This window comes from Salmo salar, chromosome 20 (assembly GCF_965601325.2).
Source record: "Salmo salar chromosome 20, fSalSal1, whole genome shotgun sequence".
In the NCBI taxonomy this organism is placed as follows: Eukaryota; Metazoa; Chordata; class Actinopteri; order Salmoniformes; family Salmonidae; genus Salmo; species Salmo salar.
In genome coordinates, this window is record NC_138310.1 from 15,075,936 (window position 1) to 15,364,293 (window position 288,358).

General features: G+C 42.8%; 5 protein-coding genes and 1 pseudogene across 9 annotated transcripts in view; 3 read left to right on the forward strand and 3 right to left on the reverse strand.

The window, feature by feature from the left end:
* The window catches only part of carnmt1 (carnosine N-methyltransferase 1), a 12,295-nt gene extending 11,752 nt beyond the window's left edge, over positions 1 to 543 (forward strand). For both annotated transcript variants that reach the window (XM_014160687.3, XM_014160686.3), the window contains exon 8: positions 1 to 543. This exon is cut by the window's left edge. The gene's annotated coding sequence lies outside the window, so the exon portion shown is untranslated.
* Positions 544 to 14,081: 13,538 nt separating this feature from the next.
* Positions 14,082 to 104,008, forward strand: LOC106580069 (transient receptor potential cation channel subfamily M member 6). The gene is made up of 33 exons (XM_082966844.1): positions 14,082 to 14,119; positions 48,351 to 48,430; positions 49,221 to 49,410; positions 49,588 to 49,801; positions 49,975 to 50,099; positions 50,718 to 50,889; positions 51,156 to 51,330; positions 54,987 to 55,110; positions 55,357 to 55,473; positions 63,008 to 63,279; positions 63,465 to 63,693; positions 64,133 to 64,291; positions 64,538 to 64,693; positions 64,952 to 65,080; positions 76,206 to 76,457; positions 80,126 to 80,300; positions 80,459 to 80,573; positions 80,729 to 80,925; positions 81,201 to 81,333; positions 81,434 to 82,434; positions 83,199 to 83,299; positions 83,543 to 83,645; positions 84,060 to 84,106; positions 85,997 to 86,052; positions 86,476 to 86,501; positions 86,707 to 86,727; positions 100,610 to 100,675; positions 100,943 to 101,232; positions 101,581 to 101,663; positions 102,223 to 102,428; positions 102,643 to 102,694; positions 102,837 to 102,946; positions 103,843 to 104,008. The coding sequence occupies exons 1-33, from the start codon at positions 14,099 to 14,101 to the stop codon at positions 103,923 to 103,925; spliced, it is 5,280 nt and encodes a 1,759-aa protein (XP_082822970.1). The 5' UTR covers positions 14,082 to 14,098; the 3' UTR covers positions 103,926 to 104,008.
* Positions 104,009 to 105,169: 1,161 nt separating this feature from the next.
* rorb (RAR-related orphan receptor B) lies at positions 105,170 to 138,461 on the reverse strand. The gene is made up of 10 exons (XM_082966227.1): positions 138,127 to 138,461; positions 113,413 to 113,498; positions 113,075 to 113,216; positions 112,133 to 112,561; positions 111,311 to 111,432; positions 110,233 to 110,365; positions 109,979 to 110,086; positions 109,729 to 109,839; positions 109,273 to 109,385; positions 105,170 to 108,826 (listed from the first exon to the last, which is right to left on the reverse strand). The coding sequence occupies exons 1-10, from the start codon at positions 138,131 to 138,133 to the stop codon at positions 108,662 to 108,664; spliced, it is 1,416 nt and encodes a 471-aa protein (XP_082822353.1). The 5' UTR covers positions 138,134 to 138,461; the 3' UTR covers positions 105,170 to 108,661.
* Positions 138,462 to 179,238: 40,777 nt separating this feature from the next.
* LOC106580230 (toll-like receptor 11) lies at positions 179,239 to 194,072 on the forward strand (annotated as a pseudogene).
* A 46,539-nt stretch (positions 194,073 to 240,611) lies between these two features.
* slc33a2 (solute carrier family 33 member 2) lies at positions 240,612 to 276,964 on the reverse strand. 4 transcript variants are annotated; one of them, XM_014160681.3, is made up of 6 exons: positions 276,717 to 276,964; positions 275,176 to 275,941; positions 259,047 to 259,194; positions 252,614 to 252,714; positions 250,523 to 250,632; positions 240,612 to 242,281 (listed from the first exon to the last, which is right to left on the reverse strand). In XM_014160681.3, exons 2-6 carry the CDS (start codon positions 275,864 to 275,866, stop codon positions 242,078 to 242,080), a joined length of 1,254 nt encoding a protein of 417 aa, XP_014016156.1. In that variant the 5' UTR covers positions 275,867 to 275,941; positions 276,717 to 276,964; the 3' UTR covers positions 240,612 to 242,077. The 4 variants fall into 4 exon arrangements, with proteins under 4 accessions (XP_014016156.1, XP_014016153.1, XP_014016155.1 ...); XM_014160678.3 differs by having other exon boundaries at positions 276,631 to 276,719; XM_014160680.3 differs by lacking the exon at positions 276,717 to 276,964 and adding an exon at positions 276,465 to 276,635.
* Positions 276,965 to 284,242: 7,278 nt separating this feature from the next.
* anxa1 (Annexin A1) overlaps positions 284,243 to 288,358 on the reverse strand; it is an 8,427-nt gene continuing 4,311 nt past the window's right edge. The window contains 5 exon segments of the mRNA NM_001141271.1: positions 284,243 to 284,631; positions 284,998 to 285,120; positions 285,408 to 285,466; positions 287,501 to 287,596; positions 288,319 to 288,358. The exon segment at positions 288,319 to 288,358 is cut by the window's right edge and continues 54 nt beyond it. Of these exon segments, the coding sequence (NP_001134743.1) occupies positions 284,572 to 284,631; positions 284,998 to 285,120; positions 285,408 to 285,466; positions 287,501 to 287,596; positions 288,319 to 288,358 (378 nt within the window). The 3' untranslated portion in view covers positions 284,243 to 284,571.

Sequence of the window (288,358 nt, forward strand, 5' to 3'; positions counted from 1 at the left end):
AGTATTAATTGTGCACCAATATTGCATTTTAAAAGCCTGATATTTAAATGACGTGCCCTTTAATATAGACCACATGGAGAATTCAATAAATTCTATTTTTTTTTTTTTATATGAATAAAGACTTACTCAAGCGCCAAAAATCCCTCTGTGACTTCTAGAATGATTTTAACCCACTTAACCCCAACATTTCTCCAAGCTTTCACAAACATTGTAAAGACCTAGTTATTTTGTTGCTTTGACAGTCATTTCTGAAGATTATAATTTATTTAGTGTGATTAGTGATTCATTTACATCTGTCCCTCATTTTAAGGTCACGTAAACTGAACTCTCATTTTCTGGTGTTTTGTGGAGAAAAACTGAGCGGATCGAGCATAACACGTCAACCCTGTTACCCATAGATCGACATTCTAGAAATAATTTAACAATAAATACATTTTTGTGAAGCTTGCATTCAATTGCCACTCCCAGTTGCACACAAGCTTCCATTCCCCCTGTCAAAAGGGGATTCATTGCTGATTAAAGATGAAGTCATTGTTTACTTTATTTGACACTTACTGGTATTTTTTATTTATTTGACCTTCAGATGGGAAAACGAGTTTTTTATTAAGTTGGAATTTGTGCCCTTTATGGCAGAATGTTAAAGTTAGGTGAAAGCAATGTTTTTTAATTTATTATATACACCTCTATATACACCTCATCAGCCCAGCCAGGCAATTTATAAACTTGATCTCCACTATAAAAAGCATCTAGACATTATCTCACATTTCTTTTAGACTAATATTTCGTTTTCAACATCGGGGATTTGTATATACCTTGCTGACATTTGCAACATTGTTTCAATATTTAAATTCGATCTCCTGTGCTGTCCCATAGTAATGAACTTGACGAGACAGACAGGCAGGCAGCGTTTTTCAGCCAGTCGAAATCACGAATCAGCTGGCATCATTTTTATGGATCTATACAAAAAAAGGTCAGTTGAAAAAAGGTCAAACGAAACGCAGCTAATTTGCAATCTTTCCAGCTTCAGTTTGAAGTGACTGTGTTACTGTAGCTGTGTTGTTGGCTAGATCCTCTGAACAACTGTGTCCTGACGAGTGAGCACATTTTCAGGCAGGTGAAATTGCGCCTCATTGGCTCATTGTTATGGATGTATCCAAATAAATGTCACTAGAAAACAGCTTACTTTGCTGTTATTCTGGCTTTTTGACGTGACTGTAAATTAGTTGGCAAGCTAGGGAAAAGAATGCTGCCAGCAAGTATGGCAATGGAACATTCTGTATCTATGGGGTCACACCCATAGATACAGAACAAAAAGACTGAATGACTGGGTCACTTCTCCAGCAACCCTAGATTTGTGTCGGGACTATATCTAGTATGAATAAATTAATCAAAATTATGTTTTTTTAGGAAAATATGTCAATCAGTATTTGAATATGTTGGTTACCTGTTGTATAAAAGTGATAATGCCCTCGAAGGCGCCTCGGGCCTAACAAAACCTAACAACACTTAAATAAGAATCTCATATTCCCTCTGTTTGCAGTTATACACTACAATAAGTTGGAGCATTATGCCTAATTATGATCAATGTTATAAAGTATGCAACAACTCCCCTTTTGTCAATTACTGCCTTCATACAGCCAGGTACATCTGAGAGTCACAGTTGGTTACAGAGGATACAGACATCAGTGGTGAATCCTTATATCAATACCAGTTAACACACAACATATGAAAGGGAGATCCAGTGCACACATTAAATGATTTACTGACAATGATTGCCCTACCCGATTTGGAATGAATGCCCTATCTGGCTATCTCAATTACTCTTTCTCAAGCAACCGACATGTGGCGCTGTTGGTGGAGAAGATTCTTGATAGTGGTGGGCGGGAATAGAGGACAGATACATCCTCTCATTGGGCAGACCGGGTGTGTGTACAATTTACAGTAACTTGTGCGCTTCAGTCAAAACATTGATACCTGTTAATTATTGGAAGTCTCTACATGGTCTTTAGCTGGCAGTCTGAGGAGGAGAACACCAGTATACGAGAAGTATACAAACAGACAATGACAACATACAGTGCAATCGGAAAGTATTCAGACACTGACTTTTTCCACATTTTGTCACATTACAGCCTTATTCTAAAGTGGATTAAATAGATTTTTGTTCCTCATCAATCTAAACACAATACCCCATAATGACAAAGCAAAAACAGGTTTGTATTCAGACCCTTTTCTATAAGACTTGAAATGGAGCTTGCGTGTATTCTGTTTCCATTATTCATCCTTGAGATGTTTTTACAACTTGATTGGAGTCCACCTGTGGTAAATTCAATTGATTGGAAATGATTTGGAAAGGCACATAACTGTCTTAATAAATAAGGTGCCACAGTTGACGTCAGAGCAAAAACCAAGCCATGAGGTTGAAGGAATTGTCCGTAGAGCTCCTAGACAGGATTGTGTCGAGGCACAGATCTGGGGAAGGGTACAAAAAAAACTCTGCAGCGTTGAAGGTCCCATGAACACAGTGGTTTCCATGATTCTTAAATGGAAGGAGTTTGGAACCACAAAGACTCTTCCTAAAGCTGTCCGCCCGGCCAAACTGAGCAATCAGGGGAGAAGGGCCTTGGTCAGGGAGTTGACCCAGGAACCCGTTAGTCACTCTGACAGAGCTCCAGAGGTCCTATGTGGAGATGGTTATCCTTATGGAAGGTTCTCCCATCTCTGCAGCGCTCCACCAATCAGGCCTTTATGGTACAGTGGCCAGACGGAAGCCACTCAGTAAAAGGCACATAATAGCCTGCTTGGAGTTTGCCAAAAGGCACCCAAAGGACTCTCAGACCATGAGAAACAAGATTCTCTGGTCTGATGAAACCAAGATTGAACACTGGCCTGAATGCCAAGAGTCACATCTGGAGGAAGCCTGGCAACATCCCTATGGTGAAGCATGGTGGTGGCAGCATCATGCTGTGGAGAGTGTTTTTCAGTGGAAGGGACTGGGAGACTAGTCAGGATTGAGGAAAAGATGAACGGAGCAAAGTAAAGAGATCCTTGATGAAAACCTGCTCCAGAGCTTCCAACAGGACAATGATCCTAAGCACACAGCCAAGACAATGCAAGAGTAGCTTCGGGACAAGTCTCTGAATGTCCTTGAGTGGCCCAACCAGAGCCCGGACTTGAACTTGATCGAACATCTCAGGAGAGACCTGAAAATAGCTGTGCCGCGACGCTCTCCATCCAACCTGACAAACCTTGAGAGGTTCTGCAGAGAAGAAAACTTTAAGCTCGTCTCTCAATTGAAAACAACGTGTCAGTACTTTGCCCCTTGGTAACCATTGCACTTCTGTATGTTGTAAAAGCGTTACATGGTCGCTGCTCATATCATTGCATAGTACAGAAAATAAACGAGAGTTCAGGGGCAAGTGGCTCTCGATGGAGGGTGCAGTGTACCCAAGTGGCATCTGCTTGCACACGCGTTACCACTCCACTATGTCTCCCTGTCATGGCTTTTGCGCCATCAGTACAGATGCCAACATGAGCAGCAGCTGCGTTTGGCTACATACGGATTGTTAGTGGAATTCCCGTGAGAGAGTAACGGTTAATGTTATTGGATGTTAATTATTTGACTAGGCTACCAGTATTTGACATTGTGTTATTATTTTGCTGAACACTAGATGGTTTCATTTTATTTTTGTCAGTGAAACGAGGCTACTCAGGCGAGAGAAAAAACTCACCCAAATGTATAGCCCCGTTTGAAAATGTAAAAAAAAAAAGAAAAAAAGAATTGCCACTTCTAATATAACTGTATGGCAGAGCCCAAGGGGCAAACATTTTCGAGCTCTAACCTTAGAATTGGGGATGACGTACTGTCACATGAGTGACAGAAAACTGAACCAATCATGACAGAAAACTGAGCCAATCAGGCGCAACGCTCTGTATTTTCTGCTGGCTAGCCCCACCACCACAGAAAGCACTGAGCTAGGTTGAAACACCTGCATTTTGGAGCTGCCTTACTCAAGAAAGCAAAAAAGAGACCATGGCTGCATTTCAAAACACTGGATCACTGCTACTCTAACTTCGGCGATGAAAACAAGGCCTTCCCCCGCCTTCCTCTCGGAAAATCTAACCACGACTCCATTTTGCTCCTCCCTTCCTATAGGCAGAAACTCAAACAGGAAGTACCTGTGGTAAGGACCATAAAACGCTGGTCTGACCAATCGGAATCCATGATTGTTTTGATAATACGGACTGGGACATATTCCGGGTAGCCTCAGAGAATAATATCGATTTATACGCTGATTCGGTGAGTGAGTTTATAAGGAAGTGCATAGGAGATGTTGTACCCACTGTGACTATTAAAACCTACCCTAACCAGAAACCATGGATAGATGGCAGCATTCGCACAAAACTGAAAGCGCAAACCACCGCATTTAACCATGGAAAGGTGACTGGGAATATGGCTGAATACAAACAGTGTAGTTATTCCTCCACAAGGCAAGCAAACATGTCAGTATAGAGACAAAGTGGAGTCGCAATTCAACGGCTCAGACACGAGACGTATGTGGCAGGGTCTACAGACAATTACGGACTACAAAAGGAAAACCAGCCACGTCACGGACACCGACGTCTTGCTTCCAGACAAACTAAACACCTTCTTTGCCCGCTTTGAGGATAATACAGTGCCACCGACGCGGCCCGCTACCAAGGACTGTGGACTCTCCTTCTCCGTGGCTGACTTAGGTAAGACATTTAAAAATAGTAACCCTCGCAAGGCTGCTGGCCCAGACGGCATCCCTAGCCGCATCCTCAGAGCATGCGCAGACCAGCTGGCTGGTGTGTTTACGGACATATTCAATCTCTCCCTATTCCAGTCCGCTGTCCCCACATGCTTGAAGATGGCCACCATTGTTCCTGTACCCAAGAATGCAAAGGTAACTGAACTAAATGACTACCGCCCCGTAGCACTGACTTCTATCATCATCAAGTGCTTTGAGAGACTAGTCAAGGATCATATCACCTCCACCTTACCTGTCACCCTAGACCCACTTCAATTTGCTTACTGCCCCAATGCAATTGCCATCACACTGTGCATTGCTCTATCCCATCTGGACAAGAGGAATACCTACGTACGAATGCTGCTCATTGACTACATCTCAGCATTCAACACCATAGTACCCTCCAAACTCATCATTAAGCTTGAGGCTCTTGGTCTCAACCCCGCCCTGTGCAATAGGGTGCTGGACTTCCTGACGGGCCGCCGCCAGGTGGTGAAAGTTGGAAACAACATCTCCACCCCGCTGATCCTCAACACTGGGGCCCCACAGGGTGCATGCTCAGCCCCCTCCTGTACTCCCTGTTCACCCATGATTACATGGCCATGCATGCCTCCAACTCAATCATCAAGTTTGCAGACGACACAACCGTAGTAGGCTTGATTACCAACAACGACGACACAGCCTACAGTGGGAAGGTGAGGGCACTCGGAGTGTGGTACCAGGAAAATAACCTCTCACTCAATGTAAACAAAACAAAGGAGATGATCGTAGACAGCAGAGGGAACACCAACCTATCCACATTGACTGGACAGCAGTGGAGAAGGTGGAAAGTTCATCGGCGCACACATCACGGACATACTGAAATGGTCCACCCATAAAGACAGTGTGGTGAAGTAGGCGCAACAGCAAGAAATGTGGCTTGTCACCTAAAACCCTCACAAACTTTAACAGATGCACAATTGAGAGTATCCTGCTGGGCTATATCACCGCCTGGTACGGCAACTGCACCGCCCACAACCGCAGGGCTCTCCAGAGGGTGGTGCGGTCTGCACAATGCATCACCGGGGGCAAACTAACTGCTCTCCAGGACACCTACAGGACCCGATGTCACAGGAAGGCCAAAAAGATCATCAAGGTCAACAACCACCTGAGCCACTGCCTCACCGCTACCATCCAGAAGGCGAGGTCAGTACAGGTGCATCAAAGCTGGGAACCGAGAGACTGAAAAATAGCTTCTATCTCAAGGCCATCAGACTGTTAAACAGCACTAACACAGAGAGGCTGCTGCCTACATACAGACTTGAAACCGTTGGCCACTTTAATAAGTGGATCACTCGTCACCTTAATAATGCCACTTTAATAATGTTTACATATCTTGCATTACTCATCTCATATGTATATACAGTATTTTATACCATCTATTGCATCTTGCCTATGCCGCTCGGTCATTGCTCATCCATATATTTATATGTACAGTTGAAGTCGGAAGTTTACATACACCTTAGGCAACTACATTTAAACTCAGTTTTTCACAATTCCTGACATTTAATCCTTGTAACAATTCCCTGTCTTAGGTCAGTTAGGATCACCACTTTATTTTAAGAATCTGAAATGTCAGAATAATAGTAGAGATAATGATTTATTTCAGCTTTTCTTTCTTTCATCACATTCCCAGTGGCTCAGAAGTTTATATACACTCAATTAGTATTTGGTAGCATTGCCTTTAAATTGTTTAACTTGGGTCAAACGTTTCGGGTAGTCTTCCACAAGCTTCCCACAATAAGTTGGGTGAATTTTGGCCCATTCCATCTGACAGAGCTGGTGCAACTGAGTCAGGTTTGTAGGCCTCCTTGCTCGCACACGCTTTTTCAGTTCTGCCCACAAATGTTCTATAGGGTTGAGGTCAGGGCTTTGTGATGGCCACTCCAATACCTTGACTTTGTTGTCCTTAAGCCATTTGGCCACAACTTTGGAAGTATGCTTTGGGTCATTGTCCATTTGGAAGACCCATTTGCGACCAAGCTTTAACTTCTTGACTGATGTCTTGAGATGTTGCTTCAATATATCCACATAATTTTCCTACCTCATGAGGCCATCTATTTTGTCAAGTGCACCTGCAGCAAAGCACCCTCACAACATGATGCTGCCACCCCCGTGCTTCACGGTTGGGATGGTGTGCTTCGGCTTGCAAGCGTCCCCCTTTTCCCTCCAAACATAACAATGGTCATTATGGCCACACAGTTCTATTTTTGTTTCATCAGACCAGAGGACATTTCTCCAAAAAGTATGATCTTTGTCCCCATGTGCAGTTGCAAACTGTAGTCTGGCTTTTTTATGGCGGTTTTGGAGCAGTGGCTTCTTCCTTGCTGTGCGGCCTTTCAGGTTATGTCGATATAGGACTCGTTTTACTGTGGATATAGATACTTTTGTACCTGTTTCCTCCAGCATCTTCACAAGGTCCTTTGCTGTTGTTCTGGGATTGATTTGCACTTTTCGCACCAAAGCACGTTCATCTGTAGGACACAGAACACATCTCCTTCCTGAGCAGTATGACGGCTGTGTGGTCCCATGGTGTTTATACTCGCGTACTATTGTTTGTACAGATGAACGTGGTACCCTCAGGCGTTTGGAAATGGCTCCCAAGGATGAACCAGACTTGTGGAGGTCTACAATTCTTTTCTGAGGTCTTGGCTGATTTATTTTGATTTTCCCATGATGTCAAGCAAAGAGGCACTGAGCTGGAAGGTAGGCCTTGAAATACATCCACAGGTACACTTCCAATTGAATCAAATTATGTCAATTAGCCTATCGGATGCTTCTAAAGCCATGACATAATTTTCTGGAATTTTCCAAGCTGTTTAACGGCACAGTCAAGTTAGTGTATGTAAACCTCTGACCCACTGGAATTGCGATACAGTGAATTATAAGTTAAATAATCTGTCTGTAAACTATTTTTGTAAAAATGACTTGTGTCATGCACAAAGTAGATGTCTTAACCGACTTGCCAAAATTATAGTTTGTTAACAAGAAATTTGTGGAGTAGTTGAAAAACGAGTTTTAATGACTCCAACCTAAGTGTATGTAAACTTCCGAAATCAACTGTATATATTCTTATTCCATTCCATTACTTAGATTTGTGTGTATTAGGTAGTTGTTGTGAATTTGTTAGATTACTTGTTAGATATTTCTGCACTGTCGGAACTAGAAGCACAAGCATTTTGCTACACTCGCAATTTTATCTGCTAACCATGTGTATGTGACCAATAAGATTTTATTTTATTTGATGGAACCGGTCAGGATGCTCTCGATTGTGCAGCTGTATAACTTTTTCAGGATATGAGGACCCATGCCAAATCTTTTCAGTCTCCTGAGGGGGAAAGGTGTTGTCGTGCCCTCTTAACGACTGTCTTGGTGTGTTTGGACCATAATAGTTTGGTGGTGAGGGGCCTGTTCTGCTCACCTTTTCCTGGAGTCCATGATAAGCTCATTTGTCTTGCTTACATTGAGGGAGAGGTTGTTGTCCTGGCACCACACTGCCACGTCTCTGACCTCCTCCCTATAGGCTGTCTCATCATTGTCGGTGATCAGGCCTACCACTGTTGTGTCGTCAGGAGACTTAATGATGGTGTTGGAGTCGTGTTTGGCCATGCAGTCGTGGGTGAACAGGGAGTACAGGAGGGGACTAAGTACACAGCCCTGAAGGGGCCCAGTGTTGAGGAACAGCGTGGCAGACGTGTTCTTGCCTACCCTTACCACCTGGGGGGCGGCCCGTCAGGAAGTCCAGTATCCAGTTGCAGAGGGAGGTGTTTAGTCTCAGGGTCCTTAGCTTAGTGATGAGCTTTGTGGGCACTATGGTGTTGAACTCTGAGCTCTAGTCAATGAACAGCATTCTCACATTGGTGTTCCTTTTGTCCAGGTGGGAAAGGGCAGTGTGGTCTATGTTATCCGTGAGGATGCTGTTGATGTGAGCCATGACCAGCCTTTCAAAGCACTTCATGGCTGCTGACGTGAGTGCTACAGGGCGGTAATCATTTAGGCAGGTTACCTTCACTTCCTTGGGCACAGGGACTATGGTGGTCTGCTTGAAACATGTAGGCATTACAGACTCGGTCAGGGAGAGGTTGAAAATGTCAGTGCATGCTTTGAGTACACATCCTGATAAACCGTCTGGCCCCGCGGCTTTGTGACCTGTTTAAAGGTATTGCTCACATTGGCTACTGAGAGCTTTATCACACAGTCGTCCAGAACAGCTGGTGCTCTCATGCATGCTTCAGTGTTGCTTGCCTCGAAGTTAGCATAAAAGGCATTTACAGTGGTTGCTCCACTAAAGGTTTTGCGATTATGCTGCGGGACTTAGAGGTCAATTGTGGTTTAGTACGGTACCCTGCGTCACTACTTCCTTGCTCCAGACCAGCGCAAGGGGGAGTTAGAGCACTGATTATGCTTTTGGGTCCCAAGGTGCTACTGTGTCTCTGACAATGAATGGGCGACCTAAACCTAAATAGAATCTGATAATTGTGCACGACTTCAGAATTACTTACTAAAACTGTTGTTACACAAGGTTTTTATTTTAAGAGAAACTTAGACTACAATTAGGGTGTGGAAATGTTAGGATTATTTTGCTCTTACTGTAATACTGTAGCCTACTCCCAACCGGTCACGTTGTACAGCGCCTGAGTGGCGCAATGGTCTAAGACACTGCTTCGCAGTGCAAGCTGTGTTGCTACAGATGCTGGTTCAATACCTGTGCCGGCCTCGACTGGGAGACCCATGAGATGATTGTAGGTTTTTGGTTTCTCTCCCTCTAAAAACAGAAATAAATCATTCTAAATAACAAACTGGCTTTATTTACAAATTAGTAACAATGTCTCACCCCATGTTTGAAAAAGCATTAAAGACAGAGTTAATGAGTACTTGAGGTCACCGAGAAAGTCTGGACATGGCCTGCCCTCATTTATGTAAGGAATTAGGCACTTTCCCATGTTTACTACAGTATGTACTGTAGGCTATGTTTACTTGTCAGACTGCACAGTAGCCTAATGAACAAATGCAGGTGGCTTATCTTCAAAATGCTTTAAATGCTTTATTATCCAAATGTAAAAGCATATACTGTACAGTACTGTATTTCTTCATCAGCATCTCTATGCTTTCGTTAATAAAATTATGATAAAAATACTCTTTCAAAATGCAGGTGTTTATTTAGTTATGGCTTCATAATGAATTACTATTGGAATAAATATTACTGAATTACAAAAATATTGGAACAAAGTTGTCTAATGAAGGTAAACAAATAGTTGCTTACTGGAAAATACTCTTTCAAACACACACGGTCACATTGCACAGTGCCGTTATGGCTATTAGCAGGTAGCTGGACAGTGGACTTGCCTAGAAGGAGGGTAGGGGGAGAATTCTATTGTCAAATGTATTTCTTAGTTAGGTTGGCTGTATCACAACCGGCCGTGATTGGTTGCAATTTCAGTTTAATCCACCAGAAAAAAACAAACCAAATAATACAACAAAAAGTATTATTATTATTATGTGTCACATCCGACCGTGATTGGGAGTCCCATAGGGCGGCTCACAATTGGCGCAGCGTTTCTCTCCCTCTAAAAACAGAAATAAATGTTTTGGCCTTTATTCAGATTTCAATCGCTCACTCTCGTTTTTTTGAAAACAAAATAACCTCCAAAATATTGTTAGCTGATGGCACAGTTATATAGCCCGGCACTTACATAAAGCTGAGTGACTCACTCATTCATGGCTTTGGATCAAAATAAATAAGTACCAACATTCTTTCTGATAGTCTTTAATAAAGAAATGTTTTGGTTATCCTGACCTGGACACCATGTACAGTATTATAATAGCCCTCCCGATTGGCGCAGCGGTCTAAGACACTGCATCGCAGTGCAAAATGTGTTGCTACAGATGCAGGTTTGATACGCATGCCGGCCACCACCGGTAGACCAATATGTAATTATTTGCGATTTATATACTTTAGGCCTACCGTAGTCGACATGAGTCTCACTAGTTTTGAGTAATGTGCTGTTAAAAGTGGTGTAGGTCTTATTTATTTAAAGAGCATATTGAAGTTAGAAGCAATAGGATTTGAAGCAATAGCCTACTCATTGTGGTTACTATTTTAGCACTGTTTCGCGCTGCTCTTAGACAAGCATTGGGACCGGTCTTGGTAAATCAATTTGATTTTTATTTTCACTGAATCTCCATTTGGGTATTGGTTAGACTACAATTATACAATTAGGGTGTGGAAATGTTATGTTACTACTCCCGACCGTCACATGTTACAATGCCATATTTTCCGTTCCATCCTAACGGAAACCCTGAGGGTTTTTCATTTTTCTTGGAATAGAAACACCATAATATTAATGAAATTAATTAAGCAACATTTCTTAAAATCAGTCCCATATACTATGTTCTTACAAAAAAAGGTTTTAAATTCTCTAGTACAGCCACTATTGAAGGCTATCAAATGCTTCTCAAAGATGCCCTCTGGTGGTCAAACTAGCACTAACTAGCATTAATGGTTACAATGGCTGGCAATTAAATGACGTGCCATAGAATTCTGCGGCACCATGCAAGCTGTGCTGCAGTATGCTGCAACTTTTAAAGGACGAACCACTGTAGCTCGTCTGGTAGGCTCGCGTCACTGGGCAGCTCGCGTCTGGGTTTCCCTTTTGTAGTCTGTAATAGTTTTCAAGCCCTGCCACATCCGACGAGCGTCAGAGCCGGTGTAATAGGATCCAGTCTTAATCCTGTATTGACGCTTTGCTTGTTTAATGGTTTGTCTGAGGGCATAGCGGGATATCTTATAAGCATCCGGATTTGTGTCCTGCTCCTTGAAAGCAGCAGCTCTAGCCTTTAGCCCGATGTGGTTGTTGCCTGTAATCCATGGCTTATGTTTGGGATATGTACATACGGTAACTGTGGGGACGACGTCGTCGATGCACTTATTGATGAAGCCGATGACTGAGGTAGTATACTCCTCAATGCCATTGGATGAATCCCGGAACATATTCCAGTCTGTGCTAGCAAAACAGTCACGTAGCATAGCATCCTTGTCATCTGACCACTTTCATATTGAGCGAGTCACTGTTATTGACAAATAGACACACACCCCCACCCCTCATCTTACCAGACATAGCTTCTCTGTTTTGCCGGTGCATGGGACATCCCACCAGCTCTAAATTATCCGTGTCGTCGTTCAGCCACGACTCAGTGAAACATAAGATATTACAGTTTTTAATGTCCCGTTGGTAGGATAATCTTGATCATATGTCATCAATTTTATTTTCTAATGATTGCATTTTGGCAATTAGAACGGATGGCAGTGGGGGTTTACTCGCTCATCTATGTATTCTCAGAAGGCAGCCTGACCGCCGCCCCCTTTTTCTCCGTCTTTTCTTCATGCAAATGATGGGGATTTGGGCCTGTTCCCGAGAAATCAGAATATCATTTTTGTCAAACTCGTTAAAGGAAAAAGCTTCTTCCAGTTCGAGGTGAGTAATCTTAGTTCGAGGTGAGTTATTTTCGGTCATAAGAGACGGTAGCAGCAACATTATGTACAAAATAAGTAACAAAATTTCATAGCTGGTTAGGAGCACGTAAAAAGTCAGCCATCCTCTCCGGTGCCATTCTCTGATACACAATAAGTAACGATAACTTGGCTATATGCACGGGGTACCAGTACCAAGTTGATGTGCAGGGGTACAAGGTAATTGAGGTAGATATGTACATATACTGTAGGTCGGGATAAAGTGACAAGGCAACGGGATAGATAATAAACAATAACATTAGCGTATGTGATGAGTCAAGAGGTGCAAAAAGGGTCAATGCCAATATTCCGGCTAGCTATTCCGGCTAGCTATTTAATTATTCTAATAATTGTCGCTGAGGCCATTTTTCCCCCCATCATTAACATTTTATATTCATCCAATGTCTATCATGTTTTTGGATGAAGTGATGACGTCGCCACTGCTCCCTGTGCGCAATGAGTGTTAGTGCGCATGTCATGCAACTCGGATATAGACGGTCCATGAATCGGCGAATGCGAACCTAAGTAGATAATTTTGAAAACAATGATCAGACATCTTGAACGCAGTCTCGAGTTCTTATTATACCTCAGTGGTTGAAGCGAGAGGCTAAACTTCTCTGGTGTTTTGGTCCAGTACCTACTACGCTCTAACAGCGTGAAGCAAACCTATGCACATGTGTAGATACTCTGCGACTGTGTGAGAGTGAAGTCATCTCGCTCGGAAGGTCACACACAAAGATGAAGTTGATGATGGCAAAGACCTATGCACTTTCAACTCATTCCAGTACTGGAGGGTCCCTTTGCCAGAGCTGGACCTTTTACTTCTGCAGAGTGGGAACCTCTTTGGACCAAATGGAGAACCGACCCCCTGCCAAAGACTTCTCCTCTGATGCCATGGAGTATCTACCCACCATGGAACTCTTATGCAAGAGGTGGCAACAGACACTGCCCATCAGAGCAATCGATATAAATCTATACAATGTAGACATATGGGTGGTTCTGCTCCCCACCAATGCACACGTAAGCCATGGTGACACACTATAGAACAGCTAGGCCTGCTAAACTCAAACTTTCACAATGCCCACCATACACTGGGACTTCCGAGTGGCGCAGAGTTCTAAGGCACTGCATCTCAGGGCTAGAGGCGTCACTACAGACCCTGGTTCGATTCCAGGCTGTATCACAACCGTCCGTGATTGGGAGTCCCATAGGGCGGCGCACAATTGGCCCAGCATCGTCCGGGTTAGGGTTTGACCGGGGTAGGGCGTCATTGTAAACAAGAATTTGTTCTTATCTGACTTGCCTGGTTAAATAAAATTAAATCGCTTCAGCTTATTTATTTATAGCCACTATGCTGCATCAGTTAAAGTATTTTAATATGAGGCACTAAACCCGCTCACAGGGTTGGTTAACTCTTGAGGTCCCTTGTGTCTCTACCAACGTAGGTAAATGAGCCTTCAGTTTTAACCCCCCACCCCCAAAGAATTGAACCAATATGTTATTGGGCTCATTTCTGGAGGTGGAAATTATATTTTAGATGGTGTCAGGATCATTTTATTTTCATTCATTTTGGAGTAGAATGTTCTTTTAAAAAGTCACTCCGCTACCTTTTCCCCACACTGCCACAAAACTATCCAGAGGAAACACTGACTTTTGCCCATTTCTGTCATGGGCCATAGACCGGTGCCCAGCGGCAAATTATAATCGAATCCGCCCACTTTGTAGGTTACTTATGTCAGGTAAAGGTGTGGACCTACGTCAGGTCCATTTGTGTGCCAATATGAATGCAGCTCCTACAATGGTAAGTTAAAAAAGAAGTTGTATTTTTATCTTCCCATAAGCAAGGCAGTTCATTAACAAGTTTCAATGATAGCCCAGTTGTCAAATTATGGAGGCTACAATGCGAAGAGATAATTGAAAAGAAGGTGATGATAGCCAGAAATGTTGAATTAGTATGTAATTAGAGTATCAGTGGTATGAAATGGCAAAATTGTAGCCTGACTGAAATTAGCACTATTTTCCTTTTTAAATTAATTTGGAAAGTCCTCAAATGATTCTGAATTAGTCTTTACTATCAGATAATAATACAAGTATTATATAAGTGCACGGAAGTCAAAAAGGTGTGAAAAGTATAATCGTTAAGTAACTCTAAACCTGAAGTCAAAGTTTATATATGCGATTTAAAAGGAAAAAAAATGTAACCCAAACGTGGGGTGTGCAAAACAAAAGCTTGAAGTTTGTGTGCTGCATAAATGATGAGCGACATGGGAGTTGTTGAGATGCCCATAATGAAGGTAAATCTCTTTGGCTGTGTCCGAATGCACATAATACGTCCTAAATAGTAGCCTGTTTGAGTATGCGATGAAATTAAGTTTTATAATATATGAATTTTCCAAAATCGAATGTTTTAAATGCCAGGATGTTATACTCATTTTGGCTTTTCATTTAGTAGGATTCGCTGCATACTTTTAGGGAATTTCACAGCCACAATGCATTGGAAAAATGGGGCTGCAAGTTTTAATAGCTAGATCTCTTCAAGTAAACAACAAAACAACTTGGAAGATTGCGAATACCGAAGCTTCTGCGGTGGTGTTCAAATGTAAGTAGTTTTTGTTATTAAAAATGATCATGACTATTTCATTGTAGCTACATCTTTGAAAGCAGATTTGCAGCCTGCAGTGCCTTTCGCTAGTAGGATTAGAAGTTAGCTTTAGAACAGTAATGTTAGCTACAGGGTTACTTGCTGTTGAGCAACAACTTCATATTTAACATTAGCCTAGTTAGCTAGCTAGCTAGTTTCATTGCACATAACCTGTTATGGTGAAAGTAATGGTAAGCTGCTCTCGTGGCCCTCTTAGGGGGAAAAAAGAGTTCCAAAACGGTTATTCGGCTGTCCCCATAGGAGAGCCCCTTTTAGTTCCAGGTAGAACCATTTTTTGTTCCAGGTATATAGAATCCAAAAAGGTTCTACCTGGAACCACAGCCTGGTCTCATAGTAAATGTAAATCCAGGATCAAATTAGTATGATAAATTACGTACCATATGGTTACATAAGACAGATGGTTACTTAAGGCAAAATGAAAGAAGGATGGTTGGTCAGGGTGGATGGGTGAACATATAACGCAAATGTCTAGCAACCCAAAGGTTTGCGAGTTCGAATACCATCAATGTGAACTTTAGCATTTTAGCTAATTAGCAACTTTTCAACTACTTACTCGGATTTACGTACAGAATAATGCGAAATACTGTGAGACCAGGTTGGGAACCAAAAGGGTTCTACCTGGAGCCAAAAAGGGCTCTTCAAAGGTTTCTCCTATGGGGACAGCCAAATAACCTTTTTATGTTCTAGATGGCACCTTTTTTCCCTAAGAGTGTACTGTTTCACCTTGGCACTGCAATTTGATAAAGTATGTTACAGTCTAGCTACAGAAAGTTCACAGAACTCTACTTTGCTCATGTTTTGGTTAATGTTGTACTTGATCTTATGTCTTTTCAGGATCTATGTGAAGGAGGAGGAGGGGCAGCTATCACCTGCATGGGTGAAAAAGAAGTGGGAGGACCTTAAGCAAAAATACTTACACTTATTGCTGTGCTTGGCTAATAAAGTTCCCCTTTTCTCTGAAGCAACAACACTTTCCCATCTATTTCCTATGCTTCACTGGCACATTAATGTAAGTGTGAAGATATGCATGCCAGAAATGTGCAAGTATTCCAGAGAAATGTACTGCAATTGGCATAATACCTTTTACAGGAATTTACATGTAGTATGTTTGATGCTGAAAGCTATCCTTACCATATTTTTCAGGTGTTGAAAGCTCCCCCCACCGGAGTCAGAACAGAGGTAGGGGAGGCCACAGCAACATTCTGGAAGTGGTATGCGGGGATGGGTGTGTCGCTGCAGGGGCTGCCACTCTATCACCCCACCGGTCATCATCTCATCATATTCCCAAGGTGTAATTTATAAATGTTATTCTGTTTTTGGTGAAGTCCTTTTTTTTTTAACTCAAAGTGGATTTCTGTTTTCTCATTGAAAAGTGTTTGTAATTAAAACAAAAATTATATCAGTACATGTACTGTTGGTGTGTTTTACTTCCAACATAAAAAAATGCACTTGCACATCAGAGCTATCTTGTGTAAGGTGCATGGTAACAATTAAGTTGAAAGAAAAAAGTAACCCGCACACTGCTCTTGCATGTATCACTTTTTTAATGAAGATTACGCTCTACTAAACTAAGTAAAGCAATAATAATAACAAGATTACATTTCTGTAGTGCTTTTCATAACTATCGCAAAGCAAAAAACGAACTAGTAATGTATCATCATGAGTAGCCTAGCTATAGTTGGCTAGGTCAACCAATAAATGCCAAGTCTGAGTGCATGCAGCATCCTCCAAAGAGGATGCAATCTAAGCAGTTGAACTTAAGTGCCTCTCTGTAACAATTTCCTCACAATATTGGGTAACACTTTATTTGAAGGGGTCCTTATTACAGTGTAATTGCATATGTAATTACACTAACAAGTATTGTCATTAATTGTAATAATTAATAGCTACTCTACTAACAACATGTAACAGGTGGTAATTGCAGTCTGTAATTACAGAGGTGTAGCATCGAATGCTTGTTATCATGCTTATTACAAATGTTCAAGTTTCTGATAGCAACCGAACTCACCATTCTTCAGTACAAACCATGTTATAAGTGTTAGCCAATTGAAAACCAAATACCTCTGACACAACTCTGCTATAAAGGACTCTGGAGTCTGATTCCCAGGCCCAGGTCCAGCTTTTGTTTTAAATGCATGGAAGCTTATGAGTGATAGGGCAAAAATGGGGAGTTTACATAAGTTTTGTTTGTTTTAATTGTTGAATTATTTAACGGTGCATTTGACCTGGAAAGCAACAGTAGCTAAGGAGGTCAGGGTTTGAAAATTGGTTATTTTTTAACATTATTTTTATTATTAACTCCAGCCCCCCCCCCCCCCCCCCCAAAGCCATATATATATACATTTTACATATACATTTTGCATATACATTTTACATACATGGTACTTTTATTTAAAGCAGTCACATAACAATAATACACTACCAAACATAAGCTCTGCAATGCCAAACCTTAGCCACTCTCAGCCCATCCCAACTATCACCATAGACCACCCTCGTTTGGTTTCCATGTGCCATATATTTTTCAATTGTGCTGTGATGTTTAACATCATTTTTAAACTTTTCTAATCATATAGTATCCACAGATTGTGAGCTAAAGATGAAAACCTTTATTGACTGACAATGGCTTTCCAAATCGCCCAACACTGCTATTTGTAAGGTTATATTTAAGTGTATGTTGTGATTTTTTTTTTAACCATTCCTGAACCTGTGACCAGAAACAAGCTACATAGGGGCAATACCAGAGTAAATGATATATTGATTCTGTCTCTTCGCAAGAAAATCTACAGAGCTGAGATTGTTGTATGCCCCATATATATAGCATTCTGTTGTTGGCAAGAATTTTATATAATAATTTAAATTGAAAAACTCAAAGTGTTGAATCAAGTGTAGTTTTTTGTACCAGTTCATAAACCATATGCCATGGAATTGGTACATCGAAATCTCTTCCCATTTATTTTGCAACCTGTATGGCGCAGCTGTCAAAAAAATGTGTCCTCAAATTAAACTGGTATATTTTTCTATTTATGCCAGTTCCTTTCAGCCAATTTGTGTCTTTAACATATGGCAGGCAAACAAGTTCCCTACCTTCTCCTTTTTCCACTTCTCCATGTCTCCTCCATTTTTGTGGTAATGCTTTTGGTTGTAAATTTGGATTGAGCAGATATTCCCATCTGGTTTCGATAGCGGCATATGTGACGTAACTCCTCCGTTTCTATTCATAATATCATTCATAAATATAATTTAAAAATTAAGAAATTCCATAAAGAATGTTTTTAAATTAATCAGTATATTTGAGTTCAATCATAACATTTGTTGTAATATTTGTTCTATCTTTTCTGGAGGATAAAACGGAAATTGTAACCAGCTTTGTGTGGCTTGTTTAAGAAAGGGTGATACTTTAAACAAAATTTAATTTTCAATTAGTTGGAAATGAGAAGTTGTAACCTGTATAAAGGCAAAAAGGCCATTTTTGAGCAAAGGATGAGCCTTTCTTATTAATAATCTACTGGAGAACCATTTGGGGTTTAAGTATAACTTATGTATGAGTGAAGCTTTAGTGAGAGGTTTAAAGCTTTAATATTTAATCATTTTAGCCCCATAAACTCATATTCATTATATAAATTGGCATGTTTAATTTTGTCTGGCTAAGCATTCCAAATAAAGTTAAATATTTTTTGCTTATATGATTTCAAAAACGAGTCGTCTGGAATAGGCAGTGCCATTAGTAAGTAAGTAAACTGTGATAGGACCAAAGAGTTAATCAATGTGATTTTTCCATAAATAGACAAGTATTTACCTCTCCATGGTTGCAGAATCTTATCTATTTTTGCTAACTTTCTATTGAAATTGATTGTGGTAAGTTCATATTTTTTTAGATGTGAATACCAAGTATATCTAATTCACCATCCACCCATTTTATTGGTAAACTACAAGGTAGTGTAAACACAATTTTTTAACGATTCAATACGTAATATGGTACACTTGTCATAATTAGGTTTTAATTCTGAGAGGCTAGAAAAGGGATCAAGATCTTCAATGAGACTGTACAGGGATCCAGATTGCGGACTTAAGAAAAAACTAGAGTCATTGGCATACATTGACACTTGTGTTTTTATCCCCTGGATTTCTAACCCCTTGATGTTCTTGTTGGATCTAATTTTAATAGCTAGCATTTCAATTACCATAATAATTAGATATGGAGACAACGGACAGCCTTGTTTTACTCCTCTTTAAAGCTAAATACTTTTGGAGAAGTAAACATTATTTACTATTTTACATCTGGGGTTGGTGTACATAACTTTAACAGATTGTGTAAGAGATTCAACAAAATTAAAGTAATCCAGGCATTTATATATAAATTCTAGTCGTACTTTATCAAACGCCTTTTCAAAATCTGCTATGAAGACCAGGCCTGGTATCTTCAATGTTTCATAATGTTCAATTGTTTCAAGTAATTGTTGTATATTATCTCCAATTTATCGTCCATATAAAAAACATGTCTGATCAGGATGAACAATATCTGGTAAAACTTTTTTTATTCTATGTGCTCTGCATTTCGCCAGGATTTTCGAATCACAACATTGAAGTGTTAGAGCCCTCCAGTTTTTTAAATGGACTGGTATCTTTATACTTACCACCTGGGTCCTGTTTTAGTAGTAATGAAATCAGACCTACTTGTTAAGTACTTGAAAGTCTACCATTTGTATTAGAGTAATTAAAACATGCTAATAATGGATCTTTGAGTACATCAAAAAAAGGTCTGATATACCTCTACTGGTATACCGTCAAGTTCTGTTTTTTTTCCAGACTGAAAACATTTTATTGCCTCAAAAAGTTATTCTTCTGTAAATTGGCCTTCACACAGTTCTTTCTGTAAATTTGTTAATTTTACATTATTATTATTATTATTATTATTATTAGGAAATAATTCCTTACAGTTAACATCATTCAGTGGAAATGGAGGAGACTGAAAAGAAAACATATGCTTCAAATATTTAGCTTCCTCTTTCAAAATATAATTTGGTGAATCATGGATGAAGCAATATAAGGTATTTTTACATGTTGAAATAAAGTTGTCTAAAGTACAAGCTCATCTTTTGTTTGTTTTCACTTGGTAATGAGTATTAAGTAAGTATATGGTAATTGCTCATAGGTAACTATATATATGTAGATAACGTACTATGCATTTCATTTTAACTAGCTAAATCCTGTGTAATACCTAGTAATTACATTGTACATAGGCATATATTACATGTACTCTGTGATGTACTATTGTGTTTATCTTCCCACTTGGATGGCTCTTGCCTTAAAATGAAGGACAGGTTGTTAGGATGGGTAATGTACTATATAAGTACACATTTATTACAAATAAGTACCCCTCAAGATGCACTTCATTTTAACTAGCTAAATCTTATGCAGATGGTACATGTACTATGTGGTGTACAAGTGGGTTTATCCTCCCATTTGAATGGCAAGGAGGTTCAGGTTGTGGGCAACATACACATTAATTCTAAGTCATTTTTAAAATTATAATCTGGGATGACACCCGTATGGTAGACCCCAGTCAGTGAGGTTGACCTATACCTGATCTATTTTTGTAAACTCAACCAAATTAACCCAGATGATACACTTTTGGAGGGCAACTGCTAGCAACAGCATTGAGTGGTTATTTTGAAGAGTGTGTATTCAAGGCTTGGCAATAAGACTGTATTGAGCCCCCAACCTTTTTAACGTTGGACATCAAGCGCATCTGTTCATGAGAGAGATTACAACCTTGTGACAGTTGTTACTGAATCGGATGCAGCTGAGAATAAACAAAACACAAAATTGGTGAATTTAGTGAAACTTGCCCAGTTGTAACAAGCATGGTAACAAGCATTTGTTGTTACATCTCTGTAATTACACACTGCAATTACCACCAGCTACCTGTTATTACAGTTTAACTATGAGTTATTACAATTAACTACAATACTTATTACAGTGTAATTGCACATGTAATTACATTGTAATAAGGACCCCTTAAAATAAAGTATTGCCCCCTCTGGAACAAAGTGGACCTTTCTCAATTACCCAGCATTTCACGGTTGAGGCTGAGCCATGTATGGCATTCACATAGTGCCGCGTGATCGCATAGTCCATATTTTTGGTGCGTATAGCTGCTTTTATGTTCAGCTATTCTTAATTTGAGCGTGTATTTCATCTGACCAATGTAAACTAGCCCACATGGGCATTTGAGCATGTAAACAAAATGTGTTGTACTACAATTTATGAAGTAATTTATCTTGTATTCTTTACCTGAGCGTGGGTGATAGAATACCTTTGTGTCACTTGAGTTGGAACAATGTGTACAATGACCGCAGCGGTAGAACTCATTAGGGGCATCTGGGAGCCAGGTAGAGGGTGCAGGTGCAGGATTTGAGAGCACTGTGCACCACACGGTCTCTGATAAAGCATATCAGGGGAGGGTTGGACGCAAAGTCTTTGAGCAAGGGGTCACTGGAGAATGTGCCAGTGTTTGAGGATCATGTTTTTTATCTACCCTGCAGACAGGTCGTATTCAGTGGAAAAACAAACCCTAGCCGATTTCTCACATTTGTCTTTTTTGGTGAGGAGGGCGGCTTTATACGTCTCTTGAGCTCGCTTATGAGCCATGTTGAGGAGACTCACTGTAGCCGTGTTCAAGGAACCTCTTTTTCATTACTTCAGCTTTAGTCTCAAAATCATTTGATTTGCTGCAGTTTCGCCTTAGTCTAAGGAATTGACCAGTAGGAATGTTGCGTTTTTTTGAGATTTAGGATGATTACTATAATACCTTAGGAGCCTGTTCCAACTGAGAGGTTTGCGAAAAATAGTAGTTTCAAGTGTATCACTGTCGCCTTTAAAAATAGTGAGGTCGAGGAAATTGACAGAAGAAGTGCAATGCTTTTCTGTAAAGGATAAATGTGGATTGGTAGAGTTGGCATACAACACAAATCTACTCAAGTCCGCCCAAGAATGCTGGGAGGGAAGGAACCAACTTTGAATGAAAAAAATCGACAAATTGGTATATCGGTTCCGTGAGGCTCTCATTACCAGAGACTATAGGCTTCAGAGGAGGGTCAGGTAGTTTCTTATGAATCCTAGGTATGCCATAGTAAGCTGCACATACTGGGTGAGGGGTGATGAGGAAATCCCTCTCCTTTTCAGTAATTCAAGCTTGGTCTAAAGCACTATTAATATATGCATCATTTCACTCTTACTACTATCCGTAAGGTTTATTGTTCCTACTGTACCACAACAGCGCCCACCGCCTTATCAGCAGGGCGAATTAAACGATTACAGTTGTTTTGTAGACCTTTGAGTGCTACAACATCTTCTGCACTGAGATTACCTTTAGAGAAGTTGCAAGTAAGCATAAATACTCTATGTTCATTTTCAATCAGGCGGCTAGCTGTATGGGGTAATAGAATAGAAGGGCTCAGATTAGAGAATGGTGAAATGGTAGACTTCATTTTGAAAGGGGTAGGAATTCTCACTCCCTGTTTGGTTTCAATACCATTATTCACCTGATTTCTAAGAACAGTGTCACTGTGACTCAAGACTGTCTGAGGTGAAGAAATGCTTCAAATGCTGTTATCTAAAGAATTTGAAGCTGTCTACTCTTAGCTTAAAAGGATCAACTGCATTAATAGGCGTGAAACCAGGCCTTTACTGAGCACAGACACAGACTAATGGTTGTATCAGCAGATGCAGAAGAACTAGACGAATCCAATGCAACAACCCAGCAGTCTTTAGCTCAAACACACAATGTTTAAAAGGGGTTAGATGTCCAAATTGTGTCGGAGTGACCGTGGGACTCGAGGTTTAAATAGCTAGCCTATTAATTCATATATTAATGATATTTGTACTTTAGATTTAAGATTATGAGATAGCCATATTGTTTATTGAATTATTAATAACCTGCTGTTACTGTAAATTATAATGGATATAATTGCGCCGGATGGGAGGTCTGCCGTTTTACGGGCTCCTAACCAACTGTGCTATTTTGTTAGTTTTTTTCGCATTGGTTGTAACTTATGATGTACATAAAGTTGCTGCTACCGTCTCTTATGGACATCAGAACAGCGATAACTCACCTCGAACTGGACAAAGATGTTTTCTTTAATGAGTCTGACGCGAAGGATATACTGCTTTCCGGGGAGAACAAGTCCAGATCCCCATCATTCGTGTGAAGAAAAGGCGGAGAAACCGAGGGAGAAGGTTGGGATGCTTTGTTAGGATTCGTAGGCGAGTGAGTAAATCGCCATAACCATCGGTTCTGTTGGCCAGCATGCAATCACTGGAAAACAAACTCGATGATCTACGGTCGAGACTATCCTACCAGCGGGACATTAAAAACTGTAATATCTTATGTTTCACCGAGTCGTGGCTGAACAACGACACGGATAATATAGAGATGGCAGATTTTTCTGTGTATCGCCAGGACAGAGTAGTTACGTCTGGTAAGACGAGGGGTGGTGGTGTCTGTCTGTTTGTCAATAACTGCTGGTGCACGATATCTAATGTTAAAGAAGTCTTGAGGTATTGCTCGCATGGGGTAGAGTACCTCATTATAAGCTGTAGACCACGCTATCTACCAAGAGAATTTTCATCTATAATATTCGTAGCCGTCTATATACCACCACAAACCGATGCTGGCACTTAGACCGCACTCAATGAGCTGTATAAGGCCATAAGCAAACAAGAAAATACTCATTCAGAAGTGGCGCTCCTCACCGGCTTCATCAATAAGTGCGTTGAGGACGTCGTCCTCACAGTGACCGTACGTACATATCCCAACCAGAAGTCATGGATTACAGGCAACATACGCACTGAGCTAAAGGCTAGAGCTGCCGCTTCCAAGGAGCCGGACACTAATCCGGACACTTATAAGAAATCCCGCTTTGCCCTCAGACGAACCATCAAACAGGCAAAGCATCAATACAGGACTAAGATCCTACTACACCTGCTCTGACATTCATCAGATGTGGCAGGGCATGCAAACTATTACGGACAACAAAAACAAAGGGAAACCCAGCCGCGAGCATCCCAGTGATGCGAGCCTACCAGACGAGCTAAATGCTTTTTATGCTTGCTTCGAGGCAAGCAACACTGAAGCATGCATGAGAGCACCAGCTGTTCCGGATGACTGTGTGATCACTCTCTCCATAGCCGATGTGAGCAACACCTTTAAACAAGTCAACATTCACAAGGCCGTGGGGCCAGACGAATTACCAGGATGTGTACTCAGAGCACACACGGACCAACGGTCGGTAGCCATGAAGTGCTTTGAAAGGCTGGTCATGGCTGACATCAACCCCATCATCCCGGAAACCCTAGACCCACTCCAATTCGCATACCGCCCCAACAGATCCACAGATGACACAATCTCAATCGCACTCCATAGTGCCATTTCCCACCTGGACAAAAGGAACACCTATGTGAGAATGCTGTTCATTGACTACAGCTCGGCGTTCAACACCATAGTGCCCACAAAGCTCATCACTAAGCTAAGGACCCTGGGACTAAACACCTCCTTCTGCAACTGGATCCTGGACTTCCTGACACGCTGATCCTCAACACCGGTTCCCGTCAGGGGTACATGCTTAGTCCCCTCCTGTACTCCCTGTTCACCCACAACTGCATGGCCGAACACGACTCCAACAACATTAAGTTTGTTGATGACACAACAGTGGTAGGCCTGATCACCGATAAAGATGAGACAGCCTATTGGGAGGAGGTCAAAGACCTGTCAGTGTGGTGCCAGGCCAACAACCTTTCCCTCATTGTGAGCAAGACAAAGGAGATAATCGTGGACTATAGGAAAAGGAGGGCCTGAACAGGCTCCTATTTACATCGACAGGGCTGGAGCGGGTCGAGAGTTGAAAGTTCCTTGGTGTCCACATCACCAACAAACTATCATTGTCCAGACACACAAAGACAGTCGTGAAGAGGGCACGACAACACCTTTTCCCCCTCAGGAAACTTAAACGATTTGGCATGGGTCCCCAGATCCTCAAAACGTTCTACAGCTGCACCCTCGAGAGCATCCTCACCGGTTGCATCACTGCCTGGTATGGCAACTGCTCGGTATCTGACCCTAAGGCGCTACAGAGGGTAGTGCGTACCGCCCAATACATCACTGGGGTCAAGCTTCCTGCCGTCCAGGACCTATATTTCCCTGGCAATGTCAGAGGAAGGCCCAAAAAATTGTCAAAGACTCCAGTCATAGACTGCTCTCACTGCTACCGCACGGCAAGCGGTACCGGAGCACCACGTCTAGGTCCAAAAGGCTCCTTAACAGCTTCTACCCCCAAGCTATAAGACTACTGAACAATTAATCAGATGGCCACCCGGACAATTTACATTGAGCCTAGCTCAGTGCTTTCTGTGGTGGTGGTAATGCCAGAGGAAAATACGGAACGTAGGGGTTGGTAATGTTCTCTAGTTGCACCGTGATTGGCTCATTGTTCTGTCACTCATGGGGACACTACGTCACCTCCAAATCTAAGGGTAGAGCTCGAAAATTCAAGCCCCTTGGGTGCTGCCATAGAGTTACATTAGAAGTGCCCATCCAAGAAGGCTCAAGGTCATTGGCCACAAATAAAATGATGTAAAATCACATTATATCTACAGCAGCTTTGATTGGCCTGTCAACATCATTCAGCAAGTTGGAAATTGCAAATTCAACAATGAGTGGTTTGGAAGGAATCAGTAGCTAACTGCAAGCATTGCAAAGCAATCACTAGCCTGCTATTCAGTGGAGTGGGTATGTGGTCCGCAGCCTGGATTTAAGGGACTCTTTTCCAAGCTTAAAAGGATAAACATTCAACATTGGCCATGGTGTCAATCCAGCATGACTTCTGCCACGCTCAAAACAACTGGAAACTCAGAACTGGGAAATCTGATTTCAGTGAGTTCAAGACAACTGGGACCTTGGAAAAAAAACTAGCTCTGACTGGGAAAATACTTAAATTTTTTTAATTAATTATTATTAACAACAAATCATTACAAAAAGTACATGGGGGAAGACAAGTACACTACCGGTCAAAAGTTTTAGAACACCTAATTCAAGAGTTTTTCTTTATTTTTACTATTTTCTACATTGTTGAATAATAGTGAAGACATCAACACTATGAAATAACACATTTGGAATCATGTAATAACCAAAAAAGTGTTAAACAAATCTAAATATATTTTATATTTCAGATTCTTCAAATAGCCACCCTTTGCCTTGATGACAGCTTTGAACACGCTTGGCATTCTCTCAACCAGCTTCACCTGGAATGCTTTTCCTACAGTCTTGAAGGAGTTCCCACATATGCTAAGCACTTGTTGGCTGCTTTTCCTTCACTCACGTTTTTTTTGCCCCACCAAGATATACATTCTAAAATCGTCACTGGATATATCCTAGCTACCTAGTTAATCATTGGTAATCTTATAGACTAGAGATCTGCCCCTAGCTATAGTTAGTCAATGGTTGCACATCTAACTAGCTGGACGAAGCAAATGTGTGAATAGTAGACATGTAAATATCCTTTTACTGTTTATAGCCTGTCTCCAACTATTCACAACCATACTCTGAGGAAGAACCAGAACTGCCTGGCTAGGATGATCAGCCTGATAGGGTACCGTGGGTGTGTCCAGCAATGGAATGAAACATCCAACCAATGCCTCAGCTGACATGCTGAAGGTCCACCACAAACCCACAGGGTTGTGGGGTCCTGTCCAGAAACAACCCTTAGCACATACAACCTAGGCACTTGTAAAGATCTGAGAGGATTGGACAGGTGTAAGCAATATGGCAAAAATATCACCAAGTTTGTCAGAGGGCAAGGTGGAGGAGCTATCTCCATGTCACCACATCAATCCCTCTCAGATCTCCACAAGTGTCTAGAGCGTAGGGTCTATGGCAGGGGTTGTGTCTGGGCAGGGCCTGGGTATCACGGCCACACACACACACACACACACACACACACACACACACACACCCCCACACACACACACACACACACACACACACACACACACACACACACACACACCCACACACACACACACACACACACACACACACACACACACCACACACACACACACACACACACACACACACACACACACACACACACACACACACACACACACACACACACACACACACACACACACACACACACACACACACACACACACACACACACACACACACACACACACACACACACACACACACACACACACACACACACACACACACACACACACACACACACACACACACACACACACACACACACACACACACACACACACACACACACACACACACACACACACACACACACACACACACACACACACACACACACACACACACACACACACACACACACACACACACACACACACACACACACACACACACACACACACACACACACACACACACACACACACACACACACACACACACACACACACACACACACACACACACACACACACACACACACACACACACACACACACAGAGAGAGAGAGCACTTGTTCATCATGTGAGCTTTTCACTATTCTTATGTAATATGCAAAGTTCAAGTTCCATACAAAGTCAGTAATGTTGAGCTCCCAAATCCAACATAAATAATCATGCATTGGCTCATTGGTTGTGTGACTATAAAGAAGGGGACTGACCATCGTAGACTATATCAATCCTGAAGAGGTGTCGTTTCAGAATGAGGGGTACTGTAGCTCTGCTGGTGTTTCCATTCTGTCTCTCAAGAGCATGGGTTTAGGAAAGGAGGAGAGTGGAGGGTTCAGAGAATGACAACACTCAACAGATTGACAGTGAAGAGATAGAGAGCCGGGTGAGCGATTTAGATTAAGACCCAAAGGCCTGAGGCTATACAGACCACCCACAAATGACCAGCCAGGCTAACACACAAACCTGCAGTACACTCCTCTCCCTGCCACCAACCCTTCCTGTCACTTACTCACTCACACACCTAACTTTTAGAGAAGATTAAGGCCTGTATTCACAAAGTGTCTCAAAGTTGCATTGCTGATCTAGGATTACTGATCAGATCCCCCTTGTCCATGTGGTCAGCAGACACAACTGCTTTTTCAGCAATAAGGACCAGACCCCTGATTGAGTTATTATGATAGGAAAGGCCCGTTTAATACATTATTGTGGAGATTATTTCCTCTTTATATTGAATTGTTGTGTCCATTTCTGACATTTTATCTTTTATCATGGAACGTAACCTAGTTATCATGTTGTACAAGATGTGCAACCGCAGGGTTTTCACGAGACAAGTTGTACAGGTCTCTCCGCTCTATCCTATCAAGGGACACAGACGCTGTCATCCTAATACAGGCTCCTCACACCTGTTTCTTGTGCCACAGTGCAGAAAATTATTCTGGAAATGTCCAATCTTTTTAATGCTCTCACTTATGCAGATGTAAAACGCATCAGTATTGACAATCAAATATGCGCTTTGATGGATAGAAACAATGGTGTTTGGGGTTCTTATCAACATTTCAGAAAAAGGCCTATTTAATGAAGTTGAATTGTATGTAGTAATCTCTTGAATTCCACTAGATGAATGTAATGAGAAACAATTAACCCTCGATTCTATTTGAGCCCTGTTGGTATATTGTGTCAATCAAATCAATCAAATGCATTTTATAAAGCCTTTTCTGATACAAGTATGTGTGTGAGTGCGCATCAGTAGATTGAAAATTGTAAATTCAATACAAATTTTGAACTTTGAAATTACAGATGACAAGTAGGAGTGATAGACACACACACACAAACAAACTTTTGCATCACTATGCTTTCTTTATGTTATATTGCATTTTACCCACCCACCCACTAGCCGTCAAATCCTTGCTTCCTCTGTCCTTGTTTCCTCCATTCCACACCTCTTTCAAAGTGCATCAGAGGAGGAGGCCCAAGGGGAGGAACCTCCAATTCTCTCCCCCAATGTGGTTTCAGAGGAGTTGAGTAGTGATTAAAAACAACGACAGAAGAAGCAAGGATTTGACAGCCGGTAACATTTTTAGACAGTGCCTGAGTGAGACATTTACATGTCTACTATTCACACACTTGCTTTGTTCCAGCTAGTTAGATGTGCAACCACTGACTAATCTGTAGCTAGAGGCATATCTTTAGTCTAGCAATAGATACTGCTGTTTTGGCTGTATGCCAATCATTGAAAAAGATGATCAATGGTTAACCAGTTAGCTGAGATATATCAGTTAGCTAACCACTTACAGTAGAAGCAGTTCATCAGTAAGTCAATAAACACTTATTTTTGTGGCTAGCTTATAATCTTGAATCTAAAGTAGAAATTGAGAAATATCACGTTATCTTAACATGAATATAAGGTAATATAATGGAGATAGAAGGGTGAGCCTCTATTTTGAACGGACAGGATGTGTTGGTTGTGCATTTGGCCAATGACATGCATTCCACATTTAACCCCAAGCACATGTGAAAATCGAAATATCAAGTTGTTTTTTGGTTTATTTGCAAAAACGAGATTCTCGTTCGCGATGGCTCTGTTTTAACGGAGAAAATGAATTATCCACACGGACCCATCCTAGAGTTTTGACTTCTCCGATCTTAAATTCATCAGCATCACGATTTTTCAAACTTGGTGCAAAACCACGCCCAAAAGTAACCTAGCAACATTCAAAGCTGCGCTGATTGGTCAGAGTTTGGACATTCCCTGTGACGAAGTGAGACAGAATGAACGATGAACGCTAGAGGGGAATCACCGCAAACAGGGAGTTTTGAATTTGCTCGTGCGTGCCATCCCACGAACCGTGGGAGATGTGAAGTTTCGCGGCCTTGTTTTGAAACGCGCTAAACGAAAGGCAAGCAACAAGTGACTCTGTAGATAGCTAACATTACATGGTTGTCAGCAATAGTGAATCAATGGAGCTAGCTATGCAGCATATATTTTGCCAACTAGCACAAATGTCATGTAGCAAAGTATCTCAATAGTCATTTCGTAAACACTTAGCCACACTAAGCTAATGCTAGAAGACGCATACTACTAGACAGCTTTAGCCCAATCGGCATTGTAACATAGCGATAACAGTTGTTATAATTCACAGTTTACAAAACAACTCGTCTGGTGCTGGTTTTCATTCCGAATTCCCAGTTGTCTTGAACGCACTAAAAGTAATACGTTTCGGCATACTTTTTACTAAACAGTAAGTGTTAAATCGTTTTGTTGATTTCTGGTAGCCTATATCATTAAAATAAGAGACCCACCTGTTTTGAGCCCCACATTTTTAGCAACAAATATATACAGTTGAAGTCGGAAGTTTACATACACCTTAGCCAAATACATTTAAACTCAGTTTTTCACAATTCCTGACATTTAAAAAAATCCCTGTCTTAGGTCAGTTAGGATCACCACTTCGGTTTAAGAATGTGAAATGTCAGAATAATAGTAGAGAGAATTATTTATTTCAGCTTTTCTTTCGTCACATTCCCAGTGGGTCAGAAGTTTACATACACTCAATTAGTATTTGGTAGCATTGCCTTTAAATTGTTTAACTTGGGTCAAAAGTTTTGGGTAGCCTTCGACAAGCTTCCCACAATAAGTTGGGTGAATTTTGGCCCATTCCTCCTCACAGAGCTGGTGTAACTGAGTCAGGTTTGTAGGCCTCCTTGCTCGCACATGCTTTTTCAGTTCTGCCCACTGTCACGTTTGTGTGTAGAGAAGGACCAAGGTGCAGCGTGAGTATCGTTCCACATCTTTATTAATATGTGAAACTATGCAAGCAAGACATACTATAAGCAAGACATACTATAAACAAAACAACAATCCGTGACGACAGAAGTGCAACATGCACTAACTCAAAATAAGATCCCACAAACAACAGGTGGGAAAAGGCTGCCTAAATATGATCCCCAATCAGAGACAACGATAGACAGCTGCCTCTGATTGGGAACCATATCAGGCCAACATAGAAATAAGTAACATAGATTTCCCACCCTAGTCACACCCTGACCTTTTATTTATTTTTTTATTTTACCGTTATTTTACCAGGTAAGTTGACTGAGAGCACATTCTCATTTACAGCAACGACCTGGGGAATAGTTTCAGGGGAGAGGAGGGGGATGAATGAGCCAATTGTAAGCTGGGGTGATTAGGTGACCTAACCTAACCAAATGGAGAATAAAAGGGATCTCTAAGGTCAGGGCGTGACACCCACAAATGTTCTATAGGATTGAGGTCAGGGCTTTGTGATGGCCACTCCAATACCTTGACTTTGTTGTCCTTAAGCCATTTTGCCACAACTTTGGAAGTATGCTTTGGGTCATTGTCCATTTGGAAGACCCATTTGCGACCAAGCTTTATCTTCCTGACTGATGTCTTGAGATGTTGCTTCTATATATCCACATAATTTTCCTACCTCATGAGGCCATCTATTTTGTCAAGTGCACCAGTCCTTCCTGCAGCAAAGCACCCTCACAACATGATGCTGCCACCCCTGTGCTTCACGGTTGGGATGGTGTTCTTCGGCTTGCAAGCCTCCCCCTTTTTACTCCAAACAGAACGATGGTCGTTATGGCCAAACAGTTCCATTTTTGTTTCATCAGACCAGAGGACATTTCTCCAAAATATACGATCTTTGTCCCCATGTGCAGTTGCAAACCGTAGTCTGGCTTTTTTATGGCGGTTTTGGAGCAGTGGCTTCTTCCTTGCTGAGCAGCCTTTCAGGTAATGTGATATCTGACTTGTTTTACTGCGGATATAGATACTTTTGTACCTGTTTCCTCCAGTATCTTCACAAGGTCTTTTGCTGTTGCTCTGGGATTGATTTGCACTTTTTGCACCAAAGTATGTTCATCTCTAGGAGACAGAAAGCGTCTCCTTCCTGAGCGGTATGACGGCTGCATGGTCCCATGGTGTTTATACTTGCATACTATTGCTTGTACAGATGAACGTGGTACCTTCAGACGTTTGGAAATTGCTCCCAAAGATGAACCAGACTTGTGGAGGTCTCCATTTTTTTCTGAGGTCTTGGCTGATTTCTTTTGATTTTCCCATGATGTCAAGCAAAGAGGTACTGAGTTTGAAGGTAGGCCTTGAAATACATCCACAGGTACACCTCCAATTGACGCAAATGATGTCAATTTGCCTATCAGAAGCTTCTAAAGCCATGACATAATTTTCTGGAATTTTCCAAGCTGCTTAAAGGCACTGTCAACTTAGTTTATGTAAACTTCTGACCCACTGGTATTGTGATACAGTGAATTATAAGTGAAATAATCTGTCTGTAAACAATTTTTGGAAACATTTCCTGTGTCATGCACAAAGTAGATGTCCTATCCGACTTGCCAAAGCAATAGTTTGTTAACAAGAAGTTTGTGGAGTGGTTGAAAATGAGTTTTAATGACTCCAACCTAAGTTTATGTAAACTTCAACTGTATGTATATTTTTGGGGCATTAATTAGAGTCACATACCAGTTTGCAAACAATGTAAAAAAATATATATCATTGAGTTAATAAAGCCGCATACAAATATAGTCTCTTTTTTGTTTTCTTGAGTAAGGCAGCTCCAAAATGCAGGTGTTTCAGCCAAACTCAGTGCTTTCTGTGGTCGTGGGGCACGCCAGCAGAAAATAGGAGCTTTGCACTGTGATTGGCTCAGTGTTCTGTCACTCATGGGGACACTACATCACCGCCAAGTTTAAGTCCTTAGTAAGGATAGTTATCGAAAATTCAAGCCCTTTGGGCCCTGCCTTAGAGTTACATTAGTAGTGCCCTTCCATGAAGGCTCAAGGTCATTGGCCACAGATAAAATGACGTCAAATCACGTTATATGTATAGTAGCTTTGATTGGACTGATCATGTCAACATCTCACTTTCAAAATCTTAGCTAGCAGTCATCATCATGAATCAAGTCAGCAATCTACTGGCAAATCATTTTCAATCCTTGTCATATGAAGAGAAATAATGAAGAGAAATTATAGATAAAACGTATCAGTGCTCATCGGCCATTGGACATAAACATTACACAACAAGTTGGAAATTGCAAATTCAACAATGAGTGGTTTGGAAGGAATCGGTGACAGTGGCTAACTGCAAGCATTGCAGTTATAGCCCCTTATAAACTGCACAGGGGGAGAAGATAGCTAGCTACATTTTGAAGTATTGCATTTGGATTCAAGTGGGTCGCCAACACCATATGTGTAATGCAACACCTTTTTTTGTTAAGGGACAGGTCCGTTCAAAATGCATGCAATTGTTACCTGGAGGAAAATGGGGAAAGGTCATGCTTTTTCAATTTCAGTCGGGGAGGGTTTAGTATATTTTTCTTTAATCCAGGGGACGGTCATGTCATTTGTAATCGATTAAATGTCAGCATTTTAGCATTTACGTATTGGATTCTACAATGTGTAACTTTGGTGTACAACCCTGCTCTCTCTCTCTCTCTCTCTCTCTCTCCTCTCTCTCTCTCTCTCTCTCTCTCTCTCTCTCTGTCTCTCTCCTCTCTCTCTCTCTCTCTCTCTCTCATTCTCCTCTCTGAGCCTGTCTGGGTGGGCATTTTGATTTTGGCTATCCATTGGCTGTTCGATCAGTCCCTCTTTATGCTTGGCGTATCCAGAAAGTGGGCGTGTAAAGTTTCTGGCTAATTAAATTGTGCTTGTAGTGATGATGTAGGGAGCTAGCGCGCAACAGAAATGCTGCGTTCAAAACAACTGGGAACTCTGAAATCTCCAACTTCAGTGCATTCAAGATAACTAAGCACTCGGGAAACAAACAAACTCTGACTGGGAAAATAGTTTTGAACGGTAATCCAACTCTGTATTCAAAGTCAGAAACTTTGGCATCTTTCTAAAGCTCAGACTTTCTGTCATTATTTGAGCTTTTTTTTTCTTCTCTCGAGTTCCCAGTTGTCTTGAAAGCACCAAAAAACCCTTGCGCAATTATGCAAGACCACAGCTTGTGAAAAGTTATCTAATTTAAGGGTTTCTTGCAGTCTTTGTCTGTTGAAGTTAAGTACAATGGAAGTCAAAAGGAGATGGTTCCTCAATGAGGAAAAAGTGATTGGGTTAAAGCAGGTGTTTGAGGAGTTGTTACCAAATGGAGAGGACAACAGTCCATGTGGAAGGCAGGACTATCTGTATGCCTATGAGTTGTTCTCCTCCTTTTTCGAGCAATACGTTTATCCTAGGCTGCCTGCCTGTCATTTCATATAAATCTAATTTGTAAAACAATGTTTTGAAATTCACTGTAAATTCATTGGGTAGGCCTATAGGGTAAAACAGTAGTTCCGTACCTTTTTCGGTGACTGTACCACCAACAGAATTTGGCTCTGCCTGGAGTACCCCTGAAGTACCCCCTCATGTGCATTTTACTAGTAGACCTACGGTCTCATGAGTCTTCTCAAGTACCCCTAGTGGATGGGCCAAGTAACCGGAGTGGTCCTAGTACCCCTGGTTGGGAACCACTGGGCCAAAAGCTAGACTTGGCCTACATTAGCTTGTTGTATACTTATTTTGAAAAATGTATTTACTTCTACAGCTTGCTCTTGCTTGCTGAATTTAAAATGAAGAAACCAAAAGAACTGGGGCGTTTTCATTACGCCGATTCTGTTGAAAAATGTTTTGCAAACAGACCGAAATGTGGAGGGACCTACCTGAATTTGTCCAATAGAAACTCTTATTTTGCTCCGTTTGCTTCTGTTTGGTTATAAACGGTTTCCATAATGAATACACCCATGGCTAGGAGCAAGAAGAAAGAGAGAGAGCACGTGCGATGTTGTGATCAAATACACCATATGAGTAGCCTGCTAATGTACCTTTCTGGACCTTGTAAACTGTACTCCCTGTATATAGATCAATTCTTGCATTTTATTTTATTCCTCATGTTACTATTTCATTTGTATTATTATTTTAAAACTCTGCGTTGTTGGGAATGGCTCGTAAGCAATGTTCCCTCAATTATTTTCCGGCAATGAGCAAATTTCAGGTCTGCTGAGCTCACACTTGAATGCTGTGAAAATCCTTTGCAACTTCTGGCATATGTTCACAGTAGGCTACTGTGTCTTTTTGATCAGTGTGGCCTACCATAAAAACTATGAAGAAATTGCATCCCATAACATTTTAACATGGAAATAGCTGTTCAGTCATTCAGCCTACAGTAGCAGACAATGTGCGGTGTTCAATGTAGGCCTACATTCAACGAAACATTTGAAAAAAACATGTAGGGATTGACATGAACCTGTTTATCCACTTGTCCTTCAGAAAAGGTGACTGAAAATGTGTTGTTTGATGCAAGAAACCACTTTACAAAATAAAATGCATTATTATTCCCATACCATTATTACAGAGAATCAGACAAATTATGCTACCCTCTGCCTATTGGCCACTTAGCTTATTCAAGCCTGTCTCAAAATACAACACTGCCCCTTTAAGACAGAAAAAAAGCTCTTTACCTGACTTGCTTTTCAAAGATGGCTAGAAAGGCACACGTTTTGTGGTCTTGTAGGAAGCAACCACTTCTATTGCTGAAATTAGCTATAACTGGGCTACTAACTGACTTACTAGCAAAGAATATGAACAAATGTGATCTCAATACAAGCGCATCTACTAGCAACCACTCATGCTGTAAACACAGTCCAGTTCAAAGTGAATGGCACAGATCCATATATGGCAATGGTCTATTTGCATATACTGTAGAGATACTGCAGCTCTGATTGGATATGGTGCACCGGTCTGTGTAGAGTATGGGCCTGAGTTGTGCCTGTCGATGCAATAGAATCCTACTCCAATGCACTCTGCATTCAAGATAATATCTGTTATAGTTTGTTTTGTTTTATTATGTTGCACTGAAAGTGACTAATATTGCATTGATTTGATCACAATTCCCACAGTAAAGGGAAACGTTGATAGTGTTAACTAAAGGGGATAACTAGAAAGTTGAGTAAAGTTCAATCTCGTTGCTTCTCTGCATGGGCTGATATTTCTTCTGCGAGACAGTCCTGGGAGAGCTTTGCGCCTGTTTGCAGCTTAGAGGGAACATTGCTCGTAAGCAAGCATGTCACGGTAAAGTCTACAACAGTTGTATTCGGCACATGTGGCAAATAAAATTTGATTTGATTTTATGCAGTTATTTTGGTATGAAGCATTCAAAAAAGGACGTTTGAGTGGTTATTGTCTTGCTCTTCACTGTAATCAGAGGGCTAATATCAATACTATGCATGCCACTCTCTCTTGGCTAAAAGTAAACGAGAGACTGACTGCATCACTTTTTGCTTTAATATAAGAAGCATTAATAATGTTAAATTGCAAATTGTTTCCATAGTCAACTTACACACAGCACTGACACACACACTTACCTCACCAGCTATGTGTGACATATTAAATGTATGTACACTACCGTTCAAAAGTTTGGGATCACTTAGAAATGTCCTTGTTTTTGGGTTACTTAGAAATGTCCTTGTTTTTGAAAGAAAAGCAAAAAATTTGGTCCATTAATATAACATCAAATTGATCAGAAATACAGTGTAGACATTGTTAGTGTTGTAAATGACTTTTCTTTACGAAATATCTACATAGGCAAACAGAGGCCCATTATCAGCAACCATCACTCCTGTGTTCCAATGGCACGTTGTGGTGGCTAATCTAAGATTATCATATTAAAACGCTAATTGATCATTAGAAAACCCTTTTACAATCATGTTAGCACAGCTGAAAACTGTTGTTCTGATTAAAGAAACAATAAAACTGGCCTTCTTTAGACTAGTTGAGTATCTGGAGCATCAACATTTGTGGGTTCGATTACAGGCTCAAAATGGCCAGAAACTTTCTTCTGAAACTCATCAGTCTATTCTTGTTCTCAGAAATGACGTCAAATTCCATGCGAGAAATTGCCAAGAAACTGAAGATCTCGTACAACGCTGTGTACTACTCCCGTCACAGAACAGCACAAACTGGCTCTAACCAGAATAGAAAGAGGAGTTAGAGGCCCCGGTGCACAACTGATCAAGAGGACAAGTACATTAGAGTGAAAGAGTTAGAGTCTAGTTTGAGAAACAGACACCTCACAAGTCCTCAACTGGCAGCTTCATTAAATAGAACCCACAAAACACCAGCGGCGACTCCGGGATGCTATCCTTCTAGGCAGAGTTGCAAAGAAAAAGCCATAAGATGGGCAAAAGAACACAGACACTGGACAGAGGAAGATTGGAAAAAGTATTATGGACAGACTCATCTAAGTTTGAGGTGTTCGGATCACAAGGAAGAACATTCGTGAGACGCAGAAAAAATTAAAAGATGCTGAAGAAGTGCTTGATGCCATCTGTCAAGCATGGTGGAGGCAATGTGATGGTCTGGGGGTGCTTTGGTGGTGGTAAAGTGGGAGATTTGTACAGGGTAAAAGGGATCTTGAAGAAGGAAGGCTATCACTCAATTTTGCAACGCCATACCATACCCTGTGGACATTTACATTTACGTCATTTAGCAGACGCTCTTATCCAGAGCGACTTACAAATTGGTGCATTCACCTTATGATATCCAGTGGAACAACCACTTTACAATAGTACATCTATATCTTTTTTTTTGGGGGGGGGGGGGGGTTAGAAGGATTACTTTATCCTATCCCAGGTATTCCTTAAAGAGGTGGAGTTTCAGGTGTCTACGGAAGGTGGTGATTGACTCCGCTGTCTTGGTGTCGTGAGGGAGCTTGTTCCACCATTGGGGTGCCAGAGCAGCGAACAGTTTTGACTGGGCTGAGCGGGAACTGTGCTTCCGCAGAGGTAGGGGGGCCAGCAGGCCAGAGGTGGATGAACACAGTGCCCTTGTTTGGGTGTAGGCCTGATCAGAGCCTGAAGGTACGGAGGTGCCTTTCCCCTCACAGCTCCTTAGGCAAGCACCATGGTCTTGTAGCAGATGCGAGCTTCAACTGCAAGCCAGTGGAGTGTGCGGAGGAGCGGGGTGACGTGAGAGAACTTGGGAAGGTTGAACACCAGACGGGCTGCGGCGTTCTGGATGAGTTGTAGGGGTTCAATGGCACAGGCAGGGAGCCCCGCCAACAGGGAGTTGCAGTAATCCAGACGGGAGATGACAAGTACCTGGATTAGGACCTGCGCCGCTTCCTGTGTAAGGCAGGGTCGTACTCTGCGAATGTTGTATAGCATGAACCTACAGGATCGGGTCACCGCCTTGATGTTAGCGGAGAACGACAGGGTGTTGTCCAGGGTCACGCCGAGGCTCTTAGCACTCTGGGAGGAAGACACAATGGAGTTGTCCACCGTGATGGCGAGATCATGGAAAGGGCAGTCCTTCCCCGGGAGGAAGAGCAGCTCCGTCTTGCCGAGGTTCAGCTTGAGGTGGTGAACCGTCATCCACACTGATATGTCTGCCAGACATGCAGAGATGCGATTCACCACCTGGTTATCAGAAGGGGGAAAGGAGAAGATGAATTGTGTGTCGTCTGCGTAGCAATGATAGGAGAGACCATGTGAGGATATGACAGAGCCAAGTGACTTGGTGTATAGCGAGAATAGGAGAGGGCCTAGAACTGAGCCCTGGGGGACACCAGTGGTGAGAGCACGTGGTGCGGAGACGGATTCTCGCCATGCCACCTGGTAGGAGCGACCTGTCAGGTAGGACGCAATCCAAGAGTGAGCCGTGCCAGAGATACCAAACTCGGAGAGGGTGGAGAGGAGGATCTGATGGTTCACAGTATCAAAGGCAGCAGATAGGTCTAGAAGGATGAGAGCAGAGGAGAGAGAGTTAGCTTTAGCAGTGCGGAGAGCCTCCGTGACACAGAGAAGAGCAGTCTTAGTTGAATGACCAGCCTTGAAAACTGACTGATTTGGATCAAGAAAGTCATTCTGAGAGACATAGCAGGAGAGCTGGCCAAGGACGGCATGTTCAAGAGTTTTGGAGAGAAAAGAAAGAAGGGATACTGGTCTGTAGTTGTTAACATCGGAGAGATCGAGTGTAGGTTTTTTGAGAATGGGTGCAACTCTCGCTCTCTTGAAGACGGAAGGGACGTAGCCAGCGGTCAAGGATGAGTTGATGAGCGAGGTGAGGTAAGGGAGAAGGTCTCCGGAAATGGTCTGAAGAAGAGAGGAGGGGATAGGGTCAAGCGGGCAGGTTGTTGGGCGGCCGGCCGTCACAAGACGCAAGATTTAATCTGGAGAGAGAGGGGAGAAAGAGGTCAAAGCATAGGGTAGAGCAATGTGAGCAGGACCAGCGGTGTCGTTTGACTTAACAAAAGAGGATCGGATGTCGTCGACCTTCTTTTCAAAATGGTTGCCGAAGTCATCCGCAGAGAGGGGGGAGGGGGAGGAGGATTCAGGAGGGAGGAGAATGTGGCAAAGAGCTTCCTAGGGTTAGAGGCAGATGTTTGGAAGTTAGAGTGGTAGAAAGTGGCTTTAGCAGCAGAAACAGAGGAGGAAAATGTAGAGAGGAGGGAGTGAAAAGATGCCAGGTCCGCAGGGAGGCTAGTTTTCCTCCATTTCCACTCGGCTGCCCGGAGCCCTGTTCTGTGAGCTCGCAATGAGTCGTCAAGCCACGGAGCAGGAGGGGAGGACCGAGCCGGTCGGGAGGATAGGGGACATAGAGAGTCAAAGAATGCAGAAAGGGAGGAGAGGAGGGTTGAGGAGGCAGAATCAGGAGATTGGTTGGAGAAGGATTGAGCAGAGAGAAGAGATGATAGGATGGAAGAGGAGAGAGTAGCAGGAGAGAGAGAGCGAAAGTTGCGACGGCGCAATACCATCTGAGTAGGGGCAGAGTGAGTAGTGTTGGAGGAGAGCGAGAGGGAAAAGGATACAAGGTAGTGATCGGAGACTTGGAGGGGAGTTGCAGTGAGATTAGTAGAAGAACAGCATCTAGTGAAGATGAGGTCAAGTGTATTGCCTGCCTTGTGAGTAGGGGGGGACGGTGAGAGGGTGAGGTCAAAAGAGGAGAGGAGTGGAAAGAAGGAGACAGAGAGAAATGAGTCAAAGGCGCTTAATTGGAGCCAATTTACTCCTTCAACAGGACAATGACCCAAATCACAGCTCCAAACTATGCAATAACTATTTAGGGAAGAAGCAGTCAGCTGGTATTCTGTCTATAATGGAGTGGCCAGCACAGTCACCGGATCTCAACTCTATTGAGCTGTTGTGGGAGCAGTTTGAACGTATGGTACGTAAGAAGTGCCCTTCAAGCCAATCCAATTTGTGGTAGGTGATTCATGAAGCATGGGGTGAAATCTCTTTAGATTACCTCAACAAATTGACAACTAGAATGCCAAAGGACTGCAAGGCTGTAATTTCTGCAAATGGAGGATTCTTTGACAAAAGGACACAATTATTATTTAAATTACAAATCATTATTTATAACCTTGTCAACGTCTATATTTCCTAATCATTTTGCAACTTATTTCATGTATGTTTTCATGGAAAACAAGAACATTTCTAAATGACCCCAAACTTTTCAATGGTAGTGTAGTTCTGTCCTTAAGCTGTTCTTGTCTATTATTGTTCTGTATTTATGTCATGTTTCATTTTTTGTGTGGACCCCAGGAAGAGTAGCTGTTGCAGTCACCACAGCTAATGAGGATCCTAATCACATATATATATATTTTTATACCAAAATTCTAATTAGCCTACATAACTGCAGTTTACAGCCCTAGCCAATAATTGCATACTCACTTGATGACAATAATACTTTCCTCATTGCACTGTGTTGTTGTAGCCTAGGTAAGATAATGTTATTGTCTAAAAACGTATGCCTATTCAATAGTGGAGCTTTGCGTGCCCGACTGCTGCAGAGCGCAGCCTGGAGGAACACACAGATCTGCCATTTGATAATCAAACTTTTTTTTCTTGCATTTTGACAGATATGTATTTATACCCTGTAATATTTAGCTAATAAGTGGCCTAATATCTAGCTAATATTTAGCTTCTTCAGCTACACAATAGCCTCTCTCTTCCAGCTATTCCCTTGCGCAATAGGCTATACACTCTTAGAAAAAAGGGTTCCAAAAGGGTTCTTTGGCTGTCCCGATAGGGGAACCCTTTTTGGTTCCAGGTAGAACCCTCTGTGGAAATGGTTGTACATGTAACCTAAAAGAGTTCTACATGGAACCAAAAAGGGTTCTTCAAAGGGTTCTCCTAAGGGGACAGCAGGGGAACCCTTTTAAGTTCTAGATGGCACCTTTTTTTCTAAGAGTGTAGGCTACTGACACAAGATTCTCGGCTATTCCTCTTCTCATGAAATCCCAGGAAAAGCTATAGGCTACAAAATCTATAGGAGGTACATTTTTTATACTAGGCGTAATAGGCTTTTTGTGGAGAGAAGCAGGCTTGCTCTTGCTAATTGCTTAATGTAAAATAGGCCTAGGCCAAATGAACTGTCAGGGAAAGATGCAGCGAGAGAGTGCATCACTGGCCAGTCCAGTGATGATAACATTGTTGCACTGATGTAGTAAGTGGTTGCACAGGACAGACAGTGACGAGCATATGGAAAAAGAAGATCCAAACGAATTGACATCATTAGAAAAATGGAAATCCCTTGCAAACCACTTGAGCAAGGAGGCAAGCAATGACATGATGCATAGCTGCATGAAGTAGTTTTTTATTTTTTATTATTAATATTTTTTGGTGGATTTTATTTTATTCTCACAAAAGTAGTGCACTGGGCCTTTACTAATCCTGTATTAGCGGACCTATACAGCCTTCTGTAGCGCGGGCAAAAATGTTTTGGGGTATGAATACAGCAGTGATTCTCAACCACGGATTGATTTGTTTGAAATCACGACTGCAACGTTGATAGCCTAATAAAAAGTGATTTAATATTCCCTGCTATTTGATTTTCAATTATCATTTTTCAAACTCTTGGGGAGGGCCAGGTAAAAAAAATATTTTCCTCAGGAGGAGGGCCACCCATTTTCATTTCAAAGAGGTCCGAAACCTCCAGGTATCCCTCAATATAAATAACATTCATGCCCTAATCACTTCCATCGATATCACGCTGGAATCAATAGAACAGGGGGGCAAACGTTTGGGGTGTCGCACTGCTTAAAGATGCACCATGCAGAAATCGCTCATCCATTTCCTGTTTGCTATAATTCAAATAGTTCACCTAATTTCAGTTTATCACACTCTCTCAACCAGCTTCACCTGGAATACTTTTCCAACAGTCTTGAAGGAATTCTCCCATATGCTGAGCACTTGTTGGCTGCTTTTCCTTCACTCTGCAGTCCAACTCATCCCAAACTATCTCAATTGGGTTGAGGACGGGTGATTGTGGAGGCCAGATCATCTGATGCATCACTCCATCGCTCTCCTTCTTGGTCAAATAGCCCTTACACAGCCTGGATGTGTGTTGGGTCATTGTCCTGTTGAACAACAAATGATAGTCCCACTAAGCGCAAACCAGATGGGATGGCGTATCGCAGCAGAATGCTGTGGTAGCCATGCTGGTTAAGTGTGCCTTGAATTCTAAATAAATCACAGACAGTGTCACTAGCAAAGCACCCCCACACCTCCTCCTCCATGCATCATGGTGAGAACCACATATGCAGAGATCATCCGTTCACCTACTCTGCGTCTCACAAAGACACGGTGGTTGGAACCAAAAATCTCAAACTTGGACTCATCAGACCAAAGGACAGATTTCCACCGGTCTAATGTCCATAGCGCATGTTTCTTGGCCCAAGCAAGTCTCTTCTTATTGGTGTCCTTTAGTAGTGATTTCTTTGCAGCAATTCAACCATGAAGGCCTGATTCACGCAGTCTCCTTTGAAAAGTTGATGTTGAGATGTGTTTGTTACTTTAACTTTGTGAAGCATTACTTTGGGCTGCAATCTGAGGTGCAGTTAACTCTAATGAACGTATCCTCTGCAGCAGAGGTAACTCCGTGTCTTCCTTTCCTGTGGTGATCCTCATGAGAGCCAGTTTCATCATAGCGCTTGATGGTTTTTGCTTACTCCATGATTCCATATGTGTTATTTCATAGTTTCGATGTCTTGACTATTATTCTACAATGTAGAAAATAGTAAAAATAAAGAAAAACCCTTGAATGAGTAGGTGTCCTAACTTTTGACTGGTACTGTATGTGTAGGCATAGGCAATCGTGCAATTTGGATGATGCAATGTATGTATATTCTAAAAGGATGTTATACAATAGGCTACATGTCGGTACAGACTTTCATTCTGAAATGATGACGTAATAATAAAACATTGTGCTACAGTAGGCTACATAGAAAAATAGCTATACACCACTGGTTATAATACATGTAAAGCAATTACCATGTGTGGTCAACTGATAATTCCAGCACCATTTTGATTGGGACAGTGTCATTGCGCTGCTTTGAGACAAGCATCGGAACTCATCTTGATAAACCAATCAATATCAGACTTTTATTTTCACTGAGTCTCCTTTGGATATTTGGTTACAATTAGGCCTAATGATGTGCCTACCTAATAATGTGCCTACCTAATGTTTTCCTGAACTTTCCAAAACAGATTTTTACACTTTTCCCATAGGTTATTCAAGTCATCTTTTCTTATTGGTTAAGAAGGTCATAAGGCCTACATCGTTTCAATAACAATATAGCTGAAACCACTATTGGCTTCATTGGGCTGCAGATAAATTGAAATCAATTTGCCAAATTCTATAATTACTCCTGTGTCTACAGAAATAAAAATCATTAAATCCTGCACCAGAGATAATAATTTAGCCACATAATTATTTTTTCTGCAGATTTGTGTTTTATCACATTACGAGCGCATTGGCCTACAGTTGGGAATCCCGCAATTGAGCAGTCTGAGCGGCAAATATCTAACAGCTGATTGTTGAGTAATGGCTGTCAATGAACAGCAGCCAGCAGCTAAACGGAAAAAACTGGAAAAAACAGTTTGGATAAGTGAGTGCCACTGGAAAGTTGGTGGACTCTAATTTCCTCCTCACATTGTAGACCTAAGATCTGTGCATCCACGCTTCATTGGCCTATGCTATTGGTTGCATTTAAAACTTGGGTCGTTTGTGTAACGGCCGTCGAAGGGGGTAGACCAAGGCGCAGCAGGTTGAGTGCTCATAATTAACTTTATTTAGAACACTAAACAAAACACAAACGACTGCCAAACAGTTCTGTCAGGTAACACGAAATACTAAACAGAAAATAACCACCCACAAACACAATGAGGAAAAAAACCCTACTTAAATATAGTCTCTAATCAGAGGCAACGAGATACAGCTGCCTCCAATTAGAGACCAATCCCAAACACTTCCACATAGACATAGACAACCTAGAATAAAGATAGTCTATTTCTAACATAGAACATAACCCAAAAACCCCGAAACACACAAACCAAACACCCCCTGCCACGCTCTGACCAAACTACAATGACAAATAACCCCTTTTACTGGTCAGGGCGTGACAGTTTCTTTTATTGATCTCAGTATGCCAATGTCAGAGGAGCTTGTCATTTTGTGTGGTATACTTTTTTTATATTGTAATGTCTCCAGTCCTTCCTAGAATTGTAGGAAATCATTTTTTCTCTGACCCGCAAACCCCTCAGCCTCTGGTCTACAGGACTGAGCCCCGAATGTTATGGAAATCTGGTGAGGGCCCTGGTATGTGGCCATCGACTTTTATAGAGAGAACACCCTGAGTTTTCTGTGCCATTTCATTTACTCCGCGTCCCAAGTCCTGCGCACCCCAGCGCTAGAGGTAATATTCAGCATTGAGTTACATGGTTACATGCATGCTATGGTTACATGCACACTGATTATTGTGCATAGTCAGACGAATATAATAGTTTGATTAAAACATTTACATGCTAAGCAAGAAAATAACCCTTTTATCTTTGGAGAGTTCTTCCTAGAACCTTCTATGAACGGGTAGAACCCACTGTAGTATTATTGGTGACCAATAGCTGTCTAATATTAGTTACTATGCTGTTACTAATCATTCATATATTAAGGCAGTGTTACATTATGACACCTACTAGGAAGTGTACTTCACAATAAAATCTACTAACCATGTGTATGTGACCAATAACATTTGATTTGGATTTGACACGCACTATTGGCCCGGCACAAGATGTTCTTACTAAACAACACTAAACTGTACTCCCGTCTCGTGCCTGGTAAAAAAAAAAATTCTCCCGTCTCGTGCCTTTTAAATTGAATTATTAATGACATTACATATGACATAAGGCCTTTCTTTGAGGCCCTAGTTATACCCTAATACAGTAGTGTTAGGAATCTTCTGGTTTACAGGTCGCATCAGGCCTGCAAGTCACACTATGCTGGCTTGCAAGGTGATGTGAAGTTCATATTGGAATCCAGCCAGAGTTAGGATATCCAACACGTGGAATTGTCAAATCACTCGAAACCTGCATTCAGAATGAGTGCCAGGGTAGGGAAAATTGAATACTGAGACTATGTCAATCATCTAAACTGAAACAATAATCTCAGTAACATGTGCAATAAATCCAATTACTAACAGATTGGATTAGTTTAGAAAAATGTATGTTCTTTATCATTGTGTAGCATAAAATTTATCAACCATTCAATGTACATGCAAAATCACAGATATTACAGTAAAACAAATCAAATGTATTTATAAAGTTATTTTTATATCCTCAGATGTCATAAAGTGCTTATACAGAAACCCAGCTTAAAACCACAAACAACAAGCAATGCAGATGTAGAAGCACGATGGCTAGGAAAAACTCCCTAGAAAGGCAGGAACCTAGGAATAAACCAAGAGAGGACCCAGGCTCTGAGGGGTGGCCAGTCCTCTTCTGGCTGTGCCAGGTGGAGATAAGAGTACATGGCCATTTAGGCCAGAACGTTCATAGATGACCAGCAGGGTCAAATAATAATCAGAGTGGTTGTAGAAGGTGCATCAGTTCAGCACCTCAGGAGTAAATGTCAGGTAGCTTTTCATAGCCAAGCATTCAGAGGTCGAGACAGCAGGTGCGGGAGAGAGAGAGCGGGTCGAAAACAGCAGGTCTGGGACAAGGTAGCACCTCTGGTGAACGGGTCATAGTTACATTGCCGCAGGCAGAACAGTTGAAACTGGAGCAGCAGCACGTCTGGTGAACAGGTCAGGGTTCCAAGCCTCAGGCAAAACTGCCAGGAGTCATCAGGCCAGTTAGTCATGAAGCATGGTCCGAGAGAGAGATTAATTAGAGGGAGCATACTTAAATTTAGACTGACCCTATCCCCGGCACATAGACTATTGTAGCATAGACAATGGAAGCTGAGACAGGGGGGGACACTGTGACCCTGTCCGACGATAGCCCTGGACAGGGCCAACCAGACAGGATATATCCCCACCCACTTTGCCAAAGCACAGCCCCCACACCACTAGAGGGATATCAACAGACCCCCAACTTACTACCCTGAGACAAGCCCACAAAGTTCTCCTCCACTGCACGAGCCCGAGGGGGAGAAAAACCGGACAGGAAGATCATGTCAGTGACTCAACCCACTTAAGTCAAGTATAACGAAAAAAGCCTGCCACGATGTGACACACCCCTCCTAGGTATGGCATGAAAAAGCACTAGTAAACCAGTAACTCAGACCCGTAATAGGGTCAGGGACAGAGAATCCCAGTGGAGAGAGGGGAGCCGGCCGGGCAGAGACAGCATGGACAGTTCGTCACTCCCGTGCCTTGCCGTTCACATTCGCACCCCTGGGCCAGGCTACACTCAATCATAGGACCTACTGAAGAGACAAGTCTTCAGTAAAGACTTAAAAGGTTGAGACCGAGTCTGCGTCTCTCACATTGGTAGGCAGACCATTCCATAAAAATGGAGCGCTATAGGAGAAAGCCCTACCTCTAGCTGTTTGCTTAGAAATTCTAGGGACAATAAGGAGGCCTGCGTCTTGTGACCGTAGCGTACGTGTAGGTATGTACGGCAGGACCAAATCAGTAAAACCTTGAAATCAGCCCTAGCCTTAACAGGAAGCCAGTGTCGAGAGGCTAGCACTGGAGTAATACATTACAATTTTGGGGTTCTATTCAAGATTCTAGTAGACGTGTTTAGCACAAACTGAAGTTTATTTAGTGCTTTATCCGGGTAGCCGGAGAATAGAGCATTGCAATAGTCTAATCCAGAAAGTACTACTTAAGTAGTTGTTTGGGGTGTCTGTACTTTACCATTTATATTTTTGACTACTTTTACTTCACTATATTCCTAAAGAAAAGCGTACTTACTGACCATAACTAATAACCACAAATACAGACCACAACCACAGACCACACAACTAATAACCACAAATACTGACCACAACCACACAACTACTGACCACAACCACTGACCACAATTACGGACCACAACCACAACCATACAACTACTGACCACAACAACTGGCCACAACCACAGAACTACTGACCACACAACTACTGGCCACAACAACACAACTACAGACCATAACTACTGACCTCAACTCCTGTCTGCAACTACTGACCACAACCACACAACTACTGACCATAAATACTGACCAAAAATATGTGAGCAGCATTAGGTGAAGATGGATGAGAAATACTCCTACAAGACAGATGGAAAAATATACTTTCTGGAAAATGTACCTGTTAGTGTATCAATAGCAACAGTCTGGCCATTCTCTAATCAACCCGAGAGACGTTTCAAAAGAAACGTTCCGGAATTCAGTTTTTTTATGATGTGAAAAAATCAAGAGCAGCGGTGTAGTAGATGGTAAATGCAAACCCAGTTTACCCAACTTTTGCGGAAAAAATTCATTAAAACTATATGTATATGTACTGTAGACAAACAGTGGTTATGTATAGGATGATCCGGCAGAATCAATTCTTCCTTAGCAGTTGACTGTACAGTATGTCATTATTCTACACAAGGTTAAAACAATCATGAATGAGCATCATTAGGTTAATATGAATGAGAAAACAAATTGGAAAAATGCAAGATGTTTTCAGGCAAAGTAGATTTTTCAAACAAGTCAAACGGTGTAACAATTGACAGTTTTCATGTTTTTCTCGTGTATCACTTTAATCAGAGTATAGACAAAATGTTGGTCTTTCTCATTTTCATCCACTACCACAAAAATAACTTTTAAAGAGCTTTAGCAAGCCTCGCAATTTGACTTGTAAAGTTACCATCTAGTTATACCTCATTGATTGAATCACAGCCCTGCCAGACTGATATCCGTGCAGCGTTTAATGTAAGCTCGCGGGATCAGGCGGCTTTGTGAGGCTACAGGGGTCCTGAAATTCAAAATCAAATATCTAAATGGTCCTTGGTATGACCATCTTAAAACAATTCCATATGTTAGCTAAGTAGAAAGTCAGCCCCAGGCCCTTTGACCTTAATGTTGTGTGTTGTGTTCCAGTCACAGAGGTGTTGGATTGACGACACCTTCTGCAAGAGGGAGTGCATTAAATTCATCCCAGCATGCCGAGACCTACACAGGTGAGCTGGAATTGGTATTTACTGAACAATGTCAAAATGTCATATGATAGTAGTGCTGGAATAATAATTGTAATAACTTTTACCATGTCTGGTTTTTGAAAAAGCAAACTTTTGGCAACCATACTAACTGTCCCAGGGAAACTCTAGCTATGTGGTTATGTTGCTCATGTATAATTTCCTGTTTATTGCAGATGTTCAGTCCCTCCAGGATTCCTCGATTCTGTGATAGCAGATTTTTTTGCAAAATCAACAATTCCCCCTCATGTTATGCGAGGACTTGTATGTTTGACCGCATAAAACAGTCAAATCATTCCAATATTATTGCATAAAATGGACCCATTGCCGCAGTACAACAAGAGGGCTCGTAATTTCAACCAATCACCTCCCATTTACAGCATACAGCATGGTTCAATCAAGCCACATGCCAACAAAAGTTTTCCCTCATCATTGCATTTTTTTGGACAAATTTGACAAAATCTTCACATATTGCCATGTAAAATGTCATAATTGCAGCAGCAGAATTTTAGCCCGCAGATATCATAACAAATCTCTGCGGAATCCTGAAGGGACTGTGTGTCAAGTATGCCAAAACCTAATAAGGTATGACTTTACTGTGTGTGTGTGAGTGCGTGCATGTTTTGAGAGTGAGATTTCCCATTTTAGTGTAAAAGTAAACTAACACAGTAATTCCATGTATACTATCTTGACATTTATAGGGACAGCAATGCATTTTTGTGCCAATGTTTAACAACTAGAAAGGTTTGAGTTTTTCCTCTCTCCCTACCCCCAGATGCTGCTGCGGACATCTGGTAGGGGAGCACACCTGGCTGGAGACTGGCCCCATCCTGTCCCGCTGGCCTGGGCCCCAGGCAGTGCAAGAAGAGAGGTGGTCAGTGGAGTGTCACACACAAGCCAGTGCCACCGATGCCTACGGAACCATTGACTTCCAGGACAGCACTGAACATAACTGCCATGCCAAGGTCTGTAGCTATTGCTGCATTCATGTGCTAGTCGAAACTAGGAAACTCAGAAATATCCAACTGGGTGTGCAACGATGCTACCCGAGTTTCCCACTTGTATTTACCACTTGGAAGCTTGTTAGGAATTGTTATCTCATATTCATGTGGTTGACCATGCTTTATGTGATGACTGTGCAGTACGTTCGTGTTGCGGTCGATGCAAAGGCTGAGGCTCTGCTGCAGCTGATGCTGAGGGAGTGGCAGATGGAACGGCCTAAACTACTGCTGACGGTCCACGGGGGGGCAGAGAACTTCCCTCTCCCCCTCAAGGTTAGACAGGCGTTCAGCAAAGGCCTGATCACCGCAGCCCAGAGCACTGGAGCCTGGATAATCACAGACGGCATCAACACAGGTGTGTGAAATAATGCAGATTCATTTTGCACTGGGGCTATAATTAAGACACTAAGCATGGGTGGATGTGAGCATCTGTGTGTGTGATTTTGGCTGAATTTACATGTATTATATTGTGTGTGTGGGATTACGTTTATATGTGTGTAAGTGGACTGAGTATCCGACCCTTCCTAGGTGTGTCCCTGTATGTAGGGGAGGCTGTGAAAGCATACGGCACCAATGGCCGCAGGAAGAGGAACGCTGTAGGGGTCACGCCCTGGGGCGTAATTGACAACCACAGTGACCTTATAGGGAGAGATGTGAGTGTTGTTCTTTAGAAAGATATCAGTGCTTTTAAGGAACGCTTCGAATTAACCTTTCACTGCAGCAGGCTAAATCAGGGTCACACAGAATGTTTCTTGGTAGTCTTAAACAAATTTACTTTGAAACAAAAGTATACACCTCACACACATGGTTATGGGCTTAAAAAAAGAAGACACCTGTATCATGTCAGATATAGAGTTGAAATGATTTACATTTTGAGTTTGCATCCCAATATTACACTCTATATGCATCACAGAAGACTGAAATATAACAAAACCATTTGACATAGAAACACTGGATTTTCAGTGGCTTTTTTAAAAATAATGTTTATTTCTTTATGAAATTTGAAAAATATGAATAACACCACCATGAGGCTACTGGGTAATTTGACTGCAGGAAAGAGTTACACCATTCTGCCACCTTATAAGAAGGTTTGCTGTATTTCTTTTGCACAGATCTGTACTAATTTCAGCCACAGAAATGTCACCTTTTATCTCTTTTGAGCTGCCATGTGCTCTCACTTTTCCGCTTGGACTATCCCAAATCCTCCTCTATTTTCTCTCAACCTGCTTTCTGACCTGTTTTTCTGACCTGTTTTCTGATATCTAACCCAGGTGCTCAGGCCTTACCAGCCCCTGAGAAACCCCTTGAGTAAAACGGTGTGTTTGAACAGCCTGCACTCCCACTTCCTGTTAGTGGACGATGGAACTCTGGGAAAACATGGCTGCCAGCTGGGACTCAGGAGGAAGCTGGAGAGACACATTCAACTGCAGAAGATCCATCCTAGTGAGTATGTGTGTGGCTTTGTGCATGTGTTTGTCTGTGTGTGTGAATGAGAGTGTGTATGTGAATATGTTGATGTGTGTGTGTGTGTAAGAAAAGGAGAGATTGCAATGTGTGTGTGTGTGTGTGTGTGTGAGTATTGTAATACACATGTGTTTAACAGTCTGTGTGTGTGTGTGTGTGTGTGTGTGTGTGTGTGTGTGTGTGTGTGTGTGTGTGTGTGTGTGTGTGTGTGTGTGTGTGTGTGTGTGTGTATCTCTCTCTGGCAGGGGTTAACCAGGGTGTGCCAGTGGTGTGTGTGGTGGTGGAGGGCGGCCCTGACATTGTGTCCATGGTGCTGGACTATGTGAGCAGTGTGCCCCCCGTGCCTGTTTTCGTCTTCGAGGGATCAGGCCGAGCGGCTGACTTGCTGGCATTCTTACACAAACAGACCGCTATGGATAGGTGTGTGGTGCCACTGTGGTCATCTATATGTTTTTTCAGGTTTTCACTCTCAAAATCCCACTTAAAAAAAGAAAAACAACATAATTGGATGTTCTAAGTACACAGCAATGATAAAACCAAATTAGGAGACTACTTCTGAGAAAGTTTAAAAATGCATCTAGCACTGTTGTTTGGTTAGCAGCGTTTCTGTGGAGCACATATGTGATGGAGTTTGCAAAACAAATGCCCACTGGATTGATGCAAATAATCATGATATCATTCTGCCAGGTAGGCATAGGCTTCATTCCATAGTTCACATTTAATTGTGAAGGTTTTTGGGAAAGCCTTTCCGTCTATTAGAAGGCTTTCATTAACACCACCACAATTTTTCCTGTTCAATATGTTTTGGGTGTGGCGGCAACAATTTAGCAGCGGCGGTACGTCACTGCTAAATTAATACAGGGGAAACATTGCTTACATGTTGAAGACTTTGGTGCTTGTCCATGTAGAGGAACTACAGAGCTACAGAGACACATGATTGAATAGAGCCCTGAGGTTTCCCTGACCACCGTGTGACCTGTCCAAGAAAAATGCTGAGCCCTAAAGGACAGATTGAAATTCACTAGGGGGGAGGGGCTGGTCCAACTTAAGGTGTAATAAAAAAAGGCACACCACCCCTCCACCTCCCAAAAGTAAAACATATTTTCCCATGACCCTCACCTTCTACTGTAAAATGAGTTGAACACCCTCCCTCCTCAATAGAATTAACTCCAAATAATGTTTACGACCACAAATAACTGTGTTTATAAACGTGGATATTGACTTTGCCACTTCTGTGGCACTGTCGATGCCACGCACGGCTACGGGCCAGAAGTTTGAGAGTTAACCGACCCCCACAGACGAGCTCACTCTCCCTGCCTGTTTCATTACACTACGATCAGAGCCGGCTGCAGACAATGATCAGATTTTCAACATTTTGATGCAGTATTTATAATTATGTAAAATATATGCAACTAATTTTCCACCAACAGATTTCTGCGCCAATGTACCACACAACCAATAAACAAAGCATGCCGAATTCGTGCACTTCAATATCATGGTTTGCGTTTTCAACACCGCAATAGATAGGCTTTGACAATCCTGACAAACAGAAAATAAATCCCTCCCTATCTTGTGGGCTTACCTAGTATCGAAGGCTTGGCTTGACAATGTCTGAATGTCATTAAATTTTTGGTGTGTCGTAACAGATGTCTCTTTCTTTTCATCAATTGGCCGCTGCACAGTTTGGATTAATTGATTGATTTTAATTGTCGGTTAAAATAAAATCCATAGACGGTGTATTCAGACCCCTTCACTTTTTTCACATTTTGTTACGTTACAGCCTTATTCTAAAATTGATTAAATATATTTTTTACTCATCAATCTACACACAATATCCCATAATGACAAAGCGAGAACAGGTTTCTAGACATTTTTGCACATTTATTCAAAATAAAAACAGAACTACTTAATTTACGAAAGTATTGAGACCCTTTGCCATGAGTCTCGAAATTGAGCTCAGGTGCATCCTGTTCCATTGATCATCCTTGAGATGTTTCTACAACTTGACTGGAGTCCACCTGTGGTAAATTCAATTGGTTGGACATGATTTGGAAAGGCACACACCTGTCTATATAAGGTTCCACAGTTGACAGCGCATGTCAGAGAAAAAAACCAAGCCATGAGGTTGAAGGAATCAGGCCTTTATGGAAGAGTGGCCAGACGGAGGCCACTCCTCAGTTAAAGGCACATGACAGCCCGCTTGGAGTTTGCCAAAAGGCACCTAAAGGACTCTCAGACCATGAGAAACAAGATGCTCTGGTCTGACGAAACCATGATTGAACTCTTTGGCCTGAATGCCAAGCGTCACGCCTGGAGGAAGCCAGGCACCGCTCATCACCTGGCCATACCATCCCTACGGTGAAGCATGGTGGTTGCAGCATCATGCTGTGAGGATGTTTTCAGCGGCAGGGACTGGGAGGCTAGTTAGGATCGAGGGAAAGATGAACAGAGCAAAGTACAGAGAGATCCTTTATGAAAACCTGGTTCAGAGCGCTCAGGACCTCAGACTGGGGAAAAGGTTCACCAACAGGACAATGACCCTAAGCACACAGCCAAGACAAAGCAGGAGTGGCTTTGCGACATGTCTCTGAATGTCCTTGAGTGGCCCAGCCAGATCCCGGACTTGAACCCAATCGAACATCTCTGGAGAGACCTGAAAATATCTGTGCAGCGACGCTCCCCATCCAACCTGACAGAGTTTGAGAGAATCTGCAGACAAGAATGGGAGAAACTCCCCAAATACAAGTGTGCCAAGCTTGTAGCATCATACCTAAGACTCAAGGCTGTAACCGCTGCCAAAAGTGCTTCAACAAAGTACTGAGTAAATGTAAATGTAAATTTGATATTTCAGTTTTTTATTTTTGCTTTGTTATTATGGGGTATTGGTTGTAGATTGATGAGGGGAAAAAACTATTCAATCCATTATAGAATAAGGCTGTAACTTAACTAAATGTGGAAAAAGTGAAGGGGTCTGAATAGTTTCCGAATGCAATGTATACACAAATATTTTAAGTGCCTGAGATTGCACAATGAAGTTGGGAACTTATTTCCATTGTGGTCCTTATTTTTTTAAACATAAATACATGTACAATTACGTAGATACAGACACATTACAGAGACAGAGACAACAAATGCTCAACCTCCAGATGAGTGTGAGGGGGGAGTTTAAACACAATTCTTACAAGCTTGTTTGGCTGGTAGCTTATTCATTAGATGTTTGGGGCTGCTGGTGAACCATGATGTGCAGGCATAATCACAGTGACACTGGACTAACGCACTTGCCAGAGTCTTTAGGATGTCTATAGCTAGGCTTCCATCCCATTGGAGACAGATTTTCATGTGAATATTCTAAAATCTTCATTTCAGAGTTTCCTTTAGGAAAATTGTATTTTACCGGATATTTTTGAAATTTTACGAACATCCATATGCAGTCAGATACTGTTGGATTATAGGAGTAAATCTGGTAGGCCTGAAACAGTCTTCCTCACCTCAAGTTCAACTGTCGGACTCAGTTGGAGCGTCAGGGCGCACTGCCTTCATATCATAGGCATACAGTAGCTAAAGCTTAATAATAGCCATACCAAACCTTCACAAATGTTTTTAAACTTAATTAGGGCAATATCAAAAGTAAGTCAAGCCATTGTTTATACAAGCAGAAGACAAAATCTCCCCTGTGCCCCCCAAAAAACAACCTTGCCCAAAGCAACAAAAACAAAAACTATTGGACAACCCTCCCTTATTTGGATCACTCCACCCAACAGTACATTTTGATCAATCCCTAACTCAGTGGAAGGCCCAGAGTTTTTCCTGGTCAGGTTACGGGCTCAGGAAACTCTCAGGGCTCCACTCATGTGTATCCGTAGCTCTGTAGTCAGTGTGTATGCGGTACACCTTATGTAGGTTCAGTATACAGACTGTACCTACACAAACATTACAAAAATTTGAACTGAGTGGAAGAGGAAGCTAGCCAACCAGACCTCATAACTTAGCATATGGTCAGGCCAAATGGACCCATGTTGTTGGCCTGTGTCTTACTGTACCTCACTGGTGTATCAGTCTATACTTACTGTGTACAGGCAGCTGGACACAGACATCAAGGAGGACTTCCTTCTGAGGATAGGGGGCATGTTTGGTCTGGAGAGAGCAGACGTAAACCAGCTCTACAAACTTCTGATGGAGTGTATGGACTACAGACAGTCTGTGAGTAAAGTGACTGTGGGCCGGTTGCCTACTCATGGATTAAAATGTACTTTCAATTGAGATTCTCCTTTAAAGAATGATTTAGACTTAACCTGGGTCTATGAAACCATCCCATCCATGTTCAGTTCATGATTATTTTCTACCTTTCAATAGGCTCCCAGGCTTAGTATAATGTTTACATAAAGGGTGGACATCCAATGACTGTCGTTCACTACATAGAGCTATTTCTATATTTATAAAACACAGATCACAATCTTCGACTCGGAATCCGAAGATCAACAGGAGGCAGACTGCGCCATTTTGATGGCAACACTGAAAGGTACCCCTCCTCCTGCCCTTTATGCTTGCGTCTTTCACTGGAATGTGTGATGTCATTCAGTAGATACTCAGATGAGACTTGACCCAGTCATGTCGTGCCTAGGTCTGTGGTGGTCATGACATTTTGTCATCTGGTGATTGTCAAGCAAACAACTGCCGGTTCGCTAATTGACCGTTAATTAACATAAACACATTTAGCGTCTCCTTGCTTCCATGCTTGGCCTACAAGCCACCGATGCAGACCTTTGGAACATCTACATTTCAAAACGTCAAATAAATCAATTTAATATAGCCTACACCATCACAATAAATCCAGTATGTTTTTTAGACAGGTCTAAAGAAACATGATATGATGATAATTTAGTCTATTTCAGAAGAACAGAATAGCATACTCTGAGTTGTCCTTATGTTAGGCCCTGATCTGGCTATGCCATATGGCTGTGGGCTACACTAGTTCATTTAGCAGACAAGATATGCTTAGAATTCCATGGCATTATTTTATATTATTATATAGTATGAAGAATACAATTGAACATAGCTGAATAAAATAGAAAGGATATTTTCTCCGATTTGAGGGAGTGCGCAACTATGTTATCAGAGATAACAGGCCGACAGAGATGGCCACCTCGCTTCGCGTTCTCAGGAAACTATGCAGTATTTAGTTTTTTATGTATTATTTCTTACATTGTTACCCCAGGAAATCTTAAGTTTTATTACATACAGCAGGGAGGAACTATTGGATATAAGAGCAACGTCAATTTACCAACATTACGACCAGGAATACAACTTTCCCGAAGCGGATCCTCTGTTTGGACCACCACCCAGGACAATGGATCGGATCCCAGCCGGCGACCCAAAACAACGGCGCCGCAGGAGGGCCAGAAGAAGCGGTCTTCTGGTCAGGCTCCGTAGACGGGCACATCGCACACCGCTCCCGAGTTTACTACTCGCCAACGTCCAGTCTCTTGACAACAAGATAGACGAAATCCGAGCAAGAGTTGCCTTCCAGAGAGACAGAGATTGTAATGTGCTTTGTTTCACGGAAACGTGGCTCACTCAAGACACGCTATCGGAGTCGGTACAGCCACCTGGTTTCTTCACGCATCGCGCCGACAGAAACAAACATCTCTCTGGGAAGAAGAAGGGGGGGTATGCCTTATGATTAACGAGACGTGGTGTGATCATAACAACATACAGGAACTCGAGTCCTTTTGCTCACCAGACCTAGAATTCCTTACAATCAAATGTCGACCGCATTATCTACCAAGAGAATTCTCTTTGATTATAATCACAGCCGTGTATATACCCCCCAAGCAGACACATCGATGGTCCTGAATGAACTTCATTGGACTCTTGTCCTCTCACTTTGTCGCTATACTGACATTTGACTTGTTTGATTGCCTTGCGGAGGGAATGACAACTCTGTTTGTATTCTGCCATATTCCTATTCGCCTTGCCATGGTTAAATGCGGTGGTAGGCGCCTTCAGTTTTGAGCGAATGCTGCCATCTATCCACGGTTTCTGGTTAGGGTAGGTTGTAATAGTCACAGTGGGTACAACATCTCCTATACACTTCCTTATAAACTCACTCACCGAATCAACGTATACATCGATATGATTTTCTGAGGCTACCCGGAACATATCCCAGTCCGTATTATCAAAACAATCTCGAAGTGTGGATTCCGATTGGTCGGCAGCGTTGAATAGTCCTCAGCACAGATTTTTCCTGTTTGAGTTTCTGCCTATAGGAAGGGAGGCGCAAAATGGAGTCGTGGTCACATTTGCCGAAAGGAGGGCGAAGGAGGGCCTTGTATGCATCGCGGAAGTTAGAGTAACAATGGTCCAGTGTTTTTCCAGCGCGAGTGCTACAGTCAATATGCTGAAAGAATTTAGGTAGCCTTTTTCTCAAATTTGCTTTGTTAAAATCCCCAGCTACAGTAAATGCAGCCTTAGGATAAGGTTTCCAGTTTGCATAAAGTCCAGTGAAGTTCCCTGAGGGCCGTCGTGGTATCGGCTTGAGGGGGGATATACACAGGACCGCCGAGTGCTGAATCGTGTAAAAATCGTCTGTTCTCGTTTGCAACACTCACTACCGAGTTCCAAACTGCCTCTGGAAGCAACGTCAGCACAATAACTGTTCGTCAGGAGCTTCATGAAATGTGTTTCCACAAGTCTACGATCACCATGTGCAATGCCAAGAGTTGGCTGGAGTGGTGTAAAGCTCGCCGCCATTTGACTCTGGAGCAGTGGAGTGACGAATCATGCTTCACCATCTGGCAGTCCAATGTACTAATCTGGGTTTGGCGTAGACCAGGATAACGCTACCTGCCCCAATGCATAGTGCCAACTGTAAATTTTGGTGGAGGAGGAATAATGCTCTGGGGCTGTTTTTCATGGTTCGGGCTAGGCCCCTTAGTTCCAGTAAAGGGAAATCTTAACGATATGGCATACAATGACATTCTAGATGATTCTATTCTTCCAACTTTGTGGCAACGGTTTGGGGAAGGCCCTTTCCTGTTTCAGCATGACAATGCCCCTGTGCACAAAGTGAGGTTCATACAGAAATGGTTTGTCAAGAATGGTGTAGAAGAACTTGGCTGGCCTGCACAGAGCCCTGACCTCAACCCCATCGAACACCTTTCGGATGATTTGGAATGCCGACTGCTAGCCAGGCCTAATCGCCCAACATCAGTGCCCAACCTCACTAATGCTCTTGTGGCTGAATGGAAGCAAGTCCCTGTAGCAATGTTCCAACATCTAGTGGAAAGCCTTTGCAGAAGAGTGGAGGCTGTTACAGCAGCAAAGGGGGGACCAAAATTATATTAATGCCCATGATGTTGGAATGAGATCTTCAATGAGCAAGTGTCCACATACTTTTGGTCATGTAGTGTATATCATTCACACGTGATAAGCTAATATTGTAACCCATTAGACTATTCTTGATTTAATCTGGTCTTTACATAAACTCAGCAAAAAAAGGAAAAAACCCTTTTTCAGGACCCTGTCTTTCAAAGAAAATGTGTATCTTCATTGTAAAGGGTTTACACACTGTTTCCCATGCTTGTCCAATAAACAATTAATGAACATGCACCTGTGGAACGGTTGTTAAGACACTAACAGCTTACAGACGGTAGGCAATTAAGGTCACAGTTATGAAAACTTAGGACACTAAAGAGGCCTTTCTACTGACTCTGATAAACACCAAAGGGTCCCTGCTCATCTGCATGAATGTGCCTTAGGCATGCTACAAGGAGGCATGAGGACTGCAGATGTGGCCAGGGCAATACATTGCAATGTCCGTACTGTGAGACGCCTAAGACAGAGCTACAGGGAGACAGGACGGACAGCTGATCGTCCTCGCAGTGGCAGACCACGTGTAACAACTGCACAGGATCTGTACATCCGAACATCACACCTGCGGGACAGGTACAGGATGGCAACAACAACTGCCCGAGTTACACCAGGAAAGCACAGTCCCTCCATCAGTGCTCAGACTGTCCGCAGTAGGCTGAGAGAGGCTGGACTGAGGGCTTGTAGGCTTGTTGTAAGGCAGGTCCTCACCAGACATCACCGGCAACAACGTCGCCTATGGGCACAAACCCACCATCGCTGGACCAGACAGGACTGGCAAAAAGTGCTCGTCACTGACGAGTCACGGTTTTGTCTCACCAGGTGTCACGAACCAGCTTGAAGTTCATAACAAAAAGGGAGACAAAGTGGAGTTAAGGAATAACAAAATCTATTTATTTGTTTTGATTTCAAATTGACCATTATCATGCACCTGTTTCGAAACAGGGGCAGGGGAAAAAATACATATCATTCATGCTCTTAAATAGGGAATGGAGGACACTTTTCCCGTGGTTCGTTTTCATGCCAGCCAGGTAGGCTGTAAACCTGTTGTAAAGAGAAGCAATGTGCTTAATATTAGGAAAGTTGAGAAATAAATATAGTTGACCTAGCCTATAGAAAGCTGAGGGGACCCTCCTCATTTTAATAGAGGCCATCAAAACTTTGTTTAATCACGGAATCGCATTAACTATTGGAAAGGTCAGAGTGATTAGAGGGACAATAGAGTGCTGAGTACCAGGCAGTTAGCAAGTTTGGTATGTTTCTAATGACCATCAACAGCATCAGAGCTTGGAGGAGACTGTGACTTAACAGTCACATGGAATTTGACTGCGGTCATGGCTCGTGACTGCCGGTGAGTGGTAATACGGTCACCATAACAGCCCTAGTCGTGGCTGTTCTATGTGTTCTCTGGGCTGAATCCTAACTTGAAATATGAGTTCACACAAATGTCCAATAAATCTATACATGATCTTTAAAATTCTGAGTTAGGTAGGGCAGATGTTGCGTTAGGATCGGCCCACAGTCATTAACAGATTTTGTGACAATTGACAAGTACCAAGGCATCTCCAGCGGAGCAGCTCAGTACGGCTCTGGCTTGGGACAGAGCAGACGTGGCTAACAAACACATCCAAGTGTATGGCCAGTACTGGCAGGTAACACAGACAAAGAGGCAGCCAGGGCAAGGCTGCCCAGTGTCATTGATTTTATGTTGAACAGTCATGTTTGATGGTGGTGGTTGTTGTCTGTCAGGTTGGCTCGTTGGAGCAGGCCATGCTGGATGCTCTCATCATGGACCGGGTTGGCTTTGTCAAACTGTTGATCGACAACGGTATGACCATGAACCGTTTCCTGACCGTTTCACGTCTGGAGGAGCTCTATAACACGGTAATGACTTAATCACTTTCTCTCTCGTCATCTTTTCAGCTCTGTATTTATGAGTTACAATATATTGTATGCTGTACATAAAGAAGCAATTCTGTGTTTTCATATTGACAGTACATTGGCTATTAGCTTACTCATATACCATAATTGCCATAGCAGTGGTTTTATTTGCAATCACAATAATACAGTGTAAGTATCTCTTTGGTTGTTTGGTTTTCCCACTGTTTGAAGATGTTTTGTAGATCACATAGCTCTTTGTCATGAGTCCAGCTGTGGATGGTCTTTACAGTTATAAACAATATTCAATAATTCATAACTTTTTAACATATATGATCATATAAAAATTGTGGAAGTTTATTTTCTGAATGTAAAAATGATGGTCATTTTTTATCTGGTCTACCACTTCATTCCTTAGGAACAACTGTATTATAATCCAGATAACTAGCCATTTAAGTATTATTCTGGTTGGCATTTGGCATTTGTTGTTTCTGAGTTGATTGTGGATAATGAAGACATGACATGTCATTCTTTTTTATAGCAACAGGGACCAACAGACAATTTCCTCCATCACCTTGTGGAAGATGTGAAACAGGTGAATACTGTTGAACATGCAACATTGGTGAAAATGTAAGGTTTTCCTATGTGTGTTTCTACAGTATTTGTGTGGAAATATTTGTGTGTGTGTGTGTGTGTGTGTGTGTGTGTGTTTTTGTGCGTGTTTGTGTGTAGAACCATATACCCAAAGGATACAGAGTCTCCCTCATAGACGTTGGGCAGGTGATTGAATATTTGATAGGAGGAGCCTATCGGAGCACATACACACGGAAACACTTCCGGGCCTACTATAACCGCCTACATACCCACCGCACGGTAAGTGACCATGGTCGCATTTCAGGCCGACTATTTTGCAGTTGCCTGCCAGATGTCACAGCGTCTGGATAGGTGTTTAACCTAGTCCTATCAACTGACTGCGTCATACGATAGGTTGTGTTCCTCTGCTGAGACGTTGCATGCTTCAACCAATGGTTGCGTGTCAAGTCATCGACTGTGCCGTCGGGCACCATATTGCTATAACGTACACTGAGTATTCAAAACATTAGGAACCTTCCTAATATTGAGTTGCACCCCTCCCCTTTGCCCTCAGAACAGCCTCAATTCGTCTGGGCATATCGAAAGTGTTCCCCAGGGATTCTGGCCCATGTTGACTCCAATGCTTCCCACAGTTGTGTGAAGTTGGCTGGATGTTTTTTGGGTGGTGGACCATTCTTGATACACACAGGAAACTGTTGAGTGTGACAAACCCAGCAGCGTTGCAGTTCATGACACAAACCGGTGCGCCTGGGCCTGGCACCTATTACCATAACCCGTTCAAAGGTACTTTTGTCTTGCCCATTCACCCTCTGAATGGCACAGATACAGAATCCATGTCTCAATTGTCTCAAGGCTTAAAAATCATTCTTTATCCTGTCTCCTCCCCTTCATCTACACTGATTGAAGTGGAGTTAACAAGTGACATCAATAACGAATCATCGCTTTCACCTGGATTCACCTGGTCAGTCTATGTCATGGAAAGAACAGGTGTTCTAAATGTTTTGTATACTCAGTGTGTGATGTGGTTAGCTGATTGGCCTTGTTGGGTTCTAAATGAGTAAAAACTCACGGACGATTGTTAAAGCTCAAACCAAGTTTATTCCCCCAAAGGGTCAGACAGCTGAACAGACCAAGACATGTTCACACAAGCACGGGTATTTAACCCTTCCCCCTCTGCTGAGTCTCCTCCTACACATCTGAACAGCCAATACACCTTTGTGCTAGACAGAACTTTAGTGATATCTGATATCCTCACTTCTCCCCAGCTCACAGCTGTCATGACTTGTACCAGACTGTGGCCATTCTCCTTCCATGGGATCCCTGATGTCTAGCAATAGAATATTCCGACAGAATGTAAACATTGTACATTATCCTTTCTCCCTCAGTGACATGAATAAGGGTATTTCATATTTCAAGTTTAGAAGTCAGAACCCATCAGCCTACATAAAATACCTATCCAGGTGTTGTAAGATCTGGCATGCGTCAGCAGTGTCTTGGCAGAGGATCACAACCATAGTAATGTGGAGCCCCACTACTCAGTCGATGGCATGGCACACAGCCATTGGATGTTGCATGCAGTGTGACTGCAATGTAGTTGGTCTACAACACAGCCCATGTTAAATGCCATAATACAGTACACGCAGGGCAAGATATCATCCTTAGCCGTCAAGCAGTTGTAAAAATGGACACCAATAATATAGCCGTATTCTTTTTTTGTTTGTTATGGTTTTATTTGGAAATGTAACCTTGTGTACTTTGCACTGATTTGAGTGGACATCATTTCCAGGACACTGGACTGGACAGGATAGTTCAGGACCCCGGACCAAACAGGGAAGCCTGCACCCTTCACCCACCCCAAAGCTCTAACAACAGTCCGTCATGCCCGCCTGTCTTCCACACTGCTCAGCCCTACAAACGCAAGGTCTGTGAAAGATCTGGGACAAGCACAAACCGATCTGGGACTAGGCTAACCTTTCACAAACAAATGCAGTCTTTTAAAGACTCTTGTCTCCACGCACACACACACACACACACACACACACACACACACACACACACACACACACACACACACACACACACACACACACACACACACACACACACACACACACACACACACACACACACACACACACACACACACACACACACACACAGGCTGTTGATTGCTAGTATATTCTGTGGCAAGAAATACCCCATGTGCATTAGTGTTCTCATTGGCTGGCCGCCTCTCCCCTCCCTCCTTTCTCTCCAGGAGAGATCCATGGTCCCCAGGGACCTGAAGGAAGCCCAGCAGCAGAGCTCCAAGCTGGGCGACTCTTCTCTGGTTGTGTTCAACTTCAACGACCTGTTTGTGTGGGCTGTGCTGCAGAGGCGCCAGCAGATGGCGCTGTTTCTGTGGCAGCACGGGGAGGAGGCCATGGTCCGGGCTACGGTGGCTTGTAAGCTGTACCGCGCCATGGCCCACGAGGCTCAGCAAAGCAACATGGATGACACCACAGCGGAGCAACTCAAAACCTACTCGCTGTCAGTCTTTCCTTGTACACATCTTGAAATGTTTGTTTAGTAGTAGTGTGTCTCTGGGGTTTTGTGTATGTTGTTTCAGCAGAGTGGACTTTTGTGGTTATGTGTGTATATTACTATGTTTATGAGTGTGTGTTTTCCGGTCTGTGTTTATCAATGTTCGTGTGTTGTGGCATGGATGGCCGCAGGGACTTTGGTCAACTGGCTGTAGACGTGCTGGACAATGCCTTCAGGCAGAACGAGCGCATGGCCATGAAGTTGCTGACCTCGGAGATGGAGGCCTGGAGCCACTTCACCTGCCTGCAGATGGCCGTGTCCTCCCGGCTCCGCCCCTTCGTCTCGCACTCCTGCACCCAGATGCTGCTCACCGACCTGTGGACCGGCCGCCTCAACATGAGGAAGAACTCCTGGTTCAAAGTGAGGGTCTCAAACTCATTTTGTCTTCAACAAGGTCTGGAGGGCCACCCGGTATTGCCTTGCCCTCAAAAGCCACGGGCCGTACTTACTAAGACAACCGCTGATCGCATTAAATCAGTTCAGGATAGTTCAGGACCCCGGACCAAGGGCCAACAGTTTGAGTGTTCTAGGCACCTTGTCTCCATTTAAGATTCTGGAAAGTAATGTAAAACCAGTGCACCTCAATGTTCTTTCCATGATAAGATTGAATGACAACAAAAATAAGCATTAGTTCAAGTATATTCTTATGTCAATTAGTATATTCATATGATAAGTCTATTAATAGTCTATTAGTCTATTAATATTATTAGTGTAGTAATATCGGTCGATGTTTAACTGTTCTAACAGTTACCCCTCAGATTAGATTTTTGTTTATGTGTCTCAATCTTATGTATGTCAGATCATCCTGAGCATCCTCATGCCCCCTGCCATCCTGCTACTAGACTTTAAGAGCCAGGCGGATATGTCCCATGTGCCCCAGTCCCAGGAGGCTTTGCAGTTTATTTGGGACATGGGAGGACCAGAGGCAGCCCAGGAGGAGGGGCATGCAGTAACTCAGGTGCCAAAATGTACAACGTACACCAGTCTCTCTGAATTTCAGTCCTTCAAATTCCTGTCATCTAGGTTGGTATTCTAATGTGAGACTGATGCTAATGTTGATACCGGGGTCGTTTTTATTAGACATCAAATGGTAGGAAATGGACTGAAACAGGGAGGGGACTTTTCTCATTATTGATTTCTGTTGCAAAACGTTTTCTGATGTGTGCCCTAATGAACGTGGCCATGATCTCGTGGTGCTCTGAAGGAGGGCCAGGATGTGGAGAAGGGGTCAGCATGCTGGGAGAGGATCTCAGACCCCGAAGCTGACACAGTCATACCCGTTACCACGCCGTGTCTCTTCTGGACCAGGAGGCTGTACGAGTTCTACAACGCTCCTGTCGTCAAGTTCATGTTCCACACGGTGAGCTAGCAGCATGCACCCACCCCACTTCTGTTAATCACTGTCATTTCTCCCATACAGTTTGCAATATGTCGAGGGGGAAAAAAAGGAATCATTATACTCTTCTATGCCTCAGGACATGCGAATTATACAAAGACCTTTTGTTGAAAATATTCCTGTCTGATACGAACGACAGTGATTAGACTTACTAGATCCCTGTGTCTTGGTGATGTTCTCACTCTGGTCTGTGAGCTGATGCTTTTTCACTGTGTGGTCTAGATGTTCTACCTGGCCTTTCTCATGCTGTTCTCCTACACTGTTCTGGTGAAGATGGAGGATCGTCCCAGCACTCAGGAGTGGCTGGTCATTGCCTATATTGTATCCACCGCGGTGGAGAAAATAAGAGAGGTGAGTGTGTAATAAATTGAAGACTAAACCTGCTCTGAGAAAAGCTGTCTTATCTCTGGCATGTTAGACTCAAAAGGTCTGACACAGTTTCTGTTATACCTGATAGGGAATTTCACATCTCTATCCTTCTTTTCCTCTCTATGTCTCTTCCTCTCACTCTGTCTCGTTCTCTTTTCACATGTTCTCCCTCTCTATTATCACTGTTCAACCTCATACCCAGTCTGAATACAACTTCACACGTTTCCTTTATTTTGCACGCACTCATCTTTAACTTAGTAGGACATTGTAATTGCTAACCTTTTAAAAATGCACTTGTTTGTAATTCAAACTTGATGATTGAAGAGTACCAGCAGCGTATATGATGATTGTATGTGTGTGGATGTGTGTAGAGTCAGTGTAAATGTGTGCGTGTGAGCAAATGATAGAGTGAGTGTTTGTATGTGTGTTGGAGTGTCAGTGTGAGTAAGTGTGTATGGCCCTGTGAGTGTGCATAGAGACAGTGCATATTGTTTGCGATTTAGCAGTCATGTTGGCATGGGGATAGAAGCTATTCAGGAGCCTATTGGTGTCAGACAATGCACTGGTAACGCTTGCCATGTGGAAGCAGAGAGAACAGTCTATGGCTTGGGTGGTTGGAGTCTTTAATGATTTAATGATGAAGTACAGGAGGGGACAACGCACACATGTTGAGGGTCAGCGTGGCGGATGTGATGTTGCCTACCCTCACTACCTGGGTTCGGCTCATCAGGATGTCCAGGATCCAGTTGCAGAGGGAGGAGTTCAGTCCCAGAGTCCTAAGCTTGGTGACGAGCTTGGAGTGAACCATAGTGTGTGGACAAACGCTGAACTGTAGTCAATGAACAGCATTCTCACATAGTTATTCTTCTTATCTAGGTGGGTGAGGGCAGTGTGGAGTGCAATTGCGATTGCGGTATGCAAATTGGAGTGGGTCTAGGGTGTCTGGGATGATGGAGTTGCTGTGTGCCATAATCAGCCTCTCAAAGCACTTCATGATTACAGACGTGACTGTTACAGGGCGGTAGTCATTGTGACATGAAGCCTTAGAGTTCTTGGGAACAGGAATGATGGTGGTCTTCTTAAAACATGTGGGGATTACAGACTGGGACAAGGAGAGGTTGAAAATGACTTAATATCCCTGCCAGTCTTTCTGTACATGCTCTGAGAACACGCCCTGGTAGCTGCCCTGTAGCCTAACCTACTACGTTTATGTTATTTATTTTCTGAACCACTCCAAAAAGAATTTCCCTTGCAGGGAAAATAAAGTTCTTCTTCTTTTTAGTATTCAACTTACCATCAAGCATATGAGAATCACAATGATAACCAATCACACTGCGTGTCATTAGTTATACAGTATGTTTTATGACGTCACCATTGTGAGGCAAGAGGTTGCCACGGGAGCCAACAAATCACTAGCCACATTGTGCTTCTCAAATCACATCCTACATAGAGTTGGCAATCTCTGGAATAGGCTACTACTTTTGAGGAGAGTGTAATGCATAAATGAACAAAGGGAAATAGAGATTAGTCTAGAGGATACCTACTAATGGGGAGAGGAGCATTGCTAAATGGACCTTGTGTCAGGGGCAATGAGTGCCACCAGTTTTTTCAATCTATATTTAACTATATTTCAGTTATCATTCATTTCATCAAGACCAATACATCTATTGACATCATGTTTGTATGACTTAAAGACATGCTCCGGAACTTTGGTGACTAACAAGTATTTTATAAACCTCCTGCTTTGGGCTGGATATGTTAATGTGTAGTTCATACATGCATAATCTATGAGCAGAATTAGTCTTACCTCAATTAGCCACAAAATCCCTAGTTTGAAAGTGACGGTTTACTGGTAGCTGTGCAGTGCCATTATCCCTACATTTTCCCCACACGTGGGTAAGCCCCCTAGCAATTAGAGTTCTAGCTAATGAGCTTCAGCCCCTTGCCATTTGAGTGACAGCTAGCAAGTGGCGAGAGAGAGAGAGAGCAATGACGTTGTGTACATACGTGATGTAGTATGCAATTTTCTGGGACCACTTTTGGCTCGAGCATTACTTTCAGAACTGCTGGCTAAAAAGTATACAAAACTACCGGAGAATCTCTTTAAACCCCACAATAATAGACTGTTCCTACTCTGCATGAGACTTTACATAGTGATTCTTCCTACCAGCTCTCACAGTTTCACATCAGAATTAGACGCTCATCCATGTTTCTCAAATGTCACATTTGAAGTTGTTCCAAACATCACATTTCAAAGTGTTTAACCTTTCAGACAATTTAAAAAAAAGTGCTGCATCAGAAGAGTCTGTACCTTTTCAGAAAGTAGATTACTCTGGCATAGAATGTTCAGTATTGTTTCCCTGACAACAACAAACGTTGCTGATTGATGTGCTGTTGGGTTGTTTTTCAGCAGTTTTTTTATGGTAGCCTTTTCTACTAACTGTATTGGTAAGTCATTGTAATTAACAAACTTCAAAGTACACTCAAAAAGATGAGGGGTTCAACAACGGTTCTTCTAAGATCCCCAAAGTTCGAAGAACCTTAAGGTTCTTGGCACAAAAAATTGCCCCCAAAAGGTCCTTCCAAGAACCCCATAGGCGGTGGGGTTTATCAAGGAACCTCCTTAGTTGGTGGGGGTTCTTGCAGGAACCTAACTGCCCAACTGAAACATTTGGATTTGAATTTTAAAAGGACAGCAGGTGCAGGCACTTAACTGAAAAATGTAAAGATCTCTTCAATTTAAGGTAAGGTTTGTCCCTTAAATGATCTAAATTGATATTGTTTTATGACAATACCATCTATCTTTTCATATTTGTGCAAATCTTTCTAAAACAGAAAAAGGACACAATTCAATGGATATCAATAAACAAAGAGGTAAGAATATGTAGGCTATGAGAATATGTTGAAGGCTAGCTGTATTGGGTGCAGATGCCTGAACTGCTCACTTTTGTGTCTGTAGGTATACAGACAAGGAGGCAAACAAAGGTATGTCAATTGGTATTGGTTTGTTATTATGCAGATCACATTTACCCTCCTCCTCCCTTGCATCTTCAGTGAATATCCCATAAGCCTCTACATTATGGACAAGGTATGTGTATTAAAACCATTATCAAAACAGTTTTTTTCATTCACATTCACCACAAAAACCAAGGTATGAATACTGTCGTGTGCATGTTTTGTTAATCATCTGTATAATAAAACAATTTTGGATTCACAGACTTCACCCTCCCTACACCTCTGATGAATATAACAGGAAACCTGTTAGATCACCATTCACTACAAAATCATTCTGGCTATAGATACAGAGAACATCAATACATTATCATCAAATACCAATTTGACTTGGGGTTCTGCTGGGAGTTTACCTCATATTTGGATTTTTTTTATTCTGCTTTGCCACTAAAATCATGATAAACGCTGAGAACTAAAATATTGGTTTTATTGTTATGCATATTATTAATAATATGATAATAATAAGAAGGGGGTAGTTAAAAAAAATTAACCCCAAAAGGTTCTTCGAAGATCCAGTAAAAGTTTTTTTTTGAATAACTTATAGGGGTTCCCCCACAGTTTAAATTTGAAGAACCCCTAAAGGATACTCCAGGAACCTTTTCTTAGAGTGTAGGGGAGACTGAGGATGGTTGAACATGTCCAACATTCTCTCTCACACACACCGGGCCACAAACAAAAATGAAATTGTTTAGTTCAGATGTTGTTTAGTTGAGAAGAGTGTAAAAAGAATACACATTTTATGATTTGTATTATGACTTTATTTCTGCCACACACAATGTTAAACATGGCAATGTTGTTTTTATGATCTCAATAAAGGCTTTCAGTATCTTGTTGCATGTCATGATATAAGCATTCTGTCAAACTGTTACATTTCACCCCAAGCCCTGGTACAACTGATCCGGGAGGTGGGGTAAACTGTTACATTTCACTCCAAGCCCTGGTACAACTGATCCGGGAGATGGGGTAAACTGTTACATTTCACTCCAAGCCCTGGTACAACTGACCCGGGAGGTGGGGTAAACTGTTACATTTCACCCCAAGCCCTGGTACAACTTATCCGGGAGGTGGGGTAAACTGTTACATTTCACCCCAAGCCCTGGTACAACTGACCCGGGAGGTGGGGTAAACTGTTACATTTCACCCCAAGCCCTGGTACAACTGACCCGGGAGGTGGGGTAAACTGTTACATTTCACCCCAAGCCCTGGTACAACTGACCCGGGAGGTGGGGTAAACTGTTACATTTCACCCCAAGCCCTGGTACAACTGACCCGGGAGGTGGGGTAAACTGTTACATTTCACCCCAAGCCCTGGTACAACTGACCCGGGAGGTGGGGTAAACTGTTACATTTCACCCCAAGCCCTGGTACAACTGATTGTAACATTTCAATCCTTGTATTTGAGACAGTCACACCTTGTCTGTTTGATTTAGAGAGATAATACACTCCTGGAGTATCCTTTAGGGGTTCTTCAAATTGAAACTGTGGGGAAACCCCTATAAGTTCTTTGAAGAAACTAGTTCTTTTAACTAACCCCCCTCCCCTATTATTATTAATAATAAGCATAACAATAACCCAATATTTTAGTTCTCAGTGTTTATTATGATTTTAGTGGCACAACAGAATATATATTTTTTAAATATGAGGTAAACTCCCAGCAGAACCCCAAGTCCAATGGGTATATCCTCTGGCGTGTTAATGGGGGATGTTCTCCGTATCCATAGCCAGAATGATTTTGCAGTGCATGGTGATCTAACAGGTTGTAGGGAACACATTTTCTTTTGTAATTATACAGATGTTTAACAAAACAGCATACCTTGGTTTTCGTGGTGAATGTGAATGAAAAAAACTGTTTTGATAATGGTTTTAATACACATACCTTGTCCATAATGTAGAGGCCTATGGGATATTCATTGAAGAGGTAAGGGAGGAGGATGGTAAATGTGATCTACATAACATACCAATAGACATACCTCTGTATGCCTCCTCGTCTATATACCTGCAGCCACAGACACAAAAGTGAGCAGTTCAGGCATCTGCACGCAATACAGCTAGCCTTCAACATATTCTCATAGCCTACATATTCTTACCTCTTTGTTGATTGATATCCATTGAATTGTGTCCATTTTCTGTTTTAGAAAGACGGGCACAAATATGAAAAGATAGATGGTGTCATCATGAAACAATATCAATTTAGATCATATAGGGACAAACCTTAACTGAAATGTAACGACCTCCTCAATTTAGGATAAGTGCCTAGACCTGCTGTTCTTTCAAATCCAAATGTTTCAGTTGGGCAGTTAGGCTCCTGCAAGATCCCCCACCAACTAAGGAGCCTTCTCGATGAACCCTACCTCCAATGGGGTTCTTGGAAGAACATTTTGGGGCCATGTTCAGTGCCAAGAATCCAAAGGTTCTCCAAAGAAGAACCACCCTTGTTGAACCCCTATTTTTTTGAGTGTACTTATACCAATTTGTAGCAGACAGGTGGAAGTTGTTCCTATCACATTTTGAATGTAGTAGCAAATTCTTATTTACAATGACGGCCTAGGGTTAACTGCCTTGTTCAGAACAACAGATTTTTACCTTGTCAGCTCGGGGATTCGATCTAGCAACCTTTCGATTAGTGGCCCAACGCTCTAACCACCAGGCTACCTGTTGCCTCAGAATTCAACAATCAGTGGTGTAAAGCACTTAAGTAAAAATACTTTAAAGTACTACTTACTGTAAGTAGTTTTTTGGGGTATCTGTACATTACTATTTATATTTTTTTACATTTACATTCCTAAAGAAAAGGATGTACTTTTTACTCCATATATTTCCCCGACTCCCAAAATTACACATTACATGTTGAATGCTTAGCAGGACAGGGAAATGGTCCAATTCACGCACTTATGAAGAGAACACGTGGTCATCCCTACTACCATCTTTCAGACTCACTAAACACAAATGCATCGCTTGTAAATGATGTGTTGGAGTGTACCCCTGGCTATCTGTAAAAAATGTAATCAAGAAAATGGTGCTGTCTGCTTTGCTTACAGTTTGGAAATCAACTTGAGGTTTGTCAGACTCTTAAAATAGCATGAAGCTTCTTGCTTGTCCAGTGTTTGCTGCACAGAGATAATAAAGTATTGCATCTACAAAAGTTCACCTCAGCTCCACCACAGACTGGTTTTCCCTGGTTGCCTGACCCTGATGAGACCCCTGTCACCATCTGATCCTGCTCAGATGAGACATAACAAAGAATGACCTTGGTGTACGTTTATACATTATATTATCCAAGAATAGAATCAATGGTTCAATAATTGAAATGACCATTATTCCCAGATCCCAGACTGTCTGACCCTGCAGGGACACCTGTTACCATCTCATCCTGCTAAGACATGATGAGCATAGTGTTGCGTACTGACTGTGCACCAAGACAGTGACGCCTGTAGAGCTGTTTATACTGTGTCAATATGAAAAGTAGGAAATTAGCTGTGAGGAAACTGCCAGATCAATAACGTTACATTGCTATACTGACTGATTGGGGCAAACATTATATATTTGAAATCACTTTGGCTAGCTCCAATAGTACACCAACTGACGAAAACGAGACAAGTTAATTTACTTCTGTTGAAACGGGACAAAACATTTCTACAGACACACACACAACTACCTGACAGATAGCCAGTTCAGCTCTAGCCTCTAGCAGCTACTAGCTAGCTAGCTCATTCACTTCAGACTGAACCTAGCTCGAGAAAAAGTGCAAGTGTCCTCTGTTATTGCTGCTGATTCAAGTTCAGGAGCCATACGTGAGAGATCAGGGGCCCTGTAATTAAGTAGATAATGTAGGCTACAGCTGAGGAAGCCATGCCAAACTAGTAAAAAAAAAATCTATATTACAACATACACATACGTTTTTTGCTCTATTACCCATTCCTTAATAATATGCCACCTTGATATAGGTCTACAATAAGACCTTGACAACAAAAAGAAAACAGTCAGTGGCAGAATAAATTCAACTACACATACATTTGTTTAATGCCAAAACCAGAGACCAACATCTGTTTCATGAAGTCCACAAAGCAAATAATACATGTAACAAACAGTAATTTGACCTGCAGCATGGTCAAGCAAGTTAATGTTTTCTAGAGTTTACTTAACTGGCTACTGATTTAGAACCAGGAGCACTGCCTCTGTTATTCCAGCACCGTTTCAACTTAAACATTTAAACATCAAATCAACATGTTCAGTTTAACCTGTTTGGGATAGGGGGCAGTATTTTCACGGCCGGATAAAAAACGTACCCGATTTAATCTGGTTACTACTCCTGCCCAGAAACTAGAATATGCATATAATTAGTAGATTTGGATAGAAAACACTCTAAAGTTTCTAAAACTGTTTGAATGGTGTCTGTGAGTATAACAGAACTCATATGGCAGGACAAATCCTGAGAAGATTCTATACAGGAAGTGCCCTATCTGACAATTTGTTCTCCTTCTAGGGCATCGCTATCAAAAATACAGCATATCTGCTGTAACGTGACATTTTCTAAGGCTTCCATTGGCTCTAGGAAGGCGCCAGAAAGGGGAATGAGAGCTCTCCAGTCTCTGGGCGAAAAACAGCAGGGGTTTTTGTGAGTGGTCCTTCTGAGAACAATGACACTGAGGCGCGCATGCACGAGACGACTCCATTTTTTTCTTTCAGTGTTTGAATGAACACAACGTCGCCCGGTTGGAATATTATCGCTATTTTACGAGAAAAATAGCATAACAATTTATTTTAAACAGCGTTTGACATGCTTCGAAGTACGGTAATGGAATATTTTGACATTTTTTGTCACGAAATGCGCCGGCGCGTCACCCTTCGGATAGTGACTTGAACGCACAAACAAAACGGAGCTATTTGGATATAACTATGGAATATTTCGAACCAAAACAACATTTGTTGTTGAAGTAGAACTCCTGGGATTGCATTCTGATGAAGAACAGCAAAGGTAATCAAATTTTTCTTATAGTAAATCTGAGTTTGGTGAGGGCCAAACTTGGTGGGTGTCAAATTAGCTAGCCGTGATGGCCGGGCTATCTACTCAGAATATTGCAAAATGTGCTTTCACTGAAAAGCTATTTTAAAATCTGACACCGCGATAGCATAAAGGAGTTCTGTATCTATAATTCTTAAAATAATTATGTTTTTTGTGAACGTTTATCGTGAGTAATTTAGTAAATTCACCACAAGTTTGTGGTGGGTATGCTAGTTCTGAACATCACATGCTAATGTAAAAAGCTGGTTTTTGATATAAATATGAACTTGATTGAACAAAACATGCATGTATTGTATAACATAATGTCCTAGGAGTGTCATCTGATGAAGATCATTAAAGGTTAGTGCTGCATTTAGCTGTGGTTTTGGTTTTTGTGACATATATGCTTGCTTGGAAAATGGCTGTGTGATTATTTTTGGGAGGGTACTCTCCTGACATAATCTAATGTTTTGCTTTCGTTGTAAAGCCTTTTTGAAATCGGACAATGTATTTAGATAAAGGAGAGTCTTGTCTTTAAAATGGTGTAAAATAGTCATATGTTTGAAAAATTGCTAGCGGAACGTCTGTCCCTAACAAGTTTTAATACACTGAAAACAAACTTAAAGATACCAAAAAACGATTTAGTCAAGTCAATGTTGCTAAATATAATGTGGCTGTCCATGGTACAGGTTTCTCTGTGTGTGTGTGTGTGTGTGTGTGTGTGTGTGTGTGTGTGTGTGTGTGTGTGTGTGTGTGTGTACAATACAAAAAAAAGGTTTCTCTTAACCTACTTGTACTAGTTGAATGTCAATTCCATCCTCCTCTCTTTCATGTTGGCAAAACCTCTATGGCTCTGTTATACACTTTTTGTTGTCATAGGCTACCTAGCTAAAATGCTTGCTAGCCTAACTTCCTCGCATGTCCAACAATCAACCAGCTAAGTAGCTAGCTAGTTAACATCTAGGCCACATATTGAACTTCAAGCCTCTCAGGCCAGTGGCATAATATGTTAATTTATGGTTAGATCAGAATCGCCATCATAAAAATTGGCCCGTACAGAGAATTAAGTCAAAACCACAAGTCTAAATCCCCATCCATGTCTTAGGAAAGGGTTGATTTAGCAAGTTAGGTACTGCAGGACATCAACACAAGCAGACCAGAAACAGACATGTTTTTCTGACAACGTTTTGCTTAGGATGTGATTTGATTGGTGTGAAGCCAAATCCAAACTGGTCTGCCTCCCTTGGTGGGAGTTTTGCTGCGCCAGGACAACCCACAGTTGAGCTCAGCTCAATGCAATTGGCTGTCCTTTATTTTTTTTTTATGATCAAGGTAGGCCAAATGCTTGCTGGCATCAATCAATCAAATGCTACCAGCTATACTATTTTGTTCCAGACAGCATCGTGGGCTACACATACTGAGAAAGGGGCTCTGCCTCTCTCGCTCAGATGATTTCTCCAGTGAGATTCAGCCACTTCTGAATTGATGGGAAATTATGAAAACAGAGATGAGAGAAATTTTGTAATTTTTATTGGTCAAATATTTTGGGAAGCATGGCATAGGATCTCACACAAGTGTGTTAAAATCAATTTAATCCGTTTTATTTTGAAATTCTTCAGTAAGTAATACTAATTATTTAAATAAAATATGGGGGGGTTGACCCCAACACACTCATCCAACATATTACTACTTTACTGAAATTATCTACATTTTCCTTAAGGCTTTTCTACTTGTATATTAAATAAAAAAAATAAAAAAAATTATAGATCTAACGTCATTGGAATATATATCTACAACTTTTTCAAAAAATGAGATCAATTTACCACAAAATCGTTTTGATGAAATATCCCCAAATGTTGTGATAGGGAATTTTTTGTTGAGCAAGATCAGTGGCAGCCAGTGAATGTGTTTGGAAAATAATTGGGTGACATCTTGTGGCCTTTATGTCAGTTACACTCATATTTGTCTCCGTTAAAAATCATCGCACTCCTAAAAGGTAGGCTATAAAACGTAGCTCAAGAGAAATTTAAAGTCTCTCCAACTTTGCTCTTTTCAAACTACGACTGTAATACCGCCTAGTATAGCCTAATATAATGGTTCATGTGAGAAGCTCTGCTAATTTACCCGGTTTCTTAGGTTATTTCTGCACATTTTGATATTGCCTATAGGGACCATGGCTGGCAAGTGATCTGCGTTACATGACTCAAATCACATTGCGGGACTGCGGTTGTGTTCGGGACCAGTTCTTGCGGTAGCGGGTGGGAGTCGGACAGAGACAGCCAGTTGGTGCGGTATGAAAAGCTGCGGGTGCGGACGGGAGCGGGGTGAATTCATCCGTCCCGCGCAGACCTCTACTCTGCACTGTACCCACTCAGTGTACTTCTACTACTAGCCTGTGAATGTTCATTTACTGCAGAAGCGTTTCTGTTTAAACTGTCTCACCACAGCTGTTCCCCAATTTCAGACTACCACACTGATAGCTACAGTATCCCACTCCTACTACTTCACTGTCTCAATTTACCAGTACAACTTAATATGTAGCTGCATCACAAACAAAGCTGGCAAAAAAATGCAGCCAAATGTTATCTGATTTTACCATTACATACAACTAGCTACACCATGAAGAGTTACATCCATGAATGGACTACATGGAATGTGAATTAATTAGGAAAAGTGGCTAGCACTGACATCCATTAATCCGCTTTTATTTTCAGTGTGAGCGGTCTTCTGATTCTGGTCAGAGAATACATGCATACACAATGTCTTGTATTACTTCACCATTGTAATTCAAGGAATTGCTGTGGGAGACAAAAGAAGTATGATTTAAATTCCATGGCTGGATCAAGCTACAGTTCTACATGTTGTATTGTTGAGTCAAATTTAATTCAAATGTAGAATTTTAGGGCTAATCAGATAATCAACAGCAGCCCCATAAACAAATTGCTTTACTTTACTCCTATGCAGCCCATTGGCCTTAAGGAGGGAATATGGGTCATTTGGGACACAAGCTAATGTGTGTACTGCCTTTTTATGATAGAAAAACGTCAAATAAATCAGTAAATGTGACACGTGTGGGTTGTGTCTACCTGTTAGGTGTTCATGTCGGAGCCGAGGAAGCCCAGTCAGAAGCTGAAGGTGTGGTTCGGAGAGTACTGGAATGTGTCTGACTTCCTGGCCATCCTCCTCTTCCTGGTGGGGCTGGTACTGCGCTGGCACAGCGGGTCCTACCAGACGGCAGGGCGGATCACCTACTGCCTGGACATCATCTTCTGGTATGTCCGGATGCTGGACCTGCTAGCGGTCAACCAGCACGCTGGACACTACCTCACCATGATCACCAAGATGGTGAGTACAACCTTTCCTTCCTTGGGCTAACATCTAGGGTACGTACAAAACTACACTGCTCAAAAAAATAAAGTGAACACTTAAACAACACAATGTAACTCCAAGTCAATCACACTTCTGTGAAATCAAACTGTCCACTTAGGAAGCAACACTGATTGACAATACATTTCACATGCTGTTGTGCAAATGGAATAGACAACAGGTGGAAATAATAGGCAATTAGCAAGACACCCCCAATAAAGGAGTGGTTCTGCAGGTGGGGACCACAGACCACTTCTCAGTTCCTATGCTTCCTGGCTGATGTTTTGGTCACTTTTGAATGCTGGCGGTGCTTTCACTCTAGTGGTAGCATGAGACGGAGTCTACAACCCACACAAGTGGCTCAGGTAGTGCAGCTCATCCAGGATGGCACATCAATGCGAGCTGTGGCAAGAAGGTTTGCTGTGTCTGTCAGCGTAGTGTCCAGAGCATGGAGGCGCTACCAGGAGACAGGCCAGTACATCAGGAGACGTGGAGGAGGCCGTAGGAGGGCAACAACCGAGCAGCAGGACCGTTACCTCCGCCTTTGTGCAAGGAGGAGCAGGAGGAACACTGCCAGAGCCCTGCAAGATGACCTCCAGCAGGCCACAAATGTGCATGTGTCTGCTCAAACGGTCAGAAACAGACTCCATGAGGGTGGTATGAGGGCCCGACGTCCACAGGTGGGGGTTGTGCTTACAGCCCAACACCGTGCAGGACGTTTGGCATTTGCCAGAGAACACCAAGATTGGCAAATTCGCCACTGGCGCCCTGTGCTCTTCACAGATGTAAGCAGGTTCACACTGAGCACACGTGACAGACGTGACAGAGTCTGGAGACGCCGTGGAGAACGTTCTGCTGCCTGCAACATCCTCCAGCATGACCGGTTTGGCGGTGGGTCAGTCATGGTGTGGGGTGGCATTTCTTTGGGGGGCCGCACAGCCCTCCATGTGCTCGCCAGAGGTAGCCTGACTGCCATTAGGTACCGAGATGAGATCCTCAGACCCCTTGTGAGACCATATGCTGGTGCGGTTGGCCCTGGGTTCCTCCTAATGCAAGACAATGCTAGACCTCATGTGGCTGGAGTGTGTCAGCAGTTCCTGCAAGAGGAAGGCATTGATGCTATGGACTGGCCCACCCGTTCCCCAGACTTGAATCCAATTGAGCACATCTGGGACATCATGTCTCGCTACATCCACCAACACCACGTTGCACCACAGACTGTCCAGGAGTTGGCGGATGCTTTAGTCCAGGTCTGGGAGGAGATCCCTCAGGAGACCATCCGCCACCTCATCAGGAGCATGCCCAGGCGTTGTAGGGAGGTCATACAGGCACGTGGAGGCCACACACACTACTGAGCCTCATTTTGACTTGTTTTAAGGACATTACGTCAAAGTTGGATCAGCCTGTAGTGTGGTTTTCCACTTTAATTTTGAGTGTGACTCCAAATCCAGACCTCCATGGGTTGATACATTGGATTTCCATTGATTATTTTTGTGTGATTTTGTTGTCAGCACATTAAACTATGTAAAGAAAAAAGTATTTAATAAGATTATTTCATTCATTCAGATCTAGGATGTGTTATTTTAGTGTTCCCTTTTTTTTTTTTGAGCAGTGTATATTCCCTATATAGTGCACTACTTTTGTAAGCCATTTCAGGCACACCCTACTGGGTTAGTGTAATAGAGATCCTGAGTGACACAGCGGTCTAAGGCACTGCATCGCAGTGCTAGAGGCGTCACTACAGACCAGTGTTCAATCCCGGGCTGTATCACAATAGGCGGCGCACAATTGGCCCAGCATCGTCCGGGTTAGGAGTGGGTTTTGGCCGGGGTAGGCCGTCATTGTAAATAAGAATTTGTTCTTAACTGACTTGCCTAGTTAAATAAAGGTTAAATAAAATACATAGCTCCACCTAATCACAGCCCAGTGTTTTTCAAATCTTGGCCTATAGCCCTCAAACTCAACTCTGGAACTCAAAGCCAGTTCCACTGCATTTTTCCATTGTTCCCCTCTAATCAGGGACTGATTTATACCTGGGATACCAGGTGTGTGCAATTAATTATCAGGTAGAACAGAAAACCAGCAGGCTCCGGACCTCGTAGGGTAAGAGCTCAATACCCCTGGTATGTAGGAACCCAAAGGGATACAAGTCTAGTCTAGCAATAAAATACCTGATAAAGCAAATCAAGGGCTTGTTGATGAGAATCAGGGATTTTATTTTGTTGCTTGGACAACTAAAATGTGCACCCTTGTTTGCCCCCCTAGCACCAGGATGAAAAACACTGACTTATGCCACGTAGGGATGTGACGGTCATGGAATTTTGGATAACATTTATTGGTCAGCCAAATGACCGTGGTCACCATTATAGAATTAGTAGAACCGGTGTCCCCATTCAAAGAAATTATGGCATAATGGGTGTACTGGTGGCCATTGTGAGTGTACACATAGGATCAAAGCAGGAACTAAAAGCAGGAAGTGTACCCTTCAATATGTCCTATGATTTGTGATGTGATTACCATGGAAATTACCAGCCAGCCATTGCGAGGGTATCCATGAGTTTACTAGCCAAATTTCCAGGCTTAGATGTTCCAAGCCCGTTCTATTCATTATATTTCTAGGTGTGTTGCTGCTGCAGGGAGCGGGGCGTTGCCTAGGCACCCGAAGGCTTGTTTCAGCAAGGAGCAACAAAGTTTCATTATATTCTAAAGAGTCCATGTTACCGCAGAAACGGGCTCAACCGCACAAATGCCTGGCCATCTCTTCTTCACTCAGCTGTTCGTTCCACAAAAAAGAAAACAGTTATGATGGTTATTTGATTTTCATGGTGGTCTTCATACATAACCGTTGATTACACAGTTATACGGTAATTGTGCCAGCCCTAATGCCACAGCATAGGGAAGTATTCAGTCCCCTTTACTTGATGGAGGCCCCTGTGTTCTTGGGGACCTTCAACGCTGCAGACATTTTTTGGTAACCTTTCCCAGATCTGTGCCTCGACACAATCCTGTCTCGGAACTGTACGGACAATTCCTTCGACCTCATGGCTTGGTTTTTGCTCTGACATGCGCTGTCAACTGTGGGACCTTATATAGACAGGTGTGGGCATTTCCAAATCATGTCCAATCAATTGAATTTACCACAGGTGTAAAAACAAGGATGATCAATGGAAACCGGATGCACCTGATCTCAAGTTCGAGTCTCATAGCGAAGGTCTGAATACTTATGTAAATAAGGTATTTCAGTTTTACATTTTTTATACATTTGCAAACATTTCTAAAAACCTGTTTTCACTTTGTCATTATGGGGTATTGTGTGTAGGTTGATGAGGATTTATTTTTATTTTATCAATTTTAGAATAAGTCTGTAACAGAACAAAATGTGGAAAAAGTCAAGGGGTCTGAATACTTTCCGGAAGCACTGTAGTTCTAAAAAGGGCATAAAATTTAACATTTTATCATGATAAGAAAACTAAAAACAATGTGTGATACAAATGTAAAAAGTATGTAAAACATCCTTCCTTTCAATGAAGTTTCCATGTGAGAATTGCCAGAACACTCTGAGATACCAAAAATATTTACCACTCCCGCTTGCGTGGAATCGCCCATTTTAAAATATTTTCCTCTATGTTCTCGACCCATCTGCTCAGACCAGTAACATGTTTTACATTGTGGTCATGATGGCCATCGTGCTGCTGAGTTTCGGGGTGTCCAGGAAGGCCATCTTGTCTCCAGACGAAGCTCCGTCATGGAGCCTGCTAAGAGATGTGGTCAACCAGCCGTACTGGATGATGTTTGGAGAAGGGTACCCTGATGAAATAGACGGTGAGTAATTACTAACCAGTGACCCGTTACAGTAGTGGTTCCGTTTGGTTGGAGTTGCTTACAACACCGGAGTTGTGGGGGTGACTCCTGCATGGGCCACAGTCAATGGGAATATGGTGCCATTTGAGACCCCCTGTCCCTTTTTGTGTTTATGGCAGCCTGTGCAGAAGGCAAGCCGTGTGCCCCCGGGGCTTTCCTCCACCCTTTCCTCCAGGCCGTCTACCTCTTCTTCCAGTACCTCATCATGGTCAACGTCCTCCTTGCCCTTCTCAAGTAGGGACTCTAAACCCTCCATCAAAAATATCAATTGTCTTTTGAATCTGTCTTTCTCTGCCTGATTGTGTCTTTATGTTTATGCTTTATGTACAAATTGGGTGTTGCAGCATCTCTCAGTGCTTTATGGTTTGTTATGGATATTTTTTTGACAGCAATGTCTACTTTAAAATGAAGTACGCGTCCAAAAAACTGTGGATGTACAACCGTTACCGTTACATCATGACCTATCAGGAGAAGCTGTGGCTGCCCCCGCCCCTCATCAGCCTGATTCACATGACCCTGTGTGTGACCGCCATTTACCGGAAACACAGGGGCTTGTCTGAGAAGGAGAGGGACTCCTGTCGGCTTAGTGAGTGTGTATGTGTGTGTATGTGTGTGTGTGTGTGTGTGTGTGTGTGTGTGTGTGTGTGTGTGTGTGTGTGTGTGTGTGTGTGTGTGTGTGTGTGTGTGTGGATGTGTGTGTGTGTGGTGTGTGTGTGTGTTTTTGGATGAGTACAACTGATTTAGCCTTAGTCTACTACGCTGTTGTTCTATGACAGTATTGAAAATGCTACAGTACTTCTAAGTGAGTGTATGTGTGTTTGAAATATGGACTTGTTTGTAATCTTTCTCTCCCTCTGTCAGAGCTTTACCTGGGCCGAGAGGAGCTGAAGAGGCTTCATGAGTTTGAGGATAGGTGTGTGATAGCGTATTTCCACAAGAAAAAACAAGATGTTCTCTGCAGCCAGATCCACAGGATCCGAGCCACTGCAGAAAGGTGAGTCTGAGATTTTGAAAGAGTCCAACTACCTCTCAATAGCCATAGAGATACCCTTTTTGTGACTCCCCTGAATGTCTCTGTGTCCTTGACCTGACAGGGCTGAGGAGATGGATTTAGTTATTGGTGAGGTGTCTGAAAGGGTCCATTTCATCCAGGACAGGCTGCAGGTGCTGGACAGCCAGCTGGGCCAGCTGCAGGTCCTGTCCGCCCTGGCCGTGGACACCCTCACCCTACTGTCGGCCTCTGACAGCCTGCAGCAGAAGGAAGCCCACCTGGGACACTGCCGGCCAATTGCCCACTCCCATCACCTCTCACCCAACAGCTGTACCCTTCCCCACATTGACATCACGCCCTGCCACACACCCAAGGCCTACCTCAGCACCCCACCCTCCCTGCTGTGGGGCCACACCTCCCGCAGCCACCGTCTGCCACTGGAGTGGCACCCGGGAACATGGGGGGATGGTGGCCATGTGGGGTGGGGGGCTGGCGAGACAAAAGAGGAAGAGAAGGTACAGAGTATCATAGTGCATCACAGTAGCGAGGAATGGCCGGTTGGTTATGGCTTTGCCCCCCATGACTCTCTCCCTCACCTGGGCGGTGCAGGGCTCAGGGACAGGACCCCCTGTGAGTCGTTCGGGCCATCCCACTGTGGTTCTCTGGAACCCCCCCACTGCAAACCCTGGGCCTACTGCGACCCTGAGATGTCCATGGAGGAGAACGAAGAGGGGGAGGTTGGGCAGCCCTTTGATGTGGATGTGTTGAGGGCCTCTAGCCATGACTTTCTGTTGTTGGACCCCCAGGACGAGAGAGGCTGTGGGGCCATGGGTTTGGTGAACCCTTCCTTCTGTAAGGATGACGACCCTGGGGCAGCTAGCTCCAGACTGGGCCAGTGGGGCAGGAAGTGTCCTCGTCGGTGGACATGTCTGTCCAGGGACCAGCCGCACAGACACAGCCACTCTCCTTCCTCTAGCATGGAGAACATGGCTCTATCTAATCCCTCCCTGAGGCCACTACAAGCCTCTTTCCCCGCCCTCAACTGCCTATCAGGGGAGCGGAGCTTCACAGCTGACATACCCCTTGGCTGCAGTAAAAGCAGAGGTACTGTACCACCCTCTTATGCTTGGTGAGCATTAGTAACAACATGCAAAGAAGGCTCAGTAACCCAATATTTTATTTTGTCATCACATTTGTATTATGTACCACATTTCAAATCAAATCAAATGTTATTTAAAGTGACTAGGCAACAGGATAGGTAATAAACAGTAACAGCAGCGTGCAGTATTTGATGAGGCAAAATAGTTTGTGCAAAAAGGGTCAATGTAGCTATTGGTTAACTATTTAACTAACTATTTAGCTGTAGGCCATCATTGTAAATAAGAATGTGTTATTAACTGAATTGCCTAGTTAAATAAAGGTTAAATAAAACAATTCTAAAATTAAAAGCAGTTTTATAGCTTAGGTATAGGAGCTGTTCAGTGGTACCGCTTACCGTGTGGTAGCAGAGAGAAAAGTCTATGACTTGGGTGGCTGGAGCCTTTGACAATTTTTAGGGCCTTAGGGCCTTCCTCTGACACCGCCTGGTATAGAGGTCCTGGATGGCAGGGAGCTCGGCCCCAGTGATGTACTGGGCCGTCCGCACTACCCTCTGTAGCGCCTTGCGGTCGGATGCCAAGCAGTTGCCATACGAAGCGGTGATATAGCCAGTCAACGGGGACGATAGTTATTTAGACAGGTTACCCTGACGTTACCTTGGCCACATACCCATGTACGAGTGCAATACCCATAAGGTAAAAGATTCCATGACACTAATCCATTTCTCAATGTATCTCTAGTGATTCTACCTGTCCTGGTTTGTTTTGCAGAGTGGTCCAAGTCGTCTGACCTGGCGATGACCTCAGGGAGCAGAGAGAGGTGTCAGGCCAGGAAGACAGTCAAGATTTTGGAGGGGAGTTCTTCAGATGCTGTGCGCGCGCGACAGACAGACAGACAGACGCAGACAGACAGACAGACAGATAGACAGACAGACGTCTGAACACTGAATCTGTTCAATCATATACTCAAACTGCATCAGCCATTTACTACTAGGTCCTGCACAGTGCCAGTCTAACGGAGCCATAGCTATTTATATCAGTACATGTAAAGCTGTGTATAGCCCATGTATATCGATTGATTTGAGATGACCCTTCATTGACCTCTTTGCTCTCAGGTGAAACAGGTGGACTTTTACCTCTCTGACGTGTGCAGGAAGAGGAGGCGCAGGGGAGGAGAGCCTGTGTGCTGGTCTGCATCTGCTAGCCTCAACAAGTTCAGTATGTGTCAATGTGCAGTTCCCATAGAGACAGAAACAGGGCACACATCCTTTCTTTGCCATAGATCACTTCTGTGACAGCATGCTAAAGCTGCTCTCCATCTCTATGACAGTGCTCTACCCAAAATGTCTGAATGTACCCTAACCTAAAGCAATGGATATATCCTACACTCTTATAAAAAAGGGTTACAAAAGGATTCTTCGGCTGTCCCCATAGGAGAACCCTTTTTGGTTGCAGGTAGAAGGCTTTTCTGTTTCCATGTAGAACCCTCTGTGCAAAGAACCCTTTTAGGTTCTAGATAGCACCTTTTTTCTGAGAGTGTTGATGAACTGCACCTAATTGACTTCATATCAGCTTTTGACGATTCACCATTGTCGTTTCACCAAACACCCTCTCATGTCAATATTGTTACAGATTTTGAACCCCTGGATTCTTTGCAGAAAGAACATTTTTCACGTCAGGTAAGATTTTATGTTGTGTATAAGCAGTTCTATTTCCTGTATTATAAACATGTTTAAGGTCCAATGCAGTCGTTTTTATCTCAATATCAATACATTTCTGGGTAACAATTAAGTACCTTAACTGTGATTGTTTTCAGTTAAAATGGTAAAAAAATAAAATAAATAAGTTTCTTATCAAAGGGCAATTTCTCAAGCAAGAATTTTTCTAGATCAGAAAATTTGCTGTTATTGGCAGAGCAGTTTGGAATTCTTTCGTATTTGTCTATTAACTAATTTACAATGTAGTGATGTCATCTTGGAAGGCCAAAACTCCATCCCACCTAAACAGGCTGAAATGTCAGTCTTTTCAAACAGCTCTTACACTAAAAGGTCATTATCATCATTTTCACAATTTCATAGTATTATTCCAACCTCGTAGTGTGAAAATATGTACAAAAAACAGGGAAATCACGTTTTTGACTGCACTGGGCCCTTAAGTAATAAAAACGTGGAGATGTATACTGTATAGCGATATCTCTATATAGTTTGAAGACTGTTTAAACATTTTCAGCTAAGACTATGGCTGCGTTCCAAGCTGACTACATTGCAGTTGCCTGCTAGATCTCACAGCGTCTGGATAGTTGTTTAATTATCAGCTAACCATATCATATGACATACAGTGCCTAGTGAACATCTACTTACCCTTGCAATTTATATTGTTTTGCCTTCAATTTCTATTTTCCCCACCACTGATCTACAGTTTACTCCACATTTAAGTGAAAGAAAAATTATGTCATCAGAAATGAATACAACATTTTTAACAAAGACTTCTTGATTGCAAAGGTATTCACACCCCTTGCTGTGACACATCTAAATACATTCAGGAGCAAATATTTTCATAAAGAATCACAATTTCTTGATTGGGGTCCATCTGTTTGCAAAAGTAGTGGCTCTCTTAATTTGAGTGCAACTTCCTCTGCCTATCAAGTATCAAGGTAAGACCCAAGTGCAGACGGTGTGAAGTAACAATGTTTATTGTAACAACAAGTGCAGGAAAACGACAGGTCATGGCGGTAGGGGTCGATAATCCAGAATAGGAGCAAAGGTACAGGACGGCAGGCAGGCTCAGGGACAGGCAGAGTGGTCAGGTGGGCGGGTACAGGGTCAGGGCAGGCAAGGGTCAAAAACCAGGAGGATGAGAAAAGAGAGGCTGGGAAAGACAGGAGCTGACAGGACAAATGCTGGTAAGCTTGACAAACAAGACGAACTGGCCCAGACTGACAGAAAACACAGGTATAAATACCCAGGGGATAAGTGGGGGAAGATGGGTGACACCTGGAGGGGGTTGGAGACAAGCACAAGGACAGGTGAAACAGATCAGGGCGTGACACTGCCTCTATAACGTCAGAGGATAGTGTATAGAGAATATTGCTATACATCAATCATTTCCAACCAAACTGACTGAGCTTGAGCAATTTTGACAAGAACAATGGATATTATGTTGGCCTAAAAGTTGTACAAAATTGGTGGAATATTATTCAAAATGATTCACAGCTGCAATTGCTGCCAACGGTGCTTCCAGCAAGTATTAACTCTGGGGTGTGAAGACCTTTGCAATCAAGATATCAGTTAGTTATTATTGTTAGTCATTTTTGAAATGTTTTATACATTTTTTTTCACTTTGAAAATGTGGAGTAAGTTATGTAGATCGGAAGGAAAAAAAATCTAATTGAATTCGTTTTTAAATAAAAATTTAAGGCAGCAGTATGTGCGAACTGTGCAAGGGGTGTGTAGACTTTCACTAGGCACTGTAGCAATCTGATGCCCGACTGTGCAGTTGATGACATAGCAATCAACTATTGGTTGATGCAATGCAACAACTGTTATGGATGTTCTGCTCTTGTCCTGTAGGACTCCAGTCAGGCCGTGTGGACCAGCTGGGCCCGCTCTGTCAGCCGCAGGTCCTCGTAAGTCTGCATGGGGCGGGACGAGCTTATGAGATCACATGTACTGTACATGTACCCTTTTTACACTATCTCTGTTCGGCTTAGTAGTGTAAAAAGCCCAAATGGAGTCGAACCTGGGTTCAAAAATATTATTGAACTTTCAAATACTTTGAGCGTTTGATTGAGCCTACCTGGAGTGACAGATGGGCGGGGTTTACTGTTTTTGTACTATCCCATTGGTTCCATTGCGCCAGGCAAGATCAATCAACCACAGCTAGTGATTGGCTAGCAGTTAGCGAGCAGCTAGTATTTGAAAGAAAACACATTTGATCTCAGATCTGCATGGAGTAGTGATGGAATTGTGGAGAAAGTAGTCATTGTGGAAGTACTGAAGTTGTGTATAGTAGGATAGTTTTATCAGTTCTGTATGTTCTTCTGTTTTAGAGTGCAGGGTGAGATCGCACCTGAAGGTAGGCAACCTGACTCATGTCTAGATAAATTGCTTGTATGTAAAAAATGTATATATTAGTTTTCCCTCATTCTTTTTCTCGTCTTTCCCCTCTGCTAGAATATTCACCTTCCAAATCAAAGTCGTAATTGTTAACTGTAATTGTTCACTTTGTTCTGTTCTTTGTTGTTTACTCTGTTTGTCTGTTACATTTCAATCAATGGAAGACCTGGACCCACACTACTCAGGTACTCCCCAACAATCACATAAATCATATTTAAAAATATAGCTGCAAGCAGCAATGAACGGTGTTCACAGGTTGACAGATAGGACACAAGATCAGTTGGATAACAAAGTAAGCACTTTATCATGTATGAACTATCTTCCTTTATGTGCAAACAGTGAAAGCATTACCATGTTTATCTCTCAATACCACAAGGATGACACTAGCAGGACCAGATTACAGAACGGGCACGAAGGGCACGTGCCCTGTGGTCCCCGATCTCCGGGGGCCCCCAACCAAATGTATTTATTCATTTTTTTGGGTTGTGGGCCCCCTGGAGGTCGGGCCCCCCCAGATAGCGTATGATAGCAAAATGTGTTGAATTGCAGGAAATTAGTTTTACAACTGCAAAATTCCCTCTCAGCCTCATGGCAAAATGTGTAGAATAGCAGGAAATTAGCTTTAAAAATGCAAAATGTTAAAGGGTCATTTCACTGCTGCTCTGTTCCACTATATATGTCCATTAATATGTTATTAACATATCATGGGTCATAAAAATAGATCATTTCTTCACTACACGCAAATACCAGCGTTACTGCATCTCATTTCCTTGTTGTAAGCAAAACACAATATCTAGAATTCATAGAGCAATTTCAGGACATGTACCGCCTCGTTGAAGGTGGATCCAGTTGATGTGGAGAAATAGCAAAATGTCTGTTTGTAACCAGCACTTTCGGCCAGAGGATTTCTAAACTGATGGGGTTGCCAGGTCGTCAACTGTTGAAAAGTGAAGCTATTCCATCGATTTTCCCCATCAAAAAAGAAGGCATCCGATCAGCCAGCATCAGCGCAGCAGAAAAGAAGTCAAGCTGAGGTAACGTAGCTAACATTACCTAGCTAATTAGCTAGCAACTACATTTGTTTATCTAAACCAAAATCTAGCTAGCTAGCTAGATTTAATAATATGCTGGCTAGACATTCCAAAGCAAATCAATATAATTAGCCAGCTGCTATTTGGCGACATGATTTGTAGCTTTGCAAGCTAACGTTAGCTTCGTTAGGTTACGTTAGTTACAGCCTACCGGACCGTATCTAACCGTTTGCTAGCTAGCTAACTAACTTCCGGAGAGGCTAACATGACCACGTGTTCTATTTAGAGTCCGATCCCATCAACATCAAGCTCAGCACTATGGCTCCATGATGAGCAGATACAGTGCATTCAGAAAGTAGTCAGACCTCTTGACTTTTCCCACATTTTGTTACTGTATAGCCTTATTCTAAAATTGATTAAATTAATTGTTTTCCTAATCAATCTACACACAATACCCCATAATGACAAAGCAAAAACTGTTTTTTTGAAAACGTTGCAAATGTATTAAAACAAAAAACAGAAATACCTTATTTACATAAGTATTCAGACCCTTTGTTATGAGACTTGAAATTGAGCTCAGGTGCATCCTGTTTCCATTGATCATCCTTGAGATGTTTCTACAACTTGATTGCAGTCCACCTGTGGTAAATGCAGAGTTGGTCCTACAAAGCCAGAGCCCCCTGATGGGAGAGCATAATATACAAAGAAAATCTCAAAGCTGCTAATGAGAACCTTGACGACCTTGTACCTAGCCGGTGGGGATTCCGGTGGGGTACCCCCCCCCACCCAGGTAGTGGTAGTGCTGACAACACTGGCTGCAGTAACCTATGGGGAGGGGGTCACACTTGGACAATCAGAGAGAGGTTATATTATTGTGACCCTGGTGGCACAAAATAATCAAAGGTCTGACTGCACAGAGGTGCTTGGGAAAATGGTCACAACGGGGGACCAATGTGTGTGTTTCAGGGGAAGGGGGTGTATCTGATCTCCATTACCTAGGACTTGACATTGGTTAATCAAATCTCCCCATTTTTGCAAATTTTCTCAATCTTGCATGCTTTCTCAAACAGCTGTAACTGTATATGCATTCATAAATCAAGTCCTTTCTTGAGTTGAGCTCTGGGATGTAACAACTGTTGAGCATATGCGCTTATGGTTGATTGTGGAGGAAAGTGGTTGAGTATGTAAGTGTGTGTGTGTGTGTGTATCCCACATCTGTTGCTAGGGGGTAAGAATGTTAGGGACAATATCTGGCCAAAATCTAAACTGCACCTGGGCTGGAATAATACATTATGGCCTTTGTCTTGCATTTGAAAGAAAATTTTTTTTTTTTTCTTTGTATTATCTTTTACCAGATCTAATGTGTTATATTCTCCTACATTCCTTTAACATGTCCACAAACTTCAAAGTGTTTCCTTGGAGTTTGTGGTACCAAGAATATGCATATCCTTGCTTCAGGGCCTGAGCTACAGGCAGTTAGATTTGGGTATGTCATTTTAGGTGAAAATTGAAAAAAAAGGGGCCAATCCTTAAGAGGTTTTAAGTCTGGGAAAACTCCAGGGCTGGATGGCATACCAGTTGAGGGATACCAAACTTTTTTTGATATACTCAGAAGACTGTTATTAGCATGTTTTAACCACTCTTATGTAAATGGTGGATTATCGGACACTCAACAAGAAGGTCTGAATTCATTATTACTGAAACAGGATACAAGTGATAAATATGAAGATCCAGTCCATTTAAAAAAATTGGAGGCCCCTTACAATGTGTGATGCAAAAATTCTAGCAAAATGTATAGTACATAACATCTGGTGCCGACAGAGATGACCGCCTCGCTTCGCGTTCTCAGGAAACTATGCAGTATTTAGTTTTTTTATGTATTATTTCTTACATTGTTACCCCAGGAAATCTTAAGTTTTATTACATACAGCTGGGAGGAACTATTGGATATAAGTGCAACGTCAACTCACCAACATTACGACCAGGAATATGACTTTCCCGAAGAGGATTTTCTGTTTGCTCCACCACCCAGGACAATGGATCGGATCCCAGCCGGCGACCCAAAACAATGGCGCCGCAGGAGGGGCAGAAGAAGCGGTCTTCTGGTCAGGCTCCATAGACGAGCACATCAAGCACCGCTCCAAAGTTTCGTCTACCTTGACAACTCGGAGCAAGGGTTGCCTTCCAGAGAGACATCTGAGATTGTAACTTTCTTTGTTTCACGGAAACATGGCTTACTTGAGACACGCTATCGGAGTCGGTACAGCCACCTGGTTTCTTCACGCATCGCGCCGACAGAAACAAACATCTCTCTGGTAAGAAGAAGGGCGGGGGGGTATGCCTTATGATTAAGGAGACGTGGTGTGATCATAACAACATACAGGAACTCAAGTCCTTTTGCTCACCTGACCTAGAATTCCTTACAATCAAATGTCGACCGCATTATCTACCAAGAGAATTCTCTTCGATTATAATCACAGCCGTATATATCCGCCCCCAAGCAGACACATCGATGGCCCTGAATGAACTTCATTGGACTCTATGTAAACTGGAAACCACATATCCTGAGGCTGCATTTATTGTAGCTGGGGATTTTAACAAGGCTCATCTGAAAAAATTTAGGGAGTCTTGTTATCAGCATATCGAATGCGCTACCCGGGCGGAAAAAATCTTGGACCATTGTTACTCTAACTTCCGCGACGCATACAAATCCCTGCCCCGCCCTCCTTTCGGAAAATCTGACCACGACTCCATTTTGTTGCTCCCAGCCTATAGACAGAAACTATAACAGGAAACGCCCGTGCTCAGGTCTGTTCAACGCTGGTCCGACCAATCTGATTCCACGCTTCAAGATTGCTTCGATCACGTGGACTGGGATATGTTCCGCATAGCGTCGCACAATAACATTGATGAATACGCTGATTCGGTGAGCGAGTTTATTAGCAAGTGCATCGGTGATGTTGTACCCACAGCAACTATTAAAACCTAACCCAACCAGAAACCGTGGATTGATGGCAGCATTCGTGCAAAACTGAAAGCGCGAACCACTGCTTTTAATCAGGGCAAGGCGACCGGAAACATGACCGAATACAAACAGTGTAGCTATTCCCGCCGCAAGGCAATCAAATAAGCTAAGCGTCAGTATAGAGACAAAGTAGAGTCGCAATTCAACGGCTCAGACACGAGAGGTATGTGGCAGGGTCTACAGCCAATCATGGACTACAAAAAGAAAACCATCCTCGTCGTGGACCACGATGTCCTGGTCCCAGACAAACTGCTCGCTTTGAGGACAATACAGTGCCAACGACACGGCCGCTACCAAAACCTGCGGGCTCTCCTTCACCACAGCCAACGTGAGTAAAGCATTTAAACGTGTTAACCCTTGCAAGGCTGCCGGCCCAGATGGCATCCCTAGCCGCGTCCTCAGAGCAAGCGCAGACCAGCTGGCTGGTGTGTTTACGGACATATTCAATCAATCCTTATCCCAGTCAAACAGCTTCTATCTCAAGGCCATCAGACTGTTAAACAGCCATCACTAACATTGAGTGGCTTCTGCCAACATACTGACTCAGTCTCTAGCCACTTTAATAATTAAAAATTGGATGTAATAAATGTATCACTAGTCACTTTAAACTATGCAACTTTATATAATGTTTACATTCCCTACACTACTCATCTCATTTGTACATACTGTACTCAATACCATCTACTGCATCTTGCCTATGCCGTTCGGCCATCGCTCATCCATATATATTTTTATGTACATATTCATATTCCTTCCTTTACACTTGTGTGTATACGGTAGTTGTTGTGAAATTGTTAGATTACTTGTTAGATATTACTGCATGGTCGGAACTAGAAGCACAAGCATTTCACTACACTCGCATTAACATCTGCTAACCATGTGTATGTGACAAATAAAATTTGATTTGATTTACATAGAATTAAAAAGGTATTGTCGGATATTATTAATTCTAATTAGACAGGTTTTTTTATATTGACGATACATTGGAGATAATATAAGACAAGTACTGGAAACTGTAGAACACTATGAAAGATCTGGGAAACCAGGCCTGCTATTCATAGCTGACTTTGAAAAGGCTTTTGATAAAGTACGACTGGAGTTTATATATAAATGCCTGGAACATTTACATTTTGGAGTCTCTTATAAAATGGGTTAAAATCATGTATAGTATCCCTAGGTGTAAAGTAGTAAATAATGGCTACTTCTCAGAAAGTTTTAAACTGTCAAGAGGAGTAAAACAAGGTTGTCTATTATTGGCATATCTATGCTGGTTGAGAGAATTCCAAAAGTGTGCAAAGCTGTCATCAAGGCAAAGGGTGGCTACTTTGAAGAATCTCAAATATAAAACACTTTTTTGGTTACTACATGATTCCATATGTGTTATTTCATAGTTTTGATGTCTTCACTATTATTCTACAATGTAGAAAATAGTAAAAATAAAGAAAAGCCCTTGAATGAGTAGGTGTTCTAAAGCTTTTGACCCGTAGTGTATATAGGTTCAGCACTTTTGTGAAAGAAATAGATGGTTGAGGTTAGAGAACGGACAGGAGTAAAAACAAACAGTAGGGTTAGAAAGTAATAAAGGAAAATATGATGTGTATATGTCTGTACTGTATGTATGTATACTGTATGTGTATATATACAGTCGTGGCCAAAAGTTTTGAGAATGACACAAATATTAACTTTCACAAAGTTTGCTGCTTCAGTGTCTTTAGATATTTTTTGTCAGATGTTACTATGAAATACTGAAGTATAATTACAAGCATTTCATAAGTGTCAAAGGCTTTTATTGACAATTACATGAAGTTGATGCAAAGAGTCAATATTTGCACTGTTGACCCTTCTTTTTCAAGACCTCTGCAATCCGCCCTGGCATGCTGTCAATTAACTTCTATGGCACATCCTGACTGATGGCAGCCCATTCTTGCATAATCAATGCTGGGAGTTTGTCAGAATTTGTGGGTTTTTGTTTGTCTACCCGCCTCTTGAGGATTGACCACAAGTTCTCAATGGGATTAAGGTCTGGGGAGTTTCCTGGCCATGGACCCAAAATATCGATGTTTTGTTCCCCGAGCCACTTAGTTATCACTTTTGCCGTATGGCAAGGTCCTCCATCATGCTGGAAAAGGCATCGTTCATCACCAAACTGTTCCTGGATGGTTGGGAGAAGTTGCTCTCGGAGGATGTGTTGGTACCATTCTTTATTCATGGCTGTGTTCTTAGGCAAAATTGTGAGTGAGCCCACTCCCTTGGCTGAGAAGCAACCCCACACATGAATGGTCTCAGGATGCTTTACTGTTGGCATGACACAGGACTGATGGTAGCGCTCACCATGTCTTCTCCGGACAAGCTTTTTTCCGGATGCACCAAACAATTGGAAAGGGGATTCATCCGAGAAAATGACTTTACCCCAGTCCTCAGCAGTCCAATCCATGTACCTTTTGCAGAATATCAGTCTGTCCCTGATGTTTTTCCTGGAGAGAAGTGGCTTCTTTGCTGCCCTTCTTGACAACAGGCCATCCTCCAAAAGTCTTTGCCTCACTGTGCGTGCAGATGCACTCACACCTGCCTGCGGCCATTCCTGAGCAAGCTCTGTACTGGTGGTGCCCCGATCCCGCAGCTGAATCAACTTTAGGAGACGGTCCTGGCGCTTGCTGGACTTTCTTGGGCACCCTGAAGCCTTCTTCACAACAATTGAACCGCTCTCCTTGAAGTTCTTGATGATCCAATAAATGGTTGATTTAGGTGCAATCTTACTGGCAGCAATATCCTTGCCTGTGAAGCCCTTTTTGTGCAAAGCAATGATGACGGCACGTGTTTCCTTGCAGGTAACCATGGTTCACAGAGGATGAACAATGATTCCAAGCACCACCCTGAAGCTTCCAGTCTGTTATTCGAATTCAATCAGCATGACAGAGTGATCTCCAGCCTTGTCCTCGTCAACACTCACACCTGTGTTAACGAGAGAATCACTGACATGATGTCAGCTGGTCCTTTTGTGGCAGGGCTGAAATGCAGTGGAAATGTTTTGGGGGGGATTCAGTTCATTTACATGGCAAAGAGGGACTTTGCAATTAATTGCAAGTCATCTGATCATTCTTCATAACATTCTGGAGTATATGCAAATTGCCATCATACAAACTGAGGCAGCAGACTTTGTGAAAATTAATATTTGTGTCATTCTCAAAACTTTTGGCCACGACTGTACACTACGATTCAAAAGTGTGGGGCACTTAGAAATGTCCTTGTTTTTTAAATAAAAGCACTTTTTTTGTCCATTAAGATAATATACATTTGATCAGAAATACAGTGTAGACATTGTTAATGTTGTAAATGACTATTGTAGCTGGAAATGGCTGATTTTTTTATGGAATATCTACATAGAGGCCCATTATCAGCAACCATCACTCCTGTGTTCCAATGGCATGTTGTGTTAGATAATCCAAGTTTATCATTTTAAAAGGCTAATTGATAATTAAAAAACCCTTTTGCAATTTTGTTAGCACAGCTGAAAACTGTTGTTCTAATTAAAGAAGCAATAAAACTGGCCTTCTTTGGACTAGTTGAGAATCTGGAGCATCAGCATTTGTGGGTTCGATAACAGGCTTAAAATGGCCAGAAACAAAGAACTTTCTTCTGAAACTTGTCAGTCTATTCTTGTTCTGAGAAATTAAGACTATACCATGCGAGAAATTGCCAAGAGACTGAAGATCTCGTACAACGCTGTGTACTACTCCCTTCACAGAACAGCGCAAACTGGCTCTAACCAGAATAGAAAGAGGAGTGGGAGGCCCCGGTGCACAACTGAGCAAGAGGACAAGTACATTAGTGTTAGTTTGAGAAACAGACGCCTCACAAGTCCTCAACTGGCAGCTTCATTAAATAGTACCTGCAAAACACCAGTCTCAACGTCAACAGTGAAGAGGCGACTCCGGGATGCTGGCCTTCTGGGCAGAGTTCCTCTGTTCAGTGTCTGTGTTCTTTTGCCCATCTTAATCTTTTATTTTTATTGACCAGTCGGAGATATGGATTTTTCTTTGCGACAAAATATTAAAGAAAAAATTGAAGAGTGGGAGAAACTCCCCAGATACAGGTGTGCCAAACTTGTAGCGTCATACCGAAAAAGACTCAAGGCTGTAATCGCTACCAAAGGTGCTTCAAAAAAGTACTGAGTAAAGGGTCTGAATACTTATGTAAATGTTATATTACATTTTTTTCCCAAACATTTATAAAAACCTGTTTTTGCTTTCTCATTATGGGGCATTGTGTGTGGATTGATGAGGGGAAAAAACAATTTAATTAATTTAGAATAAGGCTGTAACGTAACTAAATGTGAAAAAAGTCAATGAGTCTGAATACTACCCGAACACACTGTAAATATACTGAGGCATAAACATGGTCCATGTTTTGTTGTCATAGTTGATGTATTTACAAGTAAACTACAACTTCTACTGTAGTTTTCTCTGTATTTGGGAGACTAAGTTGATTGTTCATGCAAGACTTGAAGTCTAATTTGCAGAAAATAAGGTCTCGGTGACTGACTGGTTTCTGTTGGAGGTGGGTATTGTGTGGAGGGGATGGTGTGGGGAGACTGACTGGTTTCTGTTGGAGGTGGGTATTGTGTGGAGGGGATGGTGTGGGGAGACTGACTGGTTTCTGTTGGAGGTGGGTATTGTGTGGAGGGGATGGTGTGGGGTGACTGACTGGTTTCTGTTGGAGGTGGGTATTGTGTGGAGGGGATGGTGTGGGGAGACTGACTGGTTTCTGTTGGAGGTGGGTATTGTGTGGAGGGGATGGTGTGGGGAGACTGACTGGTTTCTGTTGGAGGTGGGTATTGTGTGGAGGGGATGGTGTGGGGAGACTGACTGGTTTCTGTTGGAGGTGGGTATTGTGTGGAGGGGATGGTGTGGGGAGACTGACTGGTTTCTGTTGGAGGTGGGTATTGTGTGGAGGGGATGGTGTGGGGAGACTGACTGGTTTCTGTTGGGGGTGGGTATTGCTGTGGAGGTGGGTATGTGTGGAGGGGATGGTGTGGGGTGACTGACTGGTTTCTGTTGGAGGTGGGTATTGTGTGGAGGGGATGGTGTGGGGTAGCTGACTGGTTTCTGTTGGGGGTGGTATTGTGTGTAAAGGCTAGCATGCATGACCTATTGACACGAGGGGGGTGGGTGGATATAGTACCTTGTTTGAGTGTGTATTGATGGGGACAAAGTAGTAAAATGTTGGCTAATCATTGACTACTGTGTGTCCTACAGACTAATCCTGCTACTGATGACTATGACCTTGACACCAGCTTTAGTAGAACACAGCCTGTAGACCCATTGGACAAAGCTTTCAGCCGGGAACAAGCTCGAGCTCCACGTCATCTTATTCTGAACGCACAATACCCTCTTGAGAAAACAAAACTTTTCCACACCATTGCAGTCAGTTCTTTGGCATGGGGAGAGGGGCTGTTAGTATATTCTTCTAGCCTATTCACGCTAGGTGTAGATGCTGTAGGTGCTCATACACAAAAATACATGACTAGACTGTCTACAAGTCAAGCCCCCCTGAAACTTTCACATCTTTGTTAACAGCCCATCTCACTGCCCCGTTATTGACTCTGAGTGTAACAAAACACATACCAGTCTGCTGTACCTTTTTTTATTTACAGATTAACATGGTTTCTTGTAAAGTTACACATCCTCATGATCAGTCTTCATGTCTTTCCAGGACACTTGCAGTACAAACAAATCTTCTGCAAGTGGTTGAAGCAGTGGGGGCTGAACAAAGTGTACAAGCCCAGAACCAACCACTTCAGGGAGAGGCTTTTCCACCTTGTTGTGGAGTGCAGAAAGGACCAGATAGATGTCTACAAGGAGTCACAGCTCCCCAAAGCCAACATCCCTACCAACATTGCCACAGCGCCAAAACCTGCTAAACCATTACCCAACACAAGACTCACACCAGTTGAAGAACATTCTGGAACCTGCTGCAATATTCAACCAACACAATATCCATATTCAGTCACTTTGCTACAAGGGGAGATAGTTGTTATGTGACCTTTCACATATCCTCTTGAGAGTCATCAACTTCTTTGTATCCAAGTGGTATTGTCTGTGAGAGAGAAGACAAAAACGCCATTAGACATTTATGGGCAATCGTTGTGTACTGTCTGTATTTCCACTGTAGCAGCATGATGTATAATATGAGTCATCTCACAGACAGTGCCTCTGACATCAATGGAAAATCAAAAGAAATCAGCCAAGGCCTCAGAAAAAAAATTGTAGACCTCCACAAGTCTGGTTCATCCTTGGGAGCAATTTCCAAACGCCCAAAGGTACCACGTTCATCTGTACAAACAATAGTACGCAAGTATAAACACCATGGGACGACGCAGCCGTCATACCGCTCAGGAAGGAGACGTGTTCTGTCTCCTAGAGATGAACATACTTTGGTGTGAAAGGTGCAAATCAATCCCAGAACAACAGCAAAGGACCTTGTGAAGATGCTGAAGGAAACAGGTACAAAAGTATCTATATCCACAGTAATACAAGTCCTATATCGACATAACCTGAAAGGCCGCTCAGCAAGGAAGAAGCCACTGCTCAAAACCGCCCTAAAAAAGCAAGACTACGGTTTGCAACTGCACATGTGGACAAAGATCATATTTTTTGGAGAAATGTCCTCTGGTCTGATGAAACAAAAATATAACTGTTTGGCTATAATGACCATCGTTATGTTTGGAGTAAAAAGGGGGAGGCTTGCAAGCCGAAGAACACCATCCCAACAGTGAAGCAAGGGGGTGGCAGCATCATGTTGTGTGGGTGCTTTGCTGCAGGAGGGACTGGTGCACTTCACAAAATAGATGGCCTCATGAGGAGGGAAAATTATGTGGATATATTGAAGCAACATCTCAAGACATCAGTCAGGAAGTTAAAGCTTGGTCGCAAATGGGTCTTCCAAATGGACAATGACCCAAGCATACTTCCAAAGTTGTGTCAAAATGGCTTAAGGACAACAAAGTCAAGGTATTGGAGTGGCCATCACAAAGCCCTGACCTTAATCCTATAGATAATGTGTGGGCAGAACTGAAAAAGCGTGTGCGAGCAAGGAGGCTTACAAACCTGACTCCGTTACACAAGCTCTGTCAGGAGGAATGGGCCAAAATTAACCCAACTTATTTTGGGAAGCTTGTGGAAGGCTACCCGAAACGTTTGACCCAAGTTAAACAATTTAAAGGCAATGCTACCAAATACTAATTGAGTGTATGTAAACTTCTGACCCACTGGGAATGTGATGAAGTAAATAAAAGCTGAAATAAATCATTCTCTCTACTATTATTCTGACATTTCACATTCTCAAAATAAAGTGGGGATCCTATCTGACGTAAGACAGGGAATTTTTACTATAATTAAATGTCAGGAATTGTGAAAAACTGAGTTTAAATGTATTTGGCTAAGGTGTATGCAAACTTCCGACTTTAACTGTACATACGTTTCCAGCTGCAGACTGATAACGCGACGTCTAGGATTTGCTTCTTCTGTAGTGATCAATAGTTTCAGAGTTTATAACCGTTTTGCAACATTTGGCTCGTGCCTCAGTCTGCTTGGTCTATAGAGCGGTATATTTCTGAACCATTTCTAACGTATTCAGCTGGCGCTGCACGTAACTGGTCTCATATGTTAATTCTTGCGTCCTTTTAAACACTTGGGGAAAAACAGTGTTCCATTACGTTTTGCATAATCTCTGTGCTCATGTGGGCGTGGTTACTGACCTGGTAAACTTTATATAAAAAAAACATTTTCTCATTTAGAAGACTAAAATCACATTTCTATCTTTTTAGAAGTTTTCTGATACTTAATCATTCATTATATACAACATTCAGATGCAATCCTCATAATTGAGAAGTGTAGACAAACAGAGGTACAGTTATGTGCTTCTACCGTCTTTCATGATGTCACAACGAGGGTTCTTTCAGTCTCCACTGAACATTTACACATTCTCAAAAATATAAATATTGTTTAATTCTCCAATTTTGGGGCGGTAGGAGTTTTGGCGGGAGAAGGTCCTTTGTTCTGCTAAAGGTCTCTCCCTCCATGCTGCTTGACAAGGGAAGGTATTTACGACCATCATAAAACTGGCCAACAGCCCCAGGGGTGGGAGGGGTTGCCTAGCCAGCACCCCCGATCTCCATCTCAGGACTGGCAAGTCATAACACTAGATATCCTGCAATGTCCTGGCATACAGGAACATCGTTGAGACAAGTCCAATGGCTCTATTGAACAAGGACAACCATATCTACTCACTGCTAGCCTGATCATGCAATCGGTGAAACACAAAGGCCACAATAATTGCTACAAAACATGGCTCAATCAAACAATGACGTCATTGGTTGAACTCTCCCGGCGCAAAAATTCTAAAACACTGCTATAGTGCATAATTATGTCTGGAACACCTCTCAACACAATTATGTAAGAAGACTGGAAAAACACCCCAAATAGACTAGTCCGGCCCTTGACGCAAGTTAAGTTTAATCTGGTGCTATAGGTTGATTGTCTTTAAATGCAGCACAGAATTATTCTTAAAGTCATTACTTAATGTATTGAGTTTATATACCAATTCTGGGGTTAATTTGACTAATGTTAATGTTGTTTTCACGATATTTCACGTTGTTCGTCTGCATAATTTAAATCTAACAATAATTTGCACAAGACGAAGTCCACTTGATCAATAGTTATTGCTCTTGTATCCTATAGTGTCACTGGTGCCAATGACATCTATAGTGCCACCAACTGGTCTGGTGCAGCCATCTAAGGTTGCAGTGACTTTATATTCACACAGCTTCTAAGGACATATACATAAAGTTTATATATCAAATTTACATTACCAAATTTCATGCCCCAACATCCATCGGCTCAGTGGTGTAGCGTGTCTGACTTTGAATACAGCAGCTAATCATTCTCAAATTCATTAGAGGCTAATTCATTGAGTCTACAGTGTATACCAAATCTGGAGTCAATCTGACTTTATGGTTCATGAGAAGAAGTTTTTTTTAGCATTAGCATATGTACTAACGTGCATCTATAGGTACAGTGCCGCCATATTTGAATGCAGCAATGAATCATTCTCCAAACCATTAAAGACTGATGTAGTAAGTTTAAATCCAACATCTGGAGTGAATCTGATGTGGTTCATGAGGAGAAGATGATTGCAGATGATTATTGTCAATAACTCAGCCATCTTTTGACAAATCTCTTAGATTTTCTCAACTAAGTTAAGACATGTACCATGGGCCTATGGTTCATGAGAAGAAGATTTTTGAAGATTTTTTTGCATATTTTAACATATTAGCGTATGTGCTAATATGCATCTACTGGTATAATGTGGCCATATTTTAATGCATTTACGTAATTTTTTTCAAACTCTTTAGGGGCTTGTGATGAGTCTAAAGAACACATTTGGAGTGAATTTGACTTTTAGTTCATGACAGGTAGATTTTCTATGATCATTTTAAGCATGAGCGTTACATTGTAAAAAATGTGAATTCTTAATAGTTTAGTTATTTTTTAAGATATCAATGCCAAACTGAATATGGCTCATCGTGGTAATGGCTTTAATGAACCTAAAATGTTTCAAGTAGATAGGCCATTGTGGAGTTGATTTATGAAGGATTTAAATGGACACATAAAATCTGATTTCCTGATTTGATCTATAATTCAGCCATCTCTTAACCAACCCCTTAGCTTTTCTCAAACTAAGTTAAGAGATGTACCATGGGCTTACCTACTACATTCGGTGTTATTTAGAAAATAATTGTAAAAAGTTACCAATCTGTGAATCTGTGTTACCATGTCAAGAAAATACAAAAATAACACACAGAAACAATAGGTTTCACAGCTTTTTTGTGAACCCCAAAAATATATCTAATACTATATTACCTCATTCCATGTGTGGTTTTATCTGGTTATGTTGTGTTATATTGTGTTGTGTTATGATGTGTTATATTGTGTTGTGTTGTTGCCATGTTAGCCATGGAAAAGAACAACCTGATGAGGCTTGCTCACACCATACCTTTCACACCTGTCTCCATAATTGGTAAGTCATCAGCCAGTTACGTTAAAGGGATAGTTCACTGTTTTTGAATTTTAGATGATTTTTTACCTGTAGGGTGTGGTTGTTTCCTCTAAAATGTTCTTAAATTTGTTAGCTGGTTATGTAGCAATTTCTACAATAATCTGGCTAGCATTTTATGAGAACATAGCAATGCTACTAGAATTGGCTGTTTCTGTTAGGGATTGATTAAAACGCATGCCATTGCCTCCCTAATACCCATCTCCCCCATTGTTGCATGGTCCCTGGCAGCAGGAGAGGAGGTGAGTGTCTACTCCCTGGAGGAGGTGGAAGCTGCAGGTGCGGAGTCCTCCGTAATCTCCTGGTCGCCCCGGGGGCTGTCTGCAGTGCTGCAGCCGCTGTCCAGCGAGGGCTGTCTAGATGGGGCGCTGCGCAGGGCCATGCGCGTGTTGTGTACCTGGGCCGAGGGGGACGTCCTGAGTGTGGGCTGTGTGTACGTGGTCAAAGCCTTCCAGCCCAAGGTGATCCGCACCTGGCAGAGGGTCTTCCACAGCGACACCCCCCTCCAACTCTGTCTGCGGGTATACAATTAATATATAACTTCATCATATACATTGTATACTGTAACATCATATATTGTTGTTAGGGCCAGGAGTGTTTTCTGACTGAGACCTGTTAAACTCTGGGCCCTGGTTATTGTTAGCCTATAGTATCCTAAAGTTATAACTGGCACTTGTTCAGGTCACATAGTCAGGGAAAACTCCTGGTGTAACTCCTACTTATGTATATCCACTTTCCACAGACAGCTGTTCACATCACCTTGTTTTTGTTGTGTCTATTCGGTGTCTTCTTATTTTTACCCTAATGTTTTACTTGGCATGTATTACATCCACTAATAGCATCATTCTGGCCATATCTTGTTCTTACAGGAGATACAGCAACAGAGAGCTGCTCAGAAACTCATGCATGTGTTCAACCAAGTCAAACCAGAAAACGTGCCCCTTTCTCCCAGGTTTGTACTCAACATCTAGGACTTGTCTACATTACACGTGTGTGTGTGTGCTTGTGTGAGCTGATTGAATCTGTCTGTGTAACGTTGAGTAAGGATGGGAGACAGGTGCAGGAATACGTAATCGTGTAAAAAAAATGATCGACCCAAAACAAAAGAGCGAGGTGTAAACCTCTAAAATAATTCATGGGACGAGACCTGTAATAACAAAAATACATGTAGCACCAAAAACCAAATGAAACAGAGCACAGGTTCTCACGAGACCAACGGACATAGGACAATGATCGACAAGGACAATGGGGAACAGAGGGCACATATATACACATACTAATCAGGGGGAATGGGAACCATGTGTCCGTAATGAGACAAGACAGTCCTGGGTTGGTGGTGGTGATCCAGTTCAGTGACACCTAGAAGGCTGGTGAACGGAATGAGCAGCAGTACCAGGGGAATCCATGACAGTTTGAATGTGTGCACACGTGTGTACGTGTGTTCATATGTGCATCAACTAATATGTGTGGGAGATATGTGTTACATATTTGAATGTGTTTCTCCTTCCTAGGTTCCTGGATGTGTCTCTTCTTCACTGTCACTCAGACGGACAGTGGTTGACCATAGAGAGGAACATGTTGGGTGACTTCAGGAAGTACAACAATAACAGCGGAGAGGAGATCGCCCCCTGCTGTGGAATGGAGGAAACGCTCCTGGCCTTCTCCCACTGGACCTACCAATACTCCTGTAGAGAACTACTGGTGCTAGACATACAGGGTCTGTCTCTCTGTCCTGTTCTGTCTGTCTGTCCGTCCGTCACATTCTGTTGCGCTGTCTGTATGTCTGACTATGGATAGATCAGAGTTTTGTTAACATCATGCTTTGCTCTTTATTATTTATACTGTTTTGCACCCACGTCACCTAACAGGGTTGTCCTATAAACTACTACATTGAATTGAAGTCTCTTCTGTCTCTCCTTAATCTTTCACAGGAGTGGGGTCGGAGCTTACAGACCCATCAGTCATCCGAGCGGACGACAAAAGGTATCCGCCTCACACGGTGTAGGTTCAGTGTGTGACACCGACACTTATCATCTTCTTGACATACATTCTTTTGAGGTTTAAAGATATATCTGACAAACATCGATTTTTGGAGTACCCTCTTCTGCCCCTGGTCTACCTGTAGCTTGACTGGTGACATGGTGTTTGGTCCTGCTAACCTGGGAGACACTGCCATCCAGAGCTTTGTCCTCAAACACACCTGCAACTCCTGCTGCAAGAACCTCGGACTCTCAGGTAAGAGAAAGGAACTATTCAGACCACCACTGTCATAAGGGGGTTATGGAGGAGATAGATTGTGTGTGTGTATGCGTGCTTGTAATGTGTGAGAATGTGTCGTCTGTTTGGTATTTGAAAATCAGAGTGGACCAGCAGGGCTCGTGTGTGTGTGTGTGTGTGTGTGTGTGTGTGTGTGTGTGTGTGTGTGTGTGTGTGTGTGTGTGTGTGTGTGTGTGTGTGTGTGTGTGTGTGTGTGTGTGTGTGTGTGTGTGTGTGTGTGTGTGTGTGTGTGTGTGTGTGTGTGTGTGTGTGTGTGTGTGTGTGTGTGTGTGTGTGTGTGTGTGTGTGTGTGTGTGTGTGTGTCACATTCATGTCTTCACCTGGGAGTCTCGTTGGCTTGGAGATGAATGCCTGAACTTCAAATGAAGATAGAACCAGCTAATTAAGCCAAGGGAAGAATTTATTTTGATGACAACAAAGCATTGGAGGCAGGGGGAGGGACTTGCATTGTGCGGTGTGCTGGGCTCTCTTTGATTACATATTAAACACGGCTTTGTGCTGGCAGGGTGCTATGGAGACATTAGCTTTGATTAGATATTAATTGCAGTCTCTGGGTAGACCCGAGATACACGATACTAGCATCTAGAGGGAGCCTCGCCTCGGAAATTCACTCCAAAACAAACAAGTGAGCAAACAGACAAACACACGCAAACATTCAGCCATACTGGTTTTGATATTTTCAAAGGTGCTTTTTTTTCCCTTTTTTTCTTGTGTCCTCTCCAAGATTCCCATAAAATCAAAACAAATTATTAATGAAAAATCCATGGACTTCCTCTCCGGTCTGATCCAATTATCTTTTAAGTGGCAATGACTATGTCGACTGCCATGTAGCTGATTGATGTTTGTGTTGTCAGATTTGAAGAGGAGCACAGACAGCGGGAAAACAGAACACAGATCTTCTGAAGAGGAAAGTGGAGTGATCGTGACCAGATTGTAACCTCTGACTTGAAAGCAGAAGTACGCCATCCTAACCTCTGGTTGAGGTGGGATGAAGTTGCCATTAAAGCATAAAGACACTGATCAGTTTAGTTTTTTTTCTCCCTAAATGGTTAAGGATAGGATTTGGGAAGGCTTACTTGATCCAGAAGTGTGCTTAAGGGAAACTTCTACCACGAATAAAAGCACTCACTTGGGGCTTTGAATGGATAGTGTACATTGTATAACTTCGTATGGACTACCTCTTGTGTTAGATGGCTGGTAGGGCTTTGGTTTTAAAAATCAACAGCAAACCTGATGCCGTAGTCTTGCATTCGTTCCACCTATGGAGTGTATAGTGGAGGGAGGCCAAGGCGAATACATTTTATGTACATACACTCCCCAACCGTATTTATTTGGACAGTGATGTGAAATTTGGCCCTATACTCCAGCATTTTGGATTTGAGATCAAATGTTTCATACGAGGCGACAGTACAGAATGTCACCTTTTATTTGAGGGTATTTTCATACATATTTGTTTTACCGTTTAGAAATTAAAGCACTTTATGTATCTAGTCTCCCATTTGAAGTTGTCATAAGTATTTGGACTAATTCACTTAAAGTGTATTAATGTAGTCTAAAGTTAGTATTTGGTCCAATAATCTTAGTACGCAACGATTATATCAAGGTTGTGACTCAACAGGAAACCGTCTTTAGAGACACTGACCAAATTGCTCTGGCTGGACTCAAGCATGTTATTCTTTATGAAATGAAAACAAAACTTGATTTTAAAAAAAATACTATTTATTTATCAGACATTGCACATTAAAGCTTCAATATGGGATTTGTTTTTCAGCAAAACATCAAATGTTTTTTTTTTCTGTTTTCAAACACTCATATTTTCATTTTTTAGCAATGCTGAGTGCTACAATGTGTTCTTATGCTGCTCATGTTCAAACTGGTTACATGAAGAAAAAAAACGATTATTCTCATCGAGCAGTGACATAGCTGGGCTGAGGCATGGCTTATGGCTTCCATTCAGAATTAAAATACTAATACAAGAATAACTCAATCTGATCTCTTGGTGGTTGGAATTTGCACGGCTCAGACTCAAACTATTACAATTATTATGATGGATAGCACAGATTTTTAGATACTGCTATTGTCCCTTCACGGTTCTCATTGAAGATGTCAGCATTGTTACTCTTAAAATGCTAGTTTGTGTTTGTGTGTTTGTGTGTGAATGGAAAAAGAACAAGACAGAAATGCATCCATAACATTTCTTTTATTTTTCTTCCCACAAAGAAATGTCTACAAAAGCGATAAAATATAGAATTTAACAAAAATCACTTCAGACCTTGACTTCATTATTTACATCTCGAAGGAGGAGACACTGAGATGGCTCAGGAAAACTCACAACTTCAACACAACTGGATCACCAAAGCTCTTAATTTATGTCGCTATCTCTCTCTCTCTCTCACACACACACACACACACACACACACAGCTGGGTCAAAGCTGGGTCAAAGTTCTAAGGTCTGAGCTGACTCAACAAGTGAAAAAAGCAAACATATAAACAAACAATTCAATGTAATGAAATACACACTTGCCTCAAAATTCCTCTTTTTGATTGGTTCTCAAGTAAACTCACACAGTAAAGCAACTAGTTCCCATTTCGCCAATCGAGCTTGTCCTCTCTAACTATGGCACTTGAAAAAACGTGTTCCTTTTATTTTTGTTTTGTTAGTTTCTGTACCCCATACCTTTTTAAGGGTTTTGGTCACAGATGCTACATTTACTTTACTTTCTCACCTTGGGAAGCAAAGACATTCTAATCAATAAATTAACAATTTCAACACTACTCCAATAGCACACACGTTTAATGCATTAAGAAAGTATACAACGCATCAATAGAACAAAGAACCTCAATTTCTCCCTCTCTCTCTCGTTCATTCACTCTCTTTCAGCCTCAGTCTCTCTCTCTCTCACACAAGCCCGCACACACACACACACACACACACATACACAGGTTCTCTAAAGAGGCAGAAGTTGGGGGTGTAGTGTATTTGACTAAGCATGTGAAATGTTTTCGATTAAGTATATAAAATGGCGGCGCACTTTGTCCAGTGGTCTCGTTGGGATAACAACCACATTTTGTCTGCGCTCCATGGTGTCTGTTGATGGAGTAAAAGGCGCATAAAGCGTTCAGTCCCTCACACTGAAAACGCTACTCCATAACATTCAGAATAAAATAATCCCACCCCTGCCAAACCCACCCATCACTCCCACCCCTGCCAAACCCACAGCATCGCTTGAGAAAACACAAAAGCCCCAATGTTTCATTGCCATGAAACGGCATGCAAAGATAACAGAACGACAATAGGCTAATAGTAATATAAGATTAATAGTAATAATAATAACAATAATAATAATAATAATAGTAGTAGTAATAAAATTCAAATAATCTTACAATACAGTAGTAAATGCTTTCCAGATATTATTGCTACAGTACCTTACAGTGTTGATTTGTCACTCAGATGACCAACCCCGTCCCCCAAACACAACCCCAACCCCCCGATTCACAGTCTAGAAAGGGAAAATAAAAACAAAGTGGGTTTGAATTCACTGTCCTATAGGCGTGGAATGGTTGGACGCCAGCTTAGTTATGGTCTTCCTTCATTGTAACACAAGCAGCATATCTAGAACGGGTGGTTTTATGAATGCACCTGAAAATGTTATTTTCAGGACATTATTAAAGGAATTTCTGGGACTATTGTAGATAATGGCTCTCCCCATTATATGGACCCGGACAGTGAATCTTTCCCACACACAGATAGACACACACACACACACAGACACACACACGCCTTGTCTGGGTAGGTTCCTTCGCTGGGAGCCACCAGCATATTTATCTCTCCCAAAAATGCTTACATTTTTCAAAAATGTTCTTTTCATGCAAAGACAGAAAAATTGTTGCTCCCTGAGAGAGATGCTGTGTAGTGCATCGAAATGCAAGTGATTGTCTTTAACGAGCCACTGACCTCTGACCTATGAGGGGAGAGGGATGGGAACTACTTTTGGGCCGTGGGGGGGGGGGGGGGGGGGTATGGAATGGGGGGTTGGGGGTGGGGAGCTATGACTAGAAGCTCATCCTGTGTATACAGAGGATGACAGGACAACATAGTGTTCACTGCATATGGGAAAGGGTGGGGGGTAATGGAAATGGGAAGTGGAGGAAAATGTCTCAGGTCATACTGTTCTGTACACGCACTGGCTAGCATCTATTCTCCACTAAAAGCTCAGAGGGATTTGGCAACTGTGCGAAACACGTAAACGTGTCTATTATAACATCTAAGGAAATCCTCGAAGATCTTCAGCATTAACATTTAAAAAGCATTTGAAAAACATTCTAAACTGTTCATAAATTAAACAAAACAGGAAGTGATTGTCTATCATAGCTTACTATAAAGATTATACAATGTATTGCAACTTTAAGTGGCAAACGTTTCAGGGAAGAATATCTATTACCTCTAGAATAAGCAGTGCAAGAGTCCCAGAGAGCACTCTCTGTAATGTGGAATGTGTTTCAAGTTTCCATTTTAATATGAAAGATTGAATGTCCGATTGTCAGTCAAATTGAAAGAAATGATCAGTGGACATCCTGGTGTATCCACTCTAGCTAATCATGACTACCCTGTGATTGAATGTTCTAGAAGGATGAGGCTGAACAGAGAAATGCAAGGATAAGGATAAAGCAGTGTGAAAGTTCTATCTCCTCAGAGAGAAAGAGAGAGAGAAAGTATTCTTCATTTAAGATGCCCAGTGATTAGCATGGGCATAGATTGTGCAAAATGAGGGGGGGGATGTAGAGAGGAAGAGGTTTATGCAGGGACTGGGGTTCTTATATTCACTGACTAAGTAAGCCATCATGAAAAGACACCAAGATCAACACAGTCGTTTTGGCTAGGTGGGGTGGAGAGAGGTGGTGGTAGGTTTAGGGGGGCTGGCAGGATGGCAATCTGCCAGAAACTTTTTTTTCACACAAAATAGAATATTTATGTACATATCTTCACCTTGAAGAGTAGCCATAATTGTTTTACTCCTTCTTTTACAGTTTAATAGTTCTCAACTGAAAGATGCAATACCCTCTTCACATATCAACAGAGCCCAGACAAGGTTTCTCGACGTACCGAAAGCACCCCCCAGGTTTAACCCAATATTCTTTAACAAGTCTCATTTAAACTTGACAAATTCTGTACACATGAATCTATCAAATAAAAAAACACATAGACAAGGTATCAGCCACATAGGGCAGCTACAGTTTTAAATTAGGACTAAAATATGAACAGAAAAATAAGTAATACTGGAATCCGCTCTGTACTAAAGAATATCTACAATAGTTTTTCTGAATCCACACGAATCCCTCCCCCACCTTCAATATCACAATATCATGTAAAAAAAAAAAAAATGTATCAAAGATAAACAAATTGACTTACCCAGTTAAAAGACAGCTTAAAATGTGCTAGTTAAAGTCTGTACATTTCTGATCAGTTCTGAAGAGCCCCTTGGTCATGGGTGCATTATATACATTCTTTAGACTGTATCGGTGAATAGGGTTGGATAAGTGCTGGACATTCCTAGTGTTTGCGGCTGTAAGTGTCTGGAGGGTCCGGGCCTGGGGTCCGGGCTTTGCGGTTGCGGTAATGATGCGTCCGCGGTCACGTTGTGGTCCACTCTCTGAGATTGGACCGTAGGCAGTCACTTGGGTATGGTGATGGCTGCATTGGGGTCGGGATTGAAGAGCTCCTTGTAGAGTGGGGGGAAAAGCACATTGACCGTCTCGGGATGAAGCTGCTGGAAGGCCTGTAGCTCCTCGGTGTGGAGAGTACACAGGGCCGACAGCGTGGGGATCCGACCAATCAGCTACAGAGGACAGAGAGGAGTCAACGGTCAGGGGTGATGGGTCAAGAAGTCTCAGGCTGTACAAACCGCAGCTAAAGCAAAAAAGGCTGTCTAAAATACACTACCATCCAGGGGTGCAACTTTCACTGGAGAGAGGGGGGAATGTCCCCCCCCCCCCACATTCTGAAATTGCATTTTTGTCCCCCCCAGTTTTATCATTGGAATGTGATACAAAACAAGGCAACGGTGTGCTTTAGGACCACGCGGACACCTCCGAGCGGTCAGGTAAGCTGTTTGGAGTGCTTATCCGATTGGATAAAAATATATAATTGTCCCCCCCACTTTTAAAACCAAAGTTGCGCCGCTGCTGCCATCTAACAGTGCCTAGGTGTGACGCTCTTCGATGTGAAGCCTCACAACAGATGTACTGTATGAGGCTTAGTGATCTGGGTGGTGATGCGCCCTACCTTAGCCAGCGTGTCCTCATCCATGTGGTTCTTCTGCATGATGTGCTGCAGCGCAAAGTAGATCTTCTCCTGGAGCTTCTGCACCTTCCTGGGCTCCATCAGCCACGGCCGGTCTGACAAAGGAACACACAACCACATCACATGTCAATCAATCAATCAAATGTATTCATAAAGACCTTTTTACATCAGCAGATGTCACAAAGTGCTTATACAGAAACCCAAGCTAAAACCCCAAAGAGGAAGCAATGCAGATGTAGAAGCACGGTGGCTACGTAAAACTCCCTGTAAAGGCAGGAATCTAGGAATAAATTGTGTCTGTCTTACTACTAATAAAGACAGATTCAGTAATGTCAGTCACTGTGACCGCAGCATTCTCCAGCCAGGCACTGCCTCAGTAAGGTGCGCCTGTAGGTGGCGGCAGAAGGCTAGCTGTGGCTGTGTGTAGTCAGTACTGACCTGCGGAGATGAGCACTGCTGCGGAGAACAGAGCGATTTCCTCCTCAGTGAGCTGCAGAGAGCACAGACTCTTGGCAAAGTCAAATACCGCGCTGACCAGGTTGTCACAGCCTGAGAGAGACAATAGAGAGGCGGTCAATTCATTGTCATAGTTATATCTTGTCCAGAGCATTATGGGTACTGTAGTACATCATACTACTTAGATGACAGTCGATGAGGTGGTACAGTAGCGCTAGCAGCAGTGCCTTACCTAGAGCTTTGAACATCTGCATGCCCCCGTACTTCCCCTCAAACAGCACTGTGTTGTTGAGCGGGTTAAACGCCCGACACATTCTAACCAGGACCACCTCCAGACAACCTAGAGAGAGAGAGAGAGAGAGAGACGTTGATGACCTTTTTGCTAATCCAATATGTTTTTCATGTTGGTGCTACATCGTTGATACGATGTGGAAACGTGGTTGTTTCAAGCAGCTTGTTTCCAGTGGGTCAGCAGTGCCAGCTCACCTGACTTGAGCAGAAGGATCTGGTCATTCTGGCACAGCTCCATGAAGCCTGAGATGCGCTTGGCAAACTCCACCACATACTGGATGGCATGGGTGATCTGGATGGCACACTGCTGCCACAGCATGTCTCGCGTCTGCAGACAAATACACACGTTGGCAAGTTCGGGACGCGTTATGACAGCTCGTATACACACTTTTCAAACACTGCTATAGCACTTCCCCAAGTGCAAACAAATACAAACCGTATTTAACACACATGTTTATGCCACAGGACTATGCACACAACAAGACACGTAGAGTTGTATTTGGGTAAGTCCTCCCTTTTTACAGTTCAATGAAGTACAATACAGGAATTGGGAAAATGCATACTTAGAAAATAGTCAGCTCTCTCGCTACTCAGAATATCCAAAGTACAATATCAGCAAATTGCTTTTGTGTGTTCTATAGTGTCTGTCTGTAAGATGAATCTCTACGGAGAATATTTCAAAGGGTTCTTCTGTAATGACCCATAATCCATTAGACACAGAGGAATGAGAGAAGTCACGGTGATATAAAGGAACTAGTGCTGTTTCCACACACACACACACACACACACACACACACACACACAGGCAGGCGGAGAAAAGGAGCGAGAGAGAGATAGAAACAGAAGAAGGAGAAACGAGCAGAGAAAGAGAGAACTTGAGAAGAAAAAAAAGAGACAGAAAGAGAGAGGGGGTGAGATTCTATAGACATCCAGAGTTTGGGAGAGAATGAGGGCAGTTGGTATAGGGAACAAAAGAGACATTGGATGACAATAGAGTTGGGAGGTGCTCAGAGGTTGTACTGTAGGTTAGTGAGCAGCGTAAACTCGACTGGTCACAAGGAACACACACACCACAGGAGGCTGCTGATGGGAGGACGGCTCATAATAATGGTAGGAACGGTGCAAATGGAATGGCATCAAACACCTGGAAACCATGTGTTTCATGTATTTGATTCCATTCTCCTGATTCTGCTCCAGTAATTGCCACGAGCCCGTCCTCCCCAATTAAAGTGCCACCAACCTCCTGTGAGGTACACACACTAGTCACACTCACTTTGCTCTGGTACATCTTGATGTCATCGTAGGAGTGTGTTTGCCAGGCCAGCTGCTGCAGCTCATCTGCTGTGTATTGACAGGTCTCCAGGTGAGACTTTATAATGTTCTGGGCGATACGATCTATGGAGGGAGATGGGGTGCAGATACAGATCACAATTCCAGCAAAACGGTAGCTTACCATTCATTGTCTATGGAGCATGAAACCGATGAACCGTACACACGCTTAATGAAAACTTCCGAAGGTTTCAGTCCTCATGCAACTTTCTATGTAGTCTCGTCCACCAGCCTGGGGACAAAGTTTATTTTTATGTATCTGAATCTGAATTGTAGAAAAGAATTGTTGGGCTAATTGAAACGTGGCGTAGAAAACAGCAGAACGGATCTTTAAAAGAATCAGCTAATGTATTGTATACCCCCATCCAAGTATGTGACAACTCCAATAGAGAATGCACTGTGCACTGAGTAAAACTGTGTTCAGCTGAGTTGACATCGCAACCTTAGTAAGGCAGGCAACACTCAAGATTCACTCTGCAATCTGACAGGGTGTTTCTTGCATTGATGGGCTGAGCTTCAATATGATACAGGGTCAGCTCACACACTCGCACCCCCCAAGAAAGTCTGATCTCAGGTCCCTCACACTGCTTATCACACTTAACCTCGCCATGACACCTTCATGTTCAAATCATCAACTAAGGCCTGGTGTCTTCCTGCCCCGTACAACACTCGGGCCTCATTATGTCATGCACCTAATGTTTTTGAAGGCGGCACTGATGGTCCAATTGAACACCTGTGAATAAACTTAACCCTAACCCTTAGTTACCTAGCTCTCCCATGCTGACATTGCTTGGCGCCAGCTGACTGTCCTGGTAGGAGCTGTAGTTGAACAGGTTGGTCACAGGGGTCAGGTCGTACACAGGCTCCTGTTTTATGTGCTTCATGCCCGCCATGTCCAGGCCTGACTGATCCGGGGAGGGCTGGGTGGAGTCCATACCGTGGTAGTAGCCGCCGGGGGCACCACCGTTCACCTGGCCCTTGGGAAGCTCGATGACGTGGCCGTTGGCGTAGGTGCCTCCGATCTCGTGGTTGAGGGTGTTGAGGCCGTTGGTCAGGCTGGAGGAGTAGACGCGCGCCAGGGCCTCGGCCTCACCAGTCTGCTGCTGCCGCTCATTCAGGATCCGCTGCTGGTGCTTCTGCACCTCGGCGTACAGGCTGTCTCGCTGCTTCTTTGACATGCGGCCAAACTTCACCGCTATGCACAGAGGGAGGGTTCTTTATTAGTCACATTGTGTTTGGTTTCTCCCTCAGCTTCACCTGTGCTTTTACATTCCAGAGATTACAATAGTATTTGACAATCTTAAAGGGATAGTTCGGGATTTTGTCAATGACGACCTTTTATCTACTTCCCTAGAGTCAGATAAACTCGTGGATACCATTTTTGTTTCTGCGCCCAGTATGAGATAGTTTCGCAAGGCAATGCTAACTAGCATTAGCGCTATCTTGGCGCTAGCATGCTAGCTGTAACCGAAGACTTTCAGTTTTTGCGCTAAGCTAGTTAGCATTGGCTCGCGAAACTACCTCTAACTTCCTTTATATTGGACGCAGAGACAAAAATGATATCCATGAGTTCATCTGACTCTAGGGAAATAGATGAAGGGCTTCATTGTCAAAATCACAAACTATCCCTTTAAGTAAGCAAGTGTCTACACTTGTGTTTGTGTATGTATTTGTGTGTACGTTCATGTGTGTGTCGAAGCGGTCTCACCATCTCTGGACATTCCAAGTGCGAGACACTTCTGTAAGCGGCAGTGTTGGCAGCGGTTTCGGTTGGTCCTGTCGATCAGACAGTTCCTCTGGCGAGGGCAGGAGTATGCAGCGTTGTTCTGCTGACTACGTCTGAAGAACCCCTACAGGACAAACACGAGCGGTCAGTCAATGTTTTGGAAATAAAGGAAAAGATGTGAAAATAATACAAAATAATAAAATAGAAAAGATCTCACGGAGAGTAGGAAAGAGGCGGCGGAATAAGAAAGAAGATATAAAACAAAATGACAGAGGAGAAGGATGGACAGAGGGAACAACAGAGCTGTGTTGACAACTCACTTTGCAGCCCTCACATGTGATGACTCCATAGTGGATTCCTGATGACTTGTCTCCGCAAATTTTGCATGGTATAACTTCGATTTGGGCTGTGGACAGAGAGAGGGGGAGGGGAAAACACACATACCTGAGTTACATAACCGTTTTATTGTATCACACACACTGTGATACACACAGTGTTAATGGCCGCTCAACTTTCCCTAATTAGTGTGTGTGTGTGTGTGTGTGTGTGTGTGTGTGTGTGTGTGTGTTTCTGTCACATATGACCCAGTGAGCGGGCACAGCACTCCCAATCAGAAGGAACCTCTCCAGTCAGCAGGTCACTGTGACATTGGGACATCCTGTTAATTTTAGCAGTGTTTTTTTTTGTAGCGGTAATGACAGGAACACTAGTGACAGACTTTATGTCATGAGGACGAGCAGGGGTCCTTAGATGTGCTCCCAGGATTGTAGTGGGGTTACATCACCAAAGTATCTTCCTTTATTCACTCACTCGCATTGTAAACGTAGTGTACTGTTGGACTGAACCGTGTACTGTAGGTCTGAAATCGCCTCACACACAGAAACCATTAGGCGTGTCCAGTGACCACAGTAACCAGTGTAGCCACGTAGTTCAAGACGGAGAAGGAAAGCGACAGATAGATCGAGCGATAGGTGGCACATATCTTCTGAGACTGCACACTCACTATAAAGAGATTAGACACTCTAATCCTAAATGACTTCCTTCCTCCCAAGCTGTTTCCTTGCGATGCACACTGGCTTATCCAAAGCACCAATTCCCTAATATTCTTTCTGTACCTGAACCTGGTAGAATCAGGTAAGATGGTTATAAACAGACATTTCAGGTGATTATAAAACATGTTTTGTTTAGTTACTTTTTTCTTGAAATGTTTCTCTAACTTTACTGCAAGTCAAGCTAGCTTGCACTGCAGAGCAGCAAACGTTAGCTAGTTAAAAGATAGGCTTGGTTGAATATAAAATTATGGCTAGAAACCTCAACCTAACAATTACCATCACAATACACTTAAATGGGAGGCAACAGATATATATATATATATACACATACATACACATACACAAACGACCATTCAAAAGTTAGGGGTCACTTAGAAATGTCCTTGTTTTTGAAAGAACATTTAAAAAAAAATTCCATTAAAATAACATCAAATTGATCAGAAATACAGTGTAGACATTGTTAATGCTGTAAATGACTATTGTAGCTGGAAATGGCTGATTTTTCTATGAAATATCTACATAGGCGTACCGAGGCCCATTATCAGCAACTATCACTCCTGTGTTCCAATGGCATGTTGTGTTAGCTAATCCAAGTTTATCATTTTAAAAGGCTAATTGATCATTAGAAAACCCTTTGCAATTTTGTTAGCACAGCTGAAAACTGTGGTCCTGATTAAAGAAGCAATAAAACTGGACTTCTTTAGACTAGTTGAGTATCTGGAGCATTAGCATTTGTGGGTTCGATTACAGGCTCAAAATGGCCAGAAACAAAGAACTTTCTTCAGAAACTCGTCAGTCTATCCTTGTTCTGAGAAATGAAGGCTATTCCATGTGAGAAATTGCCAAGAGACTGAAGATCTTGTACAACGCTGTGTGCTACTCCCTTCACAGAACAGCGCAAACTGGCTCTAGCCAGAATAGAAAGAGGAGTGGGAGGCCCCGGTGCACAATTGAGCAAGAGGACAAGTACATTAAAGTGTCTAGTTTGAGAAACAGACTCATCACAAGTCCTCAACTGGCAGCTTCATTAAATAGTAAACACAAAACACCAGTCTCAACGTCAACAGTGAAGAGGCGACTCCGGGATCCTGGCCTTCTAGGCAGTTGACAGTGCATGCCATAGCAAACACCAAGCCGTGAGGTCGAAGCTCCGAGACAGGATTGTGTCGAGGCACAGATATAGGGAAGGGTACCAAAATATTTCTGCAGCATTGAAGGTCCCCAAGACAGAGCTCCAAAGTTCCTCTGTGGAGATGGGAGAACCTTACAGAAGAACAACCATCTCTGCAGCACTTATGGTAGTGGCCAGACGGAAGCCACTACCATAAGCCGGTAAAAGGCACATTGCAGCCCGCGTGGAGTTTGCCAAAAGGCACCTAAAGGACTCTCAGACCATGAGAAAAAAGATTCTCTGGTCTGATGACACCAATATTGATATTTTTGGCCTGAATTTCAAGCGCCACATCTGGAGGAAACCTGGCACCATCCCTGCGGTGAAGCATGGTGGTGGCAGCATCATGCTGTGGGGATGTTTTTCAGTGGCAGGGACTGGGAGACTAGTCAGGATCGAGGGAAAGATGAAAGGAGCAAAGTACAGCGAGATCCTTGATGAAAACCTGCTCCAGAGTGCTCAGGACCTCAGACTGGGGCGAAGGTTCACCTTCCAACAGGACAACGACCCTAAGCACACTGCCAAGACAACGCAGGAGTGGCTTCGGGACAAGTCTCTGAATGTCCTTGAGTGGCCCAGCCAGAGCCCGGACTTTAACCCGATCGAACATCAATGCAGAGACCTTAAAATAGCAGTGCAGTAACGCTCCCCCATCCAACCTGACACGAGATTGAGAGGATCTGCAGAGAAGAATGGGAGAAACTCCCCAAATACAGGTGTGTCAAGCTTGTAGTGCCATCCCCAAGAAGACTCGAGGCTGTAATCACTGCCAAAGGTTCTTCAACAAATTACTGAGTAAAGTGTCTGAATACTTATGTAAATGTGATATTTCTGTTTTTTAAAAACCTGTTTTTGCTTTGTCATTATGGCTTATTGTGTGTATATTTTTATTTCATCCATTTTAGAATAAGGCTGTAACGTAACAAAATGTGGTAAAATTCTAGGTGTTTGAATACTTTCTGAATGCACTGTATATATACAGTACCAGTCAAAAGCTTTGACACACCTACTCATTCCAGGGTTTTTCTTAATTTTTACTATTTTCTACATTTTAGAATAATAGTGAAGACATTAAAACTTTGAAATAACACATATTGAATCGTGTAGTAACCAAAAAGTGTTAAACAAATGAAAATATATTTTATATTTCAGTTTATTCAAAGTAGCCACCCTTTGCCTTGATGAGAGAATGCCAAGAGTGTGCAAAGCTGTCATCAAGGCAAAGGGTGGCTACTTTGAAAAAACTGAAATATAAAATATATTTTCATTTGTTTAACACTTTTTTGGTTACTACATGATTCCATATGTGTTATTTCAAAGTTTTAATGTCTTCACTATTATTCTACAATATAGAAATTAGTCAAATAAAGAAAAACCCTTGGATGAGTAGGTGTTTCCCAACTTGACTGGTACTGTACACATATATATATTTTAAATTATTATTATTATTTGTATTACTATTTTCCCCTAACCCTACTACCCCTCCCCTAATTGGAGTAAACTAATGGACAACAACACCTAGGCTTCTACTTCCAGCTTATACATACTATATACATTTTACAGACACAATGCATTTTACAGTAGTTATCTTTTGTTTTTAATCCAATCCTTGAGCTTCCCTCAATCCCTCCCATCTATCTCTCAAGACCATCCAGTTTTGATTTCTATTTGCCATATATTTTTCAACTGTGCTGTGATGTTTCACAAAAGTTCTGAACCTTTCTATTCTAATCGATTTTACAGATTATTTCATTTACAAACGTTTTTGCCAAAAGTATTATTATATTATTGATTTTTCAAATCACTTAGATTTTTCAAATCACCCAGCAGTGCTATTTGCAGAGTTAGCTCCAGGTAAATGTTGCAGTCCTTCAGCCATTCCTGAACCTGCTACCAAAAACAAGCTACATATGGACAGTACCAAAACAAATGATCTAATGATTCTGTCTCTTCGCAGCGAATGCTGCAGAGCTGGGATGGTTGTATTCCCCTTATATATATATAACATTCTATTGGTTGCAAGAATTTTGTATGATAATTTAAATTGAAAAATGATACGTTTTGAATCCGGTGTCGTTTTATGTATCAGTTCATAAAGCATGTGCCATGGAATCGGTACATCAAAAATCTCTTCTCAACTGTTTTGCAATCTATATGGCACAGCTGTCAATTTTTTGGTCCTTAAATGAAACTGGTATACTTTTTTATTTATCACAATTTTCTTTAACAAATGTTGGTCTATAATGCAGAGCCGAAAGACAAGTTCCTTACATTTCCCCCTTCCACTTGCCTCTTCCATTTTTATGGTAATGCTGCAATTAGTTGGTTGTAAATCTGTGTGACATAACTCCACCAGTCCTATTTATGATATCATTTACAAAGATGATACGTTTTTAAACATGTTTATTATTTAACATTACTATTAAAACAGTTCTCACTTATAGTAATGGTTAATTGTTTACAAGTTGCTAGCTATACCATAAAGCCATCACCAAAAATGACATATTTTCATCTTCTTCTCTGTTTTGGTAACTTCCTGTTCTTCCACGGACTCTGGCTGGACTAAAGACGACACAAAGATTGAACATTTTCAAAGTATGTGGTGTCCGTCTTCCATTGACATCCGGCACAACGTAATGGAGTGTTTATGGGTATTATGAACAAGGCTTTAGGGCTCTATTCAATCTGTATCGCTGAAGCGTTACAGATTGCACGCTAGAAATGTTGAGGTCATTTCCAATTGAGGCGACATATGCAGCATTTACCATGAATGCAGTCTCTGCTAACACGGGAACATTGCCTTTAAATTTCAATCACGCTGTAACGCTGAACGTCTGATACGGATTGAATACAGCCCTATTTTCAGTTTCTGAAATAGTAATATTCCACAAATCTACGAGAATGAATAGCCTTCAGTTTTTGTCTGAAACAGATAAAAACACATAGCACTTTGATGACCCTGAGAATAGCACAAAACTACAAAAAAAAAGGGACCCCCAACTGGGTTGGGTTCATTTGGAACCAAACGGAAGAAAAATGGACAGAAACAGGAAGGGACTACCTGGATTTGTCCAATAAGAAACACTAGTTTTCCTTTTACGTTGCAAACATTATTTTTACGTGTGCCCTAATGAACACAACCAATGATTCATTATGATCTGTGGTAGAGCAATAGCAGAAAAACTGTACACTGTACAAAGTACACAGAGAAATTACATCTAACATTTTAGCCTATGAATGTAGTAATTTGTGGTCAAAGGCAATGTCCAAAAGTATGTCTTACCTATGGCATCCGTTTTCATTTTCCGCGGAGACACATGCATAAACACATGTAGCCTACACACACCGCTCTGTGTTGCAGCTACAACAGGATAACAGGTGTTTTAATGTGTGTGTGGTAATGATTGTGTGCATATGCATGTTGTGTGGGTGTCTGATTGGTTTACATCACTGCATCAGCAGTGTTTATGGAGTGTGTGTATGTGGTTTGTATGTCATCTGTGTGTGTATAGTGTCATAATGGGATTAGCTCAGGGAGATAATGACTACTCAGTTGTCTGCTGCCTAAGCTGGAGCTGTCTTGTACCTCTTTACCCAGGGAGGGATGTCCCACTCCCCCCACAAAGCCTGAGTAAGAGAGGGTTCGACTGCAGGTTTAATGACCCTGACCTCTGTGACCCCGGAGTCTAAGACCATGTGGTGTCACAAGGTTAGTAAGTCGCTCTGGATAAGAGCGTCTGCTAAATGACTAAAATGTAAAATGTAAAAATGTAGTTAGATCCTGACCCCACACGACCAGGACACTATTATGTTAGACAGACAGAGACAGACAGACAGACAGACAGAGACAGACAGACAGACAGAGACAGACAGACAGACAGAGACAGACAGACAGACAGACAGAGACAGACAGACAGAGACAGACAGACAGAGACAGACAGACAGAGACAGACAGACAGACAGACAGACAGACAGACAGACAGAGACAGACAGACAGACAGACAGAGACAGACAGACAGAGACAGACAGACAGACAGACAGACAGACAGACAGACAGACAGACAGACAGACAGACAGACAGACAGAGACAGACAGACAGACAGACAGACAGACAGACAGACAGACAGACAGACAGACAGACAGACAGACAGACAGACAGAGACAGACAGAGACAGAGAGACAGACAGACAGAGAGACAGAGAGACAGACAGACAGACAGACAGACAGACAGACAGACAGACAGAGAGACAGACAGACAGACAGACAGACAGACAGACAGACAGACAGACAGACAGACAGACAGACAGACAGACAGAGACAGACAGACAGACACAGACAGAGACAGACAGACAGACAGACAGACAGACAGACAGACAGACAGACAGACAGACAGACAGACAGACAGAAACTGAAAGAAACTGAAAGATTGAAACTAACAATGTCCGAATTCATGTATGGGTTATGGAGACTCCATATACTGTAACAGTCTTTGTAACATTCTTTCTGGTGTGGTCAGCCACACACTTAGCCACGCATGTGGGAGTGGAGAGAAGGTACAGTAGGGGTTAAAACTGATGAGGGGTAAAACAAGGCCCTCTTGAGAGCTGAAAACCCTCAGCAGACAGGACAGTTTGTACTTACCCCCATTTCTATAATCTTCCACCTATTCCTTTCCCTTATCGATCTACAAGCCCTACATACCCATTGTGAACGCGAGTCATTAACAGTGTGTATGTGTGAGTGTGTGTGTGTGGACTGGGACTGTGAGTGTCATGAAGGAAGGACTCTCTGGGTTTGTTCTAGAGGTGACCCATTTCCACCAGTTCCTGGCCAGTGACAAACTGGGTCAGCGCAGCGGGCTGGACTGGGCCGGACTGGGAAGGAACACACACACAGTGTGATGCAGTGAAGATGTCTATTTATAGTGTGAAAAACAGGTCAGTTGTGCCTCAGGAAATGGCAGTAATAAACAGAGAACAACACTCTGTGTTTGTGTGTGTTCAGCCGCTCTCATTTACAACCACCTTCTGCTGTAATTTCCCAGAATGTCTCTTTGTAGCTCCTTTAGGAACAACTCCTAATTGAACTTCAAGTATGGACATCTTCAAAACGCATTTATCAACTGACCACTCTACAGTTTATAATAACGTTTTGAGCGGTGTGTGAACCGACGAAGATTATAATCCGGCTGTCAGTGTTTCTGTGTTCATGTGGGTGAGTGTGTATGAGTGTGTAAGCTTTTGGGTGATTTTGTGTATGTGAATTTGTGTGTAGGCGTCTGTATTCTTATGTGTGTGTCTGTGTGTGTTAGAGATTGTGTGTTTCAGAATATGTGTGTGTGTGTGTGTGTGTAAGAGAGTGTGTGCATAGCCACCGGGCCTGTCAGGTGGAATAAGGATCCAGTCGTGACAGCTTGGCTGTTGCTAAGACGACCACCCACTCGCTTCTGTCGTCTGGCTGTCAGAGCAATGATTTGCTGAGCTGTCACACACACGCCTACAGGAAGTGATGTCACCAAACTCTGGAGTATTTCTTGCTTACTATCACCATCACTACCCTTCTTACTGCCTCCTCTCACCTGGTGCACCAACACTATAGTCGCATTTTTAACCAAGTCAAATCAAGTGGCTCTAAAACTGTGTATTTACGTAGTAGTAATGCAGACAGGTACATTGAGTGCAGTTACTACTGTATATATGGAACACGTGCTTCAGGATCCTATTCCACATGACTTTAGAACAGATAGATAGCATATAGATAGCATATAAATAGCTGCATGAATGATTCCTAGGCCCTCTGACTGGCTGGCTGTGTGGGCGTGGCTGCCCTCTGACCCTCTGACTGGCTGGCTGTTTGTTATCCAAAGGTTATGTAAGAGTGCAGCGCTGGCGATTCCATGGCTAAGAGGAGCTCAGCCCCACAATCTCCTCAGAGAGAGAGAGTAAGAGAGAGACACAGACACCAACAGACAGACAGACAGACAGAGACAGACAGGTGGGTTACAGTAAAGTAAGGGAGACAGTTTTGACGGGTAGTCTGGTTGGTGCAGTGAGTGATGTGTAGTGAACTGGCACGTGGAGTGTGTTAATTGATTTTTAATGAAGTGAGGAACTCCACTCAGTCTCCTGGGTTCCCAACTCTCTAAATAGAGCCTTAATTAGCTTCATTAGAGGAGATGGGAGCATCCGTACATGAGCACTGGCTTACCATAACTCAATTTATAAAGAACACACACACACACACACACACACACAGAGGATATGAGCACAAAGCAAGACAACATCAAAACTTGAAATTGCCATGTGGTCTCCTGATTAAATGGGCAGAAGTTGAAGTTGATGTGCTTAATGTACATGTCCCAGAAAAGTTAAAAATAGATAGGATGTTGAAACCGTGGAGAGGGAAATACCTGTCCATCTACGGGAAAATGACCCAGATGAATGTTCTATTGATATCTAGTTTACATATTTATTCATGGCTCTACTGCCTCCAGGAGAGTCCTTTTTCAAGCCATGCAAGACATGTTTTATTTCTTTTTTATTTGGAATGGCAAACCATTAAACAACCACCTTTTATATTATGAACATGAGTTAGAAGGGTTAAAACTAGGAAATATGAAGGCATTAAACCTCTCTCAAAATGATATTTAAATCCAAACTGGTTTTGCAGCAGGCTACTAAGAGAGGCACATCCAAGGTTCAAAGTGGTCTTTCTGCCGTTATACAGATTAAAACCAACCATTTCCGGTGGATTGATTAAAGTATGATTAAAGTATGATCCTTTTTAAATGAAGCAATACAGAGTTGGTTACGATTCCAATTTCATCCTCCAGAAGAGGCAGAACAAATATTACAGCAAATAATATGGTTAAAACTCCAATGTACTAATAGAGGAAAGATCCATTTTCTTGGGAGAAATGCATAAAATATCATGTTTCTGAATGACATTGTAAATAAGGATGGTAAAATTGTCACACAAGCTATTAACAAAGGTGTATGGAGATGTATGTTCAATCCCAAATTATAACACACTCATTGAAGCTCTGCCAAAAAAATTGAAGAGGCAATTACTCAAAAGAGAAAGGAATGAAATGATTTGTCTGCCTCCAATGAAAAACAATGCATGGCCTAAAATGATTAGTATAAATTGTAAAATGTATCAGTTTCACTTAAAGTCGAGCGGTTTGATAACTATGCCGCTTCAAATTCAAGATGGTTGGGAACAGGTTTTTCATGTGCCAAAACCATGGCATCGGGTTTCCGAACTGATATACAAAACAACAACTGAGGCATCAATCCGTTCTTTTCAGTTGAAACTATTATATAAATCTGCACCACTAATGATGGCACAACATGCAGAGGGATGTCTCCGGTCACCATTCCTTTTCCTGGTAGCCATCGACTGGATCATGAGGAAGACAACAGGGAACAGGCGAAATGGCATACAGTGGTTTCTATGGACACAGTTTGACGACCTCAACTTTGCGGGCGATCTAGCACTCCTGTCACACATTCAATAACAAATTCAAGATAAAATACCAGACCTGGACACCACATCATCCCAACTAGGACTCCATATCCACAGAAACAAAACCAAGATAATAAGGCTCAACAACTGTTCAGCCCCTGGTTCGACTATGATCTTGCAGAGTTACTCCACCTCCAAGAATTGCATTTGGCGAAAGGCTCGGCACACGCATCCTCAGGCTGACTGGCTATCGTTTAGGCAAATGAGAAATAAGTGCACTCAGGCTATCCGGAAGGCCAAAGGTAGTTACTTTAAGGAGCAGTTCTCTCTCTGTGAGTCTAAGCCCAAGAAGTTCTGGGAAACGGTTAAAGACCTGGAGAATTAACCCTCCTCCTCACAGCTGCCCATGTCCCTTAATGTTGATGATGTGGTTGTTACTGACAAGAAGCACATGGCTGAGCTCTTTAATCAACACTTCATTAAGTCAGGATTCCTATTTGACTCAGCCTTGCCTGTTCAACATTTCCTCATCTCCCACCCCTTCTAATGCGACTATCCCTGATGCTTCTCCCTCTTTTCCCCCTGCCCCACTACAAAGTTTCTCCCTGCAGGCAGTCACTGAGTCCAAGGTGCTAAAGGATCTCCTTAAACTTGACCCCAAAGATCCATCTGGGTCAGGTGGTTTAGACCCTTTCTTCTTTAAGGTTGTTGCCCCTATCATCGCCAAGCCTCTCTCCTTTTTGGGGAGGTTCACATTGCTTGGAAGGCAGCCACGGTTCATCCTTTATTTAAAGGGGGAGATCAAGCTGATCCTAACTGTTATAGGCCTATTTCTATTTTGCCCTGTTTATCAAAAGTGTTGGAAAAACTTGTCAATAATCAACTGACTGGTTTTCTGGATGTCTATAGTATTATCTTGGGTATGCAATCTGGTTTCCGCTCAGGTTATGGATGTGTTACTGCAACCTTAACTGTCCTCAATGATGTCACCATTGCCCTTGATTCTAAGCAATATTCTGCTGCTATTTTGATTGACTTGGCCAAAGCTTTTGATACGGTAGACCATTCCATTCTTCTGGGCCGAGTAAGGAGTATTGGTGTCTCTGAGGGGTCTTTGGCCTGGTTTGCTAACTATCTCTCTCAAAGAGTGCAGTTTATAAAGTCAGAAAATCTGCTGTCTCAGCCACTGCCTGTCACCAAGGGAGTACCCCATGGCTTGATCCTAGGCCCCACGCTCTTCTCAATTTACATCGACAACATAGCTCAGGCAGTAGGAAGCTCTCTCATCCATTTATATGTAGGTAATAGTCTTATACTCAGCTGGCCCCTCCCCGGATTTTGTGTTAAATGCTCTACAACAAAGCTTTCTTAGTGTCCAACAAGCTTTCTCTACCCTTAACCTTGTTCTGAACACCTCCAAAACAAAGGTCATGTGGTTTGGTTTCCTTTATCGTAATCGCTCCTCTTTCACCCCAGCTGCCAAACTAACCCTGATTCAGATGACCATCCTACCCATGCTAGATTACGGAGACATAATTTATAGATCGGCAGGTAAGGGTGCTCTAGAGCGGCTAGATGTTCTTTACCATTCGGCCATCAGATTTGCCACCAATGCTCCTTATATGACACATCACTGCACTCTATAGTCCTCTGTAAACTGGTCATCTCTGTATACCCATCGCAAGACCCACTGGTTGATGCTTATTTATAAAACCCTCTTAGGCCTCACTCCCCCCATCTGAGATATCTACTGCAGCCGTCATCCTCCACATACAACACCCATTCTGACAGTCACATTCTGTTAAAGGTCCCCAAAGCACACAGTTGCTAGCTGCTTCAGTTTGAAGCAGCTAGTGACTGAAACGAGCTGCAACAAACACTCAAACTGTCACGTCCTGACCATAGAGAGTCCTTATTTTCTATGGTAGAGTAGGTCAGGGCGTGACTGGGGGGTTAGTCTAGCTTATTATTTCTATGTGGGGTTCTAGGTTTATTTTTCTATGTTGGTGATTGTGTATGATTCCCAAATAGAGGCAGCTGGCATTTGTTGTCTCTAATTGGGGATCATATTTAAGTAGCTGTTTTTCCCACTTGTGTTTTATGGGATATTGTTTTGAGTTAGTGCATGTAGCATCTCTGTAGTCATTGTTCGTTTATTCATTTATTGTTTGTTTTGTATTTTGCTAAGTTTCACTTTATAATAAAGATGTGGAACGCTACTCACGCTGCGCCTTGGTCCATCTATACACATGAACGTGACAAACTGGACAGTTTTATCTCAATCTCTTCATTCAAAGACTCAATCATGTACACTCTTACAGACAGTTGTGGCTGCTTTGTGTGATGTATTGTTGTCTACCTTCTTGCCCTTTGTGCTGTTGTCTGTGCCCAATAATGTTTGTACCATGTTTTGTGCTGCTACCATGTTGTGTTGCTACCATGTTCTGTTGTCATGTGTTGCTGCCTTGCTATGTTGTTGTCTTAGGTCTCTTTATGTAGTGTTGTGTTGTCTCTTTTGTTGTGATGTGTGTTTCGTCCTATATTTATATTGTATTTATTTGTTTATTTTAATCCCACGCCCCCGTCCCTGCAGGAGGCCTTTTGCCTTTTGGTAGGTCTTCAATGTAAATAATAATTTGTTCTTAACTGACCTGTCTAGTTAAATAAAGGTTAAATAAAACAACAAATCCAAATGTCCAATCACCCTCAAAGAACCACTGGAGGATGTCAGCTCCTTCACCTACCTGGGCAGCATTATCATCAAACAAGGCATGGCAGGTAGCATAGCGTTTATGAGCGTTGGGCCAGCAACCGAAAGGTCGCTGGTTTGAATCCCTGAAACGGCAAGGTGGAAGAATCTGCTGTTCTGCCCTTGAGCAAGGCAGTTAACCTCCAACAACCACTGCTCCCCGGGTGCCGATGACGTCGATTAAGGCGGCCCCATGCACATCTCTGATACAGAGGTGTTTGATTTAAATGCAGAAGACACATTTCAGTTGAATGCATTCACTTGTGCAACTGACCAGGTATCCCTAACTGAGGAGGACGTAAAGGCCAGATTACAAAAAGCAAGAATAACCTTCGTCTCCCTAAGAATCATCTGGAGCTCCAAGAATATAAAAAAACGAATCTGTCTTTTCAACAGCAATGTTAAGTCAGTGCTGCTGTATGGCTCGGAAACATGGAGGACAACTGTTGTTATTGTGACTTTAATCTTCATAAACAAGTGCCTGCCACGTATCCTTAACAACAGATGGATGGACAGAGTCAGTAACATTGACCTGTGGGAGCCCACCAATCATGTATCGGTGGAAGAGGAGATCCAGAGGAGAAGATGGGGATGATTCGGCCATACCCTTTGAAAGCCCCCCTCCAACATCACCAGGCAAACTCTATCCTGGAACCCACATGGGAAAAGAAAAAGAGGGCTCCTGAGAAACACTTGGAGGCAGGAGCTTGAGGCAGATGCAAGGAGAACCAGCATGGGGTGGAACGAGCCTGAGAACACTGCCTAGAACAGAGTGTGATGGAGAGGAGTCGTCAATGCAGTGGTGGAAAATGTACCCAATTGTCATACTTGAGTAAAAGTAAAGATACCTTAATAGAAAATTACTCAAGTAAAAGTGAGAGTCACTCATGAAAATATTTCTTGATTATGTGGTTTTAAATTTACTTAAGTATCAAAAGTAAATGTAATCTATATATGTTGTATCAAAATAAATCATTTCAAATTCCTTATATTAAGCAAAACAGACGGCACGATTTTCTTCTTGTTTCTTTTATTTACGTATAGACGGGCACATTCCAACACCAAGACATAATTTACAAACAAAGCGTTTGTGTTTAGTGAGTCCGCCAGATCAGAGGCAGTTGGGATGACCAGGGATGTTCTCTTGATAAGTGCATGCATTGGACCATTTTCCTGTCCTGCTAAGCATTTAAAATGTAACGAGTACTTTTGGGTGTCAAGGAAAATGTATGGAGTAAAAAGTACATTATATTCTTTAGGAATGTAGTGGAGTAAAAGTAAAAGTTGTCAAAAATAGAAATAGTCAAGTACAAAAAACGACTCCAAGTAAAAATACTTTAAAGTACTACTTAACTACTTTACACCACTGCGTCGATGCCCTATGTTCCCAAAGGAGCGATGGGCCTAAGTAAGTAATTCTCGCCACAAAGAGCATGCTCAATATATATGGCAATGAACAGTCAGCCCTGTTCAGACTCGAGGAAACGTAATAAATAGATAATCTCTTTTGGTTCTGTCCTTCGGTGACTCACTTTTGGAGTCAGGTCCAGGAGTGTTTGTTAAGTCATAATGTCTGTGTTCAGATGGACCTACAAACAGTACTGTTAGGAGATCTGAAAAACCACTATCAATCAATGGAAAATATGATTATACTCTTAGGTAAACAATAACTTTTTTAGGGCAATCACGGTAGAAATGGTACAAATAGAGAGGTTCAGAACCCCGTAAGACATCACAGTAAATTAGAAGGATGTTTGCAAAAGGAAATAGTAAAATGGTAGTTGACTCGGAAAGATGGGTTAGCCTGTGGAAATCTGAGTGTTGGAATTAAGATTAGAGTGATTGGTTGATAAACTTGGAATCCAGTATGATTAGGAAATAAACATTATATAATGAATTGTAATGTTTTCCACCAAGTCCTTCAACTAGGAAAGAGGGGAGTAGGGGCATAATAAATCATATATAAAAAGGGGATTAGAAATGATGCAAGTAATGGTATTTGATAGACTCCAATTCTATCTGCTCATTTCATAGCAGATCTACACCCCCCCACCCCCAAAAAAACAGAAATACCAAGCGCAATACCAGCCCTTATTAGAACAACAATAAACTCTGGGGTGATCTTTCTACCACTAGGTGTTGCTGTATTTCAACAGGCGTAGGGGCTATTTGTGTGAACAGGAGGGGCAGATTGGACATGCATGTTTCATCTATTAACTAGAGGGGACGAGCTACAAAGAAACACACCCGGGGCTGTACTATGTTCAGCATGCTGTTGCATGGGATGGGACCGTGGAGTAGCAACAATAGGGGTTATGTTGCTGCTCCACACACACACACACACACACACACACACACACACACACACACACACACACACACACACACACACACACACACACACACACACACACACACACACACACACACACACACACACACACACACACACACACACACACACACCTGTGTTTTCACTAGGGTCAGCAACGGCTACATTGACCCACTTGGATGGCTCTGGCATCATGGCAGCAGCCGGGTATTGTAGGTAATTACTCAGACCTGTCTGTATGGTTGGCACTATCTCCATGGGCTCCGTACAGTCTGCTGGAGTGAAGAATAACGCAGGGCAGGCAAGCAGGGACCTATCCCCCGTCCCCCTTCCCCCCCCTGATGCTTGCCTGTGTTGTGGGGCAAACGTATTTGTCCAGTTGACAGTAGCCATGATGCATCAAGGATGTTAGTTACTCCCCCCTTGCCCTCCTCCACTCCCTTATGTGTAAGAGGGCACAGGCTCGTCCAGTTTGCCGCAAGGCTGCAATGCTCTGTGGGTAATTGCTCATGGGGCAGGTCTGGGATCAGCTGCGCTGGGCTCATGGAATCCAGCTCTGTGTTCCGATTGTACACCCCAGAGAGGGAACAGAAGGGGGCCACTGGCTGACATTCAACGCATCGATTCACACATGCACAAAAGTGTACATATGTATACACACGTACAAATGCACTCACACGTATGCACATGACAGTGTTTGTATAGTGTTTATGCAGTGTTGATACATCCTATGTTTTAACTACAACTGCGTGCACGAGTGTACAGTTTTTTTCTCCACCCTGCGGAGTATTTCCCACGTCTCCCTTGCATGCCTCCATCCCCCCCCCCCTGAGATGGGGAGGCATGCAAAGGAGGCGTGGGAAATACTCCACAGGGTAGACCCAATCCCATCGCCCATAACCCGTCCCTCCCACCCCCTGCCTCCTCAGGTCTACCTCTCAAGTACACTGTGCCATCTCCTTCCTAACACCATCCTCTGTGACTCGTCAAGGCCTCTCCGGGCTTGACCTCTGACCTTTTTTTCAGGCCTGAGAGAGGGGGGGGGGGGGGTGGGGTGCATCGGACTGGAAGAAACAAGTCCAAGGATGATTTGTGTGACCACAGCACCTGGTCTCTCCCCCTCTACTCTGAGAGCAGGGGTAGCCTACACACTGTGTACAGAGATAATGATAAGAATGATCCAAATCATGTATTTGCTGGAGTGTACAAAAATAAGTAAACGCCCGGAGCACATGGAGGCATGGACACACACACGGTCATCCTAGCATCCCGCCTATTCTGCCTGCTCCTTAACCCTCCCTTAACCTCACACTGTTCTTCCTATGGTCTTAATCCTAATTGTAGATGACATTGTGTGTGTGTGTGTGTGTGTGTGTGTTGTGTGTTCGTGTGTGTGTGAGAGAGGGGGAGGGTAGAGGGTAGGAGTAATAGGGAGAAAGAGAGCGAAAACAAGAGAGCTATAGCATTAAAAACCTGCAGATTCTACCACATCTTGGTTGGAGGACACTAGCGAATCACAGACCCAAAGGAATGGAGGCTAAACATATCAATTATAATAAAATAAGTGTTACCGTAATCCACAGACAAATTAGTGGGCATACACAAATATTTGGACCAAACTACAAGGGGAACCAAACTACAACACTTGCCTTGCGTGTGCCTGTGTGTGTGTGTGTGTGTGTGTGTGTGTGTGTGTGTGTGTGTGTGTGTGTGTGTGTGTGTGTGTGTGTGTGTGTGTGTGTGTGTGTGTGACACAGAGAGAGAGAGAGGGGGAGAGAGAGAGAAAGAGAGAGAGAATGTGTGTGTGAGAGAGAGAATGTGTGTGTGTGTGAGAGAGAGAGAGGGTGTGTGTGTGTGTGTGTGTGTGTGTGTGTGTGTGTGTGTGTGTGTGTGTGTGTGTGTGTGTGTGTGTGTGTGTGTGTGTCTGTGTGTGTGTGTGTGTGTCTCTCAGGGATGGACGCTAATAGCTCGCCTCAGGCCACAATTTAACTCAGTCTAACAAGGTTTTCCCCAAAGTGGCCCCAGGGGCATCTTTCGCAAAGAGCCAAATTGATCACAAAGACAATCAAAGTGTTCGCTTCACCTGCACTCTCTTTCCCTCTCTCTCTCTCTCTCTCTCACAGACATACAATATCAGTATTTTATGAAAATGAATATGAAGGCACTGCTTAAAACAAAGAGGCTATAATGAAATATGACTTTTTTTTATAAGGACACTTTTCAGAGCACTGTTAGAGAAGACCTGGGTTAAAATACTTTTTGAAATCTTTCAAATGCTTTGAGCGTTTACTTTAGCCTGTCTGGAGTACCAGATGGGCAGGGTTTATAATTTTGGTACCAGCAGATCTGGTACTGAGGTTCAAGATGAAGTGCAGCTCACAAGAGAGAAATAGAACTGATGATACCCTGGAGAATCTCCTCCATGAGATTAGCTACTGACGCTAACACAGGCTAATCTTTGCCACTCACAAAACGCTAACCCCTATTAGAAGCTCATCCGTATAGTTGACACAGTAAGTGCTATAAGTATGCTAGCACAAACTTCCTTCTATGGAATACGATGGTGGGCAATACATTTTTATAGCATCTATTTGAGTTGTAGAATACATGCTAAATGCATAATATCAAATAGTCTTCAGAAAAGAGCTTTAGGTAACCAAAAATGAGTTGCATCCATGGTAGCTATGGTCACCTTCTATAGGACGCTATTAAGTGCACAGAACTTACACCTAGATTCCTCCCAGGACATAGTAAAGTCTGGAATGTAACAGGGACATAACGCAACACTACGGTGCGTTAAGAAAGTCTTCACATCCCTTGACTTTTTCCGCATTTTGTTGTGTTACAGCCTGAATTTAAAAATGTATTCAATTGCGATTTTGTGTCACAATACACTATAATGTCAAATTGGAATTATGTTTTTATAAATGTTAACAAATGAATTACAAATGGAAAGCTGAAATGTATTGAGTCAATAAGTATTCAACCCTGTTGTTATGTCAAGCCTAAATAAGTTCAGGAGTAAAAATGTGCTTAACAAGTCACATAATAAATTGCATGGACGCACTCTGTGTGCAATAATAGTGTTTAACATGATTTTTAAATGACTACTGCGTCTCTGTACCCCACAAATACAATTATCTGTAAAATACTGAATAGAAAGTCTTATGTTTGGGGCAAACACATCACTGAGTACGACTCTTCATATTTTCAAGCATGGTGGTGGCAGCAACATGTTATGGGTATGCTTGTCATCAGCAACGACTAGGGAGTTTTTTAGGATAAAAAGAAATGTAATAGAGCTAAGCACAGACAAGATCCTAGAGGAAAACCTTGTTCAGTCTGCTTTCCAACAGTCACTGGGAGACAAATTCACCTTTCAGCAGGACAATTACCTAAAACACAAGGCCAATTATACAGTGGTAAGATGACATTGAATGTTACTGAGTGGCCTAGTTACAGTTTTGACTTAAATCGTCTTGAGAATCTATGGCAAGACATGAAAATGGCTGTCTAGCAATGATCAACAACCATCTTGATAGACCTAAAGAATAATGGGCAAATATTGTACAATCCAAGTGTGCAAAGCTCTTAGAGACTTACCCAGAAATAATCACAGCTGTAATCACTGCCAAAGGTGATTCTAACATGTACTGACTCAGGGGGTTGGATACTTATCTAATCAAGATATATTTGTGTTTTATTTTCCATTAACAATAAAAAATATGAGAATGGTGGAGGCTACTGTAATGCCTCTAGAAAGTACAGCTAAGGGTTCTGCCTGACTTCACACTGTGTCCAAGAAATTGTATTAACTGCTTATTAGCTGTTTATTAGCTGTCATTGATGAATTGTTAAGTAAGACACCGCATAGACGCACACACACACAGATGGTGAATTGCACACATCCAGAAAACTGAATTAACCGCTCACACGATCTGATTGTACCATTACATAACTCTTCTCAAGTCTCTCTCTCCCTCTTTCATTATCTTTTTCCTTTCTCCCTTCTCTCTTTCCCTCTCCCGTCTCTCTCTCCCTCTCCCGTCTCTCTCTCCCTCCCTCTCCCGTCTCTCTCTCCCTCCCTCTCCCGTCTCTCTCTCTCTCCCTCCCTCTCCCGTCTCTCTCTCCCTCCCTCTCCCATCTCTCTCTCCCTCTCCCATCTCTCTCTCCCTCTCCCATCTCTCTTTCTTCCTTGCCTGTTCTTGTATCCACGTGATTCACATCATGATGACTACCACCCACAATAGACATGTCTAGTCACTACTGAACAAAAGTGAGCTGATGAGGTCAAAGTTCAAACCCATAGTGCCCCACATCACACTCCACCATACTAACAGGTTGCCTCTGCTACCACCACAAGCCAGCGTATGGATACACTGCATAATTGAGAGATACTTCCAGTGTGTTTAACAAGGACATACTAAAGAGAGAAAGGCTGCTTCTTCAACTCAGGGTCAGGCAGCACTGGGGTGATAGCAAGATATCCCTCACAGCCAATATAAACTAAATGCAATGTACTGCTAGCTCCAGCTCACAATGTACTGCTATTCACGCACACGCACACTCTTTCTCACACACACACCCCACTGACTGAACATATTCCATCCCTCTCGGCGGGATATGGCATACAATCCCTCAGACACTGAGGAATAAAATCAACACGGAGCAGTCGCTAAGTAAGCGCGCTTGGATGCCACCCTCACGCTTAGAACCACTGGGACCACACACTGATAGAGAAGCACGGTCTACAGGCTGCCGTTAACCACATTATCTCAAACACACTGAGAACTCAAACATGCAACAGCAGGCAGACACACACATTAGCTACTCTTAATTTGAGTTGAGAGCACAAGTGATGGAAGAGCAGAGTGAGGAGAGACAGGGACACAGGGTTAGAGCAAAAGCAGTGGTGTAAAGTAACTAAGTAAAATGTCTTTGAAGTACTACTTAAGTCATTTTTGGACTATCTATACTTTACTATTTCTATTTTTGACAGCTTTTGCTCCACTACATTCCAAAAGAAAAGATGTACTTTTTACTCTCATACATTTTCCCTGACACCCAAAAGCACTTGTTACATTTTGATTGCTCAGACAGGACAGCATTATGGTCCAATTCATGCACCATCAATATAACATGTTGTCATCCATACTGCCTCTGATTGGTGGACTCACTAAACACAAATACTGTGTTTGTAAAATATGTCTGAGTGTTGGAGTGTGCCCCTGACTGTCCATAAGGGAAAATCGGTCCGTCTGCTTTGCTTAATATAAGGAATTTGATGAATAGCTATTACTTTGTACTTTTACTCAAGTATGACACTTGAGAACTTTTTTCCACCACTGTACTTAAGTATATTTCAAACCAGAAACTTTGAGAATTTTACTCAAGTAGTATTTTACTGGGTTACTTTCTCTTTTACTTGAGTCATTTTCTATTAAGGTATCTTTACTTTACTTTTACTCAAGTATGTCAGTTGAATACTTTTCCACAACTGACCAAGACACAGAGGGGATAGAGGAACACAGTTACAGATAGAGAGAGAGGCTATACATACTGTAGTCATACGTGGATGAATTGCGTGCAGTGTGTGTGTGTGGGTGTGTGTGTGTGTGTGTGTGTGTGTGTGTGTGTGTGTGTGTGTGTGTGTGTGTGTGTGTGTGTGTGTGTGTGTGTGTGTGTGTGTGTGTGTGTGTGTGTGTAATGGTGCAACGCCTCAGTGTGGAGGATTAGCTCTCCTGGCCCAGGCTTTGAGTAATCTTTCCCCCAGTTACATAACACTGGGCCATTAGTCAGTCACACACACACACACACACACACACACACACACACACACACACACACACACACACACACACACACACACACACACACACACACACACACACACACACACACACACACACACACACACACACACACACACACACACACACACACACACACACACACACACACACACACACACACACACACAGTACACACAGTACACACAGTACACTAAGTAAGGTGTTGCTAAGGTGTTGCTTGCTCCTTCCCCACAATGAATGCTACCCAGTGAAATAAAGTTGTATGTTCCTAATTATGACGGTATAGAGAATACTGTTCAAGCTGTGGGTAATGTTGATGAGGAGATAGATCGTGTAATGTGATATAAATGATGTGGAGTAGATTATGTAAATTAAACTACGCACCACAGTATAGATTATGCTGTGGATTGCTTCCGTGGACCTTCAGGAAGCATCGATCCCCTGATAACGGCGGGATTGGCTGATCAATGCAGATGCAGGATGCCTGAAATTCTATTGGCATTGGGACCTCATGCATGGCATTGTGGCTATTTGTGTTTTACAGGCCAGAGTTGAGAACAGAGTGGGTGTATGTGTTTGTGTGTATTTGTGTGTGTGTGTGTGCACACACGAAAGAGAGAGAGTGAGATAGAGAGAAGAGGAAGATGTAGAGAGAGAGAGACCGAGTGAGAGAGTGAGAGAAAGAGAGAGGGAGAGAGAGAAGAGGAAGATGTAGAGAGAGAGAGACCGAGTGAGAGAGTGAGAGAAAGAGAGAGGGAGAGAGAGAAGAGGAAGATGTAGAGAGAGAGAGACAGAGAGATGATGGCGTGTGGGGCCTTCTGTGGTGCCGTCTGTAGATTATGGAGTGTGTTGCCGTCTCACATCTACCCACCACACCCCCTTTGTCACCCCACTTTCTCTCTCTCTGTGTGGGAGATTGTGATTGACACCTTTCACTCACAGAGAGGATCACATAGACCATACCCAACCCCTAACCCATCCCCCTCCTGCTCTGGGTTGAACTCAGTGACCTATACCGTCTATGGGAGGGTTAGCCTGTGTGAAAATGGCATTGCATTGCAGTAGTGCGTCATTGTGTGTCTGTGTGTGTGTCTGTTGGTATGCATTTGTGCATGTACACACATACATACATACATACATATACATATTATTACATTGTGTGTTTGGTCACCTGTGTTAGGCTTATGCATGTATGCATATCTGTGAGCATGTGTGTGATCATGTGTGTTTGCATGTGATGTGCGTATGTGTGGTGGCATCATAGTATTATACTGCAGGTGTATTTTGTGGGTCACTGTGGATGAGGGTGGGAGTGTACAGTAAGTGTAGGTGGAAAGGTACACGTGGTTCCAGAAGCCCCCTGGCCAAACATAATCAAACCGAAAGAAATGAACCCATCTGCAAGTCTGATTTTCTGTAGGTTTGAAACCTTAGGAAAAGATGCAAAAAGAAACCCAAAATGAAAAATGATTCAATTCGAAAGGACAATTTTCGAAATAAAAAAGTAGGGTGTTCATGATTAGAATGATTACAGAAGTTGAATAAACCAACTATTAACGATAGATAGGCTTATAGCCCTCTCAACAAAATGGCTTTAAGTGATTTAATTCGCAATGAAAATGTATGGGGAGGTTGAACTTGGGAAACAAAATGCTCGGACCTCAACTATTAAATCCTAAATAGGAGGTAATGGAATCGAATCAGCCAAATTAAAATAGCAACAATTAATCAAGAGCACGTAAAAAACATTTGACCCTGAGCGCGTTCTTTTGGTATGTGTTTCGTTGCCTCAGGTTATAACTATTTTCAGAACGTTTCCTTCCTGTCATTGGATAACTGCTTGTCATTAAATAACGGAAATGGAACAGCATAAGACGAACACACACATGAGAATAATCTGGTAATAAACTTTTCTCTTTTTCACCACAGCATTTTCTCACTCCCTTGGTTGGTTTTGATTATCATTCTAGTATAGGCTACATCACCGTCGGTCGGGCAGCCAGGACAGGAGGTTTAACAATTGCTAAATGATAATTAAACAAGGCATATGAGGGGGGCTCTATTTTTCATAACCTTGTGGACGTGATTGCATTTCTCTGTGAGCAGTGCAGACTCCACAGGCTGCGAAGGTTGGGAGAGGGGCCGCGTGGCGCACACTGATTTAATTCTATCTGACAAACCCTTTGGGGCGTTCAGCAGGATAGACGGAGAGAGAAAGACAGGGGGACAGAGAGAGACGCTTCGGGCCCTCTTCTACCCACCACAGCTATAAAGCCGGAGATTTCGGCATCCCCCCAAGAAGCCCATGCACGAGAGTGGTCGCAAGGCCCAATAACGTGTGAGTGTAGGCTACAGTTATTGCAAGGTGGGCGGGGAGAGACGAGTTAAGTCATTTGAGAGAGAGAGAGAGAGAGAGAGAGAGAGAGAGAGAGAGAGAGAGAGAGAGAGATTTGTCCTCCTAAAAGTTTTCGTCCTCTTTTTTCTCCAGGGTTATAAGAGAAGGTCTGCTAAATTGCTCTAGTTGCTCATCGCAGAGGCCAACAAAGGTGTATTTTAATCCATCTAATGTTGAATGACGCGCTTGATTTTCAAAGTCAAATAGCAATAGAATTGGACACGATAATATTCATGTAAAAATAGGAAAATACTATTCATTAATATCACAGAAAAATTGTTGCACTTTGAAAAAAGATTAATTAATTAGTCTAAATATTGTCTAACTTCAACAATGGGCTTAGAATCATAATAATTATTATTTGAATGTTATTTATTTTAAAGAGTCATTTCTGTACGGGGCATGTTGTATGTTTAATGATGACAAACTCAAATTAAGCTCGCCATTGATAATCTATGTTTAATTTTAAATTGCCCATAATTCAGTACAGTTTAGTCTAGCTACACTTTATTAATATCAACACAATGGCGTTGTTGTATCATTTGTCATAGGTCTATAGACCTACAACGAAGGAATGACAATGCAGCCGGAACAACAGACCCTATACACTACCTCTAAGTGAGGCTATCACCTGTCTTTCATTGAACAAACTGGTTACTTTATTTATACTTTTACACTATCATAATATTTCCTGTAGGCTTATTTTCATCACGGGTTTCCGTTATAGTCATTTTACAAGTCACAAGGTAGCCTATAGGCTAGTGATCATGCAAATGAATAACACTAGACCTACGCAATTTGACAACAATTGGTCATCACGGAAATTTTCATTTTCAATGATTGGACAGAACAGCATTGTCACTATGTTTTGTTAGTCTGACATAATTTGTAGGAGTAAATTGTAAAACAGGCCTACTATTCTGCATTAAAGGCCTTGGATCCAATGCACATGATTGTAAGGGGAGAAAGAGGGGAAAAGAGTGAGAGAGCTGTGGATTGAACTTCCATCTCGAAGACATGGGGACATTTCCCCCTCTCTCTCTCTCTCTCTCTCCCTCTTTCGTGTGTGTGTGTGTGTGGGACGTGGGGGGAACTCATGTTGCATTTCGATGCTTACGGAGCGGTGCCACGCTTGACTGACGGATATGGGTTAGTAGAGCGCACTCCAACACAGAGCCTCCTTGCTTGGCCCTATATCACCACCGAGGTCTGTCGGACACAGCCTATACATGGAAAACAAGCTTATATTTGGGGTTCTGATGGGGTACGACAGTTGAACTAAGCTCATGAGGCATGTCTAACTCATATTCTTCAAGAATCAATGGGTACATATCATTTCTAAGTCCAAAAATGGATTTCCCTTTAAATAAAAAAAAATCTTTACTTTTTTTTTTTTCAGAGAGCAAACATGTATAGGCTGTGTGTCCTGCAGCCCATGGTGCTATAGGGCCAAGCTAGGAGTTTCTGTGTTCCAACATGTCATGCGCTCTACTAAACCATGTACATTTCTACAGCGCCATCTCTCAGCTTTTTACCGAAACGGGGGTGGGAAAGGCTTTGTTATTGTTTCAACTGCGGATTGCCGCTTACAATCGTCAGTAGCAATAGTTTACGGAAATAGTTTACGGCAATAGCAAATGATGTCCTTCGTGAAGATGATCTCTATTCAGACACTCTATTCAGCCAGAGCATCTGAAGTCTTGACGCTCCTCCAAACTAGATAGTGTTGAGTTAACTCCAACACTGGAACGTTAACTCACTTATACAAGGTGTTTAATGGGCCATACCTGGAGAACAACACACACGCGCGCACACACACGCACACACACACACATACTAAATAGTGAGACTAAATGGCAATTGTATCCTCAAGCTGGGGCTAATAGTGATTGAGGTATGAGCAAGTTGGGAGAAAAAAAAACTTCCCTAGTAAAGTTCACACAGCGCACACACAACAGAACTACAGTACGGAATGGATGTGGGGAATACCAGTGATGTGAGTGGGTAGATGCGCCCGCTATTTAAATGAGCTGTCAAAAGCAGTCGGATCCTTACCTCGCATGGTGGTGTTTGTGCGACTCGCTTCCGAATGCAGCAGTCATGAAGAAACAAACATAAATACTTTAAAAAAAGCAAAATCCTCGGGCAAAAAAAACAAAACAAACAATGTTAATGTTTGCCGTCGTCCACGTTCATTCGGGGAGTGTTGTTTCTGCGCAAAAGCATTCCAGACCAGAACAGGCTCGTGCTTGTTGACGCGCTGGGCAGAGCGGAGCAGAGAGCTGGCCGTGGGGTGTGGAGAGGTGGTCAGACGGTTTGAGTCGTCCGCTCAGCGAGCATGCGGCTTTTCACATGACATCTGCGCCTGAACATCTAGCGGAGGTTTTCACTGTTTCCCCCGGCGGAGGGGAGAGCGCTGGAGAGGTTTAGAGGAGCAGGGATTGGACTAGCACTTTCTGCTCCTCCCATTCTCGACGTCCCCAATAATGAGCCAGTGCAGTAGCCCATAGCGTACTGTAGGCCCTAATCCAGCACGTACCTTCATAACAGTGAGGATACTTTCGTTATATCGTCCTCCCTCATATGGTGTTTACAAACAGTTAGTTAGCCTACAATAACACATCATCCAACTATCTAACAACCACATTTATACAACATTTTATAGACTAAAGAGGAGCGTTTGGGTTCAGGCAGTGTAAGCTTACATCATCAATAATCTTTAGAGTTGACTGGAAAAGGGTCAAAATCACACTTCCTTTAATTTCACAGACAGTTTACAGTCAAAGGAATGATTTTGTAATGTATAGGCAGGCCTTAACCTCTCACACTTAGTTAGATTAGGCTACATCAGTTAGACTAGCACATTTTGAAATCCTTCAGAATTGGGATTTGAAAACGGTTGAATCTAAATAGTTTATTGGTTACACAGTTCAACACTCTCGCTGGTAAATATTTAATATATTGGATGTTAAACACTGTAATGGCTGTGGAATGAACAGTAAAAGAGAACCACAGAAACAAATATTGAATACCTGCAATATATATATTGAAATACTAAATGTTTATCAGTCAAATTTAGCTGTTTAAATGCTTATGTGTCACTGAGAGGATACAGGCTGAAATGATATTACACATGTCTATAACAAGAGGGAAACTGCTGATGCCCAACCACATTTTGAAATTGCACTTTGTGTAGTTTACTGATCTAATGCTCAACAGTAAGTTGAGACCCGACTGAGTTCTTAAAAAACTAAACAAAAAACCTTGGGGCCGGGGCCCTGGGCAACCGCCTATGCCACTTACGCACATGGCCCTCCCTGATTCTTCTTCTACCTACAATGACTACTAGCCTACTACTACTACTACGAGGCCTGCCACCACTATATGTTTCAACCTAAATAAAGGCACAGTATTTACCCCAATGTCTTGAGGCTCCCCCGCCCGCCCGCCCCCCCCCCCACACACACACACAGACTGATTTCATTCAAATTAAGCCCCGTTTCTATGTGTGCCCCTGTATAATGAAGAGTGATTAAAGGTCATGTGAGGTGATGATCATGGAGTTGTCCCATAGACCTTATTATGCCACTCTTACCCCAGCCTGACCAGCTCTAACCCCTGACCCCAGACTGACCCCACATGACTTCCTATTATGTCTGGCGGCTCTGGCCTCACTGTACCTACGTACAGTAGCAGTTTCAGCATGCATTACAGAGACTGTAACTGGACACTTATGGGACCATTAGTGTCCTTACTGATATTTTACAGTTTTTCTCCATTGGTTTGGCTCATTTCTTGAAACAGAAATTACATTCTCAAAACTCTAAGATCATTTGGCAAAACAGTCTTACAGTTCAGCACAACACTATAGCTCACTTGCAAAAGCTCATATCTCTCCTAAAACTGTTCACTAATGCTTCAAAACTAAATTCCTTTCCCATATAAAGAGTCAGTGCCACGAAAATGGCAAAGATCCTTCTCAATTGCTTTGGCTCATTTCTTGAAACAGACCGGACGTTCTCAACACTCTTGGTGCTTTAACCAAAACTACATTTCCTTCTCATTTAAACAGTCAGTGCCCCCAAAATGCTTCATCCCTTTGGCATTGTGTAAGCACTGCAAGTCAAAATGTTTAGATGTTTTGTCACTATGGCAGAGGACCATTGAAATATCCCTCATGTCCACCTTTCAGTCTTAGCCCAGTCCTTCATTGACAATGGTTACTGTACTGTTTTTTGTCCAGCTAACAGAATACAATTGTGTATAAAACTGAACAAAAAGAAATAGGATTTTAGGGTAAGAGTAGCCTCCAAGGTTTGACATCACACATTGCACTCATACTGCCAAGGAAATTGTAACCATTATCATTCACACACATAAAGTAACTTCCATACATCAGAGTAAAAAGAAAATGTATACAGCATAATATAGTGTAATATAAACACACAAACAAAAAACAATTAAAATGATATGCAGCCTACAGTGCTGTAAATAAAGCTGGAGTTTCACAACTAACAGTTCTTCACTGGTCGCTGTCCTCACCCTCCCTCTCCTGGCCACCATCCTCACCCTCCTGGCCATCCACACGCTGCTGTCTGTCTGGCCACAGATTCTCGTCCACATCACAGCGTATATTCTCCCTTGCGATGCAACGAGGGAAGAAACGGCGTGCATGTCGCAACCATCCCCTACACTGATCTCCTGTAATATCCTCACACGCAGCGTCCATTGCATGGAGCAGGGACCTCTGATCTTCAGCCCGATGCTCATACACTCTCCACCTCCAAGCGGAGAAATACTCCTCAATAGGATTGAGGAAAGGAGAGTAAGGTGGTAGGAACACCATGACCATCCTTGGATGAGTAGTGACCCAGGCCCTGATGAGCGGGCCACGGTGGAAATTCACATTGTCCCACACAATTACATATTGTGGTAGGTGAGGCCCTATGAGACCTCTCTCATTTTCAGGGATCAAATCAAAATGAAGGCGGTCCAAGAAGATGAGGAGCTTCTGTGTATTGTATGGGCCAAGACTGGGGATGTGAGTGGCCACACCATTCTCAGATATGGCAGCACATAGTTATATTGCCCCCTCGCTGGCCTGGGACATCCGCCGTGGCCCGGTGGCCAACAATATTACGGCCACGTCTTTGGCCCTTGGCCAGGTTGAAGCCAACTTCATCCACAAACACGAGGATGTGATGGGTCTCGTTTCCTTCCAATGCCATTATTCTCTACAATAGCGTAAAAAAAGAAAACATCAAATCAGTCATACAGAAGAGTCATACACTACAGTTACAGACAATTACACAGGAATGTTCTATGTTCTCCACAAGTTCAATATACTACTGGCCACTACTCCAGTGGTTCCAAACCTGGGGTACATGTATCCCTATGCAGAGGTACTACAGGGGGTATTTGACAGAAAGGGGAGGGGGGAAATCATCAATGACTAGACTTACTGAAATGTTACAGTAAAACCCACAGTATTAGATAGATTTACATGGGAGGCACTAATTGCAGCTCTTTGACCCCTTTTCTTATTGTATGTTATATTCTTCAATATAAGGATTATAATGATAATTGCATCATACAGTAAACTGCAGTTTTTAGGCGAAATGTTGAAGTCAGATAAATCAAATACTTCCATACCTGGATACACAAATCAGGTAAAGTGGGTACTGAAGCCAAAAAAGTTTGGGAACCACTGCTTAATTGTAAAAAGGTTATAATGATGGACAACCAGTAACTGACTTACATGTACATACTGGTACCGCAGCTCTTTCACTCTATCAGAGTTCCTCTCAAATGGTACCCTGTAAATTTGCTTCATTGTCATCTGATGCTTCTTCAATATCCGGTCTATTGTGGAGTTGCTTATAGAGTTGACATTTTGGAATATGGCATTGTCTTGTAGGATTGCAGCGCGGATCTGTCTCAATGTGATGGCATTATTTCCCATCACCATGTTACAGATCTCTTGTTGTTCATTGAGAAGTTTTCCTCTGCCACCCGTGCAAGGTTGTCGTCCAATCCTAGATATAGAAGTCAAAGGACAACACTCCATTCGTAATGTATACCTTATGTATTCCTTACAGAATGAGTTACCTATGTAATTGTATGGTTGTTTTACTTACAGTAACTTTACCACAATTCTAATGCATCACTGCACAGTGACTGGAATACTACTGTAAACTGTATCATCAATACTGTAGAAAATAAACTATTCCATAGTTTATTTTCTCCAATGTTTTTCTTGTCATTTTTAGTATCATAACATCCCATTAAGGTAAGATATTACTGTAGGCCTATCCCACACACACACACACCACACACACACACACACACACACACACACACACACACACACACACACACACACACACACACACACACACACACACACACACACACACACACACACACACACACACACACACACACATACACACACACACTAAATGAATAGGTAAATGTGTAAATAAATATATTTCTTGCAGTGTCCTGTCCTATACAACATATAATTCCATCATTGACTGACTACATACCTGTTTTCCCTGCGAAAGGTTTGGATGATGGAGGAGACTGTTGAGCGAGGCACATTAGGCTGCACTCGGCGACCTGCCTCCGCCATTGTGAGGCCATGGTTGATGACATGGTCTATAATTGTGGCACGAATTTCATCCGGGACAGCATGGTGTCTTCGTGCTCCTCGGCCTCTTCCCCCTATTCCACCACCACACACCCTTACTCCTCCTCCTCCTCTTCTTCTTCCTCTTCCTCTTCCTCAAGCAGGCAGTTGCCCTTGTTCATTTACTTGGCCAGGTGCCTCCATGTTCAGAAATTGTACTGGTCCTGCATGGTCAAGCTCTTTACATACATGTTTGGCAGCATTCACAGTCATGGACAGCACCTGTCAGGTAACTAAACATACTGTTTGATTGGTCATCTGATATGTGTGAAACTCCTCCTTCGTTAGTCTAGTTTCACCTGACTGTCAATTGCTGTAATAAATGTATCAAATGTTCCAAGGGATTCATATATGGTATTCATGGTATTATGTTCTTGACTAATTTTGACAATTGAACAGACTATTGTGCATGTGATGACTTATACAATGAAATGACGCTGACACGTTTTGGAGCGAACAACCATTAGACTGAGAATCAACAATCAGTTTAGATCGATAAGATCTATTCACTTGGAAATTGTGCTAAATGTAGGCTACATGTACTTAATCATTTGCAAAGATGTACTGAGACATTGAGACATGTACTTAGACATTTGCAATTTGATGAAATGAATGAGAAATTCAATTCTGTTGTGAACAATTGCCAAGTGGTTTGGAGGTTTGTCCATGTAGTTTTGAGAATGTAATTTCTGTTTCAAGAAATGAGCCAAACCAATGGAGAAAAACTGTAACACCACGCCTTGTTTTCATTGAGTAACCCAACTACAGTAGTTCATCTTGTATTTCATGGAGAATATTAGGCTCTTGATGGACATACTTTGAGCACAGATGTGAGCACCTTTACATGCAAGGGTATATGTTGGTTTTTAAATGCAGGCTATAGCCTAAGAGGTCCCACTAAGCCCCTGTATTCGTGGCGTCAGAGTGTTGGACCTGGCGAGGAGAAGAGAGAGAGAGAGAGAGAGAGAGAGAGAGAGAGAGAGAGAGAGAGAGAGAGTGAGAGAGAGAGAGAGATGGAAGGCGGGAGGGAGAGAGACAGAACGCCCCGAGCACATCTCCACTGACCTACATTTCATCCCTTGCTTTTTTCATCCTTCCTTTTCTTCATCTCTCATTTCTCTTGTACCAACAGCTCCATAATTGTGATGTAATGACCAAAGCAAGCGTGACAAAAGCCTAGACGGGTCAAAGTGAGATGGTCCTGAAGAGTGAGTGAGTGACAGACAGACAGACAGACAGACAGACAGACAGACAGACAGACAGACAGACAGACAGACAGACAGACAGACAGACAGACAGACAGACAGACAGACAGACAGACAGACAGACAGACAGACAGACAGACAGACAGACCGACAGAGACAAGGGAAGAAAGAAAAGAGTGAGCTGTGTCAAAATACAAAAGCTTTTCCTTTTTATTCAGGCAATAAAACCTGTCCTCATATGATCTTTGTGTGCAGTGATCTTAATGGCATACAGCAGCGCAAGCATGAGCCACTGAGCACTAAGGATCCATTAAGCAGGATTACCTCTCAAAACCTATTGATGACATGGAACTGAAATGATTGTTCCTTGAGAAGGGAAAAAATGAAGTTAAGTTAAAAAAAAGAGAGGATACTTTCTTCTGTTGGTGGAGGTTCCTCTAGATATGTAATGGAAGATAGACCTCCATAGAAAAAAATATCAAATAATATTAATAGGCTTATCAAAAATCCTCCTTGTAAATACTACTGCCGGTATACTAAATGTGTAATTCTGAATTGAAGAAGTCTGATGCCATGTGGTGTCTAAGCCAACAAGCTCTCTAAAAATGATTTAGACATTCACCCAAATTTCAAAGTTGTTCCAAACGTCAAATTTCAAAGTGTTTAAGGTTAAGTTTAGGCAGTAACTCAGAAATCTTAAGGTTAGGCTTAAAACAAAAATCTCAAAAAACAACTTTCTATGTCTGGATTTGAACATGTAACCTTTGGCATCAGAAACAGATTTTTACACCCAACTATTGACCCCATCGCCCCAGTAAAACTCAAACTTGAAGGTAACAGTGCTCACGGTTGCTCCTAGTGGCAGGTTTCAGACATGGATGGACGTCCAATACTGACTTGTATCACAAGTGACCTGGCTGGTCTAAGCAGAGTGAGAAAGGAACAGACCTGGCCATGCCCAAGGGCTTAGCATGGAGAAAGCACTGAAAAGCACTCAGACCAGCGAGAGAATCCAAGGTCCCTCTCTCTCTCTGTCCGTCTGTCTGTCTCTCTGCTTGATTCAGTACTACTGCTTTGCTTTACCTTCTTGGGATTATTATCCTCCTTATTCTATATGTGCGTGTGTGCGTGTGTGCGTGCGTGCGTGCGTGTGTGTGTGTGTGTGTATTTCTATCCCAACCCATCACATCCTCCAATTCTGGCATCCTGAGGAGGAAGTCAGTGAACCTGGACTTTTTTTCCCTATCCGTCAGGAAATTTGTGCCACATACAGTTCTTATTACAACACACAAGCAACCACCCACCTAAACACACACACACACGCACCAAACAATTAAAGAGGATTTTGGGAGGGCTATTGTGTGTGAGCAGGAACAGGAGAGAATAAGCAATTGGATTGTGTTCTGGAGAGAAAGAACAAGATGTGATAGTCTTTTCTTTGGGGTAAAACTCATTCATACAACTCTGTCCTGCCCTTGAGTCGACCATCAGGAAGTTAACTTACATATAATTAGATAAGTTTCCTCCTGAAAATAAGAAATTAGGCCAGTGGTCTCTGAGGATTCCCCCTCTCGTCTCAAACGACATTTACAACGTTGCCTTTTATTTTCTCCCGAAACAAGCAGGTGATTTTCACTCTATGGACGTGTGTGTGTGTGTGTGTGTGTGTGTGTGTGTGTGTGTGCGTGTGTGTGAGTGCGTGCGCGTGTGTAAATCTGTGTGAGGGAACATTTGTGTCTGTGTGCATAAATGGGTGTCTGTGTGATATTATCCACCTTGAACTTTCTGAGTTGAAATGAAGGGGTTACCCCCGTGCTTCACAATCATCTACCGAACTGTGATATGACATTGACAAAGGTGTCAAAGTAGAGAGAGAGAGAGAGAGAGAGAGATAGAGAGAGGGGTAGGGAGAGAGAGAGAGAGATTGAAAATACACTTGAGAAATTTGCAGAGATATACCACAAGTGACATAGGCAATTTCTGGAGAAAAATTACTTCATCATAATTTAAATCCCAAAAAGAATCGAAAGGAAAGCCCTAAAGGAGGAAGGCCGTGTCACCTTGAGAAGCATTTTATGAAAAGTCAGCTCACACACACACACGCACGCACGCGCACACGCACGCACACACAAACAAATTCACACAATCAAAATAAGCACATGTTGCATGCACAAGCAGTATGCTGTTCATCATGTATGCTCTTCATTATATTTGTAATATGTGGAAAATCATATTAATATTATTGAATAATGAAAATGACTGTAGAATCTGATTCAAGGCACAGGCCTAATCCTATTCTAGTTAAACACTGTTGCACTCCAGTTACAGTAAAAGACTGTGGTAACCAGCATCATATCATCAAAGCTTTATATAGAGTCAGTCAATCTGACAAAACAGGCCTATTTCCAACACTGTACCTCACAGTACCAATCATCTGATTTAATTGGATTTCTGTATTATCCCTGTTTTTTTCCACCCAAAACCATTAAGATATTCAATCTTGTTTTACTTTGAGTCAGTCGTTTTTTTTCTTCCTGTCCTTATTTTTACTACACTTCGGAATATGACTGTATGGCCTGAGGCGTACTTTGAAAATAATTTAGTCGTTGATTTCGTTCGGAGAGCTTAATAAACGTTGACGTTGAAATGGTGAGGAATAGCACTCAGAGGCTCAGAAGTTTTCATTTTCAGGGAATGTTGTCTGATATGTTCTGGATGGCTCTGGCAAGGGAGACAATACATACTGTTCTTAGATCAGTTTCTAAATGTTGAACACTTCATCATAAATCATTAATAATGGTTGTCCCATCAGCCCTTATTGGAAAATATCCTTTATAGCAGCTATGAGTAACAAAAAGGACCAAGAACACTGGCTACAGTATAGAACCCCACAGTGGAGGTGTCATAATACCCATAAAACCTAGAGGTCAAACAGGGAAATGGTCCCAATCATTTTTCCACCAGTAATGTTTTGGTGTGACATTTTGATAACTATGTAAATGTCTCTCGGACAACGTGACTTTTATCAATATATGTGGCTCTATTTACTCTCAGATTAAAAAATGCTAATTTTGCTAAACTACAAATCCCTGCAAGCTCCTGTACAACTGACTAGGTATTCCCCTTTCCCTTTCCTTTCCCTTTCCTGCACATCATCTCTAGCTGACACCTTTGCGAACAGGTATTGTGTCAAATTAAGACTTGTACAAGACAGTTCACAGAATTGTCAATTTAAAGAAATGTTGCCAATTTATTCATTACTACATTTAGCTAACATTAGACAGTTCATCCAGAGACGTCACCCCAGGGTAAGCCTACACGAAACACAGCCCTTATTTTAAGTGTTTCTATAAAAATGAATGCTGGAAAAACAATTGGAACCATTTTTCTGTATGACTGCTAGGTTTTATGGGTATTATGACTCATACTGTGGTACTCTATTACCGTTTCTGATGATTCAGTCTCCAATAGTAATGTTTGCCACATTAGCAGGTAATTAGCGTTTCATTTTTGAGGGGTAAATATATGCAAATATATTGATAAAAGTAATCTTGTCCTAGAGAGATTTACATGGTTAGCAAAACGTCACCCCAGGGTAAGCCTACACGAAACACAGCCCTTATTTTAAGTGTTTCTATAAAAATGAATGCTGGAAAAACAATTGGAACCATTTTTCTGTATGACCGCTAGGTTTTATGGGTATTATGACTCATACTGTGGTACTCTATTACCGTTTCCGATGATTCAGTCTCCAATAGTAATGTTTGCTATGACTGCGTGAATGTCATTAAAAGGTTAACTTTTTCATCGTTTTTCTTTCAGTAATAGCAGGAATTTCCACCATGTATTTATCTTATTTTCTTAAGGCATTTATGGCCTGTCACTGTGTTACGTCTATACCTGGAATTACAAAATCCTTATTGTCGGATTGATAACACACCACACAGGCCCCTATCGCTCACCACTTTATCAAATCCTGTCCACCGCTAACCGTTACCCTTAGACTTCTGCCCTATCAGAGGGATGCTTGGCCAGAAGCTTTTACAGGGGACCAATAGATCCTCTTACTGTCTGTTCCACAGGGGCAGCACTAAGCACTTTAATCTGGAGATAGTGACTGTATGGATGTGGGGGAGTGGGTATGGGTAGAAGAGCAGAGGCTCATGTTTTTAACCCCTCACTCGCCCCCTCCTCTTTAATCCCAAGTCTAGCATGGGGATTAGAAGGCAGTGTCCCTCACCACTGTTTGACAGAAAGCAGCGTTTCTTATAGCACATCTATAAGATTACGCCTATAAGCCGTTTACCCTCCCCACATGTGAGAATATTACAGTCAGCACGAGGCCAATGACTTTATATGCAATCAGAGCATCCTTCCATCCACCCACCATGTATGATCAGGGCCTGGTATGTCTACATCAGTGTGTGTGTGTGTGTGTGTGTGTGTGTGGTGTGTGTGTGTGTGTGTGTGTGTGTGTGTATACTGTATATATGTGTGTTTGTATGCAGGTGTGTCCATCAATGTGTCCCTATCACTCACTCACTAGACTATAGAAACACACACACACCCCACCATGCTAATACGATCATAACCTTTAACTGTCGGCGAATATTTGACATCTCTCTTTGTTTGGGGTGAGGTATGTGTGTGTTTCTGTTTGTTTAATAACATTACCGGATTTTAGTGGAAAGAAAAAAAACCATGTCATGATACAGTAGACTTACGTAATATACAGTATAGTAAGAATAATTAAAAAAAATATGCTAAATATAGTATATTCCCAAATCAGTCCAAAGTCATCAGCTCTCACTCTAAGCATGAGATCTGATTTGGAGTTTTGACCTCACATAACTCTTGATGTTGGTTCATTTACAGTATGTTGATTCATCTGACCACACTGAGGATAAGTTCCTAAGTAAACACACAGTAATAATGTTTTTTGGGGGGGATTTGATTGCTAATGTGACAATGTTGTAAAATGAGGAGGGGACGCATCGGGGATTACATGATATTTCTCTGGTATTACGTACGCTTCGATAAACATATACTTAAGTTCTGCCTTATGTGCTGCTGTCTGGAACACACACACAAAAAGCACCCTGTTTCATTCATACACACAAAGACCATTAGTACAGTCCAGCTGATCCTCTCAATACGAAGAAGAAAGGAGAGAAAAACATGTAAAGTCTTTGTCTTCCTCTGTCTGGCTCATTCTTTCTCTCGCTCATAGTTGGAGGGATGGGAAAGAAAAAGTGGACAGATTTGTTCGTTTTAGTTTCTGGTTGAAGTGATAAACACTTTACTTTACATCGGCTATACTGTGCCGTTTCATAAAGAAACACAATGGAACCACTACTCCACCAGAAGTACGCTAGACGTACACATTTTACATCTAAACTTTAGTTGTTTTCATTCGAGTTTTGTCGCGGTGAAACACAATTACAATTTTATCAAATGCAGTTGCTCATCATGTAAGTAACATGTCAACTACATTATAGACTTTGTTCAGAGTATTTGAATAGTAGGATTATTATGGTTTTTTAGATATCATTACAAAATCATTGTTTCAACTTTCTCTAGGAATAGTGCAGTAACACTTTACATGAAGTGTAATGTAATTGGAGGACTGGCTCTAAACTGCTTATAAACATTAGTTGAAAAGTTGTTTCTCTCCATGCAGCTCGGCGCGAGCACCACGTGGCAGCAGCAAGTACAACGGCACGTTTGATTGGCTTCTAATTTGAAGACATTCGAGTGAGCGTTAATATCAACGTCACAAGATGTGCACAGTTTCAGTAGTACCTTGAGTGTTCATTTACATTTGCATCAGAATTTAACAAACTATAAGTATGTCATGGTACATTACTTCGCTTTTGAGGGCAGTCTGAGATTCTGTGGATGTTTCAGATAAGTTGCTCCCTTCGAGAGGCGATTTGCGTTGGCCGATATTTTTTGGACACTGTGCTTCTGGAAATCACAAAACCCATGCCACGAATGCTCAACGCAATGCTTGTTCATAGAAATTGCAAGGGAAATTGCAAGGGAAATTACAAGGGAAATTGCAAGGGAAATTGATAATACTAGCCAAGGCAATAATGTTTATTGGGTTAAGGTAATTTTAATCGAACAAAACAGCAGAATCGATTTTAATACATTGCTGGTGTGAATCTAAACATTTATTGAAGCAACTATTTTATTTACATAGTCCACATGTGTACATGATTTATGATTTATGAATATATTAAATCAAATCAAATTGTATTAGTCACATGCGCCCAATACAGACAATGTAGACCTTACAGTGAAACGCTTACTTTCGAGCCCCTAACCACAATGCAGTTTCAAATAAATACGTATAAGAATAAAAGATAAAAGTAACAATTATTTATTAATATGAATGAATGCATGAGGAAATGATATATAATGATTTACTAACAGTTTGGTAATGTTAACAAGCTATTTAATAGTGGCATATTCTACAGGAAGACAAACAAAGTATTTCCAAAGATGCAAATTGCAAGGGTTTGACATAAAGTACCGTATATGGACCATTTAGCTCTTGCCTTTACAAATGACACATTTATGAAACTGGAGGTCGATGGTATCTGCTAGCATTGCTCTAGCGCTAGTTCAAATATTTTATTAAAACCTTTGTTTTTGGCATATTTTATTATGGCATTCAGTGACATTATGGTATACAGTGCCCCTTGACTTTTTCCACATTTTGTTACATTACAGCCTTATTCTAAAATTGAATTAATAGTTTTTTCCCCCCTATTAATCTACACACAATACCCAACTGGTTTTGAGACATTTTTGCTAATTTACATTTTTTATTTTTTTTAATATTACATTTACATAAGTATTCAAACCCTTTACTTAGCACTTTGTTGAAGCACCTTTGGCAGCAATTACAGCCTTGAGTCTTCTTGGGTATGACGCTACAAGCTTGGCACACCTGTATTTGGGAAGTTTCTCCCATTCTTCTTTGTCACTCAAGGACATTCAATGACTTGTCCTGAAGCCACTCCTGCATTGCCTTGGCTGTGTGCTTAGGGTCGTTGTCCTGTTGGAAGGTGAACCTTCGCCCCAGTCTGAGGTCCTGAGCGCTCTGGAGCAGGTTTTCATCAAGGATCTCTCTGTACTTTGCTCCGTTCGTCTTTGTCTCGATCCTGACTAGTCTCCCAGTCCATGCCACTGAAAAACATCCCCACAGACGCACAGACGCACATTCAGAATGTCAGAGTGACCATCGGGTTCTTGGTCACCTCCCTGACCAAGGCCCTTCTCCCCCGATTTCTCAGTTTGGCCGGGCAGCCAGCTCTAGGAAGAGTCTTGGTGGTTCCAAACTTCTTCCATTTAAGAATGATGGAGGCCACTGTGTTCTTGGGAACCTTCAATGCAATTCCTTCGACTTCATGGATTGGTTTTTGCTCTGACAGGCACTTTCAACCTTGAACTTTATTGAAGTGGACTCCAATACAGTTGTAGAAACATCTCAAGGATGATCAATGGAAACAGGATGCGCCTGAGCTCAATTTCGAATCTCATAGCAAAGGGTCTTATGTAAATAAGGTATTTCTGTTTTAGTTTTTTTTATACATTTGCAGACATTGTGTGTAGATTGCTGACGAAATTGTTTTATTAAACCCATATTAGAATAAGACTAATGTAACAAAATGTGGAAAAAGTATTTCCTGAGGCACTGAATACTTTCCGAAGGCACTGTAGATACTCCAAGCTGTCTTCTCCTGGGATGTTTTTATTTTCTTTACTTATTTTCTTTTTTTGGGGGGGGGGGTGGGTTGTTCCACATGGATTCCCATGGATTTATGGGACAGTGGAAGATAAAGGAGAAAAAAAAGTATTGCAGAGACATCATTCAGAATGGGATTCTGACGTAATATTTCTTGGTTGGAGTGTTTTGAAGTGCTTTCTAACATGCTTCAGACATATTTTCATAATTAATTGTGGTCAAAGGCAAGTGATGACTCAACAAAATGTGACAACCAATTTTCTCTGTAACGAAACAAAATATTTAAAAAAGTTGTTTGGGGGGGATCAACTACAAGCACAGAAAGAGTGAAAATAAGGCCATGTAAAAATGGGTTAACTTCGCTTTTAACCATTTTTCTCTCATTTTGCTTCAGTGACTTCCATCTCTCCTCATACCCTGCTATCCCTTCCCCCTTTGGACCTCGTTCTGAATTATCCATACCAATATCTCTTCTTTCCTTCATCCCCCTCTTTCCTGTCCTCATGTCTGCATGTCTACAGTACATCTCTCTCCCTCTCAGCCCGTCATCCCCATCTCACTTTACTCTCTCATCCTCTCTCTGCTCTCTCTTCAGTTAGTCTCTATTTCTAAATCTCTATCACAGCCCTTCCTATGTCTCCCTATCTGTCGCTCTCTCTCTCTGTGTCTTTCTCCACTCTATTTCTGCTCTCTATTTCTAAATCTCTATCACAGGCCGTTCTCCCTCCCTCCCTCCCTCCCTCCCTCCCCTCCCTCCCTCCCTCCCTCCCTCCCTCCCTTTTTTTCTCTCTCTCTCTCTGACTCCCTGTCTCTGTGCGGGTGTGCAGTGTTACTGTAGGATATAGGTCAGCGGGGCGGCTCGGCTGGCTCGTGTCTAGACTCAGCCTCAGTCTTGGGGGCATGCAGTCCCACAGTGAAGCACATTGACCAGCACAATCAGTAAAGCACAGAGGCACTCCAATGCACACTCCACTGTGTGTGTGTGTGTGTGTGTGTGTGTGTGTGACAGACATGAAACCTCACTTCCGAAACAGAAACAGGAGGGAGCACTAGGCACTCACGAAACAACCAAAACATTTGCACAAACACAAACAAACACATACACACTCACATACATAAGAATGCATGTATGTATGCATGCAAACATGCACAGATGCACACACGCATGCACACACGCACACAGGGCAAGAGTGCTTGTTAGGAGGCCTCACAGCACAATGAGCATTACCAAAAATATTCACACCGTCTGCGATGAAAAAATGTACCCGGCGAAATGTCAGTAAAATGCCATTAGTTGATATTTACATAGGAGCCAACATAACTACAGGCAGTCTTTACATTTATATGAAATTCAAAGGATGCATCCATGCAAATATAGGTATTCATGAATATAAATTGTACATGTAGGCATGCAGGATTTTCCATTTTCTTTGAATGGCAATAGAAATAAAACTCAGCTATTTAAAATAATGAATTGAAATCAGCATGTCAACAGAACACATGTGCATAGTATACTGACAGATAGTAGTATTGTAGGTGTGTGCGTGTGTGTCTGTGTGTGGGGGGGAGGCAGCTGTATGGCAGTGGGTGCTGCAGGGTGTAGGATGCTGTAGGGAAGGGTAAAGGGGGGCGATGGGGAAGGGGCAGAGGGGGGAGCATGTGTGCGGGGCAATGATTCATTAAAGGGAATCTAGCCATGTAACCCCCCCATCACCCCCCTTTTCTCCCCTACTCCCTCCAAGTCTGTAGTCCAGATGTGATCCCCCATGTTTCCCTTGATAAGAGCAGATCACAGCTCCATCCACTACAACCATGAGTCACCAGCTGTCAGCTCACATTCTGATCTCTTCATTATTAGTGTGTGTGTGCATGTTTTCCTGTCTTATCAGGACCAGAATGTCCAGACAAGTCACTAGAATGTCCTGACAAGTCACCAGAATGTCCTGAAAAGTCACCAAAATGTCCTGAAAAGTCACCAAAATGTCCTGAAAAGTCACCAGAATGTCCTGACAAGGTAGGAAAAGAAGACCATTTTTGAAAAGTCATGATTTTATGCTATTTTGGGCTTAAGGGTTAGGTTAAGGGTTTGGGATTAAGGTTAGGGGTTAGGGTTAAGGTTAGGGTTAGGTTTAGGGTTAATGTAAGAAGCTAGGGTAGGGGTTTGGAGTTAAGGTTAGGTTTATGGTTAAGGTTAGGGGTTAGGGAAAATTTGATTTTGAATGGGAATACATTTTTACTCCTCAAAAAGTCTTGAAAAAATGGTGTGTGTGTGTCTGTGTGTGTGTGTGTGTGTGTGTGTGTGTGTGTGTGTGTGTGTGTGTGTGTGTGTGTGTGTGTGTGTGTATGTTTTTGTATAACCGGTGGTTCCAATGAATATGAGAGGATGAACAGGAAATCTGAGAAGTAGGCAGATATTGCTTCCTCCTCACGAACAAAAGAAGCATCAGCAAAGAGAAAAAATGCTTTCTTATTTACCCCAAAGAATACAGTCTGTAACATGGAATCCTGTGTGCATGGCTTCCATCCATTGTTTTTCTTCATAAATGTTGAGAATATCTCATCCAGTAATCAAACCCGAGACACCTGGCTTATTGTAATGTTGGAGCTGATGGTAGGGTGCAGCCCAAACATCCCAACTCTACATTAGACTGGTGTCCTCAACCCACTAGTCTCTCAGACCTGTTCTAAACACCACAGGTCAAATAAATATTTTCTAAAGAGTGGAGACCGGACGAGAGCACCCTGCAGCTATTTTGCACCACGTCTCTTTCCAAAGGACATTTCATGATCTCAACGAGACTATAACCAGAATAAATTAAGGTTAAATAAAATAGAAATCAAACAGACAATGGTGGCATAGAAGGCTTGGTGGAAGGATAAAGAGAGCCGAGAAAGAGCAGAGAGTGTGAAGGAGAGTTGGGCATGGCTGGCCTCAGAACCTCAGAACTGTTTTATTAGGCACACTGCGTGGTGACTGGGGATGGCAGTGAGCACAGCTGTAAAGCAGCTAGACACATTAAGGACATGTCTCAAGTCCTCAGGCAGTAAAACCCAGTCGTGGAGATGAGCAACCACAGAGAACGAGGAAGGGAAATCTGAGGGAGGGAGAGAGAGAGAGATGGAGATAGAGAGAGAAAGAAAGAAAGACAGGAAAATCCCAGTAAGACTAAAATTATTGTGTTACAAAAAAGGTCCAGTTGCCAGGACTACAAATACAAATTCCATCTAGACATCTTTCCCTAGAGTACACATTTTGCCCTAGAGTACACAAAAAAACGATAAATACAGTACCAGTCAAAAGTTTGGACACACCATTTTCTACATTGTAGAATAATAGTGAAGACAACAAAACTATGAAACAACACATATGGAATCATGTAGTAACCAAAAAAGTGCTAAACAAATCAAAATATATTTGAGATTTGAGATTTTTCAAAGTAGCCACCCTTTGCTTTGATGACAGCTTTGCACACTCTTGGCATTCTCTCAACCAGCTTCATGAGGTAATCACCTGGAATGCATTTCATTTAACAGGTGTGCCTTGTTAAAAGTTAATTTGTTGAATTTTACTTTCTTCTTGATGTTTTTGAGCCAATCAGTTGTGTTGTGACAAGGTAGGGGTGGTATTCCAAGATGGCGTAGCAGTCAGACGTCTTTGTCCTTCGTCCTGTCGTGTCCCATGTATATATATTTTTATATATTTTTCTAAGCATATCTTTTTATATTTTTCTAACCCCTTACTTCAAAATACTCTCCTGCCACCCGCCTCACCCAATGTGGTGTGGACCTGCTTTTTCTCTAAAGTATTTTTCTCTACCTCTATTACTGGAATCTCCAACATAAGCTAGCCAGCTAACGATCATCAGCTAACCGTTAGCTCGGAAAGCTCTCGCCAGTTTGCACAACGCGATTCAACCAGAGCATACCGGACCTGTTTTTCTCTCCATATCCCCAGATTCCTACCGCAAGCTCTGAACCTTCTCATCTTCCGACCTTCACAGCTAACGTCCCCTGAATGCTAGCTATCTAGAGCACAACGGACTGTTAGCTTACGAGGCCCATCGAATACATTCCGAAGCTACTAGCTAGCAGTCAGCTATCCTTTGCTAACGGTCATCAGCTACCTTCATCCCGGACAACTCTCGCCAGTCTGTACAGCGCGACTCAAACCAGAGCTAGTCGGACTTATTCTTCTCCATATCTCTGGATTCCTACCGCAAGCTCTGAACCTTCTCACCTTCCGACCTTTGCAGCTAACGTCCCCTGAATGCTAGCTGTCTAGAGCAGAACGGACTGTTAGCTTACGAGGCCCATCGAATACATTCCGAAGCTACTAGCTAGCGGTCAGCTATCCTTTGCTAGCGGTCATCAGCTACCTTCATCCCGGACAACTCTTGCCAGTCTCTACAGCGTGACTCAAACCAGAGCTAGTCGGACTTATTCTTCTCCATATCTCCGGATTCCTACCACAAGCTCTGAACCTATTTTTATATATATATATATTTTTTTTTCACCTAGAATTATAGCAGCTAACGTCCCCTGAAAGCACAGCCGCTAATCCTCGGCCTGCTAGCTATCTAAAGCACATTGGACTGCTGGCTTAAGAGGCCCTTCAGACATATTTCTTTGGCAACTATACATATTTTGCCAATTGGCCTGGTTTACTAGACGGAGCCCTGCTGATCCGTCCGCTGATGTAACTGCACGAGGAGGCCAGCACAGACTTTCCTCCGTCGCGTCGCCCCTCTAAGGCCTTTCTGTTAGCCTGCTAGCCCGCTGCTAGCTGCCTGAAGCCACGCACTGGACTCTTATGATCACCCGTCTATGCATGCCTCTCCCTAACGTCACCATGCCTTGTCCATTGCTGTTTTGGTTTGTAACTATTGTTTTATTTCACTGTAGAGCCTCTAGCACCGCTCAAAACACCTCGGCTAACAATTCAGTTCCACCTTCCACACACGCAGTGACATCACCTGGTTTAAATGCTATTTCTAGAGACAATATCTCTTTCATTATCACTATATGCACAGGTTTACCCCCACTGTATTCACATCCTACTATACATTTGTCTATACATTATGCCTTGAATATATTCTACCGTGCCCAGAAATCTGCTCCTTTTACTCTCTGTTCTGAACGTGCTAGATGTCCAGTTCTGTTAGCCTTTAGCCGTACCCTTATCCTACTCCTCCTCTGTTCCTCTGGTGATGTAGAGGTTAATCCAGGCCCTGCAGTGTCTAGCTCCACTCCCATCCCCAGGCTCTCTCATTTGTTGACTTCTGCAACGGTAAAAGCTTTGGTTTCATGCATGTTAACATTAGAAGCCTCCTCCCTAAGTTTGTTTTATTCACTGCCCTAGCACACTCCACCAATCCGAATGTCCTAGCCGTGTCTGAATCCTGGCTTAGGAAGACCACCAAAAACCTTGAAATTTCCATCCCTAACTATAACATTTTCCGACAAGATAGAACTGCCAAAGGGGGCGGTGTTGCAATCTACTGCAAAGATAACCTGCAGAGTTCTATCTTACTATCCAGGTCTGTACCCAAACAAATCGAGCTCCTACTTCTAAAAATGAACCTTTCCAGAAACAATTCTAAATACAACCCATATTTATGCATATTTATTTTTCGTTACAACACTGTATATAGCCATAATATGAAATGTCTCTACACACACCAATGTTCCAAAGGAATAATGTTTACTATACATTTTTTATTGTATATTTCACTTTTGTTTATTATCTATTTCACTTGCTTTAGCAATGTAAACATACAGTATGTTTCCCATGCCAATAAAGCTTTTGAATTGAGAGATAGATAGAGAGAGAAATAGTGCCATCTTGGGTGGGGTAACAGCTACATATAGATAGAAAGGAAAACTGGAAATTCTGTTTGGGATGGAGCATTTTTGTGGTGTTGTTTGTCGCTATCGTTGATCCTGATCATTAATAATTTTAAATCAACCATGTATTTCAGTAGCTTTCCCCCCTAATTAATACCGGCATCGCTTATCCTACACTATATATATAGGATGCCACCTTTCCAACAAATCAGTTCGTGAAATTTCTGCCCTGCTAGAGCTGCCCCGGTCAACTGTAAGTGTTGTTATTGTGAAGTGGAAACGTCTAGGAGCGACAACGACTCAGCTGCTAAGTGGTAGGCCACACAAGCTCACAGAACGGGGCCACCGAATGGTGATGCGCGTAGCTCGTAAAAATCGCCTGTCCTCGGTTGCAACACTCACTACCGAGTTCCAAACTGCATCTGGAAGCAACGTCAGCACAAGAACTGTTCGTTGGGAGCTTCATGAAATGGGTTTCCAAGGCCGAGCAGCCGCACACAACCCTAAAATCACCATGCGCAATGCCAAGCGCAGTCTGGAGTGGTGTGAAACTTGCCACTATTCTACTACGGAGCAGGGAAATGCGTTCTCTGGAGTGATGAATCACACTTCACCATCTGACAGTCCGATGGACGAATCTGGGTTCGGTGGATGCCAGGAGAACGCTATCTGCCCCAATTCATAGTGCCAACTGTAAAGTTTGGTGGAGGAGGAATAATGGTCTGGGGCTGTTTTTCATGGTTCGGGCTAGGCCCCTTAGTTCCAGGGAAGATAAATCTTTACGCTACAGCATACAATGACATTCTAGACGATTCTGTGCTTCCAACTTTGTGGCAACAGTTTGGGGAAGGCCCTTTCTTGTTGAAGCATGACAATGCTCCCGTGCAGAAAGCAAGGTCTATACAGAAAAGTTCTGTCGAGATCGGTTTGGAAGAACTTGACTGGCCTGCACAGAGCCCTGCCATCAACCCCATCGGACACTTTTGGGATAAATTGGAACGCCGACTGCGAGCCAGGCCTAATCGCCCAACATCAGTGCCCAGCCTCACTAATGTGTTTGTGGCTGATTGGAAGCAAGTCCCCAAGGAAATTTTCCAACATCTAATGGAAAGCCTTCCCAGAGGAGTGGAGGCTGTTATAGGAGCAAAGGGGGGACCAACTCCATATTAATGCCCATGATTTTGCAATGAGATGTTCGACAAGCATGTGTCCACATACTTTTGGTCAAGTAGTGTATCTAGAGCACCTGATTCTAAATGATATGCTTTTAATGCCTTTCCGCATCTCTCATCATGACTTCATAACCATTTAAGTGCACATTATTACCAAGCATTTACATTACTGTTAATATTATTTCATCAAACAGTGAAAGTAAAATGTCAATATGACTTTCGTGAATTTTACTTGAATAGTCATTTTTATAAGGCCTCTTTAGGGAGGTTGACCGTGAGAGACAGTGGAGGAGAGATGGACTGAGCAAGTGAGACAGACTGAGAGAAGGAAGAGAAAGGTTTTTAAGAGCATCAGAATGAGCTTTACATGTAGTCATGTCTAGACACTCGGGGCACCGTTATGCACGAATGGAACACTTTATGAATAGAAGACCCATCCAGAAGCACTATCCTGCCTTATCTGCTCACCCTCTCAGAATACAGACGTACACACACACACACACACACACACACACACACACACACACACACACACACACACACACACACACACACACACACACACACAGCTCAAGGCTTCCACATGATACGTCTGTTAGATTCACTCCGCAGGCGATGGGGGATGGGAGGAAGAGGAGAATAACCGACCTTGTATACAACATTTCCTCACTAATACTGTACCCAACAACGTTTTCCAAAACAAGAAGCAGTTGTTTGCCATTATTCGACTACAACAAATATTCCCTATCTAGCACTAAATGTACAGTATGCTAGCATTAGACTTAGTGTCCTTCAATGTCAAGAAGGGCTCATTTGTGATGTTAGCTCTTTAGCCTAATTTCTTCCACGGTAGTGTAGTGACACTTGTTCAGTGAGGTTGGGGTGCCTAGCCTACTCAATGGGGGTCAAAGAGCAAATGACACTGTGTGTCAGTATTGTGATTGGTTTATATTTGCCGTTTACAATTTGATGTCGCTAAGGCCTAGATTCAATCAGATCAAACGTTAACCGGCAATAGCCACCACCCGCATAGCTGATGTTTTGACGGTGTCGGAGGTGTATCTGCTTGCGTTGGAGCAGTTCCACCTCGGGTGAGCAGCTGCTCTTGATCATTGTCACAAAGCCACACCCGTCCCACTCGCGTTAGAAGTTCAGAAGGAGAAAGTGCAGGCTACATAGAAATAATGAACACTCAAATTGAAAATCATTTAACAACATAATGAGGATTTCTATCAGCCTAATTGAGGTTTAGATTACATCTCACATTCCAGTGTTCGAACTTGTAAACAAGGCTGCATGGGATTTTTATTAATGCAACTCCATGCAGCCAATAGTAATGTCGCTTTAGGTATAACGCCAGGACCCGCTTGTGAATTTGACAGCTCTGTCGCAGTTCCACCTCCGACATGCCAATGGCTAAAGTGGATCTGATTGAACAGAGCCATTAACTTGAAAAAGCACAGAGGCTTTGATGGAATGTTGTAATTTGTAGCATAAACTCTTATCTGCAAAAAAACATACATTTTCTATCTATACTTTGTGTACTAAGTGTTGTTTGTTTAATACTTGATGCTGTCAGAAAGTGGTGTGGTGTGTGTGTGTGTGTGTGTGTGTGTGTGTGTGTGTGTGTGTGTGTGTGTGTGTGTGTGTGTGTGTGTGTGTGTGTGTGTGTGTGTGTGTGTGTGTGTGTGCGTTCATGGGTGCACAGGACCATGCAACCGTGTGTGTACATGTGCATTTGTGTGCGTGCATGCATGCTTGCGTTTATGTGACTGTGTGTGAGTATGTATGTGTCTGTCTGTCTGTGTGTGTGCATCTGTGTGGCTGTGTGTGTGTCCCCAGCACTATGATTGGAGGCATCCATTATTGATGATGTCCTGATGAGATCAATCAAGCCAGAGTTTTTTACATTTTCTGTGTTGAATCCGATAATAGCATTATGACATAGTAATCGTCCTGTCATGAATATTTAAATCACACTGAAATCGCCGTTCCATATTCATGACCTCTCTGTTTTTGTTTTGCTTTCCTCTCTGAAGTTCTATCCCTTATTCACTCATTTATTTTCTCTTCCGTCCATTTGAGCATACTGCATTATTTGCTTCATGAAAACAAGTCATGTCAACATCCAATATAATAGTAGATGTTCCTATTTCAAGATGAAAGAACAAATGGCCCATTGACGTAGAAAAGTATAATTCAAACAAATGAGTTTATCTACCTCCCTGGTACATTCAAGAGGGAGAAGCTTGTTGTTGTTTTATTAACCAATCATCCAATCATCGTCTATGTATTGAACGTAGAGGCCTGTGCAGGCTTCTGTGTTGTTTAAAAATGTGAAAAGTGGCTGGCATCGTGTGTACCAATTGAATTCGGCTAATAGTCACTGCCATGATTTTCACTGTGATTACGTCATTCCCTCTGCGCAACCCTCCACACCATGGATGCCACGAAAGCATAAATGGAGAGCTATTAGAGCTGACTACTTTGGATGTCTTGGTCACTGGTTGTACAGCGGGATTCTCCTCACAGGGGGCACCGTTTATGTAGTGGAACCTTCCTATTAGAGGTCTTCAAGTGTCCAAAAAGTTGGACCTGCTCTGAAATGGACCTGGGGCTTTCCAACCCGAACCCGATCTGCATAAATAAATAAAAAAGTATATAGAGACCCGTTCTGTATAGACCTAGTTGGATCCAGACCCGGTCCGATCCGAGTGAGGGAAGCAGCAGAAAAGTATTTTTTTTAAAGCTACTTTATTAACCAGAGCTGATAAAGCGCGAGAGGAGGGAGAGCGGTGCCGCTCCAGCATGCACCCCAAGAACACCATCCCCACTGTCAAACATGGAGGTGGAAACATTATGCTTTGGGGGTGTTTTTCTGCTAAGGGGACAAGACAACTTCAACATCAACATCAAAGGGACGATGGACGGGGCCATGTACCGTCAAATCTTGGGTGAGAACCTCCTTCCCTCAGCCAGGGCATTGAAAATGGGTCGTGGATGGGTATTCCAGCATGACAATGACCCAAAACACACGGCCAAGGCAACAAAGGAGTTGCTCAAGAAGAAGCACATTAAGGTCCTGGAGTGGCCTAGCCAGTCTCCAGACCTTAATCCCATAGAAAATCTGTGGAGGGAGCTGAAGGTTCGAGTTGCCAAATGTCAGCCTCGAAACCTTAATGACTTGGAGAAGATCTGCAAAGAGGAGTGGGACAAAATCCCTCCTGAGATGTGTGCAAACCTGGTGGCCAACTACAAAAAACGTCTGACCTCTGTGATTGCCAACAAGGGTTTTGCCACCAAGTACTAAGTCATGTTTTGCAGAGGGGTCAAATAAATACTTATTTCCCTCATTAAAATGCAAATCAATTTATAACATTTTTGACATGCGTTTTTCTGGATTTTTTTGTTGTTATTCTGTCTCTCACTGTTCAAATAAACCTACCATTAAAATTATAGACTGATCATTTCTTTGTCAGTGGGCAAACGTACAAAATCAGCAGGGGATCAAATACTTTTTTTCTTCACTGTACATTCGGCTGCCCTCTCGTTTACAAACTGCCATGACTGCTACGACGTATAGCTTGGAGAAACACTTGATGTAATCCTCCTGCAGCGTAAAGCTAGGACCAGGTTGGATAACACACTGTGAAAGCTGGAGGCTAGGAGAGCTTGGTTTTTTTAATGCTAGTATGACATCCATTAAAGCTGAATCACTGAACCTTTTCAATATCTGTAATGAAGTTTTATCAATTAACAGACACCATCATACCATATTTATGAGGCAGATGGGAGCTGCTTTTAGAGAGGTCGGAGTGTGTTGGTGCTGCTCTCTGACTTACTGAGAGTCCCTCTCCACATGAATGTTTCAGGGGCTAAATGGAGGCAGGCTCGATCCCCTGTTCCCTCCCTCCCTCTACCCCCCACCAACGCTACAGGAAAACACTGTATGGGAATGTTCACAGTGTATTAAAGAGTAATGGATTTAAATGCAATGTGTGTGTGTGTGTGTGTGTGTGTGTGTGTGTGTGTGCCTGTGGAGGGAAGGGATTGTGTGTATGTGTGCGTGTGTGTTTGTGTGCGTGCATGTGGAGGGAAGGGATTGTGTGTATGTGTGCGTGTGTGTTTGTGTGCGTGCATGTGGAGGGAAGGGATTGTGTGTATGTGTGCGTGTGTGTTTGTGTGCGTGCATGTGCATGTGCGGGATATGTCAGGTTGACGTTGAGTATCACTACCGTAACGTTACATCAATGTCTGATACAGATGATTTTGAACAACGATGTGTCGGTGGACATGCTACCCGAAGCGCGTGTGTGTGTGTGTGTGTGTGTGCGTGTGCGTGTGTGTGTGTGTGTGTGTGTGTGTGTGTGTGTGTGTGAGATCCTTTCTTATTTTTCTTGTCTTGTTTTTTTTCTAGATGGTCCAATGTGCTATGACTTTGTGTGTGTGTGTGTACTGTATGTTTGTGTCTAAATGTGTTTGTGCTGTACTGTAGGTGAGGGACACTCTGTCTAGGAGCTGTCTAGACCTCTTGGGAAACCGGCAAACATGAAAAGTGGCTTTTATTCACTAACCCCCCCCCCCAACCTTAATACCCATGCTATGTTTTTGTAAGTTGTATATAGCCACCCCCAGGCCCTGTGCAGTAATATACAGACACAGTGCTCAGTTGGATAGAGCCAGTAAATGGATATATGGGAAGCATTGTAGTCCATGCTGACTGACCACGGTGTGTTACAGATTAACCCCCAGGCCCTTTCCTCCTCTCTCTTTCTCTTTCTCTCTCTCATTTTGTCTATGTCGCCTACCTCTCCTACCTCCTCTTTTTGCCTCCTTCTCTGTCTCTATCTCTCTTTTTTTCCTCTCCCATCTGTCATTATAGGCTTACATTTATCTAGTGTACATGCCTCTATCTCTCTCTCTCTCTCTTTCTTTCTCTCTGTGTGTGTGTGGAGGTTCTTGTAGATTACAACAGCTCTGTCAGTAAAGATACATCACAGCGCCCTATCACCCCACCCCACCCCAACCCTATCACCCCAATCCCCCCCCCCTAGGCCAGGGGGGATTCCATTAGCACTACCACCTGCTGTGATGCCTCCCCCCCAAGTGTACACACACACAAACACAATGCAAAATAGACACATACACAAGGATGCTGCTCTGCAAGAAGGAACAAGAAATGTGAGACTGGGAACCTCAACACCCCTTCTCAACTCAACCTCCCCCCTCCTTCCTCCCTCCCCTTCCCTCTCTCCCGCTCTCCCTCCCTCCCCCTCCCTTCCTCCCTCTTTCCCTTCCATCTCACTCTCTTTCCTCGACTCACGACTCTGTAGTGAAGACAAGGCGATGCGCTGCAATTACACTAATTGGTTGCGACTTCTTCATTTACATGACAAGTGCGTGCTGGGCCTGGGAACCAACGGCCTGCTCCTCCTGGTCAGCCGGGGCCTGTGCCTGAGACTGGGGGTCTGGGGCTTCCATGGGGCTCTGGGGGGTTCCAGGGGGTCTGGGAGAGAGAGAGGGGATGCCTGCATGGGCTTTGCCTGGTGGGAAGGGGGGTCGGGGGTGTAAAGGGGCAAGAAACAGGGGGTGGGCACTCGGGTGGATGCTGTCGAACAATATCGTCTGCTTCTCGGGGCATTCCTCCTGCTCATCGTCACGGCGAAGCGGTCGTGGTCTTCAACACTAACGGGAACAACATTCTTAAGCAGTGAAACCATTCATTAGTGTGTGTTGGCGCTGTTGCTGCCAGCCTTGCCCGCCCTGCCCGCCCTGCCCACTCTGCCCACTCTGCCCGCCCTACCCGACCATACTGTAATGTTAGTTTAGCATTACAGGCGCACTCAGCTGAGCCATTCTTATGGTAATTTTTTAGTAGTTATTCATTTTCCCCCCGCTCTAATGTTTGCTTAGAAGATAAAGAGGAGTTTTTTATTACCCGCTGAAGTTCACATGTCAGGATGAATCGGATTTACATGGTCATTCTGCAGGGGCACACAAGGGAAAAGGCCAAAGCTTTATACTCATAAAGTATTCAGTAGTATATTCAGTAATACACAACTATTCTTCATTCATTTAGCAGTAATCGAAAAGGTTTCTCTTGTCAAGAAAACAAATGTATTTTCATGTCTTTTCGATGATGTCCAGAGGCCCATCCACAACAATATGTTGAAATCCTCCTTTAGGATAGACACAGCAGGAGACGTAGGATGCCTTGACCCTGATGACCTGTGGGATGACCTCTAGCCCCTGCCTGGGTTCTAACAATGGATACTGACATGTTCTGCCTCCGAGGTCAAAAGGGAGAGCTCAGGGCATGTCCACAGTGACATGGTGACATCGGTGACTGGCTGTTTGATCTGAGGAATACAAGACAACATTCTATGTTATGTTATCAAGTTATATATATAATATCCTGAAGGCATATGGTTTAGCCCCATTTAAACTTTTTGTAGCTATATTCTGTAGCTTTCTATAACTGTTTAGAATCACCTGCGGGACGCCTTGTTTCAGACCTACATGGTAAAGTAATTAAAGATGACGAGTCTTCATTTGGTCAGCATGATACATTGCCATGCATGTGTGTGTGTGCGTGAATGTGCGTTGGATCGTGCGCGAGTGTGTGTGTGTGTGTGTTTTACTGTATTCAGCCACCATTGTCACCTCATAAGATGAATATATAATTAATTTTTTTCTGACATCCAATTAGACTATGATTGAATGCAACATTCTTTTCTCCCAAGGTGGCAACTGATTTAAAGTAGTAATTTCAGTAGCTATCAACATGGCGCTATAATCAAAATAGATATCATGAATTAGATCATCTGTATCTGTTTGGGACTTTGCCCTTGTGAAGGATCAATTGGAGCAGAGTTGCTTGACAGTTGTATTATATGACCATGGTTAACTAGCTTCCACGAACATTAGTGTCATTGACATTAGCTATACCGTTTTGTACATATCAAAGGGCAGAGAGATCAGTGTAAGAAGGATGTGAATAACATAAAACAAGAAATGCATTTACTTAGATTGCTAGTTTCACTTGTGTGTGCACCCACAATGCTAACATAGCTCAAAATGGAGAAGGAAGGTGGAGATGAGTTTGTAGCGTGTTGGTATGTTTGCTTTAGGAGAGCACAAGGCATGTCCAGAGTGCTGCCCGCAGCAAGTGACGGACTGTGTGTAACTTGCTTCCAACTAACATTAGCGTCATTGACATTAGGTATACTGTCTTGTACATATAACAGGACAAAGAGATCAGTGTGTGTGTGTCTGTGTGTCTGCGTCTGTGTGAGTGCATGTGTCTGTGTGTGTGTGTGTGTGTGTGCGTGTGTGTGTGTGGGTGGGTGGGTGCGTGTGTGCATGCCTGTGTCTGTGGGTTTGTCTCTCGATGTCTGTGTGGGGGTGTGTGTTTCAAAACTATTGCTTGAGGTACAACATCAGCAGATTAACTGGAATTAAATGAAATAAAGTCTTCTTCATTTTCTCTTCTCTCCCAGGGAGTCACTTTCTGCTGTGCCAGATTTACACGCTGGCATACGGTGCCTTCAGAAAGTATTCATACCGCTTGACGTTTTGTTGTGTTAAATCCTGAATGAATTAAATAAATAACAAATCTCACCCATCTACACACAATACTCCATAATGACCAAGTGCCAACATGTTTTTCGAAATGTTTGCAAATGTATTGAAAATGAAATATAGAGATATCTAATTTACATAAGCATTCACTACTTTGAGTCAATACTTTGAAGACGCACCTTTGGCAGCGATTACGGCTTTGAGTCGTCTTGGGTATGTCTGTATCAGCTTTGCACATCTGGATTTGGGGATTTTCTCCCGTTCTTCCTTGCATATTTTCTCAATCTTTTTTAAGTTAGATGGGGAGCAGTGGCGAACAGCAATCTCCAAGTCTTTCTACAGATTTTCAATGGGATTCAATTCTGGGCTTTGGCTGGGCAACTCAAAGACTTTTATATTACTGTTCTGAAGCCATTCCAGTGTTGCTTTGACTGTATGCTTGAGGTCATTGTCCTGTTGGAAAGTAAATCTTCATCCCCAATCTAAGGTCATTTGAACTCTGAAGTAGGTTCTCATCAAGGATTTGCCTGTATTTGGCTTCATTCATTGTTCCCTCTAACCTTACCAGTCCCCCAGTCCCTGCCTCTGAAAAACATCCCCATAGCATGATGCTGCCAGCACCATGCTTCACGGTAGGGATGGTGTTAGACGGGTGATGAGCTGAGTTCAATTTCTGTCTCATCAGACCACAGAATTATGCTTTCAGAGTCTTTCACGTGCCTTTTTGCAAAATCCAGGCGTGCTGTCATGTGCCTTTTTCTCAGCAATAGCTACCGTCTGGCCACTCTCCCTTAAAGCCCAGATTGATGAAGTGCTGTAGAGACTGTTGTGCTTCTGGCAGGTTCTCCCATCTCAGCCAAGGAACTCTGTAGTTCTGTCAGAGTGATCATTGGGTTCTTTCTTGGTCACCTCCCTGACCAATGTCCTTCTTGCCTGGTTGCTCAGTAAGGTCGGACAGCCGGCTCTAGGCAGATTCTGGGTAGTTCCATATTTTTTACATTTCCCAATGATGAAGACCACTGTGCTCTTTGAAACTTTCAACACTCTAAAACTATTTTTTACCTTTCACCAGATATATGTCTCATCACAATTTTCTCTCGGAGATCTACAGACAGTTCCTTGGTTTCTGCTCTGACGTACTGTCAACTGTGGGAGCTTGTATAGACACGTGTATTTCTTTCTAAATCATGTCCAAACAACTGAATTAGCCACAGGTTGACTCCAATCAAGTTGTAGTGACATCTCATATTTCTAAAAACATGTTTTCACTTTGTCATCATAGAGTACTGTGTGTAGAGGGGTGAGAAAATTACATCTATTTAATCCATTTTGAATTCAAATGTGGAATAAGTCAAGGACTAGAATACTTTCTGAAGGCACGGTATCACTTCACTTCCCTGAAAGCAGCATGTTTTAAGAAAGAGGTGTGTGTTTTCACACAGAGAGATGCCTTTGTGGAGTATGTGAAAGAGACACTTTTAAAGTAGTCTTTTGAAGCTGGAGATCCTGAGAAGGATATGAGGTATGATACAACACACAAACACACAGACACACACACACACCACACACCACACACCACACACACACACACACACACACACACACACACACACACACACACACACACACACACACACACACACACACACACAACCACACACACCCTCCCACACAAATACACACACCCTCCCACACAAATACACACACCGACACACACAGAACCGCACACTCACACACGCACAGGCACACAACCACACACAACCACACACACACACAGAACAAGCTGCCAAATTCCCTCCAAACAAGCCAAGGATGAAACCCAAAGCTAACGTGTGTGTTCACGATTTGAACCCCGCAGCTCCGCTCTCACGCTCTCTGAGGTGTGTCTCTAACACACGGACACACACACACACACACACACACACACACAGACACATGCATGCACACTAGTACACACACACACACACAAATACACACACACACACACACACACACACACACACACACACACACACACACACACACACACACACCACACACACACACACACACACACACACACACACACACACACACACACACACACACATGCAGACAAACACACGCATGCACCCAGAAACCCAGAAACAGATAAGTACAGAGTTAGAAGTTGGACAAATAGATGGACAAATAGATACACACAACACATATATCCCCTGTTCTACTGAGGAGTGGTCTTGTCCTGCCAGTGCCTCTGACTCTCTCTCTCTCTCTCTCTCTCATCAGCACCTCTACCCCAAGCAAGGTCATTACACACTGTTGGGACAGCAAGAGAACACTAGGAGAGATACAGAGAAAGAGAGGAGAGAGAGAGACAAAGAGAGGGGTATAAGAAGAGAGAGAGATAGAGACAGAGAGAGAGCTGAGAGAGAGAGAGAGAGAGAGAGAGAGAGACAGAGAGAGAGAGAGACAGAGAGAGAGAGAGACAGAGGTGAAGATAAAGTGAGAGGTCAAGAGAAAGGGAGAGGAAGCGAGAGAGATGAAGAGAGAGCAATAAAGAGAGAGAGAAAGACAAAGAGAGAGCAAGAGAGATGAAGTGAGGGAGAGCGAGGTGGGAGTATTGTTAACATATTACCAGGCCGACGTCTTTGGAGATTGCCCATGTGATTGGCTCCCGAGGCCTCTGTGGCACACAGCAATTAGGAGCCCAACGACCCCGGATCTCCACAGAAATCCCACCGGAGACTCCCGCTCGTGTTCTGCCATGCTATCGGAGTGCCGGCTCGCTCCCAGACAGGGTGAACATCCCGATATTCAGAGTATGGAAAGCGGAGAGAGAGGCTGCCGGAGTTCTGGCAGAGGTTAATGGTTTTTCCCAGTCAGGGAGCATACAGTGTGTATCAGGTAATTATGGGTAATTGGTAAATGTTACCATAATGAAAGAATTACCAGCCATTCTAATTAGACCTAGAGATAGAGAGAGAGAGCAAGAGAGAGCGAGAGAGAGGGAGAGAAAACAGTGTCAGCATGTGAGTGAAAGAAACAGCGACCAGAGTCGACTTTGGGGTCAAAGAGAGACAAAGTGAGATAAAGATTGAGGGAGAGAGAGTCATAACAACGAAAGAGAGGGGAAGAGCAATGGGACCCAGTATAGACGTAGATAAGCATGAATCGTTTCATTTTAATAGAATAGCCTCCAGCTGTGAGTTAGAAGAGTCCCATTATAGCCCTCATTAAACCGCTGTCTGTGGCATGCATGTGTCATTGTGTTGTTAACTCTCTTAAGCGCATGGTGATCAGTGCACAATTGTTGCAGGATGAATATAAATACAAATGTACAGTGCACTGGACGAAAGTGGCCAATGGCAGTGTTTTGACTGGTTTGAGCCTTTTCACTAGGAACACTTTGCTTTATTGCCTCAAGTGAACCAGTGACTGTGTAAGGTAGATAGAGGTGTTCAAATAAAGACAGTTACAGTTTTTTTGATGTCATTTTTCAAAACTCACAACCGATGATCAAAATACACATTTTTCAAAACTCTAACACTTTTTCCAATTGCTTGGATACAATACACATAAAGCTCAGATCATATGTTCATTGAACTAAAATCACCTGTTCAAAATGACACAACTTAACATCAAAGTATTACCATTTCAAAATGCAATTCACACATTACATCTGAGATGACTGTCTATTCATTTCATTACAGTGATCTAAATATTAATTGACACACCTGCTCAAAATGATAAGTAACTGTTGCATTACTCTTAATGCATAGTTTTATGGAAACTGACGAACAATATTCCATGTTTAGATCAGGAAAGTTTCAGGATAACGAGATCCATTGACACCAATTACCATGGAACATGAACCAATTGGACTACATTATCTATGGATGTAATATTTCATCATCATTCTTTATCAGACACTGTTTCTATGGTCTCATGTACCACTTTTCCAGACCATATTTTCAGATTTGACATTATTGTACACATTACTGTGCACTCAGCCACCTTATTAGGTACACCTATCTAGTACTGGGTAGGACCCCCTTTTGCCTCCACAACAGCCTGAATTATTCATGGTGTTGTATGTTAAGAGATGCCCTTCTGCACACCACTGTTTTAAACAGCTGTTATTTGAGCATTTGTGGCCTTTCTGTTAGCTTGAATGAGTCTGGACATTCTCCTCTGACCTCTCTCATTAACAAGGTGTTTTTGCCCACAGACCTGCCGCTCACTGAACGTGTTTGTTTATCGCACCATTCTCTGTAAACTCTAGAGACTGTAGTGCGTAAAAATCCCAGGAGGGCAGCTGTTTCTGAGATGCTGGAACCACCATGTGGGATGGCACCAACAGTCATACCATGGTCAAAGTTGCTTAGATTACGCATCTGCCCGTTCTAATGTTTGGTCGAACAACAACTAAAGCTCTCTACTCTATATACTCTATATATCGAGTTGCAGGCAGCCACAAAATTGGCCGTTCGAAGGAGCAGGCTATTTGCGTTAACACGCAGGTGTACCTAATAAAGTGACCGGTGAGGGTATGCAGGCCCTTGTAATTGCTTTTCCATTACTGATGATTGATTTCACATTGTGGTATGAGTACTGTATATAGTGAAATGTGTGGTATCCACCTACAACAACATAGCGATAACATGGAGCCGGCAGGTGATCCAGGTCACAATAGAGGTCAAGCAGTGGGAGGAGGAAGACGAGGAAGACGTGGTGGTCAAAGGAATGGCAGGGGACAAGCACCCCTTCTGAGAGGTGGCCGTGGGCCTCGTTCGAGGGGGGGAGAACGTGGTAGAGGACAAGACCACGGACCAAGACAGCGGCAGCAACAGCAAAGAGCGTCCAATGAAATCCGAGCAATAGTTGTAGACCATGTCGTAAATCACGGCATGACAATGACTGAGGCAGCTACAATGATTCAACCAAACCTCAGAAGATCAACCGTGGCCTCAATCATCAGAACTTTCCTCAATGAGAACCGGTAAGTCTTCAGCATGCACTAAACATTAGGCTACTCTCAACATTGTAGAGGGGGACGGAGCTGGATGCCAATGAAAACCATCACAAATTCCTTTTTTTGGATGAGGCAAGCTTCAACCTGGCCAAGACAAGGAGGAGAGGTCGGAATTTCATTGGCCAGCGGGCAACCATCCAAGCACCTGGACAATGTGGTGCAAACATCACCATGTGTGCGGCTTTATCGAAAGATGGTGTGGTGGGACGCATATCTCATATTGGATCATATACTGCAGCTCTCCTTGTAACCTTCCTTGATGAACTGTAGAACTGATGGCGTGACCTATGTCATTGTGTTGGATAATGTCAGGTTCCACCATGCTCAAATGGTGCAAGCAGGTTTCAGGCCCATCCACAATTTACCACCCTGTACTTACCCCCATACTCTCCTTTCCTTAACCCGATTGATGAATGTTTCTCCACATGGAGGTGGAAGGTATATGATAGGCCCCCAACAAGAATGAATGTGTGTGTGTGTGTGTGTGTATCTGTGAGTTTATTTCTGTTATGTTTGTCATGTTGGTGTTTGAACAAGGTGTAGAAAACATGACTGTCCATCATTGATAGAAGGAGATAAGAGAGAAAGTCAGAAAAAGAAAGGCAAGGAGGCTATGTTCATTAGGACACAATGTAGCAAAACAATGTTCAAGAGACAGACACATCCTGCATATCCTGCAGGCACTGTGTTCCACTACCAATTCGTTTAGTTAATGTTACCATTAAGTTTCGTTAATGTTGCGTTCACTCTCTCTGGGCTTATTGTCTTCCTCCGACTCTTTCAACTATCATAGAGGGAAAACACAAACCATTAAACATTTAGCATCACTCTCCAATTATTCATTCTGACTGGCATATGTTAAATATCTTGTTGAAATTTGATTTGTTTTGTTTACAAATCATCCGAGGGCACCCGCCTCGAGGGGAATTCTAGGATAGTAAGGTAGTGCAGTGTTGGCTCTATTCTATTACGTATCTGTGTGGATAGTGTGGACAGTATGATGGCCAATTCCCACTGTTTCTAGTGCCATTGTTAATAATGAGAAGATAACAACCAATTTCCATGGCGAGGGAGATTTTTTAGGGAGGGATGGAAGGGCTTCATGGAGTAAACATACATACACAGGTACTTTCTGTCTGTCTGCCTGCCTGTCTGTCTGTTTGTCTGCCTGTCTGTGGCTGCTCTTGCTCATTTCCAGTCAGAGCAGCCCTAAGGCAGTGCTGTGTGGGAACGATAGAGTCCTGTTCTCTCTTTACTCTCCGCACTAACCTATTCCGACATATCCACAGCACTGCTTCTATGTGTACATAAGTGGCTGTGTTCTTAACCCTTGTGTAGTCTTAACATTCTGTATACTCCCCTTGTCCTAAGGGTAAAAAATGGCCCGCCTTCACTAAACGCCAAATCTATTTTGCATGAAGAAACAACCTGTCATTCATCCCAAACTTTGTGAATATCTGGGGTTTCCCTCTTCACAATGCAGAAAGTCTGCATTTAATCAGTGGACAGCACTCATTTTTATTACAACACACCTGTCATAATTGTTTTCTTTACTAAAGTAGAGGTTTATTATTATAATTATTATTATTGCTAAAGGTACTGCATAGGTGTAAACATACATTTTTTAGCAAGAGATAGCACTTGTATAGCCTAACAAAGTAGCAGACATGTGCAGAAAGTAGTTTTTAATGCATTTTATTGAAGGGAATCAATAACAGTCTTGAACTTTTTTGGCAACATAGTGATATATTCTTATATAGTGTACAATGAGAAATTCAACTACAAAATAATAGTCTTCTCCCAGTTTTTTAACCATTCCTTCACCCACAAGGTGTATAAACAACAACAATAAATTAGAATAAAATAAGATAATAGATACAAAACAAAAACATTAAGAACATAAATCAATCAACTTTAATTAGCACATGTAGGACAGTATGTAAGTGTGTGTGCATGGACTTTGCAGATGTATTTCTCACATGTGCAGCACATAGTATTTGTTTTACAGTCCTTCTTTGGGGGGCAGAATTGGCATCTCCTCCTCTTGCCTGCCCCAGCTGCAGCCTCAGGTGGATCAGGACAAGATTCAGCCCCCTGAATAGCTTTCACAAGCGCTGCAGAGGCTGTTGTGCAGGGGAGGTGCTCCCTTCTTTGAATGTGTGGGGTTACATGTGCCTTTCCCAGCTGCTCCAGGAACACCCTCCTCTTGTTCCGCTTATCAGGCATCCAGGTAGGGTTGATCTTGTTCCATATCACAAAGGCATTGTATGAGGACACATCAATGATGCTATGGAAGATGACCAAGGGCTAGCGGGCAGTCATCCTCCTGCAGCTGTAAGTTCCAATCACCTTGTCCAGGTTGTCCACGCCTCCTTTGTTGTGTTTGTAGTCTAGGATGATGGCTGTCATCACGATCACTGATCTTAGCTGTTTTGTGCAGTGTGCTCAGGAGGACCACATTCTTGTTCCTCTTTGGGAGGTAAGAAACTAGAGTGGTGGTGGGGGTGAAGGCAAACTTTGATGAGAAGGCCTCTCTCCCCTTTGTTTCGAGGAGTGCAGGGTAGGAGCTCAGGATTGTTCTTTCTAACTGTGCCAACTATGGTGATCTTCCTCTTCAGGAGCTGCTGGCTGAGTGACATTGGGCCCCTTCAGTCCATCTGTCATATCAAGCACAACCCACATCCACTGGTTCTTCTCCGGGCTGGTCAGCATCCCTGTGTAGACTTGCATCTTCCAAGCATAGCTGGATTGTGCATCACAGGCCACCCATATCTTGATGCCATACTTCGTTGGCTTGCTGGGCATATACTGCCGAAAAGGACAGCAACCTTTTGACAAAAGAGATTACTATCAGTAATTAGTATCAGTGTCACAAAAAGCAATCACATAAATCAATGATATTACAGCGATACATAATCAAATTAACAGTGAAATCACTTTACATTACACATATGAAAAACAAATGTACCTCTGAATGGAACCAGTTGCTCATCCACTGTTACTTCAGGCCCAGGGTTGTGAAGGTATGGCAGACGCTCCACCCACTTTTCCCAGACCTCTCTAATGGCCACCAGTTTCTTTCGCATGTCTTGCAGGTCTTGACTCACGGTTATCAAATTGTAGCATTCTTGAGAAAATTAGAAAGACTTTTTCGCCTCACCCGCTAAGATTAGCAGCCCTATGTATGCTGCACATGCACAAGAAAGTTTTAGTTTTGTCTGAGTTCAATCAGAAGCACACAATCTCAATTTCTCATTGTGCGTGTGTGTGTGTGTGTGTGTGTGTGTGTGTGTGTGTGTGTGTGTGTGTGTGTGGGTGTGTGTGTGTGTGTGTGTGTGTGTGCTCGCTAAACCCAAATCTTAACATTGTGCAAATGCGCGTGAATGTGTCTGTGTTAACTGCAGTGGATGAATGACCTTGATTTCCAGTGTGTCACTGAGACAAGGTGGTGTTCACACATGCACACTAAGACATTATACTCTACTCCACATTTTACAAATATTCTGGGTCCTTCTTCTGTCACTTGGCAGGTTGAAAGTCACAATCCTGAATTTGTGTTTCAGCCCCTGTTGGGCAGGTGCATCACTCTGTTTGGTTAGAAGCTGAGGGATGGGGCTGGAGAAATGTTTGGCAGGGATTCAATCCAAGGAACATTATAGAGAAGCACATTGCATTTGACTGTAAATTGTATTTTTGGCTTTAGCCAACACACAAAGAATATTCTGTGAATGCGATCTATGCGAACGTCTAGGAAATTGCCTTTAAAAGGCCAATTGTCAGCTGTCCAGTACTGGTTTATATATCACACATTTCCATGCAGAATCAAACCAAATCACACATTTTCACTTCTGGTTCAAGGTTGATGGATTTGCAATGGATTTTGATGTACTCACAATTTGCAATGAAATCTCTGTGTTAGAAGCTTTTGAGGCCTATATTGCGACAAGCAAACTTTTTCACTGAAAACCTTGCCTCTAAAAGCAAAGGACAAAGGCCGAGAGAAAGGCTGAGTAAAATGTAATAGTTTGGAAACTGATCAACAGCAAACTGCTTAAGTGGAAAAATGATGAGCAAACTTAGCAAACTGTGTTAATTTGAATACAGCCCTTTAACCCTCTCTCTCCAGATGCTAAAAGTTTCACGGGAAGTTTGCGGAACTCCTGTGGCTTGGGTGGCTTTTTAAGTGTTCTTTATTCATGTGTTATTTGTTTATGCGGATTAATTATTAAAAGTTTGCTGCATTTTACAAAGGTTCTAGTTTGTGGGTAATGATTCCCTCCTTTCTCTCCCAATGGGTTGTATTTGTAATTTTCTTGAATATAAAAGTTGCATTATTCATGTGTATCGGCGGGCCGCATCTATTAATGATGACATTCTTTGTAGGTGCTCACGTCTTTAGCACGTCTTTCTCGCTCTTGCTCCCTGACTCAAAGCAACAAAAAGGGGGTACATAGAACCTCATCTTTCTATGCCTTTCTCCCTCTTTCTTTCTCTGTTCATTTTCTTTTCTCATACTTAGCGGATTGTGTTATCTCATTAGGCTCAGATGGACATTGTCTTTTTTTCCCACATAACCGACCAGAATAAAAAAGGAGGGAGAAGAGAGAAAAGTTTGCTGTGGCGCTGTGATGTAAATGTCCTTATTTAGTCATTTATAGATGTGGGAATTGAGTGCAACTCTGTAGAGAGTCATCAACTATTGATGTGTCTAATCTTTCGGATCCTGCCAACATGATAATCATGATCTGTTTTCGAGTGAGGAGGCACCAGCTCTCTCCTCCTTCCTCCTCACTGAGGCTCCACATAGGCTTATTGTTTATATCAAATCTGTGATTCCACATTTGCAAGGCGCCATTAGTCTGCTCCAGCTAAAGCTAATAAATGTTTTTATACAGTGCTAACAAGCCACTCTAACACCCAGCACACAACCACACTATTCAGTTAACCATCAAATAGAGGAAGAAAAATATAATGTGTAAATGCGAACGGATCTATATTACAATTGTACCTTTGGAAACTCTTTGAGAAGAGAAAGGAACACGGCTGCCATCTCGCTCTACAACCAAGGTGCTTGAATTGAGATACAAACTTAAGATAATACTTTGTTTCGATTTTCTGTGTACTTACAGTCCTTCAGGATACAAGTACAGGTAGGTGGGAGAACTGCTATCACTTTTTTTGACCATTTTCCTCACCTATATCTCCCTACAAGCACACCCATCCCTGCTTACCTTACCCTACCGATTTGACACATATGAGCCATGTTCCCTTCCATGCATGTGCTCATAAACAACACCTTTAGTGGAACACATATACTGTACTGCATAGTGTAATAAGCCTAGAAAACTTGTGAACACAAAAACACACACACACACACACACACACAGAGATACATAATAGAATAGAGCCAACACTGCACTACCTCACTATCCTAGAATTCCCCTCGAGGCGTGTGCCCGCGGATGATATGTATACAAAACAAATCAAATGTACGCTTTCAACAAGATATTTAACATATGCCACTCAGAATTAATAATTGAAAAGTGATGCTTAATGTTGAATGGTTTGTGTTTTCCATCTATAAGAGTTGCGGGGTTTGGAGGGAGACAATAGGCCCAGAGAGAGTGAACACAACAATAACGAAATGTAATGGTGGTCGAACACAGCGCATGCAGTCTGCATGCAGGATATGCAGGATGTGTCTGTCTCATTCTCTCCTCCACATGAGCTTTGTCCACTAGGCAGGAAATGGAAGAAAGCGATCCAAAGCAGTACGATCTGAACTTGTCCAATAACAACCATTCATTTTGATTTTCCATTGAACACTGTTTTGCTACGGTGTGTCCTAATGAACATGGCCTTACATTTATTTTTCTGACGTTCTCTCTTATCTCCCTCTGTCAATGATGGACAGCCATGCTTCCTATACCTTGGTCATACACCAACATGAAAAACATACAGAAATAAACCTGAAGGTGCACACACACACACACACACACACACACACACACACACACACACACACACACACACACACACACACACACACACACACACACACACACACATTTATGTCAGAATTAGACGTTCATCCATGTTTCTCGAATGTCAAATTTAGACGTTTTTTTCGAAGGGTTTAAGGTTAAGTTTAGGCACTAACTAAATTTTTTTAAAAGGTTAGTCATTAACTCCGAATGGTTAAGGTAGGGGTTAAGGTTTGGGATAGGCTTAAAAGAAAAAATATAAAAAACAACTTTCTATCGCTGGATTCGAACATGCAACCTTTGACACCAGAGACAGATGCTCACAGCCATCCACCACGCCCTGTCAAAACCAAAACCTACTTGAAGGTAGCGCTCACTGTTACCCCTAGTGGTCAATTTCCCCGTCATCCTCAGACATCGATGGACGTCGAATCCTGACTTGTATTTGGCTGGAAATGCAGTGACACAAATGTACACACACACACACACACACACACACACAAAGGTTCACACAAAGGTAGAGGGGTTCTCTCTCTACACAGCATCTCTTACTCCTCTTGCTCTTCTCTTCCTCCTTTTCACTTATCCTCTCCCTCATCCATCTCTCTATCTCTCTCCCACATGCTCTTTCTCAATCAGCCTCTCTCTTTCTGTCTTTCCCATTCTTTCCTTCCCTCTCTCTCAGTAGGAAAATAGGAAGTGCTATTCACGCTGGTAATTACATGTCTCTCTTTTGTTATGGTGGCATATTATTTTCCCTTAATGGATGGACAAATTATATAACTACCTCTTTATGGAAATAATAATGGTAGAGCACAGCAGAGATAGCTGGCAGTGGAGCATATCAGTGTCTGTCTCTCTCTCACGCACATACACAAGCACACACAAACACATACACACACAAACAGAGACACAACACCGGCCCAGTGACACCGAAAACACACATACTCACTCTCTCTCTCTCTCTCTCTCTCTCTCTCTCTCTCTCTCTCTCTCTCTCTCTCTCTCTCTCTCTCTCTCTCTCTCTCTCTCTCTCTCTCTCTCTCTCTCCTCTCTCTCTCTCTCTCTCTCTCTCTCTCTCTCTCTCTCTCACACTCACACACGTAAACCTCACCATTCAAAAAAATTGAAAATAGGCCATGGTGATATTCTGATGCAGGGGTTATGCCCATTTTTACAGCATATTTTATTCATCTGTTGTTTGCAAAATGCTGTATAAAATATAGATGGTCTACACTACTCTGACTGCCAGGGCAAGGAGACAGGAGACAGGAGACAGGAGAGAGCACAGGAGGACGGGTTCCCAGCTACACACAAGATCACATAGTGTATATGGTTGAATGGATGGATGGAAGTATGGATAAAGGGATGAATGGAAGGGCGCATGGGCAGACAGACGGATGCATGGCTGCATGGATAGATGGATAGCAAATTTACCATAATTGATTGGAAACAGCTGGGGTTTTCCCATGGGAGTGAGAAGTAAATGTATCAATTTGCTTTTTTGCTTTGCAGTGCTCTTATCATATTGACTATAAGGGGGTTAACATGTAAATGGCTGTACATTGTTGTTTTCACACAAACTAGCCCTCAGTGCAGAAAGATGAATGGGGGAAAGAGATAGAGACAGTGTTACATATCTGGGCATGAAAACGTTTTCAAGTTGCCAAGTTCATTAGCAATCATCTAACAATAACCCATGTAATGAATTTCCTGAATTATGCTCCTGATGGTGCAGTTACATCCACTTTTTAGAAAATGTTTTGTTTTTGTCAGAACTATATGCCTGTTTTCATCTGTAGAAAATAGTAAAGACAAACATGTACAGTAGGGATAGAGTAAAGAGAAGAGTAAAGGCTGAAGCGTACAAACAGAGATGGCTTCCTCAGCAACACAGCGCTCCCACTATTGGAGCACGGCATGATGGAAAGTGACAGCAGCGCCCGGGGCGGCCACGGAGAGGGCGGAGTGTAAGGAAAGAGCCAGGAGGGGTGAGCTGTGCTGCTTCATCAGTGTGTGGATGCGCACTCACACACTGTACACAAACACCCAAACACACACACTGTACACACATATCCAAACATACACTCACACACACTGTACACACACACTGTACACACACACACCCAAACACACACTGTGCACACACACCCAAACACACACACACACCCAAACGCGCTGTACACACACACACCCAAACACACAGTACATACACACACACTGTGCACACACACTGTGCACACACACTGTACACACCCACCCAAACACACTGTACACACACACCCAAACACACCCAAACACACACTGTACACACACTGTGCACACACACCCAAACACACACACACCCTAACACACAGTACACACACACACACCCAAACACACACACCCAAACACACAGTACACACACACACACACACACACACACAAACACACTGTACACACACACACCCAAACACACAGTACACACACACACCCAAACACACTGTACACACACACACCCAAACACACTGTACACACACACCCAAACACACTGTACACACACACACACCCAAACACACAGTACACACACACACACACACACACACACACACACACACACACACACACACACACACACACACACACACACACACACACACACACACAAACCTGTCCACATGCACATATTTCCTCATCCAACCAGAGAGTAGAGTAGGAGGTGCTCTGACAGTAAGCCACAGGGACGGGCCAGAGAAACATCTCTGACACAGTGGCAGACAGGGCGACACCCCGGCCAAGGTGAGGTCATCCCAAAGACCACTGGGGGATCGAAGGTCACAGGATACAGGGAAGAATCAGCCTCAGGGCACATGGGGGCATCACCAGGATTCTACAGACACCTCAGGCTCATAGGGGCTAGAGAGTCTAAGCAGACTGCACTCTCATGGAGGGAACAGAGTACTCCTTTCTGTATTTATACACATCACAGGGATTTTATGTTATGTTTATGTTGCACCAGTTGTTGATTTGATCAAATAAATGACCCGGAGGCATGCTACAGGGCAGTTCCGCCACTTTTCAACCTCATATTATCTCCAGCACCATACCAGTGTCTACATATGTGAAAACAGTGTGTTTCTATGATCTGTGGTTAAAAAAAATCGGAATGAATTATTCTCTGCGACATCATAGGGTAGAATTCAAAGTAAAGGGTAGGATTTAACACCTACAGCAGGTTTTTAGCCAGAGGGAGGGAGGGTCACCAAGAATCTCATGGTGTTTGAAAGTCACTGTTTTTAAAATCTTTTAACTTTTGATGATGTCATAGCCCGCTGGAAAAAACGGCATAGACCAGCATACATTTCTAGCTGGTCTATGCTGGTCCATGCTAGTCTATGCTGGTCAGTGTGGTTGGATGCTGGTCAAGCTGGTCTGACCAGCATGGCCTAGCTGGTCTGATCAGCATGGTCTAACTGGTTCTGCTGAGTGACCAGCCTTAGTTGGGTTTTCTCAGGTGACCAGCCATTGTTGTGTTTTCTCTGGTAACTAGCCTTCACTGTGTTTTTGCTGGTGAGTTTTGTTTTCGTTTTGTTCCTGCGTTCCCCAACAGGCCATGGATGGTTTTATTTGCCCCCCCCAAGTTTTACCCCCCAATTGGTAGTTACAGTCTTGTCCCATCGCTGCAACTCCTGTACGGACTCGGGAGAGGCATGTATCCTCCGAAACACAACCCGCCGAGCCGCACTGCTCGCTTAACAATGTGTTGGAGGAAGCACTGTACAGCTGGCGACCTGAAGTCATCGTGCATGCGCCCAGCCACCACAAGAAGACACTAGAGTGCAATGCGACAAGGACATCCCAGCCGGCCAAACCCTCCCCTGACCTGGACGACGCTGAGCCAATTGTGCACCATCTCATGGGTCTTCTGGTCGCAGCCAGCTGCAACACAGCCCGGGATCGAACTAGCATCTGTAGTGATGCCTCTAGCACTGCAATGCTATGCCTTAGACCGCTGCACCACTCGGGAGGCCTTCTGTTCGGGCATCTTGCGGTCAATTTGCAGTCTCCCAATCATTTGTAATTATGTTCCGGCCCCCCGACCATCCGCTCAAGAAAGAATAGCCCCGCGGCTGAATCTGGTTGATGATCTCTGCTGTAGGAGATCCCTTTCGGGTTTTTCGTAGAACCCTGTCATTTGTCCCTATGGGGGAACCCTTTTGGGTGACACGTAGAACCCTTTAATTAGTCCCTGTAATGGAACATTATTTTGTTCCATTTAGAACTGTCTCATGAAGAACACTCTGGTTCCAGGTAGAACCAATGACAGGTTTTACAGTTATACAGGATACTTCAGATATGCTTATTTTGTTAAAATTATTTGTAATTTGGTAAGTAAGTTACCAGCTACTGAGTTGCAGTAAACAATACAGTATTATTGCAGTTGAATTAACGTCTTAATGTTGAAAAATGACTTGTTGTTGTTTACCTTACTTTCACTGCACTTTGAAATGTAGATGGGGCAATGTGCTGGGGGGGATCATTAGCATATTTGGGGACATGGTCTAAAATATGTTGTATTTGTGCAAACCGTTAGTGGAAGTGTTGTACCAGTTAAAGTGTTTTTATCATTGAGTACCTAATTTGTCAAACTCCCTGTTCTACAATATTTGTAAGAGCTTGTGCCAATCAAGAGCTGCACTGGTGACTGCGCAAGTAACTTAATGGCAGTTGGTCACTGGTAAGTTTATGTTTAATTTTCAGTAACACTGTCAGCTTGCTGCAAATAGTTATTGTAGTATTCATAGGAACTTACTGTGGCTCACTGACTTGATTGTGTGGCAGGAAGGTCAGCTTGCTGCCAACCAAGAGGTTGAGGCCAGTGCTCACCATAAAGAATGCTTAGTAGTTGTCAACTAATGTTATAAGCTGTTTTATATTTAGAAAAGTTCAGTGACTGTACAGTAAGCTTCTGGCAGCTAGTTGCAAGTAAGTTACTGTGCATTTTACAATAACCTACTGACATCTGGTTGCCAGTTATGTTTTAAGCGGGCAGTAAGTTACTGGCAGCTAGCTGCTTTCATCTCCACTGCTTTCATCAAAACTCTGTGGTGCAGTGGTGATGTTACGTTTGACACCGGAGATCTGAGGCATGCGTCGAAATCGCTAAGCAGCTAACTTCAAAGCAGTGTGCCAATGTGTGTATCACTTGATCAGAAGTACGTCATCAATGATGTCCGAAGCTTCGTTTTATCATGCACTTTTTCAAACCGTGTGTTGTAAAATGTGAGATCCTACTGATTTTGCTGTGGTTCCTGTGCTTTCTTCAATTCCAAGCTGCTTTCAAACAACAATCTCTACTGGACACCGTATTTACAAATATAGTTAGGATTTTGGACAAAAAAGTTTAAATTGACCAGTAGATTATCAGGTAGAGTAGAGCACTATGGAACATTCAAGGACGTGAGAGTATGAGGTCAAATCCCGTTGAAGGCACACTACTTTCAAAATTGTTTTATGTGAAACCACACTTTCTGCACTGTTGTTCAAATAGTTTTTTTGTATTTAGTATAGTATTAGCTTCTGTCTTAAGCATCCTAAATAATGCCATAGATTCAGAGTTTTTGAAAAATAGTAAACTTGAAGGCAAAAAAGGGAAGCATGATGCAAACTGATGATATGCTACTAAAGCCAATGGCTTACCACTGCACCACAGAGTTTTGATGAAAGCAGTGGAGAAAAATAAATGTCTCTGATAATCACACGCTGCTATTTATTGCTGACCAGCATATTTCCCTAATGTGCATTGTGAACAGATGAAGCTCAGAGTAATTAACCATTTTGGTTAATTTGGTAAAAGCGCTGAACGCTTCAGAAAGCCCCATCACTAGTTACTAACAGTTACTGTCTTTTAAGTTACTGTGAATTGTACAATAACTTACTGGTTGCCAATTAGGTAACACAAAATTCACAGCAACTTCCGGGCAATTAACTTCCATTAAGTCACTGTAACAGCGCAGCTCATTAATGTCACATGCGCTTACAAAGATTGCAGAACTAACTGTGTTAAAAGAGGTGCTCAACCTTGATGGACAGCATAACCATCAACCACTTAAACTGGTACAACACTTCCACTGACAGTTGTCACAAATACACATATATTGTATCATGCCCCCAAATGCGCTTACGAGCCCCACCGGTACATTGCCTCCACCTACATTTTAAAGTGTACTAATTATTGAACATTATATTCAAAATGTTAATATCAGAATAATATTAGAGAGAATGATTTATTTCAGCTTTTATTTCTTTCATCACATTCCCAGTGGGTCAGAAGTTTACATACACTTAATTAGTATTTGGTAGCATTGCCTTTAAATTGATTAACTCGGGTCAAACGTTTCAGGTAGCCTTCCACAAGCTTCCCACAATACGTTGGGTGAATTTTGGCCCATTCCTCCTGACAGAGCTGGTGTAACTGAGTCAGGTTTGTAGGCCTTCTTGCTCACACATGCTTTTTCAGTTCTGCCCACAAATGTTCTATAGGGTTGAGGTCAGGGCTTTGTGATGTCCACTCCAATGCCTTGACTTTGTTATCCTTAAGCCATTTTGCCACAACTTTGGAAGTATGCTTGAGGTCATTGTCCATTTGGAAGACCCATTTGCGACCAAGCTTTAACTTCCTGACTGATGTCTTGAGATGTTGCTTCAATATATCCACATAATTTTCCTCCCTCATGATACCATCTATTTTGTGAAGTGCACCAGTCCCTCCTGCAGCAAAGTACCCCCACAACATGATGCTGCCAACGCCGCGCTTCACGGTTGGGATGGTGTTCTTTGGCTTGCCTCCCCCTTTTCCCTCCAAACATAACGATGGTCATTATGGCCACATAGTTCCATTTTTGGTTCATCAGACCAGAGGACATTACTCCAAAAAGAATGATCTTTGTCCCAATGTGCAGTTGCAAACCATAGTCTGGCTTTTTATGGCGGTTTTGGAGCAGTGGCTTCTTCCTTGCTGAGCGGCCTTTCAGGTTATGTCGATATAGGACTCATTTTACTATGGATATAGATACTTTTGTACCTGTTTCCTCCAGCATCTTCACAAGGTCCTTTGCTGTTGTTCTGGGATTGATTTGCACTTTTCACACCAAAGTACGTTCATCTCTAGGAGACAGAATCTGTCTCCTTCCTGAGCGGTATGATGGCTGCGTGGTCCCATGGTGTTTATACTTGCGTACTATTGTTTGTACAGATGAACGTGGTACCTTCAGGCATTTAGAAATGGCTCCCAAGGATGAACCAGACTTGTGGAGGTCTACAATTTTTTTTCTGAGGTCTTGGCTGATTTCTTTTGATTTTCCCATGATGTCAAGCAAAGAGGCACTGAGTTTGAAGGTAGGCCTTGGAATACATCCACAGGTACACCTCCAATTGACTCGAATGATGTCAATTAGCCTTTCAGAAGCTTCTAAAGCCATGACATAATTTCCTGAAATTTTCCAAGCTGTTTAAAGGCACAGTCAACTTAGTGTATGTAAACTTCTTACCCACTGGAATTGTGATACAGTGAATTATAAATGAAATAATCTGTCTGTAAACAATTGTTGGAAAAATTACTTGTGTCATGCACAAAGCAGATGTCCTAACCGACTTGCCAAAACGATAGTTTGTTAACAAGAAATTTGTGGAGTGGTTGAAAAACGAGTTTTAATGACTCCAACCTAAGTGTATGTACACTTCCGACTGTAAATAGCATACATTTTTCTAAACTAATCCAATGGAGGCTGGTCACAACGAAGGCAGGTCACCAGTGAAAACACAACGAAGGATAGTCACCAGCCTATGCTGGTCTATGCTGTTAAAAAAAAATCTGAGTCGTGTTGAACTTTTTAACAAAATATTATTTTCTACAAAAAGTAGAAATGCACCATTTCCCATATGGAGACACCGGTATTGTGCTGGAGATAATGAAAATGGTGTTGAAAAGTGGTGGACTTGCCCTTTATTTAAGAAAAAGTCTAACCACTACCTATTATGTAGAAGCTACAAGAAAGTGAGAAAGATATGTTAAGAATAATCTCATCTTTAACCTACAGCTTTTCTCAAAGTATCTAAGAGTTAATAAAAAAATTGACCAAGAAGAGATTGCAGAGACACAAAAGCCATATATTGTAAAAAGATCAAGAGGAGATGAACACAGCTACAACTCAGTTAGCAGACACAGCAGTGGAAGAACTCCATGTCTTCATTCCATTGGACATGCAATCCCACCAATGCCTCATCCAATTGGATAGAGGAGCATTCTGATTATCAATCATCAATTTGTTAATCACCTACACTGGATGAGATAATTACAAACTACATAACGACCAACACATCATTCCAGCAGACCCGTGTCTACTTCACAAGAAAAAAGGAGGCTGGTCTCTGTTCAATTTGGACTATTGGTAGTTTGGATCATCGGCACCTGGGGTTGGTTGAGTAATATATGCGTACTCTATGACAAGACAATCCACTACCGGTTGTCCATTCACAGCAGTTCCTGCCCTCACAGCAACATAACTGCCGTTTGCTGGGATGTACGCAATCTCAAACTCAGCCTTTCCATTGTTTCATCAAACTACCAGGCTCTCTGTCTCGAGATCAGGAATGGATCTGTGAGGCAGTCTGGAGCGCTCTCTTGATTTTCCACCCCCGAGACCATTCGCATATGAGGCTGTCTGCCCACGATTCTGCCTGGAATCTTCAAAGGGCTGTCCCATGTACAGAGACTATCTTTTCTGTGTGTCACAGTGTTACAATTCCCCACTTCTATCTACCACATTCAGTGACCTGATTCATCTTGAGGAATTGTCCATTGAGAACTACAGGCTTCTGTGACGGCACTGGATGCATTTGGAGGGATCCCTCTTCTGAAGAAACTCACAGTCAACACCTGTACACAGGAGCGCTCTGATTTGCTATGTACCATAGTCAACATGTCAAAGTCATTGAGGACCCTGGACTTTAATTCAGATTGGACAGTCATTTTGAGACAACAAAACTGTTCTGACACAAACAGAGCTGTTCTTGAGCATCCTTATTTCTATCGTCTTCAAGATTTCTTTACTTCCCTAAAGTACACTGTTTAGAAAAAGGAGCTTTCAAATGCTTTGAAAACACATAATGTCTTTCTTTGCCTGACGATGATGAGCTACAGACACAACTTCTGCAGTCTGGTATCAGCAGACTGCGTCATTTTGTGTTCAGAAATATATATATTTTGAATCTGTTTACGAGACCGTATTCAAACTATCAATCATACAAGTTGATATAAGTAACTATAAAACTGGGAACTACTCAGTCTGCTATGAGAAATTGTCAGGGGGGTGAGGTGCTCAGCCTCAGCATCTGTAATAGTGATATTGTTATAGACAATTTGAGTATGATCCATTTCTTTAAGAATCTCACCCATTTGTCAGTCACATTGTACGGAAGTTAACTCTGAGCTCAGTGAGCTTTGTGACACTCAAAAGGGTCCAATCACATGGCTGAAGAGATTTTCCTTGAGTAGATTTCACACCACAAATACCTCCTCAGAGCAGTTCTGTTGCTTGAAAATATGGAACATCTGGGTCTAGGATCCAATGACATTACTAATATTTCTGACTTTATATTTAAGGGACTTGGTAAATTGAGGTTCTTAGATTTAAGTTGAAACAAGATCTCTCAGTTTACAAAGAACACTTTCTTTGGCCTGCACAACATAGAGGTCTTATCACTGGAACTCAACTCACTCGTACACATCGAAGCTTCTGCGCTTATTCACCTCACTTCACTGAAGAACATAGATTAAAGGGACATTCACCATCCAGCCAGCCAGTCAGAGGTGTGTGACTTTAAATCTGACGTTCATATTTTGTGTCTTCCCTTTGGGATCTGTAATAACCTTCTGGAAGGTTCTCCACAGAGGAACTCTGGAGCTCTATCAAAGTGACCGTCGGGTACTTGGTCACCTCCCTGACCAAAGCCCTTCTCCCCTGATTGCTCAGTTTGGCTGGGTGGCCAGCTTTAGGAAGAGTCTTGGTGGTTCCCAACTTCTTCAATTTAAGTATGATGGAGGCTACTGAGTTCCTGGGGACCTTCAATGCTGCAGAAATGTTTTGGTCCCCTTCCCCTGATCTGTGCCTCAATACAATCCTGTCTCGGAGCTCTGCAGATAATTCTTTCGACCTCATGGCTTGATTTTTGCATTGACATTCATTGTCAAATGTGGGACCTTATATATACAGGTGTGTGCCTTTCCAAATCAAGTCCAATGAATTTGATCAAACTTCTGAGGCTCTCCATGGTCATTAGTTTCTCATTCAACATACAGTATTTGCTGCTACTCAATCCCATTTAAAAACACTCCCTTCCTAACTATTTTACATTCTCTGAGACCAACCAGAAATGTTTCCTTGGCCAAATATTTCAAATTGCTCGTTCAGTGCAGCGGAGCTTCTCACAATGGTGTTCATTTAGTAAAGTTACATCAACGCTGAATCAATCAATGTCTTGGAAGATCACATAATGATTCATTAGTATTCTACATAACATAACCAAATATAATAGCATAGTATAACGTTACTGTTACACCAAAAACACCACCTTTTTACTTTTGAGATTTTTGGAAGGTTAGCTGAATAGTGAAAGAAAATGCTAATTTGGCCAGAACTCTACAGCACCACTAGGCAGAATGTGCTTTGATTGAAACAAAATATACAGTAAGGCCTTCAGTGCCTTCAGAAAGTATTCCCATCAGCTTGACTTTTCCCACGTTTTGTTGTGTTACGATCTACACAAATTACTCTGTAATGTAAAAGTGTAAGAAAAATTCTAACATTTGCAAAAAGAGTATGAAAAATAGAACACTAATATATCTTGATTAGATAAGTATTTAATCCCCTGAGTCAATACATGTTAGAAACATCTTTGGCAGCGATTACAGCTGTGAGTCTTTCTGGGTAAGTCTCTAAGAGTTTGCACACCTGGATTGTACAATAATTGCACATTTCTATTTTTTTTGTGTTTAGGCCAGTCACAAGCATTGTAAATTTAATCCATTTTAAATTCAGGCTGTAACACAACAAAATGCGGAAAAAGTCAAAGGGTATAAATACTTTATGAAGGCACTGTGTTTAGTTTGTTAACACCATCTGCATAATTTGCTCACGAAACAGTCAGTCAAGAAGATCTAAATGCATATTCCCCTGAAACTGATTGACATCAAATGATTGGCATTCAGATGCAGTTTGGACATTACACTGGTAAATATGAAGTATGATCATTCACGATGGACAGTGACGATGCCATGGCCTATTTTGAAATGAGTTATGCCTAACTTCGTGTTTGAGGATATAAAAAACTAAATATTTTCTTGAGATAATATGTGTGGGGGTAGACAGACGTTGCAATCGGAGGATGCATTTGATGCATATTCTATAATGATATTTAATAGGCTACTACATCTGTCGGTCACAATTGATACATTTGACGGATAATACAATGTTGCAGAGTAATCAAAATACCCCTCTGTTGTCCTAATTCCCCATAATGAGATTTTCAGTCAGCTGAGCATCCATTTCAAACACCTTTTCAAACAGAAAGGGAGTTCAAAGAGGTTCAGGCACTAAGAGATACTGAACTAGTCAGAGAAAAGAAGTCACAGACAACAGCATATTAAATGAAGTGGTACAGGAAGTTACAAGTATAGCTCCAGACGTTTACTAAAGTAGAAATGTTTCTGAAGTACAATATTTTGCTGTGTCTTGTGCATGCGTGCATCTGTGTGAGTGTGTGAATGTTTGCATGTACAGTATAAGGTTGTATGAATAAGCTAAGGTAGTTGTCTGAGGTATATGGCTCTTATTTACAAGTGGACATAAAGTACAGAGGAACTTTTTATCAAGAACCTTTAATGACAATGCTAATTAGCTTACGCTAAATAGGGAAGAAAACTGTAGTTATCTTCTAACACACAATCCAATTTCTGCAGGATCAGTGTGTGTGTGTGTGTGTGTGTGTGTGTGTGTGTTGGTTATTAACCTCACCCACAGCAATGTGTTTCTAGTTGGGATGTTTGTATTGTTTTTGAGGATGTAGTACACTTTATATAGAAAAGAATGTGGACACCCCTTCAAAATAAATAGTGGATTCAGCTATTTCAACCATACCCGTTGCTGACAGGTGCATAAAATCGAGCACACCGCTGTGCAATCTCCATAGACAAACATTGGCAGTAGATCGTCTGTCGTCGGTTGCAACACTCACTACCGAGTTCCAAACTTTCTCTGGAAGCAAAGGTAGCACAAGAACTGTTTGTCGGGAGCTTCTTGAAATGGGTTTCAATGGCTGAGCAGGCGCACACAAGCCTAAGATCACTATGCGCAATGCCAAGTGTCGTCTGGAGTGGTGTAAGCACACCGCCATTGCACTCTGGAGCGGTGGAAACGCGTTCTCTGGAGTGATGAATCATGCTTAACCATATGGCAGTCCGATGGACAAATCTAGGTTTGGCAGATGCCAGGAGAACGCTACCTCCCCCAATGCATAGTGCCAACTGTAAAGTTTCGTGGAGGAGGAATAATGGTCTGGGGCTGTTTTTCGTGGTTTGGGCCCTTAGTTCCAGTGAAGGGAAATTTTAACGCTACAGCATACAATGACATTCTAGACATTCTAAGTCATGTAGTGTATGTCCTACAGCATTGTTTGTGCCCGTGTCTTACGACTCCCCAAGCTTTCCCAATGGGAAAAAAACTGATTGAATCAACGTTGTTTCCACATCATTTCAACCAAAAAATTCAATGTGATGATGTTGAATCAACGTGGAAAACTGATTGGATATGCAAAAGGTCATCAAGGGAATTTCGTTTTATTTTTCACACAACTTTTAACCTAAATTCAATAACAGGGTGAAATCTTTTGTTGTTTTCACATTGAATTCACGTTAGTTGACAACTAAACCAAATGTAAATCAGAACTAGAAGTTGAACTGACGTCTGTGCCCAGTGGGTTGTTTGTGCTGTGTCTGTTAAGGAGTAGTTTTTGTATTTTGCGTCGTCTATGCTAATTGTGTGTGTGGGTGTTATAGTGTGTGAGACTGTGTGTGTTTTGTGTGTCCTGCAGCGTTGTTTCTGTTGTGTCTTCCAATGTGATGCTGTTGCCCTCAGTGAGAGCAGCCCAGCTAGCAGGCCCAGTTCTGTTTTGCTTCCATGTGTCACTTTGAGTCATCAGTCAACTTGTCATCGCCATGGTGACTAAACAGTGACATATGCCCGCTTGTCTGCGCTTTGACGGACACGTGAAAGACAGATACGTAGAGACGGAAACACTTTGTCAAATAAACTCACACCTCGGTATCTGGGTGCCAGTGTGTGTGTGTGTGTGTGTGTGTGTGGGGGGGGAGGGGCACGGCATGGGGTAATGGCTTCGTCGATGCGTGTGTATCTGTGTCATGTGTGTGTAACAGTGTAGGTTCCGTCCCTCTCTTCGCCCCAACCTGGGCTCGAACCAGGGACCCTTGCACACATCAACAACTGACACCCCACGAAGCATCGTTACCCATCGCGCCACAAAAGCCGCGGCCCTTGCAACGCAAGGGGCAACCCTACTTCAAGTCTCAGAGCGAGTGACGTCACCGATTGAAACGCTATTAGCGCGCACCACCGCTAACTAACTAGCCATTTCACATCGGTTACATGTGTATCTGTGGTCGTGTGTGTATCTGTGTGTTCATAGAATTAATTCAATTCATAATACTCAGATTCCCAAAACAGACCACAGGCTCCATTTTAACAAACCAAACGCAATGGTAAATAGAATCGCCAGCTGTAGCGCTATAGGTTCCAGGGGGTGTCAGAAATATTTTCACTATTGTCACCATCACAATTATCAGCGTACTTGCTGGTGTTGGTGGGAAAGTGCTGGGTTTTGATGAACAAACAAATTGTGGGTGTGTCAAAGCTTAGCCCCTCTGGTCAATCAGAATGAACTCCATGGCGAAATATGTGGTTGCCTCAAGTAGTGTATTCACAGACTTTTATGCATTGTCTTTGGAATCAACTCCATTCCAATGTTAGTCCGTTATAGTTTGTTAAATGGCTTACAGAAACAAAATAACAAAATGTAGACCTATCTTTGCTAAATACATTAACTTGAACCCATTTACAGTCCACATTGTTCTGAATAATTGCATGGCTTTAATAGCATTCACACTGATATAGGGACTAGGCCTACTGTAAATTGCATTATGGCTAAGCATGGACATGCCAAACATTGTCAGTAAGCAAGATTGAAATAATTATTGATAAGGCCTAAAAAGATAACAAATCATTATAATCCAATTCTAAACCAAACGAAACTACAACTTGTTTTAAATAGGCTATGTCACACTTACAGGCACCATCATTTCTCCCCGTGGTCATATAATATTAAAACAACGCAGACTATAGAGGGTTTTATGCTCATCCACACTTTTCACAGTAGCTGGGCAAAGATAGAATATAAATAGAAAGGGAGAATGTCCACTTACCGTTATACCACTCCCAAATAGACCTGTTTTTCTTTTTTAACATAATCAGAACCATATTACAGATCAGATCGCATTCACACATCTTGCATTGCAAGTGCGCCACGGATGTTGTCACTATAAAACCAGGAAGGTGAATCATTCTAATAAGTTTGATTGTAATAAAATTAAACGAAAAACAAGCAATCCAACAACAAATCCATGTAACATGTAATGATATCATAAAACCGGCAGGATAAAAATGACACATATTGTTGTTGAACCATCCTTCATTACAGTAGGCTTAACGGTGGGCTTGGGTTCTACATCGTGAAGGGTAGAACACAAAACTGGATCTGTATGGATGAAATAATGTGGGCCTGCCTACAATGCAGAGATAAAAAGGGAATGTCAAGTCATTGTTTTACTCCTCTCAAACTTCATATTTTAATAAAGCTTTGGTGATTAAGATTGACAGTCTTAAAACTACTTCGCGATTGTGTTGGGCAGACAAAAAAAAGTCTTAATTGAGAGGAGGGGAGGCTGTGCTTGGTTTTTAAACAAATTAAACGAAATGGGGAAAAAAACATTCTTTTTTTTTTTAGGTTTCTACTGTAAATATGAAGTATACAGGCACCAAAAGCACATTAGGCTACTCTTGTTCCATGCGCATATGGGCACTGTGCGTCGTGTCTGGATAGGTTGCGTTTCCGCTGTAAAAATTCATGGCTTAACGAACTGCGTTACTGCTAAAAATCAGCTTTTGGTTGGTCTTAAATATCCCTATCAGCGCTGCCTGAAATTATCACTTTCGATCATATTTTTAAGGACACATCTCAAATATTTCCCATCTGAGCTGATATAAGACAGGTAAATTGCCGAACCTGGCGTTAGGGCTGGAAAATGCTAATGTACCAGTTTTTACATGAAATGGAAATGGTAAAACTAACGTGCGTTTGACGCTAGCGCCGCCTTAACGGCAACCGGAAGTAGAGCCCCACATGAGTAAACAATGCTGTTTGACACAATTTGTTAATTGTACATTTGCACATACATATGTATCTATTTTCACATAGACGTGTATTTGGACATATTAAGGCAATGTTACGTTTACGCATGCTAGCGAGTGGTTAAGGTAAGGGTTAGGGTAACATTGGAAAACAAAAACATGCCAAAAAAACTAACAAATACCTGGATTCGAACGGCTGCCACTAATATGTTCACATACACAAACTGAGCTTCCCATACAAACAACAACTTGAAACGAAACCACTCACTTAACAACCTGTCTTAGAATTGATTTCCAGTCCATGTTTGAGTGAATTTCTTCAAATCCTCCCCATTTTAGAAAAATACTGTGTTTCTTTCAGTATGAGACACCAATACGATTTTTAAAGACAAAACAAATGACTGAAGATTTGTTGTTTTTGTTAAATCGCCCCAATGTCTGTACACCCCTAATGTGAGCACATACAGTGCGAACAGATCAAATGTCACCACTGGTCTCTAGTCACCCATATCTTACACTCAGGGCATATTTAGCATTTAAGCTTCCCAAACCAGGACTGCTAACATTTAATGCCAGGGAAAGGACACTGACGGAGGTTTCCTCAGGCTCTCTGGATGGGCCAAGGGGAAGCTTTAATTCCTGCCATCATGGTTCATTTGTTCCCCAGATTCCCCAACTGAATCCCTGCAATGGCCACTCATGTGTGCATCCCCAATGAATTATTTAGGAGAGGGAAGAGGAGGGGAAAGGGGAGGAGAAGTGAGAGGAGAATAGATGAGGGAAGCTTGGAGTAGGGGGAGGACAGGTGTGGAGAGGAAAGATGTGAGGTGCGTGGGTGGGGGAGAGGTGAGAAGAGAAGCGGGAGAAAAGGTGCATGTGTGAGAAGTGACAGTGGAGAACAGAAAAGTAAAAATACTACAGAGTGACCGAGGGCCTCTAAGCACTGACTGAGACTATAATAAGAATGATAACTGAATACTTCCAGGTATACTATCTGCTGGATGTGTGTAGATGTGGGGGTGCGTGCATGTGTGTGCGTGTGCGTGTGTACTTGAGGTATGTCTCTTACGTTCGTGCTCTGCTACTTACAACATCCTTTTTAGGTTGTATTGCTAATTTTCATTATTCATGAGACTTTCTCTGTCTTTCTCTGTTAATTAATTCATCTCTCCTCTGTGCAGATTCACCCATTTGCAAGCGACATTGAATACCAGTGACTGTGTTGCATTGGAGAACTAAAGACTCTTTGTCTCAGTTGGATTCTATCAGATACAATTCTAATAGAATAGGATGAATGTGGTAATAGCATGATATACTATAGATGGTATATCACAGTGTATATGAATTAGAGTAGTGGTCACCAACCTTTTCGGAGTCAAAATCCAAGCCAAGATCTCCCGCTCAATTTTTTCAACATGACTTAAAAAATCTTAGCCTATGCAACATGAACCTAATAAAAACAGTTCTGTAGGTTTGAGGTTTGTGCAGTAGGCCTAATACATTATCAAATCATATTGGCTATACTTGGCCTGCCAATATTGTTCTTCGCAGACCATATTATATTTCAAAACTTGAGCTATGATAACAGCTATGATATCAGTTGTTGTATTACTTGAGAGGCACAGCTGAGCATAACAATTTAATTAAAATAATTAGCTTTTTTGTATTACTTGATTTTTCTGATGATCAGTCTCAGCGGAAGGAAGGAGAGAGCAGCATTGGAAGGGTTCTCTCTCCCTTCCAATGGTGAGTCTGACCAGAGAGATGGGACACCGTCTTCAACCTGATGGCAAAACTCCAGTTGCACTGCATTATTTCTGCCTCATGCACAAATTCATGTTGTTGTTCCTACGGTCAGAGAAAGTGAAATATTCTTTAATATTAAAATAGACACGACGAGCCGGTAATAATACAAATGCAGGCCTATTGACAGGCTACATTTGGCTACTCATTCATTGCAGCTGCATTGCTGGTTGGTTGTAGCGTGAGCAGAAGTAGGGAGAAGCACGTTTTATGGTTTGTATAAGTGTTGAATGAAAACAGTGTTAACAGTGCTGAATAAAAATGCATTAAACATGAACTCACTCATAAAAACAGCAGCTCTTTGTTGCATTCTTCAACAGTCTCTCTCTGTTCATAGTTTTGGGGCAGCAGGTAGCCTGGCGGGTAGGAGCATTTGGCCAGTAACCGAAAGGTTGCTGGATTGAATCCCTGAGCTGACAATATAAAAACATGTCATTCTGCCCTTGAGCAAGGCAGTTAACCCACTGTTCTCTGGGAGCTGAAGATTTGGATGTCCATTAAGGCAGCCCCCCGCACCTCTCTGATTCAGAAGGGTTGGGTTAAATGCGGAAGACACATTTCAGTTGAATGCATTCAGTTGTACAACTGAATATTCCCTTTTAAAAGTAATGTGAACAGTCAGATAGCTAGCAACAATGACAAGAAGCTGCCATGTGGGAAGTCGCACAATAGGTGGCTCATTTCAGCTAGTTTTATCTTGATATTGATACCATGTCTTCTTTTGAGGTGTTTTGACTAATTTCATGTTAATGCTAATATAACATTTTGTAGTTAGCTAACCAACAACTGTAATGATGTATTTGAGAAACAACAAGTGTTCATTGCGCAAATGTATTTACAGTATGTTTTCAATAAACATTTGGAGACTAAATATACTATAGTTTACATGTTGTCAACAATTTAAACCAAGCCTGTCTGTTTTGCCCCGTAATTACACATGTGTTGTTGCTAAACAACCAACCCGTCTATAAGCACACTTGATTTAGCTCTCTGGGTCCACCGGGTAGGTGGAGTTTGTACCTTCAGACAAATTAAATGGTTTAAAATGGGAACACTTCACCTACCTGGCGTGCACGGCAGCTGAATCAAGTGCACCTACCGCCAACAGCGCAATACGAATTTAAAAGAAATCGGAGCGGGAGTCTTTTTTGATGGCTTTTCTACATAAATGTTTGGCGATCAACTAGGAATGCCTTGAAGATTGACCAGTTGATCGTGATCTACATGTTGGTGACCACTGAATTAGAGGAAGTGACAGACAATCATAGCTTAATTTATTTGGTGGAAAAAAAGAAAAATAGCTAGCAAATTAGCTAGCTTTGCTAGTTTGCTAGCAATAAGATGTGTGGTTGCCAGCTAACTGTAAATAAGTGAATAGTTTTGTCCCACAGTTAGTCAAGATGGTTAGCTAGCTAGCTAAACTGGTTTGCAACTGCTTAATTAGCAACCGCTCCTATACTCCTTTGCTAGCTCAAATTAGGAGGTGTCTCCAGTTGTGTTTGCATTTTAACGATTGTGACTCAATCCACTTTCCAAGCATATTACCTTGACCCATTACCGTTCATTCTAAAACGGCACAGTAAAAGTTGAGTTGTCACGTCCTGACCATAGAGAGCCCTTGGTTCTCTATGGTGTTGTAGGTCAGGGCGTCACTAGGGGGTGTTTTAGTCGATTCATTTCTATGTTTGGGATTGAGTATGGTTCCCAATTAGAGGCAGCTGATTATCATTGTCTCTAATTGGGGATCATACTTAAGGTGTCCCTGTTCCCACCTGTTTTGGTGGGATATTGTTTGTGTTTGTGCTTGTTGCACCACGTAAGTCACGTTTCATTGCTTGTTTATTGTTTTGTTGAGAAGTTTTCACTTAATAAAAGGATGTGGAACTCAAATCACGCTGCGCCTTGGTCCGTCCATTATCACGACCGTGGCAGAATATCCCACCAATCAAGGACCAAGCAGCGTGCTCGGGAGGATAAAGTGAGTTGGACCTGGGAGGAAATCCGGGGAGGATGCGAGACCCTTCCTTGGAGAGAATCGCAGAAAGATCAGGAAGGACAGCGACGACGCCGGGGACCGCGGCCACAGAAACGGCAACATTATTTTTTGGGGGGGGGGGCACATGGGGTGGTCGACTGAGCAGCGGGGAGTGCCAGAGCCCGTTTGAGAGTCGGTGGAGGAATTCAATGAAAGATACCGGAGATAGGTGGTAGCGAGGAGTATGCTGCAGCGCAGGCGTGCTGAAGAGCGTGACACCAGTCCGGTGCCATCTGCGCCGGCTCCACGCACCAGGCCTCCAGTGAGCCTCCCAGTCCGGTACGTCCTGTGCCAGCTCCCCGCACTCGTCCTGAAGAGCCAGAGACCGTCAGGGAGGCGATGGAGAAGTTGGGAGAGAGAGAGAGGAGAGAGATGTTGGTCAGGTGTGTTCTGCACAACATTCGACCTGAAGAGCCTGTCAGCAGTCTGGTGAGTCCTGTGCCAGCTCCCCGCACCCTCCCTGAAGTGCGTGTCAACAGTCCGGTGCCACCTGTGCCGGCTCCACGCACCAGGCTTCCAGTGCGCCTCTCCAGCCCGGTACGTCCTGTGCCGGCTCCCCGCACTCACCCTGAAGAGCGTGTCATCAGTCCGGTGCCACCTGTGCCGGCTCCACGCACCAGGCCTCCAGTGCGTGTGTACGGTCCGGAGACTCCATTGACAGTCTACAGCCCGGAACCTCCAGCGACGGTTCACAGTCCGGAGCTTCTCTCCTTCCTTCCTCTGCGCCGATGCCCAGTCCAGGCACAGTGTCCAGTCCCGCTCCCTGGCAGGAGCCTTCCTCTGCGCCCTGACGTTGTAGGTCAGGGCGTGACTAGGGGGTGTTCTAGTCGATTCATTTCTATGTTTGGGATTGAGTATGGTTCCCAATTAGAGGCAGCTGATTATCATTGTCTCTAATTGGGGATCATACTTAAGGTGTCCCTGTTCCCACCTGTTTTGGTGGGATATTGTTTGTGTTTGTGCTTGTTGCACCACGTAAGTCACGTTTCATTGCTTGTTTATTGTTTTGTTGAGAAGTTTTCACTTAATAAAAGGATGTGGATCTCAAATCACGCTGCGCCTTGGTCCGTCCATTATCACGACCGTGACATGAGTAGGCAGAGTAAAGCTGGGCTGGAAGCCACGTCATAGTCTCTACCTGCAATCAACCTGCAATTAGGTGACATAACCAACTCAATGTGGGTTAGGGGAGAACTGGGCACAAAGTAACACTCTCAGTCTTTTGCTTATTTATGAAAATATAATTTGAGTTAGATTAAGAATGTTTTATTATATTATACAAACAACATACATATCTCAGCTACTATTACACACTGTAATTACTTTTCTAAGACATACCAGTCATTTTCAATTCCACTGAAAGTGGTGGAAGTCAAAATACTACACTGTCTTCAATGATAAAAATGAAAGAAATTCTCATTTGAAACTGATATTTGGATGAAAATACACAAAACTGAAAGAAATATATTTCAAATTAATCTTTTAGGCATGTCATATTGACCAAAAACAGAGTAGCCAGAATGTATATATTATTTAGTTGTTACACCGGTCTCCCCTTCCTCACTGCATACAGTACTGACAATGACCTGTCTCCAAGTGAGAGAGAAGCTTTAAAAACGTAAAGGTGGGACCCACCCATAAGTGGTTGAAACATTGTCAAATAAATCACATGGGAGCATAGAATGCAGTGTATCTCTTTTCACCTTTTATGGAACATTTTGATATCCACCTGCTCAGAGAAAATAGATGTGCGTAATGTACAGTACCAATGAAAAGTTTGGACACACCTACTCATTCAAGGGTTTTTTGTTATTTGACTATTTTCTACATTGTAGAATAATAGTGAAGACATGACAATTATAAAATAATACACATGGAATCATGTGGTAACCCAAAAATAAATCCAAATATATTTTATATTTGAGATTCTTCAAAGTAGTCACCCTTTGCCTTGATGACAGCTTTGCACACTCTTTGCATTCTCTCAACCAGCTTCATGAGGTAGTCACCTGCAATGCATTTCCATTAACAGGTGTGCCTTGTTAAAAGTTAATTTGTGGAATTTCTTTCCTTTTTAATGCTTTTGAGCCAATCAGTTGTGTTGTGAGAAGGTAGGGGTGGTATACAGAAGATAGCCCTATTTGATAAAATACCAAGTCCATGTTATGGCAAAAACAGCACAAATAAGAAAAGACAAACGATATGAAGGTCAGTCAATGTGGAAAATGTCCATAACTTTGAAAGTTTATTCGATTGCAGTTTCAAAAAATATCAAGCGCTATGATGAAACTGTCTCTCATGAGGACCGCCACAGGAAAGGAAGACCCATAGTTACCTCTGCTGCAGAGGATAAGTTAAATAGAATTAACTGCACCTCAGATTGCATCCCAAATAAATGTTTCACAGATTTCAAGCAAAAGACACATCTCAACATCAACTGTTCAGAGGAGACTGTGTGAATCAGGCCTTCAATTGCTTCAAAGAAACCACTACTAAAGGACAATAACAAGAAGAAGAGACTTGCTTGGGCCAAGAAACACAAGCAATTGGCATTAGACTTGTGGGAATCTGTCCTTTGGTCTGATGAGTCAAAATGTTAGATTTTGGGTTCCAACCGCTGTGTCTTTGTGAGACGCAGAGTAAGTAAACGGATGATCTCCGCGCATGTGTGGTTCCCACTGTGAAGTATGGAGGAGGAGGTGTGATAGTGTGGAGGTGCTTTGCTGGTGACACTGTCTGTGATTTATTTAGAATTCAAGCCATATTTAACCAGCATGGCTACCACAGCATTCTGCAGTGATATGCCATCCCATCTGGTTTGCGCTTAGTGGGACTATCATTTGTTTTTCAACAGGACAATGACCCAACACACCTCCAGGCTGTGTTAGGGCTACTTGACCAATAAGGAGAATGATGGTGCTGCATCAGATGACCTGGCCTCCACAATCACCTGACCTCAACCCAATTGAGATGGTTTGGGATGAGTTGGACCGCAAAGAGTGCAAAGCTGTCATCAAGACAAGGGTTGGCTACTTTGAAGAATCTAAAATCTTGTAACGCCCTGGCCATAGAGAGGGGTTTTTGTTCTTTATTTTGGTTAGGCCAGGGTGTTACATTGGGTGGGCATTCTATGTTCATTTTCTATGTTGTCTGTTTCATTGATTTTGGCCATGTGGCTTCCAATCAGGCACAGCTGTTGTTGGTTGTTGCTGATTGGGAGTCACACATAAGTGCCTGTTTTTCCGTTGGGGTTTTGTGGGTAATTGTTTCTGTTTAGATTATTTCCGAACAGGACTGTTTTGCTGTCGGTTATCTTGTTTTTGTAGAGTGTTCTGACGTTAATTAAATACAATCATGATGAACACTAACTCCGCTGCGCCTTGGTCTACTCTCTCTCCCGACAGCCGTTACAAATCTAAAATATATTTTGATTTGTTTAACACTTTTTTGGTTACTACATGATTCCACATGTGTTATTTCATAGTTTTGATGTCTTCATTATTATTCTACAATGTAAATAATAGTAGAAATAACGAAAAACCCTTGAATGAGTAGGTGTGTCCAAACTTTTGACTGGTACTGTATGTATGTAATCCTTTCCTACCCACTCATAAGTACGCACACATACACACGCACACGCACGCGCGCGCACACACACACACACACACACACACACACACACACACACACACACACACACACACACACACACACACACACACACACACACACACACACACACACACACACACACACACACCAGTGCCACGTCTGAAAACCTGTACCTTATTTTTGACTTGCTATACTACTCTTTGACTACTGTAAACACCCGCTAAATAACCATTCCACTAGGAGGGTGAAGAGGATAGGATGGGGGGTTAGAACATCCTCATGGGATACGAGCTGATTGGATCCCCCCTCCTCTCTGGCTCTGTCTGGGGGAGGTACAGTAAGCCCTGGCGGATTTGAGAGAGGCCCGGATTGCTCATTAATAAAGAAAGGATGAGACTCGGAGTGGGGGTTAGGGGGGAAGGGGCTGACTAAAAGGGAGTGGGAGAGAAAGAGAAGGGGAAAGACAATGTAGAGATAGAGAGGGGGAGGGGGAGAAGAGGGCTACTTCATATTAGACAGTAATTAAATAATCATGTTCCCCTTGTTCAACTCCTCCCCTCCGCCTCCATAAGCACCAGCGGCCACAACACCTGTCACAACTCATCGCCCTCACACACACACACACACACACACACACACACACACACACACACACACACACACACACACACACACACACACACACACACACACACACACACACACACACACACACACACACACACACACACACACACACACACACACACACACACACAATGCCTCATACTGTAAACATTGCACAGAGACACACCTAAACACATCAAATAAGAACTCACACAAACGTAAAACAGTGATGTGTGTGAGTACTGTATGATGATGCTTTTATGGATCAGTATATCTTATGGGAACCTACTTAGGGCGATTTAAGGACAGGGGTCTTCAAAAAAATAAATAGGGTATACCCCCCCACTGTGTAACGGATATCTCCCAAGGTGGGGTTAAGCTCTGATCAGGAATGGGTGATCGGGGGACGAGTGACGGGGGTGAGGAGCCACGGTACCGGGTGTTGAGGGGGTGGTAGACTGAAGGCTGGAACTGTATCAACAGTAATTAAAAACAACCCACACCAGGACAGAGCAGATTACTATGAAGACAATCACACACACACACACACACACACACACACACACACACACACACACACACACACACACACACACACACACACACACACACACACACACACACACACACACACACACACACACACACACACACACACACACACACACACACACTCAACATCAGATTAGGCTGCAAATCACGGTGCTCACCCATCATCAATAACAACAGCTATGTCTTAGTGTATGTACTATTGTCTCTAGATCACCGTGTCTATTAACGTTATTACCTCCAATATGGATTTACTCATGAGGTTATCTACAGTGCTTTATTTCTAAATTGGTAGGTGACGGAACAACATTGAGCGTGAGAGGGGGGTTGATCCGGGGGTCTCCAAGGTACCTGAAAGCATGAGAAAAAAAAGTGTCAAACACAACGTAGCATCGCAACAGACGGATCAAACAGCCAGGTAGCTTACTATCTATGGTGCTAAAATGGAAAGCGCTCTCCGGCGCTGAATAATTCAAATCGTTTTTGATGTCACTCGCCATATGCAAATGCTATACTCAGCTGTGGGGATTACAGGGCCTAATTTCATATCATTTTCAAGCCATCAATGTAGCAGCAGAACACGCATAACAGAATACCGGAAAACATATGAGAAAAAAAAAGTGTTTAACACAATGTAGCAGCGCAGCAGATCTATATATGGTGCTGAAATGGACAGCGCTCGCCAAGGTGCTGATTAATTGAAAGCATTTTAGACGGCACTGCTAAACACTCGTCATACGCATATACCCAGATACTCAGCCGTGGGGCTTACCCGAACTTCATATAACTTCCAATAAAATATGTCAATATAGAATAGAGCAGAACACACATAAGAATATATAGGCCTGTCACCTGTCTATGTGATAATATGAAGCGCATATGTCACAAGTGACACTGACTCTTACTAAACTAGACTGCCAATCAGCATGACTTATTATTTGACATCATGTCTATTCATGAGTGCCTATTAATCACGTGTGCTGTGTGTTTACAATGATTGCCTTTCACTTAATTCCTTACTTTCTCCCACATGAAAACCCTCCTACAAGACAGCCATTCCCTTGTGCGTCTTCTCCTCCCGATTTCGTGTTTGGCTCCTTGTGTCTGTGCCATATCTGTGTTATTTAGCAATCCATGAACTCACATAGGGGACTGGGTTGAATTTGGTCAGGGGTGGACAAACAAGGTTCAGAAAAAGTAGCCCTGATATGGTGGAGGTGTGCAGAGAGGCGAGGGTTGAGGTGCAAATCAGGTTCATTTGAGAAAATCCCTGCTCACATTCTGCACTGGAGATGGGAACGGTGCTGACCACCACCAATGGCTCCTTCAGTCCATCTGGAATGTCTCCATTACCATTGGTGTCCCTGTACTGTCTGTAGGCCTGTATGACCGTGCATGGACTGTCAATGCCAAACCGCTGGCAGAGAGATTCTGAGGACTCTTAATTTTTTTTGTAATGTCTGAGGTAGAGGTTGCTGTACATTCCACCCACTCTTTTGCGAGTTTCCTGTTTGCATGTTGTACAGACCAGTCTCGAATTTTGTATGATAAGCCAGGGGTTATAGGCTTGCTTGTTCTTGAACTGAACCTCCCTCTAAATTGCACCTGCTCCGGGCACTTCGTTGGTGGATGCACTGTCCTCCCCGTCCCCCTCTCCCACCGAGTCTGTCTCGATAGTAGGCCTACTAGCTAATGGAGGTGGTATTGGTGATGCTGAACTGGCAGGATTAGCAGCGATGCTAGCAAAGGTATCGCCATCAGGAGCAGCTTCCTCAATCCTCTCCTCTGGCACTGGCAGTTCTCTGGCTTGTTTCGAGTTAGATGCTTCACCTTTTTGCTCTGGATTTTTGGACTTGAAAAACGTCATCAAACTAGATAGCCTTTTTTTTATCCCAGGTTTCAAATTGAGAATTATCAATAGACAAGTGAAATAGCTAGCTAGCTTAGGCTACGTGACGTGATTACGTAGGGACCTCTTTTCTAGCCGACCACTACTAAGACCTGTTTCAAGATCAGGTACTTATCCCGCCGGCATCGCCCTTAACCTCTATGTAAAAATAAGAGATCAGGTCTGAAATCAGTGTGGCAGGATAGGATGATTTACACAGAAGGATCACCCCGCTTTTACGCAATGTTTTTTCTGGGAGGTGGAAGAAATAACCAGGAAGCAACTTGATTTATTAGAATGTGTACTGGGCAAACTGTGAAAAATTCAAATAAATCATGGCACAAGGATCCGGGCAAATAGGTGCCGTAACGAACAGGGTCAAATCTGAGAGGTACCAGATCTTGTTTTATTTGTCACATGCGCCAAATACAACAGGTGTAGACCTTACCATGAAATGCTTACTTACAAGCCCTTAACCAACAATGTAGCTCAAAAAATAGAGTTAAGAAAATATTTACTAAATAAACTAAAGTAATTTTTTTATAAAAAGTAACACAATGAAATTACATAACAATAACAAGGCTATATACAGGGGGTACCGGTACCGAGTTAATGTGCGGGGGTACAGGATAGTCGAGGTAATTCGTACATGTAGGTAGGGGTAAAGTGACTATGCAAAAATAATAAACAGGGAGTAGCAGCAGTGTAAAAATGTAAATAGTCCGGGTGACCTTTTGAGTTATTGTTCAGCAGTCTTATAGCTTGGGGGTAGAAGCTGTTGAGGAGCCTTTTGGACCTAGACTTGGCGTTCCGGTACAGCTTGCCGTGTGGTAGCAGAGAGAACATTCTATGACTTGGGTGACTGGAGTCTGACAATTCTTTGGGCCTTCCTCTGACACTCATTTTCCACAACAATTTTAGCCCTTTTTGTTCCATTCTTGGACTTCACTGTTGTCCACACATCTTTCTCCAACTGTACTCAACGTGCTTTCATCTTCAAACAACAATTTTGCTTCCGCCATCTTAACCCTCCACCTCTCAGCAGCCAGGAGTGAGTTGGGAGCTTAATTATAAGGAGCTCAGGTAGCTCGTTAGTAAATCAGGCCCAGGTGTGGCAGACCTGGGCTAACTCCCGTCTCCAAGGAGACCAGCCAAGGGGGAGTCTATAATCAATCAATTAGGAAACACAAGCTGAGAAACACAGCAAACCGTAATGATGCAAAATTAGCATAAGGCACCCACAATATATACCGAGTATACCAAAAATTAGGAACACCTTCCTAATATTGAGTTGCACCCCCCGTCTCCCCTTTTGGCCTCAGAACAACCTCAATTCGTCGACCATAGACTCTATAAGGGATGCTGGCCCATGTTGACTACAATGCTTCCCACAGTTGTGTCACGTTGGCTGAATGTCCATTGGGTGATGGACCATTGATACACTAGAGAAACTGTTGAGCTTGAAAAACCCAGCAACATTGCAGTTCTTGACACAAACCGGTGTAGCATTATGTGCATTTGTTTGAATCCCTGCCGACATCACTCTCTCTGTAATCTGGAGGCACAACCAGGTGTCACGGGCGTGACCTGAACCAGCGGCACGGTTAGGGAAGACGATTTTCTTTTTACCAGCATGGCCTGATTTCTATTACATCATACTGGATGACTATCATTCATATTCCATTCATCCAGCTCAATGTAACATCGATAGGTTTAGGCTACTACTCAAATTTTCCCTATACACATCATGTTGCTACAACCGAGACTACAAATTAGCGTTTATAACATAGGTGCACAGGCCGAGAGACAAATTGGAGTAATTAAGGTGACAGATACTAACCAGGTTTCCATCCAACTTTTTTATGCAAGTAAAGTACACTTTGGATAAAAAAATGACACAACAGGCTTGATGGAAACAACACATTTGTCGCCACATTTTCAACTCGGGAAAGCAGGCAGTTTATTAGGCTATAGATGAAATATACTGAACAAAAATATAAACACAACATGCAACAATTTCAAAGACTTTACTGAGTTACAGTTCATATAAGGAAATCAGCCAATTGAAATAAATTAATCAGGCCCTAATCTATGGATTTCAAATGACTGGGAATACAGATATGCATCTTGGTCACAAAATGTAGTGGCGTGGATCAGAAAACCAGTCAGTGTGACCACCATTTGCCTCATGCAGCACGACACATCTCCTTCACACAAAGTTGATCAGGCTGTTGATTGTGGCCTGTGGAATGTTGTCCCACTTCTCTTCAATGGCTGTGCGAAGTTGCTGGATATTGGCGGGAACTGAAACACTCTGTCGTGCACGTCGTTCCAGAGCATCCCAAACATGCTCAATGGGTGACATGTCTGGTGAGTATGCATGCCATGGAAGAACTGGGAAACTTTCAGCTTCCAGGAATTGTGTACAGATCCTTTGCAACATGGGGCCGTGCATTATCATGCTGAAACATGAGGTGATGGCGGCAGGTGAATGGCAAGACAATGGGCCTCAGGAGCTCATCATGGCATCTCTGTGCATTCAAAATGCCATCAATAAATGCAATTGTGTTCGTTGTCCATAGCTTATGCCTGCCCATACCATAACCCCACTGCCACCATGGGGCACTCTGTTCACAACGTTGACATCAGCAAACCGCTCGCCCACACAACGCCATACACGTGGTCTGCGGTTGTGATGCCGTTTGGACCTACTGCCATATTCTCTAAATAACATTGGAGGAGGCTTCTGGTAGAAAAATGAACATTACATTCTCTGGCAACAGCTCTGGTGGACATTCCTGCAGTCAGCATGCCAATTGCACGCTGACTGCAGGAATGTTGGCATCGTGTTGTGTGACAAAACTGCACATTTTAGAGTGGCCTTTTATTGTCCCCAGCACAAGGTGCACCTGTGCAATGATCATGCTGTTTAATCAGCTTGTTGATACACAACACCTGTCAGGTGCATGGATTATCTATGGCAAAGGAGTGACGTAAACACATTTGTGCACCAAATTTGAGAGAAATAAGCTTTTTGTGTATATAGAACATTTCTGAGATCTTTTATTTCAGCTCATTAATCATGGGACATTGATAATCAATATCATATGCTGAAAATTCCAGGAGTACTTCATGCACGTTGCTTGACCTGTATGGAGAATGGGGAAAATTGTTTAAGAAGTCCAAGAAGATGGACGTCATTATATCTGCAGCTGAGAAGTTTTTGGGCTTCGGAGACATCAAGGTAGAAATCCTGCAAGGACTTTCGTCTCCAGAAAATGTTCCGCCCTCACAGGATCCTTCTGAGCCTGTGTAGGGACCTGATTAGAACAGAAAAGCAGGCTGATTTAGTTTAAATACAATTTCATTATTGATAGTTTGTATGGTTTTTTATTTAATATATTTATTCTTCTTTTTTTTACCCCACATTATTTCCTTTTTGAAATCTTTATTATCTACCTGTATAGCGGAATCTGGGACCAAGAGACTGAAAAACAGCTTCTATCTCAAGGCAATCAGACTGTTAAATAGCCATCACTAGCACCTTAGAGGCTGCTGCCCTATGTACATAGACTTGAAATCACTAGTCACTTTAATAATGTTTCCATATTTTGCATTACTCATCTGAAATGTATGTACTGTATTCTATTGTATTTAAGTCTATGCCACTCCGACATTGCTCATCCAAATATTTATATATTCTTAATTCCATTCCTTCACTTTAGATTTGTGTCTATTGTTGTGACATTTTTTAGGTGTTACTTGTTCGATATTACTACACTGTTGGAGCTAGAAACACAAGCATTTCGCTACACCCGCAATAACATCTGCTAAACATGTGTATATGACCAATAATATTTGATGTGGAATGTAACACCCCGCCACCGATGACCTTGCAACCGATGGGGGACCACGTGTGAGTGTGGTCGAATACTTCTGTTCAGAATGGCTCCCTGCTCATGCATGGTCTTTAAGGTTGTAGGTTGGCTGTGCAGCAGGTGCCTATTCCATCACGCAGGTTAGCCAGAGGCAGGGTAATGTAGCATATTGGTAGTATGGGCTGTTAATATGGCCACCATTAATGACGGTCATCTACAGTGGCTTGCGAAAGTATTCAACCCCCCTTGGCATTTTTCCTATTTTGTGGCCTTAAAACCTGGAATAAAATTAGATTTTTTTGGGGGGGGGGTTTGTATCATTTGATTTACACAACATGCCTACCACTTTGAAGATGCAAAATATTTTGGGGGGTGAAACAAACAGAAAATAAGACAAAAAGACTGAAAACTTGAGCGTGCATAACTATTCACCCCCCCCCAAAGTCAATACTTTGTAGAGCCACCTTTTGCAGCAATTACAGCTGCAAGTCTCTTGGGGGTATGTCTCTATAAGCTTGGCACGTCTAGCCACTGGGGTATTTTGCCCATTTTTCAAGGCAAAACTACTCCAGCTCCTTCAAGTTGGATGGGTTCCGCTGGTGTAGATAAGTTTAGTTTATTAATTCAACCATTTTAAAAAAACAAGCACACATAAAATTGAAAAACCCATACATGCACATGAATAAAATTATCAAGGATAACACAAAATAAAGTCTGGGACTTATTTCCATTGTCGCCCTCTTGAGACAAGATGGCTAGACAAGATCCAACACAGTATGGCAGTGAAATAATAAAACAAAAACAGAGAAGAACATCTATCTCATCATTCCAGTGACATCATGGGGGTTATTCATATGGGCACAGAAGACATCAAACATATTTTTACTTGCTGCCCAAAGAGGATGTTGTTTTTATGGGCAGAGGCAACTCATTCCATTCTGAGGCTCCAGTATACAAGAAAGTACCTTTCCCAGCATTACTCCTGAACCTGTATAAGCACACATCAGCAACACCTGATCTGGTGCTGTGATTGTGTGCATCCCTAACACGAGGAAAGTAATCACTTAGACATCTGGGCGCAGGACCATAAATACTCCTGTAAACCAAACCTAGTCTAATCTGGGACACCCTAGCCTCAACAGGCAGCCAGTTTAGTTCCTTAAAGCAGCTCCTGCCTATGTGAGTAAGTGGACTCACCTTCAATACTACCCTGATCAGCTTATTCTGGGCTATCTGGAGCTTCCCCTTCATAAATTTAGATAAGCCCCCAAACCAGGAAGTACTAGCATAGTCAAAATGGTATTGAATGAGGGCAGTAGCTAGCACTTTCATGGAGTCCTTATCAAACAGCTTGAACTTTCTAGCCAAAAACGCAGTCCTGGAATTAACCTTCCCTAGCACCTTATTGGCCATACTCACACCTCCCAAGCTTCCACCAAGGATACATCCCAAATTGCTAACAGAGGTTTTAGTAGTCAGCACCTCACCCCCTAACTTCCCTCTGATTTCAGACGACCTACACAATTTAGGTCTGGATCCCAAAATAATTGCCTCAGTTTTCCCTAAGTGCAGAGATAGCTTATTATCTCCAAGCCATTTGCTAATGTTAGTAAGCTCTGTGCTAAGTATGCTCTCCAACAGAGTTTTACTTTTGTGAGACACCAGAAGTGTAGAGTCATCCGCATAAAGAAAAAGATGGCAAAAATAAGCATCTTTCATATCGTTAATATACAATAAAAACAGCAGAGGCCCAAGCACTCTCCCCTGCGGAACGCCACAACTCATTGGTTTTGCCTGAGACCATTAACCTCTACTACTTGCCAGAGGTGGGACCAAGTCATTGTTTTACAAGTCACAAGTAAGTTTCAAGTCTTAGCACTCAAGTCCCAAGTCAAGTCCCAAGTCAAGACAGGCAAGTCCGAGTCAAGTCTCAAGTCAAGACCGTCAAGTATCAAGTCAAGTCTCAAGTCCTAAACTTTGAGTTTCGAGTCCTAAACAAGTCATTATGTGCTCTTCACCAAATGTAATACCATTTCATATTTTTAACAAACGTAATAGTATATTACATTTATACAAATCATGAATGCTTTTAAAAATATCTATATATTTATTACTTTCCAAATAAACGTTATATTTCCATGGAAATACATGGGTAGCCATGAGAAAGACACACCCCCCAATAGTGATCAACTATCGAGGATCGCTATGGGGGCGCAATTGGGCGATGTAGGCTTGTACACAATCTCCCAACCTTAACACACACACACACTCTCTGTGTGGTTACAGTAGGCTAACGTATGTCAATGGTTTTAGGAACAGCAGTAACATCAGGCAGGATTTAGGCTACCAACTGCCTAGCCAGTTGTAGCTCAATCTTGCGTGCAATGATCACGTTCCCGCACTGACTGACTGTGTGGAGGCTCATTGATTTAACGTTACGTTAGCCTACATGATACACCAGTAAAGTAATACAATATATAGCTGTTGGCTATATTAGCCACAACTTACCATTCTTTGTGCAGCTTCAAATGTCGAACAAAGTTGGAAATTGTTGCGCCTCCGTCTGTAATTTTCTTCCCACAGGTTTTGCAAGTTGCAATACGTTTTTTGTTGATACAGCGTCATCTTTATATCCAAAAAATAATAATTTTGGCTATCATCTTTCCAAGGGCTCTGTCTGAATTCACCTGCCGACGTTCCTCTGCACTGCCACGCACAACATTTTCTTAGCTGGCACAATTTGATTGGCTGCTGTCCGATTTAAACTGTAATCCATTAAATGAAGAGTTGATGCAGTGCACACATTTTTTAATAGCATCAGTTTTAATATTTGGGCTTGGGGAGGGTATCAAGTCAGGTCAAGTCATACGTCTCAAGTCCAAGTCAAGTCACGAGTCATTGGTGTTAAAGTCAAAGTCGAGTTGCAAGTCATCATATTTGTGACTCGAGTCTGACTCAAGCCCAAGTCATGTGACTCGAGTCCACACCTCTGCTACTTGCTCCCTTCCTGATAAATAGGACTTTACCCAGCCAAGAGGGATACTGCTTAACCCCAGTGCCTCCAGTTTGGAGATTAGGAGACAGTGGTTAACTGTATCAAAGGCCTTCTGTAGGTCAAGCTGTACCATTCCAATCTTGTATACCAATCTTTAAGTCATACCACAGATTGTCAATTGGATTGAGGTCTGGGCTTTTACTAGGCCATTCCAAGACATTTACATGTTTCCCCTTAAACCACTCGAGTGTTGCTTTAGCAGTATGCTTAGGGTCATTGGCCTGCTGGAAGGTGAACCTCCGTCCCAGTCTCAAATCTCTGGAAGACTGAAAAAGGTTTCCCTCAAGAATTTCCCTGTATTTAGCGCCATCCATCATTCCTTCAATTCTGACCAGTTTCCCAGTCCCTACCGATGAAAAACATGTTCTCGGGGCGATGAGAGGTGTTGGGTTTGCGCCAGACATAGCTTTTTCCTTGATGGCCAAAAAGCTCAATTTTAGTCTCATCTGACCAGAGTACCTTCTTCCATATATTTGGGGAGTCTCCCACATGCCTTTTGGCAAACCTCAAACGTGTTTGAGGTTTGTCATGGGACAAATCATGTGACAATTAGATTGCACACAGGTTGACTTTATTTAAGTAATTATGTGACTTCTGAAGGTAATTGGTTGCACCAGATCTTATTTAGGTGCTTCATAGCAAAGGGGGTGAATACATATGCACGCACTACTTTTCCGTTTTGTTTTGTGTTTTTTTATTTTTAAAAACAAGTAATCTTTTTATTTCACTTCACCAATTTGGACTATTTTGTGTATGTCCATTGCATGAAATCCAAATCAAATCAAATGTATTTATATAGCCCTTCTTACATCAGCTGATATCTCAAAGTGCTGTACAGAAACCCAGCCTAAAACCCCAAACAGCAAGCAATGCAGGTGTAGAAGCACGGTGGCTAGGAAATACTCCCTAGAAAGGCCAAAACCTAGGAAGAAACCTAGAGAGGAACCAGGCTACGAGGGGTGGCTAGTCCTCTTCTGGCTGTGCCGGGTGGAGATTATAACAGCACATGGCCTAGATGTTCAAATGTTCATAAATGACCAGCATTGTCAAATAATAATAATCATAGTAGTTGTCGAGGGTGCAAGAAGTCAGTAACACAAGAGTAAGTGTCAGTTGGCTTTTTCATAGCCGATCTTTGAGAGTATCTCTACCGCTCCTGCTGTCTCTAAAAGAGTTGAAAACAGCAGGTCTGGGACAGGTAGCACGTCCGGTGAATAGGTCAGGTTTCCAGCAGGTCTGGGACAACAGGTCTGGGACAGGTAGCACGTCCGGTGAACAGGTCAGGGTTCCATAGCTGCAGGCAGAACAGTTGGAACTGGAGCAGCAGCACGGCCAGGTGAACTGGGAACAGCAAGGAGTCATCAAGCCAGGTGGTCCTGAGGCATGGTCCTAGGGCTCAGGTCCTCCAAGAGAGAGAAAGAAAGAAAGAGAAAGAGAGAATTAGAGAGAGCATACTTAAATTCACACAGGACACCGGAAAAGACAAGTGAAATACTCCAGATGTGACAGACTGACCCTAGCCCCCCGACACAAACTACTGCAGCATAAATACTGGAGGCTGAGACAGGAGGGGTCAGGAGACACTGTGGCCCCATCCGATGAAACCCCCGGACAGGGCCAAACAGGTATGATATAACCCCACCCACTTTGCCAAAGCACAGCCTCCACACCACTGGAGGGATATCTCCAACCACCAACATACCATCCCTGGACAAGGCCGAGTATAGCCCACAAAGATCTCCGCCACGGCACAGCCCAAGGGGGGGCACCAACCCAGACAGGAAGACCACGTCAGTGACTCAACCCACTCAAGTGACGCACCCCTCCCAGGGACGGCATGGAAGAACACCAGTAAGCCAGTGACTCAGGCCCCGTAATAGGGGTAGAGGCAGAGAATCCCAGTGGAAAGAGGGGAAACCGGCCAGGCAGAGACAGCAATGGCGGTTCGTTGCTCCAGCCTTTCCGTTCACCTTCACACCCCTGGGCCAGACTACACTTAATCATAGGACCTACTGAAGAGATGTGTCTTCAGTAAAGACTTAAAGGTTGAGACTGAGTCTGCGTCTCTCACATGGGTAGGCAGACTATTCCATAAAAATGGAGCTCTATAGGAGAAAGCCCTGCCTCCAGCTGTTTGCTTAGAAATTCTAGGAACAATTAGGAGGCCCGCGTCTTGTGACCGTAGCGTACGTGTAGGTATGTACGGCAGGACCAAATCAGAAAGATAGGTAGGAGCAAGGCCATGTAATGCTTTATAGGTTAGCAGTAAAACCTTGAAATCAGCCCTTGCCTTAACAGGAAGCCAGTGTAGGGAGGCTAGCACTGGAGTAATATGATACATTTTTATTGGTTCTAGTCAGGATTCTAGCAGCCGTATTTAGCACTAACTGAAGTTTATTTAGTGCTTTATCCGGGTAGCCGGAAAGTAGAGCATTGCAGTAGTCCAACCTAGAAGTAACAAAGGCATGGATGAATTTTTCTGCGTCATTTTTGGACAGAAAGTTTCTGATTTTTGCAATGTTACGTAGATGGAAAAAAGCTGTCCTTGAAACAGTCTTGATATGTTCTTCAAAAGAGAGATCAGGGTCCAGAGTAACGCCGAGGTCCTTCACAGTTTTATTTGAGACGACTGTACAACCATCCAGATTAATTGTCAGATTCAACAGAAGATCTCTTTGTTTCTTGGGACCTAGAACAAGCATCTCTGTTTTGTCCGAGTTTAAGAGTAGAAAGTTTGCAGCTATCCACTTCCTTATGTCTAAGACACAGGCTTCTAGCGAGGGCAATTTTGGGGCTTCACCATGTTTCATTGAAATGTACAGCGGTGTGTCATCCGCATAGCAGTGAAATGTAACATTATGTTTTCGATTGACATCCCCAAGAGGTAAAATATATAGTGAAAACAATAGTGGTCCTAAAACGGAACCGTGAGGAACACCGAAATTTACAGTTGATTTGTCAGAGGACAAACCATTCACAGAGACAAACTGATATCTTTCCGACAGATAAGACCTAAACCAGGCCAGAACTTGTCCATGTAGACCAATTTGGTTTTCCAATCTCTCCAAAAGAATGTGGTGATCGATGGTATCAAAAGCAGCACTAAGATCTAGGAGCACGAGGACAGACGCAAAACCTCGGTCTGACGTCATTAAAAGGTCATTTACCACCTTCACAAGTGCAGTCTCAGTGCTATGATGGGGTCTAAAACCAGACTGAAGCGTTTTGTGTACATTGTTTGTCTTCAGGAAGGCAGTGAGTTGCTGCGCAACAGCTTTTTCTAAAATCTTTGAGAGGAATGGAAGATTCGATATAGGCCGATAGTTTTTTATAATTTCTGGGTCAAGATTTGGCTTTTTCAAGAGAGGCTTTATTACTGCCACTTTTAGTGAGTTTGGTACACATCCGGTGGATAGAGAGCCGTTTATTATGTTCAACATAGGAGGGCCAAGCACAGAAAGCAGCTCTTTCAGTAGTTTAGTTGGAATAGGGTCCAGTATGCAGCTTGAAGGTTTAGAGGCCATGATTATTTTCATCATTGAGATATAGTACTAAAGCACTTTAGTGTCTCCCTTGATCCTAGGTCCTGGCAGGGTTGTGCAGACTCAGGACAACGGAGCTTTGGAGGAATACGCAGATTTAAAGAGGAGTCCGTAATTTGCTTTCTAATGATCATGATCTTTTCCTCAAAGAAGTTCATTAATTCATCACTGCTGAAGTGAGAGCCATCCTCTCTTGGGGAATGCTGCTTTTTAGTTAACTTTGCGACAGTATCAAAAATAAATTTCGGATTGTTCTTATTTTCCTCAATTAAGTTGGAAAAATAGGATGATCGAGCAGCAGTGAGGGCTCTTCGATACTGTACAGTACTGTCTTTCCAAGCTAGTCGGAAGACTTCCAGTTTGGTGTGGCGCCATTTCCGTTCCAATTTTCTGGAAGCTTGCTTCAGAGCTCGTGTATTTTCTGTATACCAGGGAGCTAGTTTCTTATGACAGATGTTTTTAGTTTTTAGGGGTGCAACTGCATCTAGGGTATTGCGCAAGGTTAAATTGAGTTCCTCGGTTAGGTGGTTAACTGATTTTTGTCCTCTGACGTTCTTGGGTAGGCAGAGGGAGTCTGGAAGGGCATCAAGGAATCTTTGGGTTGTCTGAGAATTTATAGCACGACTTTTAATGCTTCTTGGTTGGGGTCTGAGCAGATTATTTGTTGCGATTGCAAACGTAATAAAATGGTGGTCCGATAGTCCAGCGTTATGAGGAAAAACATTAAGATCCACAACATTTATTCCATGGGACAAAACTAGGTCCAGAGTATGACTGTGGCAGTGAGTAGGTCCAGAGACATGTTGGACAAAACCCACTGAGTCGATGATGGCTCCGAAAGCCTTTTGGAGTGGGTCTGTGGACTTTTCCTTGTGAATATTAAAGTCACCAAAAATTAGAATATTATCTGCGATGACTACAAGGTCCGATAGGAATTCAGGGAACTCAGTGAGGAACACTGCATATGGCCCAGGAGGCCTGTAAACAGTAGCTATAAAAAGTGATTGAGTAGGCTGCATAGATTTCATGACTAGAAGCTCAAAAGATGAAAACGTCGTTGTTGTTTTTTTGGGGGTAAATTTAAATTTGCTATCATAAATGTTTGCAACACCTCCGCCTTTGCGGGATGCGTGGGGGATATGGTCACTAGTGTAACCAGGGGGTGAGGCCTCATTTAACACAGTAAATTCATCAGGCTTAAGCCATGTTTCAGTCAGGCCAATCACATCAAGATTATGATCAGTGATTAGTTCATTGACTATAACTGCCTTTGAAGTGAGGGATCTAACATTAAGTAGCCCTATTTTGAGATGTGAGGTATCGCAATCTCTTTCAATAATGGCAGGGATGGAGGAGGTCTTTATACTAGCGAGATTGCTAAAGCGAACACCGCCATCTTTAATTTTGCCCAACCTAGATCGAGGCACAGACACGGTCTCAATGGGGAAAGCTGAGCTGACTACACTGACTGTGCTAGTGGCAGACTCCACTAAGCTGGCAGGCTGGCTAACAGCCTGCTGCCTGGCCTGCACCCTATTTCATTGTGGAGCTAGGGGAGTTAGAGCCCTGTCTATGTTCGTAGATAAGATGAGAGCACCCCTCCAGCTAGGATGGAGTCCGTCACTCCTCAACAGGCCAGGCTTGGTCCTGTTTGTGGGTGAGTCCCAGAAAGAGGGCCAATTATCTACAAATTCTATCTTTTGGGAGGGGCAGAAAACAGTTTTCAACCAGCGATTGAGTTCTGAGACTGCTGTAGAGCTCATCACTCCCCTTAACTGTGAGGGGGCCAGAGACAATTAATCGATGCCGACACATCTTTCTAGCTGATTTACACGCTGAAGCTATGTTGCGCTTGGTGACCTCTGACTGTTTCATCCTAACATCGTTGGTGCCAACGTGGATAACAATATCTCTATACTCTCTACACTCGCCAGTTTTAGCTTTAGCCAGCACCGTCTTTAGATTAGCCTTAACATCGGTAGCCCTGCCCCCTGGTAAACAGTGTATGATCGCTGGATGATTCGTTTTTAGTCTAATACTGCGGGTAATGGAGTCGCCAATGACTAGGGTTTTCAATTTGTCAGAGCTAATGGTGAGAGGCTTCGGCGTCTCAGACCCCACAACGGGAGGAGCAGAGACCAGAGAAGTTTCGGCCTCTGACTCCGACTCGCTTACTAATGTGGAGAACCGGTTGAAAGTTTCTGTCGGCTGAATAAGCGACACCGGTTGAGCATTCCTACAGCGTTTCCCTCCAGAAGCCATGAGAAAGTTGTCCGGCTGCGGGGACCGTGCGAGGGGGTTTATACTAACGTTACTATCTGTACTTACTGGTTGAACAGACGCTGTTTCATCCTTTCCTACACTGAAATGACCCTTGCCTAACGATTGCGTCTGAAGCTGGGCTTGCAGCACAGCTATCCTCGCCGTAAGGCGATCGTTCTCCTGTATATTATAAGTACAACGACTGCAATTAGAAGGCATCATGTTAATGTTACTACTTAGCTTCGGCTGTTGGAACTCCTGACGAACCATGTCCAGATAAAACCTCCGGGGTGAAAAAGTTGAATGAAAAAAGTTGAGTGAGGGAAAAACTAAAATATACGGTAATGAAAAAGTGAAAACCGTGAAGTAGTCAGGTAGCAAAGTAAGATCGGCAACAAAACGCACAGCAGCACTTAAACAAGTCTGCAAGTTGTGACCGGATACTAATGTTATGTTACTGATAGGAGTTAAATAAAAATAAAAATCTATTTAAATTACAGGTTGTAATGCTACAAAATTGGAAAAACGCCAAGGGGGATGAATACTTTTGCAAGGCACTGTAGATGGTCTTTATTAGATATAGGCATGCAAGGCACTATCATCTGCTGGAAAATACATACTAGATTTTGAATCCTCTTTTTGTAAATGCTATGCCTGTGAAAATGTCAAATTAGTGGAGTACTATTATTGTCCTAAAAGCTTATTGTACATTTCAGACTCTATAGGCCTTGTGGTACGAGCTGTTTACCATTTGTTATGTATCTTTAAAAGAACACACCCACATACACACACCCTGACACATGCTCATTAACATACAACAGAAACAAACATACAATACTCCTAAGCATACACAAAGAACTACAGTAACTGTCACACACAAAAACATACACACATGTATTTAACAAATGTGCATGCATGAAGATAAACAAAACTGTTTAAAACAAATGCACACACTCTATAGTCCTGTATCTACAGGAGAAGAGGAACCAGGATTTGATCATTGGAATTTAATCTCCATGTATGTAACGTGATAATGAAAAGGAATATTCATATTAGGGGAAACAAACTATTGAAAAGCTCCTCATTAGACCTCATAAATAAATGCAAATGCACTTAATTAGACAGAGGACCTTGGGCGCCTCTGCGATTCCTTCTCTTTGCGCTAGTTTCTTCCCCTTGTTTGTTTTTCTCTTGTTGTTGTTTTTAAAGTCATTTTCTGTTCCCTCTCCTCCTTCTTCCATTCTCCTGGTTCTCTCTTCCTCTCCTCCTCTCTGGTTACTCTTAAGGTCCTTTCATCACTGCGGTTCTGACCCAACCTGACCTATCCCTTCTCCCCGGACACCCACAGCTCTCTGCTCGTCTGTAATGGAGGATGGAGATGCTCCACAGGAGGAGCCCTGCTTTGGTGTCTCTCTCTATGTGTTGTTGTTCCGGCCAAACCCCCTCACTCACAGTGATTGTCATGGGCCCAATCTAATATCCACATTGAGCTTCTAATAAATACACTATCCATTGGGGCTGATGAAATCTTATAAAATCTTTATAAGGTTGAAGTATGGCACCTTAACAAAGTCACAATGGATCTGTGCGTGTTGTAGGTGCTATTAAACAAGTATTCCGACTTCAAGTTCAAGTTTAATTGAATTGCCATTTGTAACATTCTAACTTCTATTTGATGAGAGCTCAATAGTAAAAATGCAGAAGAAGAATAAAAAACAAAACAAATCAATACAAATAGACACCTGGGGTGCAAGTGGAAAGACTTTTCAATCAGCCTGGGGGCCACTGTCAGCCAGAAGATAGTCTGGATGAGGCCTTGGGGGCCTCATTTCACGGCGAACATGCAAGTGTCAGTGAGACGTGTTGGACTTCTTTTCTCTATTTGCAGTCAACTTGTTATATCACTTTTATTTTTGGCACTTGGTATACCTGTTTTTTTTTGTTGAGACAACCAATTGGCTTGTGTGGTCAGGGTAGGGGAATCAGTGGCTAATTGAACAGAGAAGTAAACTCTAGGTGCAGCAGCAGGCTGCCAAGAGGTGGCATGAGTGACAGCCCAGTGGAAGTAAAGGTGTTATGTAACATCATCACGGGGTGTGACAGGGTGTCCTTCCACATGGCCTACATATAGACCATACATACAGGCCATGTGACACACATACATACTGTACATACAGTTCATACACACACTGACTCATACATCATAGTACATACAGTACACTGTTAAAAGGAAGTGATTCAAAATATGCAAATAAGCTGCCACCATTTTGGCAGTGTTGGGAATCAACTGAAAAGCTTTTCAAATGTTTTTCTGTGGATGCTTTACAATTTATCTCATGATTTTTTTTTTAACAATGCATGCATTACCTGTAATACTGCATTGTAAAGCATACCCAGAAACAAACACATTACAGAACCCTTTCAGGTGTTTCCCAACACCTGCAAAATCATGGCAGCTGGGTGTATGAATGTATCCAGTTTTCTTGGTGTTTCAGAACAGTAAACATACAAATATCACTACTCTGGTGATTTTCCAGTTGATGATGATCTAGACTCAATTCAATAAAACCCACAGTGAATTGTTTATATATAGTCTCTTTTTCCCAGGGTCACATAAAAAAAGGGTTTTGATACCGTAAGTAAACTGTAACCAGGTAGACTTCCCTCACAGTTAGATGGTTCCGGTTTTCGGACTTGGAAATAGACAGCTTACAGTCTGATAGTGCTCCCGCTGGACTGCCAACACATTCTCGAAGCGCTCAACAGAGGAAGCCGTTATGATTCTTTTAAAGTTACAAAAACACCCAATGGACAGCTTATTACAGTAAATTACCAATAAAAATCAACTTATTTAAACGGTCTTCATCTTTCAGTCCATAAGCGAGCCTCCACTGGCATGAATTTTCCTTGTGATTCTCATGTTGTTGTCATCGTCCCCCCGTGCTTTTAATAAGTGAACATGAAAAATGATCTCTGATGACTAAAGAAAGCAATAGTTAATTGGACTTCAAGAAAAGTCTTGCAATTTTCGTCTCTTTTATACGTTTCTTGCATTGTACCATTGGACTTTTTTTCTGCTTTCATGTCAGTTCATTACATTTAATTTATTAATATCCAATATTTAATGTGCCAAAAATGTCAGATTCAAAGACATGAAAATGGGGCATTTTTTTCTCGTAAGGGGGATGCTCAATCTGTTTGGTGTCTGTTGTTGTGACTCAGGGGGCTCATAGATGGAGGGAGGGGAAGAAGGAGAGAGACAGAGGGAGGGTAAGAGAGCGAAAAAGTGAACTCATCAGTCAGACCTGAAGTTTATCTTTAAACCAAGTCCCAAACCACAGTGATGCTGTGTGCCAATAGGCACAACTTTACACAAACTAACCTCAAAACATGATATAAGACAGTAACAACTTCACACAAACAAACATCAGTTCATGACTGTATTGCAGGCAATAAGAATTTTACTCTAACTTAACCGGCAACATAAATATATTTTCACACAGTCACAATGCCGTCGGGACTACAGAAGAGTTCATGGTGTCTATGCATGAAGTTTAAACACACACACACACACACACACACACACACACACACACACACACACACACACACACACACACACACACACACACACACACATATATTGATCTGCTTGCTGTTTGCCCTTGACGTCTGTCCCTCTCTCATCAGAGGTGATCGATATTTTATTGACTTGCTGGGAAAGACACAAACACACATACAGTGTATCGGAGTTTACTGCATCCGTGAGAACAAACACATCATTTCATGCCAATAATCTGCAACAGAACAGTTTGCTTGTCTTGAGTAGTATGCACCGTTGAATGACATGTAGGAAACCACTTAGTTTAAGATGTAAGTCGTCCACGTTACTTTTTCCTCTTTGTCAAGCAGCAGGCTGTTGTGCTAGAAGCTCTGGCGTCGCGCAACGCGCATGCCCCGCCCACCTGAGGATCTGTATGTTTCAGCGGTCTATTTCCTGTGTTTGAGGGGTGAAACATCCACTTGTCACTCAAATTCAATTTGAATAATTGCTTTCATTTTACTCCTGCGACTGTTTCATACTCTTGCTCGTTCCTGTTGATTTTCCCCCGTTAACGTTACGATGATGGAACTGTTTGCAATGACCTGTCAAACAAACCCTGGTAACGGCTGAAATGGGTTCAATTGGATATATAGTTTTTGTGTTGAATCTATAAGAACGCTAAAGCTTCTTTCGGGGATTTAAGGCACCGTCTCGTCACTTACATCACAAGAAAGAGAAGAAAGAAAACTTTAGTTTGATGGATGTTGATTTTTTGTGGAATTGAAAAAAGTATGCAGTTGAACTATTTACAAATTAGATGTGCTGAAATGAAAGCAACTTCCTGAAAATGAACACTGGGATTATAGTGATATTATGTCTGATCTCACAAGCAACGTAAAGTATGTTTAGAGCCAAGCGTGTTTATTTCTAATTGGAGGGTATCCTGCTATTGACACACTTGTTGAGATACGCAAGAGAATGTGACAACAACAGTAATTAATGAGTGCAGGTAGGGTAGACAGACCAAGTGTTTGGTTGTTGCAGCCTTGTTCCTCCCCTTTATGTTAATGTCCGCATATATGCAAATACACATATCATTTTATTTCCTTCTTTTTTTACTCTGTTTTTTTCCCCCAATTCCGTGGTATCCTCCTGGTCTTGTCTCTTGTCTTGTCTCATCGCTGCAACATCGCTGCAACTCCTGTATGGACTCGGGAGAGGCGAAGGTCGAGAGCCATGCATCCTCCGAAACACAACCCAGCCAGGCACTGCATCTTGACACAACGCCCACTTAACCCGGAAGCCAGCTGCACCAATGTGTTGGAGGAAACACCGTACACCTGCCAACCATGTCAGCGTGCACTGCACCCGGCCGGACGACGCTGGGCCAATTGTGTGCCACCCCTTGGGTCTCCCGGTCGCGGCCGGCTGCGACAGAGCCTGGACTCGAACCCAGAATCTCTAGTCGCACAGCCACTGCCTTAGACCACTGCACCAATCGGGAGGCCCCAATTTCTTTATATTAACACCAAATATAAACAAAATACAATAACAACATGTATATATGAGTGCGTTCTAAGAAGTGTGGAGTATCTTCATCGATTGTCTAATTGTTGCATTTATTAGAATGGTTTTTCAACCTTTTAACACCTTTGATGACCGTTGTTAATAAAAGCGATCCAGAGCATTGGCCAGGCATAAGTCATGTAATTACTAATGAATGAAGCCATGAATGGGATGACCGGGGCAACTATAATCATGTTTAATCACAGCACATTATTCTGTCCTTCAACGGCACTCACCGAGCCAGTAAACACTGCTTTCCACATGAAACCTCTTCAACTCTTCAACTGTGACTGTTCTCGGAAAACTGTGTACAAGAAAAGAACTACTTGATACATTAATGTAAATGTGTTTGTGTGTTTGAAAGACAGAGGTGAGACAGAGGTAAGTGACACAGAGGTGAGACAGAGGTGAGTGAGTGAGTAGTATTTGTAAAAGTGAACGTAAATGAGTCAAAATAAGAGTCTCTCTGTCTGACTGTGTGAATCTGACTGTGTGTGAATCTGACTGTGTCCCCTTAGTGGAATTGATTGATAATCATGTGTGACTTAATCATTTCATGACACACACACACACACACACACATCAAATATAGAGTTTCTATGGCAACCTCTGACTAGCACAGAATGTTCAGGAGACAGTTTTGCCAATTTGGTTAATTATGTCTTTGTGCCGGTGAATAGGGCTTGACTTGCCCCCACCACATTCATCTCCAGCTAGCCATAGTCCGGGCCGCACCAGTGCAGAGCAGAGTCACACACACACACACACACACACACACACACACACACACACACACACACACACACACACACACACACACACACACACACACACACACACACACACACACACACACACACACACACACACACACACACACACACACACACACACACACACACACACACACACACACACACACACACACACACAGAGGCATTGTTTGGGGGGCTGGGAGCCGGCGGACACAGGAACATAGAGCGCGGTAGCCCTAATGAGCGACTGGCTGTCAGGAACTGTTAAGGCGCTGCACACAGGGAGGATGGGCCAGCAAGGGGCGGGGGCCAAAGTGTCCACACTCAGCCGTGGAGAAGGGGAGGACATCTCTCTCTCTCTCTCTCTCTCTCTCTCTCTACCCCTCTCTCTCTCTCTTTCTACATCTCTCTCTTTCTCCCTTTCTCTCTCTCTACCTCTATCTCTACTTCTCTGTCTCTCTCTCTCTCTTTCTCTCTCTACATCTCTCTCTCTCTACATCTTTCTCTCTCTCTCGTTCGCTCTCTCTTTTCTACATCTCTCTCTCTCTTTCTCTCTCTTTCTCTGTCTCTCTCTCTCTACATCTCTGTCTCTCTCTTTCTCTCTGTACATCTCTGTCTATCTTTCTCTCTCTCTGTCTCTCTTAGGGTTAGGTTAAGGGGTAGGGATAGCGTTAGAGAAAATAGGATTTTTAATGGTCAAACATTTTTACACTCCGCAATTTCACGAAAACAGAGCTGTGTGTGTGTGATTGTGTGTGTATGAGTGCGTGCGTGGTCAAACGTGCCGTCTCTTTAGTTCCACTCACTGAGTCCTGCTGTCCACTACATATGTTTTGTATGTTCGTCTGCCTCCATTACATAAATGTGCAAACCAGCTCTCATACAATGACAACCATCTGTCTCCACCTCCCCACTCCTCGCTGCACCTCCAAACAAGAGGGGAAACTGTTCTGTTTTTACAGACGTTCAAAATCAGTACACACCATACAACGAATGAGTCTGTAACTTGCGTCGTTGCCTCTCACATTCCAACCGACGTCAGAAAAGTTGTGGAAACGGATTTATCGGGGCACACAATGGTAAACATTTGAAAGCCTTTTGCAATGAAAAAATGTGTGTTTCTTATTGAACAAGTCAATGTAGTCCCTCCCTGTTTCAGTCTATTTTCTTCCATTCGGAACCTAATGAACAAGAACCCTGTTCTCTACACTCTTAGAATTAGTGGTGGCTCGAGGAACCCTGGAGATCCTCAAGGAACCCCTGGAGTTTCTCAAGGAACTATTGCTAGTCAATGGTTCATATTTGCATCTTCGGTTAGTTGAGGAGGAACCTTTAATAGTTCAATGTTGCAACAGGTTCCTGAAGGAACCCTGGAGTGGAGGCATGGCTTAGTAGGGGCTATAATATAGATATATTTTTGGACACCTGTTAGAGTAGCTAGCATTTCACTACACCCGCAATAACATCTGCTAAATATGTGTATGTGACCAATACAATTTGATTTGATTTGATTTAAACGTCATTCCTGTTCATCTGTTCTGTTGTATTGTCATCACATGCTAAGGTTGAACACTGACAGTTTTGTAGCTTCAATGAGGCTAACAGAGGTGTAGGAGTTCCTCAAGAGTCTATGCAAATCCCAAAGTTGGAATAGTTACCGCTTTATTACTGTATGTAAGCAGCGATGTTAATTTCGTTCATATTATCATATGTAATATATATAACTATTCAAGGAATTTATTTATTTGCAGTATAGCAACTTTATGCCTCCAATAAACCACCCCTCCAATCTGATAGGCTGCCAACTCTACAATATATTATTAAAAATGATAAAAACTGAACCCTCCCATTATAAAAAGATTCCTATTCGAGCATTTAAACAACCCTTTTCAGAAGGTTTACACACGGAAACTTTTTCAACTGGAAGGTTTTCGCCGGTGTAGCAACCCAAAAGGTTATTCCAGGCACCTTTACTTCAATCCAAAATGGCACCATATTTCTTGTATACTGCCCTACCAAGCAAAAAGGCAGAAACTGCTCATTTGGTCGAAAATTAGTTAATGTCATTTTTGCAACATTAAATACATGCTTACTCATGTGGACAAGTGTCCTGCCTCTATTGTATTGTGTTTTGGAGAAAAATGGGGGTCATGTAGGCAGTAACTGCATAAAGTTTACATTTACATTTACATTTACATTTAAGTCATTTAGCAGACGCTCTTATCCAGAGCGACTTACAAATTGGTGCATTCACCTTATGATATCCAGTGGAACAACCACTTTACAATAGTGCATCTAAATCTTTTAAGGGGGGGGGGGGGGGGGTTAGAAGGATTACTTTATCCTATCCTAGGTATTCCTTAAAGAGGTGGGGTTTCAGGTGTCTCCGGAAGGTGGTGATTGACTCCGCTGTCCTGGCGTCGTGAGGGAGCTTGTTCCACCATTGGGGTGCCAGAGCAGCGAACAGTTTTGACTGGGCTGAGCGGGAACTGTGCTTCCTCAGAGGTAGGGGGGCCAGCAGGCCAGAGGTGGATGAACGCAGTGCCCTTGTTACTGTAAGTAAGTTAAGTAAGTTACTGTAAAATCAAGGTAAATGAAAGCTATTTTTTTCTCAGTTCCACGCTATGAGCATTTACTGCCTTTTTGCTTTGTAGGGCAGTATAGTTCACTACATTTGGCCAAAAGAAGTGCATTAATCAGAGAAAAAGGGTACAATTTAGGAGAAAGCCACACATATGTATTACAGTGCACAGGGTTGTTGGGTAGGCTGCAGCCAGGGATTCTGATTGAATACGGTCCGCTGTGGAGTACAGTTCAGACTCAGCTGAAATATAGGCCCAGATGTTTCATTAGAAAGGCCCGGGGTGTGTGTGTGTGTGTGTGTGTCTGTGTGTCTGTGTGTGTGTGTGTGTGTGTGTGTGTGTGTGTGTGTCATGTGCGCTGATCCTGGGGTGGTTGTATTAAAGTTGTACCAGTCTCAGTCTGGATTGACAGGTGGTCCTTAATTCCACCCCTCCACGCCATTCCCCCCATCTCTCTGTCCTCTAGTCCTTTCTAATCCCATGGCGGGGGACGAGGTGTGGTATAGGTTGTGTGTGTATGTTTGCGGGTGGTGAGAGCGGGGGTGAGGGTAGGGCTCTCAGGGCGAGTTAGAGTGGGGATTCTGAGCTAAGCCTGTAGGGAGCCTACATCCCTGTGTGGTGAAGAGAACTTCGGAGGGAAAACAACACAGACACAGAAAGATGGAGAGATAGGTCGAGGGATGGTCTAGGCAGGGGAGAGAGAGAGAGAGACAGACAGAGAGAGAGAGAGACAGATAGTGAGAGAGAGAGAGAGACAGAGTGAGAGAGCGAGAGAGAGAGAGACAGAGAGAGAGAGATAAGGTGGTGTTACAATGGAGATAGAGAGTGAAGACAAATAAGGGATATGGAGACAGACAGTGAGAAGGAGCATATAAAATCAAAACTAGAAACGAGAGAGATGGGTAGACAGAAAATGATGAAGAAGAAATCGGGTGGGGGGGGGGACTTTAATGATCTATGGATGGACCCTCATTCTACCCCTTCGACCACCCCCCTGAACCACCAGCCTCGAGTAATCTGATGAATAGTTGTGGATTACAGTTAATTCAGATTATTTTTTTACATTGCAGAGAAGATGCTGGTGATGTGGAGGATGATTGCTAACATTACCATAATCATTACACTTTGTCTGCACGTGTGTGTGCGTTAAGTCGCGTGGCCGCGGAAATACTGTATACCCGCTCAGAGGTTTATAAATGCATGCATATTCATTAGCATTCTGTCTAGACATGACATCACATTTATCCTTTTGTTTTCCATAAACAATATGCATTGACCTTGCGTCAGTAGGGGTGGCATCTCTACTTACGCTTTAAGACCGGCAGATAACAGCACCACAAATAAAAAGCCTTTTGTCTTAAGAGAAGTGTGTGGGGGGGACAGTAATCAGAGACTAATTTCCCATCTCCCCCTTCTCTCCCATTCCGTAGACGAGGGTAAGACATGGATTTGAACAGAATTATAAATACATGGATAATGTGATAATGTGGATAGATTACAGGAGCAATGTAGTAAACAGAGGGATGCTGATTCAATGTCAAGAATAGGCCATAGTGCCCATAGAGTAGGTCAACATTGTTTTTGGTTAGCAGTGGATTTGAAACAAACCTGAACTGTGGGAAACTGTCTTTACTGACCTGGCACATATACTACCTTCAGAGGTCAAATATTTTGAAAATCAAAGTAACAAAAAATAGAATACAGATGTAGGATCTTAATTTGATCACTCTTTTGTTGAAGATAATTTAGTATGGCAGACTATGCGGTGGATTTCCGCATGCTTGCAGCGGAGGGTGTCTGGAACCCGGAAGCGCCGTTCGACACGTTCCTGCACGGATTATCGGAGGAAGTAAAGGACGAGCTTGCAGCTCGGGAACTACCGACGGATCTCGACTCACTCATCGCCTTAACCATCCGGATCGATGGACGGCTACGCTCACTCAAGGATCCCACCTTGCATCTGATGAACTCCGGGAAGGCCCCGGCGTCTACATCTCCGAGAGGATCAGAGCTTACCCGAGTTCCTCCGAGAGCCTCCAAAGACTGCCGATTCACCTCTTCCCGAGCCGATGCAGCTCGGCAGGGCTAGGCTGTCTCCAGCCGAACGCGTACGCAGTATTAACACCCAGAGTTGTCTGTATTGCGGTACTGCCGGTCATTATGTGTCTACCTGTCCCTTCAAGAGACCTAGCTCATTTGTAGGAGTGAGTACTCTGGTGGGTCTTACGGATAATCTTTCTTCTCCCCTTACAGTCACAAAGGTTTAACAAACTGGATGCAGTCTATCACAGTGCCATCCGTTTTGTCACCAAAGCCCTATACACTACCCACCATTGCGACCTGTACGCTCTCGTTGGTTGGCCCTCGCTTCATACTCGTCGCCAAACCCACTGGCTCCAGGTTATCTACAAGTCTCTGCTAGGTAAAGCCCCGCCTTATCTCAGCTCACTGGTCACCATAGCAGCACCCACTCGAGGCACGCGCTCCAGCAGGTATATCTCACTGGTCACCCCCAAAGCCAATTCCTCCTTTGGTCGTCTTTCCTTCCAGTTCTCTGCTGCCAATGACTGAAACGAACTGCAAAAATCTCTGAAGCTGGAGACTCATATCTCCCTCACTAGCTTTAAGCACCAGCTGTCAGAGCCGCTCACAGATCACTGCACCTGTACGTAGCCCATCTGTAAACAGCCCATCTATCTACCTACCTCGTCCCCATACTGTATTTATTTATTTATCTTGCTCCTTTGCACCCCAGTATCTCTACTTGCACATTCATCTTCTGCACATCTACCATTCCAGTGTTTAATTGCTATATTGTAATTACTTCGCCACCATGGCCTATTTATTGCCTTAACTTACCTCATTTGCACTCACTGTATATAGACTTTTTGTTTTATTTTGTTCTACTGTATTATTGACTGTATGTTTTGTTTATTCCATGTGTAACTCTGTGTTGTTGTATGTGTCGAATTGCTATGCTTTATCTTGGCCAGGTCGCAGTTGGAAATGAGAACTTGTTCTCAACTAGCCTACCTGGTTAAATAAAGGTGAAATAAAATCTAAAAATAAACGGTCCAAGTCTCTCCAGGTACTCATCGACTCGGGGGCCAATGACAGCTTTATGGACATTACCCTGACGTCTGAGCTGGGCACTCAACCCCTCTCCATTCCCATGGATGTTAGAGTGCTGGATGGGTGCTCTATAGGCCGGGTCACCCACCATACCACCCCCATCAACCTACGAGTGTCAGGGAACCACAGCAAGATTATCTGATTCCTGCTAGTTAATTCTCCGCAGGTTCCCGTGGTATTGGGATTCTCTTGGCTCCAGTGACACAATCCCTCTATTGACTGGTCTACTGGTGCCATCGTGGGCTGGAGCCCGTTCTGCCATGCTCATTGCCTGAAGTCAGCTCTGCCTGCCCCGGGACGTCTTCCTGGGGGCTTGGAGATTGCCCCGGACCTCTCCGCCATTTCCGAGAGTACCAGGACCTCTGGGAGAGGTTCGGTAAGGCCCGGGCCACTTCGCTTCCTCAGGACCGACCGGTATCCAAGAATGTCAAGTCAGATTCGCTGGCACACCGCTATAGCCCCGCGACTACACCCCCGGAAGCCAAGACCATTCTCCCCTGCTCCAAGCTCATTAGCCCCTCTGCTGTTCGTCTTCTGTTGCCCCGTACCCATCCTACTTTTCATGTGTCTAGAGTTAAACCCATGTCTCACAGCCCTTTGTCTCCTGTTTCCAGCATCTTTCAAGGATTTTATGTAAATTATCACAAGACATCTAGTGACCCTTTTGGGTACTTCAGATTATCACTGGTGTCTGTAATTATCTCTGGCCCTCTCTCTGGCCTTATCACATGTAAAATATCTGAAATAATTAAATAAGATGATTTTAAAATATAAAAATGAATGACAAAACTGTTAAACATTATCCTAAATACAAACCATCAATTTAGTGAATACCATTGGTATTTAATGAGGGTTTCAGCATGAAATATTCTATATTTTTATTTTATTACACAATTTTCTTTACACAATTTAAATAATATTTAAATAAATTATTTTATTATGTCAATATATATTTGTTGTCAATGTGTTGGTGTCAAACTGATGGCAGAAAAAGTCAATAGTTGGACGAGTTGCAGAGATAATTGAAAATTGTGCCATTGTTAATCAGAAGCATTTTGTTTCATTAATTAGGCTATTTTCTTTTGAACCAAATGGTCTATCTACTAGAAACTCATGAACAATATGGACACAGATATAAACTAAATGATACTATACTGTATATGAATACGTTTAAAAAAGGTTATTCGAGTATAAATGATCAAAGTTACGATAGTTTATCATAGATTTTCTGTTGACAAATGTACTGAAGATTCAGGTCTCTTTAGTAAATTACTGGTAGCTTTGCAACCCTAATTGTGGGTAGTAATACAGTGTCGCGGTGGTGCGACAGACAGGGGCACTATCCAGTGAAGTCAGGTTAAAGTGATGTCATATTTCTTAGAGATATCCTCGTACTGTTTTATTATCTATCAAACGGTTACCATTAATATTACTATCCCCCCAAAGAGTTCAGCCGTTCGGCTGAATGACAAACAAACAAAAACAGGGTATAACAGAAGGTGTTACATTATCTGCAGCATAATAATAAAGGGCATTTTCATGCTTGCCCATGCTATGTCTAGCACACTCTGAAGTCTGCGTTTTAAAAACAATACCGCCCAATTATGTTTTAATGAATGTGGGCAGAGGAGGGTTGGTTGGGGGGGAGGGGGCATGCAGACTGAGCCTCTCCCCACCTCTCTGTAAAATGACAACACTGCAGCGATCCCAGACAACAACAGGGAGGAACAGCACAGCCATTTCTAGGTTTCCCTATGTAGTGATGTGATTGAGAGAAACTCTTGCACAGCTCCGCTCGTGCCTAATAACACGTGTTGATAAGGTGTGTAACATTGACTTCAGTCATGGCTTTTGAATGAACGCATAAATATATAGTACCTGTCAAAAGTTTGGACACACCTAGTCATTCAAGGGTTTTTCTTTATTTGTACAATTTTTCTACATTGTAGAATAATAGTGAATATATCCAAACTATGAAATAACATCTATGGAATCATGTAGTAACCAAAAAAACTAAAAGATTCTTCAAAGTAGCCACCCTTTGCCTTGATGACAGCTTTGCATACTCTTGGCATTCTCTCAACCAGCTTCATGCATTTCAATTAACAGGTGTGCCTTGTTAAAAGTTAATTTGTGGAATTTCTTTCCTTCTTAATGCGTATGAGCCAACCAATTGTGTTGTGACAAGGTAGGGGTGGTATACAGAAGATAGCCCTATTTGGTAAAAGACCAAGTCCATATTAATGGCAAAAACAGCTCAAATAAGCAAAGAGAAACAACAGTCCATCATTACTTTAAGACATGAAGGTCAGTCAATGTGGAACATTTCAAGAACTTTGAAAGTTTCTTCAAGTGCAGTCGCAAAAAACATCAAGAGCTATGATGAAACTGGCTCTCATGAGGACCGTCACAGGAAAGGGAGACCCAGAGTTACCTCTGCTGCAGAGGATAAGTTCATTAGAGTTACCAGCCTCAGAAATTGGCAATTAACTGCACCTCAGATTGCAGCCCAAATAAATGCTTCACATAGTTCAAGTAACAGACACATCTCAACATCAACTATTCAGAGAAGACTGCATGAATCAGGCCTTCATGGTCGAATTGCTGCAAAGAAACCACTACTAAAGGACACAAATGATAAGAAGAGACTTGCTTGGGCCAAGAAACATGAGCAATGGACATTAGACTGGTGGAAATCTGTCCTTTGGTCTGATAAGTCCAAATGTGAGATTCTTGGTCCCAACCACGGTGTCTTTGTGAGACGCAGAGTAGGTGAACGGATGATCTCCGCATTCGTGGTTCCCACCGTGAAACATGGAGGAGGAGGTGTGATGGTGTGGGGGTGCTTTGCTGGTGACAATGTCAGTGATTTATTTAGAATTTAAGGCACATTTAACCAGCATGGCTACCACAGCATTCTGCAGCAATACTCCATCACATCTGGTTTGCACTTAGTGGGACTATCATTTGTTTTTCAACAAGGGCTACACCTCCAGGCTATGTTAGGGCTATTTGACCAATAAGGAGAGTGACGGAGTGCTGCATCATATGACCTGGCCTCCACAATCCCCCGACCTCAACCCAATTGAGATGGTTTAGGATGAGTGGGACCGCAGAGTGAAGGAAAAGCAGCCAATGAAGGCTAGAGCCAGGGATTTAACCCAACCCATGTCTCCGCGCTACCACTTAACCAGACTCCAGGATGATAAAGAAGCTAGTTTTTTCCATCACAGAGAGATTGTTAGCACTCAAAGTCACCGGATGAATAGCATTTGGAGTGGGAGACATTAAGATTTGTTAAACATTGTTAATGTTACTGTAGGACATCCCTGCCAAACTCAGGCCTGACGCGTGAGACTCAGGGAGGGAGTCGCGTTGGACACGGAGAGGCGCTGGGAGTGACGAGGCTGTCGCTTCAGCTGTTTGTCTGTCCCTTGCGAGGGAGGCGAGAAGGGCGAGACTTGGGTGCCCCTAACGAGCAGGTCCCTGAAAGCCCGCCGATTACCCTAATTAAGCAGTGTCTGATTCAGTTTACTTAGCCCACACTGACACACCCACTGCACATCACATCACCCCCCCAACATAGATACAAACACTCACTCCCAAACAAACTCACGCCCCAACCCCGCACCTTCACACATATACATACACATTCCCCCACAGACACACACCCAGTTCCATTGCAAACCCCCACCCTCCAATAGATACAGAACATACACTTGCCCCCGCGCCTCCCTAAAGCTCACACAAACACACCCAACCCTGTTACTCCTCCCATGAAGCAACCCAACTCATTAGAGGTATTGATTTAATGCACCAGGCCTGTCGTTTTGTCTGAAGGACATCGTCACACACATAGCCTATACAGTAACCGTGAGGACACACACACACTCCTGCACACATGTACACACACACACACACACACACACACACACACACACACACACACACACACACACACACACACACACACACACACACACACACACACACACACACACACAGCGTGCTCCTCTAGTCCGTCCTGTCGTCTGGCTGTCACAACCCCATGGCTGGGCCTGCTGCTCAGTCAGACAAGCCCTCTCTGGGCAGATCAAGTTTAGCCAGATTAGAGAACCCACGTCCAGCTGTCTACATCAGCAAAACACTGCCTCTGTGATCTTTTAACCCAATACGACCCTTTCTCTCTGTCTCCCTCTCTTTCACTCTCCGTCATCACATCCTGTCTTTATTTGTGTTGGCTTTACCATAAGAATGTAATTTGGTGCTGGATGTTTGTCGACTGCTGTCAGAGAGGATTTTGCTGCTGAATTAGATGAAGTCAAGGGACTCCCAGAGATCAGTAGGTTTTTCTGAGCATGGCTGTGTAAGCCTTTTTTCCTCTTTCAAAAAGCATTGAAGAACACACCGTTTTTCATGTAAAGAGAGAGAGATTGCTGATCTAAACCTATTTCCCTGTTACGGTAAATAACAAAGTTTGTGCATCTGCGTGTGTGCTTATGCATGTGCCTGAGCATGTTTGTGTCAGTATGTGTGTGTTGGTGTATGCCTCATGCTTGCCTATAATAAAACGTTTTCCCCAACCCACAAACTGTAAATGTACCATAAATATCTAATTATCTCTGCTTGTTTCTGTTTACATAAGACCACTTCTCCTTTGGAGCCAAAATTAAAGAAGATTTTACAGGTTACTATCCTCAGGGACTGCAGAATGGGAATGAGCCTCCTGTCAAAAGCCAAAAAGGCTGCCGTCTGCGCTGGTGAATGAAACAGGTCCCCCCTGTCAGGGAAGTGTGTGATGGCTGAGGGCTATTCTAGTAAATGGAGCGAATCCCCCTTGCTTAAACCTTTGTCACAGTACCCCTCCTCCATAGAGTTCTAATGGCACAACAAGCGCTCTGAAGGGGGATTAGAGGTGCTTATAGTACATGGGCGCTCAATAGACCTCCACTTTGCACCCCCCCCCCCCTGTCGTTATCTGCCTGTATGTATAGCAGGTGAAGAGATGGGGGAAGAGGGAAGCTTATAGGCCCCACGCTCCCTCCTCAGAGAGTGACAGAGTGCAGAGCGACAGGTCTGTGTAGGTTGGGCCCATTGAAAAGACAACAACATGAAAAAAACAGTCCTATGTAAGGCAGCACATGCATTTCTCTGCTGCAAATGCATTTTGGTAGTTTGTTTTCTCTCTTACTGTGTTGTTATTTACCTCACATGACTAGTAGGCCTATCCAAGATGACACAAATTACTTTTCATTAGGCAGAACACGGCCACACACACACACACACACACACACACACACACACACACACACACACACACACACACACACACACACACACACACACACACACACACACACACACACACACACACACACACACACGCCTCCAAGGCTTTCTCAGAAAGAATGTTTTGATTTTTAGCCTGAAGTGAGAGGGAGGGAATGTGGTGAGAGAAGCAGAGGAGGGAAGGAGAGAAAAAAAAGGTATGGACGAGTGGTCTGCACCCTCCAGTGCTGATGAGAGAGAGACCTCCCACTGCGGGCGCCAGATTGGCAGAATATTCCCTGCAGAGGGGAGTGCCTCTAGGGAGAGACACTCCTGCCACGGTTACCATTGTTGTGACTAATGCATGGATCTATGTCTCCTTGTCCTGACACATTTAGTCACACCTATATACAGTGCATTTGGAAGGTATTCAGACCCCTTCCCCTTTTCCACATTTTGTTACATTACAGCATTATTTTTAAATGGATAAAAAAAAAATACTCATCAATCTACACACAATACCCCATAAAGACACTCCAGAGTTCCTCTGTGGAGATGGGGGAACCTTCCAGAAGGACAACCATCTCTGCAGCACTCCACCAATCAGGCCTGTATGGTGGAGTGGCCAGACGGAAACCACTCCTGAGTAAAAGGCACATGACAGCCCACTTGGAGTTTGCCAAAAGGCACCTAAAGGACTCTCAGACCATGAGAAACATGACATCATGGTCTCCAGGTCACCCTGAGCCTGCACGTGCAGACACATACAGTACTTGCACACACACACAAACAAAATGTATCATACAGTCACATGGCCTCCACGTCATTGACTTCCTCAAGTCATTACCATCTCCTGCTAAGAGTTATTAAATAGTCCCCCGCCATCACAGCTGAGCCTCCTTGACATAACCTTACCCAAGCCTGTCGCATAAATAATAAAGAAATGAAACGACAATCCAATCCAAAGCGGAGTAACTCCTTTTAATATAAAGGACATGGATCGGTACCGATGTGGATGTCCTAACAACTTTCGTAGTTCCTAAAGGGAAATCTAAAGATAGAATGTTCCCATTTGGGATAGTTTTTCCTTTATTAATCAGAAGAATACATTTCAGCTTGGGAATGGTAAACACTTGGGAAGGAGGAAGAAGATGATGGTGAGGATGAGGAGTAAAACAAAGCGGGAGACAGAGTACAGGATACAGTAGTACAGTGGCTATAGCGTGTGGAAGACGTATCAGATCTAGAGAGGTATCCATGTCTCTTATTATTCTACAAACAAACATAAAGTCATCACCGGGAGAGGAAACACTCCAACACCTGATGCTCCGGCTCGTCCCTTACCTCCCAGCTTAGGTTACCCAGCAGGCCATTCTGCTGTCCGCGAGACAATAGCCGCGCAAAAAGACGACACCTCTTCCCCCTCTGGGTGTTCCGAGGTGACAAAAAAGAAGAAACAACACTATTGTTTGCGGAGATTAAAACATGTCGCAGTCTCTACCTCCCTGTTCTTTCCCCGATGGTAACTGGATCTGGCGATATATGAAAACAGTCAGTGAACTCGCTCTCTCTCTTTCTGTTCATACTTTTTTTTTTATGAATGTGATTTTTTTTATTTGTCCTGTTTACTTTTGTTTTGGGGTGTTATTGTGTCCGTGTGTCTTGCGACGGTACGCTTAGCGGCTTAGTGCCTTAGTAGCTTGGCTCAGGCTGAATGGGGTAGCCTGTCCTTTCCCTGCACGTCTATGTAATACGGGTATAAGGTTGGTGTTATGACCACCTCTGTGTCCCATCTCGATTGTTACTGTGTGAAATGAAATAGCTTCTAGTTATAAAAGAATCACGGGTGTCCCTTCCTTGTGAACCTACACTGGGAAACCTTATGTGGACGATATCATGCTGTGGGGATGTTTTTCAGCTGCAGGGACTGGGAGACTAGTCAGGTTTGAGGGAAAGATGAACGCAGCAAAGTACAGAGAGATCCTTGATGAAAACCTGCTCCAGAGAGCTCAGGACCTCAGACTGGGGTGAAGGTTCACCTTCCAACAGGACAATGATCCTAAGCACACAGCCAAAACAACACAGGAGTGGCTTCGGGACAAGTCTCAATGTTCTTGAGTGGCCCAGCCAGAGCCCGGACTTGAACCGGATCTAATATCTCTGTAGATACCTGAAAATATCTGTGCTGCGACACTCCCCATCCAACCTGACAGAGCTTGAGAGGATCTGCAGAGAAGAATGGGAGAAACTCCCCAAATACAGGTGTGCCAAGCTTGTAGCGTCATACCCAAGAAGACTCGAGGCTGTAATCGCTGCCAGTGGTGCTTCAACAAAGTACTGAGTAAAGGGTCTGGATACTTATGTAAATGTGATATTTCAGTTCTAAAAATGTTTTTGCTTTGTCATTATGGGGTATTGTGTGTATATTGATGAGGAGAAAAAAAACAATTGAATCAATTTTAGAATAAGGCTGTAACGTAACAGGATGTGGAAAAACTGAAGGTGTCTGAATACTTTCTGAATGCACTGTATATACTAAAAGCATAACAACTGGTTATAAAGTGGCAGAATTGTCCTTAAATCAGCCCATCTCTAGTTCACATCAGTTTCTTCTGGGTCCAGTTGCCCTGACTGTTGTCTCCTACAGAATCTACATTTAAAGATTCAGGCCTAGATTCAATCAGATCAAACGTTAACCTTCGATAGCCGACTCCCACATAGCTGATGTTTTGGCGATGTTGGAGGTATTACTGAGTTGGAGCTGTCAAATTGGTGAGCAACTATTTTTGACCATTGTCACGAAGCCACACCCCTGACACTTGCGTCAGAAGTTCATAAAAAGAAAGTGTAGGCTATATAGAAATAATGATGCTCAAATTGAAAATGATTGAATGAATGAATGAGTATTTCTGTCAGCCTAATCGAGGTGTAGATTAAGTCTCACATTCCAGTCTTTGAACTTGTAAACTTTAAATTTCAATCACGCTGTAAACATGAACTTCTGCGATGCGGATTGAATAGGAACCTTAATGCAACTCCGTGTAGCCAATGGCATTGTACTCTTTAGGTATAATTCCAGGAGCCGCTTGTGGATTTGACAGCTCTAACCCAGTTCCCACCGTACTCTGCCAAAACAACTGCTATGTGGATGTCGGCTAAAGAGGATCTGATTGAATAGAGCCCCTAAAAACCCAGAGACAGGAATGTCACAGGTGTGACTTATTTTCATGTTTAACCTAACTAACAGTCCTATTGGTTCATTTTTGTCTTCTAGGCAGCCGCCCACAGGAAGTGAATGCAGTCCGGAGGCATGGTGGAACCCAGGTTGTGGTGGCGGTCCTCTGTTCAGACATGGCATGCATCAACCAATGGTTGCGTGCCATGTCATCGACAGTGCCGTCGGATTGATAACATATGATGTGCATAAATACCTATCCAGGCGTTGTAAGATCTGGCATGTGTCAGCAACGCCTTGGCACAGGAAGGCATCCTTCTGAGCATGCAGCGGCTTCGTTTGGTGACAGCAAATGGCATTTGTGCTAAATGGAGATCTTGAAAAAAATGGAAGCCTGCCTCCTGGCCTGCACCACTTCCCGTGCCACGTTTTGTTTTGTATGTTTGTCATTTTGACTATGATGGTTTTTAAAGTTACAAATGTACCCATTCATATCTGGACCTCGGCAGACCTGGGACACCAGGTGGGTGCAATTAATTATTAGGTCAAATAGAAAACCAGTACTCCGGACCTCATATGGTAAAATGGGCGGCAGGTAGCATAGCGGTTAGAGAGTTGGGCCAATAACAGAAAGGTCTCTAGTTCAAATCCGAGCTGACTAGGTGAAAAATCTATTGATGTGTCCTTGAGGAAAGCACTTAACCCTAATGGCTCCAGGGTTGCCGTTGATAATGGCTGGCCGTAACCCCACTCTCAGAGGGAGTTGGGATATGCAATAAACAATATTTTTTATCTTTATTTAACTAGGCAAGTCAGTTAAGAACAAATTCTTATTTTCAATGACGGCCTAGGAACAGTGTGTTAACTGTGGGTGCTAATATAAGCACCCACCAAATCATTATAAGACTTAAATACCCCTGCTTTATATAATACATTTTATGGACCTTGCTGTGGACTTTAGAAAGCTAGAAAAGTTTCACATTTACCTTACAATATAATTGACAAGATTTTAAGGTGTATTCATTTGAAAAACAATAATTATACTGAAATTAAGAGGGACCTGGACAAAACAATATCTTCATAGTGAGAAACAATAACTTGTTGCCACACTATTACCATGTTATTATCTTGCTGTAACGTAAAGCGCTACCATTTTAAGAATGCAGAATGCCACCGTGGCTGTTACCTTATCTTGGCGAACAATCACTGCAACTCCTATGCGCTAATCAGTAGAACCCATGCACTCAGGAAACCTTGACTGTGTATAGAGCTGAGAACAGATACTGTGACTGTGAGAACCAGAATCACAATGGCTGATGGGGATGTATAGGGTTGGAGCCTGCCTTGCAGAACAGAGGCAGGAGCCACAGCAGGGCTCAGTTTCTCATTAGCTAAGGCCTGAGGAGTAACCCTAGCCGTGGTGATGGATAAATACTGTAGCAGCAGTGGTGTCTTCCCTTCCCTCTGAGTTGGCTCTCTTACCATGTGGATGACAGGGCATACAGTATACAGCACAGATCACATGACTGTAGCACTGATCTCAACATGATGTACATTCCATTACTAGCCTCTCCAGCTAGGGTGATATCTCTTCTGGTGAGAGACAAGTGGTCCATGGTCCTCGAAGACAGGCCTTTCAGAATTGGGAGCATCACAGGATGTTCACCCTCATTTTGGTAGCGCAGGCCTAGCTAGTGCTTTCTTCTTATTATATCTGACCATGTTCCATTTCAGCTCTGCTACTTTACTGGAGGAATTTAAAGAGTGATGCACAAAGTAAACAGCAGTATCGGTCCGACTTCCGCAACAACTAAGGGATGGATTCAATCGGTATCGCAGAAGTATTGCGGAAGACCTGGGTTATACCTCGATTGAAAAATAAAGGCAATGTTCCTGCGTTCCATGGAGACTGCATATGTCGGCTTAATGGGAAATTACCTTTACATTTGAATGCATTTCCGAGATACGGATTGAATCTAAGAGCACAAAACTAAACTTCTTGGCTTTTGTTGACTTGCTGCTATCACATTGCAGCAGAGGTGCACCTGTGCACGCGCGCAAATACTCTGTGTGAGTCAGTGAAGGCTGGTGTGAGGAGCTATAGCAGGACAGGCTCATTGTAATGGCTGGAATGGAGTCAAACGTGTGGTTTGATATCGTTCCATGAATTCCATTCCAGCCACTACAATGAGCCCGTCCTCCTATAGCTCCTCACACCAGCCTTCACTAGTGTGAGTGCATCGTCTTGCATCGCGCTCATCTGCAATATCTTCGGTTCATCCTGATGATTGTAGCAACATCATAACGCTGAGTTTCAGTTTAATCTTCAATTCACAAATTGGAATTTGCCCATATTGGTTTCAATGAGTTGAAATCAGATTGTACAGACCCTGGTATCTGTACAGTGTGTAGCAAGAACAGCTGAACATATGCATTCAAGTAGAGTCCTAAATTCCATAGTCATTCCACTTGAACAGTAGCAATTTCCATAAATAATCTGTACTCCCTGCCAATATAATCAGTAAACTGTTTTTAGAGGCTGACTCTAATCTGCATGAATATCCCATTGAGAGACAAAATATAGCAGTGTGTCGGCGATAGCACCATATCTTCAAGTGTGCGTTTGTGTGTGACTTGTGATTCCACCAATGCACTTACGAAACGATACAAAAGGGAGAAATGCTTGGTCTATGGTGATGTGTTCAGTAATGGGATCTAGTACATATAGTGAAGTACTACTGTAAAAAGTGATGGAAGCTGGTCTGTAGGAACAAATCCAATAAAGAGGGGCCTATAGAGTCCTTTGTGATGGGTGGAGATGTGACAAGCTGCCAGCTCATATGCTGTTGTGGTTGAGTCACTTCACTGTGGGTCGCGGGCCCCTCTCGCCCCCATCCCTGGCCTCACCCCACTCGCTCACAGCCTCGTTTGCGCCATTAGGGCCAAGGCAGAAGACGCCCCGTGTTTCAACCCACTGCTCCACTCGCCAAAACCCCCACTCGCCTCTCCCCTCTGCTATTCCATCCCTTCACCCCCTCTGCGTCTTATAGACAACCTGTCATGACACGTTGGCTGAGGGTTAACTGCACCACGCCACGGTGTTTAGGGTGTGTTGTGAAAAGCCCTCTCTGACAATGTCATGATTACATGTCTGTCCATCAGCCAGCGCGGTAGCAGCCCCACAACTCTACGAAGACACACCAAGAATTTGAAGGGGTTAGCTGCATTTGCATGAGTGATTGAACTGAAGTGATTCATCAGGAAACTCAGTCTCACATTGATAAAGCTCAAGGGAGTCGAATGAATAAGCGTCTGTGAGTCATGTCTTTGTGTTGTGCATCTTTGATGTATCTGTTTCAATTTCAATACTTCCCAGAGAATCTAATATTTGATCGTGTTATGCCATGCCCTTTTAACTGGCAAGGAAACAACATTTCTTGGCTGGTAGGACTGTTTTGTCTGGACTTTCTGCCTGCTTACCTCCAGTGCAGTGTTGGGTTTCCCCATATCTGGTAAATAACACCTGTAAATAACACCTGTAGGAAATACAAGGATTACAACTGGTTTGAAACAGCCAAATTAGGCATTGTAATGCTCCAACAGTGTTGTAATCCTGCAGGAAACCTGAACACTGCACGTGTAGTGATACCATCGCTCAATGTTGAGTTGGAATTTAAACAGGTCTATTAGATGGTCACTTGCTTAGTTCTTGTCCTCAACACCTGTGTTTTCATTCTCCGACAGCGAGAGCCAAACACGATCAATGTGGGTTGAGAATGTCTATACCACCTGTGCTTTCGGAGACATATCAATGCTGTAGCTAGAATGTGATGAGTGTGTTTCATGAAACAAGGGGAGCGGTATAGGAGAGAGATACAGGTTGACTTGGCTGAGGATTCACCCTTAGGGCAGATGTGCTAATGGGAGACGATGGGGTCTCTCTCTCTCGAACACACACACACACCAGAGCTATGGTTATCAGGAGGGCCCAGATGTAATGAGATCGTGATCCAAAGTGATATAGGGTGGATATATGGGAGGCGTGTGTGAGGAATTCACAATTGTGTCCCAAGATTTGGCATGGTGAAATGGCTAGCCTAAACCCCATTCAGTCACTGGATATAAATGGGTATGATATACCAGTGTTACGTTGATATTAAAGCTAGACTCAGCGAGATGACGTTGCATGCACGAAGTAACAGTGTCAATTTCCGCAATAACTAAGAATGTTGAAGCGGAGCTAAACTTCGCAGATTTTTTTGGCCCCATAGCTACGTGGTAGCAGCGTGAAGCACACCCATGCACAGAGACTGTGTGAGAGCAAAGTCTCGCATCGCGTTCATCTAAACGGCATAGTCTACCTTTAATGTTATGCTTCAAACTTCACAGTTTACAGGTATTTACTTTGATTTCTTTTTAGACTGATGCCAAAGTAATGGTATTAAAAATGGGTAAGTTCAGGTTGAAGATTTTTTACAGGATATGATATTACTACAGTAACAAGCACACATACACGGCGGCACATAGACATTTGGGTAGCAGCTTTATTTTTGTGCCAGTCTCTCAGCACGTGTCAGAGACGGGGGTGTGCTTTGCAACAAATGCTTTACATTAGAGTGGGCTTGGCTGCATTGGTCACAGTGACCCCGCTATTCATGCCAATTCATAACATGGCTGCTCTGGTTCTATGTCCCTATCTGAAACTGCCTAGGTCCTGTGTCACCTCCCTGACCTGTCATCCCTGTGACTCTCTGTGATATTATCATTCAGCCATCACAATGAGAGATATGGTCATCAAAAGATAGATGGTATTCGATCGGTGTGAGGCATTGGCTGAGTATTTGCGTTGCTTTCCCAGTAGATGCCTCTCGCAGGTCCAATGAACCGTTCGTAAACAAAAAGCAGGCACCACAATCTAAGTTGCTTCAGCTGGTGTATGTTTCAAGCCCACTAAAAAGTGATTCGATAAGGTGCGTGTTATTTGGTAGAGCATGGTGTTTGCAACGCCACGGTTGTGGGTTCGATTCCCACGGGGGTCCAGTATGGAAAAATATTTAAATAATGTATGAAATGTATGCATTCACTACTGTAAGTCACTCTGGATAAGAGCGTCTGCTAAATGACTAAAATGTAAAATGTAAATGTAAATTTTAAAAAACTTTACAGAGAACAGAAACAAGTAATATCAGCAGGTAGTTGAAAAACTAGCAGCAGTAGTCTAAATAACATAAAAAATAAGTATTTTCCCCCCTCCAGAATCCATAAAGAAATACCCGAATCCATAAAAATAAAAAAAATCATCCAATCCTTGATAACTTGCCACCATGCATTATGTAAGGCTATAGCTCCCTAATTGCGCTAACTAACCTAGACTAGCTGACGCTGTGTAATGGTTTAAGCTAGCTATCTCTAATCAAAATCGTACTCGAACTAGCAAACGTTGTACTATAAAGCTCACTAGGCTCTTCTGCATGTCTTACAGTGTTAAACAGAGGTAGTAGAGATTCGTAAACGTCGCCTCAGAACTAGTGCAATGGCAAACTGATAAGACACATAGAACCTTTATCGCTGGCTCATCCCTGGCTAAGTATTACTGCTGGCTTAAGTTTTATTGCTGGCTTGGCATATATGAAAATGGCTCAGATGGTATGTCCTCCAATAACACCTTAACAGCTTTCCCCTATATTGCTCTCCCTATCCCTTATGCTACTGATCCAATCCTCCAACTCCATACAGCGTCCTGGAAAAATCTCCAACCAGACACCCACCTTATTAAACGACTCAACTGATCATCGACACCTTGAATAGCTTGATCAGACATGTTAGCACTGGGCAATTAAAAACTGCATGCACACTGTATTACTCTCAAAGACCAAGGGGTTGGGGACCACTGAGTGAGAGGGATTGTGTTGGCAAGGATCATTGCTGGTTTGGATGGGTGGGTGCTAAAGCAGTTACATAAGGGATGGTTGAGCTGTTGGGGAAGAGCTGATCACTTGGGCTGTTCTTTGAGCTGTTCCCTGAGGGCCCCGGTATCCGTGGCCCTCCAGACGTGGAGGGCTGTACCGGCTGAGAGAACCAGGAAGAGGAGGAAGGCGGTGGGGTAACCCACCCAGTCCACCAGACCCCCCGCCAGGGCACTGAACATCAGCTTCCCCAGTACCTCCAGAGTGGACAAGAAACTGTAGTGGGTGGCCTGTAGGGAGAAGAGGAGAGGGGAGAGAGGAGAGGGTTAAGTAGGGGCGAGGTCAGAGAGAGAGAAAAAAAAAACTGGACTCGGGGGACATTTCTGTCTCGGGTATGTGGTCATCTACTTGTCTTAAACTCCCACAAAAAAAGGAGGATGGGCAGGAGACAGAGAAAAGGAAAGAAATACTACAGAAGAAGAAAGGAACCAAAAGAAGAATGAAAGAGGGAGCCGGAATGATAAAGCTTGAGATTTTTGTCTCCAATGTGTGGATGGAGGCCAGCTGGTGAGGGGTATCTGGGTCCAGGCCTGCAGGCTCTTAGAGGGAGAGAGGAGAGGAGAAAGAGAGAGAATTAGTGAGAGAAAGAGCAAGAGAGAGAGACCAGACCAACACAGATTACCTAACATCCCAGACTCTACCTCTCAGGCCCACAGCAACACGGCAACATAACTAACGCAGATTCGTGGGTCTCCACCCTCTACTGACACCAACACAAGGTGCAACCCTATTCCATACACTCATGTGTTTACGCCAACAGACATACAGACTTAAAGTGTGCCAAGGTTGGTATTTCCAACCTTTAATATTAGTATTTTCAAAAAGTGTAAAAAATAATAATAATAATTTTGACCACTTTAAAATTGGACATACAGCAACAACTGCAAAGCGTACTACATTAAATGACACAATTTAAAAGCCCATTTCATAGAGAATGTCACAAACTGGACTATCTTTAGCAATTTACTTGGAAGAGATGGTGATTGGGTCTAAGTAGCTGTATGGTGTTTGGTAGTCTAGCGGTTAAGAGCGTTGGGCCAGTAACAAAAAGGTCGATGGTTCGAATCCCCAGCCGACTAGGTGAAAAATCTGTTGATCTGCCCTTGAGCAAGGCACTTAACCCTAATTACTCCTGTAAGTCGCTCTGGATAAGAGTGTGTACTACAATATAAATTCAGTAAATTCAGTGTAATTTCTGCCAAAAGTCAGACTCTTTTCTCAGACACAACTGCATTCACCACATTAAGTGTGGTTATCCTTAGATATATTCTTCGGAATTGTTGATATGTTGTCAATTTTCGATTCTAGATAACATTGTCCTTTGAAAAATGCATTTCAGCATTAAACAGATAGAAAGATGAAAAAAGTATTTATGGACAGGTCCGGTCCTGGAGTGTCTTAACAGATTGCCTAAATATTTTTGTTTCATACTTCATCCAGTGTCCAGAAAAAAGAAATTGCGCGATATGCAAATATGTGCATATTTAATAAGACATTGCCTCATTTGCATATCGTAATACAATATTTCAGAAAAAAATGGTAATACAAAAAAGTATTGTGTTTCTACATTCAACTGGTAAAAGTTGATTGTGATATCATTAAGGGTAAACAAGTACCCTATGAGTGTGGTGCCTGGCCTTAAACCACCTCCACAAATGAAACTATGTAAACTACTAACCACTTAACAAAATTGATTTATTTCAGCACAAAACACTAAAGCATCCGCTGTGGCATGCATAGTTATCAGTACAGTGCTGGCTACGCCTAAATCCACATGATCAAAGTGAAAAGAACCTAACTCAATAAGAGGAGTAGGTTGCCGTGGAAAACATTGTTGAATGATTACGGTGAGCAGATGACTTAGATTATTAAAACTTTGGGCGGTGAAAAGGTGACAAGGCCTTCGTTCGTTGTGCCTTTGACACCGTGTAATATAGCTCCTGTGTGGCTATGAGTAACTTAGCCAGTTACCTGACTCGGACAAATGTCACTGGTGGCAAAATGGGCGAGCTGTAAAGGAGACATTTCCCAGGCATCTTTGCTGGGTCTCAGTAGAGTCCAGTGCTGGGTTGAACCGGGTTCACACAGCCGGAGCGCCTGTAGACCCGAGTTAAGTGAAGTGCTTTTATTCCAGTGAACTTGTTTAAGGGATTCCGTTTCTCTCTCCTGGGCCCTCGACAAGCACTCATGGTATCAGCTTTCTGTCACTGGATATGACCTTAAAATAACAGGCAGCTATATGTGTCATGAGAACATTTCAAATTAACCCCGGAGGTTATCGCCTGTCTTTATCATCAAGGATTGTGATTAGCTTTGTTTCATTAGGTTTTTCTTCCTTAATTGCCCAGACACAGCCTTGATGTAGCTTTCCTAGTCGTTGACTCCTTGGTAGAACCGAGGCAACTCATCACCTTCAGAATTGATTGAGTGATGTTTGAGAGGCTGCAAACGGATCACCTCCAGGCAGCGATGGCCCAGTTTGAGTGGGACAAAAAAAGTTATGTCAAAGAGAGAGAGAGATGAAAAAGGAGAGAACGAGAAAGACAGAAAAAGGGAGTGAAAAAGAAAAGGGCTTGTCAGTCCCAGATGACGGGTGGGTGTTGTTGCTTTGAGGAGGGCTACCTGTCCTGCCTGTTGACACCACAGGATATGACCTAACTCCATAGAAGGAGCACTTTAAAAAGAGAACAGTGGGGAAAGCAGAGAGGGAACAGAACAGAGCAGGTTAGCCTGGTCTCTTTGTTGTGTTTGTTCACAGCCAGGAGTTTCTGTTTCGCTGGCTTACATAACAGACCACCCCTGTGGCCGCGCCGGGGTTCGGAGAATCTCGTCTTCTTGGGGAGAAGCCTCTCCTCCAAGCTGAGGTAAACGGCTGAGAGCTCCACTCCGTAAATGTGTGCATGACCTTCAAAATGTGAGGCACCAATAGAAATGTAAACATTGGAGCAAATGCATCCCTATGACATTTTCACATTCCATGAGAGCATCTTTACGTATTAAAACATGATTTCAAGCTGAATATAATTTGTTTCTCACACCTAGGACCTGACTTGGCCATGGGAAATTATGTTCTAGGTGTTACTTTTCTTTACATCTGAACGGTGTAGACGGGAACAAACGCGTTACATTCATTTCTGGAACTAGATATCTTTTATGTATTTTCTTTAGAGATTCCACCTACGCCTCTGTGAAAATATCGCCTTTCATCTAACCGGCTTTGGCAAGGATTAAATCATGAATATTCTATTGTTGTCCGACACCAAACTTGTCCTTGTCGTTATGAAAAAGTATAAACACAAAAACGACAGTCTAAGTCTGCATGACATCGCAGCAGCCTGGTCCAAATAGCATAGCTACCAGCTCCATCTTTGCAACCCCCCAAAAAACCTTCAGTTTAAAAATGTCAATCTACCAAGCAAGGCAACTAAAAATAGGCAGAGAAAACCTGTTTTGGTGATTTCTGGTACACTATATGACCAAAAGCAATTAGACACCTGCTTGTCGAACATCTCATTCCAAAACCATTGGCATTAATATGGAGTTGGTCTCCCCTTTGCTGCTATAACAGCCTCCACTCTTCTGGGAAGGCTTTCCACTAGATGTTGGAACACTGCTGCGGGGACTTGCTTCTATTCAGCCACAAGAACATTATGCCTGGTTCGCAGTCGGCGTTCCAATTCATCCGAAAGGTGTTCGATGGGGTGGAGGTCAGGGCTCTGTACAGGCCAGTCAAGTTCTTCCACACCGATCTCGACAAACCATTTCTGTATGAACCTTGCACATGGGAGTATTGTCATGCTGAAACAAGAAAGGGCCTTCCCAAAACTGTTGCACAGAACCTTCTTGAATGTCATTATATGCTGTAGTGTTAAGATTTTCCTTCAATGGAACTAAGGGGCCTAGCCCGAACCATGAAAAGCAGTCCCAGAGCATTTTTCCTCCTCCACCAAACTTTACAGTTGGCACTATGCATTGGGGCAGATTGTGTTCTGTGGCATCCGCCAAACCCAGATTAGTCCGTCGGACTGCCAGATGGTGAAGCGTGATTCATCCCTCAAGAGAACGCGTTTCCACTGCTCCAGAGTCCAATGGCAGCGAGCTTTACACCACTCCAGCGACGCTTGGCATTGCGCATGGTGATCTTAGGCTTGTGTGTGGCTGCTCGGCCATGGAAACCCATTTCATGAAGCTCCCGCCGAACAGTTCTTGTGTGGACGTTGCTTCTCGAGACAGTTTGGAACTCTGTAGTGAGTGTTGCAACCGAGGACAGACGATTTTTACACTCCACGTGTTTCAGCACTCGGTGGTCCCGTTCTGTGAGCTTGTGTGGCCCATCACTTCGCAGCTGTACCGTTGTTGCTCCTAGACGTTTCCACTTCACAATAACAGCACTTACATTTGACCGGGGCAGCTCTAGCAGGGCAGAAATTTGACAAACTGACTTGTTGGAAAGGTAGCATCCTATTACGGTGCCACATTGAAAGTCACTGAGCTCTTCAGTAAGGCCATTCTAATGCCAATGTTTGTCTATGGAGATTTGCATGGCTGTGTGCTCAATTTTAGATACCTGTCAGCAACGGGTGTGGCTGAAATAGCTGAATCCACTAATTTGAAGGGATGTCCACATACTTTTGTATATATAGTGTATATCATTAAAAAAAAAAACATTTTTGGACTCATTCAGCAGTTTTGACCTCTACCATTGGAAATTCCTGTTGAAAGTTCAATTTATATTCCTAAAACTTCAGTGGAAAATGATGACGTTGCTGCTTCCTGTTGATAAGACATATTGATAATGTAAAAACAGTTTTAATGTGTCCAAATTAATAAGCAATTAATAAACAATGATGATTCCGTGAAGCTGCCATCAAGGAAAGGGAAACAAATCTATTTTTCTTAGTTTACTTCAACAAATCAGGACCCGCCATAGGATATGAACAGTGACAACGGTCGGCTGCTATTAAGGTGAGAGTTCGACTGTCAAGTCCGCTTATTGGTGTGTGGCTAGCGACTTTTAAAGAGAGATTGTCCCGAATTACACGTACCATTTGTGAAAGTAAAGGAAAGAAAAGTCCTGCGACCCCCAGCGAATATGACAAAAATCAGCATTACAAAACCAAAGATACTGGTCTGTTTTAAGATACTGATCTTGTGCTGACTATAAACTTTTATACTAACATTATCAATCTGAGGTAAAAAGGATGTGGTTAAGACGTCAGCTTGTGTAATGTTCTAACACATACTGTCCATATGGAAAGTAGCGTAATTTACATTAATTAGACATGGCAAAATATTTCAATATCTTAATTTAAGATGATAGTAAATGAAGCAAATTCACATTTTTTCAATGATCAAATATTTCTCACTAGTTTAACCATTTAGAGAGAAAACCAACCAAACCAGGCGCTCTAGACTAGAGCATCCATAGGATCTGTGCAGCAGCCAGAACTTTTGACGTCCCTACTACATTTTAAGCAACTTTCTATCTGGACAATGTTTTGGTTTGGATTAAATGGATTAAATTGAGATTTGTGCCACTGATCTACACACAATACCAGCCAATGTCAAAGTGTTTTGCTGAAATATCTTGAGTCAAGAAGTATTCAAACCCTTTGTTATGGCTTGCCTAAATACATTCAGGAGAAAAATTACAGTGCATTCGGAAAGCATTCAGACCCCTTCACTTTTTCCACATTTTGTTACGTTACAGCCTTATTCTAAAATGGATGACATTTTTTTTCTCGCCCTTATGAATCTACACACAATACTCCATAATGACAAAGCAAAGACTGGTTAAGACATTTTTGTAAATGTACAACTGAAATACTACATTTACATAAATATTCAGACCCTTTACTCAGTACTTTGTTGAAGCACCTTTGGCAGTGATTAGATCCTCGAGATTTCTTGGGTATGACGCTACAAGCATGGCACACCTGTATTTGGGGAGTTTCTCCCATTCTTCTCTGCAGATCCTCTCAAGCTCTGTCAGGTTGAATGGGGAGCGTCGATGCACAGCTATTTTCAAGTTTCTCCAGAGATGTTTGATCGCGTTCAAGTCCAGGCTTTGGCTGGGCCACTCAAAGACATTCAGAGACTTGTCCCAAAGCCACTCCTGCATTGTCTTGGTTCGGTGCTTAGGATTGTTGTCCTGTTGGAAGGTTAACCTTCGCCCCAGTATGAGGTCCTGAGCGCTCTGGGGCAGGTTTTCATCAAGGATCTCTGTACTTTGCTCCGTTCCTCTTTCCCTAGATCCTGGCTAGTCTCCCAGTCCCTGCCGCTAAAAAACAGCATGATGCTGCCACCACCATGCTTCACTGTAAGGACGGTATTGGCCAGGTGCTGAGCGGTGCCTGGTTTCCTCCAGACGTGACACTTGGCATTCAGTTCAAAGAGTTCAATCTTGGTTTCATCAGACCAGAGAATCTTGTTTCTCATGGTCTGAGAATCCTTAAGGTGCCTTTTGGCAAAATCCAAGCGGGCTGCCGTGCCTTTTACTGAGGAGTGACTTCTGTCTGGCCACCATACCATAAAGGCCTGATTGGTGGACTGCTGCAGAGATGGTTGTCCTTCTGGAAGGTTCTCCCATCTCCACAGAGGAACTCTGGAGCTCGGTCAGAGTGACCATCGGGTTCCTGGTCACCTCCCTGACCAAGGCCCTTCTCCCCCGATTGCTCAGTTTGGCCGGGCAGCCAGCTCTAGGAAAAGTATTGGTGGTTCCAAATTTCTCCCATTTAAGAATGATGGAAGCCACTGTGTTCTTGGGGACTTTCAATGCTGCAGACATTTTTTTTGTACCCTTCCCTAGATCTGTGCCATGACACAATCCTGTCTCAGAGAATTCCTTTGACCTCACAGCTTGGTTTTTGCTCTGACATGCACTGTCAACTGTGGGGCCTTATATAGACAGGTAGGTGTCTTTCGAAATCATGTCCAATCAATTGAATTGACCACAGGTAGACTCCAATCAAGTTGTAGAAACATCAAGGATGTTCAATGGAAACAGTCTCAAAGCAAAGGGTCTGAATACTTTTTAAAATAAGGCATGTTGTTAATTTTTTATACATTTGCTAAAATCTCGAAAAACCTGTTTTCGCTTTGTCATTATGGGGTATTGTGTGTAGATTGATGAGGATTCAAATTTATTTAATCCATTTTAGAATAAGGCTGTAACGTAACAAAATGTGGAAGTCAAGGGGTCTGAATACTTTCCGAATGCACTGTATCTGCAAGGTCCCTCAGTCGAGCAGTGAATTTCAAACACAGATTCAAACACAAAGACCAGGAAGACCAGAAAGGCACCTATTGGTAGATGGGTAAAAATAAAAAGCAGACATTGAATATCCCTTTGAGCATGGTGAAGTTATTACACTTTGGATGGTTTCTCAATAGACCCAGTCTCTACAAAGATGCAGGCGTCCTTCCTAACTCAGTTGCCAGAGAGGAAGGAAACCGCTCAGGGATTTCATCATGAGGCCAATGGTAACTTTAATACAGTTAGAGTTTAATGGCTGTGATAGCAGAAAACTGAGGATGAATCAACAACGTTGTTATTCCACAATACTAACCTAAATGACAGAGTGAAAAGAAGGAAGCCTGTACAGAATAACAATATTCCAAAACATGCATCTTGTTTGCAATAAGGCACTAAAGCAAAACTGCAAAAAATGTGGCAAAACAATTAATTTTATGTCCTGAATACAAAGCATTATGTTTGGGGCAAATCCAACACAACTAATCACTGAGTACCACTCATCATATTTCCAAGCATGGTGGGGGCTGCATCATGTTATGGGTATGCTTGTCATTGGCAAGGACAAGGGAGTTTTTTAGGATAAAAGGAAACAGAATAGAGCTTAGCACGGGCAAAATCCTAGAGGAAAACCTGGTTCAGTTGGCTTTCCAACAGACACTGGAAGACAAATTTACCTTTCAACAATACAATAACCTAAAACACAAGGCCAAATATACACTGGAGTTGCTTACCAAGATGACATTGAATGTTCCAGAGTGGCCTAGTTACAGTTTTGACTTAAAATCGTCTTGAAAATCTATGGCAAGATTTGAAAATGGCTGTCTAGCAATGATCAACAACCAACTTGCTGTGAAATTACTGTATTGTACAATCCAGGTGAGCAAATCTCTTAAGAGACTTGCCCAGAAAGACTCACAGCTGTAATCGCTGCCAAAGGTAATTCTAACATGTATTGAGACTCAGGGATGTGAATACTTATGTAAATTAGATATTTCTGTATTACATTTTTCAATAAACTTGCAAAAACATATAAAAACATATTTACACTTTGTCATGGGGTATTGTGTGTAGATGGGTAAAAAATATATATAATCTATTCTATCCATTTTGAATTCAGTCTAACAACAAAATGTGGAATAAGTCATCGGGTATTATGAATACTTTCTGAAGGCACTGTAGGTACTGGATTGACAGGTGTGTAGAGAGTGGCTCTTACCTGTACACTCTCCTCCGCTCTCTGTGTGCAGTGCATCATGGTCGTGAAGGTGAGCGTGGTGATGAGGCCGCCCAGGAAGTGCTGAACGCTCAAACTCAACACAGCCATAACTGAGGGGCACAAACACAGCCTGAGAAACAGCCTCGACACGTCTCAATGTCAACACAATTGCACAATGTTGCGAGACATTACGGCACGTCCGGTTCTACGTTAGTGCTATTTAAATCTCCCTTTTCGCTCATAAATTCCTACTGGATGGATGGTGTGAGGAGAGCTCTGTGGCACAACGTATATCAGAGGAGACTGATCTGTTGCTGAACAAAGGTAGAAGTGGGGGGGGGGGGGCGTCTCCTCGCTTTCCTCCAATCAAGTCGTTCCCTCTCAGGAGAAGAGAGCAGAACACAGGCAACACCGAGCATCTCTCAGCTCCCACTGACGGTGAATTATTCACCGGAGATGGCGAGTTTTGCTGAATAAGACTCCATTTCATAAGATTCCGAGAGCGAGACACTAACTCAGCTCATCAGAGTGAGAGAAGGGGGCACTCATGTAATATTAAGAATTTTGCGGCAAAACATTGTCACATTTTTGGATCTTTGACATCACAAGAGGGAGGCCTCCACTTCCAGAGGTTTCCAGAGTGAACAGCTCAACAAAGGTTCAAACAGGTCACACAGAGAGCTTCTGTTCTTCGTTCAGCTTTCCTCCATTTGCATGAGATTAAAACGGAGAGAGCAGAGGGGGGGGGGGGGGGGGATCTGAGATTTGTAGATCTACAAAGATATTCTAGTGTATCCTAGCAGTGAATCCATTTCATTCTTTTTTGACAACAAAAATTATTTGAACCCATGTCTGCTTGACTGGGGAGCACGCATGGCTTATGGGCTAATGCAACATACTGAATGGACTTTGGGACGGCAGGTAGCCTAGTGGTTAGAGCGTTGGGCCAGTAACCGAAAGGTTGCTAGATCGAATCCCCGAGCTGACAAGGTAAAAATCTGTTGTTCTCCCCGATAGTCCGCCATTGTAAATAAGAATTTGTTCTTAACTGACTTGCCTAGTTAAATAAAGGTTAAATATAAAAAATGGAGTATCATATTTTATGTATAGACTTAAATGTGGATGGTCACATGACACAACGTTTTATTTGTTTTGCCATGGGGACAGGGGGTTAGAGCCAGGGTTCCAGTCTTGAAGCACGGTTTCAACTACTTCTACAGTCTTGTTTTGGTATTGCAGTTTAACTGACGCCCGGCCCAGAAAGACAATTTCAATGCACGGCCACATAGATTTGAAAAATCCTAATAAGACACTTTAGTAATCACCTTTGTGCACAAAACATCCATTGAATTATTCCAATAATTGTCGCTGAGGATGTTTTTTCCCCCCCATTTTCCCAATTTTTCCTCCATTACAGCAGAGGATATTAAATGTTTTTGTTCATCCAATGTCTGCAATGTTTTTGGATGACGTGATGACGTCGTCGCTGGTCGCTCTGCTCCCTGCCCGCACTGAGTGCTACAGCGCATGTTGGTCCGGGTAAACAGGATGCAACCTGGACATGCATGAACTGGCGTATGCGATACTGAGTAGATTACCTTGAAAACAACGGTTGGACATCTTGGACGCAGTCCCCAGTTCCGTATACCTCAGTGGGTTAGAGTGCCGCAGTTGTGGACACATGCTATGGGTATCCGGTAAAGTCCATCCCATGCAGCTTTCATGTAAAAAAGCGGATCGATCTGGGAGCCCTGTGGGTCTGTATATTCTGTGGGTCTAATATCTAATATGTATATTCTGTGGGTCTAATACTCATAGCTACCTGTAAGAGCCAGTGAGGTTACATCGAGTTGTCTGCCTTCATTCATCAGACCCACAGTCACCTGCTCCCACATCGTAAAAGGAAAAAAAGATATCGAGCTACAGATGGACAAATAGATGTGGCTAGTGGGGGACTAGGGACGCGTGTAAGTCGAGATCAGTGGCTAAGGACAGGCTGGTTAGAGTCAATGATGTACTGTATGTCCATGGTTAGTGGGTGAACTGATGCCTATGCTGCCTAGTCAAGAGTGCGGTCGGGTCTTCTCTCACCTTTCATGAGTGGGGAGGGTTCCAGCACAGTCAGGAGGGAGCTCTGGAATGCCATGCTGACCGTCCGCATTACAAACACCCGCCTCATCAGAGAGCCAATACTGTGGAGACACACAAGACAAACAACCAGTCACACTCTTAGAAATAAAAGGTTCCAAAGGGGTTATTTGGATGTCCCCAATGGGGAAACCTTGTTGGTTCCTGGTAAAACCTATGGAGACAGCTGGAGAACCCTTTTAGGTTCTAGATAGAAAGAATTGTGCTATGAGTAGACAAATGCAATTTGACACACACACACACACCACACACACAGAGATAAATAATACTGTGGAGTATGTGCATGCTAACAAAAACAAACACGATATTTCCCCTCTACAGTAGCTCACACAAGTGAGCGCATGCACACACACGACGTGTCGCCAGACGCTAATCGATTCCCTGATAGTCTAAGAGCTTTGTCTCCCGGTGGGCATGGCTCATGTGGTAATCAATAACCTAAGGACCTCCCCAGCGTGGAAGTGAATTAATGACCATCAGGACACTCACCCTCTTAGAGCAGTGTGTGTTGTGTGTGTCTGTCACCTAGGGATTACCACTGTGGCAATAATTCTCCAAAAGGTTCCTGTCAATCAGACGAACCTGGCCCGTGTCACTGTCTGATATCTGAAATCTATACAACCCATCTGACATTGACCTTACCACAGCTTAGTTTGAACTCAGGCTAATGTGAGCACACAGTTGGTTTCATAAGAATTCACCCTCCTTGGATTTCTTCACATTTTATTGTGTTACAAAGTGGGATTAAAATGGATTTAATTGTCATTTTTTTTGTCAACGATCTACAAAAATACTTTGTAACTATCATGTCTTAAAAATATATGTAAAATGAAACACTAATATACTTTGATTAGATAAGTATTCACACCCCTGCATCAATACAAGTTAGAATCACCTTCGCCAGTGATTACGGCGGAGTCTTCTTTGGTAAGTCTCTAAAAGCTTGCACACCTGGACTGTGCAATATTAGCCTATTATTCTTTTCAGAATTCTTCAAGCTCTGTCAAGGTGTTAGGTGTCATGGCTAGAAAGTCACTTTCACGTCAAGCCATAGATCTTCAAGCAGATTTACGTCAAAACTGTAACTTGGCCACTCAGGAACATTCATTGTGTTATAGGTTATTGTCCTGCTGAAAGGTGTATTCCTCTACCAATGTCTGATTAAAAGCAGGTTTTCCTGGAGGATTTTGCCTGTGCTTAGCTCCATCTCGTTTATTTTTGTCTAGCATATCCATACGATGATGCAGCCACCACCATGCTTGAAAATAAGGAGGCGGTTACACAGTGATGTGTCACGTTTGGATTTGCCCCAAACATAACGCTTCACATTTATTCCTTTGCTGTGTTCTCTTGCCTTATAACTTTAGTTCCTTGTTGGATACACAATACACGATTCCTGTTTTGGAATTATTATTTATTCTGTATATTTATATTGTTATTTTCGTGTAATTAATTTGAAGTAACTACAATGTTGTTGATCCAGTTCTCCCATCACAGCTATTGAACGGTTACGGTTTTAAAATCACCACTGGCCTCATAGCGACATCCCTGAGCAGTTTCCTTCCTGTCCTGCAGCTCAGTTCAGAAGGACGACTGTATCTTTGTTGTGTGTGGGTGGTTTAACACAATCTACAGCATAATTATTAACTTGACCATGCTTAAAGAGCTATTCAAAGTCTGATTTGTTATTGTTACCCATCTACCAACAACTATCCTTCTTCATAAGGCTTTCGATATATTCCCTGGTCTTTGTAGTTGAATCTGTGCTTGAAATTCAATACTTGACTGATGGACCTTACAGATGTTGTATGTATGGGGGACAGAGGAAGGGGTAGTCATTCAAATATCATGTCAATCCCAGTTATTTCACACAAAGTGAGTCCATGTAACTTATGTGATTTGTTAGGCTAAATGTTACTCCTGAACTAGTTTAGGCTTGCCTAAACAAAGGGTGTGAATAATTATACTATATTTTAGTCATTTCATTTTTATTAATTTGTAAACGTTTGTAGAATTTTCTTTTCACTTTGACATTATGGAGTATTTTGTGTAGATCAATGAAAAAAAACAAAGTACAATTAAATCAATTTCTATACCACTTCGTAATGCAACAAAATGTTTTTAAAAAAGGGACGGATCTACAAACTATCCAAAAATGGTATATCAAATAGAATCTGTCTCCTTCTGTCCATTCTATCAGTCTGTAAGCCTACAGGACCTACAGGGTCCTTCCAACCTGAAAACCAATCTGCTATCATTCACATGCTAAAGACATTCTTTCCCTTCGTTCATTATTCCCTCCCTTCTCAATGACACTCTTTGAAATCTGGCTCTCTGGGGAGTTGCCGTAGTGATGGGGCGAGAGAAGAGAACCTGCCTCGCTACTGACACCTCACACTGGCTAGGCCCCGATACCATATAGGCTCTCAGGTTGCCGATGGCGATCTGTGTGAGGGGGTCAGTCTCTGGCCACTCAAGCGTTTCTGATGGGGCCCAGGATAAGCGTCCAAATGAGCTTTTAGAGCATTGAAATGGCCTGGTGGATAGGCTTTGTGTAGTGTGTGTGTGTGTGTGTGTGTGTGTGTGTGTGTGTGTGGGGACATGGGGGGGAGAAGGATGGGAATCACTCTGTGGGAATCTGGACTGAGTGTACAGTGTCAGGTGAACGCACCTCTGTGTGTGAAAATGTGACAATTCTACCGGAGTCCTTTACAAGAAAGAAAGACAGAAAGAGGGAGAAAGAAAGAGGGAGAAAGACAGAAAAGAAAGAAAGTACCACCTCCAAAAATATGACAGAACTTATGTGAAAGTGATTTCAAACAAAAGGTATTTGGACTTATTATTTTACAGGTAGTGTGAGAAAACATCAGGGTATTCTCTTCATATAGGGCATATTTCAGATCGACGCTAATGGTAGTATTAAGCAATAAGGCCCGAGGAGGTGTGGCATAGGGCCAATATACCACAGCTAAGGGCTGTTCTTAGGCACGATGTAACGCGGACACTAATAACGTAATTCGAGCAATAAAACGAAATGTTTTGTCATAGCCGTGGTATACGATCTGAAACACCATGGCCTTCAGCCAATCAAAATTCAGGGCTCAAACCACCCAGTTGATAATTCTCATTAACCCTTCTAGCTTTGTGAGTAGTATAGACGGATATGGTGCTGTGTGAGCCATGCTAAAGCCTTTGTGTGGGAAAATACATACGCAATGTTATTTATAGATTGCATTACATCTCATGTGCCAGGGTAGAAAGCTATAATGTGAAGCTATGGGCAGATGTATGGTCTTATGCAATGGAGGATGAGTTAGGGTACTGTATGTGCTGTAATGGTAATTGCTGAAACTGTAAGGTTAAGTAGCAATTGAAAGGAGAACTTAAAGCTCTACAGCTGAGGCACGGTAGTGAAATGTATATTGTGTGTACAGTGATAACTGCATAATGACTTCAGCCCAGCTTTGATGTGCAGGTGCTTTACTTCAAAACGTACACCACATGGCCAAAAGTATGTGGACAACCCTTCAAATTAGTGGATTTGGCTATTTCTGCCCTGCTAGAGATGCCCCGGTCAACTGTAAGTGCTGTTATTGTGAAGTGGAAACGTCTAGGAGCAATAACAGCTCAGTTGCGAAGTGATAGGCCACACAAGCTTACAGATACAGGACCACCGAGTACTGAAGCGCATAAAAATTGTCAGTCCTGGGTTGCAACACTCACTCCCGAGTTCCAAACTGAGCTTCATGAAATTGGTTTCTATGGCCAAGCAGCCGCACAAAAGCCTAAGATCACAATGCCAATTGTCGGCTGGAGTGGTGTAAAGCTTACCGCCATTGGACTTTGGAGCAGTGGAAACTTGTTCACTGGAGTGATGAATCATGCTTCACCATCTGGCAGTCCGATGGACAAATCTAGGTTTGGCAGATGCCAGGAGAACGCTACCTGCCCCAATGCATAATGACAACTGTAAGGTTTGGTGGTGGAGGAGGAATATTGGTCTGGGTCTGTTTTTCATGGTTCGGGCAAGGCCCTTTATTTCCAATGAAGGAAAATCTTAAAACTACAGCATACAATGACATTCTAGACGATTCTGTGCTTCCAACTTTGTGGCAACAGTTTTGGGAAGGCCCTTTCTTGTTTCAGCATGACAATGCCCCCGTGCACAAAGTGAGGTCCGTATAGAAATAGTTTGTTGAGATCAGTGTGGAAGAACTCTGGCCTGCACAGAGCCCTGACCTCAACCCCATCGAACACCTTTGGGATGAATTGGAACACCGACTGCGACCCAAGCCTAAGCTCGCAACATCAGTGCCCGACCTCACTAATGCTGTTGCGGCTGAATGGAAGCAAGTCCCAGCAGCAATGTTCCAACATCTAGTGGAAAGCCTTCCCAGAAAAGTGGAGGCTGTTATAGCAGCAAAGGGGGGACCAACTCCATATTAATGCCCATGATTTTGGAATGAGCTGTTCGACAAGCAGGTGTCCACATACTTTTGTAGTATACAGAACAAGTCAAACGTCTGGACACACCTACTCAGTCAAGGGTTCTTCTTTATTTTTTACTCATTTCTACATTGTAGAATAATAGTGAAGACATCACAACGATGAAATAACACATATGGAATAATGTAGTAACCAAAAGAAAGTGTTAAACATTTCAAATTATATCTTATTTTTGAGATTTTCTGCCTTGATGACAGCTTTGCACACTCTTGGCATTCTCTCAACAAGCTTCACCTGGAATGCTTCTCCAACAGTCTTGAAGGAGTTCCCACATATACTGAGCACTTGTTGGCTGCTTTTCCTTCACTCCGTGGTCTAACTCATCCCAAACCATCTCAATTGGGTTGAGGTCAGGTGATTGTGGAGGCCAGGTCATCTGATGCAGCACTCCATCACTCTCCTTCTTGGTCAAATAGCCCTTACACAGCCTGGAGGTGTGTTGGGTCATCGTCCTGTTGAAAAACAAATGATAGTCCCACTAAGAGCAAACCAGATGGGATGGTGTATCGCTGCAGAATGCTGTGGTAGCCATGATGGTTAAGTTTGCCTTGAATACTAAATAAATCACTGACAGTGTCACCAGCAAAGCACCTCTCCTCCATGCTTCACGGTGGGAACCACACATCTACTCTGCCTCTCATAAAGACACGTTGGTTGGAACCAAAAATCTCAAATTTGGACTCATCAGACCAAAGGACAGATTTCCACCGATCTAATGTCCATTGCTCGTATTTCTTGGCCTAAGCAATTCACTTATTCTTTTGGGTGTCCTTTAGTAGGGGTTTCTTCACAGCAATTTGACCATGAAGGCCTGATTCATGCAGTCTTCTCTGAATAGTTGATGTTGAGATGTGTCTGTTACTTGAACTCTGTGAAGCATTTATTTGGGCTGCAATTTCTGAGGTGCAGTTAACTCAAGGCAAATGGTGGCTACTTTGAAGAATCTCAAATATATTTTCATTTACTTCATAGTTTTGATGTCTTCACTATTATTCTACAATGTAGATAATAGTAAAAATAAACAAAAATCCTTGAATGAGTAGGTGTGTCCAAACATGTGACTGAACGTCAGGCTATTGGTAGAAAAAAAGATGAGTCCAACTTACACTATGAGTGACATTTTGCACAGTAAAAAAAAATCTATGAGTTTTAGGCTAGAGTTTGTGATCTTTGATCTCTTTAAAAAAATAAGACAATTTCTATTGACCTAAACAGAAGTTGTTGATTATTGGTGGATGGTTTTGCATTATCAGCTGTAGAAGTTACAGGGCCTAGTGTTTCTGTTGGGGCCCCGTCTCCTTGCCTCTCTAAGAAATATTGGAGGCTACACAGCATCTCCCCATGCTGCCATCATACCACACATCTCACACTGGGGGGCCACACACAGAGACAGAGAGACAGAGAGAGAAAGAGAGCGAGAGAGGGGGGCTACACAGCTCTGAGGGCTGTGTTCACTTCCATTAAAACACACATACGCAAATGCACGCACGCATACACACACATACACCCCAGTGTGTGGAGTGGAGGTGATGTGATATCTGTGCCACAGAAAGGGATGCTTCTGAGACATGTGAAGCTGAAATGGGCACTGTAGATAAACAGATGATTTTAAAACAGCTGGTGAGTATTTCAAATGAGTTACAAAACAAGTTACGGAAGCATGCGAGTTAGGTAAAACTGAAATCAGAGTGTTGCCCCTGAACGCTACCAGGGGCGTGTTGCCCCTGAACGCTACCAGGGGCGTGATGCCCCTGAACGCTACCAGGGGCGTGTTGCCCCTGACCGCTACCAGGGGCGTGTTGCCCCTGAACGCTACCAGGGGCGTGTTGCCCCTGAACGCTACCAGGGGCGTGTTGCCCCTGAACGCTACCTGAACTGGGAGAGCAGCAGGCCGCCGAGGGAGGAGCCACAGATGGAGAAGCCCATGGCGATCACGCCGTTCCAGAACCCCAGCTCGCGTGCTGTCATGTGATTGTCCAACAGGAAAAGAGGGAACATGGTCACAGCTCCCTGCTCACCTATGGGTGGAGAGAGAGAGAGAGAGAGAGAGAGAGAGAGAGAGAGAGAGAGAGAGAGAGAGAGAGAGAGAGAGAGAGAGAGAGAGAGAGAGAGAGAGAGAGAGAGGGGGGGGGGGGGGGGGACACCAGTTAGAGTTAAGGTTAGACAAGCGAGAGGAGTTAGGCTTAGACACTTTACGCAAATCAGTTCATCTGTAATTCTATCTACAACACAGTCCCACGTCAACTACGATGGATTAGCCATTGTAGGGGGGAAAAAAAACACACAAAAACATCTACAACCCACCTTCCTGTGACAGAGCTATTCAAACCATAAAAGGAGGAAGAAGACAATAGTGTATTCCTTCCATGTGAATGTAAGACAACTCCAATGTTCTTAAACACAGTGACAGTGCACAAAGTAGTTAACCTGATTAATAGACTGACTGGACACTGTTACAGTAGTGCTAACATCTTTTCTAAACGAAACAGCACACACTATTCCTAGATAGTGTCAATAATAGATGTTCAACAGGAAAAATAATATCCTCTGCCATATTTCTAAAGGGCGGGGGGGGGGGGGAGAGACGACAGAAATACGCAAAACTTCCTCACATAACTCAAGTCTCAGTCACAGAGCTCTCGGTTGAAATAAAAGTTTTGTCAGGCAGACAATTGTCTTTCTGTCGCTGTGTGGCGTCAAAGACAGGATAATGTACTGCCGAGCGACAGTGTAAAATATTCAGCGCCACCGCCATTATTAATGGAGAGTGACTTCACAGAGACAGGAAGACTGAGCGCTGAGTGACAGCTCAGAGACTACTGTCAAAGAGACGACACACACAGCCACAACTTGGCCAGGAGAAAAACAAAAATAGACGGAGAGAGAGAGAGACAGAGAGAGAGACAGAGAAAGCCCTTCACATGAAATGGAGAAGGAAATCAAAGAGTTCAGAGAGGATGGTGAAAACCTCCCGGCGCGCGGGAACGCTGCGACAACGCACGCGTAAACGTTTTGACAACGCTGTGTGACAGCCCAGCTAAATGTGTGGCAGGAGAATGAGTGGGATAAACAGAGGTTGCGATGATGACATATTCATCACATTCAGCATCTACATCTCCTATGTCTGTCTCTACAAGGCAGATCTAACATCAACAGCTATTCATCTACTCTACTACTCACTATTCCCCACCATCATCAGTTTAAACCTGGGAAACGTTTTAACATCCAACGGTGTAGGTAGTTTGACCATTTGTAATTACGGCAAGACTTTACTTAAATGGGCAATCTGTGATTGCCACATCCATTTTTTGGACTTTTAAATGATTGATATACACCCATTGATTCCTGAAGAATATAACATATAACTTATGGGCTTAGTTCAATTGTCGTACCCCATCAGATCCCAAAATATAAGCTTGATTGACTTCTTTGTTTGTAAGCAATGTAGGTCTTAAACACTGTATAGCCTCAAAATATGGTTATAATTATAATGTGGAGCTCATGGATGGTCAGTCCTTGTAATTCTATTCATTTGAGAGTGACTACATTTCGCCAACCCCATCGCTCAGCTATTTAATAAAACATTGACGGGGTGAACGCTTTGCTGTTATTGGAACTGCAGATTGCCCTTTAATAGCCTGTAGGTATAATGGTTTAAAAACACATTATAAGCCTTTATAATGTCTAATAAACCACAGACTACTGTTGCGGTTCATACTTCCTACACCCATGTCTTGATTCTTTACCGGTGGTTCTGTCTTCACAGCGTTCAGTGCTGAAAATCCATGCAGACAAACACAACAAGGCTGATTATTCATTTCTATAAATACTCTCAAAGCAACAATTGTCATTTTCAGAGGGGATTTCATTAGGCATCCACAAAGAATAAACTAGTTGAGAAGGGGGTAAGGGAGTAAGATAGTGACAGAGGGGGAGAAACAGAGACAGAGAGAGCGGGAGAGACAGAGACAGAGATAGACAGAGAGAGAGGGAGAAAGACACAGAGACAGAGGAAGAAAGACAGAGGGGGAAAAGGTGGAGAGAAAAAGAGAGGAGTAAGGTAGAAAGACATGAGGTAGAAAGAAGGAGAGCCTAAATAATGGATTAAGAGAAAGCCAGAGAGAGGGGTAAGGGAGAGAGAGTAAGAACGAGAGAGAGAGAGCGAGAGAGAGAGAAAGGGGGTAAGAGAGAAACATGGACAAACAGAGAAGGGAGAGAAACAGACATGGTTTGAGAAAGGAAAGGGATAAATAAAGAGGGGAAGGGATGAGGAAAGAGAAGAAAAACATTCACGCGTGAGAGGGTGAGGAATTTGGTGCAGGGGGGCGTGCAGAGGAGGGCTTGACAGGTTGCTGATGGAAAATGAGAGGTGTTTGTGTGTGTACGGGCGAGAGCGAAAGAGCGAGAGAAGAGGAGGGGGATCAGCATGAGAGGGGAGGAGGGTTGAAGGGTCAATGAGGACACAGAAGGATCACAGAGTGGTCACATGAAGCTCAGACAGAAGAGGCCAGGATCAGAGGGGATCACAGACACTTGGGAGAAAACAACAAGCCACAACCCACCCTGGGGACACGATACAGAGAGAACCAGTAAAACACAAATCTACAGTACATAAAGCATCCATAGAGAATAGAGACCCCACACACTCACATGACCAGCCCTACTGGCACACTAACAGCTATCCCTACAGGTCTGCAGGGTGTCACAGAGTTTGTTGACCACCTAAAGGACTAGGGTGAAGCATGGGAAAAATACTATGTGCGTGGCTATTGACCAAGAGTAAAAGCAAGGCAACTTGAACCCCAACCCCCAGAAGGGTCACTTTGCTAAAATGCTCTTATGTTACCAACTACGTTGTACTCCCATAACCACATGAACTATAACCAAAAACTCTCATTTCTTTCAGAACGGGGAAAATTTCAGGTCTGCTGAAAGCAAACTTTAACTTCATGAAAATGTTGTGCCACTTCCAGTGGGCATTTACTGTGAACACTGAGGCTGTACCCGCTTTAAGTTAAAGTTTTAACAGTGGCCAAGTAGGCTATTTGATCATAATGTAGGCATACCAGAGAGGCCAACCACCAATAACAATGGAGAAAATGCATCCCATAACATTTTAACATGGAAATAGCTGTTCTCTCATTCAACCTACAGTAGCAGCCAATGTGTGGTGTTCAATGTAGAACCTACAATCTACTTAGGGCTTGACAATAACCTGTTTATCCACTGTTTCAGACAAGATGACTGGAAATGTTGTGTTTGATGCAAGACACCACTTTACAAAATAAAATGCTTTGTTATTCCCATACCATTATTACAGAGAATCAGACAAATTATGCTACCCTCTGCCTATTGGCCACTTAGCTTATTCAAGCCTGTCTCAAAATACAACACTGCCCCTTTAAGAGATCAAAAAAAGCGCTTTCCAACTTGCTTTTCAACGATGACTAGAAATGCACAGATTTTGTGCTCGTTAGAATCAACCACTCCCCCATTGTTGACTAGAAATTGCCTATAAGTGAGCTAATAACTCACTAACTAGCAAAGAATATGAACAAATGTGCACGTGGCTACATGCATCTCTTGCTTTGAGCTCAGTTAGCCTAGTGGTTAGAGCGTTGGACTTGTAACCGAAAGATTGCAAGATCAAATCCCTGAGCTGACAGGGTAAAAATCGGTCGTTCTGCCCCTGAACAGGGTAGTTAACCCACTGTTCCTAGGCCATCATTGAAAATAAGAATTTGTTCTTAACGGACTTGCCTAGTTAAATAAAGGTTAAATAAAAAAAATATACATATACAAAAAAAACCTAAAAAACAAGCGCATCTGCTCTCGACCCCTCATACTGTAGCGTAAACACAGTCCAGTTCAAAGTGAATGGCACAGATACACAGTGCATTCGGAAAGTATTCAGAAACCTTCACTTTTCCCATATTTTGTTATGTTACAGCCTTATTCTAAAATGGATTACATTGATGAGGGGGGGAAAACAATCTACACGCAATACCCCATAATGACAAAGAAAAAACAGTTTTTTCGAATTTTTGCAAATGTATTAAATATAAATAATATAAAAACCATTTACATAAGTATTCAAATCCTTTACTCAGCACATTTGGCAGCGATTACAGCCTCAGGTCTTCTTGGGTATGAAGCTACAAGCTTGGCACACCTGTATTTGGGGAGTTTCTCACATTCTTCTCTGCAGATCCTCAAGCGCTGTCAGGTTAGATGGGGATTGTTGCTGCACAGCTATTTTCTGATTGGATTTAAGTCCGGGCTCTGGCTGGGCCACTCAAGGACATTCGGAGACTTGTCCCGAAGTCACTCCTGCGTTGTTTTGGCTGTGTGCTTATGGTCATTGTCCTGTTGAAAGTTGAACCTTCGCCCCAGTGTGAGGTCCTGAGCGCTCTGGAGCAGGTTTTCATCAAGGATCTCTGTACTTTGCTCCATTCATCTTTCACCTCAATCCTGACTAGTCTCCCAGTCCCTGTCGCTGAAAAACATCCCGACAGCATGATGCTGCCACCACCATGCTTCACCGTAGGGATGGTGCCAGGTTTCCTCCAGATGTGACGCTTGGCATTCAGGCCAAAGAGTTCAATCCTGGTTTCATCAGACCAGATAATCTTATATCTCATGGTCAGAGAACTTCAGGTGGAGTTTGGCAAACACCAAGTGGGCTGTCATGTGCATTTTACTGTGGAGAGGCTTCCGTCTGGCCACTCTACCATTAAAGGCCTGATTAGTGGAGTGCTGCAGAGATGGGAGAACCTTCCAGAAGGACAACCATCGCCACAGAGGAACTCTGGAGCTCTGTCAAAGTGACCAACAGGTTTTTGGTCACCTCCCTGAACAGGTTTTTGGTCACCTCCTCTCCCGATTGCTCAGTCGGGCAGCCAGCTCTAGGAATAGTCTTGGTGGTTCCAAACTTCTTCCCTTTAAGAATGAGGAGGGCACTGTGTTCTTGGGGACCTTCAATACTGCAGAAATGTTTTGGTACAATTCCCCAGATCTTTGCCTCGACCCAATCCTGTCTCGGAGCTCTGTGGACAATTCCGTCGATCCCCATGGCTGGTTTTTACTCTGACATGCACTGTCAACTGTGGGACCTTATATAGACAGCTGTGTGCCTTTCCAAATTATGTCCAATCAATTGAATTTACCACAGGTGAACTCCAATCAAGTTGTAGAAACATCTCAAGGATGATCAAAGGAAACAGGATGCACCTGAGCTAAATTTCGAGTCTCACAGCAAAGGGTCTGAATACTTATGCAAATAAGGTATTTGTTTTTAATACATTTGCAAAAATGTCTAAAAACCCATTTTCGCTTTGTCATTATGGGGTATTGTGTGTAGATTGATGTTTTAAAAAAAATCAATTTTAGAATAAGGCTGCACGCAACAAAATGTGGAAAAAGTGAAGGGGTCTGAATACTTTCCAAATGCACTGTATATATGGCAATGGCTATTTGCATATAGGCTTACTTGAGCTCTGATTGGTTAATGGCGCACCGGTCTGTGTAGAGTACGGGTCTGAGTCATGCCTGTCGATGCAACAGAATCCTACTCCAATGTCAAATTGGGTGTCAAATGAAAGCTAAGAGACTATATTTTTGAGAAATGAAGGCATATAGTATATACATTTTTCAAACATTTTCATACCCAAAAATTAGGAATAAGCAACGGCTTTGATTTCTGGTCAAACAGATGGAAAAGGGGTCTTGTACAACATCTACCAGAAAGTTATAAAAGGTATTAGAAATACATCAAAACACAATAATGTTGAAGACCCCCTGCCAACTAATATCAACACTTATATTTAGTTTTGTAGAAATGATTTGCCTTTGGTAAGTTAAGTTAACATTGCCATGTGCCTTGTAGTTCTGTTTAAAGACGTTTTTCTAATTTCTCTCCCTCATGGGGAGGAAGTATAATGAAAGTTCACAGAGTAAAAGGTAAACCTACCAATGAGTTGTGTTCTTCCTGATATCAAGTTTGTTTATGAAGTGATTAAAAAGTAATAATTCTTAATAAAAACAAACCAGTAACGGAATTACTGCAATTGAATTGGCTACAATGGGACAGAGTAGTCACAAACCACAGTTGGGTCAGCAGCTACAGTCCTCCCTTCTACTGGCATACTGTTATGTTCAGCTCATTACTGGTTTCTTTTCGCTTTTTGTCATCTGGTGGTCAAAGCATGTCACCTCTCCCGGCTCTTACTGACACCATGACACCTAGCACCCATCCTCTTTCCATTTCTTGTAACAAGCATCCTCGCCCACTGAGTAGTGACTGACACGGACGTTGAAAAGTAGTTGGAATTTGGTCAGTCCACCCTGGGGGGACCAAATCTGAACCAATCATAGACGTCTATGTTTCACAAGTTTGGACATCACAGTAATGTACAGTATTATACAACGGGTGGTTCTAATCCCTATGGGTTAAAACTGCATTCCAGCCGGTGTCTATTCCACAAGTTAATACCAGCTAAATCTATGACATTAAAAAGCTTATTTACTCTGTTCCATCTGACTGCGCCATCCACTGTCTCATCAGGCCAGCCAGGCACTTTATAAAATTGGTCTCCACTATAAAAAGCATCTAGACATTATCTAATTTCTTTTAGACTAACATTTGGTTTTCAACAGCGGAGATTTGTATAAACGTTGCCGTCGGTCTGTCCGACGTTTGCAACATGGCTTCAAAGTTCTAATTCGATCTCCAGGTGTCCCATAGTAATGAATGTTTCGGGAGTCGGGATGAGACAGACAGGCAGCTTTTCTCAGCCAGTTGAAATCATGAATCAGCATAATGTTTATGGATATGTCAATTGAAAAAAAGGTCAAACGAAACCAAGCGCAGCTAGTTTGCCATCTTTCCAACTTCAGTTTGAAGTGAACGTGTTAGTTGTGTTGTTGGCTAGCTCCTCTGAACAAAAGTGTCCACTGACAAGGGTTGGGGGGGGGGGGGGGGGGGGGGAACAACAATTGTTTTTGTGACAACAATTTTGGACCCCCTTGTGGCCCCCCTAAACGTGGAGTATGAAATAATTTTGACATAAATTTTTGCTATCGTTCTTTTTTTACATCCGTTATTAGACAGTGGCAACAATGATGATTATGAACATGGTCTTTTGCCTGCTAATGCCTGCAATGTAGTGAATAAAACGATATGACAACAATAACGTCTAATGTAACTGGCCCCTCTAACAGTACAACTGGCCCCAGCTTGGCCACCCCAGTTGAAATGGTCTAGAACCGCCACTGGTCCTGACGAGTGAGCACATTTTCTATGCCGGGCGTAATCGTACCTAACTAGCTCATTATTGTGGATGTATCAAAATAAATGTCACTAGAAAACAGCTTAAACAAATGCAGCTACTGTTGTTATTCTGTCTGCACTGTTTGACGTGACTGTCAGTTAGCCATAGTTGGCTAGCTAGCAAGCAAGGGATAAGAACGTTGCCAGCCAGTATGGCAATGGAACATTTAGAACGAACGACTGGGTCGTGTCCATAGATACAGAACAACCGGACAAACGACCAGCCGGCTTAGGAAGCAACCCTAGATGTGTCGGGACTATATATCTGGAAGGATGAAATGCTATGAATAAATATATCAAATAAACGATAATTCAAATGTCAAATCATTATTTGAATATGTTGGTAACCCGTTGTATAAAAGTGATAATGCCCTCCAAGCCGGTGTTTGGAGGAGATATTGGCACGGTTTGCCGACCCAAGACAACACCATTGCCAATATATCCTCCAAACACCAGCATCTCGGGCATTATCACTTAAGTAGAGCACAGTCGAGAACAGTACAGTACTGTGGGGGGGGGACCCCTGCAGTAGAGCACAGTAAATAAAAGTACAGTACTGTACAGTAAGGCACACTAGAGTATACAACATAATGTAGGGAAGGGAGTTGAAATAATTTCCCTATTCGAATAGTGTCATGAATTTCTGTTGGATATCCGGATATTCGAAATGCATGTAGTTTGAAACGTATGTTTTTGACCTATTAACCTAAGCATTGCTGCGCGAGGGCTAGAGGCTGGCGCTCTATTGCTGCAGCTGTGGTGTGTGTGAGACGGGAGTGAGCAGACGGAGAGAGAGAGAGACGCCAAGGTAACTTGGCTACAGCCAAGACGAGCTAACTTTTAGCAGCCACAATGTTGTTTATCATCCCAGTGCCCGTCTTGACTGGAGTAGCCTAGAGAAGCTAATTGAGGCCACATGCTGCGCTTTCTCTCAAACCCCATTCATATAAAACAACAGTCATTTTATTCCATCTTGCATTAGTGAACTCCCACTCCACTTCCTACACATAGAGCCCCTTTGTCCATTTGATTGGCCAACATAAGCAACAAGCTACACACGTCTACTGGTCGGCTACTGATTTGTATTTTTATTAAATGGGGCGCTCCGTGCACGTCATAAAAACTACTTTCAAAATATTTTTTTTATTAAATTAAATCATTTGAAATGTCATGGTATTTCCTTGTGTGTAACAATGTCACATGGATGTTTTAATTTAGAAAAAACCTTTTCAGTGTTAAAAATAGGCCTATAATAGTTTTGTCTTGCAAAAATTAACTCATAAGTATTGGAACTCAAATGCCTGTTCGGATATTCGACTAACCGTGACCCTCCCGTAGTATAATGTACTGTATTGTACTGTAATGAACATATCTACTTTACTGTACTGAACTCCACTGCGATGTCCAAACTTGTGAAACACAGACGTCTATGATTGTTCCAGATTTGATCTGGTCCGGACCAACCAAATGTGGTCTTGTATGGGGGCAGAGCTCATTACAATAATAGCCAGTGAGTATAATAACACTCAAATACGCAAAATAAGGATATGGCCGATTTCTACCTTTGTATACCTATTCAGGATACATCACCATGAAGAGAATGATATTCATAATTATGCATTTCTATAAAGTACAGATCAGAGACCCATGATGTAATTCCGTTACCGGGTGTAAATCAAATCAAATGTATTTATATGGCCCTTCTTACATCAGCTGATATCAAAGTGCTGTACAGAAACCCAGCCTAAAACCCCAAACAGCAAGCAATGCAGGTGTAGAAGCACAGTGGCTAGGAAAAACTCCCTAGAAAGGCCAAAACCTAGGAAGAAACCTAGAGAGGAACCAGGCTCTGAGGGGTGGCCAGTCCTCTTCTGGCTGTGCCGGGTGGAGATTATAACAGCACATGGCCTAGATGTTCAAATGTACATAAATGACCAGCATTGTCAAATAATAATAATAGTTCAATAACTTCACTTCACCTAATGTAGTTCAATAACCAAAACAAAAAAATATCAAATTTGAGGTGTCATAGCTGACACACCATTCTTTCTGCAGGCATCTTTGAATCTTAATTCAGAGCAGATATTTAACAGTTTTCTGGAAACGTGGTCACATAAAGTGAGGGAGACATTACCGTAATTCTGTAATCAAATATTGCATCTGCAAAGTTCTTACAGTAAATGTGTTTTTGTGAAATTTGTGTAAATTGTTCAACGTAATCTTTGTGCATAGAGTTGTATGGTTTGTTAAACTTTGAAATCAATGGTTTTTCTTTGGCAGCCCTACTAGTGTACTGACCAATGATGTACAAGGGTTTTTCTTAATTTTTACTATTTTCTACATTGTAGAATTATAATGAACACATCAAAGCTATGAAATAACACACATGGAATCATGAAGTAACCAAAAAAGTGTTAACAAATAAAAATATATTTTGAGATTCTTCAAAGTAGCCACCCTTTGCCTTGATGACAGCTTTGCATACTCTTGGCATTCTCTCAACTAGCTTCATGAGGTAGTCACCTGGAATGCATTTCATTTAACAGGTGTGCCTTGCATGGTTACCACAGCATTCCGCAGCGATACGCCATCCCATCTGGTTTGCACTTAGTGGGACTATAATTTATTTTTCAACAGGACAATGACCCAACACACCTCCAGGCTGTGTAAGGGCTATTTGACCAAGAAGGAGAATGATGGAGTGCTGCATCAGATGACCTGGCCTCCACAATTGGTTACTACATGATTCCATATGTGTTATTTCATAGTTTTTATGTATTCACTATTATTCTACAATGTAGAAAATAGTAAAAATAAAGAAAAACCCTTGAATGAGTAGGTGTGTCCAAACTTTTGACTGGTACTGTAAATATATGAGTTGACAAAGCAAGGAAACACTGACAAGGCAATCCAGGGGAGCAGTGTTATGGACAACCAAACATGGCCACTGGTGGGTTTGCTTTACAAATAAAACCTCTGGGGGACCCCCCCCCCCCCCACACACAGTATTGGAAAAGTAATGTTATACCATCCTAATACTGTCCTCTCTCTTTAGGCCTCTTCGCCTTTACCCACCCCTTTCTATGTGTTTCTCTGGGCACCATGTGGTGGTTCTTCATTAATTCATCAACCCCTTCAGCCTCCCTGCAGTCCTCTTTCTCTCTGGAAATTAAACCCCACACCCTGCACTACTCTCTCTCCCCACTTACCAACCGCAAACCCTCCTCTCGCCTCCCTCACCACGCTCTGCCATCAGCTCTCCCGTGTCACACAGGCGATCCTCCTAATCCAACCTACGGCTGTGTATGGCGGGACGGGGGCAGTCTCATCTAAGCCCCCACCACCCACCCACCCACCCGGTCACTTCCCAGAGGAATCGTCCATGCTGTCTTCTCACAGACAAACGCAAACACACACTGTCTCTCACCATCACTCACATCTCCTCATGCCATCCCAGCACCAGTCCTGCCTCCACACTACAACATCCATCCACAGTAGGTAGATGTTGGCGCTAAGTAAACCTCTGACTGATACAGGGTCAAGTTTTTCTCCATTTAACTAGTGGTGGCCGCAACACAGGGGTCCTCCAAATGGCTCGCTGTCATTGGTTGTGCGGTTGTACACAGAAAACTCACTGTGTTCATTAAGAGTGCGTGGAAGAGCAGGGTCTAAGAGGTGTGTGTGTGTTGGGGGGGGGACCTTTCACACCCAAACCTCACACACGTACCTAGACACACGAAACACACCCTTGCACATACATAATACCATCTCACATTCACACGCATTGTCGAGTCTCACCCGACAGTCGCACACAAACGCTAACAGTCTGTCCTTTTAGTCTGAATAGAAGAGCGGACAACTAAAATAATATGATGATTACTAGGGCTGTGACGATACCAGTATCACAATATTTTTCCATGGCAAAACATTTAAATACGAAGCAGACCAAATTCATTGAACCTGCTGTATTTAAAATATTATGTGCTATACAGTGGGGGAAATAAGTATTTTATCCCCTGCTGATTTTGTACGTTTGCCCACTGACAAAGAAATGATCAGTCTATAATTTTAATGGTAGGTTTATTTCAACAGTGAGAGACAGAATAACAAAAAAATCCAGAAAAACGCATGTCAAAAATGTTATGAAATGATTTGCATTTTAATGAGGGAAATAAGTATTTGACCCCCTCTCAATCAGAAAGATTTCTGGCTCCCAGGTGTCTTTTATACAGGTATTGAGCTGAGATTAGGAGCACTCGTTACCTGTAAAAAAAGACACCTGTCCACAGAAGCAATCAATCAATCAGATTCCAAACTCTCCACCATGGCCAAGACCAAAGAGCTCTCCAAGGATGTCAGGGACAGGATTGTAGACCTACACAAGGCTGGAATGGGCTACAAGACCATCGCCAAGCAGCTTGGTGAGAAGGTGACAACATTTAGTGCGATTATTCGCAAATGGAAGAAACACAAAAGAACTGTCAATATCCCTCGGCCTGCGGCTCCATGCAAGATCTCACCTCGTGGAGTTGCAATGATCATGAGAACGGTGAGGAATCAGCCCAGAACTACACGGGAGGATCTTGTCAATGATCTCAAGGCAGCTGGGACCATAGTCACCAAGAAAACAATTGGTAACACACTATGCCGTGAAGGACTGAAATCCTGCAGCGCCCGCAAGTTCCCCCTGCTCAAGAATACATATACATGCCCGTCTGAAGTTTGCAAATGAACATCTGAATGACTCAGAGGACAACTGGTGAAAGTGTTGTGGTCAGATGAGACCAAAATGGAGCTCTTTGACATCAACTCAACTCACCGTGTTTGGAGGAGGAGGAATGCTGCTTATGACCCCAAGAACACCATCTCCACCGTCAAACATGGAGGTGGAAACATTATGCTTTGGGGGTGTTTTTCTGCTCAGGGGACAGGACAACTTCACCGCATCAAAGGGACAATGGACGGGGCCATGTACCGTCAAATCTTGGGTGAGAACCTCCTTCCCTCAGCCAAGGCATTGAAAATGGGTCGTGGATGGGTATTCCAGCATGACAATGAGCCAAAACACACGGCCAAGGCAACAAAGGAGTGGCTCAAGAAGAAACACATTAAGGTCCTGGAGTGGCCTAGCCATTCTCCAGACCTTAATCCCATAGAAAATCTGTGGAGGGAGCTGAAGGTTTGAGTTGCCAAACGTCAGCCTCGAAACCTTAATGACTTGGAGAAGATCTGCAAAGAGGAGTGGGACAAAATCCCTCCTGAGATGTGTGCAAACCTGGTGGCCAACTACAAGAAACGTCTGACCTCTGTGATTGTCAACAAGGGTTTTGCCATCAAGTACTAAGTCATGTTTTGATGAGGGGTCAAATACTTATAAAATAATTTGCATTTTAACGAGGGAAATAACATTTTTGACATGCGTTTCTCAGGATTTTTTGGTGGTTATTCTGTCTCTCACTGTTCAAATAAACCTACCATTAAAATTATAGACTGATCATTTCTTTGTAAGTGGGCAAACGTACAAAATCAGCAGGGGATCAAATACTTTTTACCCCACTGTAGCTTGGAAAATAAATACATGTGACTCTGGATGAAAACATAATGATGTTTGTTTCCAACATTAGAGCTGTTTTCCTAAAGAAGTTAAATACGCTTTGTGTTTTGTTCCTTGACACGATACTAACGAGTATTGCGATACTGGTATCGTCCTGGGCCTAATGATGATGTTAATATTGATAACATTATGAGGATGTTAACGATAATGGCGACGATTGCGATGGAGAAGGATGACAGTGGTGATAATGATGATATGGAAATGATGCTGGTGAACCCTCATATGGATTAGTGTCAGGGAGGGGTCCTGTCTAGGGTCTGCCTGGGCACATCTGATTACCATGCCAACTCTACCACACTCTCTCAAGCGCACACACACACACACACACACACACACACACACACACATAACACACAGGAAAAAAACAATTGCACACACAAGCAAATGTATGCAAATGTAAAATAGCATGTTTTTCCACCACCCACACAAACACCAGTGTGATGCTGCATCTTCCATTTCAGTTTCCATTTTTTTAAAAGCAGCCGCAGACACAAAGACACTCCAGGCCTAATCCTTACATAATCTCCTTCTGTTATCCAACACCAAACTCTGTTTACCAGAAATATTTGTATCTTGCAAATATGAACTACAAAACAACTGGTTTAAAAAGGACAACATTTCTAACATCTCACTAGGCCTAATATATACACCTGTTGATTTGTACATAAATGCTATTCACACAGCTCAAAATGTCATAATTTCTAAGAACGGGACTTTTAGTAGGTTCTGGACTCACTACCAAATCCCTGGTAATAACCCCTTTCCCTTCATTCATCAACAAGATGAGCAGGGCTCTCTGGTCTATGATATGGAAACAGAGACATCTGGTGGTAAGAAATGAGACCACAGCTGAACGCAGAAAAGGCACATCTCAGTCTTCCTTACCTCACAAAAGCGGCTATAGGACTGCGTAGTGTTCATTTAGGCACCAAACTGTAGAAAACTGACTGAAATAGCGAGGGGATTACTTGGATTGGACCAATATAAAACGTATCATTTTGTTCACCATTGCAAACCGTTTAAAAATGTGTTCTGTTGCCTGCCTCAGTCAACACTACACAGGAAGGGATTATCATAGCTTGTCCAATAAGAAATGCTTGTTCTGTTTTCAGTTGCAAAAGGCTTTGCGACGTAGTGCACTAATGAATACAACCCGGAAGGTTGTCATGTTCTCTCATAGAACTCAAAACAGATATTGCCCGATCAATGCGCTCCAACCCCCACTTACCTAGAGAATGAGTTGAGAATGTGTTAAGTTATTTAAATGAAAAATGTCATCCTTAAATGGTATGAAACTTTGGCTATACTATATTCGGTAAAGCTTTTCAAAGTGGAGATAGATTATGACGTGACAGGAGTATTCAACATAGATATAGTAAAACAATAAATACTGAACAAAAACACATACATGTAAAATGTTGGTCCCATGTTTCACGAGCTGAAATAAAAGATCACAGAAATTTTCCATACGCAGAAAAAGTTTATTTCTCTCAAATGTGCACAAATTTGCTTACATCCCTGTTAGTGAGCATCTCAAGAAGTGAGCATCTCTGATTAAGCAGCATGATCATTACACAGGTGCACCTTGTGCATGGGGACAATAAAAAGCCACTAAAATGTCACACAACACAATGTCACAGATGGCTCAAGTTGAGGGAGCGTGCAATTGGCATGCTGACTGCAGGAATGTCCACCAGAGCTGTTGCCAGGGAATTGAATGTTCACTTCTCTACCATAAGCCGCCACCAATGTCATTTTAGAGAATTTGGCAGTACGCCCAACCGGCCTCAGAACTGCAGACCACGTGTAACCACACCAGCCCAGGACCTCCACATCTGGCTTCTTCATCTGCGGGATCGTCTGAGACCAGCCACCCGGACAGCTGATGAAACTGTGGGTTTGCACAACTAAAGAAGGTCTGCAGAAATAGTCAGAAACTGTCTCAGGGAAGCTCATATGCATGCTCGTCGTCCTCACCAGGGTCTTGACCTGACTGAAGTTCAGCGTCGTACCAGACTTCAGTGGGCAAATGCTCACCTTCAATGGCCACTGGCACGCTGGAGAAGTGTGCTCTTCACGGATGAATCCCGGTTTCAACTGTACTAGGCAGATGGCGTGTGGGCGAGCGGTGTGCAGATATCAACGTGGTGAACAGAGTGCTCCATGGTAGTGGTGGGGTTATGGTATGGGCAGGCTTAAGTTACGGACAACGAATACTTTTGCATTTTATCGATGGCAATTTTAATGCACTGAGATACCGTGACCTGATCCTGAGGCCCATTGTCATGTCATTCATCTGCCGCCATCACCTCATGTTTCAACATAATGCATGGCCCCATGTTACACGGATCTGTACAAAATTCCTAGAAGATGAAAATGTCCCAGTTCTTCCATGGCCTGCATACTCACCATATGTGTCACCAATTGATCACGTTTGGGATGCTCTGGATCGACATGTAAAAGAGTGTGTTCCAGTTCCCGCCAATATCCAGAAAATTCACACAGCCATTGAAGAGGAGCGGGACAACATTCTACAGGCCACAATCAACAGCCTGATCAACTCTATGCGAAGGAGATGTGTTGCGCTGCATGAGGCAAATGGTGGTCACACCAGATACTGACTGGTTTTCTGATCCACGCCCCTATCTTTTTAGGTATCTGTGATCAACAGACGCATATCTTTATTCCCAGTCGTGAAATCCAAAGACTAGGGCATAATGAATTTATTTCAATTGACTGATTTCCTTATATAAATTTGCATTTATATTTTTGTTCAATGTAGATTTATCTCTGCTTTTCAACACAGGCATCAATGAGATGACACATCAACATCAATGAGATGGTAGCCTAGAACTCTTGGACTACTATGAGAAAACATGTTTTGGCATATGGTCTAGTCATTTATGACATAGCGGGTTTCTTATGTAGTAGCCTCGCAGTGGATTAGGTTTAGTCTGTAGGCTGAGAGTTGAGGTTTAGTGTTAGGTCCTTTAGCTACTTCTCCAGTTGGTACAATAGGCAAGTGTGCATGGTTGTCAGACAGACTAGCAGACTTACCCAGTTTGTATGTGAGAACGTAGATTATGGTCCAGGGCGTCCCAGGTACTGACAGCAGCTTCCGCCACACCCTCCAGGGATGCACAGCGTCTGACTGGACCCCCTTCCTCCCCTCTGCCTGGCCCCTCAACAGCTCATCATCCAGCACGGGGGCCCCCCACACAAACAGCGCCACTCCGAAGTACACAAAGGCCAACAGCATGAACATAGGGCCCCACCCGGCCACGTCGATCACAGCCAGGAGCCCGCCCCCGGCAAACACCGAGCCGGCCTTGTAGCCCACCACCTGGGCCGTGTTGCCCAGGCCCAGCTCGCTACGGCCCTTCAGCAGTCCCACAGCGGCCCCGTCCACCGCGATGTCCTGAACCGACGCAAGGGCATTCATGGCCAGTAGTGTCCCCGCCACGCCCCAGATGTGGGCCTCTGGGGACAGGGCGGCGCTGGAGAGACAGGTGAGCGCCAAGCCAGAGACAGTAGCCACAAGCCAGAGCCGCTTGGTGCCCACACGGTCCACCAGGGGCGCCCAGAGGACTTTGAGCACCCAGGGAAAGTAGAGGATTTTGGTCAGGCCGATGCGCGTGAGGGAATGGCCCGCCCCACGGAGGTAGACGGGGAGCAGCGAGGACTGGAGCCCATAGGGGATTCCCTGGACAAAGTACAGGAGGCCCAGGAAAACCAGCTTGTCATTCATGATTCAATGGGAACGGGACAGTTCTTCAGGTCATGATGATGGTCCGGCAGGAGCTGATCAAATGGGTCGATCAGGCTAGGAGAGATGGGGAAGAGAGAGAGAGGATCATTTCACTGACAAAAAGTTCACAACCGGAGTCCCGGAGTCTGGTGTAGTGGTAGCACTGCTGACTCCAGACCACACATGATAGCTGGAGATGGGGTTACAAATTCCACCTCGTTCCCTACTCTCTGTATCTCCTTCTCTACCTGTCACTGTCCTTAAAACAATACAAAAAAAATATGTATTTGTTTTTAAACATGAGCAAACGGAATTGAACTCGCAAGAAACAGTTTGGGGTTTTATTATGCAAGTGAAATAAACACATTATTGATTATTGCAGACTGATGCATCAGACAGCTGTCGAACGTTTGCTTATTCACCAGCAGGAATGAACTTTAACTAGTTCCTTTTCCTTTTTAATTAAATGTATAACATAATGGGATAATGTATAGATACAATTTTACGCCCCAAACTGACCTTTAGATAGTAGCAAGCTAAAGATAGTAGCAAGCTAATCTAACAATGTCTCGGTAAATAGGCTAGACATAGCACTTACAAACAATTAACATGCATGGCCAATACTCAAGCTAACGCTGTGATACAACCAATTCAGAACAAGTATCAGCGCGTGCCAATAGCTAGCAATTTCGGTCGTAATTTTTCAAATATTATAAAACGTATATGTCACTGCAATCTGTTTTCAAAGTTGTGTTGTTACATACTGGAATAGGCGAATCTGTTAGCCAAAGCCGATCCGCTTCCGCCCTGCCCTTGAAAAACTACTTCCGGGGCGTTTGGCTCTGTTTACCTTAAATAGCCGTTCATTTGACTCCCAAACGGCTGGTAGTGCTTAAAAACGATGCAAAAATCGAACATTTCTACCGTAAAACCTAAAAGGTTGCCTACCACTATGTCAGATCGTTTACATGAACACTCTCTCCTCACTACCTATTGTTCCTGCAGTGAGGAATTACCATCTTCAGAAAATGTTTTTTTTATGACTTTACTTATCTACAGATAATCATTGTATTGGGCTCAAAAAGCAGGAGCAGCAGTATACAAATCTGGGAGGGAAATGAATGTTTTTTTCACAGATTCTTCTTCTTCTTTGGAATATTGGCGATTACACAATTGAGTGTGAATTCCGCCACCTACTGTGTGGGATGGAAACAGGATTCCCAAAAATGTAACAAAATATATATGTAAAAAACGACCAAGCTACCAAAAACGAAATAAATAAACTAAATCAAACAACTTTTCTCTTAAAAAAAATATAATAAAACAGATCTGATCCCTACACAGGCTCAAGGGGAACCTGGGAGGGCGGGTCTTCCGGCGCAAGTACCCCTTGCAAGTATTCACATGTAAAATCCTTAAGTCACAAACACTTTTCCGCCGCAGCCACAATAATGTAACTTTTCTTAGATTTATTTGAGACTTGTGCCGTACAATTTATAACTGTGGCAATGAACGCCACAAATCCACAGGATATCTTTTTTTTTTTTTTTTTTACCTTTATTTAACCAGGTAGGCAAGTTGAGAACAAGTTCTCATTTACAATTGCGACCTGGCCAAGATAAAGCAAAGCAGTTCGACACATACAACAACACAGAGTTACACATGGAGTAAAACAAACATACAGTCAATAATATAGTACAAAAATAAGTCTATATACAATGTGAGCAAATGAGGTGAGATAAGGGAGGTAAAGGCAAAAAAGGCCATGGTGGCAAAGTAAATACAATATAGCAAGTAAAACACTGGAATGGTAGATTTGTAGTGGAAGAAAGTGCAAAGTAGAAATATAAATAATGGGGTGCAAAGGAGCAAAATAAATAAATACAATAGGGGAAGAGTAGTTGTTTGGGCTAAATTATAGATGGGCGATGTACAGGTGCAGTGATCTATGAGCTGCTCTGACAGCTGGTGCTTAAAGCTAGTGAGGGAGATAAGTGTTTCCAGTTTCAGAGATTTTTGTAGTTCGTTCCAGTCATTGGCAGCGGAGAACTGGAAGGAGAGACGGCCAAAGGAGGAATTGGCTTTGGGGGTGACCAGAGAGATATATCTGCTGGAGCGCGTGCTACAGGTGGGTGCTGCTATGGTGACCAGTGAGCTGAGATAAGGGGGGACTTTACCTAGCAGGGTCTTGTAGATGACTTGGAGCCAGTGGGTTTGGCGACGAGTATGAAGCGAGGGCCAGCCAACGAGAGCGTACAGGTCGCAGTGGTGGGTAGTATATGGGGCTTTGGTGACAAAACGGATGGCACTGTGATAGACTGCATCCAGTTTATTGAGTAGGGTATTGGAGGCTATTTTGTAAATGACATCGCCGAAGTCGACTATCGGTAGGATGGTCAGTTTTACAAGGGTATGTTTGGCAGCATGAGTGAAGGATGCTTTGTTGCGAAATAGGAAGCCAATTCTAGATTTAACTTTAGATTGGAGATGTTTGATGTGAGTCTGGAAGGAGAGCTTACAGTCTAACCAGACTCCTAGGTATTTGTAGTTGTCCACATATTCTAAGTAAGAACCGTCCAGAGTAGTGATGCTGGACGGTCGGGCAGGTGCGGGCAGCGATCAGTTGAAGAGCATGCATTTAATTTTACTTGTATTTAAGAGCAGTTGGAGGCTACGGAAGGAGAGTTGTATGGCATTGAAGCTCATCTGGAGGGTTGTTAACACAGTGTCCAAAGAAGGGCCAGAAGTATACAGAATGGTGTCGTCTGCGTAGAGGTGGATCAGAGACTCACCAGCAGCAAGAGCGACATCATTGATGTATACAGAGAAAAGAGTTGGCCCAAGAATTGAAGCCTGTGGCACCCCCATAGAGACTACCAGAGGCCCGGACAACAGGCCCTCCGATTTGACACATTGAACTCTATCAGAGAAGAAGTTGGTGAACCAGGCGAGGCAATCATTTGAGAAACCAAGGCTATTGAGTCTGCCGATGAGGATGTGGTGATTGACAGAGTCGAAAGCCTTGGCCAGGTCAATCAATACGGCAGCACAGTATTGTTTCTTATCGATGGTGGTTACGATATCGTTTAGGACCTTGAGTGTGGCTGAGGTGCACCCATGACCAGCTCTGAAACCAGATTGTATAGCGGAGAAGGTGCGGTGGGATTCGAAATGGTCGGTAATTTGTTTGTTGATTTGGCTTTCGAAGACCTTAGAAAGGCAGGGTAGGATAGATATAGGTCTGTAGCAGTTTGGGTCAAGAGTGTCCCCTCCTTTGAAGAGGGGGATGACAGCAGCTGCTTTCCAATCTTTTGGAATCTCAGACGACACGAAAGAGAAGTTGAACAGGCTAGTAATAGGCGTTTCAACAATTTCGGCAGATCATTTTAGAAAGAAAGGGTCCAGATTGTCTAGCCCGGCTGATTTGTAGGGGTCCAGATTTTGCAGCTCTTTCAGAACATCAGCTGACTGGATTTGGGAAAAGGAGAAATGGGGACGGCTTGGGCGAGTAGCTGTCGGGGGTGCAGTGCTGTTGACCGTGGTAGGGTTAGCCAGGTGGAAAGCATGGCCAGCCGTAGAAAAATGCTTATTGAAATTCTCAATTATAGTGGATTTATCGGAGGTGACAGAGTTTCCTATCCTCAGTGCAGTGGGCAGCTGGGAGGAGGTGTTCTTATTCTCCATGGACTTTGCAGTGTCCCAGAACTTCTTTGAGTTTGTGTTGCAGGAAGCAAATTTCTGCTTGAAAAAGCTAGCCTTGGCTTTTCTAACTGCCTGTGTATATTGGTTTCTAACATCCCTGAAAAGTTGCATATCACGGGGGCTGTTCGATGCTAATGCAGAACGCCACAGGATGTTTTTGTGTTGGTTAAGGGCAGTCAGGTCTGGAGAAAACCAAGGGCTATATCTGTTCCTGGTTCAAAATTTCTTGAAAGGGGCATGCTTATTTAAGATGGTGAGGAAGGCGTTTTTTTTTATATCCAGGCATCCTCAACTGACGGGATGAGGTCAATATCCTTCCAGGATACCCGGGCCAGGTCGATTAGAAGGGCTTGCTCGCTGAAATGTTTCAGGGAGTGTTTGACAGTGATGAGTGGAGGTCGTTTGACCGCTGACCCATTACGGATGCAGGCAATGAGGCAGTGATCGCTGAGATCTTGGTTGAAAACAGCAGAGGTGTATTTAGAGGGCAAGTTGGTTAGGATGATATCTATGAGGGTGCCCGTGTTTACGGCTTTGGGGTGGTACCTGGTAGGTTCATTGATAATTTGTGTGAGATTGAGAGCATCAAGCTTAGATTGTAGGATGGCTGGGGTGTTAAGCATGTTCCAGTTTTGACTTTTGACTGGGAGTAAACATTTACTACAAGGTGTGGTGCGTCCACTACCATATCTTCACTAGTTTTCTTAATTATTTTAATCGCCTCCGCATAGGAGATTCGATTAACCGCTCTAACTTTTGCCACCTGAATCTCCTTCACCCTTACAGGGCACTCCAGGAACTCGGGATCATGATCGGCACCACAAATGCAACACTGTCGTCCTTCTACACACCGTTCTTCAATATACTCTGTCCATCTGTACACACTTGAAACATGGTCAAATCCTTTTAAATTCTTACACTGCAATGATTTCGGGACGAAAGCTCTTACAGCATATATTACATAACCAAGCTTCACATGTGTCAGTATTTGCTCTTTACCAAAAAACAACAGGACCCGACAGACTTTCTTATTTTTCTCCATTCACCCAGCGGGTCAGACACCGGGCACCAACCACACCAGGAATTCTATTCAGGGGTTCAACTTGAACATCCATCGTCACCCCTTAGAGAACTCCTTTGACGGGTGCTCTACTCCAAAGTTCAAAACACAAGACTTATGTTGTCCGGATTCTTTTGAGGCTCACTGAAATCTTCCTCTGTTCTTCAGAAATACAATTAATCAAAATAAGACCACACCTGGTCACTCTGACAGACTCCACTTTTCCCATCGCATACTTCACCATTTTCGACACATAAACAGGTCTCCCACATATGCATCCCGATAAGAAGTGATTCATTATCATTCATACACGTATCCTCCACTCCAATTTTAGACTATTTCCTTTTTGTTCCAGTTTTCGATACTACTGTTGTCCATTTTGAACATTCGTTTTCACCAACTTTTCTCGACGCGCTGCTTGATTCGAACTCATCATCCACTTCCTCCATCTTTCCCAAGCACCACCACAGTTGCGATTCGGCCCCAACGCTTCTTCTTCTATGTTATTATGGCGGTCCTCAAACATTCGTTAGAGGTGCATGCCGCCACCTACTGTGTGGGCTGTGTCTACCTACTGTTCTGTAGTGTGAATTCATTACATTTTGTGACACAAAGAGGGAAAAGAAAAGAGAAATTGCCCTACCAACTAACCCTACACCCATTAAAACCTCACCACTATTCTACTACTTGGCCGTAGTTTATCCTACACCAGGCCGGCAGCCTCGGAGGACAGGACACTATAGTTCAACACACCTTGTAACTCTTCTGCATTAAAATCTCGTACACCCAAGTACTTCTCTGTAGCTGCCACCACAACATATCTTCTGTGATTTCTGCGGTACAATTAATAACCACTGCTATAAATGTTAAGAAGCCAACCTTACTGAATCACAAGTTTTTCAATCACTCTCTACTGGCCTCGGCCTACTTACAGGAAGCCTCTTAGGATCCCTCGCCCTGGATCCATCTTCTTCTACTACTCTCTTCACCGCCTCAGCATACGACACGTTCTGTACTACTCTGATCCTGTCAACCTCAACCTGCCTTTCTCTCACTGGACACTTCTGATCTCCAGCACTATGGGTACCCTTACAGTTATTAACAAACACAGCTTTTTCCAGGGATACTGCACATTCCTTTGTCTCATGCCCTCCTGCACACTTATAACATTTAGGAATCTCCTTCCTACACACTGCTGCAACATGACCAACTACCAACTGTGGCTCAGTTGGTAGAGCATGGTGTTTGCCATGCCAGCATGGTGTGTGCAACGCCAGGGTTGTGGGTTCGATTCCCACGGGGGGCCTGTACAACAAACAAAAAAATGCATGAAATGTATGTATTCACCACTGTAAGATGCTCTGGATAAGAGCGTCTGCTAAATGACTAAACATTTTAAAATGTAAAAAAATAAGCTTGTCACCTAAAACAGTGTAATGCGTTCAGGACAAAAGCTCTGACTCTGCATCAAAACTCAGCAGGACATAGTGGGTGTGTTTGAGCTGATCACGTTTGTCAAGTCAGTGACTCATTGGTCACCACCTTTCAAAGTGTGTTGCATCATGGTGACAAAAATTGTCAGACTTGCGCCTAAATGACTTTATAAAAATCATGTGATCAAAGTTAATGAAGTTTTGACTGTAGTCAATTGCAAGTTTCAGCAGTTCCTCTTCACCAATTTCATCCTGCAGCCATCGCCTGCCTGCATTGTGGGAGGCTTTATTGTCAACCAATCATTAGGGTGTTTTTGTGCCAAACAGGAACCAACTTTGCCGTAATTCACATAGGCCTATACAGTGGATATGTAAAAATTAAGTGATATTTGAGGCTCTCTCACCAAATGATTGTAAAATGTACACACATATTTTGGCCACCCCTCAGAGCCTGGTTCCTCTCCATGTTTCTTCCTAGGTTCTTGCCTTTCTAGGGAGTTGTTCCTAGCCTGCGCACTTCTACATCTGCATTGCTTGCTGTTTGGTGTTTTAGGCTGGGTTTCTGTATAAGCACTTTGTGACATCTGCTGATGTAAAAAGAGCTTTATATTATTTCAACATTATAAAGAACAACTTTTATAAACAATGGCGACACTGCCATGTTGCACTGAGCTGAAGGTTCGAGTTGCCAAACGTCAGCCTCGAAACCTTAATGACTTGGAGAAGATCTGCAAAGAGGAGTGGGACAAAATCCCTCTTGAGATGTGTGCAAACCTGGTGGCCAACTACAAGAAACGTCTGACCTCTGTGATTGCCAACAAGGGTTTTGCTACCAAGTACTAAGTCATGTTTTGCAGAGGGGTCAAATACTTATTTCCCTCATTAAAATGCAAATCAATTTAAAACATTTTTGACGTGTTTTTCTGGATTTTTTTGTTATTCTGTCTCTCACTGTTCAAATAAACCTACCATTAAAATTATAGACTGATCATTTCTTTGCCAGTGGGCAAACGTACAAAATCAGCAGGGGATCAAATACTTTTTTCCCCCTCACTGTAATTTGTACATGTAGGTAGGGGTAAAGTGAATATGCATAGATAGAGTAGCAGCAGTGAAAAACTTTAAACTCTACTGCAGTCCTGTTGATGTGAATATGGGCATGTTCCCTTCTCAATCAACTCCTTTGTTTTGCTGATGTTGAAGGAGAGGTTATGACACCACAATGCCAGTGCCCTTACCTCCTCCCTATAGGGTGACTCGTCATTGTTGGTTATTAGGTCTACAACCGTGGTGTCATCCTCTAACTTGGAGTCTTGCAAAGCCATGCACTTGTGGGTGATCAGGGAGTACTGAGGACACACCCCTGTATTAAGAGTCAGTGGAGGATGTGTTGTTACCAATCCTCACAGCCTGGTCTGCCCGTTAGGAACTCCAGGATCCAGTTGCAAAGGGTGGTGTTCAGACCCAGAGCTTGGTGTCAAGCTTGAAAGGAACAATAATGTTGAACTGTAGTCAATGAACAGCATACACACGATGTTCCTCTTGTCTAGATGTGTTACGGCTGTGTGAATGTAAATATCTTCCATGGATCAGTTGGCCAATTGGAGTGGGTCCAGTGTGCCTGGCCTGCTGAACTTAATGTCAAAGCACTTCATGACCGAGGTGAGCACAACAGTCAAGTTATTGAAATTAGGCCTGCCTTACATAAGACTTAGAAGTCTGTTCCTCTTCTGGGATTCTTCAAAATGGCCTTACTATAGAGGCTGTTGGGAGCAGCTATAGGAGGGTCTCATTTTAATGGATAGAATAAGTGGAACGGCATCAGACATGTGGTTTCCAGATGCTTGATACGGTTTCCTATATTCTATTACAATGAGCCCATCCTCCAAAAACTCCAACCAGCCTCCTCTGCCTTACATGCACTAACATCACGTGACCATCCTGCCAAAGCCAGTTTAGCTACTGTACATTTAAAGCCATTTAAAATCGAGAGCAAGATCCTTCATTTGTATTATATCACATACCATGTCTGTGTTCTACAATGTTGTGAATTGAACTCACGACATGGTCTTAAGTGGTTAATTCTTAAATTAGACCTTATGCTATATGCTGCATTTTGGAAATAAACATGCAATGTAGCATAGACTCAGAAATATATACACAGATCAAGTCAGACAATTTGGATCCACAAAATGCTTTATTTGCATGAAGGACCAGTTATCCAGGCCACAATGCCACTGCATATTCGTCGCACACAAATGGTGTCTGGTATATTGCACTATAGATCCTCAAGTCTGCTGAAGCTAAGCTAAATATATGTCAATGCTGCTTACCATGTTTACTGTGCTCATTGCTGTTAGCAGGTAGAGAAGATACATCATGACTGCCATTTCAGATAGTTGTCATGAACAATAATATTTTGCATTTGGGAGGGGAACATTTAATCATGTACATTATTCTCCAATGGCACTCATGCACTGTGGTAATTGGCTCCAGGTGAGATGAGAAAGTTAGTTGTCACTTCCACACAGGGCCAGTAGGATCTTCTCATAGTCTCCCTTGGTGTCATCCTAAGGAGGTAAGAGACAGAGCACAGAGTTACTCTACAGAATATGAATGCCAATAATGTTGAGACATGTCACACCATTATAACATTTTTGTTAAATTATTTTCAGATGCCATATTTCCCAAGTGGTTTGTCTTCTATCCAAACACCGATTGGACCTAGTAATCAGAATGCCTTCTACAATGTGATGCATTACTTAACTCGGAGGGGGTGGTGTCAGTTCCCCAGACCCAGATTAAGTCTAGTCCTGGATATAAAACATTCTCAATGGAGGATCTGTTTAATTTGATTTAGTCCAGTACTATGCTTAATCTGGGAAAACAGTCCCTTGTCTTTTATTGCCACTTTGGCAGTGGAGATGTTTGCTCACCAGAATTTCCTGCGAGAGGGTTTTCCCAAATGTCTTCTTGTACTCCTGCTTAATCCGGGCCAGGTCTATTTCAGACCTGCTCACCATGACACGGGTCAGAATATTGGTCCTGGTTCCTTTACCCTGGGGTACGGCACAGACACAAACTGAAGATTTATAACCGATAGTGGAAGCTCCTTAGCCTGAACCCAGATCTGTTTGTGCTGTCTTGTACAGTATGTGCATAACCAGTGTTCTTGTGTAGAATGTCACATCTTAACAAGGTTGTAATCATTAAGTAGAAAAATATACTAAACAGGGAGGAACTACCAGGATTTTTCCAACAAAAGCTCATTTGTTTTTAATATGCATTTGTTACGCAGCCTCTCATCTGGTACATAAAACCTAACAATGTTTAACAGTTAACACACCTTCATTGCCAAGTTGAGCCTCTCAGCAAAGAAAGCAGGCTTGCTTCCAGCACACTTCACTGAAAGACAGAAAGGAATACCAGTCAAGTGACAGCATCAACAAGGGGCATTCTCCAAAGCTGTCTCAAGGTGGGGACTTGCTTAAGGCCCCCAAAAGGCTAAGGCCCTGACTGGACAAGAGGGATAGGAATTGGTATATGGAGAGAGGTATGGTAGAGGGGATTCAATCAAATTTTAATTACACATGCTTTGTGAACAGGTGTAGACTAATAGTGAAACGCATACTTACAGGCCCTTCCCAATGATGCAGAGAAAAATAGACAAGGAATAAATACACAATAACTTGGCTATATACACAGGGTACTAGTACTGCGGCGATGTGCAGTGGTATGAGGTAGATATGTACATACAAGTATGGGTAAAGTTACTCAGAAACAGGATATACAGAGGCATATGTGAGGAGTCAGAAGAGTTTGTGCAAAAAGGGTCAAAGCAGTTAACCAAATAGCTACCCAGACTAACTATTTATCAGTCTTATGGCTTGGGGGTAGAAGCTGTTCAGGGTCTTGTTGGTTCCAGACTTTGTGCATCAGTAACGCTCTCCGTGTGGTAGCAGAGAGAACAGTCTATGACTTGGGTGTGATGTCTTTGACAATTTGTAGAGCCTTCCTCTGACACCTCCTGGTATAGAGGTCCTGGATGGCAGGGACCTCAGCCCCAGTGATGTACTGGGCCGTTCTCTGTAGCGTCTTGCGGTCGGATGCCAAGCAGTTGCCATACCAGGCTGTGATGCAGCCTGTCAAGATATTCTCGATGGTGCAGCTGTAGAACTTTGAGGATCTGAGGGCCCATGGCAAATCTTTTCAGCCTCCTAAGGGGGAAGAAGCGTTGTTGTGCCTTTTAACAACTGTTGGTGTGTGGACAAATGACAATTCCTTAGTGACGTGGACACAGCAACTTGAAGCTCTCAACCCGCTCAACTACAGCCCCGTTGATGTAGCTTGAGGCGTGCTCGGCCCTCTGTTTCCTGTAGTCCGCAATCAGTTCCTTTGCCTTGCTCACGTTGAGGGAGAGGTTGTTGTCCTGGCATCACACTGCCAGGCCTCTGACCTCCTCCCTATAGGCCGTCTCATCGTCGTAGGTGATCAGGCCTACCACAGTTGTGTCGTCAGCAAAGTTAACGATGGTGTTGGAGTCGTGCGCGGCCACATAGTCGTGGCTGAACAGGGAGTACAGGAGGGGACTAAGCACGCACCCCTGAGGGGCCCCCCCGTGTTGAGGGTCAGCGTGGCGGATGTGTTGTCTACCCTCACCACCTGGAGGCAGCCCTTCCGGAAGTCCAGGATCCAGTTGCAGAGGGAGGTGTTTAGTCCCAAGGTCCTGAGCATTGAGGGCACTATGGTGTTGAACACTGAGCTGTAGTCAATGAAAAACATTCTCACATAGGTGTTCCTTTTGTCCAGGTGGGAAAGGGCAGTGTTAAGTGCAAAAAAGATAGCATCATCTGTGGATCTGTTGGGGTGGTATGCAAATTGGAGTAGGTCCAGGGTGTCTGGGATGGTGGTGTTGATGTGATCCATGACCAGCCTTGCAAAGCATTTCATGGCTACAGATGCCATTTAGACAGGTTACCTTGGCGTTCTTGGGCACAGTGACTATGTTGGTCTGCTTGAAACATGTAGGTATTACAGACTGGGTTAGGGAGAGGTTGAAAGTGTCAGACACTTGGCCAGTTGTTCCTATGGTGTTTTCTTAAGTCAGACATAGTGCTCCATTGTCCTCACACAAAACGGAATGGCCATGAAATGATACAGGCATTTGCAATCAGTAATTGGATAATATGAATATGCCTTGGATAATGTGCCATCACATCTATTTATAAAAAAAAGTGATGATTATTTTAGTCTCGAGACTTATTTTGCTCACAGTGTGGCCTTATTTGAATGAAGAAAATGGAGCCCATGGTGTAATGTCAGAGGACTAAGGCCTAGTGAAGGGTGTGATGCAGCAGAAGACATGGATTGAGGGTGATGTCCTCAAATAATCTGTGCATTGGAACATTAAGAGGCTTGGATCTGGCTGTGTTCGCTCACCTACGGCAGTCAGACAGTTCTCAATGTCTCCCTTCAGCTCCAGGTCAATAGCCTTTGCCACATCCACCTTACTGTACTTGGAGTACCTCTCAAACGCTGAGAGAAAGAGTGGGAAAGGATTATGTACTTGAAATGATTACAGTATCAACCATGTGTTTGCACATGCAGTGTATGAAAAAGGAAAAAACCACACACATCTAGATTCTATTAGTATTTGTGGTGCGTTGAACAAAATTAACATTCTAGGATTTAAAAAAATAAGATAATCCACAGGTATTTGCAGTGAAAAAAATAAATTGTATGAAGTGTCTAAAATAAATTCTGGACAAATGTGTCGCCTGACTTCAACAGAAGGGTGTCAAACTAATTTTGCGGGCTGCCTTCGGCCTTCACTGAGGTTCGGAGGGCCACACTTTAAAATGTACTATACATCTTTGCATTAAACATAAAAATATGGTCCTATATCACTTCCAATGCTCCCTGACTGTTTAGCTTTTGTGTCAATGACTGTTAGTCACGTCAGTCTGGCCAGCTATGAATGTAGGTCCGTTATCATTTATACAGTTTCGATTTGGTTCGTCATTTAAAATATGTTTTCCTCCCTAAATAAAATAACACCCCCGCCCACTAAAGCACCCTCAGGATTGAATGTGCTCGTGGGCCGTATGTTAGACACCTCTGGTCTAACTGATGACAAAAACAAAGCACACTATAGGGCTACGACATAATGAACAGGTGGTGAGAAAAGTAATAGTGTAAGCTTATTGGGCAATGTCTTATTTACCAAATGTGTATACATGTGCAGTGTGTATATTCACCTTGGCGGAGCTGAGGAGCACTTCTGGTGGTCAGAATGTC

What these genes read in the sequence shown, in the direction of transcription:
- LOC106580069 (XM_082966844.1), top strand. Translation starts at nt 14,099, where the DNA reads ATGAATGCAGCTCCTACAATG. An exon ending in CTTGCGTCTTTCACTGGAAT is followed by an intron (nt 55,474 to 63,007) that starts GTGTGATGTCAT and finishes CTTTCTCTCCAG; the next exon opens with GAGAGATCCATGGTCCCCAG. An exon ending in TCTGTCAGCCGCAGGTCCTC is followed by an intron (nt 86,053 to 86,475) that starts GTAAGTCTGCAT and finishes CTTCTGTTTTAG; the next exon opens with AGTGCAGGGTGAGATCGCAC.
- rorb (XM_082966227.1), bottom strand. An exon ending in GATCCTTCTGCTCAAGTCAG is followed by an intron (nt 110,087 to 110,232) that starts GTGAGCTGGCAC and finishes CTCTCTCTCTAG; the next exon opens with GTTGTCTGGAGGTGGTCCTG. An exon ending in ATGAGGACACGCTGGCTAAG is followed by an intron (nt 108,827 to 109,272) that starts GTAGGGCGCATC and finishes TGTCCTCTGTAG; the next exon opens with CTGATTGGTCGGATCCCCAC.
- slc33a2 (XM_014160681.3), bottom strand. Translation starts at nt 275,866, where the DNA reads ATGAATGACAAGCTGGTTTTCCTGGGCCTCCTGTACTTTGTCCAGGGA. An exon ending in CTGCTGCTCTCCCAGTTCAG is followed by an intron (nt 252,715 to 259,046) that starts GTAGCGTTCAGG and finishes GTGTCTCCACAG; the next exon opens with TATTGGCTCTCTGATGAGGC. An exon ending in GAGCGGAGGAGAGTGTACAG is followed by an intron (nt 242,282 to 250,522) that starts GTAAGAGCCACT and finishes TTCTCCCTACAG; the next exon opens with GCCACCCACTACAGTTTCTT.